This window comes from Tasmannia lanceolata, unplaced genomic scaffold (assembly GCF_043159265.1).
Source record: "Tasmannia lanceolata isolate RefF3 unplaced genomic scaffold, GAP_Taslan_0.1 ptg000023l, whole genome shotgun sequence".
In the NCBI taxonomy this organism is placed as follows: domain Eukaryota; kingdom Viridiplantae; phylum Streptophyta; class Magnoliopsida; order Canellales; family Winteraceae; genus Tasmannia; species Tasmannia lanceolata.
In genome coordinates, this window is record NW_027518700.1 from 1,462,661 (window position 1) to 1,726,091 (window position 263,431).

The 263,431-nt window shown below is 38.6% G+C and overlaps 12 protein-coding genes and 3 long non-coding RNA genes across 33 annotated transcripts; 6 read left to right on the top strand and 9 right to left on the bottom strand.

Annotated features, from left to right (window-relative positions):
- The first annotated feature begins 7,022 nt into the window (after nucleotides 1-7,022).
- Nucleotides 7,023-13,855, top strand: LOC143856080 (RNA-binding (RRM/RBD/RNP motifs) family protein). The gene is made up of 6 exons (XM_077366129.1): nucleotides 7,023-7,207; nucleotides 7,323-7,363; nucleotides 8,944-9,107; nucleotides 12,345-12,444; nucleotides 12,554-12,723; nucleotides 13,006-13,855. Exons 1-6 carry the CDS (start codon nucleotides 7,152-7,154, stop codon nucleotides 13,504-13,506), a joined length of 1,032 nt encoding a protein of 343 aa, XP_077222244.1. The 5' UTR covers nucleotides 7,023-7,151; the 3' UTR covers nucleotides 13,507-13,855.
- A 5,054-nt stretch (nucleotides 13,856-18,909) lies between these two features.
- LOC143856576 (phosphoglycolate phosphatase 2-like) lies at nucleotides 18,910-26,290 on the bottom strand. Its single transcript, XM_077366839.1, has 11 exons — nucleotides 26,120-26,290; nucleotides 25,953-26,020; nucleotides 24,539-24,631; nucleotides 24,374-24,445; nucleotides 21,762-21,833; nucleotides 21,353-21,412; nucleotides 21,166-21,218; nucleotides 19,963-20,060; nucleotides 19,749-19,848; nucleotides 19,449-19,552; nucleotides 18,910-19,293 (listed from the first exon to the last, which is right to left on the bottom strand). The coding sequence occupies exons 1-11, from the start codon at nucleotides 26,202-26,204 to the stop codon at nucleotides 19,193-19,195; spliced, it is 906 nt and encodes a 301-aa protein (XP_077222954.1). The 5' UTR covers nucleotides 26,205-26,290; the 3' UTR covers nucleotides 18,910-19,192.
- A 4,726-nt stretch (nucleotides 26,291-31,016) lies between these two features.
- LOC143856324 (uncharacterized) lies at nucleotides 31,017-43,136 on the top strand. 2 transcript variants are annotated; one of them, XR_013238162.1, is made up of 5 exons: nucleotides 31,017-31,466; nucleotides 32,079-32,133; nucleotides 35,612-35,676; nucleotides 35,765-36,057; nucleotides 42,253-43,136. It is a non-coding gene; the product is annotated as an uncharacterized LOC143856324 (long non-coding RNA). The 2 variants fall into 2 exon arrangements; XR_013238161.1 differs by lacking the exon at nucleotides 42,253-43,136 and having other exon boundaries at nucleotides 35,765-36,248.
- Nucleotides 43,137-62,325: 19,189 nt separating this feature from the next.
- On the bottom strand, nucleotides 62,326-66,469 carry LOC143856622 (uncharacterized). The gene is made up of 5 exons (XM_077366890.1): nucleotides 65,404-66,469; nucleotides 65,000-65,244; nucleotides 63,462-64,888; nucleotides 62,936-63,246; nucleotides 62,326-62,786 (listed from the first exon to the last, which is right to left on the bottom strand). Exons 1-5 carry the CDS (start codon nucleotides 66,467-66,469, stop codon nucleotides 62,326-62,328), a joined length of 3,510 nt encoding a protein of 1,169 aa, XP_077223005.1.
- A 10,749-nt stretch (nucleotides 66,470-77,218) lies between these two features.
- Nucleotides 77,219-94,459, bottom strand: LOC143856561 (dihydroxy-acid dehydratase, chloroplastic-like). 2 transcript variants are annotated; one of them, XM_077366815.1, is made up of 13 exons: nucleotides 93,643-94,459; nucleotides 90,130-90,201; nucleotides 83,837-83,982; nucleotides 83,502-83,696; nucleotides 82,244-82,355; nucleotides 82,052-82,121; nucleotides 81,891-81,949; nucleotides 81,678-81,801; nucleotides 81,494-81,564; nucleotides 80,979-81,080; nucleotides 80,296-80,376; nucleotides 77,615-77,773; nucleotides 77,219-77,511 (listed from the first exon to the last, which is right to left on the bottom strand). In XM_077366815.1, the coding sequence occupies exons 1-13, from the start codon at nucleotides 94,087-94,089 to the stop codon at nucleotides 77,464-77,466; spliced, it is 1,686 nt and encodes a 561-aa protein (XP_077222930.1). In that variant the 5' UTR covers nucleotides 94,090-94,459; the 3' UTR covers nucleotides 77,219-77,463. The 2 variants fall into 2 exon arrangements, with proteins under 2 accessions (XP_077222930.1, XP_077222931.1); XM_077366816.1 differs by lacking the exon at nucleotides 93,643-94,459 and adding an exon at nucleotides 84,105-84,164 and having other exon boundaries at nucleotides 90,130-90,192.
- Nucleotides 94,460-104,138: 9,679 nt separating this feature from the next.
- LOC143856271 (dihydroxy-acid dehydratase, chloroplastic-like) lies at nucleotides 104,139-131,341 on the bottom strand. Of its 7 annotated transcripts, none has more exons than XM_077366440.1 (14): nucleotides 129,552-131,336; nucleotides 122,119-122,193; nucleotides 121,443-121,472; nucleotides 110,763-110,908; nucleotides 110,410-110,604; nucleotides 110,214-110,325; nucleotides 110,021-110,090; nucleotides 109,860-109,918; nucleotides 109,647-109,770; nucleotides 109,462-109,532; nucleotides 108,944-109,045; nucleotides 108,260-108,340; nucleotides 104,515-104,673; nucleotides 104,139-104,409 (listed from the first exon to the last, which is right to left on the bottom strand). In XM_077366440.1, the coding sequence occupies exons 1-14, from the start codon at nucleotides 130,026-130,028 to the stop codon at nucleotides 104,359-104,361; spliced, it is 1,752 nt and encodes a 583-aa protein (XP_077222555.1). In that variant the 5' UTR covers nucleotides 130,029-131,336; the 3' UTR covers nucleotides 104,139-104,358. The 7 variants fall into 7 exon arrangements, 6 of the variants coding, with proteins under 6 accessions (XP_077222555.1, XP_077222556.1, XP_077222560.1 ...); XM_077366441.1 differs by having other exon boundaries at nucleotides 110,763-110,857; nucleotides 129,552-131,335; XR_013238147.1 differs by lacking the exon at nucleotides 104,139-104,409 and adding an exon at nucleotides 104,930-105,197 and having other exon boundaries at nucleotides 104,534-104,673; nucleotides 108,260-108,306; nucleotides 129,552-131,340.
- On the bottom strand, nucleotides 122,202-129,545 carry LOC143856273 (uncharacterized). Its single transcript, XR_013238148.1, has 3 exons — nucleotides 128,226-129,545; nucleotides 126,736-127,992; nucleotides 122,202-126,576 (listed from the first exon to the last, which is right to left on the bottom strand). It is a non-coding gene; the product is annotated as an uncharacterized LOC143856273 (long non-coding RNA).
- An 11,804-nt stretch (nucleotides 131,342-143,145) lies between the features above and the next one.
- On the top strand, nucleotides 143,146-154,842 carry LOC143856201 (multiple organellar RNA editing factor 7, mitochondrial-like). 5 transcript variants are annotated; one of them, XM_077366336.1, is made up of 9 exons: nucleotides 143,146-143,282; nucleotides 143,672-143,914; nucleotides 143,999-144,043; nucleotides 152,302-152,402; nucleotides 152,491-152,556; nucleotides 153,320-153,738; nucleotides 153,867-153,967; nucleotides 154,056-154,125; nucleotides 154,473-154,842. In XM_077366336.1, the coding sequence occupies exons 6-9, from the start codon at nucleotides 153,410-153,412 to the stop codon at nucleotides 154,501-154,503; spliced, it is 531 nt and encodes a 176-aa protein (XP_077222451.1). In that variant the 5' UTR covers nucleotides 143,146-143,282; nucleotides 143,672-143,914; nucleotides 143,999-144,043; nucleotides 152,302-152,402; nucleotides 152,491-152,556; nucleotides 153,320-153,409; the 3' UTR covers nucleotides 154,504-154,842. The 5 variants fall into 4 exon arrangements, with proteins under 5 accessions (XP_077222452.1, XP_077222451.1, XP_077222453.1 ...); XM_077366337.1 differs by having other exon boundaries at nucleotides 153,310-153,738; XM_077366339.1 differs by having other exon boundaries at nucleotides 152,359-152,402; nucleotides 153,310-153,738.
- Nucleotides 154,843-176,175: 21,333 nt separating this feature from the next.
- Nucleotides 176,176-177,532, top strand: LOC143855695 (dof zinc finger protein DOF5.4-like). Its single transcript, XM_077365772.1, has one exon. The coding sequence runs from the start codon at nucleotides 176,415-176,417 to the stop codon at nucleotides 177,234-177,236; it is 822 nt and encodes a 273-aa protein (XP_077221887.1). The 5' UTR covers nucleotides 176,176-176,414; the 3' UTR covers nucleotides 177,237-177,532.
- Nucleotides 177,533-180,351: 2,819 nt separating this feature from the next.
- Nucleotides 180,352-192,877, bottom strand: LOC143855694 (uncharacterized). Of its 3 annotated transcripts, none has more exons than XM_077365768.1 (5): nucleotides 192,558-192,877; nucleotides 190,855-190,965; nucleotides 188,044-188,819; nucleotides 186,741-187,147; nucleotides 180,352-180,833 (listed from the first exon to the last, which is right to left on the bottom strand). In XM_077365768.1, the coding sequence occupies exons 2-5, from the start codon at nucleotides 190,862-190,864 to the stop codon at nucleotides 180,725-180,727; spliced, it is 1,302 nt and encodes a 433-aa protein (XP_077221883.1). In that variant the 5' UTR covers nucleotides 190,865-190,965; nucleotides 192,558-192,877; the 3' UTR covers nucleotides 180,352-180,724. The 3 variants fall into 3 exon arrangements, with proteins under 3 accessions (XP_077221883.1, XP_077221884.1, XP_077221885.1); XM_077365769.1 differs by lacking the exon at nucleotides 192,558-192,877 and adding an exon at nucleotides 192,064-192,527; XM_077365770.1 differs by lacking the exon at nucleotides 192,558-192,877 and adding an exon at nucleotides 191,768-191,893.
- A 5,243-nt stretch (nucleotides 192,878-198,120) lies between these two features.
- On the bottom strand, nucleotides 198,121-209,352 carry GEK1 (D-aminoacyl-tRNA deacylase). Of its 2 annotated transcripts, XM_077366240.1 has the most exons (9): nucleotides 209,079-209,346; nucleotides 207,562-207,742; nucleotides 207,207-207,349; nucleotides 204,501-204,564; nucleotides 204,004-204,056; nucleotides 202,094-202,149; nucleotides 201,596-201,670; nucleotides 199,684-199,869; nucleotides 198,121-198,449 (listed from the first exon to the last, which is right to left on the bottom strand). In XM_077366240.1, exons 1-9 carry the CDS (start codon nucleotides 209,178-209,180, stop codon nucleotides 198,362-198,364), a joined length of 948 nt encoding a protein of 315 aa, XP_077222355.1. In that variant the 5' UTR covers nucleotides 209,181-209,346; the 3' UTR covers nucleotides 198,121-198,361. The 2 variants fall into 2 exon arrangements, with proteins under 2 accessions (XP_077222355.1, XP_077222356.1); XM_077366241.1 differs by lacking the exon at nucleotides 201,596-201,670 and having other exon boundaries at nucleotides 209,079-209,352.
- A 1,620-nt stretch (nucleotides 209,353-210,972) lies between these two features.
- Nucleotides 210,973-218,852, bottom strand: LOC143856468 (putative pectate lyase 22). 3 transcript variants are annotated; one of them, XM_077366696.1, is made up of 4 exons: nucleotides 218,622-218,852; nucleotides 216,201-216,944; nucleotides 215,495-215,633; nucleotides 210,973-211,206 (listed from the first exon to the last, which is right to left on the bottom strand). In XM_077366696.1, exons 1-4 carry the CDS (start codon nucleotides 218,717-218,719, stop codon nucleotides 210,988-210,990), a joined length of 1,200 nt encoding a protein of 399 aa, XP_077222811.1. In that variant the 5' UTR covers nucleotides 218,720-218,852; the 3' UTR covers nucleotides 210,973-210,987. The 3 variants fall into 3 exon arrangements, with proteins under 3 accessions (XP_077222811.1, XP_077222812.1, XP_077222810.1); XM_077366697.1 differs by lacking the exon at nucleotides 210,973-211,206 and adding an exon at nucleotides 214,295-214,495; XM_077366695.1 differs by lacking the exon at nucleotides 210,973-211,206 and adding an exon at nucleotides 214,295-214,586.
- A 1,851-nt stretch (nucleotides 218,853-220,703) lies between these two features.
- Nucleotides 220,704-222,172, bottom strand: LOC143856469 (uncharacterized). Its single transcript, XR_013238212.1, has 2 exons — nucleotides 221,972-222,172; nucleotides 220,704-221,126 (listed from the first exon to the last, which is right to left on the bottom strand). It is a non-coding gene; the product is annotated as an uncharacterized LOC143856469 (long non-coding RNA).
- Nucleotides 222,173-229,061: 6,889 nt separating this feature from the next.
- LOC143856341 (fasciclin-like arabinogalactan protein 2) lies at nucleotides 229,062-231,396 on the top strand. The gene is made up of 2 exons (XM_077366537.1): nucleotides 229,062-229,438; nucleotides 230,830-231,396. Exons 1-2 carry the CDS (start codon nucleotides 229,123-229,125, stop codon nucleotides 231,297-231,299), a joined length of 786 nt encoding a protein of 261 aa, XP_077222652.1. The 5' UTR covers nucleotides 229,062-229,122; the 3' UTR covers nucleotides 231,300-231,396.
- A 10,474-nt stretch (nucleotides 231,397-241,870) lies between these two features.
- SRT1 (sirtuin 1) lies at nucleotides 241,871-261,969 on the top strand. Of its 2 annotated transcripts, none has more exons than XM_077366406.1 (14): nucleotides 241,871-242,136; nucleotides 246,090-246,119; nucleotides 246,257-246,349; nucleotides 246,873-246,992; nucleotides 247,547-247,647; nucleotides 247,993-248,101; nucleotides 251,320-251,399; nucleotides 252,569-252,647; nucleotides 254,414-254,467; nucleotides 257,374-257,467; nucleotides 258,075-258,160; nucleotides 258,554-258,621; nucleotides 258,847-258,904; nucleotides 261,401-261,969. In XM_077366406.1, the coding sequence occupies exons 1-14, from the start codon at nucleotides 242,038-242,040 to the stop codon at nucleotides 261,692-261,694; spliced, it is 1,365 nt and encodes a 454-aa protein (XP_077222521.1). In that variant the 5' UTR covers nucleotides 241,871-242,037; the 3' UTR covers nucleotides 261,695-261,969. The 2 variants fall into 2 exon arrangements, with proteins under 2 accessions (XP_077222521.1, XP_077222520.1); XM_077366405.1 differs by having other exon boundaries at nucleotides 241,873-242,136; nucleotides 258,802-258,904; nucleotides 261,401-261,967.
- Nucleotides 261,970-263,431: the final 1,462 nt, after the last annotated feature.

The window sequence follows — 263,431 nt, forward strand, 5'->3', positions numbered from 1 at the left end:
CTTGTTTTACATCATTTACCCAGCTGTCATGGAATATTTCAATTCCTAAAATGCTCTCGGCATTCAATCACGGTAGTGTAAAAACAATAGTGAGTTGTCCCATTATCAAAACATGGTCGTGCAAATGCACTGCTCTTATTTTTCCATTATTTTGAGGCAAAAAATAAATTGTGTAGGGCAAACTCCCAGCGGGTGTTAGGGGTACTTTGGTCATTCAAGAAAAGTTTTTAGAGTTTTAATCAGCAGTGGCCATTGATGTTGCCTCTTGAGACTTGCTCGTTTGAAATTGTGATAGCAGATTTTGGCTAATTATGCGCACGACTATGTTTTGCTAATGGGACTGGTCTCCTTGTTTTACATCATTTACCCAGCTGTCATGGAATATTTCAATTCCTAAAATGCTCTCGGCATTCAATCACGGAAGTGTAAAAACAAAAGTGAGTTGTCCCATTATCAAAACATGGTCGTGCAAATGCACTGCTCTTATTTTTCCATTATTTTGAGGCAAAAAATAAATTGTGTAGGGCAAACTCCCAGCGGCTGTTAGGGGTACTTTGGTCATTTAAGAAAAGTTTTTAGAGTTTTAATCAGCAATGGCCATTGATCAACCAACCTCTTGGGACTTGATCGTTTGAAATTGTGACAGCAGATTTTGGCTAACTATGCACACGACTATGTTTTGGTAATGGGATTGTTCTCCTTGTTTTACATCATTTACCCAGCTGTCATGGAATATTTCAATTCCTAAAATGCTCTCGGCATTCAATCACGGAAGTGTAAAAACAAAAGTGAGTTGTCTCATTATCAAAACATGGTCGTGCAAATGCACTGCTCTTATTTTTCCATTATTTTGAGGCAAAAAATAAATTGTGTAGGGCAAACTCCCAGCGGCTGTTGGGGTACTTTGGTCATTTAAGAAAAAAATTTAGAGTTTTAATCAGCAATGGCCATTGATCAACCAATCTCTTGGGACTTGCTCGTTTGAAATTGCGACAGCAGATTTTGGCTAACTATGCGCACGACTATGTTTTGGTAATGAGATTGTTCTCCTTGTTTTACATCATTTACCCAGCAGTCATGGAATTTTACCCAGCTGTCATGGAATATTTCAATTCCTAAAATGCTCTCGGCATTCAATCACGGAAGTGTAAAAACAAAAGTGAGTTGTCCCATTATCAAAACATGGTCGTGCAAATGCACTCCTCTTATTTTTCCATTATTTTGAGGCAAAAAATAAATTGTGTAGGTCAAACTCCCAGCGGCTGTTAGGGGTACTTTGGTCATTTAAGAAAAGTTTTTAGAGTTTTAATCAGCAATGACCATTGATCAACCAACCTCTTGGGACTTGCTCGTTGGAAATTGTCACGGCAGATTTTGGCTAACTATGCGCACAACTATGTTTTGGTAATGAGACTGTTCTCCTTGTTTTACATCATTTACCCAGCTGTCATAGAATATTTCAATTCCTAAAATGCTCTCAGCATTCAATCACGGTAGTGTAAAAACAAAAGTGAGTTGTCCCATTATCAAAACATGGTCGTGCAAATGCACTGCTCTTATTTTTCCATTATTTTGAGGCAAAAAATAAATTGTGTAGGGCAAACTCCCAGTGGCTGTTAGGGGTACTTTGGTCATTTAAGAAAAGTTTTTAGAGTTTTAATCAGCAATGGCCATTGATCAACCAACCTCTTGGGACTTGCTCGTTTGAAATTGTGACAGCAGATTTTGGCTAACTATGCGCACGACTATGTTTTGGTAATGGGACTGGTCTCCTTGTTTTACATCATTTACCCAGCTGTCATGGAATATTTCAATTCCTAAAATGCTCTCGGCATTCAATCACGGAAGTGTAAAAACAAAAGTGAGTTGTCCCATTATCAAAACATGGCCGTGCAAATGCACTGCTCTTATTTTTCCATTATTTTGAGGCAAAAAATAAATTGTGTAGGGCAAACTCCCAGCGGCTGTTAGGGGTACTTTGGTCATTTAAGAAAAAAATTTAGAGTTTTAATCAACAATGGCCATTGATCAACCAACCTCTTGGGACTTGCTCGTTTGAAATTGCGACAGCAGATTTTGGCTAACTATGCGCACGACTATGTTTTGGTAATGAGATTGTTCTCCTTGTTTTACATCATTTACCCAGCTGTCATGGAATTTTACCCAGCTGTCATGGAATATTTCAATTCCTAAAATGCTCTCGGCATTCAATCACTGAAGTGTAAAAACAAAAGTGAGTTGTCCCATTATCAAAACATGGTCGTGCAAATGCACTCCTCTTATTTTTCCATTATTTTGAGGCAAAAAATAAATTGTGTAGGGCAAACTCCCAGCGGCTGTTAGGGGTACTTTGGTCATTTAAGAAAAAAATTTAGAGTTTTAATCAGCAATGGCCATTGATCAACCAACCTCTTGGGACTTGCTCGTTGGAAATTGTCACAGCAGATTTTGGCTAACTATGCGCACGACTATGTTTTGGTAATGAGACTGTTCTCCTTGTTTTACATCATTTACCCAGCTGTCATGGAATATTTCAATTCCTAAAATGCTCTCAGCATTCAATCACGGTAGTGTAAAAACAAAAGTGAGTTGTCCCATTATCAAAACATGGTCGTGCAAATGCAGTGCTCTTATTTTTCCATTATTTTGAGGCAAAAAATAAATTGTGTAGGGCAAACTCCCAGTGGCTGTTAGGGGTACTTTGGTCATTTAAGAAAAGTTTTTAGAGTTTTAATCAGCAATGGCCATTGATCAACCAACCTCTTGGGACTTGCTCGTTTGAAATTGTGACAGCAGATTTTGGCTAACTATGCGCACGACTATGTTTTGGTAATGGGACTGGTCTCCTTGTTTTACATCATTTACCCAGCTGTCATGGAATATTTCAATTCCTAAAATGCTCTCGGCATTCAATCACGGAAGTGTAAAAACAAAAGTGAGTTGTCCCATTATCAAAACATGGCCGTGCAAATGCACTGCTCTTATTTTTCCATTATTTTGAGGCAAAAAATAAATTGTGTAGGGCAAACTCCCAGCGGCTGTTAGGGGTACTTTGGTCATTTAAGAAAAGTTTTTAGAGTTTGAATCAGCAGTGGCCATTGATCAACCAACCTCTTGGGACTTGCTCGTTTGACATTGTGACAACAGATTTTGGCTAACTATGCGCACCACTATGTTTTGGTAATGGGACTGTTCTCCTTATTTTACATCATTTACCCAGCTGTCATGGAATATTTGAATTCCTAAAATGCTCTCGGCATTCAATCACGGAAGTGTAAAAACAAAAGTGAGTTGTCCCATTATCAAAACATGGTCGTGCAAATATGCACTGCTCTTATTTTTTCATTATTTTGAGGCAAAAAATAAGTTGTGTAGGACAAACTCCCAACGGCTTTTAGGGGTACTTTGGTCATTTAAGAAAAGTTTTTAGAGTTTTAATCAGCAATGGCCATTGATCATCCAACCTCTCGGGACTTGCTCGTTTGAGATTGTGATAGCGGATTTTGGCTAACTATGCGCACGACTATGTTTTGGTAATGGGACTGTTCTCCTTATTTTACATCATTTAACCAGCTGTCATGGAATATTTCAATTCCCAAAATGCTCCCAGCATTCAATCACGAAAGTGTAGAAACAAAAGTGAGTCGTACCATTATCAAAACATGGTCGGGGAGATATGCACTGCTCTTATTTTTCCATTATTTTGAGGCAAATAATAAATTGTGTAGGGCAAACTTCCAGCGGCTGTTAGGGGTACTTTGGTCATTTAAGAAAATGTTTTAGAGTTTTAATCAGCAATGGCCATTGATCAACCAACCTCTTGGGACTTGCTCGTTTGAGATTGTGACAATAGATTTTGGCTAACTATGCGCACGACTATGTTTTGGTAATGACATTGTTCTCCTTGTTTTACATCATTTAACCAGCTGTCATGGAATATTTCAATTCCCAAAATGCTCCCAGCATTCAATCACGAAAGTGTAGAAACAAAAGTGAGTTGTCCCATTATCAAAACATGGTCCTGCAGATATGCACTGCTCTTATTTTTCCATTATTTTGAGGCAAATAATAAATTGTGTAGGGCAAACTCCCAACGGCTGTTAGGGGTACTTTGGTCATTTAAGAAAAGTTTTTAGAGTTTTAATCAGCAATGGCCATTGATCAACCAACCTCTTGGGACTTGCTCGTTTGAGATTGTGACAACAGATTTTGGCTAACTATGCGCACGGCTATGTTTGGTAATGGGACTGTTCTCCTTGTCTTACATCATTTAACCACCTATCATGGAATATTTCAATTCCCAAAATGCTCCCAGCATTCAATCACGAAAGTGTAGAAACAAAAGTGAGTTGTCCCATTATCAAAACTTGGTCGTGCAGATAAACACTGCTCTTATTATTCCATTATTTTGAGGCAAATAAAAAACTGTGTAGGGCAAACTCCCAGCGGCTGTTAGGGGTACTTTGGTCATTTAAGAAAAGTTTTTAGCGCTTTAATCAGCAATGGCCATTGATCAACCAACCTCTTAGGACCTGCTCGTTTGAGATTGTGACAAGTGATTTTGAGCCCCAGACCTATCGTTGGACTCAAATTTAAATTTGAGTCCAATAATAGGTTATAGGCTCACAATCAATAGTCACAAATCTCAAAGGCCCTGTTTGTTTAAGATTATGATATCGTATTGTGAGTGCCAAACCGATTATTGGACTCAAATTTATTTTTAAATTTGAGTCCAATAATCGATTAGGCACTCACAATCAATTATAATCTTAAACGAACAAAATTTGAGTCCAATGATAGGTCTGGGGCTCAAAATTTGTTGTCACAAATCCCAGAGGCCCTGTTTGTTTAAGATTATGATATCGTATTGTGAGTGCCAAACCGATTACTAGACTCAAATTTATGTTTAAATTTGAGTCCAATAATCGATTAGGCACTCACAATCGGTTATAATCTTAAATGAAAGGGGCCGGTCTGTTTTGGATTAAAACCGATTTTGAGTCCAAGACTGAAGGTTGGAGAACATGGATATTTGAACATTTATGATGGAAAACAAGAGTATGTGAGTTTCAGATGGAGAGTCGGTTTGAGACGAAAATCGATTCTACAACTAAAGGCTAGATACCCGTATTTGCCTAGAATCGGTTTTGGACTGAAAAATAAATGCAAATCTGAGTGCAACAGTCAGTTTGGACTCCAAATCCATAACGAAAAAAGGACTTTCGACTTATCATGCTACGTGTAATGTGGTGGCAGTGTGCATGTTTATCTACAGGGAAATTATGACCAATGGGAAGGCCCAACAATGAGAATGGGCCATCCATGCAAAACTCAACTCAACAAAGCCTTTGCCCCAAACTAGTTGGGGTCGGCTAAATGAAAAGGGGCCATCCGTGCAAAAAAAAAAAATTGCTTCTTTTTTTGTTGATTTTAATAAACCCAAAGGCTGCCTTACATCGCTTGTGATGTCGTGGCGGAGGCTATTTGTTCGGTCCCCTGTTCGGTTGTACTCCTAGTCTCCCTAGGAGTACTCCTATTTATATTATCCATTTTACAAACCCCCACCATTGATTACACGTAGCTTGAAGATTGGAGGATCAAATGATCACGATCATTCGATCAATGATTTTTTACCGACTAAATGTGGATTGTTGCCCTTATGTAGTTTAGGTCAGGTTTGTTTCTACCTCGTAGATTTAAGATCATGACAACCGATTGTGAGTGCCAAACTGATTATTGGATTCAAAATTATGTTTAAAATTGATTTCAATAATCGGCTTGCAACTCACAAATCGGTTGTGAACTTGTCATAATCTTGAATGATCTTCATAACCAATGGTGAGTCCAGAATTGATTATCAGTTTATCAAAGTCATTCGAGCTCTCAAATTTTAGAATTTCACTGATGATAAATTCTTATACGGGCATTTCCATAACTTTCTTTTCCCTAGATCCAAACACCCTAGTTTCTATTTCATAGAATAAATGGTAGTGCTCTTGCCAAAACAAACAGGGCTCACATCGACGGAAGAAAAAAGAAGAAGATATAGATGGGCTTAGGTTTTAAAATTAATGGTATGGTATTGATTTTTGAAACACTAACAAACTGGTGGTCATCCTAAGGTGACGTTTTTTCAGGTGCCATGACCTGTATATGTAGGTACCTAACAAATGAATGGTTTAGATCGTGTTACATGCAGGTGCCCAACAAATGAATGGTTTAGATCGTAGGTAACACTATAACATCTATCACAATAGGGGTCAAGGGAACACTCGAATTCAATTATTAGATGGTGGATTGGTATATTCAGAAAAGGAAATTGCTTGCATCAATGGCAAAAGACATTTCGCAGAGGTTTGTCGCATGTCAGACCAGCCACCTCGTGAATGGAGACATTTGTCCATGCTGTGGATTGGTGCTCTATGCCGTCTGGCTCACCTCAATGTGCATGGGCCTGTTCGTTTTGGATTTTGAGAATTGATTTTGAATCTATAATTGATTATTGGACTCCAATTTGTGTTTAATTTTGACATCACAGATAACTCTCTTGCACTCAAAAGTAATTCCCATTATCGAAAACGGGGAAATTATATGATGGGTGGCCGTGCAAACACGTGATTTTAAAAAAAGTATGCTATTCATAGGATGATCCAAACCATCCATTTGGCTAAATAGGTTGTGCCCCAAAAGTTCATTACCATAGACCGTAGGATGATCCTAACCCTATCTATAACGGGAGAATTTATACAATCACGTGTTTGCACGGCCACCCATCATATAATTTCCCGAGAATGCTGCGTCGATTTTGTTGGCAGATGGTAAATTCGCTCCCTGTATAGGATGATTCGCACTCCTTAAGGGGAATTTCACGTCAAAAAGGCGTCTAAAGGCGTCAGACTTTGACGCTTTTTTGACGTCAATTCACATTCAAGGGTGTGAATCATTCTAGAGGGGGTGCGAATTTATCATCACTTTTTTTTTCTGTCACGTGACCTTATTTTCGATCTCTACATATTTCCAAAACCCTAACCAGTTCCCTAGCCCCAAACTCACAAGCCCTAATCCTTTTTTCCTTTTCAAGCCCGTCTCGCTCTTTATTTCGCAGTGTTCTCAAAACCCTAACCCTAACCCTAACTTTCATAGATCTCAATATGGGATCCAAATCAAAGGCCGGGTCAGATTCACGCGGCGAAGGAGCAAGCCCTGGGTTGTTTTTTTTTTTTTTTTTTCATACTGATCTCGTTTTTTCTTTCGATCTATATGGATCTATCTAGGGTTTTATCTGATGTGGTTTTTCTTTTTCATTTTTTTATCTTTTACAGAAAGATTTTCATTGGAGGGCTTCCCAAGGATACGACCATAGGTTAATTTCTGTCTTTCTGATGATCTTTTATTTTGCTCGATTTATGCAAATCTTTTGCTCATGAGTTTTATTTCGTGCGTTTTTTTTTAATTTTGTAGTTGTATTGTCTCATTGTTTTGGTGATGGATTCAGCTGATGATATTTCTTTTCTAGGGTTCTTTCTTTTTTGGTTTTGTTATTTTCTCTAGAGAAATTATATCAGCGCAACCACGTTTTAATAATTGCACAAAATCAGCTTGTCTTTTGTTTTTTAAATGGCTTGTGAGAGCTTTTTCGGAACTGTAATAACCTTTGACAGTTTTTTAAATAAGAGAAGACAAGAGTTAGTGCAATTATAGGTTAATTTCTTTCTGATGATCTTGTCCTTCCTTTTTTTTTTTCTATTTCTGTGTATTTTTTTTTAATTTTATTTTATGGTTGTCTTGTCCTAATGTTGTGGTGATGGATTCAGCTAATGCTAGTTTTCGACGCTGTTGATTTTCTTGGGTTCTTTATTTTTCCGTTTTGCTGATTTTCTTTAGGGAAATGATATCAGCACAACCATCCTTTAATAACTGCACAAATGCAGCTTGCCTTTTTCTTTCTAATTGGTCTGTAAGAGTTTTGGTGAACTTTAATAACCCTTTTGGGGAACTTTAATAACCCTTGTCAGCCCTTTAAATAATAGATGACAAGATGAATAGTGCAATTATAAAACATGGTTGTGCCGATATCATTTCCTTTTCTTTATATATAGATACTCAACTCAACTCAACTCAACCAAGCCTTTTGTCCCAAACTAGTTGGGGTCGGCTAATGAAACCTTTAGAAAATTTTCATGAAGAAGGCTTTCTCTATAGATATATATCTTCTGATTCTAATTTCTTTGTGTTTCTTTTGGTTGTTTTGGAGGAATCACTTGGGATGTTTTTGAGCTTTGGGCAGTTTAGTTTTTATTTTTGTTTCCCTTTGGCTGGTGTGATGGAGTCATGTTTGATTGATTTTTCTGAAGCTTCTACTCCTTTTCTTAAATTTTCTTCTATTAAAAGTTTTCTCCCAATTGATATGAGAAATAGAGTGTTCTTTGTTCTGTCACATTGTATTCATGAGTGCTATTTTGCCTCTCTTTGCGTATTTTCATCTTGCTACAATTTTGGTTAGGTTAATTTCTGTTTTTTTACCAAATTATAAGGTCTATGAAATGTGCTGCTTCTGATTTTTTCTTTTAATATTTTTCTGGGTATTCATTAATTCCGGACCTGGTCTTCGTTATTTTGTATTTTTTGCATGTGTAGTGGAATTAACTAGGGTTACTTACTGTGTTTTTTAATATTTGAGATTCATGGATTTGGGCTATTGTTTTTTATTTCTTTCTCTATTGAATGAAGATTAAATATCAATTTGGGCTGTTTTTTGTTTTATATGAGCAATGTTCATCTCTTTCGTGGAAAACTATAAAAATTGCTAATCAATTTCTAGCATTCTTACATTTCGTGTTTGCATGGTTTTGTGTATTACTTTTTTTTATTCTGTCTTGTGTTGTTTGTTTGGATTCTGCCATTACTAATTTTGTTTTCAATTTGTTGGTCTGCTGGAATTAGCTGCATTTACAAAGTATTTTGGGAAATATGGAGAGATAACAGATTCCGTGATAATGAAAGATCGTTTTTCTGGTCATCCAAGAGGTTTCGGGTTCATAACTTATGCTGATCCCTCAGTTGTCGATACAGTTATTCAGGAAACCCATTCCATCAACGGAAAGCAAGTAAGTTTTGCTGTGTTGGTTTGTTTTGTATGCTAGTATTCTATTTGTGATTGAGTGTAAATTAATTTTGTTCAATTAATATTGTACGTAAGAACTGATACCTAAGGGTGTAACTGGGTCTGCTTTGGCCTTGGCTTGGTAATGAGTTGGTGAAAGAGCAACAGCTGGCATGACAAGGTAAATGTTGGGCCTATACCTTATTCTGGAACAACCCATTTACACACCTGCTGATTGCTATCCATTACTGTAAAGGATATCAAAATGCAGGAATTGTTGGAAATTCATAATTATTCATGAATTACAAGCAATTGGAGAGGTCATTAATATGTCAATAATTCATAAATTTGTTAAAAAAAGTTGTTGGGATAATTTACGTATTTTTAAATTTTTTTTTTTTAAACTTTCTCAAGTTACTTCACTATTTTTCTTATCCGGGTCTTATTGTTTACTAGCTCACTGTTAGTGGTTGATACTGACCCTTTTTCCATTATGTTATCGATTTTTATTAATTCATCAATTATGATAGGTGTAAATGATCTCCAAAGCATGAATGTTCCTCTTTTACGTATTTTTCCCTTAATTTTACTGCTTTTTATTGAGTGGAACCTCTCATCCAACGTTTTTGATTTTTGACAAGGTAATAAACTCATATTTTCATTGGGATAAGGATTGTGTTGCATATCTTTGGGAACTGTAATCATAAGTTCTATGGGGACTGTTCAACACTATGATTGAAATCCTTGGATAAACTGTTCTTGCGATTGGCTATACTGCTTGCCATAGTTATGAACTCTGTTCCGTTTCGTCCGGAATGGCCGGAACGGACCGTTTCGTTCAGGATTCCGGAATTGAAACTCCCCAATACCATTTCGGATGGAATTCCAGCCCGTTCCAATCGAAGCACTCTCTTTTCAAAAAATTGTAGAAATGCCACTAAAACGGCTAGTTTTGATTTTTGTCCATTTCACCCTCATTTTGACTATTTTGACCCTTTTATAGCCATTGGAAGGGTATTTTGCATCTTTTTCCATCTACAAGCACCCACACCTCTATATAAAATTTATAAACTCACCCAGTATCCAACCCTTGTTTTCTACTCCTCCGTCGACCTCTCTTACATTAACTTTTCTCTACTACTTTCTTTCACCGTCTACTATTCTTTACTACTAAATTTAATTTTTAAGTAGTAAGGAAATTTTTTTAATATTTGGTTCATATAATTGTTTCTTATATATATATTTTTAGCAATTTTCAATTTTTTTTGGATATTTTCATATTTTTAACTATTAAAAAAATTCTGGTCGTCATAGCATCTTTTCCGAACTGAAGCGACGTCTTTTGCGAAGTGAAACGCCGAAGCGTTCCTTTCCACCGGCCCAAAAAGAAACGGCGAAGGAACGGAATTCATAACTAAGCTGCTTGGATAAAATTATCTTGAAATTATTTGTGCACTGGTCACCAATCTTGTGTGGGCAATATTTAATCAAGAATAAGGGTTGGCATGAGCTGCTCCATCTAGACTGGGATAGGATTTCACACCATATTGCAAAATAAACCTCTACCTGCTATCCGGCTATCCCCATGGTGAGCAGAACCATTTAGACTGGGAAAGGATTTTGCATCATGTTGCATGGGTGTGTGTGCACGTGTCAGAATCCGACACGCACACCTGAGTATCTAATTCGGAAAACCTCAAGTAAAATGTTTGCTATTTTTTTGAATGGTAAAAAAATAAAAAAAATAAAAGCTTACTATTTTTTAGGGAAGTGATATATCCACCTCTTTTTTTTTTTGCTTGGGGCAGCCAGCTCCAGTGTATCTATGACTGCGGAGGGGATGCTGTACTTCACGTGGGAAGGATTCAAAGTAGGGCTGGCTGTCCCGAGTCAAGAAAAGGGCTGAATTTATCGTTTCCCTTTTTTTATCGTCTTATTAAAACTTATTATTAGGCTAGATAAAACTGACATATTAAAACTTACTATACAGATGGATAACACTTTAAACCTGTTGTAACTGTAAATACTGGTTAGCGGGATTCAGAAAAAAAGGTAGGTAAAAGAGATATGGAAGCTATGTTACATTAGTAAGGGTATGCGTGTCTAAATCTTACATCACTGTTGGATTTGCAAACCTCAAAAAGGAAGATTCATGGATTCGCCAAAATATTTTAACCAATTCTCACATAATCCTATTGTTATAACAAGTAATATATTGAAAATTTAAATAGGTTAGTTAAATATAGTGTTTTTTTTTTCTGTATAAAACTCAAAACATGGATGAAACTTAAACCATGGGGCAATTGTAAAGTTGTAGCAGTAGTATTCAGAAAAAAAACCCAAATAAAATAGATCTAGAAGTGTCGCAGGGAATCCTGAAGTATTGGAATTCGTCACGTGATCGAAATGGGTACCTCGCTATTTAGAAGAATCTGTGAAGTGTTATGATTTGTGGACACGGACACGAGTGTCACGTGTCGACACGGACACGGAGTGTCGGACATGGCAAACTCCCAAAATTTAGAACTGGGGACACGGCTAAAATAGAAAGTATATATAATGTTGATATGTGGATATAGATCTGTGTGCCAAGTTTCAACACAGATATGGGGTGTTTGACATGGCAACCCCTAAAATCTAGAAATAGTGGCACTCCCATACACGTACATACATATAAAGTTACCAAGACTTCTAGCAAACAACTAAAATTGTCGAAAAGAGTGTCGACATGTGTGGACACATGTGTCGTGTCAGACACGACACGACACGTGTGTCGGCAATAAATTCAAAGTGTCGGCCAAATCATAGGTGAAGTGTCACAATGGATTCAAGAATTGTCAGTTGTTCGACAATGGTACTTTGCCAAATCAGAAGAATTTATTTTACATGAGTTTTGCAGTTTTTGTTCCTGTTAGGATGTTCCCATGCCATGCAGTTTTTCCCCCCGGAATTAGGTCCCTGTGTTGTGTAGTTAGTTTTCATAAGAAAACAATAAACAAGGTCAGGTGGTAGTGGGATAATTGATGAAGTATGTGAAGCTGGTAAATAATCAGGTCTGATGTGGAGTTCCTTTAGGTCATGATAAGTCCGACATAAAATCTGTGTAGAAGGGTTATAATGTGTAATTCCTTCAGATTGTTTTAAGGCGTCATAAGTGTTCGTATAATTTTTCTATCTTGTTTTAGTTGTGGGGGGAGTTTTAAGTTCTTACTCCTTTCTTAAATGTTTTGGGTGCTGGCAGGTTGAAATTAAAAGAACAATTCCAAAAGGCTCTGTACAGTCGAAGGATTTCAAAACACCAAAGATATTTGTTGGTGGGATACCAACAACAGTGACAGAAGGTATGGTTTTCATCTTTGTAACATCTGTTTGGGACTGTTTGACAGTTTACTTGAGTCTGATCTCCATAGGTTGTGCTTATTTATTTATTATTATTTATTAACTGGACAGATGAGCTCAAGGACTTCTTCACCAATTATGGGAAGGTCATAGATCACCAGATTATACGTGATCATGCGACCAACCGATCTCGTGGCTTTGGATTTATAATCTTCGACAGTGATCAAGTTGTAGATGATATATTAGCCAATGGAAATATGATTGATCTAGCAGGATCTCAGGTGAGTTTTGTGCAATATTTTCCTGGACAATCATCAGAAATACTGATTTGGGTTTTTTTCACATTACCCACCACACTTCCAATCTTTCTGGGTGATTTACGTTGTTGGGGGCATTATCCAATGATTTCACTTCATGTCAACCATATTTAGCTGAACTGCATTTTCTAGGTATTGTAAACTTTAAGGCAGAGGTTACTAAAGTTTTGTAGGTATCCAAAGCAAAGGCTCTCCAGATAGTTTGCGGACAGCAGGGCCTAGGTTAATGTTATTGCTTTGTTGTAGGTGGAGATCAAGAAGGCTGAACCAAAGAAAGCCTCAAACCCCCCACCTGCAGCGTCATTTGGTAGGGGCTCTAGGGCTCGTCCTTTCAATGACAATTTTGGTGGATTTGACGACACTTATAGTGATTTTGGCGGCGGCGGATTTGGCCCTGCTTCCTATAGAACACCAGGTCTTGGTGGTAGGCTTGGAGGGTATGGTGGTTATGGTGGTGGTGCTGGTGAATTTGGCGGTGGTTATGGTGGATTTGGTGGCAGCGGTTTAGGGAGTTACCGAGGAGAATCTTCTCTCGGCTACTCTAGTCGCCTTGGATCGTATGGTGGCGGATTTGGTGGGGGATACGGTAGCGGAGGGGCTTTAGGTGGCTATGGCCGTGGCAGCGAGGGCTATGGGGGTTACAGTGGTAGTTATGATAATGGCCCAGGTGCCAGTTATGGAGGTGGATTGTTTGGAAATAGGGGAAGCTATGGTAGCGGTGGTCGCTACCATCCATATGCAAGGTAGAGAAGAGGCTATTTGTTGCAGGTAAATGTTGAGCTTTCATCTAGGCAGTTCCACACAGGTTTCTCTAGTTCAACAGGATCCTACATCTCACTCAATAGATATCTGCTTATATGTGCTAGAACAGTGTACTTCATGGGAAGCTCCTGTAGATCAGTGGAACGACTTGATGGCTCTGCATTCTACCGTACTGTTTAGCCAACCAAATTAGAACTATATTTTGTGTGTTTTGATTAGTAGATTTTAGATTGCCTTTTATTTTAGCTTGTATTGAGACTTCTAGCAGATTTAGAGTTTGTTTTAAATGACCCTCAGTTTTATCTAGATAGAATTATCTCATTTGGAAGTTGAATCATTAGACTTAATTGCTCGGGTTGGTAGTGTTGATTTAATTTATTCGTAATTTTAGTAAATTCTGCTCCAACAAGAAGACCAGTTTCTTTGGTTGGGGCTGTAGGTAGTATCAACATTTCCCTTAAGTTCAAGGTCAGAATATGGAGTGCTACTCACTCTTGCTTTGAAGTCTTCAGGAGCTACTCTCTTTCTGCTGTGAGTGAGAACTCAGTGAACTGATATAGACATAGCAATACAATTAGTTTTGATGCAGGGTGGGGAGGAGGAGCTTCATGGTGTGGCCTTTTAGATTTTTGGGTAAGAGTTTCTGACCTACTGTAGCATATAATTGGAATGGCAAGAAACGAATTGGTGATGCTAATGATTAGAATAATTACACCAAATTCTCTCCCAACCCAGATCTGGGCTCATGGTCGTCTTGCTTATTTCGATTAACATGTTGCTTTATCATGCATTAGACAAGGTGTTTCTTCTTCTTTTTCTATGTGGATTATTTGATGCAGATAAGTTAATTCTGTTTGACCACAGAGCCAGTTTCCTTCATCTCTCTTGTATTCTGTCACCACTTGATAGTTATGTATGAAATCTAGCAGTGAGTTGAACACTTCGTTTCAGAGGTGATATCTTGGACCATTGTTTACTTTTTGGACCATTGTTGTTTTGGACCATGGTGATGTCTTGGACCATTGTTGTTTACTTTTTGGCTCTTTGCCCACTTAAACAGAATATCGAATTCCACGTTAGGTTGGCTAATTATGCTGCCAACCGTCTCGCTAGATCAGTGAGTCATTTGAGTTATTTGACTTCCTTCCTCCTGAGGTTGTTTTGTTGCATCTAACTATTTCTTCTTTTGGCTGTTCGCTTTGGTGACCTCCTCATCGTTAATATATTTTTTACGATTAAAAAATAGCAGAATGTCGAATTCCTGACTTCTTGATGGCACCCTTCCTGGTGGTGCCATTTTCCCCATCGGTAGCGTATGCTGCTTATTACTGAGCTCTCATTACTATAAATTGAAACCTCCATCCAATAACACATCTGACTCTTTCATTTGATTTCACATGCCATATTTTACATTGCCTTGCATCTTAGTTTTGATCACCGAGCATGCATGGTTGCTAAGTATGAGTGATATTTGATACTAATTTGAAGCCTTTTGGATAGGAAGTTTTACTTCAGTTCTAAATGAACTGTCTCGCTGCTGCATTGAATTCATTGGCATGAAATGATGCCATCTGATTAATTTCATTTGTTCGACGTTTGCTTGTACCCAAATTATTCACAATCGTTTGTGCTGAAAATGGTTCTTTATCTTCATGTTTGAGCACAGTTAAAAACTGCATTTTGCATGCAATTGATGTTGTTGGCACTTGGCCCAACTAAGTAAAGAGCTCAACTCAACTAAGCCTTTGTCCCAAACTAGTTGGGGTCTGCTACATCATTTTGGTTAAATTTGTCTCAACTAAGTAATGAAATCAATGTTAAATTTGTTCTAACGACTGGAATTTGAGTAGTAGTAAAGGCAATTTGTCGCTATTTCAAAAAAAAGTAAAGGCAATTTGTAGGCTGAGTTCATTTTGGTTTGATGCGCTGTGTTGGAAATTTGGAATGACCTGAGCTCAAGCTTATTAGAGAGCTTTTACCATGAGAAAGTGGAAGATTTAGATTCAACGTTCTCATCTTGCAATGAGAGCCTTCGAAGTAATTGTGAAGGATAAATGCGTATGGATCATCTTCTGATGTATCCCATCACAAATAATTGTTTTTCGACATGAAAAGATAACTTGAAACTGCCCTGTTCAATTTTGAATTAGGTTTACTTTCAATTTATGATAATATCCTCGCAAATTAACGATTCATATGATTTCCTTCAAATCATTCAAAGACTTTCTTATTGCTTTGAAAATGACTTTTATGGAAATTTTTTTTATTTTCTTGTAACTTATAAGAATTTTTTGGAAAAGTATGGAATGGAAAAGAGAGTAATGTAGTTTGTTACGAGAAAGGGCCTTCTAAAACCGATAGTGACAACCTTTTGAAAAGGTGGAGCACAACCAATGAAGAAAATAACAATCAACATTTCATTTTCTTACTTCTCTCTATTTTACTTTGTTCTGATGTGAACTTCAGATCGTCGATCTAAGTTCATATCAAACGTAGTAGTTAAACAAAAAAAAAAATTGGAAAAAAAAAATCATATTCATTTATCCAAAACAAAAGATAAAAATAGAAATTATAACTAATTAGTAAGTAAGAAAATCCTAACCTTCCAAGCGCTGTAGCTAGAATTTTAATATAGCTTTAGGCTATATTATATCTCGTTATTCTACTGCCCATGCACTTCTTAAACCATCTCCTCCTTTGACGGATGTGTCATCAAGTTAGTGATGGAAGTATTGGCTGAAGCTGGAGGAAGGTCAGTCAATAAGCGACGAGTGAGAGAGAGGTAGGTGGAAGACAATGGAATTTGACGGGAAAAGACCGAAGTTGGAGGAATGTCAGTCGAAAAGCGTCTAGTGAGAGAGAGGGAGGTCGGAGATGATGGAATTTGGCGAGAAATGGTGCGTATGGTTCTCAGGAAAAAACTCATTTCCAGAGTCTCTGTAGATTCCCTCCGCTCGATTCATGCCCATACTAGGGAAGAAAGAATGGGTTGTGGCCGATGTTAGACATTTTAAAAGATTGTGGGAGAGGGAACAAAACCTGCCAATCGGAGGATCGTGGGAGCCTCAGCGGGAGTACAAGACCTGCAAATTGGGGGATCGTGGGAGACGAGGATCGTGGGAAATGAAAACATGAAATTCCATAACATCTATGTTTTGATGTTTTGTACTCCCGCCGAGGCTCCCACGATCCTCCGATTGGCAGGTTTTGTTCCCCCTCCCATGACCCTTTAAAATGTCCACCTTGGCCTCAACCCATCCTCTCTTCTCTAGTGTGGGCTTGAATCGAGCGGAGGAGGGAATCTACATAGATTCTGGAAATGAGTTTTTTTCCTGAGAACCATACTCGTCATTGCCCGCCAAATTTCATAATCTCCCACATCCCTTTCTCTCACTCGTCGCTTATCGACTGACCTTCGTCCAGCTTCGGCTATTTTTCGCCAAATTCCATCATCTCCCACCAACCTCTCTCTCACTTGTCGCTTATCGACTGACCTTCTTCCAGCTTCGGCCATTTCCCACCAAATTCCATCCTCTCACATCTCTCTCATTCGTCGCTTATTGACTGACCTTCCTCCGGCTTCGGGCGATGCTTCCGTCACTAACTTGATGACGTCTCCGTTGAAAGAGGCAACTATGAAATTTGTGTGTTGATGGGTGGTAGAATAACGAGATATAATATAGCCCGAAGTTGTATTAAAATTCTAGCTACATCGTTTGGAAGGTTATGATTTTCTTACTTGTTAGTTATAATTTCTATTTCTATCTTTTCTTTTGGATAAATGAATATGTTTTTTTTTTTTCAATTTTGTTTTTGTTTGACTGTTACGTATGACATGAACTTAGATCGGCGATCTGAAGTTCACACCAGAACAGAGTAATACAGAGAGAAGTAAGGAAATGAAATATTGATTGTTATTTTCTTCATTAGCTGTGCTCCACCTTTTAAAAAGGCTGTCACTAACGGTTTTGAGTACAGCTGGCCCTTTTCTCGTAAGAAACTACATTACTGTCTTTTCCTTTCCATACTTTTCTGGAAAATTCTTATTAGTTGCTAGAAAAGAAATTTTTTTCTCATTAAAGTCATTTTCAAAGCAATAAGAAAGTCTTTGAATGACTTAGAGGGAAATTATATACTGGTTAATTTGGTTGGATATTATCATAAATTGAAAGTCAACCTAAGTCAAAATTGAACATGGCAGGTTCAAGTTCTCTTTTCATGTCGGGGAAAAAAAAAAAAAAAAAAAAACTATCGCGAACATGAGCAATGATAGATACAAGAGAGCCCTTGCATAAAGAGCCGCAAAAGGGCTCTTCTTCATTGGATCCACGTCATTTTCAATTACATTTTAAAATGGGTTGAAAAAGTAAAATCAGTTATTCATTTGATGACGTGGATCCAATCAATAGCCATTTTTTTTTCGGTCTTTATGCGAGGGCTCCCTTGTATCTATCATTCCTCTGCAAACATTAATGCAAACATTAATGGGGTTATTTGCGATTGATGGGCTGAGGAGAGACTTGAGAGAGAGAGGGGAGCACGGGAAGCCCTTGAAAAACAGGGTAAAACAAAGAAGCTTGGGGTATGTTTGGCTACCATCATTTTTTTTCATATTAAGTGGGTGTCTGCAAGTGGAGATGAGGGGGTGAAGTGGCTAAAAATGAAGAAACAGAAAACACTTCTCAAGATAGGATTGACATTTTCCTTATTTTTAGCCGCATCCCATGCTCATCTCAATCGATCCCTCTCAAATCTCTCTCTCTCAGACATTCCCTCTTTTCTGCTGAAATTTTTTCTGCAAATTTTGTACCACATGCAAAAATAATTTACTCTGCCCCAAGTGATATAGTTTTGACTGCAGAAGCCATGTTTCTTCATCAAATAAGAGTTTTTATATGGTGTCAAGGAGTACCTGCACGTAAAGATGATGCGTACCTTTATATTTGATCCAACAGCGGCCTACCGACCCACTCCATTTTGCACCCCCAATATGAGCATGTACGCTCTTAGACCATATAAAGTAGTAGCCACTCAAGGTATGAAGCCATGTTTGGTAGCCATGAGTTTTTTTTTCATGGAATATTAGCTTACAAACTGCAAGTGTTGAGAGAAGGGGAGAGAGTGGGAGAGGGATAGAATTGAGAGGGATGAGTGAGGAGAGGAGGGTGGGGAGTGGCTAAAAAAGTAGGAAAACAAAAACTCAAATTTGAGTAGAGTTTTTCTTTTTCCTGTTTTTGAGCCACTTCTCACCCTCTCCCCATTCATGCCCTCTGAATTCCTGTTAACCAACATCAAAGGATGAAGCAGGTTCTTATAGAGGAAATAAGTCAGATATCAAATAATCTTTTTTATCCTATGTTAGAGGCAGATACATTCCAACAACACTGATGTAAATCAAAATTTGGATTGCTCCTTTGTTCCATACATGATAAATCATATGCATTGATGCAGCTTTGTGTTATGAATGTCTCCTGTAACTTTGAAGCTCATATACGGAATACTTTGAAAGAAAAAAAATTCCCAGAGGAGCTGGAGATTCAATTAACCAAGAGTGGTGGCCAGAGATAATCTACTTAGGGAACATGATGGACATCCAGTACAAATGTTAAGAAGATAAAAAGACTCGTTATTTTGTAAATAGTAATGAGGTCTTCTATAGATGTCATTGCCATCATGGTCCTAAGAATTCAAGAATATCAGACACCTTACTTGCATAGTAATCCGGATCGATGTTGTTGGAGGGGTCTTGCAGAACAGATAAAGTAGTCACACCTGCAAATTTAGAAATTTTAAAGAACTTCAAAGAGAGCATCTGTATGAATAGTTTCCATCCATAAGTGCATCAAATTAGGGGCGGTGACATAAATGTGTGCAAAATATTATATGATGTAAACAAAATGGCCATGGGGTTTAAGTAATCTGTAAACCTGAAAGAACAAGAAGGGTCTTGCAGCCAGAATTTTTCCCAAACAGAATATCGGTATCCAATCTATCACCCACCATGCACATTTTGGAAGTATCAATCTGGAATCTGAAGAGCAAAGTACAAAGAATATTATATATATCATTGGGAAATATAGATCCTATTTTATGTAGATTTATAAATAACAAGATTCCTAATATGGTTACTTCATTGACAAATTTATTGGCAATACACATGCGGGTGCGGTGGGTCTTGAAATTATGATATTTTGCCCTGATATGCCAAAATTATTGCTTATGCATACCTCTCCAATAAGAAATCCATCAAAAAAGTTGATGGCTTTCCAACAACAATGGGTTCTTTTTCAGTTGATCCGCACATAGCACCAACCATACATCCGGCACCTAAAACTCAAGAGCCAATACTATTATCATGGTAAACTGGAAGTCCCATTTTATATATACTTCTGAACTAAAAGCTGGGAGTTTAAAAAATGGGGAAGGAAATTAAGAAAAAACCTGGCCATTCTTGTGAAGAAGTCGCATGACCAACAGAATCACGATTGGTGGCGATGAATAGGCATCCAGGATTTTCACGGATACATAAAGTTCCATACCTGCCAATTCAAATCTTTGGTGTTTTGTTGGAAGTCTAAAAAATGAGTAGCAATTTTTGATGAGAATGTATGGATTAGATAAAGTACACCTACCATAAGGTGATATCAGGTCTTGAAAATCATGCAACTAAAATTTCATATATTCATGAAAATGTTGTTATTGACTTATTTCTCAAGATAAAATCTCCCTTTTTCGAAGAATTAACGAGGTCTAAGATTTCAATACTTCCACGATGTCTTCAGAATTAAATGCTTTAACTCAAAGTTCCATTGATCCACAGAAGAATGTAGGCATTTGTCAAGAATTGCACAGGTAGTTTTAGGGGGGATAATATCAGTATGCTTGTAATTTGGGGGACACATGATTAAAATTCAATACAAGTGTCGTTGGATTTGATGATATAGCTTATTATATGGCTGACGAACTACATTGCGTGCTTAAAATAGACACAAATGGATTCAAGGCAGATTCTAAGCTCAAGGAGTTATTCATTCCTTTTCAGGCCTAAGGGTGCTTTCCGATGTATGTAATAGATGTTAACTTTACCAACTTCTCCAATAGCGAGAAGTTGGTAAGTTAACATGGTATCAGAGCCAAAGGTCTCAAGTTCAAACCTCCCGATAGCAAAAATCCAAGTTTAGTGAAATTACTAGAAAATTTTATGAGAAGCAAAAGGAAAGGAATATAGATTTCCATTTCTTTACCTTTCCTCCTGATTTGAGTGAAAAATCAAACAGTGAAATAAGGCTTGCATTTGGAATATTTACAGTCAACAAGGACTGTCATGTGAAAAGTAAATGGCAACGAAACAATGCTAGGAAAAGGAAAACGTGTCTGTATTTGAATGGTTTCAGAATAAAAAGCAGAAAAAAAAAGTTGAATAGGTGCACAATTGAGCTGCAATTCAACTTAATATCTGGCCCTTGTCCACTCTGAGTTGCATTGAGTTTTCAACCTGGCATTGATTGATTTTTTTATAGTATTTTTGTTAGGTCATTTTAGGACAAACATTGGTATTGTTGTCTTGTTATTTCACAAGTGGCATGATCTATGACTTTACCCACACTACAGATCAAGAATGAAAAGAAGGGGGATGCGTCTCACGCTAGCTTGTAGTAGTTTATATAGTGGTCAAGTCCAACAATAACTGCTCCAACCTGAGAAAAGGAATTGCACATGTATTAATTCTATGGTTGCAATATGTGTATAAAGTTACAGATCATATTATCTGTCTGTATTTGAATGGTTTCAGAATAAAAATGTGAAAGAAAATGGGTGTGTCTTAATTTACGCTCTTATCATGTTCGATTAGGAAATCTGTTTTCAGCTGCACCTGTTTGTTGCCATCGTCCTGCAACAAGATCCATCATCCAATACTTTTAAATAAAAATAAACAGAGAAGAATAAGCAATAGGTTGCTCACGAATTCATGAAAATGAGCCTTAAGGCTTAAACTAGAGTTTCTATATTTCTTGCATTGATAATTTATAGCATTTGAGATACATGAGAAGAGTATTTTGTATCTAGTTCTAGAAGAGCCAATGAAAGATTTTACCAAGATGGGGTTTCAGAACTCCTCACATCACATGTGTGTTGAAGATGGAAGCAAGAGATTATGAAAGTAGTATTAGCCTAACATAAACATTTGCAGGCAATTTTCTATGCTAGAAACTTTGTATATATTGCCAATAAAGCCTTACAGGACCACCGAGACCTGTAAAACCAGCAAGTTCCAGTTCTTCCAATATTCCTTCTTCACCTATAACATAAACCTGCAAAAGCACAAAAAACTATTTCCATTAAATTCACTCTCCAATTTCCCATACGGCGACAAACACAAGCTTTCACCGTAAGCAATAGTAAGAAACATTGAAACTAACAGAAAGAAATTGATGTGATCCATCATCTTAGCTATTAGATTTAGTTTTTTTTATCGGACAACTGAAGATGTGTTATTTTCTTTTATTAGTATTTTATCTGAATTATTAGCATTTTATTTAGCCTAGGCAAGAGGTATGCCCGCATCAACCTATGGTCCAACTTACCCCTTTTCCATGGCCCACTCATCCTTTTAAAACACACCTTTTACAGCCTTTTAGCCCCGATCAACTTATTTCTGGATAAACCTAAAAAACTCACTTATGGCCCTTTTACTGCCTTATCTTTTAACCTATTGGTCAAAGATAGTGTCCCACCACTTAAATAACTCAACCCCTTTCATATAAATACCATGAATACCTACCTAAAAAAGGGCCAACTTTGAAAAACATAAAAAAAAAAAAAAAAAAACTTCAACCCATGTCTTCCTTTCTCTTCTCTCCACCCATCCACCACTGCATTTTCTTCCTTTCTTCTACCTCCTCTCACCGTATGCCACATCTCACCATCCTCCTTCCTTCTTACATTTATCTTTCCCACTCTCCCTCTTGCTTCTCATTCTTTAATTCTTTCCCCCTCTTACATCCACGCATCTTTCTCCCCTTCCCTTTTCCCCTGTGGCTGGCTGGGCTATAAACTGTTCCGCCTTGGCTGGGTTTATAAATCGTTTCCATCTTCTACTTGATCTCCCCTTTCCTTTTCCCACTTTTAAAAGCTCTGGATCTTTATGAAATTTCTAGTTGCCAATTGACTATTATGTGTTGCTTATTTCATTATGGGAATGTTTGTAACTACAAAAATAAATTAGAAACCTTTTATTGCTTGTAAGTTCCTAGTAAATGACTCATAAACCTTAGGTTTGCAACAGAAATGCGGATCAGTTCCTTACGTTCTGCAACAAGAACACAAAAGTCTAGATGTATAAAATACATCATAGTGAAATACGGAATTCACAGAACTGGCTGTATTCCTACATTTGACAGCATCCAAATACTAATATGGAATTCTGAAAAGAACCATTGCTTGTCGTAAAGAGCTGATGCACATGGACTACGGAGATGTTCCCATGCATTTTAAATATAATCTAGATCCAATGCAAGAGATGTTAGTGATCCAAACTTTCGATGATACCATGCTCATTTGCAAATATCCACTTGATAATAGAGGCAAGAAAATCCACGGATGGAGACTCTTTTTACACAATATCAAGTACCAGAGAGGTAGGTTAACAAGTGTCGGAGTAGCACAATTGTGATGAATCTTCATATTATCATAGACTTTAGTTCCATCATTTCTATCAATTCGATAAACTTTAGTAGGGGAAATCATCAGTAGAACAACGATAGGGAAAACCTCTGTTCTAAAGAAAAAACGCACCGCCCAGACCCTGGGCGTTTAAAAAAGCGGTCTCACTGCCTGGGCGTTATTAGGCGGCGGCCCAGGCCCTGGGCGTTTTTGACTTTTTGTAATTATTTAATGTTTAGTGCTTATGCATAAAATAGTTTGGATTGTTATGTATTCAAGTATTTGTATTTTATATAAAAAATGCAAGATATTATAAAAATATATTATTATCTAAAAAAATGAAAAACGCCTCAAAACGGCTGGGCACCGCTTGGGCGGTCTGGGCGGTGGGAGGTCAGTCAGCCGCCCAGCTCCGCCCAGCGCTTTTTAGAACATTGCGGAAAACATATCACCTTCATATAGGGATAAGGCACAAGTACTGGATCATAATTGCCTAAGCTCATGTAAGAGGGCATAATGAAATACGAGACCTCCTCATAAGCTCATCACACAATGCTAGTAGCGTGATCTAGGCAAAGTATGTTAGCTATTAGGACATTGAAGGTTTATGATCTAGGCAAAGTGTCTTGGCTATTGCACCGTTGAAGGTTGGTGGGAAGATGCACTAAGTGTACCCTTTGATAATCAACAACATATGTGAATGAGAACATAACTCGGGTGTATGAATGTCGCTTCCAGTGACATGATACTAGGACAAACATTTATTATCTCTAAAATATTGATTTTAGTTGGAATTTAAGCATCGATTACATTCTGAGAATATGTGCATTTTCAGCCTTGTGACTCTTGATCTAAATATCTCAAGTAGAACAATATTTACGTCAAACTTTAATGACAGGGTTTTTTAAGGTGATCTCAAGCAAGATAACATAAGTATTGAGGAAACTAATGACCTCAGACTAACCCTTCTAAACACAGCAATTTAGTAAGAATTTAGGCATCTATTGTACATTAAAAATAAGGGTATTTGACTCTTGATCTAAACATCTCAATTAAAGCAAGATTACTGCTAACTCGAACCTTTATTGGACATGTAAAAGCTTCTCAATAGTAATACAAGCGTATGGATAAAAAAATAGCAATGCTAGCGAGAAAATACAAGGATCGCAAAAGTTAAAAACATCCCAACCTTTTTTTCTCGAGGGAAGTCATTACACTTCAAGTACATAGCAGCGGCGAAGGACGAGCAGAAAATTTCTTCCTACAACATTGATAAAAGGGAAATCCCATATGAGGAACTCCAAATTCCAAACTGTTACAAGATAAGATAGTGATGGACAAAGCAATGGGGTACCTCTCTAACTGTGAGTCCAAGCATTTGGAATTTTTTTGCGTATTGCTTCCTTGATTTCGTCGAATTGTTTGTTATGAAAACCAGCCTTTTCCCCTGTCAAAATGGATTAAATTTTCAAAATTCATCGGAATTAGAGGTATGGACTTGTGATCAAATCAAACAGACCAAATAAACATGCGAAATAATGTTTTTCAATCAGTGATGCCTGTTACATATTACCATTTAGTCTCTTGAAATTATGCTTCGATCATTATGATTTATGAGACCCATACACAGATATACACACATACATGCAGAAGTAAGCTCACAGGCTCATACACATGCATATATATAAAGTATGCATGCATAGCCTAATTACCTGCTATGTCACTGTGAAACAACCAAATACTCCAAAAGTTTAAGCTGTTAGAGTTGGTGTTATTTAATCATTTATAGTTAAATATTCCCTTCACATGTGGCCCCTCTTTTTTTTTTTTTTTTTTTTTTTTTTGGAGTTGGCAGTACACATGGTACATGTGGCCCTCTTTTGGGTTGAACATACTCGTGGATTTTTAATATCAAGGAGTTGTTGGGTTTGAGCCCAGGACCTGCCATGGTGTTATTTAATCATTTCTACTTTATCAGTCACAAATATCTCTGATATTTTCAAAATATATAGATTTTATCGCGATGTTTTGATAAAATGGCAAAATCCCAAAATACTCGAGATTTAAAAAAGAAATAGAGATATTTTCATTTTAATCATTTGTCGTGATATTATCTTACAATATTTTGTTTTATATTATTTTCTGAAATTATATATTTTTTACAATATTTTAAAAAAAAAATCTTTTTCCTTATATAGTGTTTTTCATAGCCTGTCCCAAGCCAGGATAAGATAAAGGAGAAGGGCAGGCGTTAGGTTGGCAGCGGGCCGTAAACTTTGCCACTTTTCTATGAAATGAATCATATATAAAATTCTATGAAAAAAAATCTCTTTTTTTTCCCGATATTAGGCCTAAAAAATAACACATCCCAAGATTTTCCCTTCCCAAAAAATTCCCGAGAACGATCCTTGTAACTTAGATTACCTGGTATGCAGCAAGATCGATCTAGATGGGATGGTATCAAGTTCGCTTCATTTCCAATTTAAGAGAGGTTGAACACAATAACTAGCTAGTTCACCTAATCAGTTTGTAGTTCGTAGGGGTTTACAGTAAACTCATTATAATACATGCATATATATACAGTTATCTATGTATACGCCCTTTTTAGGCGATAATATTTTCACACCCCCCCCCCCCCCCCTGCAGTACGCATTCGCCCCCCTTTTCACAGAGAGAATGCATAGAAGGCTCGTTTCTTAGCAAAATGGCGGTTTCAAAGACGTAGAAGAAAAAGCACTATAGATTTAAAGAGAAAGAAAATCGCAAACCCTCGATCGAAGCAACTCTAATGTATGAGGAACTCCTTCAATGAGCTTATCTCCCTTCCAAATAACACCTGAAAATAGAAAAATCGTAAAGCGATCTGATCAGAAACAATTGAAAAGAGCCAAAATTCAATCGAGAGAAAGACGAATAGACTGAAATTGCTTCTGACCGTCACAATCAAATAGAAAAGCTTCGACGGAATCGAAGAGAGATTGGGCGTTTTGAGGAGAGAGAGGTTGAGAAGCTCCTTCCATTTTTTTAGGGTTTTAGGTGTTGCAGAGAAGAGAAAGAAGGCTTTAGCTGCTCAGGGCAAAACAGAGACAGCACGAATCAACGTTGGCGCGAAAGCCGGTCGTTATTTATGGGCGAATATCGTGATGAAATGACTAAAGTGCCATCAGTTTTGTTGTAGATATACTAAATGCACAGCCACCTCGTAAATGGAGACAAAAGCTGTTGTCTTCATTCACAGGGTGGCTGGTCTGACATGCGAGACCAGCCATGAAACGCCTTTTGCGATGGATCTTAGCAAATCCATAAAAATTAAAAACTGGGCCCCACTTTAAAAAAAAATTAGAGCAGGGCCCGCTACACAGGATGATCCAAGCCATCTATATGTTGGCCCAATGTAAATAGGCCGTGCCCTAAAAATTATCAGAGGATGATCTAACACTTGGATTTGTAGAGACTTTTTCAACGTGTTCTCCCTTTATGCTCTGTTTGGTTGCCGGGTATTTTTTGTTCCTGAGAGTTATGTGGGAGAGTAAGTTAAATTTTGGTCCCATCCCATGTTTGGTTGCCTTTTAGCACTAGGTTTTTTTTAATCCCACTCTTATAATGATTACTTGTGGGGTGAATTTTTTAATCCCACTTTTGTAATAATTGCCTTTTCATCCCATCCCAAGATAACCCCAGGAACAAAAATAAACTCAGGAACCAAAAATAAGCTTGAGAAGATTTTTTTTTCTACCCAACAGTTCAAGTAACTAAACAAAGGTTTTTTTTTTCCCACCATATCTCCCAGGGTATTTTTTTCTCCTACATAACCAAACATGGGATTTTTATATTATCAGGATACTTCTAGAACTTTTTTTTTCCCACCTATCTCCCAGGGTATTTTTTTCTCCCACATAACTCTCAGGAACCAAAAAAACCCGGCAACCATACAGAGCACCTATAAGGATGATTTTTTAGGCACAACCTATTTACGGTGGGGCCTAACAAATGAATTGTTTGGAACTTTGAAGGAAGGGTCTTATGACCATAGAATAAAAAAGGTTTTTATTTGAGTGTCATTATAAAAATAACATGAGGAGTGCGGTTATTAAACCAGGGGAGTGAGGATTTTAAGATAAAGGAGCACCCTGACAAAGAAGGGTAAGTGTGTAATTAAGGACGAATATGAGGTTATTGCTGTAAAATATTATTCCCGATTCCCCACTTTCATGGAAATGCTTGTTCAAGTGCTAGTAAAAGAAAGAAAGAAACCACTTGAATGCCGCACGTCACCTTGGTGTTATGACACGTGTCCGAGGATTTCACGAGGACGCAACCTCACTCTAATGTAGTGTGACGCCCAACGCGGCGGCTTAGAGGGTCGCACCTTTGACTGGTCTTTACTCTTCAGGCCCGGCTCTTATTCAATCTCGAGGTCAGAGGTTCGATCCAACCTTACCTACCAAAAAACATAGTGTATATTATAAAATGGAGAATTCCCACTTCATAGGATAATCCCAACTGTTCATTTGTTGTGCCAGGATGTAAATAGTCTGGACCAAAAATAAATAAATCATTTCTATAAAATGATCCTGTCCCTCTGATCTGTAGAGGGAATACACATATGGAGACTTCTACAGATCAGAGGGTTAGGATCATCCTATGGATATGATCGGTTTGGATCATACTGTGAGGCGGGACCCTGTTTTACTTATTGAAAATTACAGGATGCTGGCCTACCACAGCATCCTCGTATTACTTAGGCTCTCTTCGTTAAGATTATGTCGGCTAATTGTGCGTGCCAAACTGATCATTGCCTCATTGGACCACTTAATCCCTACCGTCCATTTATAGTATTTTACCATTTATTCCTAGATGCTCTGTCTAGTTCATTACCAGAGTACTCTTTTTGTTCACAATTTGCTGCTTAGGCATCACCCAATTTATAACATTGCATTCTTACGATGCTCTATCCCTTTACATTGCAGATTTGCATTGGCAGAGTTTTTATGCGGGGTGTCTGCCCATTGCTGCGTGTAATAAGGGCACCACCCTTGATATTTGATCCAATGACAGCTGACTTTTTAATCCCTGATTGCATCTCCCTTTGTGTTTTAAAGGGTAACAAGTTGTGATTTTACAATGAATTCCACATAGAAATCATAGAAAATATAACAAGAAATAAAGAAGAAACATGCCGTACACAAGAACACGAAGATCTACGTGGTTCGTCAAGCTTTCTTATGTCCAAGGGGAAGAACTAATGTTTCACTAGATGGGAAGAAAAAACTAGAATGACAAGGCGACAGTCAATATCCTTGTAAACCCCAACCTACCTCCTTGTCAAAGCTATGTACTTTAGGATTTTTGTTTCCACAAAATTTAACTCTACTACTAATTACACTAGGGGGCCGTTTGGATCGCGGATTTTAGAATCCGGGGTTTCCTCAAAATTTTAGCAGACCAGCCTTCGTTTTTACTTCTCGCCCTTCTTTCTGACAGCAAGAGAGTAGCAGTTCTTCCCATATTTCCAGGTTTTAGAAATCTCAGGTTGCAGGAGAGATTTTTAAAACCTGAATTTCTCACTAAGAAACGCTGTCGGGACAGCACACAGCTGCTTGATCATGAACCTCTTTTACACTGTTTTCAAACTAAAAAATTGGATTCTAAAATCCGCATATCCAAATGGTAACCTTGAAGATATAGGGAGAAAAAAAGACAAAAAACCAATAATCTCTACCTTGTTTTGTTTTGTGGTAACCTTGAAGATTTTCTAATTGTGCCTCTCCTTGTTTACCATTATTACAAACATCTTTTGTCCTTAAAAAGAACTAACTATATAAATTAAATTAATCCAATTCTGGCTGTACCTGGCTTGATCATTAGTCATTACGGCCAAGCCAATGCGCATGTGTATTTGTCCTTAGAAAGAGACCTTACACAAGCGCTTGTCGCTCTGTTCCACCGTGTTTTAAAGCATGCATTGATGTCATAAGAACACTAACCACTGTATTTCCCATCAGACGATAAAAACCAAAATTATATTTGTCCTTCGAAAGAGACCTTGCCAGGCTTTATTTCTTCCAGCATAATGGGTGTGAAACAAATATTAAGTCCATTTTCCACTTAAAAAAGGGTGTAAAATTTTGTTTACACCCATTTTACATTAAGGAACGGAGCCTTAACAAATAAACTCAAGGCCCTGTTTGTTTTGGACTCCCAATCGGTTTGCAAAATCTAAACCCCTGTTAGTTTAAGATTATGACAATCAATTATGAATGCTAAGCCGATTATTAGACTCAAATTTAAACGTAATTTTGAGTCAAATAATTAGTTTGGTACTCACAATCGGTTGTCATATTTTAAAAACGAACAGAGTCTAAAATGAATGAGCTTAGGCCTGTTCGTTTAAGATTATTACAGCTGATTTTAAGTGCCAAACCAATTATTGGACTCGAATTTAAACATAATTTTGAGTTTAATAATCGGTTTGGCACTCACAAACTATTGTCATAATCTTAAACGAATGGGCCTTAATTAGTTAATTTTGAGTCCAATAATCAATTTTGGACTCACAATTGATTGTCAAAATCTGAAATAGACAGGGTCTTAATCATTCGTGGGGCCATCTTCGAAACGTAAAAATGGAGGGGGTCCCATCGTGAACTTGGAAATTGTGGTCTACAAGGGCCCTCAGACGCAATTGGACTAACCATGAAATGATATTCGACTCTTATGGTGTTTCATTGCCTCCATTGATTAGAACACACGTACCAAAATTTCCAAGTTCCCAAGCTGGCCCTAGTGACATTTCATTGCAGAACACATCCCAGCCTAGGGGTTTCAATGGGCCAGATTTGGATCCGAACCACATAAGTTCATGTCACAATCTGCTTGGATCCTATCGGAGTTGATCCATATTGAAAATTTCCTCAAGTCTTACACTCGGTGTCCCCAATCCGCTGTTCAAGCTCAGACGATCTGTTGGGGAGTCTAGGATCCAACAACAGGTAAACTTGAGAACAGATTGCGAGTCCAAAACTGATTATTGGACTCAAAATTAAATGTAAATTTGGGTCATATTAGACTCACAATCAGCTAGCCATCAAAATCCAACTTGTGATAAGAATGGTGCACAACATATCGAATTTCGTTTAAGAAAAGGAAAAAAGGACTGAGACGTTGAGAAAGCCACACATGTTTCTCCATTAACGACTTTTCTCTTCTTTGCCCCCAAATAAATTACTCGCCAAATCATCCTTGCAAAACCTTCAAAACTCCCTTTTTATAGAACTCTATTTCTCAACTCCTAATCAAAACCCTAAAATCAAACCCTGCTTTGCAAAAGCGTTAACACCTTAAAGTTTCTTTCTTAAGGGGAGCCTTTGATAACCTTGTTTTGAAGAAGTGTACTCTAATTAGGTGTCGATTTTGCAAATGAAAGCATGAAATTCCATAACATCTATGTATTTATGGTGGGTCAAAATGCCCTACTTTATAATGATACTACCATTCGTGGGCCATGCTATGCATGAGAAAAGAATTGTGGGCCCCACTTCATCGAAACATAAGGTGTAAAATATTAGGCCTCACTCTATGCATAGGTTTAGGTGGAGATGGTAGAACCCATCCAGCAAAACCTGAGGTGTAAAATGGTGGTCCCCACACTATGAATGGGTTTTGGTGGAAATGGTGGCCCCCATGCACCAATCAAAACATGAGGTGTAAAGGCTGAGCACTATGGATGCATTGGTTTGGGTGGAGATGGTGGGCCCCACCCCATCAAAACATATGTGTAAATGGTGGCCCCATTTACCCTATTTCCGAGAACTTCCACAACTTTTTTTGTTTCTCTTTCTGGATAAGATAGGATAATAACAAAAGATGGCGAAGGAAGGGATTCAAAAAGGGCATTTCCTTGGGTTTGGTTTGGGGAAGACGTTTTGATAGACTCCTTGGAGAAAATCACTTTCCTTTTTTTTGTTTTTCTCTTAAGGCCTGTTCAGTTGCCCAGTTTTTGCAGAAAAGGAAACGGATTTTAACCCCGAATCTGCGGAAAATAGCTTAAAATCACCGTTTGTTGCACGGAGACGGAAAGCGCGAATGTGACGTGGTTTCCGACTTATCCGACGTGGGTTATCCGTTTCCGTCATTTGAAATCCGAGTGTGTTAGTCGGATTTGAGCCTCGGAAAAACAGAGGAAAAAGAGGAGGTGCGGTGTTTTAAGAAAACCCACGGAGAAAACCTCCCAACTTCGTCTTCTTCCTACTGTACTCCTCGCAACTCCTCAAAAATCAACAGTAAGTCTCCTCCCTCTATCCTCTTTCCCTCTCTTTCTATTTTTTTTTTAATTTTTTGGTCGTATAAATGTGTCTTTTCTTCTTCTATCCTGGAAACCCTCATTTTTTTCATTTTTTTGTTGGAAACCTTAGTTTTATGGTTTGATCTGTGTTGTAAACCATATATTTGACCATTTTTTTTTGTTCGACAGCCTCTTTTTTGCTGGAAACCCTCTTTTTTGCCATTTGTTTTTCATATTTGTGTTGGAAACCCTTGTTTTTGGGTTCGATCTATGATTTAAACCCTTTTTTTGGCATTTTCTTTGTTGGAAACCCTCTTTATTGCCATTTCTTTTACTGATGTTGGATCTATGTTTGAAACCCTCTTTTTGAAGCCCTTATTCTGTGTTCCAATAGTGTAGGAAACCCTCTTTTTTTATTTTCTCCATTTCAGTTCATTGGCTTGGATTTAAGGGTTCGGATTTAGGCATTTGAGTTTATTGGATCTGATTTATTGTCTGTGAGCAAAATGTTTGTGATCCAATAAACCAAGATTCTCATACTTGTTGATTGTTTGTCTGTGATGCCCAATACTGCTGTTTAATCTCTGGTTTGCTTTCCTTCATTTTGCAGGTGGTCACCCTCTCATTTCATTTTCATTTCCAAGAACTATTCCATCATTTTCAAGGTAATCAACACTCCCAGTTATTTTATTTTTCCTATTCAGGTAGATGTGCTTATGTTGTTTGGATGTGCTTGGATGGATGGATGGTTTATGGAGGAGTTGTTTATGGATGGATGGGTTATGGATGGATGGTTTATGGAGGGGTTGTTTATAGATGAATGGATTATTGATGGATGGTTTATGGAGTTGTTGTTTAAGGATGGATGGTTTGTGGAGGGATATTATATGCATGGTTGGATGGTTTATGGAGGGAGTGTGTATGGGTGGATTGATGGTTTATGGATGGAAGTGTTTTTTCTGATTGTGTTGTTTGTAATTATGTTGATTGTTTTTTTTATTTTGTTTAAGATGCTTTATTTGTGATTGTGTTGTATTTTTCATTGAGTTATTGAGTTCTTCTTTAGAGTAAGATGCCTCGTCATCGTACAAGGAGGAGGAAGAAAGAGTCGATGTGAAGAGATGAGTTGAAGCGTAGGAATGAGCTAGTTGGGCAAGCAGTCTCACTACTAATGACTGGTGCTGCTGCTATGTTAGTACTTTGGAAAGAGTACTATGAAAAGTATCTTCTCAGAGCTCCCTATGAAAGCAATTACTTAACGCGTCGTACGTTCATTTCTTTTGTCATCGATTCAGATTAACATTGTCATAACTTGCTACGGATGAACGTCAGCTGCTTTCGTCAATTTGTTGAAATATTTAAACGGGCGGGAACCCTACAAGATACAATCCATTGTAAGGTGGAGGAGCAAGTTGCTATCTTCTTGCATATTGTGGCACATAATCAGAGGGTTAGGACTATTAGAGCATGTGCTAGACGTTCAGGGGCAACTGTTTCGACGTATTTCAACAAAGTACTAAAGGTAATTTTGGGTATGCAAGATTTCTTCATCAAACCACCGACAGGTGAGACACCATCGCAAATTGAGGGGAATCCAAGGTAGATGCCATATTTCAAGGATTGCATCGGTGCAATAGACGGGACATACATACGTGCTAAAGTACGTATTGAAGACAAACTTGCCTACTTTTGTCGTAAGCATTTTATAGCTCAAAATGTTTTGGCGGCCTGTGACTTTGACTTAAAATTCACGTATATCCTAGCCGGATGGGAGGGTTCGGCTTCCGACTCGAGAGTGTTAGCGGATGCATTAACAAGGGCTGACATTTGGGACGTTGGCGGAGGCTCAGTCACAGCTAGACGCATATTTGGAGAGAGCCAGGTATCAGAGCAGCGAAAGGGTTGAGGAGGTAGAGGAGTTGCGAAATGAAAGGGCAGAGGTGGTGCCACAGAGGGTGTTACCATTGGTTTCCCTCTTTCTTGTTGGTTCCATTATATTGCTTTTAAAATCTGCTTCTTAAGTTTTTTTGAGTATTTTTTTGTATTAGTGGACTATTTGGTAGGCTTAGGGGGCATAACTTGCTTAATATGTGGTAAAGAACATATTCTGTGATGTTTCTTTTCTGTTTCCCTGGCAACTGAATGCACATTCTCCAAGATGGGTGTTTCAGTTATTGTGCACATACATCATTTTTAATTATAGGTGATGGCATGGTGTATAGACTATGTTAGTTATATGGTTCAGCACATCATCAGACGAGGATCAAATATTGTGGAGATGTTGAAGTTCCGTCCTTGATATCCACCGTGTAAAGAATGATAGTGTTTTATATGGAACTTTTTTTTTTTTGTAGGAGCTTGTGTAGAAACATGTAGTAGGCATTTGGCTTTGTATATTTTTTCTGTAGGAGCTTGTGTAAAAAAAACATGTACTAGAAACATGTAGTAGGCCTGGGATTTAACCCACCTTCTCAAGTTTCTCCCTCTCCGGCTCTTCTCACAACTGACCCCACAAATATTCCATGGAATATTTTTTCAACGTTTCCAAACATGGCCTTTTTGTTCCCAATAAGTACCTTGATTTCTTAATTATTAATGTTTGCTTGCCCATATTTTTACCTGAAAAAATACAAATTAACTTCGTATAATTTCTCATAGAAAATGATATTTCCACCCCTTCTTTTAACATTTCTACCTAAAATGGAATCCTATGTGGTAAAAAACATATTCTGTGATGTTTCTTTTCCGTTTCCCTGGCAACTGAATGCACATTCCTTGTTTCTATACTGTTTCTTTTCCGTTTCCTGGCAACTGAATGCGCACTCTTACTGCTTTCTTAGCAGTTTCTTTTCCTTCCCGTTTCCTTCTGCCACGTCATTATATGTATCCCCAAATTAGTTTTTTTTTTTTTTTTTTTTTTTCCGTTTTTTATTGAAGATGCCACGTAGATCTAACACTAGATGGGGGAATTTTAGATTGACACATAACAAAAAAGAGTAAAATATAATTGCAATCATTACAAAAAGAAATATTCCTTTATATATTCTAAATATATAGCACTTGGAATTGCCATTTGTTATGGTCATTTTCACCATTTCTTTCATTTTAAATGTATCCATATTATGTACGACTTATTAAAAGTCCTACGAAGGAATGAATTAAAAGTGAGCAAAAAGGGGGTTTCCTTTAATATTTAGAGATTTAGTACGAATCTTTATTGTTATTAGCTATGTCTTTAATTAGCTTTATTAGGATTCTCTTTTAGTAGGAAAGTGCTGTAGAAGAGATCTCTTATTAGAGAAATTATATGGTGGCCGACCGTCAAAGTAGCCACCTAGCCCTTGTGAATCTCACGGTCGGGGATCATATACAAACTCCTCTTATTAAGCATGTAATTGTCATTTTCAAGATATCAATGAAAAAAGTGTCTTCTTCTTCCCCTATTCTTTTCTTGTTCTTAAGAATATCTCCCCGGACGTGAGATTAATTAAGTCTCTTCCAAGCGCCGTATTAGTTCATTGCAGAGGAAGCTAGAGTGGTGGGCCTTGAAGAGCCTACACTTCGAGATCGAGCGATGTTTTCACTTTTTGCTCTTTCCCATATAAAATAGGAAACTCACACACACACACTCTCTCTCTTAATCCTATTTTGACTCCCTCTCTTTCTCTCTCCAAGGACCCGTTCTTCCGTTGAACAATCTTATGAGTAAGAAAACAACTTGCACGGGAAACAAAGAAAAGGTGAGTGTTTGATTGTTTTTTTAAGATATATTCATGGTATTAGAAGAATAAAATATTTTATCTTTATTTATAATCATGGATGTTTGGTGGTGGCTACCATACAATTTCACAAACTGAACACTCAAGACACAAACTGATTGATGTAGTTATTTTGGTAGATTTCTCATTGATATCCATGGGGATCTTGAGCAATTTCTCATTCATATCCATGGGGATCATATACAAACTCCTCTTATAGATTTTGTTGGTGGGTTTATTCCACTCTATTTAGTGCAATTTCTTAGTGTTTGAAAATTACACATCATTTAGTTTTATTGGCGTCGAAGTTTGATTTTGGATAGTATTAAACAGAGTTATAGAATTTTTTTTTTTTATTAAAATTCCAAAAAATTATGTTGTACAGACCACCATTGATATGCATGGGGATCTTGCGCTTCTTACGTTGGTATTTTTGCCAATCTAATCTAGGTACTTTCCTTTCGTCTATGTTTATGACATTCCTTTGTCATTATTTGTGTTTTTTGGTTCCACATGCTTGATCTGCTTATTCGCATAGCTGCTGCCCCTCGATAGTTGATGCCAACGAATCGGCCGGACCTGCACCCCTTATTAGGGGCAGAGGAGGTACTTGGTGGAGGCGAACTCTTTGTTTAATTGAATGGCATGCGACGATAGAAATCAAGGCATTTGTCCAACTCTATTTATAAAAAGAGGGGAAGAAGAGCAACATACGGGTTTATGTTGTAATGGCAGGGGTATGGAATCGGGGTTTAATTGGCTTGATGGATATGGATTTGAAGCTCCAAAAGGTCGGATAGTGGCATTCCTCTTCCTATACGGGTTATGAAGGTATTTGAAGTAAGGCTATTTTGGGTTTATTATTGTCACGAGTTATAGAATATTCTCTTCCGTCTATGTATTCAGGCTTATGAATAAATTCTTATATCAAATGTTGCCCGACACCCATGATAATAATTCATACCAATTCCATTCTCTATGTTTTGAACATCAAGGATTATATCTAATCCTTTAACCCTTCACTGAGGATTGCACTTTAAATTGTGCTTTTGATAGTCCATGTCATTTAAGGAAACATAATAATTTCCTCAGCATGATTTTGTAAAAACTTCATCATTGATCGTGGACTGCGAATATGTTTCATGTATTTTATTTATAATTTACATTTTTTAAGGTGTCCATTTTGTGTGTATATCGGATAACTCAGACATGAACTTTACATAAAATAAAATCTTTCATTTTCTTTTCAGTCTAAAATTTCCTTAGAAAACTATATATCCCAGTTTGGAGTTCCCAAAAATGACAATTTTGTGCCCGTCACGACTTAAAGACCCCGATTACACGTTAGATCAGCTAGATCTGAGTTCACCTAAGGAAATAGGTGTAACTTAAAAACAATTCCTCACACGACTTTCTCTCTCTCTCTCTCTCTCTCTCTCCCATTTTCTATCCTTCCAGCAGATCGAATGATCCGAATCCACCTAATATACTTGGCACAAGAAAAGAATAGGGGAAGAAAAGACACTTTTTCATTGATTCTTGAAAATGACAATTACATGCTTAATAAGAGAACTCTTCTACAACACTTCCCTACTAAAAGAGAATCCTAATAAAGCTAATTAAAGAAATAGCTAATAACAATAAAGATTCTTACTAAATCTCTAAATATTAAATAATTATTAAATAACTAATAGATATTATTAGAAAATTAAATAGTAACTAGTAGATTATTGCAGAAGATCTCTTCAGATCATATCAATTCCCTTCTCCTTCAAAATGACCATGTCCTCAAGGTCTAAAATTTGGAAATTGTTGCTGAAAGTCACGCCAGTGTCCTCATGTGGCATCATTCCTTGCTTAGATTTCTGCATAACCATGCTCATCTGTTGAGAGTCCATTGCTTGAACATCACCTGAAGTGGAACCCCGTAAAACAAATTGCCATCACGAGAAAACTCCATTAGTAAATTTGCAAAATCCCACGTTACTAGGCCTAATGTTGTCAACCATTGTACCTGCCTCAACACAAAAATTATTCCCACGCATCGTCCACTGAAATTCACGACAAATCCCTGTACTAAAAAGTCGAGTACCATCCACAGCGGTCACCGACAAGGAATTTGTTTTCTGCGTGAAACAACCAGATCATTTCGCCATTCGTGGGTCTAAGAAGTTATGTGTGCTCCCGGAATCCACAAGGATCATAATCGGCATTTTTTTTACAAACCCCTTAATACACATAGTTGGGAATGACGGCGAGATTGTGAGTGCGAACACAGATATCTGTAAATCTGCAGTTGAAACTTCTTCAGGAGAAAGATCAGTATCTTCCATTCCTGCCTCAACCTCGTTATCATAACCTTCTAATAGGTCGCTTACAACGGTGTCCCGGTACAAACTTCTCATCATAGTTGTAGTAGAGGCCTTTTTCTCGGTGTTCCATCATTTGTTTTTCGTTGAAGTGTTTGATGGGAGGAAGGCTATTGTTACCATCAAATTGAGGTTTCGAACCTGGCGATGAAGGCAATAGAGCAAGTTTAGGAAGGGGTCGCGGACGATGGTTAATAGCACCAATCGATTCCTCCTCTAACCTAGCCAACTCAATAGCTTGATCAAGAGTTGTAGGCTTGAGCTTTTGTACACCTGGTTGAATCTCATCCTTAAGTCCCGCAATGAATGCACTTATAAAAAATTGACCAGGATTTCCTGCGATTATTTCTAGTATGGAATGAGTCAATCATCCACTTTGGTATCTTATTGAACAAAAATGGTGATATTGTTCCTCCATTGATCAAGAAGATCTTTAGTTTTACTGGAAATTTTTTCAAAACGCTCTTGATATGCTGCAACCGTCCCAGTCGAAGCCTTATAATATCCGCAATGGGATCTTCGCTCACTCTTGGCCCAAAACGCTGACAAATAGCCTTTTTGAAGACCGACCAAGAAACAATTCCATGAGTGTGCTCAAACCATTGAAGCCATTGAACGGCTTTTCCTTCTAAGTGAATCGAGGCTAGAGCCACCCTTTGCTCTGTATCAATTTCATTAACCCCAAAAAATTTGTCACAACGATAAACCTAACCCTTTGGATCATTGTCTGCAAATTTAGGAAAATCGATCTTTGCATAGCGGGGTTGGAATGTACCCGAAGGAGGGGCTGTGATTAGTGGAACAACGATCTCACTTCGATCGACAATATTACCTTCAGTTTCCGAATAAGCGGGCACATTACCAATGGTTGTCGCTCCCAAGCGTCGTAAATTTTTTGTAAACTGACTTGTAGTCGAAGCCTCTATTCGAGCAACAACATCCTGCAACTTCGTAAGCTCTTCCGAATGATGAGAGGCGGATTCTTGCAACTTAGAAATTGCAGTAGAATGGAGTTTCAATTCCGCCTCAATTTGTTTAAATCTGGTTCCATCTGCCATAATTATTGATACGCAAGCCGAAGATCGTCGGCTCTGATATCACTTAATACGGCGCTTGGAAGAGAGACTTAATTAATCTCACTTCCGGAGAGATATCCTCAAGAACAAGAAAAGAATAGGGGAAAAAGAAGACACTTTTTCATTGATATCTTGAAAATGACAATTACATGCTTAATAAGAGATCTCTTCTACAACACTTTCCTTCTAAAAGAGAATCCTAATAAAGCTAAATAAAGAAATAGCTAATAACAATAAAGATTCTTACTAAATAATAAATAATTATTAAATAGTAACTACTAGATATTATTAGAGAATTAAATAGTAACTGGTAGATTATTGCTGAAGAGATACTTCATATCGTATCATGAACAAAAAAGGGAAAAAATTCAAGATCTGCACGAAAACTAATATATCAAATTAGAAAGAAAGAAAGCCTAATATAATGTCAGTTAATGACATTACAACATATACCAGTGTATTTCTCTAGATTTGGAGGAGGCATTGAAAATTCTTGAAATTTATGGGACTCTGGCTTATTATAGAAATAATAAGTTTCAAGATAGCCCAACCAATTCAAATACACAAAACTATATAACCATCCCAGATTAGGACTACTTACAAATAGGGCGAGCTAATTCCAAAAACCCGTCGATTGTCGGCTGCACCTCACCTTCATGAACCGAGATCCTACTTTTTTTTAAACCTTCAAAGCCGTCAAGTGGCCATGTTTATGGTGGGGGTAATATGGAAATCGAGATGAATCAAGTTGAGGAAGTTACTATGAATGCATTCAATATCTATGGGAGACGTTGAACATTTATGGGAAGGTACTATGAATGTGTTTTGGAGACGAATAGAAATGGTGCGATTCATAATAGAAATGGTTATATAGAGACCGCGCCAAGTTTGTCAAAACAGACATATGAAAACACATATACACGTGCCCAAGAATCTGAATTGTGCTGGTGAGAGCTTGGCTGAATTCATGTTGGGTGGTATTGAAACCTAAGCATCATAAGCTCTCCTTATCCCATTGCCAAAGAAGTGGGGTTTCAGACAACAGTACCTGCAATTACAAAGAAGGGGAAACGAACAAAAAATAGTACCTTACCAAGAGGAGGAATATACATTTATTAGGAAAACTATATGCAATGTGTGGGTTTCAGCTCCCGAACAGCTGCAATTAAAAAGAAGCAACGGAAAAAAACAGAGCAACTCACTAAGAAGAGCATACATTCATCAAGAAAACCATATGAGGTAAAAAGGAATGGTAGAATGAAGCGAGCCCTTGCAAACGTGAGATGAAAGGGCTCTTACATTGTTTGCACATCACAAAGTGCATTTAACACTTGTCGACTTTTAAATTTAAAGTGACGTGCAGCCAATGGGGGAGCCTAACCCTGCATCCAATAGCCGACTTTTACATTTTTGCAAGGGCTCTCTTCAGCCAAGCATTCCTCTAAAATATAAGTAGGTTTCACCCCCCAATACTTGGGATGGAAAAAAACAGCTTAGCAAGAGACATTTGTCATCTGACAAAGTTATCGGCAATGCCCGTAAATCTTCTCCATTATATCGAGGTCTCTGTTCCCAATTTCTTTGCTTTCTTCTTTTGTATTTGTTATTAGTTTAATAATGGGGCAGTTGGGGTGGATAAATAAAAGGACTGTGAAAGGAGACACGGAAGAAGATAAAGATGTGGAGCTGGTGGAAGAAGGGCTTCCTCTTCCCCACATAACGTATCATGGAAGAAGAGCTGCTTCCAAGAAAATACATTATCAGTTTTCCAATAAACTCGGCACAATTGCAAATGAATATATGTATGCATCAGAAAGAGAAGAAATGAAGAAAGAAGTGGAGTATGAAGAAAGAAAGACTAACATGACAATAAACGAATGGCAGAGGAAGAAAAAGGGCATCTATTAAGATTATTCCTTGTTTGGATGCAACTAAGTATGCATGAGAGATATGGTAGTACATGTATGTATCTCTCTGTTTGTAGATATCCCCAATCGGTCTGGATGCAACTAAGTATGGATGAGAGGAATATGGTAGTATATGTATGTATCATAGATGCTTTTTTAACCCAACAATGCTCGTACAATCTATTATCAATAGATATGTACATTAAATAATGTATGAATCCGTATTTCTCAATTTGTAGATAGCTAAATAGAAAAATGTGTAAATAGAAGTGACAGTAGCCACCCACTGGGAATAAAGAAACCAAAAACAGTATAATCCCCCACCAATTAGGAATAAAGAAACAAAAAATAGAATAATCCAACGTTGAAACATGTACCTTGTCGTATTGCACCTACAAATAGCTGATTTCTCCTCCTGAACTTGGCATTTGCAGAGGTTAACTGACATAACAACTTCAAGTTAGACCCATAAAATGAAAAAACGTTGATCCAGCCATATGTTCCTAAAATTTAGTACCAGTCATTCAATGTATATGTTTTCACCATTTTCTTATCTTGAATTCTTGACAGGTGGAGAAATTGAGTAGGAACCCCCACCAAGTAGGGAGGTAGGCCTACATAAATAATTGTATCAGATTCTGCAATATAATCATGTCAATAGAGAACAAAGTCACAAACTAAAATCAAAATAGATAACAAAGAAATTCAATGAACTTAATGACCAATACAAAAAAAAAAAAAACATTGATGGAGATATGCCCGGATATTACTTATCTATCAGGCATTTCATCGAAGCGTAGGCTGGCATGATCATGACAACACCCAGAAATACTTCGCATAAACAAATGATATCACTGAAAATAGAAACTATGGATTATGACCAAATTAGAGGAAAATAAAACCAGAACAGAAAACAAAGAAAGTCAATGAACTACTATGCTTAGCCAGTACCAAATTTTTTTTTGATGGATTCCATTCCTCACTTCACAATAGCACAATGTATTCACAATGTTTTTGATGGTGTTGCTTCTCAGTGTTATACGCAAAACAAAACTGGAACGAAAAAAAATCTAATCCACAAAAAATAGAACAACTTTCAAATTTTCTTGGGAAGCCTTTAAGCAAATGTCACCGCACAATTTCTTGATCAAGGCTTAATCAATGGGGTGGCATCATGTAATCATGATGGACAAACGATGATAGATCAAACTCTTTGTGGTCCATGAAATCTTAACTCTTTGTGGCCCTTGAAATCAACTATTTGAGCGAAAGGCAGAGTCCGTTTTATGGACTACCTTCTTGTGGCAAAATCCTTACAAAATAATAAGGGTCCTACTATGGAAACCGAGTATGTTAGAATCAGTTTTCCTTTTTCCTATTTTGCTAATTTAGATTGTTTTCTTTAATTAAGTTATTTCCATATTAGAGTAGAATTTCCTTATTTCCTTTTTTATATTCTGCTGATTTCTATTTCCATATTTTACTTTCCCTAATTTCTATATAATGTAGATGCCGTATGGCTTTTTGAGCAATGAATAATCAAATTAAGTGCAATTTGCATATTGGAGGTCGAGTTTCCTCGAATTAGCTCATTGGAGGCCTGAGTTTCCTCGAATTAACTCAATCTTTCTCTTTTTCTAACACCTTCTTCCCTGTTTCCCTTTATGATAACAGTGTTCTATCAAGTTGGTACCAGGGCACTTTCCTGATGGATGCCTCTGACGCGCCTTCGAAAGAACGAGCTTGGTATCAGAGATTCGAAGGCTTATTCCATGGCTGCCGGGAACAAGAATAGTTCGTCATTAGAAGAACAAGTCTTGAAAGTGAAGTTCAATTTGAGATTCCAAGCTTTCGAAGAGAAAATAATGAAAATGTTTAGAGAATTTCTTTTTTCAAAATCTCAATCTTCCTCAGGTGATGGCACCAGCACCTGGCATGAAGTTAGGAGAGCCTCTAAGTGAAGAGTTCAGCGCGAGCACCATCGAGAAGGCTTACCCAATAAAAAGGAAAAGACGCAACATAAAAAAGAGAGAAAGAAATCAGATCAAAGAAAAGGCAAAAAAGCCACAAAAGAAAGGGGTTAATAATTATCAACATTCTCGAGTCCAACAACGTCGATGCCAAAATTTTTGCAATGCCTCTCAACCTTTCCAACGGCACAGAAGCTTTCATGAACCGCATGATGAGATTGGTTTGCAATTGTTGTGGCCTCAACCCTTGATGATGGTGACTAATTACAAGACAAAGAAAAGATAAGAAGGACGGAGCAAGAAAAAAGAAAATGAAAAGAGAGAAGAGATTTGGCAAGTCTTGCACAAGATCAATCTTCAACCTTGGGGACAAGGTTAAAATTAAGGGCGGGCGAATGTTAGAATCAATTTTTCTTTTTCCTATTTTGCTAATTTAGATTGTTTTCTTTATTTAAGTTATTTCCATATTAGAGTAGGATTTCCTTATTTCCTTTTTATATTCTGCTGATTTCTATTTCCATATTTTGCTTTCCCTAATTTCAATATAATGTAGATGCCGTATGACTTTTAGAGCAATGAATAATCAAATTAAGTGCAATTTGCATATTGGAGGTCGAGTTTCCTCGAATTAGCTCATTGGAGGCCCGAGTTTCCTCGAATTAACTCAATCTTTCTATTTTTCTATCATTTTCTTCCCTATTTTCCTTTATGATAGAACGGTAAGTATATAAAAGAGTAGGGAACTATGCAAATCTTCTTTAATCATTCGCATTCTTGCCCACACTCGGTCACCTCTGATTTGAAGCCAAAGCTCTTGCAAAAGTAGCTTTTGCTCTTGCAAATACAAATTCTCTTATGCCACACAAAACAATCAAATCAAAATACAGAAAAGCATAGGCTAACAAGGCAAAAACAAGGAAAACTCGAAACTTCATACACTACATAATTTTTTTGGGTGTATATTCTGCTGCCTGTGCTTTTATAAGGAGAAGTCCAGAGAAAATAGAGAGAAGAGAGGTTGTTTTCTTTTTGGAAAGAGACTTCACGGAACGTAATATTGCACCTTTTGTGCCTATTATTTTGCTAAAAAATCTTCCTTATTATGTATTCTACGGTCTAGATGGAGAATACTTTTGATCTTTCCTACCATTACAAAGAGAATAAGTAGAAGGTCACTGTTTTTTAGCCGAGTATCCTACTTCCTTGTTTCGATCGAATTTTGCCGATCGAATTTTGCAGGAACAAAGAGTAGTTGCCCAAATAGGGAAACAACTTTGTATGAGAATAGGAAACCGTAGCTGGAATACTGATTTTATGCTAAGTTTTAGGGAGTTTATGTTTTGTAGTACAAAGTGTATTTACGTTTCGTTCATAAGTGCCACGTAGATCTCAAACGGGATGGGGGGACTGTCCACGTGGGCGTGAACAGTGAAACCCCCATCTTGCTATATTATAATAGATTCCTAAAGAACTAGGGGTGTCAATGGATCCAGACAGTCCGATGGATCGTTCGAATCCGAACGTTAATGAACGAGATCTAAACATATGAATAGGATCCATGGGCTTATTTCGGATCATCAAATATGGGATCCGAAAAATTTCGGATTCGTTATGGGCACTCCACAGATGCCCATTGGGTAGTCACGATCCGAAATGTTTTGCAAAAATACCGTCCAAATTTTGTTAATGCTAACCGTTCTATGAAGGGTATTTTGGTCAAAACCTCTATTATCACTTAATGAATTGGATGGGAGTGCGATTTCATTCATTTCTCATTTCATACTTTCACGAAGGAAAAGAGAGAGGGGTTTTAGGGTAATTTATTCTTTGATAATAGTTATACATTATATTCGTGTAGGTAATTTTGATTAGTTTTATTGTTTACAAGGATTATTTTACGCATAGATTAAACATAGATAAATTTTTAATTTAGTTGAAGAAAATACAGAGACACACTAATAGTGGACTGCCATTCTAACTCTTTTTTTTATAAGTAAAATTAATTGTTTACTTAGCTTAGTGGGACATAATAGGACACTTTGATGGACGGTCCGAATTAAAATGGATCGTGATCATGACGTGGAAAGTAAGATCTGAAGAATAATTTGACTCCGACCCGACCGATAAGGAATTTGAATGGATCGTGACTGTGACATAGGTGGATCCGACCCGAAGTGGATCCGTTGACACCCCTATAAAGAACCTTCAATTTATGTTGGTAACCCTCTAAATTAACTATAATCATGTCATTACTTCTATATCATAGAAAGAAAATTTCTTCCAAAAAAATTATGGAGAAAAGCGGATACTCAATTTAACGTGAGTTGACGAATTCCATACTCGATCTCATAGATACATATAGAATTCCGTAGAAAGCCGTATTCGATGAAAGTTGTATGTACGGCTTGGAGGGAGATCTTTCATATCTTTCGAGATCCACCCTTCAATATGGGGTCAAAAAGCCAAAGTAAGAGATTCGTTTTTAGCCCTTATAAAAAGAAAATTGATTCTTGAACATAGTTAGCAAAACTTCGTTTTAAACGGTCGTTTTATTGGGTGTAAAACTTTCACGATGAAAAAAACTCTGTTTTTTAGGCAAACGTTTTAAACACGTTTAAAATGCTTTTTAAATGTTTTAAGCCCACTTTCCAATTTTACCCCCACCATATTTTGTAAATGACAAAATTTTAAACTTATTTTTCTGTGTTTCCGTTTCTTTAAGTATGTTTATTTGAACCGGTACCGTATTAAACTCTAATTTTTGCCGTCCCGTTTTTTTGCCGAATCACGTTTTGCTAACTATGTTCTTGAACCTCTTTCACGTTTTCATTAGAAATGTTTTTCCTGCATTCCAAACGGGGTCTAAATTCAAATCATCACGTTTTTTTCCCCTTGTAATCAAATGTTGGAAGAGTCTCATGGAAGCACTTAAGTATTAGGTAAGGATTTCTATTACCAATTTGTCAATGTTTAATAAATGGCTTTTATGGCGATATCAATATAAATTAACCATAATCATATCATTTCCTTGAAATTTTTTTCCTAAAAAATTATGGGGTTTTTGCAAAAGAAGTCTTCTACTTTGTTTTATTTGCAAAAAGAGTCTTCTTGTTCAACAATTTGCAAATAGAGTCGTAACGTTCGAGTGAATTTTGCAAATCAGGTCATGTCATTTGTTTGTGACCAAAATGCCCATGGTAGATTTCTTTACTCATGAAAGGACCAAAATGTCCTTGTACTTAAAAAGACAAACTACCTTATAAAAAGACCAAAATTCAATCTGTATATACTAGCATTCTTATACATGAAACGACAAAAATTACGGGCCCTACTCAACCCATGGGCTCGGGTGGAGATCTGTGGGACCTACCCAATCATAGCATTCTTGACCTATGCTATGCATAGGTGTAAAAAAATGAGCCACCCTATCACAACATAAGTTATAAAATTGTGAACCCTACCCTATACATGGGCTCTACGCCACAAATACATACGGCAAATTGGTGTGCCCGACCTGATGCATGGGTTTGAGTTGACCCGGTGTGACCTGCCTTATCAAAACATATCCGCGAGCATCATGGGTATTTTGGTCTTTTTAAAAGCTTAATTTCATCTTTTCATACGTAAGGGCATTTTGGGTGCAGGACTGGGCAGATACCATCAGGGTATGACTGAGTGGCCAGTGTTCAAGACCTTTAATGGTTTGTTTGGGCTTGGGTATGAACCGACCAAGGCAGAGGTCAAAGAGATGAAGCGATACATGATAAAATAGGCAGAGTGTCGCAGTAGAGGTTTGGACTTGCCGATGGGACCATTTGATCTAACAATGAATGGGCGTTTTCGTAAGGAAGGAGCAGATTTTCCTTTCTGTGGCTTTACAGAAACCTGGATAGACGAGTCGACTGGGCAGAGACTTCCTGGGTTGGAGATTTTCTTTGATTGTGATTTAGATGATGAGCCGATCTCTTGGAAACCCTACGTTTGGAGACACTAGGAAAACCTTCAAAGAGTCTCTGTAGCTCGATTCAAGCCCTTCTCTTGGAAACCCTACGTTTGGAGACAGTAGGAAAACCTTCAAAGAGTCAATGCAGCTCGATTCAAGCCCTTCTCGCTCGATTCAAGCCCTTCTCCACCCTTCTCTTGGAAACCCTACGTTTGGAGACACTTGGAAAACCTTCAAAGAGTATCTGTAGCTCGATTCAAGCCCTTCTCGCTCGATTCAAGCCCTTCTCTGCCCTTCTCTTGGAAACCCTACGTTTGGAGACACTAGGAAAACCTTCAAAGAGTCAATGTAGCTCGATTCAAGCCCTTCTCGCTCGATTCAAGCCCTTATCTGCCCTGCTCTTGGAAACCCTACGTTTGGAGACACTAGGAAAACCTTCAAAGAGGCTCTGTAGCTCGATTCAAGCCCTTCTCTCTCGATTCAAGCCCTTCTCTCTCGATTCAAGCCCTTCTCCGCCCTTCTCTTGGAAACCCTACGTTTGGAGACACTAGGAAAACCTTCAAAGAGTCTCTGTAGCTCGATTCAAGCCCTTCTCTGCCTTTCTCTCGGAAACCCTAAGCTTGGAGACACTACATTGTGGGAGGGGAAACAGCCAATCGGAGAAACAGCCAATCCGAGGATAGTGAAGCTAGGCGGGAGTTCAAAATTGCAAGAGAAACAGGGCAGAGAAGGGCTTGAATCGAGCGAGAAGGGCTTGAATCGAGCTACATTGACTCTTTGAAGGTTTTCCTAGTGTCTCCAAACGTAGGGTTTCCAAGAGAAGGGCAGAGAAGGGCTTGAATCGAGCGAGAAGGGCTTGAATCGAGCTACAAAGACTCTTTGAAGGTTTTCCTAGTATCTCCAAACGTAGGGTTTCCAAGAGAAGGGCAGAGAAGGGCTTGAATCGAGGGAGAAGGGCTTGAATCGAGCTACAGAGACTCTTTGAAGGTTTTCCTACTGTCTCCAAACGTAGGGTTTCCAAGAGAAGGGCAGAGAAGGGCTTGAATCGAGCGAGAAGGGCTTGAATCGAGCTACAGAGACTCTTTGAAGGTTTTCCTAGTGTCTCCAAACGTAGGGTTTCCAAGAGAAGGGCAGAGAAGGGCTTGAATCGAGTGAGAAGGGCTTGAATCGAGCTACAGAGACTCTTTGAAGGTTTTCCTACTGTCTCCAAACGTAGGGTTTCCAAGAGAAGGTCAAAGAAGGGCTTGAATCGAGCGAGAAGGGCTTGAATCGAGCTACAGAGACTCTTTGAAGGTTTTCCTAGTGTCTCCAAACGTAGGGTTTCCAAGAGAAGGGTAGAGAAGGGCTTGAATCGAGCGAGAAGGGCTTGAATCGAGCTACATTGACTCTTTGAAGGTTTTCCTAGTGTCTCCAAACGTAGGGTTTCCAAGAGAAGGGCAGAGAAGGGCTTGAATCGAGCTACAAAGACTCTTTGAAGGTTTTCCTAGTGTCTCCAAACGTAGGGTTTCCAAGAGAAAGGCAGAGAAGGGCTTGAATCGAGCGAGAAGGGCTTGAATCGAGCTACATTGACTCTTTGAAGGTTTTCCTACTGTCTCCAAACGTAGGGTTTCCAAGAGAAGAGCAGAGAAGGGCTTGAATCGAGCGAGAAGGGCTTGAATCGAGCTACATTGACTCTCAGAATGAGAGCTTTCCTAAGAACCATACATCAAATTCCATCATCTCTCACCACCCTCTCTTTTACCCGTCGCTTATTGATGTGAGATCCCACCTGGTTAGATAGAACTAGCAACAAAAGTGACAAATAAAAGCTCAATTTCACTCAATTCCTATCTTCTAGGCAGCTTGTGATTCTCTGGTAATGGAGATACATGAAATTTGTAAGAACAATAGACTACTTCGAGGGTAGTAACCTCCTAGAACAAGAAAAGGAAAATACAGAGTAGAAAGTTTTTTCATCCCCTTTTGTCCTAACTCCTCTGCCTTTTAAGAATATTTTCTAACCAATTCTGTTATCCTTTTTTTATTTATTTTTATTTTTTTTGATATCACGCATAGTCATCCAACACACTAGGCCTTTTTCTTTTCCTCATGCTCTCGCATGTGGGTATCGTTTCAGGGGGTTTTATTGCCACATCAGCTGTCCAGGTGGCACTATCCTCACGCTTGCCTTGAGTCATATCATTACCATTCCCTTCCCAAAGAACCTTGTCCTCAAGGTTCAGTTGAGGATATAAGTGACGTAGAGTATTGGCGTCCTCCCACGAGGCCTCTTCTAATGGCAATCCTTCCCATTGCACTAAGGCTTGAGCTACCCAGTGCTCTTTCTTTTATCACCTTCTTTGAAAGTCTCACCTCTCTCATGCAACAGACGTTCCACGAAATGCCTTTCGCGATGGACCCTAGCAAAATTCCATTTGTATGATTTTTTTACTGTCAAACCACTTGATCCATAAAAGAATCCATGAAAAGTTGCCCCACTCGGATTTTTGATGGATCAAGCGGTTTGAACACTTTCCACATTCTTTCATAAGGAAGCGATGCAACCAAACAGGCTACAAAGAAAAACACAACAAAGCATTCTACTATGTGATGTAACTTGGTGTCTTCTTAGTAATAAATTCACTCTCTCCATTGAAAAACTTTTTTCCCTTTTCCCCTCCTAAACACATGCTGCTGTTACTTGCAATGCTGACTAGTGAACCTTTTGGTTTTGGGAAAATGACCAAATAGAAGGGGTTTCTACTGACTATGACATTTGAAGAGGGGTGTTTTGTAAATCACCAATCAAGAGTGCATATGACTAAAATGCCCTTGATTCTCTCTCTCTCTCTCTCTCTCTCTCTCCCCCTATCAAATCACCTTTTTGAAATGATTACATTTAGAATACAAATCCCAAAACCCACCTTTTTCTCTCTTCTTCTTCTTCCTCCCACCTATGTACGTATGAAAAACCCAATAACCTCCATTTTTGAAACCCAAAAACCTCCATTGTTAGATGCCAAAAGCTTCATTCTATTGCTGAAAACCTCATTTTTAGATGTCAAAGCCTCCCTAACCCTTCATTGCATTGGAAAACGCCTCCATTTACAACAACTATTGCAAAAAACGTTATTAGATTCCGAAATCGCAAAAATCTTCACTAGAAACCACCATTCCATTGCACAAAGCCTCCATTCAATGGAAATGTGTGTATTTCTAGCCCTCTCCCTTCTCTTTCAATTATAAGGCATGTTTATAAACTTGAATGAAAGTTTTCCATGTTAAACTACTGTTTTCCACTTTATAATCATTGTTATTTTACTGTAAACCACTAATTTCTTAAGTTAAACTACTATTTCACTATGATAAACCACTACTGAAGTGGATGTTTATAAGTGGTTTATATAGCTTCTTTGGTTAAGAATCCTCAGTAGTGGTTTATAATCATAAGTAGTGGTTTATTAAGGCTTACCAGTGGTTTAGAGTGTTAATAATTGGTTTATAAGGATTAACAATGGTTTAAAGTGTTTATAAATGATTTATACAGGGTGAGCAGTAGTTTACAGTGTTTATAAGTGGTTTATACAGGCTTATCAGTGGTTTAGAGTGTTTACAACTGGTTTATATAGGGTAAATAGTGGTTTATATAAGCCTATCAGTGATTTAGAGTGTTTATAAGTGGTTTATATAGGCTTATCAGTGGTTTAGAGTGTTTATACATGGTTTATACAGGGTAAGAAGTAGTTTATAGTGTTTATAAGTGGTTTATATAGGCTTATCAGTGGTTTAGAGTGTTTACAACTCGTTTATATAGGGTAAACAGTGGTTTATCTAAGACTATCAGTGGTTTAGAGTATTTAGAAGTGGTTTATATTGGCTTATTAGTGGTTTAGAGTGTATATACATGGTTTATACAGGGTAAGAAGTAGTTTATATAGGCTTATCAGTGGTTTAGAGTGTTTACAACTGGTTTATATAGGGTAAACAGTGGTTTATATAAGCGTATCAGTGATTTCGAGTGTTTATAAGTGGTTTATATAGGTTTATCACTGGTTTAGAGTGTTTATACATGGTTTATACAGGGTAAGAAGTAGTTTATAGTGTTTATAAGTGGTTTATATAAGCTTATCAGTGGTTTAGAGTGTTTACAACTCATTTATATAGGGTAAACAATGGTTTATCTAAGCCTATCAGTGGTTTAGAGTGTTTATAAGTGGTTTATATAGGCTTATCAGTGGTTTAGAGTGTTTATACATGGTTTATACAGGATAAACAGTGGTTTACAGCGTTCATAAGTATTTTATATAATCGTAGCAGTGGTTTAGAGGATTTATAAGTGTATAATATATGGTAAACAATGGTTTAGAGTGTTTATAAGTTGTTTATATAAGCCTAACAGTGGTTTAGATTGTTTATAACTGGTTTATATAGGCTTAACAGTGGTTTATAGTGTTTATAAGTTGTTTATACAGTATAAGCAGTGGTTTATATAGGGGTAAGCAGTAGTTTATAGTATTTATAAGTGGTTTATATATGGTAAACAGTTGTTTAGAGTGTTTATAAGTTGTTTATACAGTGTAAGCACTTGGTTAGAGTGTTTATAAGTGGATCATGTAAGCCTAGCAGCGGTTTAGAGTGTTTATAAGTTGTTTATATAAGCCTAACAGTGGTTTATAGTGTTTATAAGTGGTTTATATAAGCTTAACAGTGGTTTAGAGTGTTTATAAGTTGTTTATACAGTGTAAGCAATGGTTTATAGTGTTTGTAAGTGGTTTATATAGGGGTAAGCAGTGGTTTAGAGTTTTTACAAGTGGTTCATATAGGGTAAACAGTGGTTTAGAGTGTTTATTAGTTGTTTATACAGTGTAAGCACTGGTTTATATAGGGGTAAGCAGTGGTTTAGAGTATTTACAAGTAGTTTATATAGGGTAAACAGTTGTTTAGAGTGTTTATAAGTTGTTTATACAGTGTAAGCAGTGGTTTAAAGGATACCGGAGAGAGGTGCACAAACCTGCGGGGCATTGTGACCCTCTAATGGACGGTTGGGATCATCCCATGAGAGAAAGAGGGCATTGTGGCCCTCTAATGGACGGTTGGGATCATCACATGAGAGAGAGGGGCATTGTGGCCCTCTAATAGACGGTTGGGATCATCCCATGAGAGAGAGGGGGCATTGTGGCCCTTTAATGGACGGTTGTGATCATCCCATGAGAGAGAGGGGGGCATTGGGGCCCTCTAATGGACGGTTGGGATCATCCCACGAGAGAGAGAGAGAGGGGGCATTGTGGCCCTCTAATGGACTGTTGGGATCATCCCATGAGAGAGAAAGAGAGAGGAATTGTGGCCCTCTAATTGATGGTTGGGATCATCCCATGAGAGAGAGGGGGCATTGTGGCCCTTTAATGGACGGTTGGGATCATCCCATGAGAGAGAGAGAGGGGAGCATTGGGGCCCTCTAATGGACGGTTGGGATCATCTCACGAGAGAGAGAGAGAGAGAGAGAGAGAGAGAGAGAGAGAGAGAGAGAGAGAGGCATTGTGGCCCTCTAATGGACTGTTGGGATCATCCCATGAGAGAGAAAGAGAGAGGAATTGTGGCCCTCTAATTGATGGTTGGGATCATCCCATGAGAGAGAGAGAGAGAGAGAGAGAGAGGTGACGATATTTTAAAAATGAGGGTATTTTTGTCCTAAACCCATGCAAACCAGTCACCATCACTGTATATTGGTTATTTCCAAGTCTCCCCTCTTCAAATGTCATAGTCAGTAGAAAGCCCTTTCATTTGGTCATTTTCCCTTTGGTTTTCACAGCACATACCTAGATTTATGCAGTGGTTGAAGTACATCATTCATGTACTATGGGTTCAGACTCCTGTTGAAAGTACAGTACTCTGGGGATCAGCTATATGAATGTGAAAGCGAAGGTGGATGCCGGACTTTGTAGAGTTCTCCATCATTCGACACGGTCAACTTGAATGGTGGTCTGCAAGAAGTCTGGATTATGTTAGCCATGGCGACGACATATCGGTTGTGTGCTTATGTTTGTCTACGCAAAAGCATTAACATCTCCACTTTATGATTGATTGTTACTCATCAGTTACATGTATGCAAATTAATAATTTTTTTTTAAAAATATTTTTAATGTATGAGAGAGGTGAGACTTTCAAAGAAGGTGATAACAAGCCACACAAGAGAATTTTTTTTTTTTTTTTTGAAAATTGACAATTTCATTGATACTATGAAGATTACATTGGGACCATGGGTCCCTAATCGCATTACATAGAATCAATTAAGGGTGGCCAAGAGCATACTCTTAGGCCAGTAAAAATCAAACGAAAAGATCTTCTGGGTCAACCGCTACAGGTAGGTCCACACTTCCATATGCTGCCACCATGCCGAATAACTATTTCAGTTCCCTTCCAAATTCTTAATCTACTACCACAGCCGAGAGTACCTTCACCATTCCCCCTTCCTTTCCTTTTCACCGCCCAATGGTCTCAATTGATTCCAATCCAACAAAAAGTGTCATATTTGTGGGCCCCATCAAGTCATATGTGTGACCTGCCACATCACACAGACTTCTCCACCACTTTCTAGCTAGCGAATTCAATTTTCAAAAAAACCCTGCTCAAAGGACTGAAGCTATTGTGCGCCCCTAACCGTGCACGATAGCCAACCCATTGAATCCGATCTTCGGTGGCCTCCACCTTGTGCCACCGCTTGTCCCGGGAGATCCCCATTAAACCACCAATCCAAAAAACCCTAGTCTAACCTTAGAGACCACCATTAGTCACCCTAACTTCTTCCTCTTCACCTCCACTAGAACCTAAATCCCTAACCCAACCCTTCCTTCCAGCTAACCCTAGACACCGCCATTGTTCACCCTAACATTCCTCCTCTTCACTTCCACCAAACCCTAAATCCTAACCCTACCCTACCTTCCACCTAACCCCAGTCTTACCTCCTCCCTCAACCACTACCTCTCCATCCACCGCCTTCCACCACTCCAGCTAACTACCTGCAACCCAAAACACATGTCATAACCTAATACCCCGGCCCTTCTAGCCCCGATCTTGCACCTCGATCAAACCCATCTTTTACCCCCCAATCTCCAGACGGCAATCCCAGTGCTATCTCTGGCTACCCAATACCTTTGCCACTCAACACGGCCCCTAGAGAATGATGCCTAGGCTATTTTAATCCGTCGATGAGTCTGCTTAATAAACATAGAAAAACTATAACATAAAAGAGAGATGCACTAGATGTTAATTTTATCAAACTTCAAACTTTACGATATGTTTTGTCTTAATTAGCCTTTAAATTTTAGGATTTTTGCTTATAAATACCTAATCTGCAAGGAAATTTCCAATGAGAAATGACCAAGAAGTTAACCTTTTAGAAAATATATCCAAAAGGTCCCTGAATATTAATATGCACAGTGCTAAGTTCAGCCTAAACAAAGACCCAAAACCCCTACAACCTAATTTAGAAAGATAAACACAATGCACTTTCAATAGGTTTTCAAATGGTTTTCATACCTAAGTTTTTATATCTTTGAAAACCATACACACACACACACCCAAATATTGGTTTGAAAACCTAGGACTAAAGCCCAAAGACCAAAACCGAAAGCCCCTCGATCTTAAAGTTAAAAATGGAGTTTTACTTAGGGCCGGTCGACCGGGCTATGCCGGACGACCGCAGGATGCTACCTGGAATTCCAGGGCATCTCAAAATTTAACGGGTCGGTCAACCGGGGTAAGCCAGACGACCGCGGATTTCTTTTCTGGAAATCCAGAAAACATCCAAGTTGGGCTTGGAGGTCGACCGCGATAGTGTTTTTGAGCCGAATTTTTATTCAAACAGATTGCCTTCGCCGGGCGACCGCCATAGGGCCGGTCGACCTCGCTGGTATGAAATTTGAAATTCAAATATCCGAGCCCGATAAGGGCGGGCGACCGCCGTGCCTCGGTCGACCGTCGCGACATAGAAATAGAGCCGTTGGGGCTTGCACATGTTGACTTTTTCAACCCTGTATTTTATAGTTTTACCCCCAAACGGTCATATTTCCTTGTGGGCTATATATACACTATCTAAACCTTTCTAAACAACCTTTTGCAAGATCAAATCCTATCTTCTTAAACTTAAACTTTTACATGAAAGGTTAAACCTCTTTGAACTTGTATTTTTACATTCTTTCAAGAGGAACTCGGCTTTACATTTTATCTTCCTTGGAGTGTTTGTGAGCTATCAAATTTGTAATCCGCCTAATCTAGAGGCATTAAGAGTTCTTATCTTTTTATTCTTCATTGTATTTGAGGGTCTTCTCTTCGGCCCGGTAACAAAGGTGAAGACGTTGTCAGGGTCTACTCTTCTGCCTGTTAAGAAAGAAGAAGACATTGTAAGAGAGTGTGATCCCTCATCAAGGCTTCGTGCGAAAAAGGGTGTGTCCCCTTTGGAGTTGGAGAAGTTGGTGTACAGCTTGGAGATTTGCCCGTTAAAGAATCTCATACTTTAGTGGAGATCCCAAGGAGGTAAACTTGGAAGAGTGGAGTAGGTCTTGTGATAGACCGAACCACTATAAATCGTGTGTTCCTTGTGGCTGCTTCTCTTCTCCTTCTTCTCTTGCACATTGGTGATTGGTAATCTCTAACCCTATTTGTGTTTATATTTTAACTTAACAAGGGTTAGTGAATATATGCTAAAGTAAGATCTAAACCCTAGCTTCCATCATATTGAATATTTAAACAAGGGTTAAACCGTATATGCTTAATTAATTACTTAATTTAATAATCCATTTAATTAAGCCCTAAATTTTTAATTGACCGATTCACCCCCCTCTTGGATTGTCACAACCATTTTTCATTTGGTATCAAAGCTAAGGCTCTTAAAGAGATTTTTGATCAAAATCTACAAGAGATAAAGATCCGTGACAATCCAAATGGATTTTGAGTTAGGACAATCCGCTATCATTCCTCCATTCTTTGATGGAACAAATTATAGGGCTTGGAAAGTAAAAATGTTTGCCTATCTCAAATCCATAGATTTTGACATCTTAGATGTCTTTGAAAAGGGGTTTTCTATTCCAAGGAAATGCACTAAAATGATGCAAAATTATTTTTGTTAAATTCAAAAGCTATTATGTCTCAATGCTTTTGAGAAAATTTCATCATGTAAAAATGTAAAAGATATTTGGACCAATCTTGAAAATTTTATGATGATAGTCTCTCTTCAAATGATAAAAATGTTATTTTTTGAACAAAAAGAGACTTTACAAAAATCTTTTGCAAAGGAAAATTCTTTCAAACATTCAATTTCTGATTTAGAAAAACAAATTGAAAATTTGAAATCGGAGATTAATGAAAGTTTGGAAAGAAATGAAAAATTAAGTCATTTGAGCAAAATCTTGATAAAAAAAAAACGATGACTTAATTAAACAGTGCAATATCCTTGGAAAAGAAAATGAGAGCCTTGCAAACACAAACAAGGATTTGAATAAAAAATATAAAAATATTTGTGTAAATGAAGAACAATTAAAGGCTAATTCATCTCATCAAAAGGCATATTTATAAAATCAATTGAATGAGATAAAATTAGTAAATGAAGAAATCTCATTAAAGAACCAAAGATTACAAGACGATAAAGATAAACATATATGTTCACATATGTATTCTTGTGGTTCTTGTTGCTCGTCATCTACCCTTACTTATTCATGTTCAGATTGTGGTAGATTAGGGCATCACAAATCTAGGTGTAGACTTAGATTTGTGAAATCAAACAAGTTTGTGTGTATAAGAAAAGACACACTCCTACACACGAACTTGGTTGGAACCAAATTGATTTGGGTTCTAAAATTTCCCACTCACATCATTATTTAAAATTATTGATATATGGGGTTGTGCTTCAATTGCTATATCATATGAATTCTCTCTAGATACTATTTCAATATTGCATTAATTGTATCTAGATCACTTGTGCTTTAATGATATATCAAAACAAGAAATTACCTCTTTAGACTATATGTTGTGGTTTATTGAAAATCTTTTAGTAAAATCCATCTAAGTGCAAAAACACACACATATGCACTTAGCATCCACAAACTAAAGGAGTTAACATGTCAAAGCTTGCTAGACATAGATCAAACATGTATATATTTTGATATCTTGCAAAATTCATCAAAAACACATCCACAAAGAACTTCATTGAAAACATATGTCCAATCATCCACTTGAGCATTAATGTTAGAAAAATAGAATAAATTTTTAGATGTCCTCACATGGCCTAGGGATCCAGTTTACATGTTCATTAGAATTCCATAAATGTGAGAAAATAGGAGAAAATCGATTTGTCCATAAAATCCCTTGAAAAATATCAAGAAATGGAAAACAGGGGTGTGGCGGTCAGCCGAACCTTGGCGGGCGACCGCGGAAGGCAACCTGGACAAAAATAAAAAGAGTCAGGCGGGTCGCGGCGGGCGACCTCGATAGCCTGGTCGACCGCGATAGCCTGGTCGACCTTGACGATCAAAAACTGCTTTTTAAAGAGCGTCCGCGAATCACTTTTTCACTTCCGCCATCTCTTTCTTCTCCTAGGGTTTTCTTCCCTTCTTGCTCCCAAACCATTTTTGTTGAAAATCATCAAGATTAAGGTTATTGAGTAAGATTAATCCATTTCCCTTCCTCCATTTCACATTTTCTCATCCTCTTTTTAGTTTCTTCCCATTAAATCACCCCATAGCTCATTCTCTCCACATCTCTCCTCATCAAATCTTTCATTTTCTCTTGTTTCCATCTTCTTCTCCCATCCTCCATCGTTCTTTACCTAATCCCTCGTCCTTCACCTTGATTTCTCTCATCTCTCTCAAAACCCTAGATTTTAAGAATGTCATCCTCAAGAAAATCAATCGCACAAAAGGGAAAACGTGTGAGAACTAAGCTAGAAGAAGAAGCATTCCCCACCGAACACTTCTTCAACAAGCAAGCCAAGGATCGTTACAAGGCCTTCATGGATCGAGTCGTCATCTCGGGGCGAAAATTTATTTTTCAAGACTTTGACAAATTTGATCTTCTATCACTTTTTGAATTCCAAGGTTGGTTCTTCTTTCTAGTCTATAGCGCTCCAGTCTATTCTGAGATAGTTAGGTATTTTTATGCCAATTTGGATATTTCCCATGACGGAGTAGTTATGAATACCCACCTTCAAGGAGACCAATTTGGGTTAAATTTGAAGGATTTTTGTACCTGGCTTGATATACCTAATGCAGGAAAAAGGATTTTCTTTTGGGGGAAAAATAAAATTGGCCTCCACTTCAATATGTCAGATGTATATCAGACACTAGGCACAATCCCCCCCTCTTGAAGAAAAGATTAATGTCATTGCTAGCTCGATGAATCACAAGGCTAGATTGACTCATAAAATAGTAGCCTATAATATCAATCCCAGGGCTAGAAATTTTGATGCTGTGAAGCCCTTATGATCCACTGTATCATGAAGAAAATTAAGTTGAATTTGGGGTATATCATTTTGGGATACATGGATGAGGCAGTTAAAAGAGGACAATGTGGTCTTCCTTATGGGATCCAAATTACTAAGCTCCTAAGGCTCCATAAGATCAATATGGAAAAAGCCTTCTCAACAAACCCTGATCCTCCACTCAACCACTCAACCACTCCACCATTACCCTTATGAGAATTCCTATACCTGAGTAGGTGGTCCTAGTGGGGTCACACAAGATGACATAAATGAGGCTGTGGATGAAGCTAAACGAGTGTCACTGATGCAGGAGCAGAGTAGAACACATGAGCAGGCACAGGCTCAACAGTGCCAGATTCCCACTACTGGCTCATATGAGGATCTTGCTAGAGATATTGCATCCTTGAGGACTGGCCAAGACACTCTCACGACTACAGTTGAGTCCCTCGCTACTGCCTTTACAACTGCAGAGAGTCAGAGAGCCTCAGATCATGCGAGACTCATGGAACTTATGTCAAGGCAGAATAGGGAGATGATGCAAGCTTATCAGAGGAGCCAGGCCACCAGATACTACACCTCCTGATCTCCATCTCGAGAGTATCAGCCTCCTCCTCAGGAGTGACAGATGTCCAGCATCTTCTAGGCAGCGAATACATTGGAGTCACATCTTTTTGCTGCTTGATCTTCTCTTTTGGACTATATTTGTATTTTCATTTTCTTCAGTGGATGTTTATGCCTGATGTGGGCTTTATGTTTTGGTCTGTATGCTCAGTATGGGCTTTATGATATGTGGATGATGCCCAGTGTGGGCTTGATATCTTGGTTGATAGATGGTTATGCCCAGTAGGGGCATTTTATGTGTATATAGATGTGGATGGATATGCCTTATTTGGCATGATTATGGATGTACAAGATATTTGCCCAGAGGGGCATTATGCTTTATGGTTCATTTTTTTTTCATGTTCAGAGATTATGTGATTTTACCCATTGTAGTGGTGATGAGTTTTTGTTCCTCACACCCATTATTTGTGTATCTCTGTCATGTAGTTTTGATGTGAAGAGGGTGTGTCTCTTCCATCTTTTATTCATGTATATGGGACCTCTTCTTATCTCATCTTTATACATAAATGAATTCTCTTGGTTGCTATGGATGTGTACTTCTCTTGTCTGTCAGTTTTTCTAGAATCCAAGTGTTTATTAGACTGTATTTACTTCAACTTTATAATCCTATGTCTAATAATCATCAATTCTAATTCAAATTGTACTTTTCATTTGAATGGAGCAAAAATTTGAATGGATAAGGTGATTAAAATAAAGGGCTTGTGTGCTTGAACTATTACAGGTAGACTAGATACACATAGTCATGGGGAGCTTTCACTTGCAAATGTATAATTACTTAGGGTCAAACAACTTAAACTCAAAAGTTATTTTATAGTTCTGAGCATGTTCATGCTCAGGAAGAGACTTGTCTGCCCTATGACAAGAAAACCCTTACATATTGCAACTTGTAAACTTAAATGGTTATATTATAGATCTGAGCATATCCTTGCTCAGGTAGATACTTATCTGCCTCAAAAGTTGTAAATGAAGCCCAAGTGTTCAATCATTCACCTTTTTGCATCATTGTACCATGTCATGCCTTACAACATAGGTTTCACCTAGGGCCAATGACAAATTCATAGGGCGAGAGCTCAATGTTTATATATTCATGATTATATAGACCAATGTGATATGCTCATATGATTTATTGCCCCTATTCTTGTGCTTAACTTGCGAATCATTCGATCAAAATTTTTTTTAAAAAAAAGGCTTATCATGCATTTCACTTTTATTTTCTCTTTGATAAGCATTTACTAGAGCTTGAATGGTATATCATATACAAAGCACATAGCTTAGACAAGCTATTATTCATCTTGACACCCCACTTGCACTTTCACTTGTAGATCCCTACCTTTTTGTTGTTGCCAAAAGGGGGAGAATTTTGGAAATTGATTAGGTAGTCCAATTGTATATGCACCATATGTTTTACAGTAATTAATCATATTTGTGCATATAGTGAGGGGGAGCTATGCTCTATTGTGTATATCATATTATGCTTATTCATCTATTTGGTTGATATCTCCTTCCTCCCTAATCAATTTGTTTGCCATCATAAAAAAGGGGGAGAATGTAAGCCCAAGGGTTCTCATGAGTTAATCATTCATCTTACCTTCTTGTTTTGATGCTAGCAAACCAAATTGATTAGCATTTATTGACTGATGTGTTGCTTTGAGGTGTTGTGTTGTATACATGAATTTCATGTCATAATCGTCATTACACAACTCTTCACAACACATGACATGTGAATCAATGATCAAATGAACCAAGAGCTTGCACCTACATTCAAGTCATCCTCATTTGAAGATGCTCAAGTAAAGAAGCTCATCATGAAGATCCCACAAGTTCCTAAGCAAGTGTCAAAAAGGAGCTTGGAGCTGAATATGCAATTGGTGACACCTCATGCACCTCACAACATCCAGTGAAGATTGGAGGATGTCACAAGAGCCAAGACAATGTCAAGATGTTCACCCAAGCCGAAGAAGTCCAAGAAAGTGCAAAGGAGCCAAGACATTCCAAGAAGACTCAAGGTTCTTATTTTTAGAATGTATTTGGAGTCTTCTTGATTTTATGTAAAATGTACTTTCAAAAAGTTTTCAAAATAATTTTTATACTTAACATTTTACATCTTTGAAAACTATCAACACACCCAAAAATGTGTTTGAAAACCTTGGACTTAAGCCCAAAGACCATAGCCTAAAAGCCCCAGGATTTTAAAGTTAAAATGAAATTTCACTCAGGGCCGGTCGACCGGGCCAGCCGGGCGACCGCGGGATGGAACCTGAAAATCCAGGCCATCTCGAATTTGAACACCGGAAGGCCTCCTTTGACCGAACAAAATCCCAGAAATTATGACCCAAAAAAATAAAAGAAAAACCTCATTTGCGAACCATTTGAGCTTAAAAATTCATTTCACACCCTGAAACTAGAGGCATCTGCCCTGAACTACGCACGACCTGATTCCTACACTAGGATACGTAGGCAACCTGCTCGTTCAGGTTCGATCAAAATTTGCAAACCTCAAGCCATTTCTTTGTTAAACCTCATCCAACCCATAAAGTCATTCCGGTGGACCTACTCCACTCTTCCAAGTTTACCTCCTTGGGATCTCCACTAAAATATGAGATTCTTCAACGGGCGAATCTCTAAGCCGTACACCAACTTCTCCAACTCCAAAGGGGACACACCCTTTTTCGCATGAAGCCTTGATGAGGGATCACACCCTCTTACAATGTCTTCTCCTTTCTTAACGGGCCGAAGAGTAGACCCTCACAACGTCTTCACCTTTGTTACCGGGCCGAAGATAAGACCCTCAAATACAATGAAGAATAAAAAGATAAGAACTCTCAAAGGAGGCCTTCCGGTGTTCAAACATAAAACCTTTTTAATTGATCAAGGTTCGTTGGTTCTATCATTATTTCACCATTTTCATCTCGGAGTCTGACGGTTTTTCTAGGTAAGATTTGATCCACAATGTATGGTCCTGACCAATTCGGTTTAAACTTGCCCCTAGGGTCAGAGGTAGGTGCCCGGTTTGCTTTCAACACCAAATCTCCTTCTTCTAATTCTCTGATTTTAACTTTCTTGTTAAAGGCTCTTGCTATTCTGCGCTGGTAGCCTTGGGTGTGGTATAAGGCTTTGAGTTGCTTTTCATCCAACATGTTTAGCTCTTGATATCTGGCATTCGCCCATGCTGTCTCAGGTAATTGACTTTCCATTAGTACTCGCAACGATGGTATGTGTATTTTAACTGGCAACACAGCTTCCATCCCATAGACCAGGGAATAAGGAGTAGCTCCAGTAGAGGTTCGAATTGATGTTTTGTAGGTCCACAGAGCGTATGGAAGCTTATTATACCAATCTTTGTAAGTTTCTGACATTTTGCTAATGATGGCCTTAATATTTTTATTTGCAGCTTCGACAGCACCATTGGTCTGTGGCCTATAAGGTGAGGATTTGTGGTGCTTGATTTTGAACTCCTGGCAGAGAGTAATCACTTCGTTCTTAAAATGGGAGCCGTTATCTGAGATCAGTTCGTGTGGAACCTCATATCTGCAAATAATGTTGGTTCTGATGAACTTGGCAATCGATGCTAATGACAGTGAAGCATATGACGCTGCCTCGACCCATTTGGTAAAGTAATCGATGGCTACAAGGATGTACTCGTGTCCATTTGAGGATTTCAGTGAAATTTTTCCAATAATATCAATGCCCCACATCGAGAATGGCCAAGGTGATGTGAGAGAATGCAACTCTGAGGGTGGTACATGGATAAGATTGGCATGTACTTAACATTTATAGCATTTCTTAACAAATGCAAAACAGTCTGATTCCATTGTGGGCCAATAGTATCCAAGACGCAAGATTTTCCTAGCAAGCATTTTTCCATTCATGTGTGGGCCACAAACACCTTCATGGGTTTTTTCAAGGATCTTCACAGCCTGATCTTCTGTGATACACAAGAGTTGAATGCCATCAAAAGACCGACGATACAATTCATTTCCGCATATGACAAAATTGGAGGCTAATTTCTGTAGGGTTCTTCGTTCTTTGCTAGAGGCTTCGGCGGGATGCCCCTGGCCTAAGATAAAGTTTTTGATATCTGTAAACCAGGGTTGGCCATCCGAACATCTAGCCGCTATTTCTATAACATCACAATGAGCAGGAACCCACTGTTCTTGGATTGTTATTGGCCTCATCTTCATTCCAACGGGTATGTCTATCATGAAGGCTAATGTGGCCAAAGCATCTGCAAATTGATTATTTACTCTCGGTAAGAAAGTAAATGATCTTTGAATTGATCCACAAGAACTTCTAGGTATTCATGGTATGGGATGAGCCTATCCTCTCTGGTTTTCCACTTCCCTTTGGTTTGACAAATGATCAGCATCGAATCACCATATGCATCAAGCTCATCAATGCCAAGGGCTAATGCTGCTTCCAATCCCACGATATATGCCTCATATTCTGCCATATTGTTGGTGCACTCGAATTGCAGCTTGACAGCGAGAGGGATATGTTCATTCCGGGGTGAAATGAGCAATGCCCCTACTCCTTGTCCCTTTTGGTTGGAAGCACCGTCAAAGTATAAGGTCCACCTAGATTCATAGCTCCCCTCCTCCATTGTCATAATTTGCTCATCTGGAAAGTCTGTTCTCGAGATACCAGTTTCCTTTATTGGGATCTCTGCTAATTGTTCAGCCACAGCCCTGCCCTTAACAGATTTATGAGTGACATAGGTAATATTGAATTCTGAGAGCAACAACAACCATCTAGCGGTTCTCCCTGTTAGAGCAGGCTTTTCAAAAAGGTACTTCAAAAGGATCCATTCGAGACAAAAGTAACACTATGAGAGAGTAGGTAATGCCTAATCCTTTGGGTGGCCCAGACAAGTGCTAGGCACGTTTTTTCTAAAGAAGTGTACTTTTGCTCGTATTCCAACATTTTCTTGCTCAAATAATAGATAGCTCTTTCATGCTTGGTTTCAGGATCTTGTTGAGCAAGCATACAACCCATAGTTGTATCAGTGATTGATAGATATAGTAGCAAAGGTTGCCCTGAAATTACTGGTGCAAGCACAGGTGGTTCAGATAGGCACTGTTTAATTTTTTCAAAGGCCTCTTGGCATTCTTCTGTCCATTCCTTAGATGCATTCTTCTTCAGCAACTTGAATATGGGTTCACAGGTGGAGGTTAGGTGAGCTACAAATCGGCTCAGAAATTGGATCCTTCCCAGAAAACCTCGAATTTCCTTTTCTGTCTTTGGAGGAGTCATTTCTTGGATTGCCTTAATCTTTTGAGGATCAACTTCTATCCCCCTTTGGCTGACTAGGAACCCCAACAATTTGCCGGATGTGACACCAAAACCGCATTTACTTGGGTTGAGGCGAAGCCGGTATTTCAGGATTCTTTGGAAGAATTTTCTCAAGTTCCCGAGGTGATCTTCTCTTTCTTTTGCTTTGACAATCATGTCATCTACATATACTTCCACCTCTTTATGAATCATATCATACAACAGAGTGGTGGCGGCTCTTTGGTAAGTAGCTCCTGCGTTTTTCAAGCCAAATGGCATCACCTTATAGCAGTAAGTGCCCCATTGTGTGATGAACGAGGTTTTGATCATGTCTTCGGGCGCCATCTTGATTTGATTATAGCCAGAGAAGCCATCCATGAAGGATAGTAAGGCATGGCCAGCAGTATTGTCGACCAAGATGTCGATATGGGGTAAGGGAAAGTCATCTTTAGGGCTTGCTTTGTTCAAATCCCTAAAGTCCACACACATTCGCACTCGGCCATCTTTCTTAGGGACTAGTACAATGTTTGCTAGCCATTCAGGGTACTCCACCACTTGTAAGAATCCCACGTCGAGCTGTTTTGTTACTTCTTCCTTAATTTTTAGAACCCATTCCGGTTTCATTCTCCTTAGTTTCTGCTTTTTTGGTTTTACCCCTGGTACCAATGGAAGCTTATGTTGGACGATTTCCTCGCTTATTCCTGGCATGTCCTCGTAAGACCAAGCAAAGACTTCTTTGAACTCTTGCAGAAGGTTTACTAATTCCTCACGCTCCTTGGAAGTTATTGTTTTCCGGATTCGTATTTCCTTAACTAGTGTTTTGGTACCAATATTTATTACTTCAATTTCTTCTTTTAAAGGCTGGGCTCGGTGTTCCTCCTCTTGTTTAAGCAGTTGCTGTAACTCAAGGGGAGGTTCGTCGGCCTCCTCATTCGAGGAAGGTTGTTCATTTTGATTATTATCATTATCAGAAGCACAAACATCAGAAGAAGACACACAAGGATACTGAGAAATAGATTTCATTGAAGTGAAAGCAAGTACATTCTTATTGAAACTATCCTGAACAGGCTCAGGATTCATAATGGAAGTAAAAGCAGAAATAGAAACATCAGAATTTTCAGAAATGACAAATGGATATGGGAGAGGATCTGCACTCTAGTTGGAAGGGACACAATCAGCTGCGGCAATGAAGCTCTGAGGATTAGCATATGCAGAATCTTCTCCAATTGCTGCAATAATAAGGCAATCTCCCGGGAAGAGAGAGTTCAGAAGGTTCGGAGCCAAGCAATCCTGCCAATCTTCCTTTGTATCTGTGGTCTCAGTTGGTTTTGCAAAGAGGGACCCCAAGAGTACTAGAGTGAGGTGGTCCTGCCAATCAATAGGGGGTTCTGCAACGGTACTGATGAGAGGCTCTTCTGGTATTTCAAAGTCATAGAAGATTTCAATCCCACATAGAATCCTTCATGTGTCTGGCTCGAACCACGATTCTGCAAACCCATGGTATGGAGTGGTTTCTCCTCCTCTGGCAAAGTACCCGTTTAGAGATAATGAGTACGAAGGTATCGAGATCACACCCCCATTTCTGCGAATTTCATTTCTTCTCATCATTTTAGCTTTCATCTGGTTCTTCTCTTTGTTTGTAGGCTCATATCCTAAGCCAAAAGTTCCTTCCATGGGTTCAACATCAGGCCATGACACCACGCCTTGTTGGTGCCATCCTAATCCCATTTCCGGGAAAAATCCCTGCCTCTTCATCATTTTGGCAACTGAGGGGTTAAGGGTGCAAATGACCATAGGAAAAGTTTCTTTTCCTGCTTCTTCACAAGTGATCTGTGCAATTTTTAAGGAAAAACCATTCAGCATGATATCTTTTCCGGCGACAGGGAGTGACATTTCTTTTGAAATTTGGGTGACTTCCAAATCTTCATCACCTCTGACGGTGATTATCTTGTTGTTCTTGATGAATTTTAGCTTTTGGTGAAGGCTTGAAGCAATGACCCCCTCTTTATGCAACCAAGGGCGACCTAACAACAAATTGAATGAGGTTTTGATATCAAGGACCATGAAGTCCACTTTGAACTTCTCACCTCCAAGAAGGATTTCTGCGATAAGAATCCCAATGACATTTCTTCGGGTGTTATCATAAGCTAGGATTCCTTGCTGGGAAGGAGTGAAACTTTCAGGTCTAAAACCCAACATGGTAGCTGTCTGAAGAGGGCATACATTTAAGGCTGACCCATTATCAACTAGCACAGAGGGAATTCTCATGCCCCGGCAGGCAATAGTAACATGGAGGGCATGAACGTGATCACGACCTTGAGGTGGCAAATCCTGATCTGTGAAGATTATAGACTTGGCGGCACTAACCATGGCCACTAAGTCAGCCAATTGATCCGAGGATGTTTCAGTTGATACTTGTACTGCATTCAATTCTTTGAGCACTGCCTCTCTATGCTGACGGGAAACTGTTAGTAGACCCCACACTGTGATGTGGGCCTGAGTTTTCTTCAATTGTCTGACAATCTCATCATTTTCTTCAGCAATTCTCTTTTGAACGTGATCCTCCACTACCTCCCTGGCCAAGGTTGCTGGGTTTTCGGCTCGGAGCTCAGGAGGCTTGAATACCCTACCTCCCCTCATAAAATGCTGAACCTCATCACATTGAAGCTCAAAAGGATCGAGGTTATCATATTAAAAGATCAGAGGGGATGGAGGTTCAGTTTTATGGGTTAGGACTAAGGGTGCAACTTCTGGTTCATCGACCTCTTCCCAACGAAAGTAGTAAGGCTCAGAACTAGCCTCAATGGCACATATTAGGGTTGAGGGATCAACTTTAGGAACGTCAAGGGTGATCATTCCTACTTGTGCGGGTGGGGGTATTGCATGGTTTGGGAGAGGGTTATTGGTGACATTGGGTTTAGGAGGAAAAACTAGAAGATCATTCTCAAGCAAGTCTTGAATGACATGTTTAAGGGCTATACAACGATCTGTAGTGTGCCCGGGACCTTGGTAGTACTCGCAATGCTCACGGGGATTGTAGTTTTTCGGCAGAGGGTCGGGTGGAGGGCGAGGGGCGGGTAATGTGATTTTTTTCACAGTCAGGCATTGTTTTAGAACCTCGGAGGGGGGAGCAAGTAAGGGGGTAAATTCTCTTTTTTGCCGAATAGAAGGTTTAGGAGGATCCTGGCTATAGTCGAAAACCATCGCTTTCTGGGCATGGTTGGATGAGGCAACATTATTGACTTCTTTATTGGGAGGGAAGGGCTTCTTGAAGTCATTTTTTGCCTGAACAGTCATGGCTAGAATTCCCTTGTTCATAGCATCTTCAATCTGGGTCCCAGCATTGATAAAGAGATCAAAAGTAGGGCAATACCGCAGTGTCATGTGTTGAAGCATTGAGGGAAGGAGGTTATTCAGCATGATCTTGCACTGCTCCTTCTCGGTAGGGCGGTCCATCATTGAGGCTGCCAACTTCCTCCATCTTTTTCACAAAAGCGATAAATGTTTCGTTAGGCTCTTGTTTAGTTGCTTCCAGGTCACGGATAGTCACTTCAAACCCATCATCGTATGAAAAGTGCCTGATGAACTGCTCGGTGATCTCATTCCAACTCTTAACCTTCATCTTATCTAAACCCAGATACCATTTACGTGCAACATCGGTTAGCGAGATAGGAAAGAGCTGGGCCATCTGTTCTGAATTCAAACCTTGGGACTGCGATTGTATGATGAACATTTGCACATGAGCAGTAGGAGAACCAGTACCATTGTACTTGTCAAAATCTGGAATTTGGAAATTCGGAGGTAGACGGACATGAGGGAACAATGTAAGATCATCTGGGTTGAAAGTGCTTGATTCTCGGCTCTTGATCCCTTTGACTTCTTGAAGTAGCAACTCAAATTTCTCAGCAAGGGACTTGTCTTCTGGGGTAGGGAGTTGAGTGCGATTTTCCTCACCATATTGTTCTTGATCTTCGATGGTCAGAGGAGACAGATTGGGTTGAGGGTGGACCTCAGATGTGGTTGCTATAGACTTTCCTTTTGTTGTGGGAGTACCAAATTTTTCCTTCCATTGGTCTTTCATGATCTTATTCTCTTCACGAAGTAAGCTCATCTGAAGGGTGAGTTTGATCAGCAATTCCTCAACACGAGGAGGCTGAAGGTTTTCAGTAGGTACAGACATTGAGACGAGAGTGGGAGAAGATGGGGGTGAAATTCTCACGAGACGAGCGGAAACTCAAGTCCAAGTTACTTTTGGATGATCAATGGTGAATATAAGAACTCCTGACAAAGAAAACATTGAAAGTTTAGACACAATAGTATTCCTCACTAAAACCATGCATTGGCTAGAAGGACTAATTTTACACACATTTGAGGCTGATAAATTTTCCATTGAAAAAAATGGTCTTATTTATTTGAACATTGAAAGAATGTGACTAATAGATTGGTGAGACATGATCTTCAAAGGGGATGCCCCTTGAAGGGAATGGCATTTTAGGGATTTTAAGGCTGCACTCGAAGAAGATGCCCCTAGTTTAAGGGGAGATGAAATCCTAAGCCGGAGTTATGAGATGAGTCCTTGAAATGGAACCCTGGTCTACAGGATATCAACCCACGATCAATGAATCGTTGATCAATGAGAGATGGGATTTCCTAGATCTAAGAGCAATGAGATTATTATCCCAACCTCAAAGGCATTTTCTTTTTGAGCTTTACTTGGAGGGCGCAATTCCTAACCCTTAATATAGCGGAACCAAGTGGTTTGATTCATGACGTTGTTCGTGTTCCTAAGATCGATCGTAGTCATTAGAAGATGAACTACAGCCTAATCTAGACACAGACAGGTAGGATATCCTAATCTAGGCTCACACACCACATGTTCGTGCTATATGCATGTGTGGGGTAAACTAGGGGTAAGGCCAAGAGTTCCCTTAGCGCGAATCCGTGTTCGATATATTCTACCGGTGTCCAAAGTAGCAGTACATGAACCAACAGATCCATTTACGCACCATAAAGGTACTAGGCTAAGAGTGGAATGCTTTTCTAACACAGAGGCACCGGGTCATGACCTCCCAATCAACCATGCTAGATAACACTCTGGATTCCTAAATAGGACGTGTGTGAATGTGATATGCAAGGGTGTAGATGCAAGTGATGTAAGTGTGTGCAATTTGAGGATTCGCATCTAATGCCCTCAAGTCCTTTAATTAATCTTTTGAAGGTTTGGGTGATGGATTATTCAAGCACACAATGTTTTTGGTTCTTTTTTTTCGCTTTTTTTTAATTTTTGAGTTTTTGAATTTTGTGTGTGTTTTGTTTCACATTTTTCCCTTCTAGTGATAACCTAAATGACTAAAGCTTTTAAAAGTCATAAAGTTAGGTAATTTAGTCCCGAGTAGAGTCGCCAATCTGTGGATCCGTCCCGGAGGGGGTGGCCCACGAGGGTGTGTATTTTAATGATGATAGCGCCTTTGTCCATTGGATTTGAATATGGTTGCTTTTTCCATAACTTTAGGATAAAAGTCCTAACTTCACGAAAGAAGCAACTGACCAGAGTTGCCACCTAGATTAGGAATCTAAGACCCATGATTAACTCTGTTAATTTGGTCTACGTTTTGAGTTATGGGTAAGTTACCTGGTTACGAGGTCAGAAGGTGTACCGCACGAAGTGTACAGCACCGGCCTTGTTTAACTTTTAAAAGCTTTTATTATTTAGGTTTAACAAATGGGGTGAATGTGAATTTTATTAACCTAAATGCATTTTAATTTTTTAGCCGTTCACAGTTTAGACTCATGCGAGCCAGGAGTGCATCCTACATGCAACTACATGCCTATGTGCCTATGTGATTGTTATAAGATTGATGAGATTTGACTTGAGTTGATTTTGATTAATTGATTTGAGGTGAAGTGACCTATGCTATATGAACCTAGATCTAATGCAATGACCTAAGTTGTTTTTTTAGTATTTTTGTGAAGTTTGGGCCCTAAAAGTTCTATTGTGAAACCTAGAGTGCAATTTCTAAGTTATAGAACTTAAGGTATTTAAATTCTTGGAATTTAAAATTTTAGAATATTGACTTTCCAATGAATGTGAGTTCTTAGGTTCTTTTAGATTTTCGAATTCTTTTAGAGTTCCAACAGCACAAATAACTAAGCATGCAAACAATTATTCTAACAGAAACAAACAACCTAGCATGCGAATTCTAAGCATAACAAACAAGCAACATATTATTTCTAGCGTATGATGAGAACAATTATCAAACAAAGAAATCTAAACATGCAATTACTCATGCGACTAGAATATAAAAGAAACATCTAGCATGCAAAAAGGTTTAGGGAAAAGAAAAGGGTGAAAAGGAGAATGAAAGAGATGAGGAAGGGTGTTGGGAAACGAGAAGGATGGAGAAAGGTGCGGAAATGTGCGACTAAACTTGGGAGTGCCAAGTTGCCTACGTACCCCATGGTGGGAATCAAGCCACACGTAGTTCCATTGAAGGGGTTTAGATCTTGAAGATGGAATTGTGATTGGAACTTGGAATTGGGCTCTAAATAAATGGAATCACTTATATTCAAAGAATTGTATTTGGGGATCCAAGTGACAAGTTTATGAAACTCTGCCAAGTGAGTTGGGTTTGGGAAGAATGGGGTTTGGGTTGAGAATATAGGGGTGCCACTTGGGTTGGGAATGGGAATGCAACTTGATTGGGAATGTAGGTGCAACTCGTGCAATGTTAAAGGGTGTGGTTTGGTTATGAGTAAGGTTGGCTCAAATTGGGTTCTAGGTTGAGACAAGTTGGGTTCAGGGTTGAGCTTGGGTTGGGTTCGGGATTGGGTTCGGTTCGGGTTGGGGTTGGGTTCAGGGTTGAGCTTGGGTTGGGTTCGGGATTGGGTTCGGTTCGGGTTGGGGTTGGGTTCGGACTAGGTTCAGGATGGACCGATCGGATTGAGCCGGACCGGGTTGGTCCGGGTTGGCTTGACTCAGGTTCAACCTGGGTCGACTTGGGTTGGCTTGGGCTGATTCGGGTCGACTCGGGTTGAGCCCGGGTTAGCTTGGGCTGGACCCGGGTTGACACGGGTTGGGTCAAGTTGACTCGGCTTTTGGACTGGGTTGATGGGTTAGCATGAAACCCATGTGGTCTAGTCTTGGGTTATGGCTTAGTTAATATACACAGTACCTATGTTTGATTCTTCATGGATGTGCAGGGCACATAGGGTGAAGAAATGCATACAATGTATTGCAATTGAGTTGTTTGAATGTATGCACCATACACACAGTGTATTGAATATGTTTAGCCTTCCTTGATCATATTCACTTAATGCACGGCTATGATTCAAAAGGGTACTGGGCTTAAGGGTAAAACTCTCATGGGTCTGGATGGTGGGTTTTGGCATGGGTTAGGATTGTGGGCTTGGGCTTGGGCTTGGGTACGGGTTGAGTTAGTCTTGGGTCTGGTTTGGACCGGGTTGAATCGGGTCATGTTGGTTTGGGTTGACTCAGTTTATGTCTAGGTTGGACCGAGTTGAGTCGGGTGGTGTTGGGTTAGACCGTGCGGGGTCCGGCTGAGTTAGACGGGGCTTGGTTGAGTCAAGCCAGGTTGGGTTACGTGGGGTTGGGTTTAAGCTGGGCCTACGCATATTAGATCTACATAGGACTTAATTTGGCTGCTCATATATGTGCACAGCATATAACTTGATTGGCTGTATACATGCATGACACTTAATGATCATTATACATGTACATCACATAGGTTTTAGTGGTTTAGAGACTATGAGTGAACAAGCACTATGTATACATGCGGCATACATGTGCACAGCCATAGATCGAGATATCGCACATGTGAACAACATATAAATTGGAGTGCAAAAAATTGTGGTCTAGGTTTCATGACCAAGTGGCCATTGTGCTTATGATGGGTTGGGATGAGGTGGAGATGATGGCATGTGGATAGTGGGTTCGGTTGGGTTTCATTGGAAAGTGGTCTTATGGGATATGGATGGGGGGGTCTAGGTGATGTATGGTGTATGTGATGGGGATATGAATATTTATGGATGAAAGTAGAGTGAGGTGTGATGACGTGAGCTATGGGGATGGTAAACCAACAGCCAACAAAATTAAGGTGAGTTGGGTACTAGGCTCGGGTTGGGGGTTGAGTCCGGGCTAAACCGGGTTGACTCGGGATGGGGTTAGGTCGGGTTAGTCAAGTCGGGGTCAAGTTAGGTTAGAACCGATTTAGCTTGGGTTCGACTCAGGCTGACTCGGGTTGAACCCGAGTTGGGTTAGGGCCGGATTAAGTCGAGTTGGGGTTGGGCTCACTTTTGGGTAAAGATTAGGTTGAGGTCGGTGTGCGGGTTAGACTGGGTTGGTCCGTCTGGATTGTATTGAGTTGTGGGGCTGATGCGGGGTCGGGGTCGGGGTCGGGTTGCGGTTCGGTTCCGGGTTGACTCGGGGCTGAACCGGTTTGGGTTGAATTAGGCTTGGTTGAGTTGTGTTAGGGTCAGGTTAGGTGGGGTTAATGGTTAGGGTCAAGTGAGTCAGGTCTAAGTTGGGGGCAAACCCGAGACTAGCCAAGGTCTAACCAGGGGTAACTGGGGTGCGAACCAGGATGAACCAGGGTGCAAACCAGGTTACGACCACGATGTGAACCAGGGTGCAACCAGGAGCTAACCAGGATGCAACCGGAGTGCAAACCAGCAGGGAACCAGGGTGCAACCAGGGGTTAAGCAGGGTGTACCCAGGGTGCGAACCAGCAGGGAACCAGGGCGTAACCAGGAGCTAAGCAGGGTGCAACTAGGGTGTAACCAGGGTGCGAACCAGCAGAGAACCAGGGTGCAACCAGAGGCTAAGCAGGGTGCAACCCGAGTTGGGTTGGAGTGCAGGGTGAGGGGGGCAGCAGAATGCAACCCGAGTTGAGTTGGGTCCGGCTTGAGTTAGATCCGGGTTGGACTAGGTTGAGGCAGAACTGGGTTGGGTTGGGTTTGGTCCAGGTTGGACTAGGTGAGTTGAATCGGGATTGAGTCGGGTTGGACAGGGGCTGCGGGTTGCCGGTTGCGGTTGCGGTTGCGGGTCCGGGTTGTGGAGTCGGGTGTGGGGTTCGGGTTGCGGGGTCGGGTTGGGTTGAACTACATGGGTTTTAGATTTAGGTAAAGACAAAATCCGTATGGGTTTAACTGTGTTGTCACCTGCACACGACATTGCCTTAATCTGATAGGATATCACATGTACGTTATATTGGTTGATGGTCCCCCATGCCTAGCTCATAATGTAATTGGCTTAAACCATGAACTCATTGCATGGGTTGCATATACATAAGGATGCATGTATATAACACATGATGGTTTCGCATACAGTACATGGATCATGGATTAAATTATTCATTCATGGGTTTAGGTGTACTCGATACAGACAGGGCTCTCGGCTCACTTTGGGATAATGCACACAGTTTATATTTTTAAAGCTTATGGATTATACACAATCGGATGAGATATGTGCATATAGTGCATGGTCATACACAAAAAAGATTGGGTCTTTAGATTCTGGATATTAGGAATGGCTTTTGGGTTCCAACACTACAGGTTTGGGGTTGCAACTTGCACCGAAGAAGAGGGCCGAACCGATTCATGGGATTATGGGTTTGAAATATTGAACTAAGAGATGTCAATTGAGAGGGCAAAAATGAAAGAAATATAGAATCCAATTTCAGACCCAAATTTAATATGAACATAAAAATTAATTTTTCGCCTACCTCTTCCGGGGTTTGATGGCGATCGTTCCTTTGTTGAATACCTTGGAGACGATGATTACTTTTGACAATGGTTCCCAAAATGATTCCTAATTGATGCGTGAATTAGGTCAACAAGATGTTTTGGCCAAATTGAGAGAGAAAGAGAGAGAGATCTTGCGTGGACGTATTTTTAGAGAGGGAGAGAGATGAGATTATTTTTTTTGTGCTGGACTCTCTTTGAGTATTTTTTTTTTGTTGAGATAGAGCAATGGAGGGGTATTTATAGGAGAATGGAGAGCTAGGTTGCCTTCTTAGGAGCCTAAAAGTGTAGGGTGGAGATTGAGTGATGGAAAAAGGAATGAAAAATAATGGCCAAGATTGAATTTTTCTACAATATTCTCTCTCTTCTTTGGCATCTTCCATTTTAGCCATAGTCATGTTCAAAATGGCAAGCACTTATGTGGCCAGGATCAAGCACTAAAGATTTAGGAACAATTCAAGGTCCAAGATGATGCCACTTGTCCTTGGAATCTTTGTGGATTTGGAATCAAATTTCAAGACAAGGGAAATGTCCAAATTGGTTGTCTTTGATGGGAATGGCAACAGCTTGGATGGTATAAATTAACTGCAATCTCCATGTGATCGAAAGAACGGACGAGATGAGATTTTCAAATATCCTGGAATCTTCATAAAAGATTTTCCCAAATATTTAGTAAAAAAAATCGTCTACCCCATGCATTTACACGTTTTTCCATGTGGAAGATGAGAGAGAAAGGGGGGAAAGCAACCTTGCGGAAACACGAAAACGCCATTTTCGGGAGATTTTGGCATCCGATTTCTATAATTCTTTCGCCGTTGGAATCGTTGATTTTTCCTCTTTCATTTAAGCCCAATATTGCCATAGAAATACTGATTTTGAAATTTTTGACCAATGAGAGCCACCGATCTCCATCGGCAAATCGCTTTTCTAAAGATTGGGCAAATCGGTGATCCAAACGAACCAACCGACTCGATCAATCTTGGATCAACGATTAAAACCATTAAACCAAGATATCAAAGCCAATGAAGACATTAAAAGGTTTTGTTATCGATTATTTAATGGGATAATTTTGACGGATCTCATTCATTCTGCCTTGATCCGTGACTTTTCACTAAGTTTTTGCTCAGTTAAGTAACCCAATGTTTAATCCGGATTCGAGATTAAACTTGATTGATATTATTTTGACTAAATGATCACAAATCCTTGGTAAAGAAAGACACCTAGGTCAAGATCTGCCCTCGATCTGAAGATTTATGAAAATCGGGTCTCGGAATGGAACCAGGGCCCGGGTTGTGAAGTGACCCAAGCTTATTTTGTTCTGATTGATGATCCGTAAAGTCAGATCGAGGTCACTATGGTAGAGGGGCTTTTCTCATGGATTCTAGGGAATGTGATGATATTTATTTTACCAGTGAAACTTCGCGGATCAAATGCATTAGGCTATTATTGGTTAAAATGTAACAAAATGAGGGTGTCTACAGATAGTCCCTAGCAAATCCCAAATTCCCAATCCCACTTGCCAAAAAGTATTGTACGTGCCACACCATAGGAAGATCCAAACCGTCCATTTGATGGGCACAACATACTACCATAGGTGTAGGATGATCCAAACCTTCCACTTGATGGGCACATTGTAGGATGATCCAAACTGTCCATTTGATGGGCCACAACGTAAATAGGTTGTGGCCCAAAAATCCTTTCCATAGGACAATCTCAACCCTCTGATCTATAGAGGAATTGCATATTATGGTACCTTCTATAGATCGGAGGGTTGCAATCATCCTATGATAATGATTTTTGGGCCGCAATCTATTTACGTTGTGGCCCATCAAATGGACGGTTTGGATATCTATGGTGTGGCCTGTAAAGTACTTTTAAATTATAGCCTATCAAATGGACGGTTTGGATCATCCTATGGCGTGGCCCATACATTACTTTTTGAAAAATAATGGACTAAGCGAGCGCACACCATATAAAATCTCATCACTCATGAGAGAGATTTTGCTTTTATTTGGGAGAGGGAGATTTTCAAAGGATTTAATGTTGCCTTACAGTGATGGTTCGATGGAGAGATTTTAGGGATTTCTAAGGGTAATATACTAATGTAATGAGGGATAATGCCCAATGGATTATGGGTAAAAGAAAACATAAAAAGCTATTTCAGGGACAAAACTGTACTAATGTAAATTATAAAAATTTTGGGAGAATCTTGTAGATATGTTTCGATCCAAGGGTTTTATAGTAGTTTTTCCCCCCCAAAAAAAAAAAACACTTAAAAAATACAAGAAAAAAATGGCATTAATGAGGGCGGGGCGGGGCGAGGCAGGGCCAACTCCATCCCCTTCCCCGCTCAAATCGGGGAATTTTTTAAATCCCCTTCCCAAGCGGGGCGCGACGGGGCGGATCCCCACTTTCCCGAGTGAAATTGCCAGCCCTAGACCCAACCCGAGTTACTCAAGTTATAGTATGTATTTTTTTTTCTAAAACTATGTTACTTTAAAAGTGAAAACTTAAAAGTAAAACTCACGAACGCACGCAGTCACAGGGACTCTCTCCATCTTCTGTTCGTTTCCCCCCTTTAGCTCTAGGGTTTCAAGTTTCAACTAAATAGTTAATGCACTAAATAGTTTGTTGTTTATCCCATATGAGTATAATCATTTCCATTTGATAATGCATCAATTCACTCTCTTTGGACTAGTTATTAGTTAATGCACTAAAAAGTTTGCCATGCTTGAGTTTTTCTACTTCTATGAGTTGAGCCGCCTTGCCAAACAAGAGTTTTCCTTAAAATATTGCGTCACATAAAAAAAAACCCGACCCGACCGGAGATTTATCATGGGCAGGATCGGGTTTGGGAATCGTGGGTTTTTCCGGAAGAAAACCCGACCCGAGCCGACCCGAGATATTTCTCAGGTAGGGTTTGATTCTTCAAAACCCGACCCGCCCGACCCGAGTTGCAGCTCTACTTATAGTCAATAGTAGGATCACCAGAATCATTCACTTGCACACCCAAGAAACCGGGTGTTAATAAAGGCCCAAGAAACCGGGTGTTAATAAAGGCCCAAACGACCGGTCCTGTGTCAAATTTGAATAGGATGGCTATGATCATTCAGATGGATGTGATTGAAACATTGGATCTATGTACTACGGATCACACCAACCAAGAAAAGGTATTCTGTTTTGTTTTGATTTGTAAGACCTGAGTTCCTCATCTATAAAGAGCCATAAGGGAGGAGAAAACACTCAGGAATCTTTTCATGAGTCCACCACAAACCATAGAGGTAATAGCAATAACTGTCATACTTTAGCATGGCGGATCAAAGATAAGGCCCTATTGGTTTTGAACTTTGAGATATAGAGTCCAAAACTGATTATGGACTAATTTTGAGTCCAATAATCAGTCTAGGAATCAAAATCAATTCTCAAAATCCAAAAAGAACCGGGCTTAAAACAATGAACCTTCATTTTAAGTTGAAAGCAACAGGAATAACAGCGACATATCTTCCATTTCCATGCATTAGATTGATTATTGATCTAGACTGCCCATACATTGTGTTGGTACTGGCAAACACTGTTCTACATGGAAATTTTATGTGGGGCAAAGCGTATAACTCTGATCAACAACACATCTGGCACATCAGGAATCTTCTTCCATAATTTATGTTTTCAAGTCAACTTAACATCAGAAATCTTCTTCCATAATTTGTGTTTTCAAGTCTACTTATTCAAAATAATATAACAAGACAAGAAAAAACTATCACAATCCCATTTACCTCTAAAACTACACTCCGCCGACCCCAAAAATGGAAGTTTGGCATGGGGGATTGTTGCATACCGCATAAGCAAACATTTCAGGTAGGTCAATCCTCTTTTACTCAAACAGTCACGCATCCTCTTGAAGCGGGTTGCACATTCTTGATGTACTGAAAACAAGTGATATCATTTTTCATCTTATGAACAAATGCAGCACAGATAATACTAACAGGTGATTGTTATCAAAGAAGGGGGTATAGGGTATTTACAGACCTTGTATAGAACCCCTGAGAGAGCCTTGTATTGGGGTGCGACCCATTTCTTTTTTCTCTCTGCTAACTCCTCATCCGTCAATTGAACGTCCACGCGTCTCTTTCGAACATCAATTGTGATTATGTCCCCATTCTGAACCAAACCAATTGGCCCACCATCCTGCAACAGATCCATCCATCCATTTCTCAAGAAAATGTAATCACAAATTTTAAGTAATATGGCTCTTAAATAGAGATGTTGCTACATGAATGTGTGTGTCTGTTCTTATCCATATAGTGGATAAATATGGATCATGGTGTGTTGTTTGGTGAATCTAAGAGTGACACACTGCATGTTTGACTCAAACTATAGTTGCCAGAGAGAAGCAATACGGGAAGTAAAAGCAAGAAATAATGGGCTTAGAAAAGAAAAATTCAGGAAGCTGTGTTAAGTGTTTAGAAAAGAAAGAATTGCAAGAAGCTAAAGTTTTAAAGTAAATAAAGAGGGAACATGTAAGAAGCATTATTGAAAGTCAACATCAAGCATGTAATAAGCCTCATTAGAAGCGAGTAAGAAGTGTATATAAAGAGTAAGGTTGTAGTTCATTTGGGTTAATGTAGGTAAAGATCATGACCCAGCCCTCCAATCTCCACCATTCCTCACCTTTTTCCTTCACCTTACTCTATCAATCCATCAACGTACAGCCTCTACACCCAAAAAGTCCCTGCACCATCCTCTAAACAGTCCCAACTTTCCTATTTTCTGCAACAACCAGTCCCTATTGACCGTAAGCAGTCTTGGTGACTGCAAATAGCCCTATTGAATGTAAACCCACCCAATCCACCTTGCTTTTCCTCACCTTTTTTCCTTCACCCTACTCCCTTAACCCTTCAACCTACAGTTTATAAAGAAAATCCCTGCACCATCCTCTAAACAGTCCTAACCATCCTATTTTCTTCAACAATCAGTCCCTATTGACTGTAAGCCCAGCAAATCCACCTCTTTTGGACTATTTTGGTTATTACAGACCTAAACCCTGTCAAGGCAGTCCTGAACCTGCGATCAGTTCATGTGAATTATTCTACCCCTTAAACCTGTTCTGACTAGTCCTAACAGTCCCTTAGTGTTATAATCAGTCATAACAGTCCTGAACTTGTTTATTGCCCAAAACCAGCACCTAGACTAAAATCCCACAGACCCAATTCCTACCCTATTCTCATCGTATACTTTATTGAACAGTGAACACCACTTCTATGGGCGTCATGCATCAAATTGGAATCAAAATGGCATGTATGATGGTCTTTCCATACCCGTCCTGCATTAGTTAGGTTTCAGAGCGGCACGCAAAATGATCTTTTTGTGCCCATCCTACATCGCTGCTAACCAGTGTTAACAGCCCCTTAGTATTTGTAAACCAGTCATAACAGTCCAGGGCTTATTTATTGTCCAAAACCAGCGACTAGACTAAAATCCCACAGACCCCATTCCAATCGTGTACTTTCTTGAACACCACTTCTATGGCCATCTTGCATCAAATTGGAATCAGAGCGGCCTCTGTACAATGATCTTTTCGTACTCGTCTTGCATCAGTTTGGCATTAGAGCGGCACGTAAACAATGATCTTTCCGTACTCGTCTTGCATCAGTTTGGCATTAGAGCGGCACGTAAAATGATCTTTTCTTACGCGTCCTACATCAGTTTGGTATCAGAACATTGGAGTGGCACATAATCTTTCCGTATCGGTCCTGCATCATGTAGCTTCCAAAGTGGGTGGCTATCCATGAATTACTTTCTACTAGCCAAATAGCTACTTGAAAGAATTGCAAACTTTAGCTAATGTAATGTGGTGGGGATGACAATTGTGAGCAATACAAATGTACTTATTTACCCGATCAATTTGACTATTCACACCTTTCAACCACACTATAACATGTCACAAATCTTTTATCCTGTCACACAGGACAAAAATACCTTCTCCGTCTTGGTCAATGGAAGGGTTGTCTATCGAAAGAGATCTTACCATAGAAGCCCTGTAATGTCGCCCTCACTCCTTTGTCTAATGTAACCAACTCACTTTTTAATATCATGAAATCTATATCGGACTTCGACAGTTTCAAGTGGATCAAAAACAAATATCCGTATATATGTTGGGCGGGGATACTGGGATCAGACAAAGACTGTAATCTATCAAAACTGGTGGAGCAAAAGCAATAATTTAAACAGTTAGGTTTCAGTATATGTAAATACAAATATAAGCTCAACAGAGTATTCGGGTCACAAGAGTGACTCGGGGAATTCTATGATTAGTTTGAGCCGTAGTTACCAGAAATTATAATAGAACTAGAATTTCGAGCTTTACTAGAACTCCCAATGTGGACACCTCCCACCACCATAGACTAATAGACTTCTTTCAAGTTGCAAGGGTGGGTCCTGAGGAACTTGAGTGATTGACTAAAAGTGAGTTAATTACCCATATCACTTATGATTTTCATAATACACTTGTGGGCCATATTTTAAACACCTAACCTAAGTGATATTCATGAAAAAAGGGTCTTGGTACCCCTACTATAACTTAAAAGACCTGATAACACACTTAAATGACACTTGAAATTAAAATATGGGCCATAGTATGGTCCTCATCGCTACACTTAATTCTGAGACACAAGAATATGTAAAAACCAGTGAGCAAAAGGTTAAAATACCTGAGCTTCAGGGCAAATATGGCCTACAAAATATCCACGTAAGTCTCCTGAAAATCTACCATCTGTCAACAAGGCCACATCCTGCAGTACTTAAAGCAACTTATCAAAAAACTTTTTTTTGGATTGATACAAAAAACATTCAGTTTAGCCAAACCCAAAAAAAAAAGAGTAATTTATTGGATCAATAGCAACATGAATGCATAGTAACAAGCAACTCTTATCATCCCAATCTTCCACAGGGAAATGCAAGGCTAAGAAACAATATGTATGCTCATGACCAACCAGTGTTCGTGACGGATGCCGCGTAAATCCAAATTTTAATATAAATTATTGTTCAATACAAAGGTCTCAGTATATCTTTCATGTTACCAAGAAAATATCTCATTCAATACCAACATTTCATGCTACAAGTCAAACACTGCAAGTCAATACCCACTTGTAACGAGGTCTTTCCCTGCCAATTTCTTTCACAGGAAGAATAATACAGAGGTGTTAGTAGATCTTTCACTCTTCTGAGTTAATGAAAAACGGATTGCATCAGTCATAAATTCACCCGAGTCCACTTAGCTTTACCTTGGCCAATTTCTTGTCCGGGTACTAGTGTTTTTAAACGCTGGGCTAAACTAGTGATCATATACCACCCAAAAAAAAAAAATCACTTGATACAAGTTGAATGAGGATACCTTTTCAAGACCAGCCCCCATTATAGCACTTGTTGCTGTTAGCATTTCAGGCATGCCAGGTCCACCCTTCGGTCCCTCACCTCTAATAACAATAACTTTGCCCTGGAACATACAGATAATATAAGAATTTGAATTGTCAGTCTCATGAAAGTTCTCTCTCCTTTAATAAAAACTTTTCCATGTTAAGGTATTCGTAAATGTAGGACATGCATTCTTTCTGTATTTTTCTGGTGTGAAATGATTTTATGTCATCTACCCCAGGGTATTGGCTACAAGCTTGCGAATGGCAGGTTGACATCCAAGGAAGTTGCCCACATTCTTTGAAAAAGCATTACCGCTACAAACTCTAAAGAGATTAACTGAGAGATCTTCAGCCAACACACTATCAGTTTCGCTGGTGCAGCACCCATTGCTAATTAATTAATCAAACATAAACATACTCTAATAAAGTTACTAAAGTTGAAGCAATTTTTCACATATAGAGAGTTTACAATTGCCAAATCAGATATACATACCTTAAAGCTCATAGTATTTTCTGAGATAGCTGCTAACATAGACTCCTCGCCTTCAAAAATAAGAGCAGGACCTGCCAAGCACATGCCCCATTATCTATTCTATCCAATTGTTGCTAAAATGATAAATAATAATCTCAGAGTTCAAGAGATAGCAAGAAGGTAGAAATGTTATAGAATACAACACCAGAGAAATATAAGCCTTCTTTCCCATTAATGTTTGCCACGGAGCCCTCTGGTGCTATATTTCCATAGAAAATCTGGATGTGGGCTGTTGACTTGATAGGGTCTTTTATTGGTCTTATTATTTGCTGGAAAATAACAAAATAGCAACCTTCATGTTCAAATTGTGCAGGATTCATATCTAAGAACCTAAAGTGTTACAAATTTACTATCTTACCTGACCTTCAGGCAAACGATCGGCAAACTTTGCAAGTACTTCTAATGGCAAACCCGAGACTATAATTAAATTATAAAAAGTTGGCGTTTAGCAATAACATCAAGGAGTAGATGAACAATAATATCAAGGAGTGACACATCCACCAAATTTACTATGCATACCAGTTAAGCAATCCCCATCTAAAAACCCTTGCTCCAAAAGATAGCGCATGACTGCAGGTGTTCCGCCAATCTATAACATAAAAGTTTAACAGCCAATCATGAGACTCCACAAGCCAAGTAATATAAGAAAACACTAGAAAAATATACAAAATGATAGAAATTAAATTCTTCGACCATTCATATTCTACAGACCTTGTGTAAATCCTCCATGACATGTTCTCCACTAGGATTTAGATCCACAAGAAGAGGAACCTCATCACTAACCTCCTGAAAATCATCAAGTGTCAATTCCAGATCCACGGACCTGCAAAAGACACAAGCATCACCAATTATTAAATACAGGTGTGTGTCCCTCTCTCTCTCTCTCTCTCTCTCTCTCTCTCTCTATATATATATATATATATATAGAGAGAGAGAGAGAGAGAGAGGAAATGGTTTGTGAGCAGCTGCACAGATAGCTTATCTGAGCAGGAGCTCACAAACACATGTGGCCCCACATTCTTGGGGGGATTCAAAGCATTCATTTGGAAGGCCCTTCCATGTATAGGGTGTGTACCAAAAATCAAACCTATAGGATCATCCTAACCCAATCAAAAGTAGAGGGGGAAATGGACAAACACTGTTTTTGCCCACTTTTTCCTTCCACAAATGGATCGACACTGTTTTTGCCCACTTTTTTCATTTGCAAGGCCCCATCATAGATAGGGTGTGTACCAAAAATCAAATCAAGTCCATTGGATCATCCTAACCCCTCCAAAAGTGGAAGGCAAAAATGGGCAGATTAGTCGACAAATAGTGTCTGTCCATTTTCCCCTCCACTTTTGGATGGGTTAGGATGATCCTATGAACCTGATTTTTGGTACACAACCTATCTATGTTAAGTCCTTCCAAATGAATGCTTTGGAACACCCCAAAAAATGTGGGACCCATGCTTTTGTGGCACTCTAGCTCATATGAGAGAGAGGGAGGGAGGGAGGGAGGGAGGGAGCTCACAAACATGGGGGGGGGGGGGGGGGGGGGGGGGGGGGGGGGGGGGTGGCCACATTGTTTGGATGATCCAAAGCATTCATTTGATAAGCCCTCATATAGATAGGGTGTGCCCAAAAAATCAGCTTCATAGGATCATCCTAACCCTTCCATTTGTTAAGGTTAAAATGGACAGGTATAAACCTTCATAAATTTGCCATTTTTTACCTCCACAAATGAAAGGGTTAGGATAATCCTATAAAGCTGATTTTTTGGGCACACCCTAGCTATATGAGGGCCTATCAAATGAATGCTTTGAATCATCAAAACAATGTGGGCCCCCCATGTTTGTGAGCTCTAGCTCATATAATCTTATATGAGAGCTCACAAACACTTTTCCCTATATATATATATATATATATATATATATATATATATATATATATATATATATATATGTTGAGAAAACATAGTGAACCCTCACCTAGCAATAGCAATCAAATGCAGAACGGCACTGGTAGATCCACCAAGGGCCATAACAACAACCATTGCATTGCGCAATGATTTTTTAGTGATAATGTCTCTCGGTTCCAAACCCAGTTTTATCAATATCTCTAGATACGCTCCAGCTGAATAGCACTCAGCCAACTTCAACCAGTTCGCTCCACTTCTTGAAGAGCTTTACAAGATATAAAAACAAGGATTAAAATAAGAAGTAGAACAAAAAGCTCAATTGGTGCGTACACAACTTGAATTCAAAAAAGAGAGTTTCAAGAAGGACAAAGAAATACTAAAACTCTGCTTGGACATAATTTCTACCTGTAAGGAAGTGTCATTCCCATCGCCTCAATTGCACAAGCCATTGTATTGGCTGTGTATGTGCCACCACAAGCCCTTGCTTCAGGGCAGGAGTTCTGAATAATATCATCATCACTCATTGACCCACTAAAGTAGTCTGCATAGACCTACGAAGTGTACCAACAACCCCAAGGAATAAATTGCAAGGCTTGGAAATATTGCTTAAGAAAGCAATGATGAATAATGAAAGAGCAGTAAACTTGAGTCCAAAAAATAGAAATGGAACAACCTATTTTCTTGTTTCTTTGAGCGGCACTAGAAAGGCAAATTCTCAGCTACAAGTACTTATCTGAAAACATATAAGCCAAAGGGCTTACAACAGATCTCAAGAATATGAAGTTCCACATTGACCTTATATCCTCAGACAATCACATTTTGCTTATTACAAACATGCTCCAGTGACACTGAGTAAATCTCAAAACAATTGGTGACACTGAGTAAATCTCAAAACAACTGGCCTCTAAAGGCTTGGATTTCTTGATCATTCTAAGTGACACTTCTTGTGTTATGAACCACATAATACAAAGATTTGAGTCCTCGATTGTTTGTTCATGAGAAGTTTTTCAATGGGAGTTTAACTTTGTGATGCAGGACAATACCTAATTTAGGGAGGCTCCTACACTATTAATGGGATAAAGGCTTTAGGAGAGATTTACGGTTAACACGGAAGACTCAAACACTTAAAGAACTAACCTAGGGCTGATTTGGCTCTAATTTTATTATAGAGTAGAAGCAATAAAAGACGTTAAATGCTTTCGGTAATCAGAAAAATCACCATTAACAAGAAATAAACCTTATTCAAATTAATCAATAGGTAAAAGATCCTCTAGGTGGATTGTTAATGGCAAAATTAGTCCTAAACTAGGTTTTACGCATGCAACCAATTAAAAGAACTAAAAGCTAATGCAAATACCGATGAATTAGATGTAAGCAAGCACGAAAATAGTAATAATCAATGAAGAACATCGGAAAAATTATCAACAGCAGTGAGGGGTTCAAAACAGTCTAGATTTAGGGGTTATACTGTTGTCCAGATTATAGTTATGATCTGGAAAGGTAAAAGGAAGTAAATCTAGGGTTTAGGGAAGGGTTTTGATGGTAGATTTAGGCTAAGGATCTCAAAAACTAGTTTTGGGGCTTGAAAGGGGATCTCAAAAACTAGTTTTGGGGCTTGAAAGGGGTGAAAATCTCAACTAGGCTCAAAAGGGCATTCAGGTAAGGGATCGTGAGTGTTTTAGCTGAAGGTTAATCACAAGATCAATGCCTCAAAATCTCAGATTGAGATCATGAAGAACAAACACGATATATGGATTTTGGTTTTTTTCAACTTTAGGGTCCCAAAATAATAAAGAAACCGAAAAGATTGATGTACTAACCTTGTTGTGCAGATTTGATAGAAAAAAAGAGTAGAGAAGAAGAGAGAAGATGAGAAGGATTGTTCCAAACCACCAAGAAGAAGAGAGAAGAAGAAAACCTAAATTTCTGGCTTCAAGCAAAACGTCAACTCTATTCAATATTTTCGAAAGTCCCTTACATTGATTTCATAAGATGTATTTATAAGAAAAGAAATCCTAGGACATAACTGAAGACCTAAGAACTAATCTCATCCATTCATTTAATCCAAAGTAAACTAAATAAAGTTAAAAACTTACCAAAAATAGTAATCTCATAATAGACCTATACCACTACCTAAAAACATTCATAATTTGCTCAAATCATGTGATCTTGGGCTCATTAGATAGGTAATTGAAAAACATTTTCTAATAATTCCAAAAACACGCCAAAAGGATGAGATTTGATGCCTAAAAAGTAGGCAACAAATAAAATGACGAAAATAGAAGATAAATAATAAAAAAATGACGCCCACGTCTGAGACCCATGCTAGAGTCTTCACCATTAGTCCCGTCCACGCCTGCGCTTGTAAACCTTGAATTCTTTCGTATTGTTGATGTCCCCATCACTCTGACCGTCACTGACAGTGATTATGATCATTGCGGATAGTGTAATGGGATGGTGGGAATACACTACCTTTCCATGCAACTCAACTAAGCTTTTGTCCCAAACTAGTTGGGGTTGGCTACTGAATCCTTTAGAAAATTTTCAAGAAGAAGGTGAAAGGATCTACGGGTACAGAATGACAAAGTCTAGGTCCTGACAATAGTTGGGTTCGTCTACAAGGATCATTTTCTTCCATTCTATCCTATCAAAGGTCATGTTCTCTGTTATGTTCCTAGCCCTCAAGTCTTTCCTCACTGTTTCTACCCAAGTTTTTTTTTGTCTGCCCCTCCCTCTTTTTACCCCATCAACTTGGCACAAGTCACTTCTTCTCACTGGAGCATCCAAAGGCCTACGTTGGATATGCCCAAACCATCTTAAACGGTGCTCTCTCATCTTCTCCTCAATTGGTGCCACCCCCACCTTTCCTCACTGTTTCTACCCCCATCTTTCCTCACTGTTTCTACCCAAGTTTTTTTTGGTCTGCCCCTCCCTCTTTTTACCCCATCAACTTGGCATAAGTCACTTCTTCTCACTGGAGCATCCAAAGGCCTACGTTGGATATGCCCAAACCATCTTAAGCGGTGCTCTCTCATCTTCTCCTCAATTGGTGCCCACCCCACCTTTCCTCAATTGGTGCCACCCCCATCTTTCCTCACTGTTTCTACCCGGTCTGCCCCTCCCTCTTTTTACCCCATCAACTTGGCACAAGTCACTTCTTCTCACTGGAGCATCCAAAGGCCTACGTTGGATATGCCCAAACCATCTTAAGCGGTGCTCTCTCATCTTCTCCTCAATTGGTGCCACCCCCACCCGTTTACGGATGTCTTCATTTTTAATTCGATCTAACCTTGTGTGGCCGCACATCTATCTAAGCATTCGCATCTCTGTTACGCTCATCTTATGCACATGTTGCTTCTTGGTGGCCCAATATTATGAGCCGTACAGCATGGCTAGCCTCACAGCTGTCTTATAAAACTTTCCCTTCAACTTGGTAAGGATTTTACTATCGCACAGAACTCCTGAGGAAAGTTTCCACTTCAGCCAACCTGCTCTTATTCTATGGTTAACATCCTCTTCAATCTCTCATTCCTTATGTAGAATTGAACCAAGATAGCGAAAGATATCCCCTCTTGGGTACCTCCTGTCCAGTCATATTTACTACATCCTCGTCCCGCCTCCTTACATTACTAAAGTTGCACTCCATATACTCTTAGTCCTACTCAGTCTAAAACCTTTGGATTCCAAAGTAGTTCTGCATAATTCTACTCCTGCTTTGGTTTCGTCAATTAATACTATGTCGTCTGCAAATAACATACACCATAGTACCTCATCTTGGATAACTTCTGTAAGTTCATCCATAACTAGCGTAAAAAGATAAGGGCTTAGAGTTGATCCTCGTGCAATCCTATTGTAATTGGAAACTCACTAGACGTGCCATCCGTGGTTCTGACACTAGTTACCGCTCCATCGTACATATCCCTAATCACATCAACATATTTTGTAGGCATTTTTTCCTTTCAAGGACCCACCACATAACACTCCTGGGAACCCTATCATACGCTTTCTCCAAATCAATGAAAACCATATAAAAGTCCTTTTTATTTTCTCTAAATCTCTCCATTAACCGCCTAATCAAGAAGATAGCTTCCATAGTCGATCGTCCCAGCATGAAGCCAAACTGATTCTCTGACATCTTAGTCTCTTTTCTTAGTCTATGCTCAATTACCCTCTCCCAAAGCTTCATGGTGTGACTCGCAACTCTTGAATATCCCCTTTATTCTTATAAATAGGTACTAATGTACTCTTCCTCCACTCATCAAGCATCTTCTTAGTATTCAAAATATTGTTAAATAATCTGATTAGCCAAACCAAACCCACATCACCCAAGCATCTCCAAGTCCATTCATACACCGTGGGACCAACTTTTTTTTAATGGTTAGGACTAATTATTTTACACCTCATGCTATGATGGGGTGGGGCCCAATATTTAATGACCATGCCTAAGATTGGTGGGGCCCACTGTCTCTACCCAAACCAATGCAGAAAGTGGGGCCCACCATTTTACCCCTAATGTTATTGACAAGGTGGTGTCCACCTTCCCTACCCAAACCTATCATTTGACTGGAGCCCGAGATTTTACATCTCATGTTTTGATGGCATGGGGCCCACTATTTTACTAGTAAATAACAACATGCTTGTAACTTGCATGAACAAAAATAATTAAGTTTTAAGTTCCTCCTTCCAAGTTTTCAATCATCAAAGCAAGAAAGCCCAGGCCCAACAACTCGATTCAACTGGTAAGAGTCATAGTTTCTTCACTCGACTCAGAGCAGCTTGTAAGAGTCATCAGATGACTCGTAAGAGTTTTCAACAGGGGTGAATCGACTCGAAAGCCCGGTGACCCGACTCGACTAGAGAGTTTACTCGTACGACTCGTAAGAGTTTGACAACTGTGTGTGCACGCCCGCACGTGTATATAAACGGCTCACATTTTCTAGTCTATCGACATGAAATAGGGTGGGTGATGCAGAGAATATCTTAATAAGTAGCATATTGGCCCATTAGGATTTATATTGCCATGTTATTTAGTTTATGAATTTATTTTCATGTTATTTAGATTCTAGAATATTTATTTCCATGTTTTTAGTTGTTGGGACTTTTATTTTTCAAGGAATTTTATTTCCATTGCTATTAAATAAGCCTTAATGTAGTAGAGAATTTAGTTTTGATGATTATTGAATTGAATTGATATTTCTCCCCTCTAGAGATTTCTTCTTCTCTCTTCTCCGGTTCTTCTCTTCTTCTCCCTAAATTCCTCAATTCTTCTCTTCTCCTCTCCTATTCTTTTTCTCTTCTATTCTTCTATTCTTTTCTCCTATTCTTCTTCTCTTATTCTTCTCGTTCTCCTCTATTCTTCATCTTCTTCTCTTTCTCCCATTTCTTCTATTTTCTCTCCCGGGACTACATCAAACTTGGCATCAGATCAAAAGATCCAAGTCGTCGAAGATCAAAGTTGTGACCGTGTTCGAGCCACAAAGCGCCATCAAGCATCTCCTTCCCAGCCTAAATCTGCCGAAAACCAGTTCCTATTTTCAGCCAAGCATCTTCTTAAATCAGTCCAAAACCAATCCCTGTTTTCAGCCCTTGTTTCCAAACCCAGCCCCATCGAAACCCAACATACCCCAATTTTCTTCTCAATTTTCAGCCCTTATTTTCAGCCTCTCCACATATTTCCCGGAACCTTCGGCCTACAATCCCTAAAACTAAATAACATAGAAATATAAATCCTAATGGGCCAATATGCTACTTATTAGCATACCATCTGCATCAACGGGCCCACATTTTTTGGGTGATCCTAACCATTCATCTGATGGGCCCTGACATAGATATGGTGTGCCCAATAAATCATCTCCATAGAATCATCCTAACCCTTCGATTTGTTGAGGTTTAAAATGGATAGATTTGTGGAGGTTTAAACTCGTCCATTTTAAAAGTAAATATAAAGATGCGTGGAACCAAAAGTTAATAATTAAAAAGAAAGAAAGAAAAAGACAGAGTGCATCATGATATTGTAGACATTAAAGGATTTACAACATGCAGTTCAGCCATTCATATCAAATTTACAAAATGGCAAATAAATGTGCACACCTGAACCATATCGTGAACATAATTGCCTTGAACGCAACCAAGTTGCATAAAATTTAGATACAATAAGTACATGACTTTGACACCCAGCAGTTCAAACCAATTAGTTATAACTTATGAGGAGAGAGAAAACACCTAAACCCCTATTTCTCGTGAACTTCAGATTTTACAAATGAGAAAAATCACTTCATCAAACCTAATGACGCCATAAATATTACACCTGGGATAAAAATGAGCATTAACTAATTAAAACATGAGGAATAAAAAAAGTGAGCTAGGTCAAATGTAGAAGCTTGAAAGAAGTTTTAGCTCATCGGAAAAGATTTGAATTCCACGGTGATTGTGCTACTAATGCACACATATAAACCAGTTCCATCTCAAGCAAAATTATCCGGACAAGCAAAATGAAAAGTATTTCAAAATTTACATAACGTAGTGCTCTCTTTCCCCTGTTTTGTAAGGCTAGTTTACAGTCATAAAGATTCCTTGCTAAGCGACCAAAATCATGGAGACTTTAGAAAAATTAAAAGGCCATAATCCTGATTTTCAAAAGTCCAAATAATGATGGTAGAAGGCAAGTCATATGTATACAACATTTCCTCAACACTAACCTTACGAGTTCCACCATAGACCATGATACTAGGTCGATTCAACCGTCCCATTGCCATAATTGCACCTACAATCTGTAGAGGTGCAAAAACTCAGATTCAGAAAGCACAGTTCAACTTAACACAACATAGAACATTGAGTTCACATGCTAGGCAAGTAATGTTACACAGGTACTTGTAAACACTTGAACAAAAGAATCACAATTGTAGCAACAATTCAAGTGCAGTGACTACAGAAAAAATAACTTGCGATCAAGTAGAAAAAAGGGAAATGCAGCCTGCAGAAAAGATAAATCATATTCGGACATCGAAAGATTTGAAACCAAAAGTGAGTCCTTATAGGTCAGCGTGTTAAACTTGGGATTAGTTGAGACTTGAATAGACAATTCTCTCCCAAGCATGTCCACATCTCTCATAGTACTAATAGGATGGTGGATTAGAAACAGGAGGGAATTACATGAAGATTTTATGCATTGGAGTGTTCTCTCTCTAGGGTAGTGCTGGGGACAACCTCACCCTTATTTGTTCTCATTGTCTTCTTTTCAATAAATGTTTCCACTATTTCTAAAAGAAAAAGAATAAACGATAATAATAAGCAATTCATATATCACCAAAATAGTGAAGTACAACCTAGAAAATTTTCTAGCCCAAAATACAGTGTTATGTTATAAAGAGAAGAACAGTTGGTTCACATAGAAACTTGCAGTGAATCAAGTGCCACAAAATTGCAGAGAGAACTACTTGAATGTCAAGCAAACCAAATTTAAGGGGATAGGGTAAATCAAATCCTTTTGTATTTAGAATCGATGATCTTTGATTCTACCTTTTCCAATTTAACAGAAGACATACTAGCCAGACCTTTAATCTCCCTGGCACTTTCTCGAATATATGGAGTATCAATGATTGAGTCCAGAAAACAGATAATCTCCAAAACTTAGCACTTCATAGAACAAAACACACGCCAGCAACTGCTAGTAATTTATCAAAAACTGCCAATCACAGCAGTCTAAGAAAATCAATAGCCAGTCCAAGTGCACGGCATGTCTGAAACCATCTCCTAGGTTCGACACAGGTGCCCTTTACCCAAACTAGACTTTGTAGCTTAAAGAAATTGTTGAGAGGAGACGAGATTAGAGAGAAAATGAAGTGATGTCCACTCTCCCTTACTTGGTATTTATATATAAAGAGAACATACATATGACTACTATACCCTTAAGGGTACATAATACACCTTTTAACACTCCCCCTCAAGCTGGAATGTATATATATTGTACATTCCAAGCTTGTTACATATGTCACTCAATTTTGTATAGTTCAAGGGCTTTGTGAACACATCTGCTAACTGATCAGCAGATCTCATGAAAGAAACATGAATTTTGCATCTTTGTATCCTCTGGCGAATGAAGTGGCAGTCAACCTCTATATGCTTGGTTCTCTCATGAAAGACTGGATTGGTAGCTATATGAATAGCAGCTTTATTGTCACAATAAAGCTGAGCTGGAGCAGATGGAGAGAAACCAATCTCAGAAAGGCGAGAACGTAACCAAATAAGTTCCCCACTGGTATGAGACATAGCACGATATTCTGATTCGGCACTCGACTTGGAGACTAGGTCCCTGCTTCTTGCTTTTCCACAACACTAGATTGGCGCCAACAAAGGTGCAATATCCAGTGGTGGATCTCCTATCTGCTGGAGATCCTGCCCAGTCTGCATCACAGAAGCCTTCTACCCTGATGTGACCATGCATCTTGAATAGGAGGCCTTTCCCTGGCGCTCCTTTCAAGTAGTGAAGAATCTGAATCACTGCTGCCCAGTGAGAAGTACGGGGTGAGCTCATATGTTGGCTTACTGCGCCAACCACCACCACGGGCATAAGCTGCTGTAGTAGGACCATCAAAAGAAACAGGAGTAAGAGAGATGCCACCTAAGCACTGCTGAGCTCGCTGGTAGACCACCTCGAGGGAAGGCATAGTGCCAGAGCCATAAATCTGCTGGCCAAAAGACATAAACTCGGGGCCCAAGGTCTCGAGGAACTGGACGACTCGGAGCTGATTCCGCTGTCGAGCGGCGACGGCCAAGTCAGTCGTCAAAGGCATGAAGACGTCGAGCTGCTGACAGTGAGAGACGAACTGGCTGTAGTAGGTATAAAGAGGGGTGTCACCACGCCGAAGATGCATCCACTCAGTATAGGTGGCACAAATGCGGGAGAGGTTACCCACGCCGGAAAACATAACCGCCATATGATCCCAAATCCTCTTTGCAGTCGGAAGCTGCATCATAGTCCCGGAAATCTGGGGGATCATACCCTGCCAGAGTAAACTACGAATATGAGCATCATCCGTTTCGCACTGCTCATAGGTGGGATCCGAAGCCGCCGGAGAGTCACGGCGTATGGTGTAGACCTTCCGTTTGGCAATAAGATACACTTCCACGGCCACTTTCCAATGCATGTAATTGGAACCATCAAGCTTGACCGTGGTCATGGGGAGGAAGGTATCACCCGATGAAGAGGAAAGAGGGATAGAAGAAGATGAGGCCGTGTGTGTTAGAGGGACACCTGTAGGAAGAGGTTTCCCGAGAGAGGGATTGTCAACAAGAGGAGGATCCATAGAAGGAATGAAGGAGAAATAGACAACACACGACGGCAAAGTAAGGGAGAAGAGAAATGAGAAGGCCTCTAGGACATAAAGAGACCACTATGTGTGGTGAGAGAATGTTGCGCGACTCCGACAAATAAGAGGAGAAAAAGAAGACATGATAGGGCCTCTAGGGCATAAATGGAGAAAATGAAATGTCGGAGTCGCGAACGAAGAAGAAAAGAAGGGGAGAAGAAATTTAAACCATAGAGAGAAAGAGGGTTAGAAACTTAGGGAGGGAGGGAGGGTTAGGGATTTAAGGTTTTATGAGGGATAGGAAATGGGATTAGTAGGGAAAAATGGGAGGAAGAGAAAGAGATTGGGGTGGAAGAGAGAGAGGGCAAGGGAGGAGGAGGAGGGGGAGGGGCGGGAAAAAAAAGAAATTTAGAGAGAGGGGCTAGGACGAGAGAGGTGGTGAGGCGAGAGAGGGGCTGGGGCGAGAGAGGTGATGGGGCGAGGGTGGAGAGTCATGTAGGGTGGCGTGTGGTGGAGGGAGGGAGGAGAGAAGGAGAAGGGGAGCTTCTCCAATGGTCCTTAGGGCACAAAAACCCCTAGGGCTTTGATACCATGTTGAGAGGATAAGAGATTAAAGAGAAAATGAAGAAGTGAAGTCCACTCCCCCTTACTTGGTATTTATATATAAAGAGAACATACATATGACTACATAATACACCTTTTAACAGAAATGATTGTTGCAATATCTGAAAAAGAAGTTATCAGCAAAACCAAAGCCGAGGGACTTTTTTCTCTTTTCTTTTCTTATTTCTAGACCCTAAGCCTGGAAGATTTTCGCACAAAACCCAAGACCAAAAATAACTCAACAAGAATAAAACCCAACAGAGAGAGAGAGATTAGAGTTTAGGAAAGAGAAGATGTTACATTTGCGTCACAGGTAATGGAGATGTTGGCATCGTACCACTGTTCACCCATAACAGTTTCAATAGTATCGGCAATCAAATCCCTACTCTTCATAGAAATGGCATCATTAACCCCAAACATGTTATAAGTAAAACCAAAAGATTCAGCATTCCTAACCCCCTCTTTGACCTTATTGATAAGCCCCGGGAGGTATCTGTTACAAGGGTGATTCTCGTACCAGATGGTGAAGATGCCAACCATGTGACTAGGTTTATCCACATATCTCTTTTTTTCCGTGGCATTGAATCTGTATTTGTAGAGTTTTTTTAGAAGGTCAGGGGAAGGATTCTGTGATTTGGGTTCTGTGATTTGAGAGAGACTGGAGAAGCGGAGGGGAAAAGAGAGATTTGGGCGTGGACGGGCTAACAAGGCTAAGGCCTGCTGCATGGTGGCTGCAAAATGCTTCATACTGGCTGTGTTCGTATGCTTCAAGGCCACAAATTTTGCCAGATTTTGAGAGGATTAGCTAGTTGAAGACCACGCTCAAGAGGAGTTCGGCTTGTTTAGAGTTCTGCCAAGAGAAGCTAAGGCCTGCTACGGTTTTTGCAAGAAAATAAAAAGTATTATTTGCAGAGGATTAGCCTACCAAAGATCAAAGATCAAAGATCAAGTTCAATAGGATTTCGGCTTGTTTAGGGTTCTGCCAAGAGAAGCTAAGGCCTGCTAAGGTTTTTGCAAGAAAAAAAAAAGTCTTTTTGCCGAGGAGGAAGTCGGCTTGTTTAGGGTTCTGCCAAGAGAAGCATATGGGCTGCTTAGGGCTTTTGCAAGAAAATAAAAAGGCAGTGATAATCCCCGGGATAAATCCCCCCCTAACGATAAGGCTGCCGAGAGAATGACCAAAATCACCCCGGTATTTATAGAAATAACAAAACCTGCCCTCATCACTTCCCTCTCCCGTGAGTGCACACGCCTCCGCCTTCTAAAAACGACAACAAAGATTTCTTTTCTTTTTCTCTAGAATTACACGTCAGCATCTACCGCCCTTTAATGCTATGCTACACCTGAATATCTGATAGATCTACTACAATATAGCGGAAGGAAAAAGAAATTTCTTTTCTTTTTATCTGGGATTTACACGTCAGCATTGCTCTTTTACCATTAACCCCTTTTTCTGATATCTAACATCTATCTCTATGAGAAATTATTTGAGGGTAAAATTGTAATCTACATACGAAAAGTACCGACATGGGTACCTATCTATGACAATTACGAAAAAAAACCACCAAGAAGAGGTAAAGACATATGACAATGACAAAAGAACTCCTTTATATTACTCATGCAGGACACTTGCAAAATATTGATGGATTCCGGGCACCTGAAGAGGAACAACAATTATGGAAACCTCTATCGATTGGAGGGCTAGGATCAGCCTATGTCGATTGGAGGACTAGGATCAACCTATGGAAATGATTTTACGGGCACAACCGATTGATGTTGTGTTCCATCACATGGACGGTTTGGATCAGTCTATAACCCTCTATAGATCGGAGGGTTCAAATCAACCTATGAAAATTACTTTTGGGGCACAACCTATGTAGGCAGTGGCCCATCTAATGGACGGTTAGGATCATCCTATGGTACGGGGCCATACCATACATTTTAATAAAGTGACGAGTGCGATCATCAAAATACGGAGAGTAGTGCCATTATAAAATATGGTAGTGAGGACATTAGTACTATATATAATTTGAAACCATCGTTGTTACTTGGATGTCCCCACGCGGGTCGGGTTCAACCCGAATTTGGGTTGGGTCAGGTTAAGCTTTTTCGCAAATCAAGTTGGGTTGGGTTGGGAAAAATCAACCCAAATTGGAAATCGGGTCGGGTCAGGTTGGGTTGTCGAGCAACCCAACCGAAACCCGAATTTGGGTTCCATATGAAGAAGTTTTGTATATGTGTTTTTCTTTTTCAACATTGAAATAGTCTCCACAGTCCACAATGGACGGTTTGGATAATCCTATGGTGCGGGCCATACCGTACTTTAATAAAGTGAGGAGTGTGATCATCAAAATATAGTAGTGCGGATAACATTTTCCTTTGTTAATTGTTAGTCCCTGTTTGGTTTGGATTTTAAGAACCGGTTGTGAGTTAAAAACTTATTATTGGTGACTCACTATTGGTTCTCAAAATCCAAAACAATCCGGCTTGAGTTGAGGTGGTCAACAATTGGTACCATATCAAATCGGGTCAACCCCACCCAACCCAACCCGAATTGAAAATCGGGTTGGGTCGGGTTGGAAATCGGGTTGGGTTGGAAAATATGGGTTCCTCAGGTTGGGTCGGGTTGAGACCCAAGTTGCACCCCTAACGATGAAGAAAAACTACTTTTCCTTATTCACTATGTGCGGGTCAAATTACGAAAAGTTTGATATTATGAATGCATGACACCTGTAAAAATATTAACGAATTCTGGGCACCTGAAGAGGAACAACAATTGTGGAAATCTCTATAGTTGGAGGGCTAGGATCAGCCTATGAAAATTATTTTACGGGCACAACATATTTATGTTGTGTTCCATCACATGGATGGTTTAGATCAACCTATGATGTGGTATGTACAATTCTTTATCGGCCCGTGCATCGCACGGGGTTTTTTGCTAGTAGAAAGAGAAAAAGATTTCATTTTTTCTCTAGTTTTTTCTCCAACACTCTCTCTCTCATGGGATTTTACCAACCAACCCTTTAAAAATTCACATTTATAAAGTTTTAAATAAACTTTCGTAGCAGAAGAGAAAGTTAGATGTTTTTTATACTTTTCTATTAGATTTACACGTAGCCATTATAATTTTACCAGCATACCCTTTACTTTATACTATATATTAATCTATCTCAATCTACATGTAAGGGTACAATGGTGATGGACTTTTAGATTTTTTCTGAAACTCTGTTGATTTAACGTGTAGAGTACCACACATCTCTGTTGATTTTTTTGGGACCATTTAGCCCTCACCTGCTATATCTACGTTGGTCTATATGCAAGGGTAAAATAGTCACATTATCAATCTTTCTAATACGTGTCTTCCTTTTCTTCCTTTTCTCCCTCTCTCTGTCGGGCGAAGGTCAGAGATATTTTTAGACAATCCCTCTCCAAACATGTCTCCTCTTTCTTTCATCTGTCCCAAGGAACCCTAATCCCCACCAGTCCATTCCTTTCTGCTCTATTTGGTTATCCTTTTTTGAGAAAAATAGCAGTGAATGTAATTCTACTAATTCCCCGAAGGGTGTTTGTCAGGGACTTTTACAAAATTAGGAGTTTCACTGCCGGGGATGTCAGACTCTTGTCGGTGACGTGGAACCCACAAAATTCGCTGGAGAAATTTCTTGAATTGAAGAAAAAAGAGAAGAAATTCTCAAGGCAAATACTTTTTTTCTAGTAATTGTCATAACTTATTAACTTTGACTGTAGTTTTTTGGGGTAATTTTCATATCTAAGCACCACATATTGGTATTTTTTCATAATTGTCATATTTTACTACATTTTTTTCGTAATATTTCATTTAAAACTTACTACTTCTCCACAAATCGTAATACATGGTAATGATTACTATTTTTTGTTATGTATTGCTAGTCACCTTTGCCTTGGTGTTACTTTTCCAATCTTTGCATCAAAGAATGGGCTTGTTGCGTCGGAGAACTCGGAGAAGGTGGCTAGCAAATTCCTATAAAAAAAGAAGGGAAAATGTTATCAGCACTACTGTATTTTGTTGAGGGAACTCCTCACTTTATTAAATGTTATCAGCACTACTGTATAGATCGGAGGGTTAGGATGAACCTATGGAAATAATTTTTGGGATACTACCTATTTAGGTTGTGGTCCATCTAATTGACGGTTTGGATCATCTTATGGTGTGGGCATACAGTTCTTTATTAACTAATTTAATCTCATTCAATTGATTTTCAAAGCAATTTATTTGTTGAGATAAATTAGCTTTTAATTTTTCTTCATTCTCACAAACAAGTTTATATTTTTCATTTAAATCTTTGTTTGTGATATCAAGGCTTTCATTTTCTTTTCCAAGGATAGTGCAATGTTTAATTAAGTCATCATTTTTATTTATCAAAATTTTGCTCAAATGACTTAATTTTTCATTTCTTGTCAAACATTCATTAACTTCCAATTTCAAATTTTCAATTTGTTTTTCTAAACTGAAAATTGAATGTTTGAAAGAATTTTCCTTTGCAAAAGATTTTTGTAAAGTCTCTTTCTATTCAAAAACAAAATATTTATCATTTGAAGAGACACCATCATCTTTCTCATAAAAATTTTCAAGATTGGTCAAAATATCTTTTGCATTTGTACATGATGATATGTTCTCAAAAGTATTAGGACATAGTCCACAACATATTATAATAATAGCTTTTGAATTCAATGAAAATAATTTTGCATCATTTTTAGTGTATTTCCTTGGAATAGAAAATCCCCTTTCAATGACATCTAAGATGTCAAAATCTATAGATTTGAGATAGGCAAGCATCTTTACTTTTCAAGTTCTATAATTTGATCCATCAAAGAATTGAGGAATTATAGCGGATTGCCCTAGCTCAAAATCCATTTGGATTGTCACGGATCTTTATCTCTTGTAGATTTTGATTAAAAAAAATATCTTTCAGATCATTCGCTCTGATACCAAATGAAATACAAGGTGACAATCCAAGTGGGGGGGGTGAATTGACTAATTAAAAATTTGGGCCTTAATTAAGTGGATTATTAAAATCAATTTTCCAATTAAGCCTTGACAAGTTCTAACCCTTAATCAATTAATAAGTATAATGAAGGCTAGGGATTAGATATTACTTTATGCTCATATACTATAACCCATGTTCAATTAAACATCAATACAAGTAAAGGGTAGAGATTACCAAACACCCAAGTTCAAAGAGAAGGAGAAAAGAAACCATCCACAAGGCATAAGATTTATAGTGGTTCGGTCACGACTTGACCTACTCCACTCTTCCAAGTTTTTCTCCTTGGGATTCTTCACTAACAAATAAGATTCTTCAACGGGCGAATCTTAAAGCCGTACACCAACTCCTTCAACTTCCAAGGGATCACACCCTTTCGCACAAAGCCTTTCCGATGAACCTTCCTCTTATAATTGATTTACCTTTCTTTCCGGGCCAAATCGGAGACCCTCAAATATAGAATGAAGAAATAAAATGAAAGAACTCTCAATCCCTCTTGATAGGCTGATTACAACCTTGAATAGCTCACAAACTCTCCAAGGAATAGATACAAATGTAAAGCCTAAGGAGATCCTCTTGATAGAATGTAAAGATACAAGTTCAAAGAGGTTTAACCTTTCATATATAAGTTTAGGTTCAAGAAGATGGGATTTGATCTTGCAAAAGGTTGTTTAGAAAGGTTTTGATAGTGTATATATAGCCCACAAGGAAATATGATTGTTTGGGGGTAAAACTGTAAATTATAGGGTTGAAAAGGTCAACCTGCGAAAGCCCCAATGGATCTATTTTCTTGTCGCGGCGGTCGATCGAGGCACAGCGGTCGGTCGCTCTTATCGGGCTCTTCTTTTGAAATTCAAAATTCATACCGACACAGTCGATCGGCCCAAGGGCGGTCGCCCGACGAGGGCTTCCTATTTGAATTAAATTTTCGCTCAAAACACTAACGTGGTCGACTGGACCCATCGCGATCGACCTCCAAGACCAACCTGGATTGTTTCTGTTTCAAACATAAACATATCCGCTGTCGCCCGGCTTACCCCATTCGACCGGCCCGCTAAATTTCGAGATGCCCTGGAATTTCAGGTTCCATCTCGCTGTCGCCTGGCATAGCGCGGTCGACCGGCCCTGAGTGCCCTAAGTGAAATTCTATTTTTAACTTTAAAATCCATGGGCTTTGGGCTTTGATCTGTGGGCTTAAGTCCTAGGTTTTCAAACACATTTTTTAGTATGTATATGGTTTTTAAAGATGTAAAAAGTTTAAGTATGAAAACCATTTGAAAACCTTTTTGAAGGTGCATTTTACATAAAATCAAGATGACTCCAAATACATTCTAAAAATAAGAACATTGAGTCTTCTTGAAATGTCTTGGCTCCTTTGCACTTTCTTGGACTTCTTCCGCTTGAGTGTGAACATCTTGAACTTTGTTTGACTCTTGTGACTCCTCCAATCTTCAATGCATGTTGGAAGGTGCATGAGGTGTCACCAATGACTTGTTCAACTCCAAGCTTCTTCTTGACACTTGTTGGGAACTTGTAGGATCTTTATGTTGAGCTTCTTGACTTGAACATCTTTTAATAAGGATGCCTCCAATGTAGTGCAAGCTCTTAGTTCCTTGCTTTCTTGATCCACAAGCCATGCGTTGTGAAGAGTTGTGTAATGACGATTATGACATGAAATTCCTGTATATGACACAACACCTCAAAGCAACACATTAGTCCATAAAAACTAATCAATTTAGTTTGCTAGCATCAAAACAAGAAGGTAATGTCAATGATTGACCCATGGGAACCCTTGGGCTTACACCTACTTTGGAGTTGGAAGGTTGTAAGTTTCGGGTGGCGATGGAGTCCTTAAAGTCTCCAAGGGGGCTCTTGTAATCATGAAGGGAGTCCGGGTTGGGCTCTTGTACAAGTTATTGGGAACTGTCGTGGTTGATGATGTTGCAAACATGGCAGTTGGCAAAGGCCATGGAAGACGAAATGCAAGCATTTCAAATGAACAAGACATGGGATTTGGTGGAGTTGCCAAAAGGTCAAAAGTGTCTTGGTCTCAAGAAGGAAGGCTTGGTAAGCCGGTGATTATGCATCAAGGTGGAGATTGTTGAATTGGTGATACATAATTACTTTCTTTTTTCATTTTTTCTTTTTGGGTGGGTCCCACTTGGTGTGTTAAGTAGGGTGTGTGTAAATACATAAAGAAAAGGGTTTAAAACATATGTTAGAACTTGAGAGAGTGAGGCTTTGAGAAGAGTAGAGAGGAGAAACTCTAGGGCAAGAAGAGGGGTTCTCTCTTGGGGCTCTAGGTAGGCTTTTGTGGTGAAGCAAACGCAAAGCTCTCTACTTGGTTACTCAAGGCGTTGAGAAGATAAGAGAGGAAAAAAGGTTAGAGCAAAAAGATGGGTTTTCTCTTTGGCTCTTGGAAGGCTTTTTGTGGTGAAGCATAAAGGGTTTTTCCTCATCTTCTTGTTGACTCAAGGTGTGCTCTTCTTCCATTGTTCTTCTCCATAGAGTTTTCTTATATGCAAGAGAAGCATTGTATTGGAAGGTTTTCCAAAGGGGGTTTCCTCGGTGTAGAGATTTTGAGGGTTGCTTCAGGGTTGCACAGAAGGTTGAGGAGAAGGGTTTTATCGGTGGATTTTACCGGTGGAGGTAACATTGTACTATTGGTTCTAAATAGTGGATTTTTATGTTGCCTTATCCGTGGAGTAGCCCATTGTGGTGAACCATGTATATCCTTGTCTTCTTGTGGTTGCTTGTGATTTGCTCCTTTTGTGGTTATGGTTTGTTAGTATATATTTTCTCCATCTTGTAGTGCGAGATCTTGGGTATTTCCGTGTGCTCGCCGGTGGTAGATTGGCAGGTGTTATTCGCGGTGGGTCTCAGCCCCCAACACGCTACCTGCCACGGGGGTTGGAAATTGGCCGCAGAAAAGACTGATCTGTATTATTTGTCATTATTATACAAGTGGAAAATTTGCCCATGTACTCTAAGTTAATGGTTTGCACTTTTAAAAATTGTTGGACTTCATGGCATGGTATTTCTTACACTTTATTTGTATAAATGCATGTTTTATTAGCTAATATGGATTTGGGAAAACCGGCAGAGCTGTTAGCTCATTATGTGGTAAAATAATTTTAGGTATCAAGGAGGAGTAGATCGATCTCTGTTGGATTCTCGAGAGAAAGGATTGTCAGAGTAGTTTTCAGAGATTCACTGCAGTTGCATTATTCAATTTTTTTTTTTTAACTTTGTACTTTAGGTATTGTAATGAATAATCAACCATTGATCTTAGATCAACGGTCCAGATTGAAGAGTGAGCCTATGTCAAATTATTGGATTTACCAATTTACCACTTAATCAAGAAAGGGTATGAGGGAATCAGTGCACATCTTTTCCTACTTACACCTATGTTTTAGTGTATCCTTAACTTTACTAAATTGGGATTTTTAGTTAATTAAACTGAGTAGAGTTTTGTTGTGGGTAGAATACTAACAATTGGTTTTCTATAAATAAGGGGTTGATCTCTGTTGTATCTAATTGATCATAAAGAGATTTTTCCTGTCAGAGATCGGATCATCTAGAGAGGCAGTAGAATCTCCAGCCCGAATCGATCGAAACAAAGTTCTTAATCCTTGTATTCTATGGTTATTTTGTGTAGGAATCTTCATGTGTATTTAGGCCGAATTTTAAATCCATGAATTTCAACAACATGCATTATAACAATTTTTTTTATTGGCTATTCACCAAAAAATGGAATTTTCAGGTCTTTAAAGCGGATTAGAGAAGTGTAGTTGAGTGTTATTATCGAAACAAGAGTGTGGATATCAATTTCCCTTTCAAGAAGTGTTTTGATGAGAAAAATTGAAGTGTGTCCTGAGAGGCCCTTTTAACATAATAATGTTAGAGAAATTATCGAAGTTATATAATTTTTTGGGGAAATTATCATTCCCCTTTCAACATAAAGTTTAATAGGGATTTGCTAGTGTCCATCAAAGAAGGCATTTCGCGGAGCATCTGTTGCATGAGGGAGCAGCCACATAGGCTCATATTTTGTCTTATTCATTTAATTTATCTGAGGGGCTGCTCTCTCATCCAATGGATGCTCCGCGAAATGCCTTCTGCGATGGCCACTAGCAAATCCCAATTTAATATGATTATTCTGCTTTAATTTTGAGAAAAAATTAAAGTTAAATAACCTTTGGAAATAATTAACTTTATCATTTCTAAAAGTATTTTAATTAGTATTGGCATATTTAACTTCAAAACCATCTGCATATAAGATTATTTGTAAATAATTGTAGAGGTATTCAAGGAATCCCCTCAGGGGCTGTTTGTATTGCAGAAAAAACATTTACGGTGGAAAAAAATTTCCTATTTTTTTTGTATTTATACGATTTAGAGGAAAATGATATGATTATGGCTTATTTAATTAGTTGTAAATTGAAGGTCTCTCTAAATAAAACTTAAACCGAAGGGGGTTCAAATTACTTTTTTTTCATGTGTAATTAATTAAACAATGGGAAAGGAAGAAATTCTAAAAAAAATTATCTTTTCCACTAAAACTCTTACTCACTTGGATACCACTAAAACTTCTCCTTATTTGCACATGGGACATTAGAACCTCTTTCCAAGCAATTAACTATTATTATCATTTATAAGGGGTCCAGCGTCCTCCTACCATTATTTAGGGAAATGATTTGGTCGCCCCCATTTCTTCCCTAGGCCACCCCCTTCTACACTTAAAAGAGGAGTCATAAATACACCCGGGGAAGAAAAGAGGGCAAATATAACACTTCCCCATTATTTAGGGAAATGATATAGTCGCCCCCATTTCTTCCCCAGGCCACCCCCTTCTACCGTTAAAAGAGGAGTCATAAATACACCCAGGGAAGAAAAGAGGGCAAATATAACACTTCCCCATTATTTAGTTTGGTTTATTGTTCCCAAAAAATTGGGGCATATTAATCATTTCATCCAATAAAATAAAATCTACAGGGAACGATCTCCGGAGAAATTATTAGGAGGTCGCTCTTTCTATGCAAAGGGCTTAGAGAAAATATCAACAACTCTTGATTTTTTATCCAAAAAAAAGTTAAAAAGTCAAAAAAAAAAAAAAAAAATAGGCTCATGTTGGATAAAAAATAAGGGTTAAGAGTTTTTTCTCTTTGTGCCCTTGTTGGTGGACCGTCGATCACCATATAAAAACTCCGATCTCCGTATGGGTAAGTAGTAGAAATCTGAAAGATTAAACAATCCCATACCTGTATGAAATTTGTATCCATGTACAACAACGGATCACACCAACCAAGAAAGAGTATCCTGTTTTGTTTTGATTTGTAAGACCTTTGTTCCTCATCTATAAGAGCCAAAGTGAGGAGAAAACACTCAGCAATCTCTCCACCAATCCACCACAAACCATAATAGAGGTAATAGCAATAACTGTCATACTTTAGAATGCTGTATCAAAGATGGAAATAGAGTCCAAAACTGATTATTGGAATCAATTTTGCATTTAATTTTGAGTCCAAAGCAATAATCAGTTTTGGAACCAAAATCAATTCTCAAATCCAAAATGAACCGGGCCTAAAATAATGAACCTTCATTTTTAAGTTGAAAGCATCAGGAATAACAGGGACATTATGGTGCATTTCCACGAATTAGATTGATTATTGATCTAGACTGCCCATCCATTGTGTTGATACTGGCAAACACTGTTCTGCCTGGACATTTTGTGGGGCAAAGCATATAACTCCGATGAACAACACAGCAGGCACATCATAAATCTTGTTCCATAATTTATGTTTTCAAGTCAACTTAACATCAGAAATCTTCTTCCATAATTTATGTTTTTGACTCAAATTATTCAAAACAACATAGTAAGACAAGAAAAAACTTTCACAGTCCCATTTACCTCTAAAAAACTACACTCCCCCGATGCCAAAAAATGGAAGTTTGGCATGGGGGATTGTTGCATACCGCATACGTCTATCCTCTTTTACTCATCAGTCACACATCCTCTTGAAGCGGGTTGCACATTCTTGATGTACTGAAAACAAGTGACAGATCCTTTTTCATCTTACGAACAAATGCAGCAGACAAATACTAACAAGTGATTGTTATCAGATAAGGGGTATATAGGGTATTTACAGACCTTGTATAGAACTCCTGAGGTAGCCTTGTACTGGGGTGCAACCCATTTCTTTCTTCTCTCTGCTAACTCCTCGTCTGTCAAATGAACATCCATTCGTCTCTTTTGAACGTCAATTGTGATTATGTCCCCATTCTGAACCAAACCTATTGGCCCACCATCCTGCAACAGATCCATCCATCCATTTCTCAAGAAAATGTAATCACAAGTTTTAAGTAATATGACTCTTAAAAAGAGATTTTGCCACATGAATGTTCGTGTGTCTGGTCTTATCCATGTAGTGGATAAAAAAGGATCATGGTGTGTTGTTTGGTGAATCTAAGAGTGGTGCATTGCATGTTTGATTCAAACTATAGTTTCCAGAGAGAGAAGTGATACGGGAAGTAAAATCAAGAAATAAGGAAGTAGGAATCTTTACGTGGAGTGAGGGAATCCAGTTCACGATTCGAAATCGGGAATCGAGAGATTCCCTGATTCAGAATCATGAGAAACACGATTCCCACTCTATGGGAAATGCGATTCCAACTTTTGGGAACCGCGGTTTAATGTTATTTGAAACGCGATTCCCAGGAGATTCCCTAGCGACTTCCTGGCGATTCCCTGTCGACTCTCCGGCGAGTTCACGATTTCCGCTTCCGACCTTCCCGGGAGCCTTCGATTCCTGTTTCAATTCCCGCTCTGCCAACCTTGGCAAGAAACAATGGGTTTAGATTTTAGAAAAGAAGAATTTGGGAAGCTATGTGTTAAGTGTTTAGAAAAGAAAGATTTACAAGAAGGTAAAGTTTCAAAGAAAATCAAGAGAAAACATGTAAGAAGCGTTATTGAAAGTCAACATCAAGCATGTAATAAGCCTCATTAGAAGCGAGTAAGAAGTGTACATAAAAAGTAAGGTTGTAGTCGGTTTGGGCTAATTACAAGTTTTAGATATTTATGGTTTCACATGATTTACTCATGTAGACTAAATAAATGTAAAGTTCTTGGAAAAGATCCATGTAAGTTTCATTTCAAAAATAAGATGAGCTTTTAAGTTTTAATACGCTTATCTGACAATCAAAAGGGGAAAACAATCTTTTAGAAAAAATAATAATCAACTACATAGCAAGCGTACTTTCAATTAAGAGGAAACACATTGAAAGTATGCGGGCATCCCTAAATTTGGATACAAGAACTTAGGGGATGTTCGGCAACACATCTCATCCTTGCCTGAAAAACAGACGGAAACGGATTGATGAGAATCTATGGAGCAACTCCAAGTTGCTCCGCAGAATCCCATCCTTTAGCCGTATAAGTAGCGTAAAAAAAGGGAGAAAATTTAGGAAACGGACTTTCGTGGGCTGGTAAGCCAAACGTGATTTTTTTTAGGATATCTTTTTTTATGCTCTACGGCTAAAAAATTGGCTGAAGCCCTTCTAATGATGGTTGCCGAACACACCCTTAGCTTCCGAAGCGAGTTTTCTATCCAACTAGGAAGTTTCTGGTAACTATGGCTCAAAGTAATCATAGAATTCTCCGAGTCTCTTGTGGCCCGAATAATTTGTTGAACATATATTTGTATTTACATATATTGAAGCCTGACTGTTTAAATTATTCATTTTGCTCCACCAATTTTGATAGATTACAGTCTCTGTCTGATCCCAGTGTCCATGCCCAACATAGATACAGATAGCTGCTTTTGATCCACTTGAAACTGCTAAGGTCCGATTTAGATTTCATGATATTAAGAAGTGAGTTGGTTACATTATTTGACTAAAGAGTGAGGAGGATATTACAGGGCTTCTATAGTAGGATCGCTTTAGATAGGCAACCCTTCCATTCACTACAACAGAGTAACTATTTTGATCCTATGTGACAGCACAAAAGATTCGTAACATGTGATAGCATGGTTGAAAGGAGTGAATGGTCTAAAATGATCTGGTAAATAAGTACACTTGTACTACTCACAATTGTCATCCCCACCACATAAAATAAGCTAAAGCCTACAATTCTTTGTAAGTTGCTATCTGCCTAGTAGAAAGAAATTCATGGATAGCCACTCGCTTTGCAAGCTACATGTAATTCTGAGACACAACAATAAGTCAAAACCAGTAAACAAAAGATTACATCGTCGAACCGAAAAGGTAGACCCTTGCCACATGGTTCTAAGGGCAAAGCGGGTAGAAACTTTATTGTGGACCCTCATAGTCTTAAATCGGACGTTGATCGAAGAAGAGCCTTAAAGATTAAAAGTAGATTTTTCAGATCATATCTTAGCCCTGACGTGAAATCTTCGCGCACGGGTAATCGTAAGCTTAAAAATTTTCTTGGATCGAAGGCCCACCTTCTGACCACTCGTGGGGGTCTTTCTTCTGTTGTGAGAAGGCTTAAATGTGCGCATCTTAAAAAAGGAAAGAAATCCTTGTCTGAAAGTTTCTATGAGTTGAGACTTCGGAAGGCCCCATCTAAGATGCTTGGAGAGTCTCGATCTTCCGGTTTGGGTTCATCTGGACAGGATGAGATTTTGATGACGGTTGATGACCTGCCTCTACTCAAATCCATAAAGTTCAATGAGAAATTGGCAAGAAAAGAACCCCCCACACCTAGTGAAGTGTTAAACTCTCCCCTCAAGAAGCAATGGGTCAAAGAGGGCACATTTTGATGGGGTAGGGGTGTCCCCCTCCCAGGGTACCATGAACAGTGAAGAAGAGCTCCATACCCGACTCCGCTACTTGCCCATTTGTCACAAGCTTATTGAGAAAGAAAGACGGACAAGGAGGCGCTTATGGGAGGAGGAGCAGCAACAGGCAATTGCCAATTTGGAAACAAAGCGCAAATCATTGGTTTCTACTGGTCAGACTGCAGAATCAGGTGACCCTGAGGCAGAACATGTTCCACTTCAGCTAACAAGTACACCTGGTGGACAGGATAAAGGGAAAGGGATTCTGATATCAAATGAGAATTCTGAGCACTCAGAAGAGGAGGAAGGGTTTAACAAGTTTCTAGCAATGGGTGATGTGCTGGGGATGTCGTACCAGGAAGACATAGGAAAAACAACAGAATTGTTCCGAGCTACGCAATCAAGAGAAACTGCTGAGATAAGGGAAGTAGGTGGTGAGGTTGAGCCAACTACTGAATTATTAAATTAAGTAATGCATCCTCAAAAAGAAAGAGACAGTGATTAGTTTATCTGGAATGCTCTTAACGACATCAAATAAAGATATCTGGAGTTTGATAGAAAAATGGGAGATGGACCCTAGGTTGTGGTTGATGGTATGACCTTCGAGAATGATGTTTTGGCATTATGGGGAACTCATGCATGGGTCGGCCTTGAGAGGGTGCTACTTGTACTGAATTTCCTAATCAAGGGCAAAAGGAAAGCATGAACTTTTGTCCCTTGAGTCCCTGTTTGAGTAACTTTGGTCTTTACCCGCGTATTCTCTATGATTTTCTTGTGCTAGTTGTATTGTATCTAGGAATTTCTTGACAGTGGTCGGTGGTCAGAATCTCCTTGGTATCGATCACAAGGTACAGGTAGAGACTGTTATGGAATTTCATCAAATTTGGTAAGAGGTTTTGTTGATTTGAGGCACAAAGGAAAAAGGACGCATGGCCGTTTTTGTTTTTTTACGTTCACCTTTACCTGGTTATGGGTATGCCCATTCCAGTCCTCTTTAATATTTTGTATAGCAGGATGGGACTCCTGGTCCCGAATGCGTCATAAATATTAATGAAACATGTCAATTATCAAAAAAAAGAAAAAAGATTACAATACCTGAGCTTCAGGGCAAATATGGCCAACAATATATCCAAGTGAGCCTCCTGAAATTCTACCATCAGTCAACAAGGCCACGTCCTTCAGAATTTAAAGCAACTTATCAAAAAACTTTTTTTTTGGATTGACCCAAAAAAAATTCAATTCAGCCAAACCAAAAAAAAGAGAGTAATTTATTGGATCAATGGCAACATGACTGCATAGTAACAAGCAAATCTTATCATGTCAATCTTTCACAGGGAAATGTGAGGCTAAGAAACATATATATGTATGCTCATGACCAACTAATGTTTGTGACGGATACCGAGTAAATCCAATTGTTAATATAAATTATTGCTCAATACCAAGGTGTCATGCTACAAAAACACTGCAAGTACTTCATTTGGTAAATCAGTAGAAGAGTAATCAATACCCACTTGTAACAAGGGTCAAACCACTGTTTAAAACCTCATCCACATCACCCATAGATTCACCCAAGTAGACTCGATTTTGGCCCTAAAACTCTTTTCACTTGTCAGAGTTACTATAAAACTGATTGCTTCAATCATAAACTCACCCAAGTCGACTTAGTTTTGCCTTGGCAAATTTCTTGTCACATTACGAGTTTTTAAACACAGGGCTAAACTAGCGATCATTAATCACAAACACACACAAAATCACTTGCTACAGGTTAAATGAGGATACCTTCCCAAGACCAGCCCCCATTATAGCACTTATTGATGCTAGCATTTCAGGCATGCCAGGTCCACCCTTCGGTCCCTCTCCCCTAATAACAACAACTTTGCCCTGGAACATATAGATAATGTAAGAATTTGAATTAGTCTAAGATAAAGTTCCCTCTCCCTTAATAACAACTTTTCCATGCCAAGGCATTCGTAAATGTGGGACATGCATTCTTTTCTGTATTTTTCTGGTGCGAAATGATTTTACGTCATCCACCAGGGTATTGGCTACAAGCTTGCAAATGACAGGTTGACAGCCAAGCCAAATGTGAAGTTGTCCACATTCTTTGAAATAGCATTACCGCTAGAAACTCTAAAGAGATCAATTGAGAGATCATCAGCCAACACACTCAGTTTGACTGGTGCAGTACCCACTGCTAATTCATTAATCAAACTTATACATACTCTAATAAAGTTACTAAAGTTGAAGCAATTTGTCAGATATAAAGAGTTTACAAATGCCAAATCAGATATCCATACCTTAAAGCTGATAAGATTTTCTGAGATAGCTGCTAACATTGACTCCTTGCTTTCAAAAACAAGAGCAGGACCTGCCAAGCATATGCCGACATTATCTTTTCTATCTAACTGTTTCTAAAATAATACATAATAATCATAGAGATCAAGAGATAGCAAGAAGGTAGAAATGTTATAGAATACAGCACCAGAGAAACATAAGCCTTCTTTCCCAGCAAATTTTGCCACAGAGCCCTCCGGTGCTAAATTTCCATATAATATCTGGATGTGGCCTGTTGACTTGATGGGGTTTTCAATAGGTCTTATAAGTTGCTGAAGAATAACAAAATAGCAACCTTCATATTCAAATTGTGTAGGAGTCATATCTAAGAATCTAAAATGTTACAAATTTACTATCTTACCTGACCTTCAGCCAAAGCAGGGAAAGACATTGCATTTTCTGCTATTGTCCTACCCGTGACTGTAATTATATTTTATAAAGTTAGCGTTTAGCAATATGATCAAGGAGTAGATGAAAAATAATATCAAGGAGTGAAACATCCACCAAATTTACTATGCATACCAGTTACGCAATCCCCATCTAAAAGCCCTTGCTCCAACAGATAGCACATGACTGCAGGTGTTCCGCCAATCTATAACAAAAAAGTTTATCAACCAATCAAGAGACTGCGCAACCCATATAATATAAGAAAACAATAGAAAAAATGAACAAAATGATAGAAATCAAATTTCTCGGCCATTCATATTCTACAGACCTTGTGTAAATCCTCCATGACATATTGTCCACTAGGCTTTATATTCGCAAGAAAAGGAACCTCATCACTAACCTTCTGAAAATCATCAAGAGTCAATTCTAGACCTACTGACCTACAAAAGGCACTAGCATCATCAAACTGCAACTGTATTGACACATGTCTCCATATATATGGAAAAAACATAGTGAACCTTCACCTAGCAATAGCAATCAAATGCAGCACGGCATCAGTACATCCACCAAGGGCCATAACAACAACCATTGCGTTACGCAATGATTTTTGAGTGATAATGTCTCGTGGTTTCAAATCCAATTTTATCAATTCCTTAATATGAGTGCCAACTAAACGGCCCTCAGCGAACTTCAAAGGGTCTTCTGCTGGTATTGAAGAGCTTTTCAAGATATGAAAAAAAGGATTAAAATAAGAAGCAGAACAAAAAGCGCAATCGGTGTGTACGCACCATGAATTGAAAAATAGAGTTTCAAGAAGGACAAAGAAATGTTAAATCTTAACGTCTACAATAAAATCCTGCTTGGAGATAATTTCTACCTGTAAGGAAGTGACATTCCCATCGCCTCAATTGTATAAGCCATTGTATTGGCCGTGTACCTGCCACCACAAGCCCTTTCTCCAGGGAAGATATTCTGAGGCATATTATTTATGACATCATCAGTGAAAATGCGGTCTCCAATGGCCTAATGTGCACCAACGACCCCAATGAACAAATTGCAAGGCTTGGAAATATTGATTAAGAAAGCAATGATGAATAATGAAAAAGCAGTAATCTTGAGTCTAAAAATAGAAATGGGAGTTTCATTTTTCTTGTTTCTTTGAGCGACACTAGAAAGGCAAATTTTATCTGAAAACATATAAGCAAAAGGACTTAAAACAGATCTCAAGACTATGAAGTTCCACATTCACCTTACATCTTCAGACAATCACATTTTGCTTATTACAAACATGCTCCAGTGACATTGAGTAAATCTCACAACAATTGCCCTCTACAGGCTTGGATTTCTTGATCATTCTAAGTGATACTTCTTGTGTTATGAACCATATAATACAAAGATTTGAGCCCTCGGCTGTTTGTTCATGAGAAGTTTTACAATGGGAGTTTAACTTTAATTGTCGCTGACAGTGACCATGCCCGTTGTGGCTACTGTAATGGGACTGTGGGAGTACACTGCCTTTGACCCCAATAAATAGGTTATTCTCAAACCCACGTGTGACTTTAAACTTACTAATTTCCATTCCCGTAGAGAAAGATGAATCTAACTCCACTTGTGTTTTTCACAGCCTGTCGCAAGTCGGGATAAAGGAGGAGGGTTGGCGTCAGGTTGGCAGTCGGCCGTAAACTTCGCCACTCTTATATGAAATGAATCCTATAGAAAATTCGTTGAGACGTAACCCTCTTAGCGACGCGCTGCATCGGCACCCAGATGTAGTGTTAAATGAGCAGGGGTCTTTGTACCTTCATGGGGAGGTGCAGGGGGTGAGGAGGCCAGTCCTGGGCCGTCACTCCCTTAGTGACACATCACAACAGCGCCCGAGTGTGGTGGAAAATGAGCAAGGGTCCTCGCACTTGAATGGACGGGTGCGCGGGGGGGGCCAAGGAAGCTAGTCCAAGAGAGTAGAATTCATTTAGCTAGTAGGAACATAGGTTCACTAATAGGTAAGCTGAGGGAATTAGTTGATATGCTGAGCAAGAGAGTTAATATAGCTTGTCTTCATGAGACTAAATGGGTAGGAGAAAAAGCTAGGGAAATAGAAAATACAGATTTCAAGTTATGGTATACATGGAAGGAGAGGAATATAAATGGTGTAGGGATTATAATAGATAAGAGACTAAGAGATGAGGTTGTAGATGTTAAAAGGAAGGATGATAGAATTATCTAATTAAATTAGTATTAGGTGAAGAGACGATTAATGTTATTAGTGCGTATACCCCTCAAATAGGATTAAATGATTCTGTCAAGAGTCAATTTTGGGAGGATATGGATGAAGTAGTCCGAGGAATACCGCATGGAGAGAAGTTATATATAGGAGGAGACTTAAATGGACATGTGGGAACAATTAGTGGAGGTTTTGAGAGGGTTCATGGAGGACTGGGTTTTGGAAATAGGAATGAGGCAGGAGAAGATATTTTGGGGTTTTCAGTGGCATATGATTTGATGTTAACAAATACTTTTTTTTTAAAAAAGAGACTCACCCTTGATAACCTTTAGCAGTGGCACCAACTGTAGCCAGATAAATTATTTTATCCTCACTAGGAGGGAGAACAGAGCTGCGTGTAAAGATTGTAAAGTAATACCCGGGGAGTGTCTAGCCACACAACATAGGTTGCTGGTGTTGGATACATGCATCAAAAGTTGGAAGAGAAAAGATAGAGATATTAGACATCCAAGGACTAGGTGGTGGGATCTCAAAGGGGAAAAACTAAAGATGTTTAAGGATAGACTAATTAAAGAAGGACCGTGTTGTCTCGACGAGGGGACTAATATTATGTGAAATGGGATGTCTAGTTATATCAGGAAAGTGGCTAGAGGGGTACTTGGAGACTCTAGAGGAAGGGGGTCGCCGTCTTAAGATACATGGTGCTGGAATGAGGAGGTCCAAAATGCAATTAGGTCTAAAAGGGAGTGTTATAAATGTTTGCATAAGTGTAGAAATGAGAACATTGAGAAGTATAAATTGGCCAGAAAAGAAGCTAAGAAGGCAGTAAGGGAAACTAGAGGCAAGTCATACGAGGATTTGTACGACAGGCTAGGGACGAAAGAAGGAGAAAAAGATGTTTACAAACTTGCTAAGATGAAAGAAAGGAAGAGCATGGACTTGAATCATATAAAATGCATCAAAGACGAGAATTAAAGATAGTAAAAGAAAACAAGGTTAAAGAGAGATAGAGAGTTACTTCTACAAGTTGTTTAATGGAAAACCTGTAGCGAATTTAGAAGAACTTGATAATGCTTTTGATGATACTTTTGATGATACAAATCGGAGGTTTGTTCGTAGAATTAGAACATCAGAGGAAAGATTAGCTATGAAAAATATGAAATTAGGTAAGGCTAAGGGGCCTGATGATATTCCTATTGAGACTTGGAGATGCTTGGGTGATGTGAGTTTGGTTTGGTTTGGTTAACTAGATTATTTAACAATATTTTGAATACTAAGAAGATGCCTAATGAGTGGAGGAAGAGTACATTAGTACATGTTTATAAGAATAAAAGAGATATTCAGAGTTGCACCAATTATAGGAGAATTAAGCTAATGAATGAGTCACACCATGAAGCTTTAGGAGAAGGTAATTGAGCATAGACTAAGAAAAGAGACTCAGCTGTCAGAGAATCAGTTTGGCTTCATGCCCGGACGATCAAGTATGGAAGCTATCTTCTTAATTAAGCGGTTAATGGAGAGCTTTAGAGAAAATAAAAAGGACCTTCATATGGTTTTCATTGATTTGGAGATGGCGTATGATAGGGTTCCCAAGAGTGTTATGTGGTAGGTGCTTGAAAGAAAAAAAGTGCCTACAAAATATGTTGATTGGATTAAGGATATGCATGATTTAGCAGTAACTAGTGTCAGAACCACGGATGGCATGTCTAGTGGGTTTCCCATTACAATAGGATTGCACCAAGGATCAACTGTAAGCCCTTATCTTTTTACGCTAGTTATAGATGAACTTACGAAGGGTATCCAAGATGAGGTACCATGGTGTATGTTATTTGCAGATGACATAGTATTAATTGACGAAACCAAAGCAAGAGTAAATGCTAAGTTAGAGTTATCGAGAACTACTTTGGAATCCAAAGGTTTTAGACTGAGTAGGACTAAGACAGAGTATATGGAGTGCAACTTTAGTAATGTAAGGAGGCAGGACGAGGATGTAGTAAATATGACTGGACAGGAGGTACCTAAGAGGGATATCTTTCGCTATCTTGGTTCAATTCTACATAAGAAAGGAGAGATTCAAGAGGATGTTAACCATAGAATAAGAGCAAGAGCAGGTTGGCTGAAGTGGAAGCTCGCCTCAGGAGTTCTGTGCGATTGTAAAATCCCTACCAAGTTGAAGGGAAAGTTTTATAAGACAGCTATGAGGCCAGCCATGTTGTACGGCTCAGAATGTTGGGCCACCAAGAAGAAGAATGTGCATAAGATGAGTGTAGCAGAGATGCAAATGCTTAGATGGATGTGCGGCCGCACAAGGTTAGATCGAATTAAAAATGAAGACATCCGTAAAAAGGTGGGGGTCGCACTAATTGAGGAGAAGATGAGAGAGAATCACCTAACATGGTTTGGGCATATCCAACGTAGGCCTTTTGATGCTCCAGTGAGAAGAAGTGACTTGTGCCAAGTTGATGGAGTAAAAAGAGGCAGGGGCAGACCGAAAATAACTTGGGTAGAAACAGTGAGGAAAGACTTGAGGGTTAGGAACATAACAGAGAAAATGACCTTGGATAGGATAGAATGGAAGAAAATGACCAATATAGACGAACCCAACTAGTGTCAAGAGTAGACTTAGTCACTTTGAATCGAGTAGATCCTTTTACCATCTTCTTGAAAATTTTCTAAAGGATTCATTAGCCGACCCCAACTAGTTTGGGACAAAGGCTTAGTTGAGTTGAGTTGTAGAGGAAGATGAATATGGAACATCCCAAAAAGCAATAGAGATGCATATTCATAGGGTACATATTTATTGAGAACGATGAAATTGTTCCATCACAACTTATGAATTTGTCTCCTAAAAAATAGACCCACTAAATACAAGTGGAGTTGAAGTACAAGTTTTTGATAGGACCATATAAATATTTGGCATAATCTCATAACAAAAAGCCAAAGATATTGTGAATATGCTTTCTTTTCCATACTTTAGTCCACTTGTCAATCCTCGTGTAAAACTTGATTCATTCAAAATGAACGATAAGACGACCCCTTAGATGAAGGAAACCAATATATTTTCATTGTGAAGTAAAACTTAAACCTTATCTCTGTCCTTTTATATGACGACGACATTCTTCTTGCAAATAATAACTTGAGTTGATTGTTTCAATGAAGTTGTGATTGGTTTCTTTTAAAATAATACATATATATATATATAGAGAGAGAGAGAGAGCGAGAAAAGTGTTCCCAAGTTTGAGCTCAGATAATCTTATCTGAGCTCAAGCTAAAAAAACATGTGGCCCCACACTATTGGTACTGTTTGTACATTTCCCCCTCCACCTTTGCTTGGGTTAGGACGATCATATAGGGCTGATTTTTGGTAAACACCTATCCATGAATGGACCTTCCTAATGAATGCTTTGGATCCCCCCAAAAGTGTGGGGCCACACGTGTTTTTTTAGCTTGAGCTCAAATAAGCTTATCTGCGCTCGAGTGCAAAAACAATGGTGGGGCCACATTGTTGGGGGGGATCCAAAGCATTCATTTGTGGGGCCCTTTCATGGATAGGGTGTCCACCAAAAATCAGCTCCATTGGATCACCATAGGGTGCCCATTTGTGGGTTGAAAAAATGGGCAGATTAGTGGACAAACAATGTCTGTCCATTTTCACCCCCACAAATGGACACCCTATGTTGATCCAATGAAGCTGATTTTTGTTACACCCCATCTATGATGGGGGCTTTTAAATGAATACTTAGGATCCCCCCAACAATGTGGCCCCACCCATGTTTCCAACACTCGAGCGCAGATAAGCTATCTGCGCTCAAGCACAAGAACCCTTTTCTCATTATATATATATATATATATATATATATATATATATAGAGAGAGAGAGAGAGACACACACACACGCACATATATATATGGGAAATGATTTCAGCACAACCATGTTGTACATGCATGCTCTTGACTATTGTTTAGTATTTAATTGACCTGCAAGTGCTTTAGAAGAATCGTAATAACCTTTTTGTTTAAAAGGCTCGTGGAAATGATTTCAGCACAACCATGTTGTACTTGCACGCTCTAGATTGTCGTTTAGTACTTAATTGGCCTGTAAGTGCTTCGAAAGAATCGTAATAACCTTTTTTTTAAAAGGCATCGTAATAACCATTTTACAGCTCTTTAAATATTAAACGACAAGCTAGGTGCACGCATGTATCAAAACATGCTTGTGCTGAAATATATATATATATATATATATATATATATATATATATATATATATATATATGAGGAAAGTTTTTCTAGTCGGCTGACTAGAGAAGCTTCTCTAGTCCGCCGACCAAAAAACACAATGTGCCCACATTATTTGGATAATCCAAAACATTCATTTGATAGGCACTGGCACAAATTGAAGGGCTAGGATGATCCTATCGAGCTGATTTTTTGGGCACACCCTATCTATGATAGGGCCCATCAAATGAATGCTTTGGATCATCCAAACAACATGGGCCCACTGTGTTTTTGGTCTAGAAAAACTTTCCTCATATATATATATATATATATATATATATATATATATATATATATATATATATATATATATATAGAGGAAAAGGATTGTACGCTCGAGTGTACCTAACCTTAGGTACGCTCGAGTGCCAAATCACATGGATCCCACATTTTTTTTGGTCATCTAAACCATTCATTTGCAAGGCCCCATCATAGATAGGGTGCATACCAAAAATCAGCTCCATAGGATCATCCTAACCCATCCATTTGTGGAGGTCAAAATGGACAGACACTGTTTGTCCACAAATCTGCCCATTTTGCCCTCCAGTTTTGGAGGGGTTAGGATGATTCAATGGTGCTGATTTTTGGTATACACCCTATCTATGATGGGGCCTTGCAAATGAATGGTTTAGATGACCAAAAAAAATGTGGGACCCATGTGATTTGGCACTCGAGCGTACCTAAGGTTAGGTACACTCGAGCGTACAATCCTTTTCCTCATATATATATATATATATATATATAGGGGAAACGTTTTCTGCGCGATACCTCAAATAAGTTATCTGAGCAAGAGCTCAAAAAATCATGTGGGCCCACATTGTTTGGATGATCCAAAGCATTCATTTGATAGGCCCTTACATAGATAGGGTGTGCCCAAAAAATCAGGTCCATAGGATCATCCTAACCCTTCAATTTTTGGAGGTTAAAAATGGACAGATTTGTGGAGGTTTATACCCATCCACTTTAACCTCCACAAATCGAAGGGTTAGGATAATCCTGTGGAGCAGATTTTTTGTGCACACTCTATCTATCTTTGGACTATCCAAATGAATGCTTTGGATCATCCAAACAATGTGGGCCCACATGATTTTTTGAGCTCTTGCTCAGATAACTTATCTGAGGTATCGCTCAGAAAACGTTTCCCCATATATATATATATATATATATAATATCAGGAAAGAGTGTCTACTCCATGGAGTAGATAAGTTATCTACTCCATCGGCCAAGACTATAGTAGGCCCCACATTGTTTGGACGATCCAAACTATTCACTTGATAGGCCTGACATAGATAGGGTGTGCCCAAAAAATCAGCTCCATAGGATCATCCCAACCCTTCAATTTGCGAAAGGTTCAAAATGAATAGATTTGTGAAAGTTTATATACGTCCATTTTAACCTCCACAGATCGAAGGGTTGGGATGATCCTATGGAGCTGAATTTTTGGGCACACCCTATCTATGTCATGGTCCATCGAATGAATGCTTAGGAGGAGTATATACACTCCAGCTTAAGGAGGAGTGTTGAATAATGTATTAGGTTAGTTTAGACATTAGTTGTAGTAGTTAGGGGTATTGTAGTCATTGTACGTTGTTGCCCTAGTTTGGGCCTATATATACATCATATTCATGAGGAGCTCCCTAGTGGAGACTCTCTATATCTTCACTCTTCTTCTTCTCTTCTCTAACCCTAATCTCATTTCTAACATTTTATAACTCAAGTGATTTAAGTTACAGCTAAAAGACCCTTCTACCCTTCCTAACAACACATGGGAAGATGGCTATAAGGGTAAAAGGGTCAACCTAGGGAAAATCTAATAAAATAACGGGGCAAAGTGTGTGCAAAGTGTGGCCCTAGATGATGTGGACATCCCCCACGGCTAGGTCCCAAATAAATTTATAAAAAATAGTGCATAATCCTCAAAATAATAACAAAACTAATGTTCTATGCTATAAAGTGGCAATCCATCGGTCGGATCACATCATTACTTGACCTATGAAGTCACCATCTTCTACTTCTCATCGTGTTATGGGTCCCTTTTAAGGGTTTTGTTTCCATATTTTTTTGTTTACATTCTCATATAGAGAAACATTGCACACAAGATACTGAAAATTACAATAGCCCTTGCAAATCTTTTGTTTTCTGGTACCAAGTTATCATTGTTGTTTCTTTTAGTTTGGTTTGTTCGTTTGTGTTTATTTCTATCCACTCTTATAGTTTGTACATTTCCATTTTTTTTATTGACTTTGTTCTTGGGTTTGTTACTTTGTATTTTTTCTTCACAATGTTATATTTTGCGCATTTCCCTTTCCCTTTTTATTGACTTTGATATTGGACTTAAATATTTTTTTTCTCAAAGTAGGCATATTACAAGCTAATTTGCCAAGAGCTTATTAATGATAATGCTTGGTTAATTTGTAACGCTGAACAACTTACCAAGCTTTGGATAAGACATCAAATTTACATCCATATCAACCTCTTAGAAGGCAGAACTGAAATATACTTTTCGAATTGATAGAATCTATCAGTTCATCAATTAGAAAGCCAATACCCACTTGAAAAAAACACTTGGACCCCTCAAGCATACGATTCTCACTATTTGGACCAAGGTTGCCAGAGCGGGAATCGAGAATCGAAAGTGGGGAATCAAAGGCTCCCGAGATGGTCGAAAGCGGGAATCATGAAGTTGTCGGGGAGTCGTTGGGGAGTTGGGAATCGCCGGAGAATTGCGTTTCACATGATATTAAACCGCAGTTCCCAAAAGTGGGAATCGCGATTTCCAAAAAGTGGGGAATCGGGATTCCCAAAAGTAAGAATCATGTTTCCGGCGAATCCGAACCGGGATTCCCAATTTTCGGGGATTCAAAACGATTCCCGTTTCGGAATCGCATACTGGGGAATCCCGATTCCCCGTCCAATGTGTGATCCCTTCTTCCTTGATTTGGACGTTGTCATGACTTTGTAAATCCAAAATTTTAGAAGTTCTCCCATCAATTAACCATGTTCCATCATTTTTACCCATTGATTTTATTCCCTCATTGTGATTACCGAATTTTTGCCCGGTAAATTTTACACTATGACAACAAGAGCTAATGAGAGGAGGTCGGAGAAGATGCAAGACAAACTGCATGTTGTCATTGATTTCTTCAAATTCTTCAACGTTTGAGATTTTCCTCCTTTCAATGTTGATTTTCATGTACTACCATTGACCAATTGTACTTATCTTTTAATCCTTTATATAAAATAAAAATAGGCGTGAGTTTTCTTTTGTGGGGTTGAATCAGATGCTGTCCATCTGCTCACCCTTTTAACTACGTTTTACCAAACATGAAATCATCAACAGCCCTAACATGAAATCATCAACACACAATCGCTTGAAATTGAATAGCATGAATCTAAAATATTTTATAATTTAGGAACCAAGAAAATTAGGCATATGTGCAATTGTGTGATTACATAGTCATTGCAATTAGTCTATTCCTTGTATTTGTAGGTTGAAACTTTACTAGCTGTTAAAGAGGCGTGATGAAATTAAATGTGGGGTTTGCACTTTATTGGATTGGTGATACTGAAATTTTAGTGCTTAGCCCTAAATTCACATTAGTATCTCCTTACTGTGTTCAGGTTCATTGAAGGACATTTTGATACATATGTGAAAAAGTATCCAACAACCTTCTGCATGGTGAGGGAAGCCTGACTTGCTGATGCCTTCTCATGTTCTTCAACAAGTTCTACTCCTCAACATTTTGGATACTTTTTAATCCATCATTTCTATTTTTAGGAGTTTCATGATCTAAATCCTGCCACTTATTTGATTTTTGTACTCTAAAATTTTAATGCTTCTTTTAATCAACCATTAATTTGTTTGTTTGTCACCCCGTGCATCGTACGGGTTTCTTACTAGTTAATATTCTATTTTTAATTGTTACAAGATCTACATGTTATGGAGCATGATCCATGTATGTGTTCATTTTTATGAACTTATTTTACTTTTTTGCCCCATCCATAATTTTTAACATTTTGTTTTTGAGTGTGTATAAACGGGTTCTTATATATTTTGCTATTTTCTTAACTGTGAGACCTATTAGTATTTTTATAGTTATGTTAGCATTTTACTACCAATTTAAATATTTTAAACATTTATGTGATATTTTCTTTAGTTAAAATAATTGTTTCGACACTATTAGTTCATGTATTAATTAAAAAACACGAGATAAGTAGACAGACATGCAGATTATACACTGATGTGACTGATCAGAGAAGTAAAAATCTAATAAATCATGTTGAAATTATCAAGTTATAATTTTAGTTCAAGTAAAAATGCCAAAAAAAAATTAGTCAACAGAACAATGTGGTCAAAACATTGCAGATAGCTCTGTTTTTGGACCTTGAGAATCTGTATCACCTGATTTACGGGCATAGCACCGATATGTGTCGTTTCGGCATTTGACCGATGCCCTTTTTTTAACCTTGCTGATGCCCAATTGAAATCTTCATCTATCTATTCTATATGCTATAAGATTTCACATTTAGGAAAAGCTTACTGTATGATTTATACATTGGAACTTATTCAAGTACCAACCCATAATAAGATAGAAGTGGAGGATTTAAAACTAAAGTGCATCTACACAAGCGTATTCCAAAAACGGGGATTTGAATATGAAGAACCATTGCCTTCATTGCAAATCTTTCACTTTTCATACATGACCTCAATGAATAAAAGTTTGTAATGCTTTTGTACAACTGTAAAAAAGAAATACTTCATTAGATCTACTTAATATGTGAAAAACAAGTAGCATTTGCTTCCTAGTTCTGTTTTCTCATGATTAAGGGTCACAGGAGATACAAAGAAATACCATATGTGGATTATGAAATTTAAAGCAAATGGGGATAAAAGGATCTATATTGGTGAAGAGATGAAATCATGGCTCAGGTTAAAAGCAGATGTAAAGATACGTGGAACAAAAAGTATATAAATAAAATAAAAAGAACGAAAGAAAAAAAGACAAGCAGTTCAGCCATTCATATCAAATTTACAAAATGGCAAATGAATGTGCATACCTTGTAAGTACAAACTTTATCATGACCGGGCTGCATAAAATTTAGATACAATAAATACATGACTTTGGCAGCCAGCAGTTCAAACCAACTAGTTAGAACTTATGAGAAGAGAGAAAACACCTAACCCCTATTTCTCGTGAACTTCAGATTTTACAAAAGAGAAAAATCACTTCATCAAACCTAATGACGCCATAAATATTACACCTTGGGATAAAAAAAGAGCATGTACGATCATTAAAAAACGGAATTACAACATAAGGAATAAAAAAAAGTGAACTAGCTCCAATGTAGAAGCTTGAAAGACATTTTAGCTCATCAGAAAAGATTTGAATTCCGCAGTTGCGACAGGGATTGAAAGAATTTTTAACTCAACGAAAAAGACATGAATTCCGCGGATGTGATTCTGCTAATAATGCATACATATAAACTACTTCCATCTTAAGCAAAACTATCTGGACGGGCAAAATGGAAAGTATTACTTTCAAAATTTACATAACATAGTACTCTTTTTCCCCTGTTTTGTAAGGCTAGTTTCCGGTCATAAAGATTCCTTGCTAAACGACCAAAATCATGGAGACTCTAGAAAAATTAAAAGGTCAAAATCCTGAATTTCAAAAGTCCCAATAATGAAAGTAGAAGGCAATTCATATGTATACAACATTTCCTAAACACTAACCTTAATAATAGTTCCACCATAGACCATGATACTGGGTAGATTTATCTGTCCCATTGCCATAATTCTACCTGCAATCTGTAGAGGCGCAAAAAATCAGATTCAAAATGCACAGTTCAACTTAACACAAACTGCACCATAGGGGTAGGCTTTAGGAAAAGAAAAAACACAAACTGCACCATAGGGGTAGGCATTAGGAAAAGAAAAAAGATACAAACAAGATAGTTTCCATCACTGATCAAAATATATTATTGAAATGGAATAGAAAGCATGCTTTGTCAAACCAAAACCTCAAAACATGACGACAATCCAAATTTTGGTTACTGATTTAGAGAGTATTATTACTGGCAAAATCAGAATCAGATGTCAAAAGGATTAATACATTGAGTTCACATGGAGATTTTATGCATTGGAGTGTTCTCCCTCTTTGGTAGTGCTGGGGACAGGCTCACCCTTATTTGTTCTCATTGTCTTCTTTTCAATAAATGTTTCCACTATTTCTAAAAGAAAACGACCAAGCGATAAAAATAAGGAATTCATATATCACCAAAATAGTGAAGTACAACCTAGAAAATTTTCTTCAGCCCAAAATACAGTGTTATGTTATAAAGAGAAGAACATTCGGTTCACATAGAAAACTTGCAGTGAATCAAGTGCCACAAAATTGCAGAGAGAACTACTTGAATGTCAAGCAAACCAAATTGAATAAGCATCAATGTCGCAGAACAGATTCAAAACATGACCCCCAAGCTAAAGAGATGTCAGTTATGGTCGATCTCTGCCCATGTTGTAACAACCTTTGATTTTATTTTTTTTAATAAATGCTTCCTTCTTGTTTAGAAAAGAAAATTATGAAATAGGGTACACTGAATAGTTAACAATCAGAACATTTACTTGGGGTTTATAGTATACTGAATAGTTAACAATCAGAACGCTTACTTGGGTTCATACACATACAAAAGCATGAGCTTTCAAATAAACGATAGGATATTAGTCACTTATATGACTCATTGCAAACAGTTTATATTTAAGTCCAGTATCCACCACCATTTCAAAAAAAAAAAGTCCAGTATCCACCATAGTACTGGTTTCCATGGAGAGGTGATACAAGCAGTACATAGATTTCAGAGACCCGAATTAATTGGTTGGGACGGGATTAGTCACTGGAGTGTTGGCTTATTCTATCTTATATTCCTACATGTCAAGTGAAGGGGATGGGGTAAATCAAATCCTTTTGTATTTAGAATCGATGATCTTTGATTCTACCTTAGCATCCAGATTGCAATGTTGTGTTCTGTGGAACTTCTCACTCAATCAAACCAGTGATGGGTTTCTCTTTCATTTTCCAATTTAACGGAAGACAACTAGCCAGACCTTTAATCTCCCTGGCACTTTCTCGAATATATGGAGTATCAGAATATATGGAGTATCACTGATTGAGTCCAGAAAACACACGCCAACATCTGCTGGTAATTTATCAAAAACAGCTAGCCGCAGCAGTCTCTGAAATTCAATAGCCAATCCAAGTGCACGGCATGTCTGAAACCATCTCCTAGGTTCGACACATAGATGTCCTTTACCCAAACTAGACTTTGTTGCTTAAAGAAATGATTGTTGCAATATCTGAAAGAAAAATAGTTCTCAGCAGAACCAGACCTGAGAGACTTTTTTCTCTTTTTTTTCTAAACCCTAAGCCTGAGAGATTTTTCAATGAACCCTAAGCCTGAGAGATTCTAAACCCTAAGCCTGAGAGATTTTTCAATGAACACGTACCCTCATAAAATATCACACACTAGAGCAAAACCAAAATGCCCACTCCCTGCCCACTCCCTACTCTCTGATTGATGAAGTCTCTAGTACCCTGTCATCATCATCATGGCCCAACATCAATAAAACTTGAAACTTCAAACTAGGGGTGCAACTTGGGTAGGGTTGGGCCGGGTTGAGGCCAACCCGACCCAACCCGAGAAGTTCAACCTCCAACCCAAACCCAACCAAACCGGACTCTTAACCCAGCATGGACAACCCAACCTAAACCCAAATTGGTTTTCCCCTAACCCGAACCCAACCCGACCCGATTTCCCATGTTGGGTCGGGTCGGGTCGGGTCGCTGAAATATTTGCTTAACAAGCACTTGCTCTATTCAAAAAATAAATAAAATGGGTAACATGGCATGGACCACGTAGTATTATGTTTCATTCACCCATGAAATTAATAATAAAGAGAATCATAGAATAAAGCCAAAGCATCTTGAATAAATGAATTTAGATAAAGAGAAACATATATGGCATGGATCAAGATAAACATGGCATAGACCACATTGAAATTCTACTTTAAGATCCAAACCATACAGTTAGTCGGGTTACGGGTCGGGTTGCCCATTACCCCAACCCAACCCGATTTCCAGTCGGTTTGACAGTTCCCAACCCGGACCCGGACCCAACCAGGAAAGGCTCAACCCAACCCGCCCTAAAATTCGGGTTGAACCCGTCGGGTTCAGGTTGACTCGACCCAAGTTCCACCTGTACTTCAAACACTTAATTTTGATTTCCATGATTTTCACATCTTTTTTCAGTAACTGCACCATGACAAAACCTAATCCTACTTCCATAACCACCATAAAACACCCAATTCATTGAAAAATCGAGTAAACGAGACTAATGGTGCAAATTTACATCTCTCTCAATGCAAATTAACACTAAAAACATAAAAAATAAAAACCCAGAATATTTTTTATTTTTTTTAAAGATGAAACAGAAAGCACAAGACCCAAGACCAAAAAGAACTCAACAAGAATAAAACCTGTTAGAGAATGAGAAGAAGAGAAAAAGAAGAAGTGTAGCCCACTTCCCCTTACTTTGATATATATAGAAAGAGAACATACAAATGACCACTATGCCCTTAGGCTATGTAACACTATGTAATACATCTTCTAATACCTTCTAACACTCCCCCCCCCCCAAGCTGGAATGTATATATTGTACATTCCAAGCTTGTTACATATGTCAGTCAATTTTGTAAAGCTTAAGGACTTTGTGAATACATCAGCTAACTGATCAGCTGATCTCGTGAAAGAAACATGAATCTCGCCTCTTTGTATCCTCTGGCGAACGAAGTGGCAATCAACCTCTATATGCTTGGTTCTCTCATGAAAGACCGGATTTGTAGCTATATGAATAGCAGCTTTATTGTCACAGTAAAGCTGAGCTGGAGCAGATGAAGAGAAACCAATCTCTAAAAGGAGAGAACGTAATCAAATAAGCTCTCCACTGGTATGAGACATAGCACGATACTCTGATTCGGCGCTCAACTTGGAGACTATGTCTTGCTTGCCGCCAACAAAGGTGCAATATCCGGTGGTGGATCTTCTATCTGCTGAAGATCCTGCCTAATCCGCATCACAGAAGCCTTCTACTCTGGTATGACCATGCTTCTTGAATAGGAGGCTTTTCCCTGGCGCTCCTTTCAAGTAGCGAAGAATCTGAATCACTGCTGCCCAGTGAGAAGTACGGGGTGAGCTCATATGTTGGCTGACTGCACCAACAGCAAAAGCTATATCTAGACGAGTGATTGTAAGATATATGAGCTTACCGACTCTGCCAGGATCATCTAATAAATCTCCTTCTTCTGGAAGGAGTTTCCCATTTGGGTCCATGGGAGCAGACGCAGGTTTCACTCCAAGGTAACCTGTCTCCTCAAGAAGATCTAGAGCATATTTCCTCTATGAGAGGGAGAGGCCTCTAGTAGAATATGCCACCTCAATGCCAAGAAAGTACCTGAGACGACCCAAATCTTTGGTTGAAAACTCTTTCTACAAGAAGGTTTTCAGTCTGTGTATCCCCTCTGAATCATTGCCTGTAATGATGATATCGTCGACATATACTATCAATAGCACACAACCAGCAGTAGAATGAGAACTGAAGACGGAGTGATCAACTGCACATTGCTTCATGCCATATCGCATGATAGCATCACCGAATCGTCCAAACCAGGCTCTAGGGGACTGTTTGAGGCCATATCTATACCTTTGTAACCGACATACTGAGGAAGACATATCCCCCTAAGCAACATACCTAGGAGGTTGCTCCATATACACCTCCTCAGTAAGCTCACCATGTAAGAAGGCGTTCTTGACATCTAACTGATGCAGAGGCCATGCATGTGTAATGGCAAGAGAGAAGTACTCTAACCGATGGAATCTTAGCGACCGGCAAGAAAGTCTCTAAATAATCAACACCAAATGTTTGAGTATATCCTTTGGCCACCAACCGCGCCTTAAGGCGCTCAATAGTACCGTCAGGTAAGTGTTTGACGGCATAAACCCAGCGGCAAGCGGCAACCAACTGGAAGAGCCCCAGGAGGAAGAGGAACTAACTCCCATGTCTGATTGGCCTGGAGGGTCTGCATCTCAAGATCCATGGCCGCACGCCATCCCGAATGATCAAGAGCAGCTGGTAAAGACTGTGTCAAAGAAACAGAGGACAAAGAAGAAACAAAACTCTGAAACATAGGGGTGAGAGAATCATATGAAACAACAGAGGAAATAGGATGAGCAGTACTGTGAGAACGAGTACGAGAAGCAATAGGAGAATCTGAATCAGAACTAGGGGAAATGGGCACCTGAGATGTAGAGGGTGGGATCTCCGGCTGCAAGGGCGAGGGCGGAGGAGGATGAGATGTAGATCTCAAGCGACGAGGATGAAGTGTAGATCTCAGGCGACGAGGATGTGTCTGCGGAGGAGCGAGAGGAGGAGCCTCAGTAGCCTCAGGAGCCTGTAGTGAAGAGGAGGGATCCCAGACAAGAGACGTCTCAGGAACCAATACAGGAGGGGAAAGGAGAGGAGCCGGAAGGGCGGGGAGGGGAAGAGAAAGGTCTGTGTCAGGAACTGTGGAAGGAGTCTCATGAGAAGATACAAAGTAAGAATCGGACTCGAAGAATGTGACATCGACAGCACAAAGGACCGATGCAGACGAGGATTGTAACAGCGATAACCTTTCTGGGTACGGGAGTACCCAAGAAAGATGCGCCGTTCAGCCCGAGAGTCCAGCTTATCGAAGCCAGGACCAAGGTGGTGACAAAACACACACACCCAAATACCCTAGGGGTGATAGGAAAGGGGTTATGACCCTATAACACAGCAAAGGGGGAAGAGCCACCAAGAACCGAGGATGGAAGCCAGTTGGCAAGGTGGCATGCAGTAAGAACAGCATCACCCCAATAGCTCTTGGGAACTCGCATCTGAATAAGAAGAGAGCGAGCCCCATCGAGTAAAGATCGCATTTTCCTTTCAGCCACACCATTTTACTGAGAGGTGTAAGCACAGGAAGACTGGTGGATAATACCCCGACTGGAAAGAAAATCCTGGAACCCATGTGAAGTGGAGAAATATTCTCTAGCATTCTCTGTGCGCAAGCATTTGAGGGTACAATCAAACTGATTTGTAACCTCAGAATGAAAAGTACGAAAAGCAGAGAAAACTTCAGAACGATCTCAAAGCAAATACAACCAAGTCATGCGAGAATAGTCATCAGTGAAAACAACAAATATCTATATCAAAAAATAGAAGGAGTTCTCATGGGACCCCATACATCAGAGTGCACTAAAGCAAAAGGGTGCGAGGCCCGACTAACAAGCCTAGAGGAAAAGGACACACGGTGGTGTTTTCCAAGTTCACAGGCCTCGCACTGAAAAGACTGAATAGGAACAGAAACTATAGAAGTGCGCCGTAAGCGCTCAATGCATGGATGACCAAGGCGGCAGTGCCACTGGTAAGCGTCAACGGAGCTGTGTAAAATGGTACGGGTGGGAAGACCATCCAGACGATACAGCCCACCTACCTCACGTCCTCTACCAATCGTCCTCCCAGTCGCAAGATCCTGAAATAAGCAGTAAGATGAATAAAATGAGACATAGCAGTTAAGAGATTTAGTGAGCTGACTGACTGAAAGTAAGTTAAAGGGAGACTAGGGAACACAAAGAACAGAGGAGAGGGTAAGACCAGGATAGGGAGAGGTACTCCCAGTACCAGAAATGGGAGTAGTGCGGCCATCAGCGAGGGTCATAGACTGAGATGAAAGAGGGCTAAAGGAACTGAGTGATGAGGAAGTACCTGTCACATGGTTCGAAGCTCCCGAATCAATGATCCAGGAGCTCCAGCTACTGAGGAGAGAGGCAGGGGTACTACCTGGCTGTGCAAAGCCAGCACTGGGAGGGTGGGCAGCCAAGCGTAGGCGTTGGAGCTCATCATAGTCTGCCTAAGTAAAAGAGGGGACAACCGAACTGGAGCCAGAGGCAAATGCTCGAGGGTCGGAGTCTTCGAGAGTAAAAAAGTGCGTTGATCGCCCAAAATGAGATGGTTGCAGGGGACGACGCTCAGGATGTAGCACATAACAGGTCTCTTCACGGTGGTCTTCGCGCCGGCAATGTGTACAATATAGACGAGGGCGGCCACTATACCCCCTGCCACCAGAGTCACGGCCACAGCTAGAGTCACGGCCTCGGCCAAACATCCCACCACCACGGGCAGGCCGATCTCCTGCGGCATATGCCGCGGTAGCAGGACCATAAAAAACAACAGGAGTAAGAGAGGCTGCAGCAAGACACTGCTGAACCCGCTGATAGACCTCCTCGAGGGAAGGCATAGTACCAGAACCATAACTCTGCTGGCGAAAAGACATAAACTCGGGGCCCAGGGTCTCAAGAAACTGAACAACTCGGAGCTGATCCCGCTGCCGTGCGGCTACGGCCAAGTCTGTCGTCAAGGGCATGAAAACATCGAGCTGCTGATAGTGAAAGAAGAACTGGTCATAGTATGTAGAAAGAGGGGTGTCGCCACGCCGAAGATACATCCACTCAAAATATGTGGCACAAATACGGAAGAGGTTACCCACACCGGAAAACATAATTCTAGTATGATCCTCTTTGCAGTCGGAAGGTGCATCATAGTCCCTAAAATATGTGGGATCAAACTCTGCCAGAGTAAACTACAGATATGAGCATCATCTGTCTCCCACTGCTCATAGGTGGGATCCGAAGCCTCAGGAGGGTAACGACGTATGGTATAGACCTTCCTTTTGGCAAGGAGATATAAACCTCCACCGCCACTTTCTAATTCATGTAATTGGAACCATCAAATTTGACTGTGGTCATCGGGAGGAAGGAGGCATCACCCGATGAAGAGGAAATATGGGTAGAAGAAGAAGAAGAAGTTGTGCGTGTGAGAGGGACACCCATCAAGGGGAAGAGAATGAGAAGAAGAAAAAAAGAAGTGTAGCCCTCTTCCCCTTACTTTGATATATATATATAAAGAGAACATACAAATGAACACTATGTCGTTAGGCTATGTAACACTATGTAATACATCTTCTAATACCTTCTAACAAAACCCAACAGTAAAAAAAAGAGATTAGGGGGCTTAGGAAAGAAAAGATGTTACATTTTTTTCACAGCCAATGGAGATTTCGGCGTCGCACAACTGATCACTCATAAAAGTTTCAATACTATCGGCAATCAAATCCCTAGTCCCCATAGAAATGGCATCGTTAAACCCAATTGTGTTGAACCTCGAACCCACCATTCCAGCCTTCTTAACCCTCGTGTAGACAGCCCTAAGAAGGTTGTCGACGTAATCGTTACAAGGGTGACCCTCGAACCATACCTGGGAGATGCAGACCTTGGGTCTGCGTTTGTGGGATTTGGGTGGTTCTGTGATATGGGAACTGTATTTGTAGAGTTCTTTGAGAAGGTAAAGGGGAGGATTCTGAGATTTGGGTTCTTTGATTTGAGTTTGGGATTTGGGTTCTGTGTTTACATGGGAGATACTGGAGAAGCGGAGGAGGGGAAAAGAGAGATTTGGGCGTGGACAGGCTAACAAGGCTAAGGCCTGCCGCATGGTGGCTGCAAAATGCTTCATACTGGCCGTGTTTATATGCTTCAAGGCAACGAATTTTGGCAGATTTTGAGAGGATTGGCTAGTTGAAAACCACGTTCAAGAGGAGCTCGGCTTGTTTAGGGTTCTACCAAGAGAAGCTAAGCTAACGCCTGCGCTCTCTATCATATTCAAGGGTATCATAAGCAAATTTGAAAGGGCCTTTAACAAAAAAAAAGTCCGAGTCCGAGTCTAGTCCTATAGGGCACCAGAAGTTCAGGTCAGGTCCTTATATTGTCGACGAAATCATGCCTGGAAAAGTATTGTCCACGGGTTTTTGCAAGAAAATAAAAGGTCTTATTTGCAGAGGATTAGCCTATCAAAGATCACGTTCAAGAGGATTTTGGCTTGTTTAGGGTTCTACCAAGAGAAGCTAAGGCCTGCTAGGGTTTTCGCAAGGAAAAAAAAAGTTGTTTTGCGGAGGAGAAAGTGGGCTTGTTTAGGGTTCTGCTGGCCTGCTAGGGTTTTTGCAAGAAAATAAAATGTCCTATTTGCAGAGAATTAGCCTATCAAAGATCACGTTCAAGAGGAGTTCGGCTTGTTTAGGGTTCTGCCAAGAGAAGCTAAAGCCTGCTAGGGTTTTTGCAACGAGGAAGTCGGCTTGTTTAGGGTTCTGCCAAGAGAAGATATGGCCTGCTAGGGTTTTTGCAAGAAAAAAAAAAGTTGTTTTGCCGAGGAGGAAGTCGGCTTGTTTAGGGTTCTGCTGGCCTGCTAGGGTTTTTGCAAGAAAATAAAAAGTCCTATTTGCAGAGGATTAGCCTATCAAAGATCACGTTCAAGAGGAGTTCGGCTTGTTTAGGGTTCTGCCAAGAGAGGCTAAGGCCTTCTAGGGTTTTTGCAAGGAGGAAATGGCCTGCTAGGGTTTTTGCAAGAAAATAAAAAGTCGTTTTTGCGTAGGATTAGCCTATCAAAGATCACGTTCAAGAGGATTTCGGCTTGTTTAGGGTTCTGCCAAGAGAAGCGAAGGCCTGCTAGGGTTTTTGCAAGAAAATAAAATGTCTGTTTGCCGAGGGTTCTGCCAAGAGAAGCATATGGGCTGCTAGGGCTTTTGTAAGAAAATAAAAGGGCAGTGACAATCCCCGGGATAAATCCCCCTAACGAAAATACCTGACGAGAGAATGACCAAAATGGCCCCGGTATTTATAGAAATAACAAAACCTGCCCTGATCACTTCCCTCTCCCCTGATTGCCCATGCCTCCGCCTCTTAAAAAACGAGAGAGAATTCTCTCTCTCTCATTTCCTTCCTTAGGTTTGGAATTTGTGTATTTTCATCCTCACTCTCCTCAACCTTCATTTTTTTCCTTATTCGTGAACTGCACTAGGATTTTTATAGTGTTTGACAACGCTAAATTTTGTCAAATGTGCAATGCGTCACTTGCCATGCTTGGAGCCCTAATCATACTAGTAAATCATATAATATAATATAATATTATATCTATCTATCTACTATCTACTATAATAAGCTGGAAGGAAAGTCGTAGCTTTTTCTGAATATCCACCTGTAAAAACGGAAATTTTTGGCAGCTTTTGGTCTTTACTTACCCTTGAAAAATGATAATTTCCTTTGTTGCCCCCATCTATTAATATATACTAGTAAAAAAAACCCATGTGATGGAACACATCATAGGTTGATCCAAACCAACCATGTGATGGAAGACAACATAAATAGGTTGTGCCTGTAAAATTATTTCTATAGGCTGATCCTAGCCCTCCAATCTATAGAGGTTTTCATAATATGTTGTTCTTCTTGAGGTGCCTGGAATGCGTCAATATTTTGAAAGGTGTCCTGAATCCGTAGTATTATATAATATGTTAACAAAAATCAGTAGTATTATGTAACATAAGCACCAAATCCGTAATTTTGCAACAAAAAAAAATGCGACAATGTTGACTTTGTTCACCTTTTTATTATTAAAAAGCATAAAAGACAGGGATAGGATTGAAATTGTGTGGCTTTAATGGGTGCCTTGTTAAAAAACATAAAGGAGGGGGTAGGATTGAAAATATGTGGGTTGAATAAGTGCCTTTGTTAAAAAAAAGTCAAAAAAAAGTGATGTGTAATTCTATTAGATTTTTATGAGAAATTCAAATAATTCTCTTATTTTCTCTTCTGCTATATAGATATAATTTACTAGTAAAAAATCTTGTGCATCGACAAAGAACTGTACGGAGCACATAATAGGTTGATCCAAACCGTCCATGTAATGGAAGACAACATCAATAAGTTATGCCCGTAAAATAATTTTCATAGGCTGATCCTAGCCCTCCGATCTATTGAGGTTTTCATAATTAAAAAAACATAAAAGAGGGGGGCAGGATTGAAATTATTTGGCTTTAATGAGTGCCTTTGTTAAAAAGCATAAAGGATTGGGTAGGATTGAAAATATGTGGGTTGAATTGGTACTTTTGTTAAAAAAGGTAAAAAAAAGTTATGTGTAATTCTCATAGAATTTTGGGAGAAATTCAAATAATTCTCTCCTTTTTCTCTTCTGCTATATAGAAGTAGAGATAGATATTGTACATTTATCTATCTATCTATTATAATTAAGAGGAAGATGATCAATGCCAACGTAGTTCGGAAACAGATTTTCCTAACTAATCTCCAAATGACTCATGACTTTTCAGATTTTTTGTATTTTTAAAAGTATTTTTGATATTTTTGACTCAAGATGACAGATTCTTATCATCATAAGGGTAGGATAGACTCATAAAATTTTGGGAGAAATTCAAATAATTCTCTCATTTTCTTTTCTGCTATATAGAAGTAGAGATAGATATTATATATCTATTTATTTATCTATCTATCTATTATAATAAAGAGGAAAGGGTGTTTTACTGTTCATTGCTAATGTGTCAGCCTCCCCTTCGTCTTAACATATATTTTCCGGTTTTTGTTTATTTGAAAAAAATACTTCAAAAAAAAGATTCTCTTACGTGTTAGGCTCCCTTTCATATTCACACGAAGAGAGAGAGATAAAATAACAGGCGAAATAAGCACTTTGCGTGAAATGCTTATCTATTATAGGAGGAATTCTAGACTGAAGGGAGCCCTTGCAAAAAAGAGGTGAAAGGGCTCCCCCATGATGGTCTAGAATTCAGTCAAAGTGCAACCAATGGGGGAGCCTTTCACCTCTTTTTTGCAAGGCCTCCCTTCAGTTTAGACTTCCTCCTATTGTAATAAATAAATCTATTATAATAAAGAGAGTTCATTTTTAACTTCTCATCCTCCCCTTCACACCTTCGTCTTAACATATATTTTATGTTTTTGGTTTATTTGAAAAAAAAACTTTAAAAAAAAAAATCTCTTACGTGTCAAGCTCCTTTTCATCTTCACATGGAGAGAGAGAGAGAGAGAGAGAGAGAGAGAGAGAGAGGGGAGGGAGAGAAAATAGCAGGCGAAATAAGCATTTTGCATGAAACGCCTAAACTATCGGCCCGAGAATTTTTCTCAAGATGTCGGTTGATTTCCCATCTCAACGTGTCACCCCCTCCGCAGCCGGTTTTTATTTTCTTATTTTTCGCTAATGATATCGAACGCCTTCCACGTCAAACCCTCACAGATATTGTTTTTTTAATCAGAGATATTTATTCGAGATATCTTCCTAGCCACTGCTCCCGTCTTCTTCTTCTATTCTATGAATACTTTTTTGGGTCTTTATTTCCGGCGATTTCCCCATAGGCCATTTCCCTTTCTGATTGGTGGTTTCCCCATCAGCTAGGTCATGACCGCCTCCTTTTAGCACTCGCCGAAGCTGCTCAGAGCCGACCGATCCTGCGAAACCATGTCAGCCTCCTTCCTATCTGTCTCTATTAGGATTTCCACGAAACCCCTCCCCCCCCCCCCCCCCCCTCCCCCAAATCTCCCCTCCAGTCCATTTTGGCCAGGACAAGGTTATTGATTTCTTTGTTGTTTGTTTCATTTTTTCCTAATGCAAAATTTCTTGATCAATTGTGCTATTGCTATTTGTTTTTCTTCTTTTTCTTTTGTCATGGATGCACAAAGATGTGAAAAATACACTAAAACCCTCCAACAAAGATGTGCAAAATACACTAAAACCCTCCATGATATTTTTTTACACAGAAAGGCATACACTGGGGTTTTTGGTTAATTTTTTTCCTTACCCAAAATTATGCACCTGATTTCTGGGAATTAAGGATTCCTTTTCAAATCGATTTAACTTCTATTTTCTTATTGTTGTTGACTGATTCTTTCACGAAGGAATTTATTTAATGATATGCTTCTATAAAGTTGGGGTTTCACTAGAGGTATATCGATTTACTCCAAAAATATATTGTATGATTTGATTAGGAAATTATTCTTCAAGTCAAGGGCTCGATTGATTTTTTGTTGATTTCAGTAGAGACAGCCAGGGATCGAGTCGATTCATCAAATTTTAGTAATGTGCTATAATTTGTGATTTTACTAACTATTTGGTTTCTGGTTATCGAAGCTGCCTTGTGCTTTATCCCTCCTTGCAATTGAACTGCTTAGCATGGAGTGAGCTGTCGTAGCATAGAGAAAGATTATCATAAATAAATCAGGAGAAAACTCTCTTTGCTATTGTATTTAAATAAGGCTTAATGATCATTTCTTTGTTACTTTCAGATGAACCATGTTTTGATTCTGAAATATGGGTAAACAAATATCCGATTTTAGTCCTGGAAATACAGTCTTACTACTTTATCTTTTAATTTTTTGGGGGGTTTTCATTTTTTGGCTCTGCTACTGTGTTCTAGGGGATTACACTGGATTTACTTTTATATTTTTTGCAGCATATTCTCTATGTCTTGACCTGATTAAAGAGAAATAAAAGGCATGCCTTCTCTCTTTAAGCATCAACACATACGCATATAGGTGCTTCTAGGATTTTTCCTAAAGTTTGTCTGATGAAAGAACCAGAGAATAACTCCAATTCTCAATAGAATCTATCGTGTAGATGTAGCCCACGGATATTCTTTGATCATAGTGCTGTCAAGTTGTGTAGCACTGAGAGCTTGAATGAAGTGATAGCATGTACAAACAAGATTTTGATCTGTGTTTGTATTGTGTGGTCTTCACATCGATGTTCCGGGCTAATCTTGGCTTCACATTGATGTTCCGGGCCTTTAGGCTTACATTTCTTTAATGGCGGCACTGGGACGTGGATGGGGTTGCGTCTACATATCTATGCATGCTTGCGCTATATCAACTGATATCTCAACTTGAACTAACCATTTAAGCTCGATGCTTTCATGCACCAGTTACAGATAGCATGGATCTGATTGTTTAAAGTTTTAAATCTGTTTCATGGTTGTTTTGCATTTATATTTGCTGCATTAATTGGAATCAATTTTTTGGTAGGTAAGCTAGTATTGAACCAGGGACCTCAAGGTTGAGATACAAAGCCTCAACCGTTGAGCTACAGGTCCAACCCCTCATTTGGAATTGCATGCCTTCATTTTTCCTACTTTAAGAGTTCCCTAGATGGATATTGCAGGGTTGGAAAATCTTGGGGGGGGGGGGGGGGGGGGGGGCATTAACCCAATTTGAAGTAGCTAGACTCATCAATTTGATCAATTTGAAGCACTCTCATAACAGGAAATGTGTGTTCTTCATTTTCATGGCTTTACAACATTGGGAGGCATCTTCATTTTAGTGGAGATCTTGTAAAATCACAGAAATGTATGAAAACAAAGGCAAATGTTAAAACTTTGGCAAATGCTACAATAACCACAAATACATACCTAGAAACGATCACATAAGTAATAATGACATCCATAATGGCTTAATCACATCGAACACCTAGTGATATGCGTTGCCGCACATGTCTAGAACAGTAAAGTCAATAAAGAAGTACAATGTAATGAAGCATAAAAGAGTACAATAACCACTCTCCCCTCCAAGGACCCCAACTCTATGTCAATACCACATAGAGTTCGAGGTATTATTGGTCACATGCCGAACTGTCATCCCATCCATGAGACAATTGCTTTGGCGTGCAATTTAATGATGTTGCCTACCAAATATCATTCTCTACATTAATGAAATGAAATGAAATGCAAATCATAACATTTTTTCCATTTTTTTTGTCGTTCTAACCATTTCGGTTGAATTTTAGGAATTTCGACAGAAATAATGATGTAGGAGGAATTTATAGAGATTTTGCTCCCGTGGGGATGGAGATGACTCAGAAAAATTTCAAACCATGGTTACGATTGTTTTACATACGTGAGGGGGAGTGTTAAAAGTATAAAGAATAAAAAACGCCATCTCCAGCTGCTTAAGATTTTGGAGCAATTGGATGTTTCACATGGTATCAAAGCAAAGGTCCTGGGTTCAAAAATCCTTGATATTAAAATCCAATTCTGGGAGCTGATGAAGAATCTTCGAGAAAGAAATGCCACGGCCAAAAGAGAAGTGCTTAGGCATATCACTACGGATTTGTCATTGCAGCTCTCTCTATGTAATGGTCAACCCTAAAAAGGGGGCCACACGTGAGAGAGGGGGGGGGGTGTTAAAGTATAAAATATTAAATAACGCCATCTCCAACAGCTTAAGCTTTTGGATTAACTGGTCGTTTCACATCATGCAAGGCATCGGGAATTTCGACGGAAATAATGATGTGGAAGGAATTTATTGAGATTTTGTTTCGATGGGAATGGATATGGAAGCATTTCAGTTGTTTCGGGAAAATTTCAAACCATGGTTATGATTGTTTTACAGACGTGAGTGGGAGTGTTAAAAGTATAAAATATTAAATAACACCATGTCCAACTAATTAAGATTTTGGAGCAATTGGATGTTTCACATGGTATCAAAGTGTCCTGGGTCCAAAAATCCTTGCATTAAAATCCAATTCCGGAAGTTGGCAAAGACTCTTCGAGAAAGAAATGCCACCGTCAAAAGAGAAGTGCTTCAGCATATCGCTACAGATTTGTCATTCCAGCTCTCTCTATGTAATGGCCAACCCTAAAAAGAGGGGCCACACGTGAGGGGCAGTGTTAAAGTATAAAAGATTAAATAATGCCATCCCCAACGGCTTAAGCTTTTGGATTAACTGGTCGTTTCACATAATGCAAGGTATGCACCCATGACAATGATACAGGAAGGGATGCAGTGGGAAAGACTAAGAGCACCATATTCCCTCGCATGATCTTCGTGTTTCAGACTGTTTAAGTGATTCACAACCCGGCAATCATTTGAAATACAGTGGAGAAGAAACAAACAATCTCCTTATGGATGATGGTATAGGGTTGTGGGTCACTTGGAATCTTATGACGGGAGTGAGCATCACTGCCGTTGTCATAATAGTAATACTGTGATGCTGGAGTTCAACCAATAAGCATGTGGATCAAGGTAGCGACAAGCAGCCTAAATAGTTAGGATAATCGGGAAGAAGGAAAAGAAGCAGATGGTTTCTATGAAGAATTAGGAAGCTGAACAGCAAGGAAAAGATCTCAATGTGAACGCAACTGTGGCCAAAAGAAATATTGGAATAGTTTTCAGCTTGACTTTTATTCTTGGGAGCTTATGATGCACCCGAACAATGCAATTGCTCTGCATATGAGCCTATTTGTCTGAAATTTCTACTCCACACCAATATACCATGTATTAAAATTTGGTGGTAGAATGATTTAGGAGCAACCATGCAAGAAAAAAAGAGATAAAGGAGCTGGACATAGCCTTCAGTTTTAGCGGGGTCCATGTGGAGAACATTTTTTTTCTAGCAAACGGGAATCGGATCCATCTGTTTCATGTGACCCAAATCCATGCAAAATCCCGTCTTCTAGATTAGAATAAATGCAAATCTGATGTACCATATTTACCAGACTATAATTTTCAGTTTAAATTTCAGCATTATCAATATAAAAAATGTGTCAATTGACTTTATTACTATTTAAGCAATAATAGCTGCAAGCAATTAGCATGTCATTCTTATTTTACAGTTGAGTGGCAGGTGTTACTAGGGGTGGCAAAATTGGCCGAACCGAACCGGAACCGAGCCTAAACCGAACCGAAAATTCAGTTTCGGTTTGGTTAAACCAAACCGATTCAAATTTCGGTTTGGTTCGGTTTGGGGATCAAACCGAACTGAAACCGAATATTTCCAATTATTATGAGTAAGGGGTGGCAAAATTGGCGGAACCGAACCGAAAATTCAGTTTTGGTTCGGTTTTGGTTTGGTAAAACCAAACCGATTCAAATTTCGGTTCGGTTCGGTTTGGGGGTCGAACCGAACCGAAACCGAACCATTGCCACCCCTAGGTGTTACATAGGATACATGCTCCAAACCAGAGAAAAATAACCATAAAAGTGTTATCTCATATGGCGTCTATTTCTAGTTGTGAGAGGAAATTTTTTTGAGCAATACTACTTGTGAGGGGAATACTATAGTATCTTCAATCCCACCCACTCGAGGAGGTGTAACGCAGTTGGATATGAAAACTTACACGAGCTTTGTATAAGTCCATTACAATATGTAGTTGAGGATGTAGCACATATCTGCTGGCTAAAACCACGAGTACACCGACAACAACGATGTCATGGACAAGGCCATTCACAATAAAGCAGGGTTTCAAACACGACACACATGACCAAGACCATGATGCATGACCACATGCATCATAGCCACTGACATGGTATTTATGTATGTATTCTCAAGAAAATGGAGGCTCCTTCTCGAAAATGAAGACGACTCGTTGGATGCTCATCCTCATCATGGCCTTTAAGTATGAAAGACACCTTTGAGAGTTTGAGCAATGGAGGTGGGAGTTCAAGTGGTATTGTGTTAGGAGTTTCGCTAATTACGGACGATGTAGTTATGGACCTTATGGGACATCTTTTTAGAGTGGGAGGAGTTTGACTACTTGATATGGGTACGGGTACCCATATGACACGGACACACCATCACAGAGCAAGTAATATGGGCATGTGATACCATATGGCTCATAAGTACATGCACATGGGGAGGGTCCATCCCCATATGAGGTAACACTTTCAACACCACTCATGCCATGTACCCATGTTTGGGGTTGCTCATGCTGGTTGAGCAGTACCTCTTCGATCATTATGTCCAAGAGTGCCAACAGTTGTACATGGTTAACATGTGGCAGGAGTACTGCATGTTCATCGAGGGCTAGCTTCGTCAGTGGATGCAACATGAACATAATGATGCAGATAGAGATGATGAATTTGAGACAGGCCGTTTTGTGTGGCATTGAAATTAAGGTTAAGGTCCTTGGGGAAGAATGGTCATTGTACTTGTATCCCGCGTTTTATTTGCTTTAGGCTATACTCCTTCGTTGTATTGTAAAATGTTCATGGAATTAACATGGAGATCGGTATTTAAGATGTACCTTATTATTGGTAGGAGCGGATAGGGAGGACCTTCAACTGTTGGTAGAAGCTAGAGCAGGACCGACGCAGGAGGATGCTTTAGGAACGAGGATGGATTGTATATTTGAGTCATGAGTGCTAGAATGAATGCAGGGAACTGTGTTGTTGCAGAGACATTCAATTTCATTCACAGGAGGGAGCTGCGATGGTTTGGTTGGGCCTGAATCAAGTTTGTTGTAGCAGCACCTAGTTCTGGACTTAGGTGGTAGTTAACAAGAAGTGCCTAGAAAAGATGACTTGTAGATGGTGACGGTAGCAGACGCATCGTGGGAATCAAGAGGGGATTGCCTGTTGGCTTGCCTAGCTGCAAATTATTGGAGAGTAGAAACTTCTTCAGGGGTATAAAAACCGATGTCTTAGTTTAGTATTTCGGGGGTGCAGCTGTAAAATGTTACACTGTTGGGACGTCTTGTCCCCGTCGTTGTAATAAGCTTACAGTTATCAATGAAATCCTTCTCTCTTACAAAAAAAAAGATGAACCTTATTATTCCAAGCATGCGCAACAACACGTCACTAGGTGTTCAAGGTTGTTAAAGCATTATGGATGGTTCTTGCTTATGTGATGGTTTATAAGTGTGTATTTGTGCCTCTCTTTTTTTCTTGAATGGAAGCAAATTTCATTAAAAAAAAGGAGACTGAGATGGTCAAAAAAGAAGAATACAAGAAGAGGACAAAGGCAAGAGCCAATCCGAAGAAAAGAAGAAAGGGAAAATACACTCAAGATGGGAGGAAGTCAAGCATTTCCAATCCCACCTTTGACTCCCTCCCTTGCTAGTCTATCCGCCACACTATTGGCGGACCTTCTAACGTGCTTGGATATAATCGACGACACTTCCACTCAGTCTTGGATCTCATTGAAAAAGTGAGCAAATCTCGGGGGGGCAATAGAGTCCCTAAGCCATCTGATGGCATTGAGTGAATCTCCTTCCACAATCACCTTACCCAAGGAGTCTCTATCCAAGCTCGGTCTTGGATCTCATCAAAAAAGTGAGCAAATCTCCATGGGGGAGCAATAGAGCCCCTAAGCCATCTGATGGCATTAAGTGAATCTCCTTCCACAATCACCTTATCTAAGGAGTCTCTATCCAAGCTTTTAATCACCCTGATGGACTGCTCGGACCTCCGCCTCACTAGCATCAGCGACCCCCAATAGGCCCTGCAAATCCCCAAATGACTTCTCCCCTTGAGTCCATAAGTACTCCTCCAATGCCTGACGGTCTAGGGTTGACCATGCCAGAACCATCAAAGTTTAATTTTAGTAACCCTTGAACGGGGGGGTTCCCAATGTTGTATTACCACCATCCTCTCCTCTACACTGAAGCATATCTCCTTCCAACCCTCCCATAAGTCGAAGGCGGAAACAAATCCGAAGTATGGAAGAACCCTAACCCAAAAATCGACGTGAGTTGCACTCCTAATTTTAATTGAAATAATTCAATCAAGGGTGTTTTTTGTAATTTTACCTTATTTAAAACCTTAATATGCAAAAAAAGGCATGAGAGAGAGAGAGAGAGAGAGAGAGAGAGAGAGAGAGAGAGAGAGAGAGAGAGAGAGAGAGAGAGATTTCCCTGTTCTATTATTGGAGCTGTCCCAAGTAACACAAAGGGACGAATACTCCCGATGTTTCAAAAAGTACTGTACTGGGCACACTGTAGGATGATCCAAACCGTCCATGTGATGGGTCACCACGTAAATAGGTTGTGACCAAAAACTCATTTCCATAGGCTGATCCTGGCCCTCCGATCTATAGAGGTTTTCATATTATGAATTCTCTATAGATTGGAGGGTTGTGATCATCCTATAGGAATCATTTTTTGGGCGCAACCTATTTATGTACTGTACTGGCCCATCACATGGACGGTTTGGATCATCCTATAGTGTGTTCGTACAGTACTTTTTGAAGAATAAGGGACTATAAGGGCTTACACCATATAAAAAACTCATTTCACTCCACTCCACTCCTCTCCTCTCCTTATTTGGCAATTCTAATCATGAAAAAATTAGAGCAGATAACGGATGTGAAGAATTATGATATGGATGAGACAATCTGTACCGTCCAATTGGACTATCTCAGGCAGATAATTTGACATTAGTTGTCCACTGTTGAAGCTCTATTTAGGAAACTGAAAATAACCCACCCAAGTGTTTACTATTAGGCCACGACGTGTTTTCTCCTCTGTTTTTTATTCGAATCCTACGTATTTGAAAGATCACAACTCTTAAGCTTTTTATTTCGAACTCTTCTTTGGTTTGCATTCCTTTCAAATTTCATCTATTTTAAGTCTAATCTTTTTTTCAATACATTTATGTTGCTTGAAATTTTGTTAAAGGTGACACAGTCCAAGATAAACTACATTCTCTTAACCTTCTTGTAGGCACTTCTGGCTAACACATACTGGAACTAGGTGTATATCTATATAACCGTTTGGAATTGACTCACACCGTGCTTGCTTGATCCACAAAGTGTTTCCTTTTTTTGAGCTCGTGAATTATATTGAATGGGAACCATGACCGAGGCGATTGTTAGGCCCAAAATCAATAACAGATGAGGCGGTGATGAAGGAGCTGATCTGACGTGTCTTAATAGTCCGAGCTGGGTAATTAACTGTGACCTGCGCAAGGGAGCGCCCGGTCAGAAGACCAATCCGGAGTCGTGCTCCGGACGGGCTCTTCGACAGTCAAGTCAATAATGGACACAGAAAAGGAGAAAAGCTAATTTTTGGGATTCTCACTCTTGATGATTCGATCCTTACCTTTGAGCCTTATGAGGCCTTTTATAGTGAGAGCCTGAGATAGTTGAATTACCTGTCCCAAGACAGGTAGCAGCCTATGAGTGGACTGGATTTCACCTACTCTTGGCGGATTACCAAGCTACCCCTGGGGCTGGTGTCAATTTCACGGTGGGCCCTTCAGGAGCCATGTGTCGGCAGCTAATTGGGCGTGGCTTTTCATACCCCATCAGCGATCATGGGAAAAAGGAGTACATAGCAAAGAAGGAAAATGAACATGATAAAGAACTAATCAAGGGAGCAGATAATCAGAACTCTCGAAAACTGCTCTCCCCCACTCATGAACGAGCAATGCGATTCAGCTCCATTCGCTTAACTCCTAGCATGTTGGAAACAGACCAGCTTTTCAACCAAACTATCACATAAAAAGCATGTTTGGATGTAGTGACTTTCCTCGATAAATGAAGGGTGGTGATAAATCGCCCCCCTAATATCTTAAATTGGCCCCCTATATGGGGGTCGATTTGTTCGTCCAGATTTAGGTTATGTTCGTTTAGACTCTGTTCTTCAAGATCTGCTCGTTTATTTTTTTTTCTTTTAGTCTCAGTTCCATCCTTCGTCTGTTACGTTCGTTTCTGATTTTGAGTTGAGTCCAGTAATCAGCTTCGGACTCAAAATCAATTCTCAAATTCCCCCCCAAAAAAATAAGAAACAAAAAAAACGTTTCAAAAAACTTAATTCACGTTTTGTTTTTTTGGTAAAATATATGACTGATTGTTTCCGTTATATTTATAGTCATACACGGTTGATTATTATGTAGTCCCAAAGTAGACTTGAATTGGCATTAATTGTGGGTTGAGTTGAACCCGAAAATTGGGCGAGTTGGGTTGGGTCTCTGTCAACTTCAACAGGGATACTTTTGTAATTACACCCATATACTAAAGATGTAAAGGTATAAAACCAAACCCTATCAGTAACATGAAACCCTAACTGAAAAACTCCTTTTGCTCTCTCCATATCTTCCTCCGCGGCCATGGCCATAGTTCGCCGCACTCTCGTTCCGTAAGGATTTCAAAAAGAAGAAGAAGACAAAGAAGTAATTTGAGAAAGAGGACGAGGACGAATCAGACGAGGTATGTATTTTCTTTTTCCTTTTTTATCATTTCTCTCCTCCTCTTTCCCCTGTTCTCTGTGTTCTTTTTTCTTTTCCTTTCAGTTCATGGTTCTCCCCCTTAAACGGACAAAATCCTCCCTTTAACGTTTTATGTGAGAATGGTTCACTACTCGAGGATAAATTCACCCCCTTTAACGTTTTTATTTGCCTTTAAAACTTTAGCGTGGCAGCTTTAGTCATAAAGCCCATAGCCCATAACTTGGTGCTTTCTGTTAAAGACACATAAATTGTCTTCTCCTTTTTCCTCTTATTGTGTTATGCCCTTGGTTTTCATGGATCTGTCTCTTTTTAGGTAGACTTCTTATGTGTTTTCTGGTAGGTTGGCTTATCTTCTTTGATTTTTTTCAGATCTGGTTTTGTGAGACGAGAGGCCACATCCGTTTGTCATTGTTCAGACTTCAGACTGTAACGAAGATCAGTATCATTTCCTTCAATGGTGACTTCCATTCAGAGCTCCAAAGCAAGCTCGCACCCGGATCTAATGTTGCATTGTTGTCATAGACAAGGTGACGGCCTAAGATTTATGGTTTGTTCTCGCCTTTGGCTGAATTGCAGACCGCCTCCTCTCATTGACAAGGATTGCGCAGTTTGGTAAGTTTTTTGCTAGTAGATTACTCGAGAAAGAGAGAAAGGTTTATATTACTTGCTTCTTATATATATACTTGTGTTTTGCAGGCTTATATTTACTTATGGAACAGGTGATATAGGAAAAAAAATAAGGTATATATGTTCTTCCCTTTCTCTTTTATGTTTGGATGTATTTCATCATTAGTGCTAAATACTAAAATATTGATCTGGTATTATTTATTGCTGCATGTATTTTTTCTTTGCAATTTCTAGTCTAGTTGTTAGCAATATATGTTAGGACTAACCGTGTCAATTTTTAGTAGTTATGGTGCTTTTAGAGGAAAATCAAATATATAGATGAGGAAACCTTAGTACTAATAGCAAAGTTCAGTTCGAACCCTTGTTACTCCTGCCGCTAATCCCACCTTCTTTCTCACTTTCCATCTCACTTGGAGTTCAGTAAAGCTCATCCTTTGGCAGGCAGTCCATAGCCAACATGTATTAGGTGTTCGACAGAATGCCCCAACGATTTCCACTATTTCGAGCCTTGTTAAGTCTAATATCCTTTTTGAGGCAATTTTATCCAAAGGCTCCACACACAAATCTGACAAATATCTCACATCCTCACAAATCTGACAAATATCTCACATCCTGACACACAAATCTGATAAATATCTCACACCCTCACAAATCTGACAAATATCACACATCCTCACAAATTTGACAAATATCACACATCCTGACATCAACTCTAGCTCGTGCAACCAAAGGCTAGCAAATTTTTAGCTATGATCTGTGGACACGGACACGGGGTGTCTGTGTGGACACGGACACGGAGTGTCGGACACGGCAACCTCCCAAAAAGTAGACACGGGGACACGGCTAGAAATGGGGACACGGATACATATATACACAGTAAAAATCGTTGGCAATATAAAAATTGTGAATTTAAACATTTAAAACAGGCAGATTTTGTGCAATTAAAACAAGCAAATCAGTTGTAGTGTCAATTAAAAAGGAAAAGACAAGCAGGTTTTGTGCAATTAGTACAATAGGGTAGTGCCAAAATCAGTAGATAGAACACTTGTATTTAAAGCAGGCACTCACTTACCTTAGTTTAAATTTCCTAAAGGTACGGTTGAAAAGTGGGTTGTAATTTCAAGTTTCCCCTATTTTATGTGCTTAAAATATAAAAATTACTTTTACAGGATTTGATGTTGACAACTTGACAGCTGAAAAAAATAAGAGATGGTCAGACAAACAATAGAGTAGCTTCCAAGTAAAAATAAATGAAAGATAAGAATAAGAGGCTAAAAGTAAAAGCTTACACTGTAAGGCAGCCAGCTCAACCTTTCTGCAGTCACCTCAGGTGACTGTCTGTGTCTGATTATGTGCAGGTAATAAATACACTCTTGCAAGATTAAAAAAAACCATCATAACACAATCTTTATTTTATTGGATGCGTTGCTTATCAAAATAGGAAATTTGCTTCACAGAATATGGGCGTGTCGAACCCCATGTCGACACGGGCTTGTCGGGTCAATTGCCAAAAACTGCCATGTCCACGAATCATAGATTTTTAGTGTCTTGGAACCCTCCCCAGAGGATTGGTACACACTAAATATTGATGGGGCATCTAGAGGAAACACTGGAGATGCTGGGGGCAAAAGGTGTAATCTAGGGCGTTATATCATTTCTTTGTGTACCCAAAACAACCACTTCGGGCAGTAGGCAGCCCTTTGACAGCGTTTGATTATTGCTAGACTCACCTTAATTCAACTCAACTAAGCCTTTGTCCCAAACTAGTTGGGTTCGGCTAATGAATCCTTTAGAAAATTTTCATGAAGAAGGTGAAAGAATCTACCCGGCTCAAATTGACCAAGTCTAATCCTGACACTAGTTGGGTTCATCTACATGGATCATTTTCTTCCATTCTCTCCTATCCAAGGTCATGTTCTCTGTTATGTTCCTAGCCATCAAGTCTTTCCTCACTGTTTCTACCCAAGTTGTTTCGGTCTGACCCTACCTCTCTTTACTACGTCAACTTGGCACGAGTCGCTTCTTCTCACTGGAGCATCCAAAGGCCTACGTTGGATATGTCCAAACCATCTTAAGCGGTGCTCTCTCATCTTCTCCTCAATTGGTGCCACCCTCACCTTTTTACGAATGTCTTCATTTTTAATTCTATCTAACCTTGTAGCCGTCCGCCCATCCATCTTAGCATTCGCATCTCCGCTACACTCATCTTATGCACTTGGTGCTTCTTGGTGACCCAACATTTTGAGCCATACAGCATGGCTGGCCTCATAGCTGTCTTAGAAAACTTTCCCTTCAACTTGGTAGGGATTTTACGGTTGTACAGAACTCCTGAAGCAAGCTTCCACTTCAACCAACCTGCTCTTATTCTGTGGTTAACATCCTCTTCAATCTCTCCTTTCTTATGTAGGATTGAAGTAAGATAGCGAAAGATATCCCTCTTAGATACTTCCTCTCCAGTCATATTTACCAAAAATCATCAATATTTCTCGACTGCCCGATTGAGGAAAACTCTAGCAATGTGATTCGGGCCATCAACAACCAACCATCCACATGGGTGATCTGCATGCTCTAATGACTTCCTTGAGAGGGAAAAATGAAAGCATATATTTTAGCCTCGACAACGGCGACATCTAGATGGTGTTACTATTGGACTTAATTCCTCTTCATCTTTCCTATTAAGTTATCTTTGTTATTAAGTCAAACTACGACTCTCATGAAACACTGGATTTAAAACACTTGATTTTTTCCTGATTATCCCTTTCAATGCCGTTTGGTTCTTTGGTCCATATGGATTTTGACAATCTAGTTAGGGTTTGTTTTCGTGTTGGATTTTGGTGATCGTGATTCTGGTTTTTGTCATTTTAAGGTTTTATTTGAGGTTTTGGGCTGGTAGGATTTGGTTTTTTTAAACTCAACTAAGCCTTTGTCCCAAACTAGTTGGGGTCGGCTTCTTTCAAATGGCTACAAAATTTGATGGGCTTGAGTATGCGGCTTGAATGAATGGTGCTATACATTGCAATCTTTAGGTCGCAGCTCAAACCATTTCATTTATCAATGCCAAAAGACAAGAGCAACAAAATCAAATGGGTGCTAAAATAATAAGCTAATGTTCACTTGAATTTGGGATTGTAATAAGCTCTTTAAAAACATTAATAGTTAATATTCTTGTAAGTTTGGGTGGTGAGCAACTCAACTCAACTAAGACTTTGTCCCAAATTAGTTGGGGCCGGCTAATGAATCCTTTAGAAATTTTTTATGAAGAAGTTGAGAGAATATACCGGGAAAGGTTGCAATATAGGAGGTAATTATCTATCTTTACTTTATATTAATTTACTTCATATGTTTTTTTTTTTGTGGTAGAAATGGTTGTTCCAGTATCACACTTTGTGTTCTATGTTTCTTGTTCTATGTTATGGGTTATGCTCACCTACCTCAATATGAGTATGTTACTTACAATATTGGCCATATATTTCACAATATGATAAAAGTGGAGAAAGATCAATCTTGTCATTGTTACTTGCATTTTAGGTTCTAGCTTTCTTCTTAGTTTCTTGATATGAATATTCTACTATTAATTGATGCTATGAATCTAAGAGAGCTTAATTTTTAAAAAATGGATAGACAATCTACTGGTAGCATCCGTGCAAGGATGGATTGGCGCCAATCTTTGGATCATTGTTTCATTGGGATCAAGATAGATGTGGCGACTAAAGGGAACAAGGCTGACTGAGTATAGTTAGAGTTTAGTTGTAGTACAAGTTATTAATTTGATAAGGAAAAATTGGAAAAACAAATGTTGTCACTAAAAAGGGAGTCTAGTTCTATGAACTTCCCCTTGATCAAAGTGATTTTGGTCGCGTCAAGGACTCAGTTGACATGGCCAAAGCAAATCCTAGTTGACTCGGCACAACACGGTAAGTACCTAGTTGATGCCGCCGAGTACTCAGTTGATGTGGCCATAACTGGGGAGAGTCAAATGTGTTTTGGGCAAGATGTAGACTTGGACCAGAACGGGAGTCGACTTGGGGGAGTCCAAGACAATGCAGGGGAGTTTTGAAACTATGGGTTAGTAAGACCTTGTTATTCACCGCCTTCAATTTATAAGACCTTGTTATTTTTTACCTGGATGGGAGAAAAACAAGAAGTATCAGGTCAACTGTGGTCTCAGGCAATTTGAGTCGTTAGGGTTTCAACGAGCGTCTCTCTTTCTCATCCTCTTGGTTTTTCTTTTCAATTCTGGATAATTGATTTTATTTGTAATTTACAAATTAGGGACTTTTGTATAAAAAACCTAATAATAAAAGTCAAAAGTTATGTGTGGCATCAACTTTCTTACCTTTTGAGTTTGGTTTTCCATAATCGAAGTCAGTATCTTATTCCCATTCATCTGTAAACAGAACGAGGAAAAAAATAAATTTTTTTTTTTTGAAAAATCAAGCAAAAATTTCATTTCAGCTGGTGCAGAATGAAAATACTACCTCTTGCTCTTGGGACATGAAACAAATTCCGATATTTTCCACCTTAAATTCCGTCACATTGTCATTTTCAAACTCTTGATTCCGTTCCATTTTTTGAACCAAACACCTGAATTGGGTGGGATGAGAATGTTGCTGGAAAATTTTGGTACCGTCATGGCAAATCTTGCTTACAAATGGTGGTCATGGGCAATTTAGGAGAAAACTGTTATATTGTTCTGCCTAGTCTGTTAAAATTGTCATGATTGAATTGGTGATAGGTACATGTAGAACGTGCAATTAGCAAAACAAGGAAAAACTCAAATTTTACCTCTGCTATTTGTTTTGTAAAAGGTTTCTACTACATACATTCCATCTGTTTTTGAAATTTCCGTATGACAAATCTACAGAACCGAAGAAGATAAAACTGGGAGCTATTTATTCCATCAGACGCCTCACATCAATATAAGCTTGTCATAAATTTCTATATACACAATGGTTAAAAAGCTTCATATGCTGCAATATTGTTGGTGCATTGGAATTGTAACTTTATGGAAATCGGAACATGCTCGAGCGTCAAAAACTCATGTTGGCCCACTTTTTTGGCGTGATCCAAAGCATTCATTTGAAAGGCCCTTTACATAGATAGGGTGTGTAGCAAAAATAGGTCCATAGGATCATCCTAACCCATCCAAAAGTGGAGGGAAAAATGGACAGATGCTGTTTCTCCACAAATCTGCCCATTTTACCCCTCGACAAATGGAAGGGTTAGGATGATCCTAACCACCTGACTTTTTGTGGACACCCTATCTATGTAAGGGCCTTTCAAATGAATGCTTTGGATCACCCCAAAAATGTGGGCCACACTGTTTTTAGCTCGAGCTCAGAAACAGTTTATACACACACACACTTTTGGCTTAGTGTTTTATCTATGTGCTATTAGGTTATATTTTTTACATGCTTCATCTTTAGATGTATAATAATATTTTTTCAACAAAATTTCTGTTCTTGTCAAAAACTCTTACGAGTCACGAGTCGAGTCACGGGTTGACAACTATGCCCATGGCAACCATTTAACCCAATGCTTCGGAGTGGAGCTGGTAAAACAATGTAAATACTCCAAGCAACGATTAACAATCTCAGTCTACCCATCAGGCTGGGGGTGATAAGCTGAGCTCATGCATATCTTGGTGCCCTGTAATCGAAAATATTCTTACCAAAAAAAGAAACACTTGATCACGATCACTTGCGACCGATTTAGGCATGCTATGTAACTTTGCCACCTCTTGGATGTATACCTGGGCCACTATCGCTGCTGTGTAAGGATGAGAAATGGCCATAAAATGTGCATACTTAGATAAACGATCAACTACAACCCTGATGGTTGTCTTGCCATGAGAATTGGGAAGCCCATCAATAAAGTCCATGGACACTTCTGACCACACTTGATCAGGAATAGAGAGGGGTTGTAGGAGGCCTGGTGGGGAGATATTTTCTGCCTTGCTCCATTGGCAAACATCACACTCTGCCACATATCGACGGACTTGCTTTTTCATTCCTCGCCAATAAAAAGCCCGAGCTAAGCGTCTGTATGTGCACAATGCTCCTGAGTGACAAGCTTCTGGAGTATTATGGAATTCATAGAGAAGCTTCTCCAATATAGCCGCCGTAGACGGCATTACCAAACGTCTATGATAACGCAGGTGACGTCCATCCCAAGTAAAACCCGGAACAACATTGGAGTTATCTTGTAGTTTGATGATAAGATCTCGAGTGTCAGTGCATTGCATCCAACTTTGGCATAGCTCATCGATCAATGTAGAATAAGGAATAGAAATGGCTGCCACAAAACCACACCATCATATTGTCGAGAAAGGTCATCTGCTGCGTGGTTTTCACACTCCTTATGATAAATAATTTCATAATCACATCCCATTAATTTGGTAGCCCACTTTTGCTGTTCAGGGAAAAAAATGTGTTGTTCTAATAAATATTTCAAGCTTCTATGATCAATTTTGATTGTAAAATGCCCCCCCATAAGGTCATGACACTATTTGGAGACCACATACAAAATAGCCATCATCTCTCGTTCATAAGTTGAAAGAGCAGCACGCTTGTTAGACAAAGCCTTAGAATAATAGGCACTGGGCCATCTGTTTTGCATGAGAACCCCACCAATTCCAAAACCCGGTGCATCACATTCAACCACGAACTGCTGTGAGAAATCTGGTAAGGTGAGCACGGGAGTCGAGGACATTGCCATTTTTAAAGAATTGAATGCAGCCTCAGTACGTTCATCCAATGAAAATTATCTTTCCGCAATAGGGCTGTCAAGCACTAATCTGGCCATAATTACGCACAAATTTGCGATAATATCCTGTAAGGCCTAAGAACCCACGTAAAGCCTTAAGATTCTTAGGTGTAGGCCACTCCCTCATGGCACGGATCTTATGAGGATCAGCTTCCACCCCTTTTGCTGAAATTAAGTGACCCAGATACTCTACTTGTGCTTGACCAAAAGGAGATTTTGATATTTTAACAAACCGCTGATTTTTGCGAAGATGGCTTAAAACAGTACTCAAGGGTTCCCTGTGTTGTTCCCACGTTTTGCTGTACACAAGAATGTCATCGAAAATACCAACACAAATTTGCGTAAAAAAGGCGAGAACACTTCATTCATGAGACCTTGAAATGTCAAGGGGGCATTAATAAGCCCAAACGGCATTACAAGAAACTTGTAATGGCCATCATGTGTATGAAACACCGTCTTAGGTATATCCGGTTCATAAACACGGATTTGATGATACCCCGAGCGTAAATCAAGCTTGGAAAAGTAGCAAAAACTGTGCAACTCATCCAAAAGTTCATCGATGACAGGAATGGGAAACTTCTCTTTGATGGTGATATGATTTAATGCGCTATAGTCTACGCAAATCCGCCAAGTCTCGTCCTTTTTGCTCACCAATATATTTTTTGATGCATTAATGCTTGGAGTTGATTTCTGATTTGACTTGATGGGTATTGTGGCCATTTGTTCCTTTTTATGAATTTAGCGAGCCTATTGGTTTTTATTTTTTATGTTGAGTATTTGTGTTGTATCTTGTTCTTTTATTTCCCATGATGATTGAACAATGAAATGTTTGGAATTGTTTCTTTCATATCGTGCTTCCTTTTTTCTCTTTTGATTGTTCACATATGTTAACTTGTTCTCTAATATGAAATGCTGCGCTGCGTGTTCCTTTATCAGCAATGTTTACTCCAATGATATTTTATTGTAAAACTTAAAATTGTTAATTTGGTAGTTCTATTTTGTTTATAAAATGTCTTTTATGTGTTATGGGTAGTGGATCTTGTTATCATCTGTCTCTCTTTTTCCATTTGATCTTTTCTGTCTTTCTGGTTTATCTTTATTTACAATTATCCTCCCATTAGAGCAAACTCTAACTGGGTTTTTCATCTCATTTTTAAAGGACATTGTGTTATTTTATTTGGTAATGCTTACTAAAAATTTGGGTGTTATTTGTCATGTTCTTGAAACTAAACTACTTCTATGCTGAGTTAAATCATATATTGGGTAGCTTTTTTTTTCAATAGAAATAATGGAGGTTCATGTTCTAAATTTTCTGTTCAAGGTCTGTTGTGCTATTTTCTTTTCATTTAAAAAGAAAGTCCTGTAGTTGATATCTTGATGTCACAGCAGTTTTCATTTGTGGGCTGGCAATGTAAATTGTTTGTGCTTTTGAGTTTGTGTCTTATAAAATGAATCGTCTATAAAATGCAAGTGACTGTGACTAGTAGAGAAAAGTGGTGCTTGTTTGAAATTTTGAATTCTTCCTGGCGTATCTAGAGACCCTACATTGATTTTGATTTAATTGATTTTGATTTAATTGATTTTGTTCATTCTCTTTTTTTTCAAAGCGATGAAGAAACGGCAAGGAAACACATTTATTTAATTTCAACCGCTTATTATTACAGCTTTGGATGCATTATCCCAATAGGTCTATCGAATAAAATTGGAGGTAAGACTACTCTTAATTCTATCGTGACATGTTGATTTCTTTATGAAATATGACAATGTAATTGACATCGAATTTGGTTTTTATGCAGCCTTAGATTGTGTTTTTGGGGTTTTTCCAGATTGTGTTGTTAGTTCTGGCATTAAAGATTACGGGGGTGAGTTAGTAATTTTAAATTCTCAAAATTTTTTTTTTTTTTCATTTTGTGAAACTTCCAGTTGCTCCAAAAGCTTAAGCTGCTGGAGAAGGTGTTATTTAATCTTTTATACCTTAACACTCCCCCTCAAGTGTGGCCCCTCTTTCTTTGGGTTGGCCTACACATGGCACATTTGGCCTCGCTTATGGGTTTGGCCATTACATGTGGATTTTGCTATCAAGGAGGTTTGAACCTAGGCATTTGCTTTGATACCATGTGAAACTGCCAGTTTCTCCAAAAGCTTAAGCTGATGAAGAAGGCATTATTTAATCAATTCATCAAGGGAAAACCCTGTGTTCTATTTTGTTTCGTAATGCAACTATATTTTATTTACCCCATCATGTCCTGTGAATGATTTGTTCAATATCTTTGTCCTAATACTGACAAACTCGATCTATCTTTTTGGGATGTTCTCGTACCAAAAGAGCTATAGATGATAGTCCTCTCTTAAGAAAATAATTTATCCTAGTTTTACTTTCTTTTGCCACACTTTTTTGTTTTCTAGCCAAGGTGTCAACCTACTCATGTTCATGGTTTTAAATTTCAGCCAAAATACTGGAATTTCGAATCTCGGTTGGGACCGAAACTGAAATCACCAAAATTCGAAATTTCGGCATAAGTTCTAAATTTCGATCAAATTTCTGGGAAAATGTGATTTTTTAAGTTTTTCTTACAAAATTTCGGCTTGAATCGAGCTACATTGACTCTTTGAAGGTTTTCCTAGTGTCTCCAAACGTAGGGTTTCCAAGAGAAGGGCAGAGAAGGGCTTGAATCGAGCGAGAAGGGCTTGAATCGAGCTACATTGACTCTCAGAATGAGAGCTTTCCTAAGAACCATACATCAAATTCCATCATCTCTCACCGCCCTCTCTTTTACCTGTCGCTTATCCACTCCAGCTTCCCAAATTCCATCCTCTCCCAACTCCCATATTCCCATTCGTCCCTCAGATGTTAATGCCACTACCTTGATGAATAAGGAGGCGATTATTAGATCTGGCTGTGATTTCAAACATTGGCTTATAGTGCTCAGAGCACCGGAGACGTGGTTTGAAAAATGGATGGGATATAGGTGGACAGGCAGCAGAAGAAAACGATGTAATCTAGCCAAAAGCTATGTTAAAATACTAGCTAGAGTGCTTCACAGGTTAGGATTTTCTTACTTGTCCCTATTTCTATCTTTTGTTCTTTATAAATGAATATGTTTTTTTTTTTTTTTTTGTCTGAGTATGATATGAACTTAGATTGGACTAATCCTAATTACCCACGTTACAGTGATGAAGAAACGGCAAGGAAACACATTTATTCAATTTCAACCACTTATTATTACAGCTTTGGATGCTTTATCCCAATAGGTCTATCGAATAAAATTGGAGGTAAGACCACTCTTAATTCTATCGTGACATGTTGATTTCTTTATGAAATATGACAATGTAATTGACATCGAATTTGGTTTTTATGCAGCCTTAGATTGTGTTTCTGGGGTTCTTCCAGATTGTTTTGTTAGTTCTGGCATTAAAGATTACGGGGGCGAGTTAGTAATTTTAAAATCTCAACTTTTTTTTTTTTTTTTTTTCATTTTGTGAAACTACCAGTTGCTCCAAAAGCTTAAGCTGTTGGAGAAGGCGTTATTTAATCTTTTATACCTTAACACTCCCCCTCAAGTGTGGCCCCTCTTTCTTGGGTTGGCCTACACATGGCACATGTGGCCTCGCTTATGGGTTTGGCCATTACATGTGGATTTTGCTATCAAGGAGGTTTGAACCTAGGCATTTGCTTTGATACCATGTGAAACTGCCATTTACTCCAAAAGCTTAAGCTGATGAAGAAGGCATTATTTAATCTTTTATACCTTTACACATCTGACTTTTTTTTTGGCAGGGGAGCCATTTATAGATGGAAAAATATGTGAATTTGATCTCAGCTACTATCAAAACTATTTAGACCACAGTATAAGAACACAAAAATTGAAGGAAAAAAATGAAGGAAAAGTTTTGATAGATGGGCTTTCACCATAGACATCAGAGGACACTCTAAGGAAGCAATTTGAGAAGTACGGGAGGATTTTTAAAGTGCTTATAAAGAGGAGTATGACAAAAATGTGTATAAAATTTTGCTTTGTCATATTTTTTGATGCTTCGTTGCTAAAGGAAGTTCTTCATTGTGAACGTATTATCGATGGTAAACAGGTGAGTTTGTACTTTATATATATTATTTGTTTGGAAAAATAGTGTCATTTTCATCTTGTACAGATAGTCATCACAGTGTTCCATTTTCCTTACTGCATTCCAATGTCTGGGGCTTTTCACATTACCCAATTTTAAATACTTTGTTACATTTGTGTATGATTATTCTAGAATTAATTGGGTTTATTTAATGAAAAATTGTGCGGAATTGTTCTACCTTTTTAAAAATTTCCATACGAAAGTTAAAAATCAGTTTGGTATGTATGCACTTCTCGTTCTGACAATGCAAAAGAGTATACATTTGGCATCATTTTTTCTCATTGTGATTCATATGGTATTCTACATCAGACCTGATGTGTGAGTACTCCACAACGTAAGACTATCTGAGAGGAAAAATCAACACCTTCTGGATTTGTTGCATGATCATTGTTACATATGCATGTACCAAAGAGATATTGGGGTTATGCTATTCTTACAACCTGTTATTTTGTCAATCGAATGCCACCATGAATAATTCATCAAGGGAAAACCCTGTGTTCCATTTTGTTTCATAATGCAACTATATTTTATTTACCCCATCATGTCCTGTGAATGATTTGTTCAGTATCTTTGTCCTAATACTGACAAACTCGATCTATGTTCTCTTAGTGTCTTTTTGGGATATTCTGGTACCAAAAGAGCTATAGATGATAGTCCTCTCTGAAAATAATTTATCCTAGTTTTACTTTCTTTTGCCACACTTTTTTGTTTTCTAGCCAAGGTGTCAACCTACTCATGTTCATGGTTTTAAATTTCAGCCAAAATACTGAAATTTCGAATCTCGGTTGGGAACAAAATCCGAAATTTCGGCCTAAGTTCTAAATTTCGGTCAAATTTTTGGGAAAATGTGATTTTTTAAAGTTTTTCTTATAAAATTTCGGCCGATATTACCAAAAGGTCACCTGGCGAAAGAAAGGATGAAGGGGAACACATAAACATGATCTGTAATAGGCTGTGTGCTCTTGGTACTGCAAGTCAAATAAGAAACTCGACCACTGTTACAAAAGATGGGTGAGCTTCATACTTCCATTCCTTCCACCTTCAAATCCATTTTCAAGAGATGGCCGAGGAGGGACAGGAATCGAGACAGACAGCTTCAATTCTCCCGCCCGGGACCGGCAGCGCTATCGATTCGATCGAAAGAGACAGATGTTGAGTAACCCGGACCGGCTTTATAACCGAGACTCCCTCATCTTCCTTAGCCTTATTTTCCACCAGTAAGGGGATTGAATTCCGAAGGTGACTTCCCTCACTGCGGATAGATTCGTTCTGAGGGAAGAAACCAATGACGAGACGAGATAGATGGCCAGAGTACTGCCAAAGGGGATGGGAGACTGGAAAATGCCTCCGTTTTTCTGAGAAACCCAATTTCGGTACATTAAGGAAATTTGCGTTTTTTACCGAATTTCCGTCAAAATTTCAGTATTTCGGTTGAAATTTCGGTTTCACCTATGTCTGAAACCGAAACCAAAACCAAAATTTAAATTCTTGGTCATCTTAGACCTATTTTCTTAACAGGCAGCAAAGTTGAATAGGAAGGGGAGGTGAGCTTACTTGTGAGTGCCTTTTTAGTCTATTGAAAAGGGTAAGCGGCAAAGCTAAGAGGAAAGGGAGGGCTTACTTATGAGTGTCATTTTAGTAATTAGTGATCCTCCATTCCTTGATTCCACTGGAGTGTCTGAAATAGGTGAGGAACTAACTTTTGGGAATTGATAAAATAGCAAGAGTAGAAGAATGTCGTATACTTGTACATGCCTTTATACGCCAACTAGAATAGTAGAGGTCCACCCGTCTCGGCTTTCTGTGCCTTGGTAAAGCTGGATATGGTGTGTCCTATCACAACCGCCAATTATTGAACACCGATAGTAATAAATGGAAAAGCACTTTTCTGATTGACCAAAAATTGAACATTAATGTTAAGGGGAGTGATATTCCCCCCACGCCCCACCAAAAATTGAACCTGTGCATGTTTCTTTTGCTAATGTTTTCTATTAGCTTGATTGATGTTTCTTTAGATTATTATTAAGAAGTGTCTCTCTTGCTCGTCATGTTGTTGAATTCATATTGTCTTATTTTGTTCCCTTTCTCTGTTTATTGATCATTTTGTTCCATATGATAAGTGGTTGCTTTATTTTTAGCACTCGTAATAGGTATTTGCACTAGGGTCAATTAGGGCCGGTCCGGCCCGGCCCTGCCCAATCAGGGCGGGTAATGGGTTGAGGTTTTCCGGCCCTGACTCAGAGTCAGGGCCGAGATAATGGGATCCAGGGTTGGGCTAGGGTTTTGAAAAACCTGATCCAACCCGACCCTGTTGCAGCCCTAGTCTTGTGTCTTGTTTTCCTTTTGATCAAATAAGAATCAAACACAAATGATGTCAGTTGTAGCACATGGCTCGTTAAAATAAAAATGGTTTAGGAATGATAGATTAAAAGGTAAAAGGCAGACAAGACACAAGACCATAAATAAAAGATTCTAACAATAGCTTCAATCAAATAAAAGAGTGTCAACTCATAGATGTCAGCAGTCCCTACTTGAGATACACTTACGATGTTAGAACATACTAAGATAAATGTAAGCAAGGAAATCCCATCTAAATATCAACAACTTAGAAAGTAGGCAGTTTACGAAGGTTTATACTTCCTCTTCACAAAGACTAAGTGCTACAATTTAGGAAGGGTTATGCTCTGGTTACCATGAGTTCCCACTGCCCATAAAACCAGAACCAGCCCCTCTTCACAAAGTGATACAATTTAGGAAGGTTTATGATTCCTCTTCACATACAACGGATCGTACGGCAGCCGCTCAGGGTGTTGGGCTTCCTCTTTTGATACTGACTTTTCAAATGAGTGGTTTGGATTACCCCAAACAAAGTGGGCCCCTTATGTTTTTAAGCGCCACCTCATATAAGCTATATGAGGTGACACCTTAGGAACTCTATTCTCATATATATATATATATATATATATATATATATATATATATATATATATAAGGAAAATGATTGTGAGCTTGAAGCTCATATAGCTTATATGAGCTTGAGGGCCTAAACACATGTGGGCCCACATTGCTAGGATGATCCAAAGCATTCATTTGAAAGGTCCTTACATAGATAGGACGTGTACAAAAAATCAGCTTCATAGGATTATCCTAACCCATCCAAATGTGGAGGGCAAAATGGACAGACACCGTTTGCCACAAATTTGCCCATTTTTTCCCTCCGATTTTGGAAGGGTTAGGATTATCCAATGGATCTGATTTTTGGTACACACCCTATCTATGATGGGGCCTTGCAAATGAATGGTTTGGATCATCACAAAAATGTGGGACCCATGTGTTTGGGCCCTCAAGCTCATATAAGCTATAAGAGCTTCAAGCTCACAATCATTTTCCTCATATATATACACACTAGTAAAAAACCCCTTGGAATGCACGAGCCGACAAAGAACTATACGGACCACATCATAGGTTGATCCAAACTCTCAATGTGATGGAACACAACATAAATAGGGCCGACAAAGAATTGTACAGACCACATCATAGGTTGATACAAACCGTCCATGTGATGGAACACAACTTTAATAGGTTGTGCCCAAAAATCATTTCCATTGGCTGATCCTAGCCCTCCAACCTATAGAGGTTTCCATAATATGCTGTTCCTCTTAAATCGGATGGTTAAGATCACCCTATAGATTTTTTATTAAAAAAGCATAAATGAGGGGGGTAAGATTGAAATTATGTGGCTTTAATGGGTACCTTTGTTAAAAAGCATAAAGGAGGGGGTATGATTGAAAATATGTAGGTTGAATGGGTGTCTTTGTTAAAAAAAGTTAAAAAAAGTGATGTGTAATTCTCATAGAATTTTCAAATAATTCAAAAAGTCCATTCATTTTCTCTTCTCCTATATAGAAGTAGATATAATAATAATAATAATGTATATATATATATATATATATATATATATATATATATATATATATATATATATATATGTGTGTGTGTGTGTGTGTGTGTGTGTGTGTGTGTGTGAGAACTTATATGGTGGCCGGTCGTTAATATAAAGGGCGGAGAGAGACAAAACCTCTCCCCCTTGATTTTTAATCCAAGGGAAAGCCTTGTTTTTTACTTTTCCTTGGTTCAAAAACCAAGGAAAATGTTTTGTCTCCTTCTGCCCTTTACAATATGACGGTCGGGCACCATATAATTTCTCTCTCTCTCTCTCTACATATATATATATATATATATATATATATATATATATATATATATATATATATATAGGGAAATGTTATCAGCACTATTGTATTTTGATGAGGGCACTCCTCACTTTATTAAAAGTACGGTATGGCCCCCACCATAGGATGATCCAAACCGTCCATTAGATGGACCACAGCCTAAATAGGTTGTGCCCCAAAAATCATCTCCATAGGTTGATCCTAATGTCCGATCTGAATGTTAGAGCGTTGATCCTAACCCTCTATAGATCGTAGGGTTAAGATCAACCTATGGGAATAATTATTGGGCCACAACCTATTTAAGTTGTGGCCCATCTAATGGACAGTTTGGATCATCTTATGGTGCGGCCCATACCGTACTTTTAATAAGGTGAGGAGTGCCCTCATCAAAATACAGTAGTGCTGATAACATATATATGAGTAAATGAAATATGTGCAGCTACATAGATAAGCTACCTGTGCATGGCTGCACAAACCATAGTAGGGGCCACCTTTTTGGGGGGGTCCAAAGCATTCATTTGGAAGGCTCTTCCATGGATAGGGTGTGTACTAAAAATCAACCCTTTAGGATCATCCTAACCCAATCAAAGTTGGAGGGAAAATGGACAGACACTGTTTCTACCCATTTTTTCCCTCAACAAATGGCAGGGTTAGGATGATCCTAAAGGGCTGATTTTTTGTACACCATATCCATTTAAGAAGCCTTCCAAATGAATGCTTTGGATCCCCCAAAAAATGTGGCCCCCACTATGGTTTGTGCAGCCATGCACAGATAGCTTTTCAGCTCATACTTCATTTACTCATATATATATATATATATATATATATTAAAAGTACTACTGTATTTTGATGAGGGCACTCCTCACTTTATATATGTTATCAGCACTACTGTATTTTGATGAGGGCACTCCTCACTTTATTAAAAGTACGGTATGGGCCGCACCATAAGATGATCCAAACCGTCCATTAGATGGTCCTCACTTTATTAAAAGTACGGTATGCTTTGATACTAGTTTGTTGGGGAAAACACTGAGACACCACGGCAGATAAATTTCCCCATTTATCTGTGAATCAAGAAAATAGCCATGAACAAGAAAACACAGAGCGCGGAAATAGCAATCCACCACACAAATCAAGAACACACGATTTTGACGTGGAAAACCCTTCGATGTGAAGGGAAAAACCACGGGACAAGCTCCGAAAGAAATCCACTATGAAAAGATAAATACAAAGTCTTTCTTCTCAAGTTTTCCAAAAACTTGAGGAATACACAAGAATAGAAGATTAACAGTCAAATCTTGAAGGAAATACGGGTTACCTCACGAAACCCTTACAAGAGAAGGCTTTCCTACCTCAAAGAACCAAGCGTGAGAGATTTCTTCTTCTTCTCCAAGAACCACTCCAAAACCCTAGGTTCTGGCTCCTTCTTCTCTCTTCTTTCTTGCCCAAGCAAAGACTTCAAGTTTTAATGGAGATTAGGGTTTTCAAAAATCCCCTTTAGGATTTACCCAAAGCAAAACCTAGATGCCCAAGAGAAATACCCCTTTTCTCTTCTCCCTTTTTCTCTTCTCTCTCTCTCTCTCCTTTTTTTTTTCTTTTTGTTTTCACTGTTGTGAAACCCCAGCTCACGACTCTTTTTTTCTTTAGAGATGTGAGTGAGGTGGGGCCAACTTTATGGGGGTGGACCACACAACACATTTACTCTCTCTCTCTCTCTCTCTCTATATATATATATATATATATATATATATATATATATATATATATATACTAGTAAAAAACTCCCGTGCAATGCACGGGCCAACAAAGAACTCTACGGACCACATCATAGGTTGATCCAAACTGTCCACGTGATGGGACACAACATAAATAGGTTGTGCCCCAAAAATCATTTCCATCGGCTGATCCTAGCCCTCCAATCTATAGAGGTTTCCATAGTATGTTATTCCTCTTAAATCGGATGGTTAAGATCGCCCTATAGATTTTTTATTAAAAAAGCATAAAGGAGGGGGGTAAGATTGAAATTATGTGGCTTTAATGGGTGCCTTTGTTAAAAAGCATAAAGGAGGGGGTAGGATTGAAAATATGTGGGTTGAATGGGTGCCTTTGTTAAAAAAAGTCAAAAAAGTGATGTGTAATTCTCATAGAATTTTCAAATAATTTAAAAAATTCATTCATTTTCTCTTCTGCTATATATATACTAGCAAAAATACCCCGTGCGATGCACGAGCGACGAAGAAAAAGATGATGGTTAATTAAAAGAAGGGTTAAAATTATTGACAATAGAGAAATTAAATAATTGATAGCATTGCATGTCGATTAAAAATTGAAAATATTGTAAAATGGAAAAATAAAGCAATATTTGACATTGCTTGGTTCTTAGATGATTGAAGAATATCCAATTTAGACATATAACATCTATTTAAACATGAATTAAATCTATGCTTCAATAAAGCGATGGAAGGGCCATGCGGCCCATGCCAACTTGACAACATTAATTCCTCCTAAAATGCGTGTGTTGCTAAGGTGTAGTAAAAAGCCACTATGATGATGATGAGAAGCAAATGTGGGTTCATTGTAACCGAAATTGGATCATAAATTTTATAATGAATATGGGGTTTGGGTATGTATTTAGTGTAAGGAAATCGCATGCGAGATGACCTGTTGCATGAACAAATGGACAGTTTAAATCAATGAAAGGTAAGACCCACTATGTCATAGTTTACTTTAAGCATTCAAAAAAAAGAAGAAAAAGACACAAATCAGTGACAATGGCCCTGCATAGGGTACCTCATTTTTCAGTAGACTACACTACGTTGTAGTGACAATGGCCCTGCATAGGGTACCTCATTTTTCAGTAGACTACACTACGTTGTAGCATCCTGAAGCATTCCTTTGCAGTTGGTAATGATTCTTTATCCAGAAAACCCTTGAGTTTTCAAAAAAAAGAAAAGAAAAAGAAGAAAAAAACAAAATTCAGTGACAATTGCCCTGCATATTTTACTTAATTTTTCAGTCCCATAACAACTCCCACCTCTTGTGGACTGGTCCTATACTTTCCAATTAACTGCTAGAAGTTTTGCTTAAGAAGCCCAGAGTACTCATACCTAATTAGATAGAAACCTTGTTGTGCTTGCAATTTAAGTTAGAGAACAAACGAAATAGAAAAAATGAAGAGGAATCATCATAGTTCCAAGTAGAAATTCAATATTGAGCATGATTGTTTTAAATATTAACCAAATGGACTGGCCCTATACTTTCCAATTAACTGCTAGAAGTTTTGCTTAGAAAGCCCAGAGTACTCATTCCTAATAAGATAGAAACCTTGTTGTGCTTGCACTTTAAGGTAGAGAACAAAGAAAATAGAAAAGGTGAATAGGAAGCATCATAATTCCAAGTAATAAAACAATATTGAGCATGCTTATTTTAAATATTAACCAAATCTCTTCTTTCCAACGAGGAATAATCATAATTCAAAGTAAAAACGCAATATTGAGCATGCCGACCTGTAGTTTTGAAGAATTCAAGAAGCAAACTCTGAAAGTAAACCAAAGCTAGAAAACTGAACCTTGATGAAGAGATAGACCAAAGAAATCATTTCCCATCTAGAGAAGCAGGAAAAGTAGTGATCATTAACAATGTCTTGTCTGCAGCGGCATGGCCCAAACATGTCATCATCATATATATGGTGATTCCCAATCCAAGAAAAGTGAATAAACCTGCAATTAAGTTTCGTAACCAAAGATATGATTATAATTCAGGGATAAAAAGATCATTACATGAGATTCAAAGAAAAAAAGAAAACTGCCTTCTCAACAGATCTCATATACGAAGCTAAGAAAATGATGCCACAAAAAAAAGATAATTAGAGATGAAATCCATTCCTGGAAAACATAGGAAACTAATATCTTTCCAATGCTTCACTTTATGGAAGTTACAGATAGGTCATTACCACACAGAAAAGAACATGGAATGCTATAACTGGTAGTTCAAAATCAGGTATAAAGAAGAAAAAGAATTAGGAAATTGGAAATATTTGTTAGGGCAGCCAAATAACCTACATAGCAAAAATTAAAAAGTAACATGTAGTATTTGGAAACTTATGTTAGAACATCCAAACAGGTAATGTATTAAATCATGCACAGTTAATAGGGAAACTTTAGATTGAAAGTGATGTAGAGAAATTAACAAATTTGTACATGTCAATATGCATGTTGTAGACAGTCATTGAAGGAAACAGATAATACGTATGTGAGTTAAAGATAAATAAGAACCTAACATGCAATTAGGCATTCAGAGGCGATTTTTCTGATTCACAATTTCCATAGAAAACAAATAGCTGAGCTGGTATCCTATTTATATAGCTGTCATACATGAACCAAATGGATTAAAACTCAAACTCCAAAAATGAATGGGAGGTAATAGAGGGTCATAAAACTCAACTCCGAAACAGAATGTGAGATGAAATTGATTCCTGAAAATGACATGGAATGCTGTAACTGATTCGACACTAATGCAATTGGATGAGGAAATTTTAATGAGGAAACTCTTAATTGGGTTGATCTAAACCATCCATGTGATGGAACACAACATAAATAGGTTGTGCCCATAAAATAATTTCCATAGGCTGATCCTATCCCTTCAATCCATAGAGGTTTCCATAATTGTTGTTCCTCTTAAGGTGCCCAGAATTCGTCAATATTTTTACAGGTGTCTTGCATTCGTAATATCAAACTTTCCGTAATTTGACCCGCACATAGTGAATAAGGAAAAGTAGTTCTCAATTTCTAACCCGACCCAACCCGATTTGCAATTTCCTCAACCAGACCCAACCTGATTTCCAATCCGGGCTGCGTTGGGTCGGTTTGACCCAATTTGATATGGTACCAATTGTTGATCACCTCAACTCAAGCCGAGTTGTTTTGGATTTTGAGAACCAATAGTGAGTCACCAATAATCAGTTTTTAACTCCCAATCGGTTCTCAAAATCCAAGACAAACAGGGACTAACAATTAACAAAGGGAAATGTTATCCGCACTACTATATTTTGATGATCACACTCCTTAGTTTATTAAAGTACGGTATGGCCCGCACCATACGATTATCGAAACCGTCCATTGTGGAATGTGGAGACTATTTCAATGTTGAAAAAGAAAAACACATATACAAAACTTTTTCCGATGGAACCCAAATTCGGGTTTCGGGTCCGGTCGGGTTGCCCAACAGCCGAACCCGACCCGACCAAATTTCCAATTCAGGTTGATTTTTCCCAACCCAAGCCAACCCGACCAAATTTCCAATTCAGGTTGATTTTTCCCAACCCAAGCCAACCCGATTTGTGAAAAAGCTTAACCCGACCCAACCCAAATTCGGGTTGAACTCGTCGGGTTTGGGTTGAACCCGACCCGCGTGGGAATATCCAAGTAACAACGATGGTTTCAAATTATATATAGTGCCTCACTACCATATTTTATAATGACACTACTCACCGTATTTTGGTGATCGCACTCCTCACTTTATTAAAATGTACGGTATGGCCCGTACCATAGGATGATCCAAACCGTCCATTAGATGGGCTACTGCCTACATAGGTTGTGCCCTGAAAATAATTTTCATAGGTTGATCCGAACCCTCCGATCTATAGCGGGTTATAGGTTGATCCAAACCGTCCATGTGATGGAACACAACATCAATCGGTTGTGCCCGTAAAACCATTTCCATAGGTTGATCCTAGCCCTCCAATCGATAGAGGTTTCCATAATTGTTGTTCCTCTTCAGATGCCCGGAATCCGTCAATATTTTGCAAGTGTCCTGCATGAGTAATATAAAGTAGTTCTTTCGTCATTGTCATATGTCTTTACCTCTTCTTGGTAGTTTTTTTTCGTAATTGTCATAGACAGGTACCCCGGTCAGTACTTTTCGTATGTAGATTACGATTTTACCCTCAAATAATTTCTCATAGAGATAGATGTTAGATATCAGCAAAGGGTTTAATGGTAAAAGAGTAATGCTGATGTGTAAATCCCTACCCTCAAATAATTTCTCATAGAGATAGATGTTAGATATTAGCAAAGGGGTTACTGGTAAAAGAGTAATGCTGATGTGTAAATCCCACCGAAAAAGAAAAGAAAAGAAATTCCTTTTTTCTCTCGCTATATATATATATATATATAGAAAACGGTTCCTACACACATGTGTAGATAAGTTATTTACATACTAGCTTAAAATACAGTGGGGGCCACATTATTTGGGTGATCCAAACCATTCATTTTTAAGGCCCTCTCATAGATAGGGTGTCCACAAAAAATCAGATCCACAGGATCATCCTAACCATTCGAACTTTGGAGGCAAAAAATGAACTAATTTGTGAAGGTTTAAAGACATCCATTTTACCTCCACAAATCGTAGGGTTGGGATGATCCTATGGATCTGATTTTTTGTAGACACCCTATCTATGTGAGGGCCTTTAAAATGGATGGCTTGGATCACCCAAACAATGTGGGCCCCCACTGTATTTTAAGCTAGTGTGTAGAGAACTCTCTACACATATGTGTAGGAACCGTTTTCTCATATATATATATATATATATATATATATACACACACACACTAGTAAAACACCCGTGAGGAAAAAAACTAAATAGTTATAAAAGGATGCCTTAATACTATTCCTTTAAAAAAAGAAATGCATTGATTATTTTGATTTCAATTATAAACAATATAAGAGAAGGAAGTTTCAATCCAACAATCCTTCCCGCTCTCTCTCCTTCTGGTGTGACCGAGCTGCTTTCCCCTACTCTCTTCTCCTCGTGTAGGCGTGTAGCTAGGTCCTCCCTTCATCTAGATAAGTCTTGTCTTATTCAGTTCACGATAGCTTTTGTTTTACCTTCATTAATTTTTGCAAGTTTGTCTTTTAAATTCGTATGTTAGTCTTATTTTCCAATTGGGTTAAAAATAAAATATCAAATGCAACTAAAGCTGGTGGTCTTGTTTCTTGTTTTCCTTTTGATCAAATAAGAATGAAAAACAAATGATGTCAGTTGTAGCACATGGCTCGTTAGAATTAAAATGGTTTTGTGTAGAAACAATAGGAATGATAGATTAAAAGGCAAAAGGCAAAAGGCAAAAGGCAAAAGGCAGACAAGACAAGAGACCATCAATAAAAGATTCTAACAGTAGCTTCAATCAAATAAAAGAGTATCAACTCATAGATGCCAGCAGTCACTATTTGAGATATGTTAGAACATACTAAGATAAATGTAAGCAAGGAAATCCCGTCTAAATATCAACGGCTTAGTAGGCAGTTTAGGAAGGTTTATGCTTCTTCTTCACATAGACTGAGTGCTACAATTCAGGAAGGATTATGCTTTGGATACCATGAGTTCCCACTACCCATAAAAAGTTTGCTCTCAATTTATACAAAGGTGAGTGCTAACCATCACCAGGGTGACGATCCTCCAATGCTTTAGGTTAATCTCTAATTATAACCTTTGGTGTGAACGGAAAGAGAGATGCTCTAGAAGGAAGCAGGTAGAGATCCCTGGTCCCAGATAAAATCCTTTTGGTCCAAGCCTGAAGTTCAACTTTTAGGCTCGAGCTTTGGCAATCCAAGGTCAATTGAAGTAAGTGGAGTTCTGGGGCCCCATTGGGATCGTAGATTCAATGAAGCTGTAGTAATGGCTGTTTTACAGTGCATGGTTATCATAGAGAGCAAGGATACTGGCAAATTGATTGTGGAGGGGTGATTCTCTCTCTCGAAGTAATTAGGTGGTTGGATGGGATACACCCTCATCCTTGGAGATTTGCTTCCATGATTGACGAGATTCTTGATCGAGTGGCGGATGCCCTGTTTATATTTCAGCATGAGCTGAGATTGGGCATATCAGTTAGATCGGACGGGCCAGGACGGATAGCTTGGCAACTTATGATTTCCTTCCTCCTTGAAGCTTATATTTTTTTTTATCTTCTCTTTGCTACTATTTTTATCCTTGCTTTTGTTCTCTTTCTATTGACCATCTCGGTCTCATATTTTTGTCTTAATGAAATGATCCACTATTCAGGGAAAAAAAAACCCTAAGAAATCTATACTTGCATGAAACTTGATACCCATTACATTGTAAATAAGTAACCTTCTTTCTGTATTTGTATCATCTATTCTTCCACTTCCTTACCAGTGTACTCTTATCGATTGAATTTGCTACTTAGGCCTCATCCAATTTTTAACATTGCATTCTTACAATGCTCTATCCTTCACATTGCAGATTTGCATTGGCAGAATTTTTATGCGGTGTCGGGCCATTGCTGCGTGTAATAAGGGCTCCGCCCTTGATATTTTTTATCCATCGACAGCCGACTTTTTAATCCCTGATTGCATCTCCCTTTGTGTTTCAAAGGGGAAGAAGTTGTGATTTTACAATGAAATCCTCATAGAAATCATAGTAAATATAACAAGAAATAAAGAAGAAACATGCCGTACACAAGAACACGAAGATTTACAGGGTTTGTCAAGCTTTCTTGTGTCCAAGGTGAAGAACTAATCTTTCACTAGATGAGAAGGAAAAACTAGAACGACAAGGGATAGTCAATCTCCTTGTAAACCCTAACCTAATTCCTTGTCATAGCTATATACTTCAGGATTTTTGTTTCCACAAAATTTAACTCTATTACTCGGAGTTGGGCAGATCTCGCAGGGGATGCAGCAACGGTGGCTGGAGGTGCCGAATGGCCGGATCTGGGTCTGAGTGGGCCGGATTTAATGGGAAAATGATCGGAACTGGGTAGGGTGGATTGAGAAAGTGAGCTGGTAAGTCGTCAGAAGTGGTGGACGTGGCATGAGTATGAAAAAGGCTAGCCGGATTCGGGGGAAAAATGAGGAGGTTGGATGTGGAGGTGATGTGGTGGTGGTGGAGAAAAAGTATGATGAAGGATGCTGACTGCGGTATTGAGACGGTCGGTTATTTCAATCCCTTCTCTCCCTCGTGAAACGCAGAAGGCACTCTTGATTGCGCTAGTAGATGAAGAATTCGAAAGGGAAGTGAAATAGTTATTCGGCATGGTGGCAGCGCATGGAAGTGTAGAGATCACTTTAGCAGTTGACCCAGAAGATCACTTCTTTTGGTTTTTACTTGCCTAGGAGTATGTTCCTGGCCACCCTAAATTGATTCTATGTAATGCAAGTAGTGACCCCTGGTCCCCAATGTAATCTTCATAGTATCAATGAAATTGTCAATTTCCAAACAAAAAAAAAAAACTCTATTACCACTTACAGGTGACTTTGAAAAGTCTAACCAAGTCCTCGTCAATATAGGGGAAAAAATAGACAAAAAACCAATATTCTTTACCTTGGTTTATTTGGTGGTAACCTTGAAGATTTTCTAATTGTGCCTCTGCTTGTTTACCATTATCAGAAGCATCTTTTGTCCTTAAAAAGAACTAACTATATAAATTAAATTAATCCAATTCTGGCTATACCTGGCTTGATCATTATGGCCAAGCCAATGTGCATGTGTGTTTGTCCTTAGAAAGAGACCTTACACAAGTGCTTGTCCCTCTATTCCACCGTGTTTTAAAGCATACATTGATGTTATAAGAACACTAACCACTGTATTTCCCATCAGACGATACAAACCAAAAATATATTTGTCCTTTGAAAGAGACCTTACCAGGCTTTATTTCTTCCGGCATAAAATGGGTGTGAAACAAATTTTGCTTACACCCATTTTACGCCCAGAGGAACGGAGCCGTAATGAATAAACTCAAGGCTATGTTTGTTTTGGACTCACAATCGTTCTCAAAATCTAAAATAAATGAGCCTTAGGCCCTGTTCTTTTAAGATTATTACAGCAGATTGTGAGTGCCAAACCGATTATTGGACTCGAATTTAAACATAATTTTGAGTTTAATAATAGGTTTGGCACTCAAAAGCGATTGTCATAATCTTAAACGAACAGGGCTTAAATTTTGAGGACTGTTTAGGACTTGATCATTGGAAAAAGGAGGTGGTCCCATCTTGAACTTGGAAATTGCGGTCCACAAGGCCTTCAGACGCCATTGGACGACCCATGAAATGATAATGGACTCTTATGGTGTCTAATTGCCTCCGTTAATTAGAACATGGGGGCCACAATTTCCAAGTTCCCAATCGGGACCTAGTGCATCACTGGACGAACCCGCCAAGGCACCTCAATGCAGAATAGCTGTCCCTTGTGACATTTCATTGCAGAAAGCCAGAAACACATGCCTAGGGGTGTCAATGAGCCAGGTTCGGATCCAAACCACATAAGTTCAAGATACAATCTGCTTGGATCCTTGTCAGAGCGGATCCATATTGAAAATTTCCACTAGTCTTACACTTGGTGTCCCCAATCCACCCGTTCAGACTCAGACGATCTGTTGGAGGGTCTAGGATCCACAGCAGGTAAACATGAGAACAAATTGTGAGTCCAAAACTGATTATTGGACTCAAAATTAAGGGAAGTGATAAATCCGCCCCTTTTGATTACTTGGGACACCCAGCAACAATGTATCCATGACTGCAAAGAGGCTGATGTACTTCATGTCAGTAGGATTCAATGGGGCTGATTGACTGCGGAGGGGCTGATGTACTTAATGTCAGAAGGATTCAATGGGGCTGATTGCCACGTACACTGCTGCTGGGTGTCCCAAGTAATCAAAAGGTGCGTATATATCACTTCCCAAAATTAAATTTATTTTGGGTTAGTATAGGACTCACAATCTGCCATCAAAATCCAAAACAAACACAGCCTGTATTAGAAGAACAATAGCTACAATGGCATGCCCTCTTCCCCATTCTCTGTAAAATAATAGGGATGAGATGTGATCATGGTTTTAAATTTCGGATTTCGGTACCCACCGAAATCTGAAATTCCGAAATTCTGAATTTCGGCCTTTACCAAATTTCAGAATTTCGGTCCGAAATTTTGAGAAAATGCCATTAAAAAAATTGTTACAAAATTTCGTCCGAGATTTCGGAAATTTGGTACGAAATTTCGGATCAAAGTACCAAATTTCGGCTGAAATTTCAGATTTCAGTGGGGTCCGAAATTAGTACTGAAACCGAAAGTTGATCCTTACTTGAAAAGAACGTTATTTTTTATGTCTTATTCTCAAACATAAAACTAAGCCATCTTTGGATACCATTAACTGTGTAATTAGAAGCCCTGAGATTATATGCAAATAAGATGAAATGCATTTAAGATATCGAGGAATGCTAAACTGATGGGCGCCATTTCAAAGATCCAAACGCAAGGGCACCCCATCCAACTGCATTTATCATTCCTACAATTTTGTATTTTTCACTGCCCTTACGAATGTGGTTGGATGTTGTTGATTCAATGGAGCAACCAAAGATGCACTTCAGTTTAGCACTCGTCTTAAGATATCTGCAAATAATTTTAGACGTATTCAAAGAAGCCCTACTTTGATCCAATTTTGTGCCCTTGCTGCGGGCTTTTTGCAAAGCCGATCTTCAGATTAGCATTCCAGTGTTTAAATAGGGCGCTGATATTCAAACACCCACCACCCCCCCCCCCCCCCCCCCCTCTAACGGCTGGCTGGCTAACGTTAAACGTTAGGCTTTAACGGCTAACTCAAAACGGAGGTTAAATTCCCCATTTTTTTTCTTTGTTCTTTTTTTTATGACGCAGTGTGTCCCCACCCCCCTTCCCCTTGAATCATGTTAGTGCATAGTACACGTTTCCCACCTCTCTCTCCCCTTGAGTCATGTTAGTGCAGAGTGCACGTTTCCCACCTCTCTCTCTCTCTCTCTCTGGAACAGGAACAGTTGATGGGCCCCAAAATTCTCTTCCTTGGTGCCCAAATCCAACCCACTATGAGAATGTACCGTCCAAACCATAGGATGATCCAAGTGGTCCATTTGATAGGCCACATCATAAATAGGTTGTGTCCCAAAAAACCATTTCCATATGATGATCCTAGCCCTCCGATATAAAGAGAAATTGCTTATTATGGAAACCTCTATAGATTGGAGGGTTGTGATCATCCTATGCAAATGGCTTTTGGGGCACAACCCATTTACATTATGGCCCATCAAATGGACGGCTCGGATCATCCTATGGTCTGGACGGTACACTTCATTTTCAAAAATATGGGTGGGGCCTAAATTGAGCCATAATGTTTCTATACGAACCACACCATTGGATGATCCAAACCATGGACGGCTTGGATCATCCTAAGTTATGGACGGTATGCTTCAATTTGAAAAATATTGGTGGGGCCTACGATTGGGCCTTAATGTTACTGTACGACCAACTCCATAGGATTATCCAAACCATGGACGGCTTGGATCATCCTATGTTGTGGACGGGCCTTAATGTTACTGTAAGACCAACTCCATAGGATGATCCTAACCATTCATTTGATGGGCCACAATGTAAATAGGTTGTGCCCCAAAAATCATTTCCATAGGATGATCACAACCCTACAATCTATAGCGGTTGCATAAGATGTAGTTTCTATTTAGATCGGAGGGCTAGGATCAGCCTATGGAAATGATATTTTGGGACGCAACCTATTTACGTTGATGGCCCATCAAATGGACGGTTAGGATTATCCTATGGTGTGGTATGGGCGGGGCCTACGTTGTTCAAAGATGGCCCCACCATTCCACCAACGGTTTCTGTTGGGCCCACCAACTGGTGTGGAGAGAGAGAGAGAGAGATGTCATGGGTCGTCACTCTTCACATCATCACATGCTATTTGCCAGTGCCACTAGGTAGAGTTGGGATTGTGATGTCACACGCCAAACGTCACTTGGCACTTACCTCTTATCTAATCATGATTAAGAGTGCTCAATTATATCATTAAACAACAAAGATAGGGCGGTGGAAAAGATCTTGAAATTACAATTTTCTTTCGTAATCATGTTTATACATACCGCTTCAGGACAAATGAGTTCTTTTCCTAACAAACAAAGCTTATTCTAGAACTTGTTAGGAATGATCTGCTTGCATTTGTGGATAGTTTATAGATTAATCAATGTTGTTATACTTTAATTAGATAATAATTCAAAGTCTGTTCAAAGTCTTTGTTAATTAACTATATTATAATCTCGTTTAGCGGTGAATGAGAATCATGAGATGTGTGCCAAGATTTTTTGTGTCCCCATCAGCATCAACATGAAAGAAAATCAAAGAAAACAACACTTTGGTATCATGTGAGGTGAGACCTATTGTTAGGGCCTTGTCTTTCATCATTTAATCTATTAGCAGCCCGTTCAATATAAAAAACAAGTTGAGTAAGTCCCATTATCAAAACATGTTAGTGCCAATATCAGTAGCCAACCTTAATCAAATCTGGGAGATGATAAATTCACACCCCCTGTAGGATTAATATGACGTCAATTGTGGGCAGACTTTAACGTTTTTTTGACGTCAAATCATCTTACAAGGGGTGGCAATAATCCTACAGGGGGTGCGAATTTTCATAAACCTCAAATCGGGTTTAAAAAATGAGGGATGATGGGCCCACTCTGCTTGCACAGTTACCATACACGTGGTATTTGACTACAGTGATCGGGACCATCATTTCATCGGTCCTCTCTGTCTTTCTCTCTTACACACGGGTGGGCCCGTTGTAACAGCCATGCATATACAGGAAATCAGAAGCGTCCAAACAATTCAATAAGAAAAGCACGCTCTCAACACTACTGGTAGTGTGGGCCATAGCACTCAAATCGACTAAGATGGCCCCCGCCCATTAAATTCAAACCTAATCCGAAATGGTTGATAAGGATCTTGACCGTCCATGTAGTGAAGTGGGGCCCATCTTTAAAGGATGATCCAGTCCGTTCATTTGTTGGGCCACAACTTAAATAGGCTGTGCGCAGTAGATCAACTCCTTAAGATGATCGTAACCCTCAGATCTATACAAGTTTTTATAGTGTGCAGTCCCATGACGGATCAGGGGGTTAGGATCATCCTATGGAAATGATCTACTGATTACAATCCTATTTACGTTGTGGCCACTGGCCAGACAAGTGAACGGTTTGGATCATCCTATAAAATGGGTCCCACAGTACTTTCCATATAAATTCACAGTTGTTGGCCAAAGTGGTGTGGGACCCGCCACAACCTATTGTTTTGGATCTCAAATCAGTTGGGAGTTGGGTCCCAACCCACATGGTCAAGGTGGGGCAGTGTCCCCGTTCCAACCGGCAACCGACTGGGTCTGAATGCTGAGCCCTAAGTTGGTGGGTTAAGTTGTGACAGCGACCTCCACCCACATAGAAAAATGAGAGGCAAGGCAACAGCAACACCAAATCTTTTCTAATCTTGGGGATAGAGAAAGGTGGGAAAGAGTCCAAATTAGTAATGACCGCCCTAGTGGAGGAAGTGTGGGACCCACATCATGGACAAATACCTAAACCTAATTTTTGGACCCACATCTGCCCACGACGCAACATCTTCTTTCCTTTCATACTTCATTCCTAAGTCACATCTCTTGACACTCGACCCTTGACACCCAAGGGTAAAAGGCTTTGGGCCCACTTACCCCTCGTTTACTCAATCTGATCCATTGATCTGGACGGTCAGGGTTCCGTCAAGGAAAGCTGAACGGTTGATTTTTGCAGTTCTTTATCTTAAACATCCGATGTCCGTCCATTCAGGGTGGGACCAAGATCGTGTGTGTTACCACATATGTTATTATACAAGATCAGTGGTCTAAAATGCACACATATGTCCTCCCTGTGGGACCCAAAAATTGTCTACGCGCTAACAATTTCCTATGAGAAGAACATTACATTAGCGTGATCCAGACCTATCACCGAGATGACATGAATAATCCCAACTCTCCAATCAATGGCTTGAAAATGGACGGTCAAGAAAAAACGCATGGATGAAGGATCCGGATCATGTTATCATCATGTGGGGGGCCCAACTCAAGCATCTAACCCGCTTCTCATACTAAGGGCCTGTTTGTCTTAGATTATGACAATGGATTGTTGAGTCCCCAACTGATTATTGGTCTCAAATTTAGTGCAATTTTCGAATCGAGGTATTATAAAAAGATCCAGCCATCTGAATCGAGACCCACCAGATGAATGGTCAGGATCATGCAGATAGTATGTGTATGGGTTCAATCACTGACGTTGGTGGGAGGATTGAAGCCATGACCTCAATGCTGTGGTTTGGTGGTTTGTGGCTATGTGGCAACCAAAAATCAGGGTTTTAAATTTCGGTACCGGTATGCGTTTCGGCTGTCACCTTCAACAGCGGTTTAGAGTTCCATCAAAATAATCTAAACCGTAGATTTAGTTGGCCTTTATCTTATGGATAAGATATCAGTTAGATGTGATCGTTACAAATTTGAAGGATCAAAGAAACATCTTCCATCGGACAATCCTAACCCTTCAATTTTGGAAGGCTTTGAACCGTCCATTTCAATGGCTTAACCATGAAGGGTTAAGATTGTACGATGCATTTTATGGGACAGAGGACAGGATCACAGGATTTTGAACAACGTAGTCCTATCAAATGTCTACATAATGAGGGGCAGTTTCGTAGTTTTCAGGATAAATGGGGTCAAGCAGTATAACATCGGTTCAGAACTACCGTACAGAAACTCCATTTCCAACAATCATTAGCTATCTACGAATCAGAATCTGCAACGTGGCACACTATTGACCGACCACACCGCTCATGGCCGACAAGAAGATTATGGAGCAGGGTAGGTACAATAGCTGTCCACGTGTCCCAATTGCAAGGACCACCTTCTCCCGTTTACGTACGGCGGAGATCAAAGAAAGAAAGAAAAAAACAAATAAGAAGAAATCCCCTCTTGATGAATTGACAAAATCACACCTATTTCAAATTTAATATGCCTACACCCTGTTGTTATAATGTTCAAGCTAAGCTAAGGGTGTTAATTTTGGCTCGGGCTCGGAAGCTCGGCTCGAAAAAAGCTCGGTTCGAACCTCCGTTTGGTTGCTGGGTTTTTTTTTTCCTAAGATTTATGTGGGAGAATATTTAGTGGTCACATCAGCTTTTTCTTAGTGACATCAGCAAAATCTTATCTTGAAAATGGTGGTCTCTCTTTCTCTCTCTACCCTCTCTCTCTACTCATCATAATATCTTTCTCTAATTAATGCTTGTTCCCTCCTTTGTCTCCTACCTTTACCCACATAAATCCCAGGAAAAGAAAAAAACCCGGCACCCAAACGGAGCCCATCGCCGAGCTAGAGTTAGGCCAACTCAGCTCGGCTCTGCTCGTTAAGAATTTAATATATTTAAATATATATCTTATAAATTAATATATACACTAAAATGGTTGTCCAGGGAGTGAAAGGGAGAGGCAAAATATGTCACTTTTTTTTTGGAATCCCATTTGTTACTTGGACCACCCCCCGTAGTGTAAAAAGAGTAGTCAAATTACACTAGATAGGGCTGTCCAGGGAATATGAGGTGTGTGAATTTAATATAATCCGAGCTCGATAAGGCTCGAGCCGAGCCTGATTTGAGCTAGCCGAGCTTTTGAGCTTAACGAGCCAAGTCGAGCCTGGCCAAGGTCTCGGCTCGGCTGACTCGTTTACACCCTTCAAGCTGAGATTTTATATGGGGTAAGCCCTTTACCCTTACAGGCCTTATTTTTTTTAAAGTACTCAACGGACCACACACTAAAGGATGATCCAAACCGTCCATGTGATGAAACACAACTTAAATAGGTTGTTACCCAAAAATCATTTCCATAGGATGATACTAGACCTTCGATTTTCATAGGTTTCCATGGTATATGAAGATCTTCTATAGATCCGAGGGTTGGAATCATTCTATAGATATGATTTTTCGAGCACAAGCTATTTACGTTATGGCCCATCACATGGACGGTTTGGATCATCCTAGAGTGTTGTCCGTACAGTACTTCTTGAAAAATACGGGACTACAAGGGCTTACACCGTATAAAAACTCAGTTCAAAGCTTAACGCGGAAACTGATTGCCAGGTAGGGCCTACAAAAAGGGTTATTTTGTAATTTCAGCAATAACTGGACATTTAATGTAGGAAAATGACAAATTCGCACTGTCTGTAGGATAATTCGCTCCACTGATAACGTGAATTGTCGCAGACTTTAAAGCGTTTTGATGTCAAATCAGGTTAAAATGGTGCGAATTATCCTCCAGTGACGCGAATTTATCATCACCCTTTATTTATTGAAAAATAAGATCTGTGACTGAAGTAAGAATGGGATTTGAAGAAACTGATTTGGTTTCGTACTTGAGAGGGAGAGAGATCAGAATGCGAAGTTCTCGCCAAGGAAAAACCCGACTCTAGAAACTTCTAGAATCTGAATTCCTCCTCTCCGTCTCTTTCCCCCTCATTTCTACTTCAAAATGCAAGATCTCGGATCGATTTCAGCCGGAACTGGCCGGAACTCCACCGGCGGTGACCGGAGATTTCGTCAGAATCAGAATCAGGCACTGAAATGCCCTAGATGCGATTCAATCAACACAAAATTCTGCTACTACAATAACTATAACCTCTCTCAGCCTCGCCATTTCTGTAAAAGTTGCAGAAGATACTGGACTAAAGGAGGAGTTCTCCGAAATGTCCCCGTCGGTGGATGTTGCCGGAAAACTACTAAGCGATCAAAGCAAAAATCCTCACAGAAAAAGCGAAAATCAGTCTCTAATTCGAGTAGCGAAAGTTCGAGCTCAATAACTACAAATACAGTAGAAAAAACATCTGATTCATGTAGATCTGAGCTCAATTTCACCGATTCAATGCTCTGTAACTCACAAAACCCTATCTCTAACCCTAATTTCGAATCTCCGCCATGGATGCCGGAGAATTTAGAGGGATCGGATTCCGGCATGTTGCCGGAGATCGGAAGCTTCACGAGCTTGATGACGGAATCAAATCCGGTAACTTTACCTTTCAATGTCTCCGATCTTTTGCCTTTACAACAGCATAAGATGACGAGTATGGTTGATGAACTCAAGATGCAAGAACTAACAGCGGGATTTCTCGATCAGACGGTTTCCGTCGAGTTTCCTCAGATTCAGAACAGGATGATTAACGGCGGTTTAACTCCGTTTGACTGGCAGAATAACGACGATCAAGGTATTTTCAATTTGCCTGAATCCGTTGATCAAGCTTACTACTTTAATCAGAACCATTGGATTGAAAATGATCACTCTCTTTATCTTCCCTAATTTTATATTTTCGCTTTGAAAATATTTAAACATGGGAGCTTTATCTTTTAGGCGATGGTAAGTAGGATAATTCGCACCCCTTGTAACGTGAATTGTGGCAGAATTTAACGTTTTTTGACGTCTATTCACGTTACCAGGGGTGTGAATTATCCTACAGGGGGTGCGGATTTATCATTTCCCTTTTTTTTTCTTTTTTTTTTTTACGTGTTTGGGTTGATCATGATGTACTAACTCTATATGTTTTCGATATTTCTCAGTTTTATTAATGAAATGTTGACACGAACGTATTAATTATTTATCGTGTAATCTCGTGATAATTAGTTCGTTAATATTTCCTAATCTAATCAAATTAGACAGATTTTGATAATTCCAAGCGATTGTTTCACCTCCATCGCGACTGACTGAGTAGAAATCAGCCTCTATTTTTTTTTTGGTGGAGGGCTGAGATTTAAGAACATGTGGATTAATTTTTCCAAATGGTAAAACAAACAGAGCCAAAATTGAAAATTTTCCATGATTTTCAAAGAAAAATTGCAAACCTATTAGACACTGGAATTTTATTTTTTCATACAATATTTTTCATGAAAATTTTATTTTCCTCAATAAAATGTATTTTCCAGAAATTTCTTTTCCTTTAGCTCTGTTCACTTGCATTCTTGAGAAAGGGAAGGAGAAGAAAGTAAGCCAAATTTTTCTGTGATTGACATGATTTGACATTTTCCGCCGTTCACTTGTTTTCTCGGGAAAGCGGAATTACATAGGTGGAAAATATAAATAATGACGTAGAAAACTAACTTTCTTGCACTTTCCCTCTAAATTTTCTCACCAAAAGGATGGAAAAATCACTTTCCTGAGAAAACCACTTTGCCTGCATACTTTCTTTTCCTTTCTCGGCCAAGTGAACAACGGAATTTTCTCACAAAAGAAATTTTCTCACAGTTTCTTTTCCTTTCTTTTCCAGTGTTTCACGTCAGATTCTTTTCCTTTCTTTTCTTTTCCTGCAGTTAGAAGGCTCTGCTTGGATTACATGATTTTTATGGAAAATTTGGAAAGGAAAAATATTTCTTAATTTTCCTGCTTTTGTACACATAAAAATGGATGGTTTGAGCGTATGTTTGTTTAAGATTATGACAACCGATTGTGAAGTCCCCAACCGATTATTGGACCGAAATTTTGTGAATTTTTCGGCCAATATTGGGGACTCCACAATCGGTTGTCGTCTCTTAATCTAAAACAAACAGGGCCTTAGAGCTACTTCAATTTATGATAATATCCTCGAAACTAGCCATAATCCCATCATTTGCCTCAAAATTATAGTGAGTAAAACTTTTTCTATGAAAATAATTTCCATAAGAAATATTTTTCTTGCAATCGAAACATGGCCAATGGCTCACTCCTAATCGAACTTAAGTATTAGTACCTGGTTAGACGAACAAAATGCAAAACAAAAAGATAATAAAATCATTTTTGGGCTGTGCAATGCTAACAGCTGTTGGATCAAACATCAATATAAAAATAAGCTACCCGATCGGGCACCATATAAAATCTATGCAATTCTTGCCTATCAGAAATTTGCCGGAAAGACCACCTTTTATGGCTTGGAACACCCCTAACCCCTTTTTTGAACTTCTCAGAATAGTTTTTAGAAGAATAATGATATGATAACCGAATTGGGAACCGAACAAATAGGCTCTTCACACATTAGCAATCTTTGTTCTTGGTTTTTTTACTCGTAAAATGGCAAAACTACGCCTTCAATGCCAGTGACCCGTAAGGATTTGCTTGGTTATGTTGGGGTTCCAAGCAAAAGCAAATAGTCCCACATCGGATAAATGAAATGGATGGGGATGGGTTATAAGGTCGGGCACCCTCGCTCTACCTGGATAAATTCCCTACAAATGATATCACAGCTTAGGACGTGGCAACCCGTTTTGCTTCCAAGTTGCTTTCCCTGCAAATAATCCCACATCGGATAAATGAAATGGATGGGAATGGGTTATACGGGAATGGGTACCCTCCCTCTAATGGCTAGCTTTTAAGGGTGAGTTCTACCCGGTTAAATTTCCTTTGGAAAACCCTTCAATACAATGCCTCTCTTACAAAGAAAAACTCAGAAGGAGAACAATAAAAGAAGAAGATCACATCTCCAACAAGAACTTTGCTTTTGCTTCACCACAAAAGCACTCCGAGAGCCCTCAAGAGAAAACCCCTCTTGCCTTTCCCTAACCTTTGTTCTCACCCTCAAAATGAACACCCTTGCTTTTGTTTCACCACAAAAGCCATTGTAGAGCCCCAAGAGAAAACCCTCTATTCTTGTCCTAGATTTTCTCCACTCACCCTTGAGTAGAAGAACCACTTTGAGTAACAAAGAAAGAGAAGAGAAATCCTTATTTTTGATTCACCACAGAAAACCTCCTAGAGCCCCAAGAGAAAACCCCTCTTTCCTTGCCCTAGATTTTTTCCTTTTTACTCTTATCTTCTCTTAAACCTCTCAAGTTCTCTAACCCTTGTTTTAAACCTTTCTTGCCTGTATGTATTTAAAACATACCCTACATGATGGACTCCCCTGAAAAAGCATTGGCGCACGTGTAAACGAGGTGCTCTACCTAACTGAGCTATAGCCCTTGTCATAGATATCTTAACATCTAGAGAATTTATTGTCAAGATGGATATTCCAAAGACCAAGTGGAACCCAATCCAAGAAAGAAATAAGAAAACAAAAGAAATACAAAAAGTAGTGGTAATTATACATCACCATTTCAACGGGTTCCGCTCCCATTTTCCGTAGCAACTCAGAAAAATAAGCTACATCCAGCCTAAAACCATGGACTCCGTTGAGAAGATAAGCGTGTATGGTTTCCATTGATGATTTGATAGTTAGGATTAACGGGATGAAATCCTATCATGGCCGTAGAATCTCTATGGTGAGGCCCGCCATAAATTAATGACTAAATAATGCTGACATTATATGGGCTGGTGAGTGTCTCTTGAAGGAAGAACAGAGGGAAACAGAGGGAAACAGAGAAGTAGAAAGAAAAATTAAATGACATAGAAAATATGAGAAAAGAGCCATATTATTTTTTGGGTTTATGGGATTAAAAGGAACAATAAAATATTAAGATCAATCAAAATCATGTAATATCTTCTGTGATTCAATATAAATCACCATGAAACCAATGAATACATCTTTGTTTCAATAAAAAAAAATTAACATGGAATCAGGGGATACTTACTGTGATTCATTAAAAAATTACCACATAGGGCAGGAGGGGCAATTCTCCCAAAGCCTTTACTATTAATCATTATGTTTTAGGCTTTTGAATACTAAGAGAGAAATGCTGGGCTTCAAGCACAACTCTTTGGATCTGCTGCAGAATAAATACAAAGACTGCATAGGAAATGAAACTATTTATGTGAAATTTTGCACCAAAATATATTATTTTGATGAATTATATTTGAACTCAACGAGCCTGGGTAAACAGAAGCAATCAGAATCTACAGCAAAATAGAGCTGCCCAACAACCCCGGTTCTTCCGAGGCTTCCTGCGGTCACCTTTCACCATTTTCACTGGGCTAGTATCCCACTCTGACTGTAATCTGCACATTCCAATAATCACAACAAGTTTCTATTTATCCATTTAAATATCTGGAAAACAAAGATATAAAGATAAGGCAAATAATTGGACAAGTGAACAGGAAACTGTAGAAATGGAATTTCATTCTGATGAATTAAGGAAACTCAACTCAACTAAGTCTTTGTACCAAACTAGTTGGGGTCGGCTAATGAATCCTTTAGAAATTTTTTATGAAGTAGGTGAATTAAGGGAATTTTGGAAAATTGGAGCAATCAATCATTTGGATGAGAAATGGAGCAGTTTTCAATGTAATAAATGATTAGGTGGCACAGCACCATACTTTGGTGCTACATTGTGGGTCCTATCTAAGAGGCCCCAGTAAGTGCAGAGTTCCAGATGGCAGGGCTTTTGCTTGGTGGGTCCTACTTTCCAACAGTGATGGTGCTATAAAAATTATTACCACAATGAATATCACAACGAAGTGTGGCTCTCTGTACAATGCGGTGCCGGATCACAACCTTATATCATGTTGTTCAAATCCAAAACACAGGAGAGCATTGATAAACATGCATTTCAAACAAATTGGCTTTTCGATTCAGAAGAGTTTTCAAGCAAAAGGATATATGGAATTAGGTTTGGCTAATGCATGCATCAATAATTGTTTGTATGGATGAGCAATTGGGTTAGTCTAGAATCCACCTCATTAATTTTGCTAGATTATATAATGTGGGTTTCAAGTTTCAACAAATACAATGTGACTTCTAGTTGCTTTTACCTGCTCAGTGTGTCAGCTCAACACAAGCCTACATGATACTGCATGTGATCATCTTAAGGAAAACAAAATTGGGTTTAGCAATGTAATCCCTCAAGTTGTATGAACCTTCTTTATTAGATAAGAGAGAGGCATCTACTACCACAATTACATGATTCTAGTATAGGACTGTAGGGGAGGCAGATGAGTGAAAAGGCGACAACTGGATGCCCTGTTGTTTAAAAGGACAAAATATCATAGCGGGAGGCATCATCAAAATCTAATTTCCCTGGTTGATCAGTTTCTGATTAGCAATGGAATACAACCTATGCTCCCTCTTTTTTTTTTAGTATGCAAGAATATTATTATTGGAACAAGAGGGCGGCAGCGCGGGTGTGTGTGTGTGTGTGTGTGTGTGAGAGAGAGAGAGAGAGAGAGAGAGAGAGAGAGAGAGAGGAAAACCAGGAAGAATAGAAACTGTGTCATGGAGGTAGGAAATACCTATTTAAAATTGGTTTTTTGTTGTCTTGGTTGTTAAGAGGTTTTCATGCCCACCTCGCCCACGCTCTCAAGTCTTGCCCTATCACACCCATCTCTCACAACTGGCCCCACAAATATTCCATGGAATATATTTTCATGGTTGCCAAACATGGCCTTGGTGTCCAACACGATCCAACATCTCATCAATGGCTTTGACAAATCCCCACGGTATACCTCGCCGATTTAACCATCTAATCACATTAAAGGAATCGTCTCCCACAAATATGTTGTCAAAATCTTGCCTATTAACATGTCAGATCCCACAGAATAACACGCACTTCCACTTCATTAGTTGTTAATTCCTATTGGTCCAGAAAAATACCAAATTGTGAAACCAAATTCCTCTCTCCGAAGATCACCCACTTCTACTGGGTAGGGATGTAGACTCCTTCCTACTATAACAAACGTTGACCCAACATCGCCTAATAGTAGTATCCGAGATTCTCCTAAAATGGAGGCTTACCACTGCTCACCATCGTTAACACCTACTGGGAAATAATATGAGGCTCTTTAGATCTGCCCTTAAAATGCGTCAATTTCTTTTTTTTCCAAATAGCCCAAATAGTAGCTAGCAAGGCTAGGCTTCATAATATCCTACCCCTTTTACCATTCAAATCTCTCTCTCTCTCTCTCTCTCTCTCTCTCTCTATATATATATATATATATATATATATATATATATATATATATATATATATATAGAGAGAGAGAGAGAGAGAGAGAGACACACACACACAGGGATTTGCTAGGGTCCATCGCAAAAGGCATTTCACAGCTGGTCTGTTGCATGTCAGACCAGCCACCTCGTGAATGAAGACAACAGCTTTTGTCTCCATTCACGAGGTGGGTGGTCTCACATGCGACAGACCAGCCGCAAAATGCCTTTTGTGATCTCTCTCTCTCTCTCTCTCTCTCTATATATATATATATATATATATATATATATATATATATATATATATATATATATGAGAATAGTGTTCCTGCGCAGCTGCTTCAAAAACTCATGTCGCTCACATTTTTGGGGTGATCCAAAGCATTCATTTGAAAGGCCCTTCCATGGATAGGGTGTGTGCCAAAAATCAGCCCTATAGGATCATCATAATCCAATCAAAGGTGGATGGGAAAATGGACAGACACTATTTCTGACCATGTTTTCCCTCCACAAATGGCAGGGTTAGGATGATCCTAAAGGGCTCATTTTTTGTACACACCCTATCCATGGAAGGGCCTTCCAATGAATGCTTTGGACCACTCCAAAAATGTGGGGCCACGAGTTTTTGAAGCAGCTGCTCAGATAAGCTATCTAAGCAGCTGCACAGGAACGCTTAACTCTCTCTCTCTCTCTCTCTCTCTCTCTCTCTCTCTCTCTATATATATATATATATATATATATATATATATATATATATATGAGAAAAGGGTTCCTGCGCTCAAGTGCAGAAACAGGGGTGGGCCACATTTGGTGGGGAGGATACAAAGCATTCATTTGATGGGCCCTTTCATAGATAGGGTGCCCACCAAAAAATCAGCTCCATTGGATCACCATAGGGTGTCCATTTGTGGGGTGAAAATGGGCAGATTTGTGGACAAACAGTATCTGTCCATTTTCTCCCCCACAAATGGACACCCTAAGATGGTCCAATGGAGCTGATTTTTGGTACACCCCCGCATCCATGATGGGGCCTGTCAAATGAATGCTTAGGATCACCCCCCCCCCCAATGTGGCCCCACCCCTGTTTCCAGCACTCGTGTGTGTGTGTGTGGGTGGGGGGGGGAATGCATATAGAAACCTCGCCCCCTCCTACCCCTTTTAGACCACGAGGAGCAGCTCAAAGCAACAAACATAAACATACTAGTGAAGCACTTAAAGAAAACACCCAGCAAACACCGAAGCAGCCAAAAATACTCGTCCAAATCTCTCTAGTCACTCTGCAATGCAAGAAGATATGATCTACAGACTAACCCTACCTGAAGGCATAGCGTGGAATGATCGATGATTATGATCTTTCGATTTCACAGATGATTCGCCATCAAAATCTTATTAAAAACCGAGTTCCACCAAAAGGCACATACTCTAGGGAGAGCAGAGATCCTCTAAATTCTGTTCACTGGCAGGGCTGAAAACATCACAATGAGATGTTTGAATAAAGATTGGACTGAGAAAACTCCATTAGAAGCCAATAACCAGAAGCTTCTATCCCCTGCCACCCTCCTGATATATATCATCTGCAGCCTAGGTCATAAATATTGTTTTCAGGAATTTCTCGGCAAGGGAAAATCTCTGGATATATTATTTTTTAATTTTTTTTCAGGTTTATATCGGAAAAATGACAAAATAGAATAATTTAAAAATATATAATTCAAGAAATAAAATAAAATAAAAATATCGTGATAATTTCATGGTAAATTGTAAAAATAATATATCGCAATATTTTTTTAAATCTCGGGATCGTTTTGAGATTTTGTCATTTTAACAAAATGTCGCTATAAAATCGCAATACTTTGAAAATGTCAGAGGTATTTGTGACAGCTTCCAACACATCCTAGTATAAAGCAACTCTTTCGATCTCCCAGTTTAAAAAAATCTACGAAATCGACCTTCCAACTGATCGTTCCATCAATTTAGCTATAAGTCCTGTACGAAAACCTCTTTGTCTGATGCAACAACATAAAGGTTGGGGAAATCTCCATCAAGGGTGTCATTACACCAAGGATCTTTCCGGTAGAGAATTCTGTCTCCTTTGTAGGCTTTGAATCAAATTCCTCTCATGAAAGGGACCGGACCTTTCGCTTCATAATATCTGTCCAAACCGTAGCTCCATACTTTTGATCGATAATCATCACACAAAATCCAATTGCTGAACCCAGCTCCATACTTTTGATCGATAACCTTGGTTCACAAATGTGATCTGAATAGAAAAAGGTAACAAATGGGAAGATTAGAACAAACATACTGAAATTAAAGCATTTTTAATGCCCAACAAGATTAAACTCCTCTTCCAGTGAGATAGCTGTTTCTCCACTTTTTCAATAATCGAATCTCAGCTCCGCTTCTTGGGTTGCCACCACACAAAGGGAGCTCAATGTACTTACTAGGAATGTGATCCACTTTACACCTCAAAATGTCCCAAAATCTGTCCCTTTCCTCCATACATAGATTAATTCCCATTAAGACCAATTTACTGAAGTTTGTTCTTTGCCTCATTACCAACTCATAGCATCAAAGAATGGCTTTCAGATCCATAACTTTATCTTCCTCTGCAAGCCTAAATATCAGTGGGTTATCTGCATATGGCAGATTCCACGCTTGCATATCCAATGCTCATCCTTTTGGTATCTCTGTTCTTTTCATCGTTAAAGGAAAATTGGCTCACAACTGGGGACTAGTTGTTTGTAGCATTTCTAGTGTTCCCTAAACAAATCAAGATACATTTCGTAGTGGTCACTGTCACTGTTCAGATGGCAAAGAGGTCTGGTTAGTGATCCTAGGAACATGGAAGTCCCACCCGAAATTATCGTCCCCTCCACTAGTGCAATTTGTGGACAAACAATAATGAAGGGTTGGTCACATATAATGGCAGGGGAGTTCTGCCATCCCATAAATGGGAGTAAGTAGACATTGTCTGAGCAGATCACCTGCGCTTTCCCAGAAATCACAAGCTCTTATTCGAAGGTAACTCAGTGTTGTTTTGTCACTACAAAAGCTCATTTCTTCTCATGTTACTTGTTGATCTTTCACTACTACAATACCACTCTGAATGGAAGCCCTACTTTCACTTGTGAGGGATGAAACTCTTGAAAGGGGATACATATTTTTTTCCCTGGTTGAAAATAAATAGCAGAACTGGTCTGGACTTTATCCCGTTGGTGTCTTTACAGGCTACAGCTTTTCAAAATCCGAAAAAGTGACCATAGAACTCCTTAGATCATCTGTTAACATATCAATCCATTACATAAAGGATTTGCTTCCATTTTTGTATGCCTACACTATTCTTCCATTGTACCGACAACGATAGATCTCAGGATCAATACAATAAAAAATCCTATGATTTACATCTTTTTTCTTCTCTGCTCTCATGCTTCCCATATTCTTAATATATGCAGTAATAAACAAAGGCACAAATGGAAAGAAAACAGATCTTGGAAAAAATGTGTACTATACGGGAACAAACTTACGTATGATACAAACTGATGCGGATTGTAGGCCCAATATGTGGCGTATTTGCCCATTAGAACTTTTTAGGGATTTATTTCCATGTCATGTAGTTTTTAAGATTCTTATTTACATGGTATTTAGTTTAAACTGCTGTCTTTATTAAAAAAAGCATGTTACAAACTGATAATCACTAAATTTACGAAATGGCAAGCATGCATGGGCATGGGTGTGTGTGAGAGAGCAAAGGAACATGTAACCACATAATATTAAAAGCAACAGTTCTAAGAAGCGCGTGTATGTAGATAAGTTGAAACCAAAACAAAGTACTTGCATTTAAGGCTCTGTTTCTTTTGAGGTAAAATAGATGTAAAATTTGTTTTATGTTCATTTTTACAACATAAAACGTATTTTACATTCATTTTTACAATGAAAGAAACGGATCCTAAATCTCAAAAGCATAGTGATACAATCGTACTTACACAGGAAAAGCAAACGAGCCCGTGCTGGCTGTGCTTATATCTGATCGTAGAGAGATGCTGCCCATTGATCCCGTGTTTACTATTGCACCCGAGTCAGAACGGATTCCAGAGAAACTCGGCTCCCCATAACCATGTTGAATAAAGAAACTCCGTGAAGAACCAGTCAAGCTGTCCGGGACCTCGTTTTCGAGCCCAGACAGACTTCTCCCAGATTGCTGCCAATTTGCACTTTCTGTGACCTCTCCGCTACCACTCATCACTGACGGTGAAGATTCGAAATCAAAAGTAACGCTCCCAGTCTCCATCTTACTATTGATGGGAAATTTCTCGGTGTTTCTGCTGTTGTTAGACACTTCAGCAGAGGAAGTCCCAACTGAATTTGCTAACTTTTCCTTTTCATTTGTAGCCTGTGATATTAATATTACATCCACACTTATCACATTAGAATATACTATAAATGCATGCATGCACACAAGTAAAAATTCGTATTTACATTCACTGGGTATGTTTTTGTATGGAAAAATGTGCCCACGCCAAATGAAATATTATGTTGTCCGATAAAGATGTGTTCGGATATCATGAGAAGACTCATTTTGGAGAACAAACAGAAAATTTAGGCTTTCAAAAGAATGCATCTTGTAATAGAGTATCTATGCTAACTTCGTAGCAACATATAAACATGATAAGTATGGATGCATAGGCACAAAAACTATAATGATACGAGTACAGAAAAGAAAACAATCCAATAATATGCACAGCACACCAAACAATAGAATAAGAAACCAAAAGTAACATTTCTTTACTTTCGTCCACCTTGAAAATTTGAAATTATTAAAGCAACAAGTTGGAACCAGACCAATAGAATCATATTTTCTTCTAAATAGTATGAAAAGTTTAAACCAGTCAATATTTTGGATTACAGACCTGCCTTCCAAAGTTATTGCCATAAACATTCATGTCTGTAACTTGTAGAATATGGGGGAAATTCTACCATTCTCAAAAATTTCATGATGTCAAATTCTGGATGGGAGCTTCACATATAGGACAGGAGTCATTCCTCAAGCTAAAACTTATAAGCCTATAGGAATAATCTTTTAGAAGCCATGCCACTTCCAAATCTGACTCTGACCAACAAACATGTCCTTCATAGTCCGCAAACAATGACTGGAAATATATAAGTTTTTATACCAAAAAAAAAAACCTAAACCAATTTGCCACAACGGAAAAGAAAAGGTTATTTTTGTTTTTTCTCACTTCACAAGCTAAAGCATAAAAGAGTTGAAGAATCATTTCAAATGAGCACCTGATCAGATTGAAAGTCGCCCGTGGTTGAATTTTGCACCAAATGAAATTCATCAGGCACAACTACTTCCCCGGAGATATCATTTACAGTCTCGTCGGTTGTATCAATGCCTCCATCTTCCCCATGTAAACGATCAGGACTATTGGGGTGAGAGACGTCCTTATAGTCATCAGAAATACGCTGAAAATAAAAATTCAATGATTTCAAATCATCTGAACTGGGTAGTGAACAGTTGAATGCTTCTTTGGTCAAAGCTCTATTTTCATCCAAATCAGAATGTGGGAACCCGATAAATTTCCTGTCGTCTGTCTCATTTTCTACCAAAGTTTTGTCCAGGGAAGGCACTCCCTCATCGATACAAATGTCCTTGATGACATGATAATTGCTCTCTTTGAAACAAACCATCAACTCTGGCAGTGCAAATTCCATGATATTTTTGTTAGTATAGACATCCATTTCATTTTTAGACAACTCAAACTCAGTGCCAGGAAGAGAATATGACGCAACCTTGTTTCCACCCTCACTTGCGCGTATACATATGGAATTTCCTGTGCCCGTATAACTATGAGGTCCTGGTACATCCCCATGCCCATCTCCATTACATTTTTCAGTTGGCAATGCATTTGCATCCATTTTGCAGTTCTCATATTTTCCTTCCTTTCCGACCATGTAATCTGCTTTCAATAATCCGGGCCGCACAGAATTCTCATCATTTTCAACAACTTTGGATGCCGGTTCAACAGCCGGAGAAGAATGGCAATATGTGGGTTCTGTATCTGGAGGCATATGCAATTCGCAAAACTTAACAATAGGTTGAACTTAAAATATCCATAGAAAATATCCACGTTCATGTGTAAATAAATGCCTTAATGTAAAATAAAAATAAAAAATATTGGAAAATGGATAGTATGAGGAGCAATCAGCTTTATGGAACACTCAAAAGAAAGGAATAATGTTGGAAACTGAAGTGAATCTCTATATTCTAGCAGAAACTCAACTAAACCGAACAACTACATGGTATATATCAATAATGAATAATAAAAAAAAAAGAAAAAGAAAGATAACTAGCAATAATCACAAATTGAGGTATTTGGATTATTGGAGTTATGGCAAGAAAGAACCCATCTGTGCAACCAAAGGTGAGTAACAGAAACAAGGATTAGATCATTTGATTTATTCCAGAAGGTGACAGTATTATAAGCAGTAGTTGATTCTAAGCAGGTGTGTAATTGAAATGTTTAAATAATACCACTAATCATCTTTCAAATTGGAGACTATTCAGGAATATAAACATTTAGTAGGATCAAGAACTGAAATTCTACAATCAGATCATTTGAAGATAAAAAAAATAGAAAAACATGTATCATTATTCTACAAATAATGCATTTCCTAAAAATGGTGATTCTGTCAAGGTAGAAGGAAATGCCGACGAATATGATAAATAACATTTCTGATTGAACCATAGGGTCTAGTACCCTAGGATTAAAATTTCTTTCCATTTTTTTTAAACCAAACCATCTATTCAATGTTCTAACTTTCTGTGTTTATTCCTAATTTGTTTTTTTCCAACCCTAGTATCTCTATCCTGAATTTTGTATCCTTCTTATTTCTTTATTCTGAAATCTGTTTTATAATTGGCTTTTCTTTTTCTTTTTTAAAAGTGACAAGAGTATATGTATTAGCAATATACGAGGATTACAGAGTGAAGGGACAAGATGTCCCTTAGGGTACATCATATGGTGACCTAGAGGGTCACTCTAGTCCCCTTAAAAACAAGAAACAACAAGAACCAAAAAAACTATTCCCCCTACCCCAATTTGCTTTCTTTATAATTTGCTTTCTTTAACCTGCATCTTTTCTAGTAATTCAAATCCTATTTATCTTCTTTATTATTCTCGGTTTTCTATGTGAATCTAATTTCTATTGCCTGATCTGAGATTTCTCTCTCTAATTCCATCATATGACTTTACCCACCAAAGTTCTTGATAAACTCCTAAGAATCTGCAACTAAATGTCTCCTAGATAATGATGCCCCAAACTCAAGTGCCCAAGAAATGACAAAAGGCTGACATTAATTCAGTGTAAGCTGTTAAAGGTGGGAAAATTTCTACAATTGTTTTTAGTTTGAGATCTAAAGAAGAAATTCATTTAAGAAAGAGAAAGGAATTTACAATTAGAGGGAGAGAGAGTGTGCCCCACAAATTGTACATCCCTATAGACTCCACTCTTAGCTAGACAATATTATTAGCACATCTAGGGATAAGTGAAAACGAAAAATCCTTTCCAATACACTAGTCCAAAATCTCATCAATAATATACTCCAACCTCCCAAATCTCGTCAATAATATGCTCCAACCTCCATGGACCCAGGCTACGTTTATTAGCCCAATAAATGCATTTGAAGAGTGACCGTCCCTGTTAATCCACCACGAATCTTATCAATAAATATAAAGAAGCTGGTTAGAAGTGCATGGACTTCTGCTTCATTAGAGCTTACCACTCCTATTAGCCGGGAATAGTACATCACAATCTCCCCTAAAGAATTCCATATAATAGAAATTTCTGAAATTGTTTGTACATTGCCTCACCATTTTCTAAGGAGTGCTTCCTAAAAGTAAACTAAAAGAGAAACCTATCTAAATTGATATATTAAAACTTAAAAGTTAACTAAACCATGTGGTAATCAGATAATCATCACAAGCAATGTAAAATTAGCCTATTTTCACATGTCACTACCACACTGGAGAGAGAGAGAGAGAGAGAGAGAGAGAGAGAGAGAGAGAGAGAGAGAGAGAGAGAGAGAAGGATTACCCAATCTCATGGCTCACATATGTTGGAAATGAGTGCTTAAACAACAGTGTCCGTGATATGTTTAATCAACTATACCATCTCTATCGATTGTAGACAATTTGGCCATTCCACCTGTCAAAAAGAACAAGATGAGGCAAGCTTAGGTGCGATATCCAATTGGATTTTAGCACAATTTTTCTGTAAACTTGCAACCTGAAAAAAAAAAAAGGTAATTGGTGTGAAGGTGCTAACGCATTCAGCAGATTTCATGAAGGAAACTGAGAAAATGGAGCTAAAAGCCAGCATGACAAGTTACCAATGGAATTCAATCTAACCTCAAGGGTCTTGCTTCGCAGATGATAATTGCCTCCGACATAAAGCTAATTCAAAAAAAAAGAAAAGGAAGTGATATTTACACCCTTTTTGATCACCAGGGACACCCAGCGCCAGTGTATCAATGACTAAAGGGGGGCTAATGTACACTGGCGCTGGGTGTCCCTGGTGATCAAAAGGGGCGTAAATATCACTTCCCTAAAAAAAATTACAGCATGAAAATACTAAGCCAATCACTATTGGTATTTTAGTATAACCCTAAAAAAATTTATAAGGAAAAATATGACTTTAATAAAAAAACCCAACTGGAAAAACAAACCTAGAAAAACCTTCTTTAACGTACGTCCTGATGATCTAGCCAATTAAAACTAGGGTTTCTGTAAAAAGAAATCAAATGGGTTTGCCCCCAATCTTATAAAAGAACATCTAAAGAATCCCAGTATACCTTTTATAATATATGCACAAGAAAAAAAAAGGAGACATTAAAAACCAAAAAAGAAGAAAAAAACTCACTTTTAATCATCTAAAAGAGAAAACCAAAAGAGAAACAGAAGGAACAGAAACAAAAATAAATAAATTATAAAAGAGAAAATAGCATTACCCTCATCCCCTTTTCACTGCTGAGACAGACAGAGATGAGCAACTTGAATGAAAGAAAAAGAAAGGAGAGAAATAAAAAGAATATTCAAAGATGAAGGGTTCCAATTAATCTAATTTTGCTCTTACAAGTCAATTTGAGAGAGTAGTAGCATTTATTTTAGAGACCTTTCTCTACCAACAATCAGACCTAATAATAAAGAGATAGGTTTCAGCATTAAATAATACGAGCGAGAAAAAAATAATCACAGAAACATATAAAATTGCCAAAATTAGGACGATTTCAAACATGGTACTGACCTTGAAACTTTCTATTTTCTGTTGAATGAAAATAATATTAACATGATCTCCCTTCCACAGATAAAACTGAAGTAATCCAAGCAAATCTAGTTCTGTAACTCTTTCTAATCAGCACCAAATTTTCAACCAAAACAGACCAATTTAGGATCCAACACAAACTCCTAAAAACCCAAAATTTCAGTCACATGTTTCGCATGTTTCAACCTAATCGTTGATCAAATCCCCAAATTTCAAGATTTCGGACAAAATTCTGAAATTTAAGTCCTAAACTTGTAATTTTTCGAATCAAAGTAGATTTCTTTTCCATAGTAGCTGAAATCAAAATATTTAGGCCGAAATAACGGAATTTAAATCCATATCTGCAAGTCCAAATCTGAAAATCGCTCAAAAACTCACGAACTTCACCGAATTTTAACGAACAAAGAAAAAAACAGAGTCGTAGAAATCTACTGAAAAAGGTTCGAATTGCCTCAGTACTGAAAATTTTCACCAACCTTCTCTGTTACTTCAATCAGGAAGTGAGAATCCGATCAAGATCTGGGGTTTTCAAATCCCAAGCCATTGAAAAAACGGTTGAGAATCTGATTTAGTGAGGAAGAAGAATTGAGAAGGGGGTGGAAATAGTAAAAAGGGGGAGAAGTTTTTTAAGTTGGATTTTTAGGGATTTTATTTTCTAGGAAGATACAAAATTGCTCTTTTTCGTAACAGAGAGATTCGATTTTGTCGGGATTTTAATCGGAATTTTGTGGGCTTTGATGAGAGAGAGAGAGAGAGAGAGAGAGAAGATGAAGAAGCAGAGAGAGAGTAGAAGAGAGAGAATAAATGAAAGGAGCGCTTTTCTAGTTGGAGTAGTTGATTCTTAGACAAAATAGTATGGGTGGAAGCGTTTAATTTATGAGGCTGGCAATAAGAGCCCCCGAATTTATTTTTTTTGTATTTTTCTGGACTTCTTATTAGCATTTTTCCTGTTCGTCCTCACGTGCAAGTGGCGTTGACATTCGTAGATTTATTTTTGGGCAGGGATAAATCGACCCCCCAAAAGTGATAAATCCACTCCCCATGTGTCTATCTCTCTCCTCTTTCTCTCTCTAACCCAGAGGAGAGAGAAAGACACATGGGGAGTCGATTTATCACTCCCCTTATTTTTTTTTGGGTGATGATATTTTCACCCCCCCTGCATTACTTGCACGCTCCCCTTATAACGGGAATTGATATAGAGTTGTCCACTTTTCACGTCAAATCAGGTTATAAGGAGAGGGCATGCACGTAATGCAAGAGGAGTGAAAATACCGTCTCCCTTTTTCGGAGTTGCTTGTTGCTATCGTAAGCTGCAATGTTAACTACACCATCTCGCGATTTTTCCATAATTATCAGTAAGGTTTTAAATTTCGATATTATACTCTAAACTGTGGAAGGGATTTCACCCAAAAATCTGGATTTTTTATTATTATTCGATAATATCTCAAAAATTCAACCGAAATTACCGAAATTTCGGAAATTAGAAGCTAATATATTCGCCATCTTTTATTCCACAAGCCACTCCATTTAGTGTACTTATGAGTTTATGACTATTCCTTTTACACTAAAGCGGGTGGCCCGGGAAGAAAAGGGGACGAATATATCATCACTTCCTTAATTTGAACTAAGGGGGGGATGATGGGAACCGCCAAACCCATTATGGACCTTGGCATGAGTTTGTAAAGGCAAAGCAAAATGCCATTACAGAGACAGCCACCAGAATGCCAAGTGTCAGCATATTCGCATGCCACGTAGCATGCCATGCTATTTGAAAATAAATGAACACACCATAAAGTGGGCCCATGTCAATAGCTTGAGTATAACGGCAAGCCATGCATTTCTCATGTAGAGGGTTGGTGAGATGTTTCTCTCTTCATTTCCTTTCTCTTGCAAATTTGCAATATGCATGAGATACCTTCATTTCTACGTATGAAAAATCTTGAGGTTATTCTCTTTACAGAGGATGCTTCATATAAACCACCTTACATATGAATATGATTGCCATTGGTGCTCTTCTTTGATAGAAAATCTTAAAACTATGAGGAATGCTAAATGTAAGGCCACACTTGTGAAAACCATGTAGCAAGGGGCTGTTCGGGTTCCACGCAAAAGGAAATAGTCTCGGATAAGTGAAATGGATGGGGATGGGTTATAAGGGAATGGGCACCCTCCCTCTAATGGCTAGCTTTTAGGGGCGAGTTTTACTCAATTAAATTCCCAACAAATAGTATTAGAGCTAAGGGCGTGGTAGCTTTTACGGGTGAGTTCTACCCTGTTAAATTCCCAAGGGCACCATTGAATCCATGTCACTAGTAAGAGGCATGAAAAATGCGGTCAGTGATGTCGATCCAATGAGGCGCCCTTGCGAGAGTGAGAGACCATAGTCACTATCAGCCCCAAGGCGAATGGAGAGAGAGAGAGAGAGAGAGAGAGAGAGAGAGAGAGAGAGAGAGAGAGAGAGAGAGAGAGAGAGAGAGAGAGAGAAGGATCATCATGTGGAGATGATTTAGGTTATTTATGTTGTGGCCCAACAAATGAACGGTTTAGATCGTCCTGTGAAGTGGGCCCACTGTACTTTTAAAAAAAATACTGATGACAATAGCATCTCTTTTCAGAATCATAAGAATCCCTCGAGAAACGGCTGTATCAGCATCCAATTGTTTGTCATTTATTTTAGACTTTTTTTTATCGATTTTAGTTGAGTGGGGAATAAAAAATATTAAGTAAAATATACACATAGGTGACAAAACCAGCTCCCTTTCTCGCCTCCAAGGTGAGGTAATGTAAAAGTCATGTTTCATGGCTTTGCAAGAAAATCATTGATAGAAACGTGCAACTATATGTTAATATTTTAATAAAGATTCAATATTAAAACTAGGGAATTGCTAGCGTCCATCGCAAAAGGCATTTCGGGGCTGGTCTGTCGTATGTCAGACCAACCACCTCGTGAATGAAGACAACATCTTTTGTCTCCATTCACTAAGTGGCTGGTCTGACGTGCAACAGACCAGCTTCGAAAAGCCTTTTGCGATGGACCCTACCAAATCCCTTAGTTGTACTAATTTATAATTTTGGCGTGAGTTTCGAAAAGTGAGTTCTTATCTCTTAACCCCTAAAGTTTAGTCCTACGTTGAAAATCAGAGATGCCCATGATATGAAGCATTTCATATTCTCCCCCGCATATATAGTAAAACTGTATGTGCGTGCGCCGCCCTGTGGGCCCACAGGAGGGATTCAGCAAAAATGGCCTGAAAATCATTTAACCAGGCGTGTGCGCAATATCACACACGCTCGATTCAGTTCACACGTATGTGGCTGAAACTTTTTCTTTAAGAGATAATCATTCAGTTTTGGGGGTGATTTTGTTGAGATTTGTTACACTTAAGTGTTATTATGCGGAAGTATAAATTCACCTTAAAGAGAACGACTCAGTCCTTAACTCATGGCGCATCGAAGGACAACCTTAATTCATCAATTTTTTTTATTTACACAAAAGCAACGGCTCACATTCAATGAAAAACAATACACATTATCAGGGCATTTCCTATAGCAAATCCTCATTATTAGATATTATAATTGCATGATCAACATGATATTTAGGCCATAAGAGAACCAAAGCAAGGCTATCAAATGAATTTACTATGTTGTAGTAAGGGAGCCACATTGTATTACAATGAGGCCGCACCCTACCAAAGTATTCCTCATTATGTATTAAGTAAAAAAATATTTAATTTTCTTATATATGTGGAAAATATTAGGGTTGCAACTCGGGTCGGGTTTTTTTCCGGAAAACCCACGATTCCCAAACCTGGCCCTACCCATGAAAAATCTCGGGTCGGGATTTTTTACTCTGACGCAATTTTTTAAGGAAAACTCTTGTTTGGCAAGGCAACTCAATTGATAGAAGTAGAAAAAACTTGAGCATGGCAAACTCTTTAGTGCATTAACTAATAACTAGTCCAAAGAGAATAAATTGATGCATTACCAAATGAAAATGATTATACTCATGTGAGATAAACGACAAACTATTTAGTTGAAACTTGAAACCCTAGAGCTAAAGGGGAGAAACAAGCAGAAGATGAAAAGAGTCCCTGTGATTGCGTGTGTGCGTGAGTTTTACTTTTAAGTTTTCACTTTCAAAGTAACAAAGTTTTAGAAAAAAAAAAAAAATACTATAACTTAAGTAACTCAGGTCGAGCCCCTTCAAACCCGGCTCAACCCGAGATTGATGAGGGCTTTTGGATCGTAAGCCCGGCTCGACCCGAAACCCGAGAAACATGAACCCAACCCAAGCTATTTTCGGGTCGGGTCGATGCGGGTCGGGTAAAACCCGACTTTACCCGACCCAAGTTGCAGCCCTAGAAAATATATACTTCTCACCTCCTGGTCCTCCTCCTATAAAAACAATCTACCACGAACATCACGTGCTCCCATCACTTCTAATTAAAAACATTAGAGAGAGGGCATGCGCAATGAGCTGACGCGATGCCTGCAATACTTTTGTAATATTTATACATTAATTTGCATAAATATCTATCAGCAAGAGATTTCAAGATTAAAAAATGAAGTTAAAATAAGTTATCCACATAAAACCTATGCTTAAAGAGCTGGTCAAAGGTTTCTAGAGAGGCTTTTAATAAGATCTGCCTTGGGTTCTAATAGGATTTAAACATCAACAATTCTTAGGGAAATTGAAAAAAAAAATGTCCTTAATTGCAAGAGCAACACATGATCACTTCTCGGGTCAGGTTGGATTGGGTTGAGACCAATCTTATCCCAACCCTAGTTATCAATAGGTAAAACCTAACCCAACCCAAACTGAGTTATCAATACCTAAAACCTAACCCGACCCAACCCTAGCCTCAGGTCGAGGATGGTCTGCCCTAATCCAACCCACCTCTAAATCTCTTAACTTTAACCCAACTCCCAATTTCGAAATCGGGCCAGGTTGGATTCGGGCTGGCCTACGGTAAAAAATAAAAAAACATAACCTTAATGTTTGTAAAATTTGTGACAAAATCACAATAAAATTAGAGGAACAGTCGGGTTAGGGCTTGGGTAGGTATGCCCAAGCCTCTACCATAAGTCATAACCCAACCCAAAATAAATTGGGTTGGCTTTTCCAAACCCTTAACCCTACCCAACCCGAACAAGACCAACCCAATGGATGGTGCAATGCCTTAGTTTTTTTTTTGTTATTGTACTTCGAATGACGATATTGGGGACCTTTTCATCTTCCGTTCAATTATATAACTTCTTAAAAAAAGTGATATGAAGCACGAGACCGGTGAGCAAGATTTCAAGTGATTTTGTGAGCTAACTTGATTAATAATTATCGTTGTAACTCGAATCCTTCTTAGAAGTTTGGTCTTTTGAATAATTTTTGTCTGCCAATTTCCCAATTTATAACCTGAATCATGCATTATCAATGGTGGATGAGATAGAATGGATTTTGGGTCCAGTGGGGAACTTCGGCATCATGGGCCTGGTTGAGAAGGGTATTTCACTGCGAAATATGGCTTAATTTTGGAGAGATTTGGGCTTGTAAATAGCTTTCTGTCGTTAACTTTTTCAATTGGTAACTATCCTGGGGAACTTCAGAGGGAACCAACTACTATATGGTTCGATTAGTCTTTCTCATCTATACCAAGTCAGGCGAAGGATTTGCACGTCAGTAGCATATCGCTACGGGCCACAACCAGAGTTTCATCCTGCTCCGGCTTTGGACTCTTGAGCAAAGGAATCAAGTGTAAAGATGCAAAGAATTACAGTGCCTATGATTGGACCATGTGTAGAGGTGCTTCATATTTCCATGGGTAAAGGTGAGATCAAACCCATGGCTTCAATGAAGCAATCCTTGGGCTCCTAACTCCTGATGCCATCTATAACTAATTTAGGTTCAGTCAGCTTATTTAGCCCTCCAAAATGTAATCAACCTCGGATCTTTTGCAAGACAACTGCTTAGAAGACAGTGTATTTCTTTTCACAAAAATCAAATTATATAACTGTTTCCACTGATTCAATTGTAATCTTAAAGCATCTCGGTAATCAAACTATATAACTGTTTCCATTTATTCAAAAGATTTTATAATTAGTTAGGAGAGAAGCAAACTGCCGCCTACAAGCATAGCAGCAATCACAATCACATGATAAAGAAAAGGAAAAAAGATGGGGAAATGATATATTCACCCCTTTTTCTTACTTGGGCCACCCACTTGTAGTGTAGAAGGATAGTCATAAATACACCAGAGGGGGCTCGTCCAGGGAACTTACTGGAGATTTAGTAGAAGTCTCCCGGCCTGCCGATCTTTATATTCTGTTCAGCAAGGAAGCTTGTGATAGCATTTTTTTGCCAGCTCTTGAAACTCCTGCACCCAGCAGCAAGATTAACATAATTGATTGTTTAATTACCATCAACTAAGACTTTATCAAAAAATAATTACCATCAACTAAGAAAATTCAGCCTAACTGCATGAAAGCCGATAACCTAGTACAAGATGAAACAGAGACCCAAAACAGTATATTGTGGCTCATTTAATTACTGGAATTATTGGTCAGGAAAAGTGCTGTTGGTTTGACATATGAAAATCAAACAGAACCCAAAAAACATAATTTGTGAATGTCGAGTTCCATCACCTAATAGATGGCAAGCAACCATGGCTCTAGATATTAAACATATGTGCATTTCAGATGTTAATGAAAGCCAAAACTAGAAGAGGCATAGATGACAGATAATCTCGAGTGAAGGTGTTGAACCCAATTATAAAGTTCCAAGGATGTTATATGAAATATCGCTAGAGGGTTTTTGCCTATTTTCATGCCTGAACGTTAATCTTCAAGAAAAGGCAATGGTCTGTTTGGATAGATCGAAAATTGTTTTGATTGTATTCAAATAAATGAATAATGTTTACAATAGTTTTAGAAATGATGCAGTTAATGGCTTTTAAAGAGGTCCTAATGTCTCATTTGAAAATAAAGGTAAAAATTAAAACAACTAAGGACCAATGTTGGTGGCATCCAAACCATTCCAAAAAAAAAATGTCCGTGGCATCCAAAGAGGGTCTAAGTTTGTCAATGTGAGTTACTTTTTTCAGTAAGGGTGCGATAATACACTACAGAACTCAGAGGGGCATAACTTTTTTTTTATCCATATGACCATCTGCACCCAGCAATTTTGTGTGCACCAAGTGAACTGAACCATCCTTATTGAAAATCATGAAGAGAGAATTAGTTGATTTTCCCCAGCATTTAATTAAGTTGCCCAGATACCTTTATCAGGTATAAGTATCTGCAAAGATTTGATATCATACTGGTGCCAAAACCAAAAATGACTGAATACTTCTTTAGATGTATCTTATTTAGGCCGTGTTCGTTTGAGATTGTGACAACCGGTTGAGAGCCCCAAACTGATTATTGGACTCAAAATTAAATGTAATTTTGAGTCCAATAATCAGTTTGGGGCGCGCAACCGGTTGGGACAATCCCAAACAAAGAGGGTCTTAGTCAACTACCACGACATCACAATTGCTTTCTTCAGCAGGTTACATTTGAAACTGGTTTGAGATTTGAAATTTTTTCTATAATAAAGAGGAGACAGCTTACTTGTTATCCAGATGTGCAAGAATTTCTCCGCCCGGAAAAGCCGACTGAGTAGCTTCAAATGAAACTTTGATTGCTTGTTTCCATGTTCCACCAATATCATTTGTGCGATTTCCCACTTTTATATCACTCGGATCTTCCATTGGTAATGAATATCCTGAGAGCAAGTGGCCCACCCAAACACCTTTCCTAAAATTATTTCCATTAAGCAATTCATCAGTAATGAAACCATAATTTGGTATTGCAGGACTTTATAGCTCATTATTAGACATTCAATGAGTATCTTGAATAAAATCAGAAAATGTATTTATGTTTTTGGTCATTCTTAGCTATGAAGGTAATGGTTTATATGTAAGAGGGTACAATGCTAGCAAGTACAGCACTTTAACAGAACAAATGAAAAAATTACAATGGTGTATTCTGTGGTGTTTTTTACACTGATATGCAAATGGTTTCTTATATTCAGTAATTTGCATGCTAGATGAGGTAGAGTGAAAGCTTTATCCATGAGCACATGTCTGAAACAAATGAATTTGCAGATTTTTTTTTTGAATGGTAAATTTATTTTTTTAACCATTTCATGATTTTTTTGTGAATTTGCAATTTTTATTTTTATTTTGAATTTGCAGATATTAGCACAAAGGTTTATGGATTCATGATCTTTTCATGCAACAAATGCACTTTTGTCAATGTTTAAAATGCTTGGCCCCAGGCAAGTTACTGTTGGTACCTGGTACTCTTTGTATTGTCCGTTATGAACCCAAGCTGAAACAAATCCAGCCAATATGAAACAATAACAAGTCCAGCTGATGCGAGTTGTACAAATTGGCTTGTCATCAAACCCCATTGAGAAAAAATAAATAAATAAATAAATCATATGATACTTTTCAATGATGGATATCATTTACTTAAAAATGATATATCTAGAGTGCGGCCTTGTAAGTCTCACAAAAGCTAGAGAACAATAAAAAGAGGAGAAATCAGCCCCACCCGCTCATTATACGAGTACCAAACAGCGCAGAAAAAAAAACATCTCTCCCAAACCGATGAACAGAAATTGATCAGATCCAGAAATCTCTAGGTGGGCTCTACAGGGTGGAGCAACCATTGGATCACATTCTTGGAGTCACCATCACAAACTCAAGCTCTAAGTTGGCCCACTCTCACCCCTTCACAGAGCGTCAAGATCTCAGCTGAGTTGGAGTCCGAGGTCCCAGCCAGCACCGAGTAGGGCATTCTCGTCCTCTTAGTATGATCCCAAATAAGCACTCCCACACCAGCTGGACCCGGATTCCCTAAGTTGGAACTTGGAACCATCGAAGTTCAGATTTAAGGATACTAATCGAGGGGCCTTAGCATCTAGGAGCCGCCCTATCGACCAAAACGGAGCTATCTCTATAACATTCCCACGATCTATGAAGGTCATCCAGCGAGACACCTGAAAAGCTCTTCGACACAACCATACTAAAAAAACCAAGGCACAAATTGCTTTAGCTGTGTGAGATCTACAATGGAACACCCGCTTAATCCTCTCCTTCCATGGGGCCCAAAGGGTGGCCACCAAAAGAAGCTGCTGCAAGCTCCTCCCTCTCACAGATGCATGAGTGATGGTCAAGAATTTAGTTACACCATGAAACAATTGTGGGAATACCCACACCATCCAATGAGGCCAAGAACAAAACTCCAAGCATCAATTTCAAAAAAAAAATATTACTCCAAACATGAGAGGACACAATGCAACGGATAAGGAGATGATCTACAGACTCCACATCTTCCACAAAAAATCGAGCAAAGGTTGACTATAACCCGTTGGTGATGGAGATGGATAAGGTGGTTTATAGTAAGGATCTTAGCGAGACCAGATTTTCAAAAAATAAACAGAACAGAACAGGAAAGCTGGTAAGTAATAGCTTACATAACAATATCCATGTGTCGAGGTACATAGTGACCACCTCCTATTCCAAGAAGTACTTTATTTCCTTCATTAGTCCTGTGCCAAATAGTTAAACGTAAGTGCAACAAATGTTTTAGTGTAGAACAATGTGTAAACATGAATTAATAGATAAGTACGAAAATAGGCATGCAATAAGAAGTGCATGAGAGAAAGAATGGGGCATTTTATGCACATAGCGAGTAATTGGCACATCATCAGAAGTATACTGTGACTGCACTCATGTGCAAGAGGCTACGCACAATAGGTAGGGGCACTTTTACATCCAATGAGAAATAAAATTACCAAATTGCAACCAAAACAATATAGGGCTATGCACTAAATAGAAAACTAGTAACCTATGTCAGTAGTTTAAAATTTGCAAATTCAATTCCAAACATTGGGTGCCACGTCAGCAAAATTTGTTGACTCAAACGAAATCTTGATATAAAAAACTGCAAAACTTGCCTACATGGATCATACCTGTTCCAATTTCCCACACCGCTACGACCTCCTAGCGCAAGTCCTTCCCACAATAACTGGAAGCATCAGAGAACCAAAGTCTGTTAGGGGAATAACTGAGAAATCAAACCAGTGGAAGCAGAAGATAATAAAGGCATGCATTGATCTGTGAAAAAGAATACCAAACTTATAATAAAAGTTTGTGACGGGGCGTGTAGAGATTTTAGATAAGGATGTAGGACTCAAAAACATGATAGGGATTGGACCTTAGAAGCACGAAGCGGGTGCAGGAGCGGGAGCGGGGAAGCGTGGGGTCTAGAAGAGTCTAAGTTTGGGAGCGCCATGGGAGCGTGTATGTAATATTTTCTTTATATATCTTTCAAAATTCAAGCACATCAAAAAATAATAGTTTCTAACCATTTTCATATGTATCTTTCAAAATTTAAGTACATATAAAAGCTAATTTCTAACCATTTTCACCATCTTCATTTGCGTGCACTTGTTCCTCGTGCCTTTTGAAGATGCATAAGCCTTTCTGCTTGCTCCAACGAATTACTTTGAAGAGTTGGAGGAGTTTGATATAAGGAAGTTGGTGATGGTGGGACTTATAGAGTAATAGAAGCAGGCTGGGAGCGTCATTAGAGCAGTTCGCATCACTCTGGGGTCGCGCTCCCTGGAAGTTCCTTCCTAAGGAGCGCCGAATCGAGGTTCCGAGGTGGGAGCGGCACCCCGAGAGGAGGTTCCTGCTTCTAAGGATTGGACACCCCAGAAACCAATACATATCATCCGGTAAAAACTGACAGATTGCACCAGCTAATACAGTGTATATATCAGACTATATAATGTGTTTTATAGGACGATACAAACATTATTTTTTCCTATCACCTGATTGACAAACCAATTATATCAGATGAAACATGATGACGTCACCCAATATATCTTTCAAAAAAATGATGCATTCAATATCCATTTCATTGGCTAAAATTACCAATATAAAACAATTACATAATATTACACAGATAAGTTCGTAACTAGTGTATGTTTTGCTCCAATCTAAAAAAAAACACTAGTATATGTTTTACTTTTAACACTTCCCCTCAAAATTTTCTTTGCCCAAGCAGAAAAATGTCTTCAAGTGATCAGCATGTAGCTGTTGATTTCCTTACGAGCTTACCTTAACAGAATCATAAGCACGGATCCTAGGGTTGAAAGTAAGGGATTTATCTAGCCCAGTCTACAAGGTATTTCAGCAAGAATAATGTACTCATCCTTGGCACGTGCTTGATACTATTTATGGTACAACACTCTGGGTATTACCAAATGCATGGATTCTGCTATGCGTGTATAAAATACACATATGTTCATAGGCTTCACAAGGACCCCTCAATATCAATTTCATCGATCTCAAGATATTAAGAACATGTTTGCATTATCTGCTACTAGGAGATGCAGATGTAAGAATACTTGTAAGAAATTGTAAAGATGCTATAATCAAAACCATGGTTTTAAATTTCGGCCGAAATCCAAAATTTTGGTCTGAAAATTTCGAATTTCTTTCAGATTTCGCTTTGGATTTCCGACGAAATCTGGTCATTTTGACCGAAATTGGAAAAAAAATTCGGCCAAAATGACCAAAAATTGAAAAAAAAAAAAAAAAAACTGGTTTCGGTAGAGGAAACCGAAATTTAAATCCATGATCATAACAAACTCTTGAGTTCCTCACATCCATTTACACAACTGTGACTCTGAAATGTATACGCACATTTATGATTTGGAAATGGTGATGGAAAAACTTATTCAATGCTGACTCAAGATAAATCAATGAGTGACAAGATGAATACTACAAAAAAAAAGGAAGAGCACGCAATAAGAAGTGCTCGTCCATTTAAATCAACACTTTCAAACCCAAAAATTGCTCAAAAGTACCCAACTAAAGCAATAACTTGAGCAGCATCCTGCCTCTTCCAATACTCTTCTGTACTGCCTACAAAAAAAACAATCAAATATGTGTTGATAGAGGAAGTAATTTATAAGTCATCTGTAACATTGAATTAAAGATCGTCAACCTATCATAGATAGAAAAGGCAAATGTATCCTATCTATAAAAGAAGATAAAAAAGGGGGCGATGATATTTCACCCCCCTGCAGTACGCATTCGCCCCCCTTTTAACGTGGTTTGACGTCAAAAAGCGTTAAAGTTGCCCACTGTTCACGTTATAAGGGAGGCGAAGCGTACTGCAGGGGGGTGAAATATCATCTCCCAAAAAAAATAATAAATACTATGACATTATTTCACTAACTCTCCCCTCCATCGGAGAAGCATGACTAGTGCATTGAAAGATTGCTGTTAACCTAAAAAGAAAGTAAATCAGTGATAACTATATGATCAAATTGAACAATTTGACACAGTTAGTGAGAAAAGGTTTACCAATCTCCACAAACATGGTTGGTGTATTAACCACAGGTCCATGATGAGTTGCCTCTAATGTAACCTACAATGTAGGAAAGTAGTAAAAAAGGTAACAACATTAATGACCATTCAACAAAAATGTAAACGAGATAAAACAAGAATTGTTAAATGTCTGGAACAATGAACTTGTCAGAAGTGCAAAGTGTAGTAGGAACTATTTTTTTGTTGAAGTAAATCTAATTTATTAAAAGAGATGAAGTTGCATGGAAAGGTCCATAAGGAACCAAGACTAAAATCAAATTCCACGCATATGATCCTTAACCATGAACCCTCACTTTACACACCATAATTGCTAGCTTCGATGCTCCAAAACTGCATTTCTATAATGTTTAGATGTGTCTACAGGGCCAATTGATCGACAAGCCACTCGGTTGATGGGATGATCTGTTAATTGACAAACTGACCCATGGAAACAGGAATGGTTGTCAGTTTTGTCTGAGCACTGACAGGTCTAGATAATTTGATATTGAATTCTTCCCTTCCATGGTTTTTCATTGGTTTTCCAAATCATACTTTATTTTCACGCCTGCCTAGATGCTCATCATGATATTAATTACTCTTCCATTTAGTGCATCAATCAGATTAGTTTTAAGTCAATTCTTTTATGCCTTCTTTTGTGTCTGAGCACTGTCAGGTCCAGATAATTTGATATTGAATTCTTCCGTTTCATGGTTTTTCATTGGTTTTACAAATCATATTTTATTTTCATGCCTGCGTACATGCTCATCATGATATTAATTTCTCTTCCATTTAGTGCATCAATCAGATTAGTTTTAAGTCAATTCTTTTATGCCTTCTTTTGTAAATCGTGCATGTGTAATCGCATTCCTTGTGATTCATTCATAATTCAAGCATGATTCCCATTCTCATTTACGGTGTATTAGATAGAATGATTATAATATCACTGCTCAATTAATCAAGCAAGCTACAGATTACAAAAGAGGATTACGGACGTTAGTAGAGACAAGATGATTTTGAACCCCTGCATCGAAGATCTTTCCATTGAGATCAGAGTCAAGTTTTGGGTCCTAAGCCCTAACCCAGGTGGTGACTCCTCAAATAAGAATTTGTTAATGCCAACTCTCGAATCCCTCACCCAAAGGATAGCATTGCTACACATCTGCGAACCAGTTAGTAAGTAAGAAAACACAAAAAAGCATAATTCACAAGACCACAACTAGGATGTCTACAATACAACTCTTCCACCTTCCAAAGCTTGTAATCTCTCGTCACGGCCAAACTTTATTGAAATTTGGATGAGAAGAAGTTCATCCCCCTGCAATTTGGTAATAAAAATCTAGAAATGTAAAGCTTTGCAATCAGGACTCTTGGTCAAACTTGTAGTGTGACGGGATGTCTAAGAAACTAGAATACTTTCAAACACATCCACTCCGGAAAGAGGGAAAGGTTAAAGCACCAAAGATTGAATGACTTGGAGTTTGTTCATTACAATTTGAAGTTTCAAGAAAGATATAATATTTTTAAATAAATTTATCACTTCTCAAGAATGAATCACACTTTAAGCTTGAAGTTAAACTCGTAGGAAATCATTAAATTTTGTAACAGGGGTTTATGGATGAAAATATCAACCACTAGCGTATAGACAACCTGAATGTCCTAATCGATTGTATAGGATGATCCTATTGTTTTCACCATAGAGGGTTTATGTTAGCAATAAGTGGAAGAACCTGGTAGTGTCGCTGCTACGGACAACAAAGATGAGGACGTCGATCCTGATGTTGAAGCCAGTGGAGTTGTTGGTGGTGATGAAGAGGGGTACCATTCAATTGAGCATGATGATTTGGTTTATGCCAGCCCTTAGGAGATGACTTATGTTAGAGACATGAAATATGATTTGTGAGAACTATGAATAATTCAACCTTCAATTTATTTGTATTATTTATAATTAGAACTTAACATTTTGTATGATTATTTTTTTATATTTATTAATGTATTGCAATCAATTTTATGTTTTAAGTAATAAAATATGCCTTTCTGTTGAATTTGGTCAGTATAATGGTTTCTTATATTTTCTAATAATTTCTTATTTTTCTAATTTTAATTTTTTTAACTATTTAAAAAAATTCTCCAGTCGTAGCGTCTTTTTCTGAAACGGAACACTAAAACATCCTGTCCCACTGACCAACTTAAATGTCGAACGAAGCGGCATTGACAACTAAGGTGACATGTAAATAATGAAACACTAACAAATTTAATAAAATATCGGTCCACCTTGGTCTGTTTAAAAAAATCATCGCCATTCAAAAAGAACTGACTAAAACAAATGCTTAAAATCCACCCAATTATATTTAAATTAAAACCCCAATATGACCAAGTATACCCATATGAAAAAAAAACCCTAATGCACTCTTAACGTGATGTGCCCCATCGATAAGATTTGGCCCCTTATCTTTTTTCTATGAAGGCCAATCCTAATCAGAATGTCTCAAAATGGTTCCTCGTCATCAAACTTCTGAAAGTAAAGTGTGCCCCCTGCAATTGTGTATTTTTAATTTGCTTGGACATCCTCCAAATGAATTATGACTTTATGAAACCCAAATGACAGATTTCACATCTTTGCTCTGTCCTTATACACAGACTGGCATGAATTTTTTTTTCTTACACAGTGGATATTGAAACTATCTTAGTACAAACCGAACATACCTCAAATTCAGGAATTAAATTATGAGTTTCAGCAATCGTCTTCAAGAGCCTCAACCATGGCCCTATCCTAGGATTAGGTGGTCCTGCCCATCCAGGCTTTCCACCACTAGGTGGTGTTTCATCTTCACCTAAATGGGGCACACCTAAAGGACAGTATGTGTAAGAACATTAATAGCATTATGCTTAAAAAAACATCACTAAAAAGCAATGAGTCATCAATGTCTCCAAACAGATAATATCTTCTTTATACTCAGTTACTGTTACAAAATAAATAATAAAAAACAAAGATGTAATACATGAACATTCTTGTCGTGGACAATAGATGGATTCGATGTTACAATCAAATGATGCATACCAATTGGATGAACTGTGAGTGCGGGGCGATTTGAAACTGCAGTGTGCCTGCTAAGAAATATGACCTCATCTGCAACCTCACCAGTCGCGTCCTCCCAACGCTTATCCAAGTTATCCTCCTTCACAATACTGTTATCATGTTTCAATAGCCTCACTTCCCCATTTACAAAACTCGGTATATCCTATGCCAAAAAAAAAAAGTTAATAAGTTATAATTTCAAAATTCATTAGGAACCAAGAAACAAAGACATAACGAGTGTACTAGCATTGTTGGTTCAAGGGAGAAATGGCGACCGTTTCATCTAGTAACAAAATAGGAATAATACAATGCGGATTGCAACAAGGCAATCTTATATCCCACCTTCGGTTGACCTAGATTATCATAGTAGGCCCTATACTGGATCTCTATTGGCCCAAAAATCACAGTAGTTGAGTAGTCCTAACTAATCCAGTTCAATGTAATTTTGGCCATTGAATGTGAACAGTTTCATATATACAGTTTTTGATTGCTCATTTGGATGCTCTTGATTGAACAGGTTAGACCATAGCATCAGTCAGTTTACGATGCATTGAAGATCCAAGGTGGGATCCACCTTGTGTGCAGTTCAAATTGACCAAAGAACTATTCTTCCACAGATATATAAGACGAATCAAGAAGTGTAAAAAAATATGCACAGTTTTTTGGTGTAATGTAAATCAACTTAATTTCACTCCATTACAAGATCCAAAGACAGTGTACAAGCCAAGGAAGCAGGATTCTTCCCTGGGAGTGGGGAACCTCGATTCCCGGGTTCTCGAATCCGAAGCGGGAATCCCGGTTTGGATTCGCCAGAAACCCGATTCCCACTTTTGGTGGGAATCGCGGTTTATGATTCCCCGGTAACCCGATTCCCATTTTTGGGAACAGCGGTTTAATGTTACGTGAAACATGATTTCCCGGCGTTTCCCCGGAGATTCACTGGTGATGCCCAACTCCTTAGCGATTCCCCGACAATTCCCCGGCGACTCATTGACGACTCTCCGGTGACTCTCCGGCGACTTCACAATTCCCGCCTCCGACTATCCAGGGAGTTTTCGATTCCCACTTTCGATTCCCAGTTTCGATTCTCGCTCTGACAACCTTGGTACAAGCATCTCAGCTCTGTACTATCTCAGATCTCAAGTCAGAATGGACGTAGCCAATAGATAATATACCAAATACAGAGTCTAAAATCCCTAGTTTTTTGGAAGACAGACATCGAATTCCTTAGGAAAAGAAAAAACAATTCTAGTCTATGTGGATAATCATAATCAAACATTTCATGAAATAATAAAAAAAAAATCAGAATCATGTAAAGGAATTAGCCATTTGTATGGAAATCAGCATTCAAGCAACGGGGTAAATAGAGGGAAGCAAAGAGGTATAGGAGGGAGGGGTGCTTACGTTTAGGAGGTGTACGGTGTGCGCCTTTAAGGTGCATGTTAGAGAGAAGCGGGAAGTACAAGGGATTATGTGAGAGATGAGGGGGAAGTGCTAACCTGCACGAAGGGACCAGGGTGCCAACCGGGCATGGCTAAGAGCGCTGAGGCTGGTCCTATTGAGGCCGGATCGATGGTTGTTGCCACCACTAAAGTCACCATCTCTCTCTCTCTCTCTCTCTCTCACAAAATGGGCTCTCTGCCAAAACAGATTTTTGTAGAAATGGGATGTGCGTATTACGCACGCCCTTTTGCTTCTTTTGTCTTTGCTAGGCTATAGCTTTGATTCTTCGAAGAAGACTGTGTTCGCTTGATTTTGTTAATGCCCAAGGAGCAGAAAGATCCTTTTTTTCCGTCAAACAACCTTGATTGATCGTTTATTATTGTGGGCTTAGACAGTAAATCCAGCCCACAATAATCCGGCCCACATATAGGAAACCCAGCTACACTGTATCTATGACTGCAAAGGGGAAGGGGCTGATGTACTTCACATTTGAAGGAATGAACAGACCTGATTGCCAAGGAAAATGCAGCTAGGTGTCCCAAGTGATGAAAAGGGATGCATTTATCATTTCCCTGCTTACATATATTATTCTGAGCTTAGGTGGCCCTCTATTTCCACGATCTGAGGTAATCAGTCTCGTAAAGTGTTGTGAGTGGAGGGGTCCCACTTTAGCTGGAGGATCACTGGGAATAGGTTAAACGAGGCCCGGTTATGTGGAAACCCCGAGGTGCCTAAGTGGCGGTTTGCAGGGATCGTTCCGTTCCTTTCTTCCTCTCTGGTGCGCTCTTTTCATGTCATGAGAGTAGTGGAATTAGTAGTCAATATACGCCGACTTACCTAATCAATAACGGCGAAGGTAAAGGGAAGTTAAACGGACAGAAACAAAAATTAAAATATAGGGGAAGCAAAAACCTTGACTCACACGCGCGGCCGGCCAAGCTGGGCGCCGCGTGTGTGGTATAGCCAAAAGCCCACCGGGTCCACTTAGTGGCTCATGCACGTAGGCCCCCTTTCTCCTCTTCTCATTCATAAAGCTAAAGAAGTGAAAAGCTATATAAACACATGAAGCTTTTCTCCACTTTCCAATACGGGACTATTAGCTTTTGTGAAGGAAGTGAGTAAACTCATTTTCCAAAATCAAAGTGGCTTCTTTTTATAAACAAAACAACTTTGTAAAATACCAACAATGGCCGCTTTTGTATTAAAATACCAACAATTATCTCTGAGAATATTAAGCAAGCAGTGTTTGGTTTCACAGTATAGACTCGGAGATTAGGGGAAAAGGTAGGTGTATCATTACCGGAGAGAGAGAGAGAGAGAGAGAGAGAGAGAATTATTCTCAAGAAATTCCAACCAAAATCAAATTTCACTTTTTTTGTGGATTTCGGCTTGGATATTATAAGGAGGGGACACAAGAATTCCTTATAATAGGATATGCAATAATGACCAAGGAGACATCTCAATGGATCTCAAGCAAGTTTAGAGCTATATTGGCAACTAAATGGAGGATTTTGCTGATTAGGAAGCCAAATGCAAAGCACAATCCCAAGCCTCTACCAGTTTTTGTGCAACTAAACACACTAGAGTTTCCGTTGCCAAATAAAGTCCGAGCTTCTGAATAAGTTATAATTATTATGGTGCATTTCCCATTAAAACGAGTCAACTGCAGTATAGATTGAGTCTTTCAGCTTCCAAAAATCCCCTCTATATGCATATTTTCTACGGGATTGTCTATATTGATGGCTAATGCATCATAATCCTTCTAATGGTTGGACTCACCATTTGAATGGTCTGGATCCTTTTGTGACATTGTTATGAAAACCCATTGCATTTCATCATAACTGACAAGAAAAAATTTCTTAAAACCCACCCCAGTTTTTGTGGAATCTTGCTAGAAAAATGAATAAAAAAACTTTAGTATATGAAATACAACATGCTATTCTTCTAGTCTCTGGCCAACTATCATTAACAAATTAATCCTATTTGGCAGTTCATAGCTCCGGCAAATCCTGTGAGAGCCGGTACAAGCGAAGCGGGCCGTGCTACCATGCTTGTTGCCATTGTGTAGGTCATGGTGGATGCTTCGCTGGAGGCTGTAAAAAAGGCGCCATTTAGCATCAAATCTCCATCTGATCTCCAATTCCAGCTCTCCCAGTCGTCGGATTCACCTTCCCGTTTTGTCACCTCCATGAAACAAAAAGAAAAAAAATATAGAATCTTTGCTAGATTCTAAATGGTTTTAACTAAGGCCCTGTTCATTTTGGATTTTGCGAATCAATTTTGAGTCCAAAGGTGAATATTGTACTCATAATTGAGTTTAATTTTGATTCCAACACTTAGTTTTGGACTCAAAATCCAACACGAACAGGGCCTTTGGATTTTGAGAATAAATTTCTGGTCCAAACCTAATTACTGGACTCCGGCTCAAAATCCAAAACGAACAGGGCTTTAGTAGCCTTTCGATTTCTATAATTGGTTTTCTGGTTTAGACTCTATTTCTTTTGGATTTTGAGAATCGATAGTGAGTCCAAAACTGAGTATTGGACTCAAACTGATTATTGGACTCTAATTTACGCTTAATTTTGGGAAATGATAAATGTGCCCCTTTTCATCACCAGTGACACCCAACTGCAGTGTACATGGAAATCAAATCCACTGAATCCTCTGACGTGGAGTACATCAGCCCCTCTGCAGTCATTGATACACTGCTGCTGGGTGTCCCAGGTGATAAAAAGGGGCGCATTTATCATTTTCCTTAATTTTGAGTCCCATACTTAGTTTTGGACACACAATCGTTTCTCAAGATCGAGTCCAATAATCAGTTTTGGACTCACAATTAGTCCTCAAAATCTAAAACAAACAAGGGGCAGAGAGGGTAACAAAATCGAATGAAGGAAAAAAAAAAACAAAGAAAGAAACAGTTAATCGTGTTTGGCAAAAACATATATACGTTAATTGTGTTCGCTTGATTTTGTTAATGCCCGAAAGGAGCAGAAAGATCCTTTTTTCCGTCAAACAACCTTGATTGATCGTTTATTATTGTGGGCTTAGACACTAAATCCAGCCCACAATAATCCGGCCCACATATAGGAAACCCAATTAAAATTGGGAAATGATAAATGTGCCCCTTTTCATTACATGAGACACCGGTACAGTGTATCTATGACTGCAAAGGGGAAGGGGCCGATGTACTTCACATTTGAAGGAATGAACAGACCTGATTGCCACGGAAAATGCAGTTAGGTGTCCCAAGTGATGAAAAGGAACGCATTTATCATTTCCCTGCTTACATATATTATTCTGAGCTTAGGTGGCCCCCTATTTCCCCGATCTGAGGTAATCAGTCTCGTAAAGTGTTGTGAGTGGAGGGGTCCCACTTGAGCTGGAGGATCGTTGGGAATAGGTTAAATGAGGCCCGGTTATGTGTAAAACCCTGAGGTGCCTCAGTGGCGGTTTGCAGGGATCATTCCGTCCCTTTCTTCGTCTCTGGTGCGCTCTTTTCATGTCATGAGAGTAGGGGAATTAGTAATCAATATAGGTGGACTGGATTTGCTTGAAATTATTGTTGTGGATTTAGAGAATAATACGGCTTACCAGATTTATGTTGAGTAACAGAAAAAACAAACAAACAGCATTAGTAAACCTTTTCCGATGCAGCGAGATGAGGTATGGACTATGTCGCTCTCTTTAAGGTGAATTTGCGCCTTTGCGAAAACTAATTTCGATGCAATAGATTACTGGCAGCAATCACCCCCATGTTACAACAGCCCGACGCACTGTCGATCTCCAAGAACTGCACGATCAAGGAGATTCGAACCACCCGAACACTCCAATAAGCTAACAAAATACGTAAAATAAAAAGAGGAAGAAAGAAAATTTTATTTACAGAAAGATAATGAAAAGCAAGAAGAAACAGTAAACTTCTGTAAGGGTTTTTCTTCCTATTGTGTTGTTGCAGAAGAAAACATAGAGAACTTCCTCTTTTATAAACCAAAATATATCCGTTCACTACACCCTTTAATGTAGTAAAGACGCCCTTTAAGAGAAGAGCCGTCCAAAAGATGTTACAGATGCCAAATGTCGCATCCCAACGTTCAGGAACTGTGCAGTTATTTGTAAAATAACTGCGGCGTTATTTACCTAGTTATTCAACGTTCCAGTAAGCCGGCTTATCCAGGTACGCCGACTTACCTAATCAATAACGGCGAAGGTAAAGGGAAGTTAAACGGACATAAACAAAAATTAAAATATAGGGGAAGGAAAAACCTTGACTCACACGCGCGGCCGGCCGAGCCGGGCAGCACGTGTGTGGTATAGCCAAAAGCCCACCGGGTCCACTTAGTGGCTCATGCACGTAGGCCCCTTTTCTCATCTTCTCATTCATAAAGCTAAAGAAGTGAAAAACTATATAAACACATGAAGCTTTTCTCCACTTTCCAATACGGGACTATTAGCTTTGTGAAGGAAGTGAGTAAACTCATTTTTCAAGATCAAAGTGGCTTCTTTTTGTAAACAAAACAACTTTGTAAAATACCAACAAGGGCTACTTTTGTATTAAAATACCAACAATTATCTCTGAGAATATTGAGCAAGCAGTGTTTGGTTTCACAGTATAGACTCGGAGATTAGGGGAAAAGGTAGGGGTATCATTACCGGAGAGAGAGAGAGAGAGAGAGAGAGAGAGAGAGAGAGAGAGAGAGAGAGAACTATTCTCAAGAAATTCCAACCAAAATTCAAATTTCACTTTTTTTGTGGATTTTGGCTTGGATGTTATAAGGAGGGGACACAAGAATTCCTTATAATAAGATATGCAATAATTACTAAGGAGACATCTCAATGGATCTCAAGCAAGTTTAGAGCTATATTAGCAACTAAATGGAGGATTTTGCTGATTAGGAAGCCAAATGCAAAGCAAAATCCCCAAGCCTCTACCAGTTTTTGTGCAACTAAACACACTAGAGTTTCCGTTGCCAAATAAAGTCCGAGCTTCTGAATAAGTTATAATTCTTAATATGCATTTCCCATTAAAACGAGTCAACTGCAGTATAGATTGAGTCTTTCAGCTTCCAAAAATCCCCTCTATATGTATATTTTCTATGGGATTGTCTATATTGATGGCTAATGCATCATAATCCTTCTAATGGTTGGACTCACCATTTGAATGGTTTGGATCCTTTTGTGACATTGTTATGAAAACCCATCTCATTTCATCATAACTAACAAGAAAAAAATTCTTAAAACCCATCCCAGTTTTGTGGAATTCGAATCTTGCTAGAAAAATGAATAAAAAAACTTTATTATATGAAATACAACATGCTATTCTTCTAGTCTCTGGCCAACTATCATTAACAAATTAATCCTATTTGGCAGTTCATAGCTCCGGCCAATCCTGTGAGAGCCGGTACAAGCGAAGCGGGCCGTGCTACCATGCTTGTTGCCATTGTGTAGCTCATGGTGGATGCTTTGCCGGAGGCTGTAAAAAAAGCGCCATTTAGCATCAAATCTCCATCTGATCTCCAATTCCAGCTCTCCCAGTCGTCGGATTCACCTCCCCGTTTTGTCACCTCCATGAAACAAAAAGAAAAAAAAATAAAGAATCTTTGCTAGATTCTAAATGGTTTAAACTAAGGCCCTATTCATTTTGGATTTTGAGAATCAATTTTGAGTCCAAAGGTGAATATTGTACTCATAATTGAGTTTAATTTTGATTCCAACACGAACAAGGCCTTTGGATTTTGAGAATCAATTTCTGGTCCAAACCTAATTATTGGACTCCAGCTCAAAATCCAAAATGAACAGGGCTTTAGTAGCCTTTCGATTTCTAAATTGGTTTTCTGCTTTAGACTCTATTTCTTTTGGATTTTGAGAATCGATAGTGAGTCCAAAACTGAGTATTGGACTCAAACTGATTATTGGACTCTAATTTACGCTTAATTGTGGGAAATGATAAATGCGCCCCTTTTCATCACCAGGGACACCCAACTGCAGTGTACATGGAAATCAAATCCACTGAATCCTCTGACGTGGAGTACATCAGCCCCTCTGCAGTCATTGATACACTGCTGCTGGGTGTCCCTGGTGATGAAAAGGGGCACATTTATCATTTCCCTTCATTTTGAGTCCCATACTTAGTTTTGGACACACAATCGTTTCTCAAGATCGAGTCCAATAATCAGTTTTGGACTCACAATTAGTCCTCAAAATCTAAAACAAACAGGGTGCAGAGAGGGTAACAAAATCGAATGAAGGAAAAAAAAAAAAACACAAAGAAAGAAACAGTTAATCGTGTTTGGCAAAAACATATATACGTTAATAGATGTTAGAATCAGTTGAATGGCACGATTTTGGTCCCAAAGGAAATCCAAATCAAGATATATCAAACAAATGGTTCGGATCAATCAAAGGTGGGGCCATAGTTCCCTATGGCCCTATGGGAGCATTTCTCAGTGAAGTAAAAGTGAGAACAAGTTACCTCCTTTGTTCTAGAGTTGTTGGAAGCAATGAATATGTTTCCCTGACTATTGATGGTTGGATTTGCACTTCCTCCAATTGCATACATCTCCCAACCGGTGTACACATTATTCACCACATGAAAATAGCCATGCCTACACCTGCAAAACCTCCAGTCATTATAAAAGGAATAATAAAATAAAAGGCCAAGTAATATATTCGATTCGCCCCCTTTTCATTCCCCGGCCACCCCCACGCCCCTCCAAGCTTTGTTTGGTTGCACAAAAGTCAAGCTTTTGCAGAGGTTTTATGGGGGGTTTGGGTGTCATGTCATCTAAAACCTCTGTTTGGTTGCTGTTAGATGAATGAAATCCCTGAATACTACTATGGATGTCTTCTAGCTGTCTGACGTGTCAAACTAGCAAACTCCACACAAAATCTTAGCAAAAAAATACCAAAAAAGTGTTTTTTTTCTTGAGTTTTCCTGATTTTACTCTCTCTCTCTCTCTCTCTCTCTCTCTCTCTTGTGTCTCTATATACTGGTAATGACACCCCATAGTTACGACTATTATACGAGATTAACAACCAAACAATATTTACCTATTCTCCGAGGCAACTTCGAAGAGACTCCAAGGTTGTCACCTCCCCCCGGCCAGGGAAGAAAAGGAGGCGAATATATGATTTCCCAAAAAAAATTAGGAGGTGGTGTCTGATCTTGAGACACTTACCTAGGTATTCTTTGAACTAGACCTTCCCCGAAGTAATTGAAGGCAATGGTGACATGCATATCTTTATCCTTCTCAAATTCATCGCTATGGCCCATTAGCATCGCTTCATCATGTTCGTCCATATAGTTGTTCGAGATGGTAATAGATTTTGAACCGTAGATCACATCTATGAGTCCATCCGTGCACCGGTATAGCGTGCAATGATCGACCCAAACATCAGTAGACCCGAATATGGAGATCCCATCCCCATCCGAGATGGTTCTCCATCCATAATGGGACATGGAGTCCCTCACATAGGCATCCCCACCTGGTACACAGTCATGTACATGAATTCCATGTATGATGATGTTTGTAACGTTTTGTATGGTGATGCATGGCCCATATGCTATGTGGATGTCAGCTCCTCTACCATCTATGGTCTTGTATGAGTTCATGATGAGTTCTTCCTTGAGATTTATGACCATGTCATTGTCAAAAATGATCCATAATGGTTCTTCTTGGATCACTCCATATCTTAGGGTGCCGGGTTTTGGGGAGACGGGATCGTCATCGCCGGATTCCGTCACGATGTAGAATTCGCCGTCTCGGCCTCCGATTGCATTCCGGCCGAATCCGATGGGGCAATCGGCGAGAATCTTGCGATTGGTCACCCAATCGGGATCGCACCTCCAACAATCGTCGATGGGGTTGCCGGTTCGACACGTGTCCGTCTCTAATTGGTCTCTTGGGTTCTTGATTGAGCTCCTATTTGCATTCAACAAAAGTACTAAACTTAATTATCTCATTTTTACCTTTTGTTTCTTTTCATTTTTTATTTATCTAAATAATAAATATAGGAGATATTTTCACCCCCTCTGCCGTACGCATTCACCCCCCTTATAACGTGAACAGTGGGAAACTTTAACGCTTTTTGTCATTAAATCATGTTAAAAGGGGGACTAATGGGTACTGCAGGAGGGGTGAAAATATTATCGCCCTAAATATAAGTGAGATGATCGATTTTTGGTATATGTAAAAAAAGGGAAATGTTATCAGCACAACCATATTTTGATATTTGCACAAACTCAAATTTTCTTCTTTAATCGGCTCCTGAGAGCATTTTTGGGAAATGCAGTAACCTTTTGACAGTCCTTTAAATACTAAAAGACAACATGGATTTTGAAAACATCAATATATGGTTGTGCTGATATCATTTCTTTAAAAAAATCGATAATTAGCTCTAATTTTCTTTTCTCTGTAAAAATTGTTTAAAACGTTCACATTATCATATTTTCTTAATAAAATGATAATTACGATCTACTTTCCTTTTCTCTACAAAAACAGGTCTACTGATATTGGCACTACCATCTTTTAATAATTGCACAAACCTGGCTTCTCCTTTTGTTTTCGAGTGGCTTCTGAGAGTTTTTTGGGAACTGTAATTACTTTTGACAGATGTTCAAATAATAAAAGACAAGATAAATTAGCATAATTATAAAAAATGGTAGTGCCAGTATCAATAGCCTAAAATTGCTATAAAACTTTCACATTATCATATGGGCAGTGATCCCCCCCCCCCCTCTCCTCCCCCACCCCCTCCGCCCCCCAACAGATATTGTTAGGATATAAGCGGTGGAGGAGCCACTGTTAACTCCAAAAGGCTTAAAAGCTAACGTTTTCTGTTGGTTGGGGGGGGATATCACTGCCCTATCATATTTTTAGAATGTTTCCTTAGCGATTTATGGCAATCTATCACCATTTTCTACTAGATTTTTATTCTGCTAAGTCACTATTTTTCGGCCATGTATTATTATATTAAATATATTTATCCAATTTAAATAGAAACCACTGATATATTACCAATTTATAGACATCAAAGTGATTTTAGAGCATATATTATTTTGTTAAATATATTCATCGAATTTAAATACTAAGCATTGATATACGACCACTTTTTTTTATGGGTAAGCTAGGTTTAGGCAGACCCCTACCAGTAAATCAAATAAAGGACCCCTACCAGTAAATCAAATAAAGAAAGCTGATACAATAGCAAGAACAAGACCACAACCCAATCCTTAGAACAATGTCTACGGAAAAGGGCATAACAACTAGGGTCCTGGTACCCTCCAAGACAAACTCAAGCAAGAAAAAAGAAAATACACGAGCTGGATTTGAGAAATTGGTGAGTCTTGGGACACACGTGATCCCTTGTGCAAGATTCCATACATTAAAGTGATTCGTAGTGATATATTCCTAATAAACTGTTTTTTTTTTTTTTTTTTACAATTCTCTAACTGGATCTTGGAGAGCATTATGGGAATCATTAGCAGTTTTAAAAGGTGATTAGAAATGTGTAATGAAAGAGTGGAGTGCCATTATTGGGTTAAGGGCGGGTATCAAATCCCTGCTAGTCTTATCCGCGCAAGTAAGAAATGTACATACCATTCGACTGCTTGGTTCAACTTTCCCACACGTGTAGATAAGATGCAGGAAGCACGTGTGATCACGAAGAGGAAAAATAACAGAGAGAAGGGTGGCATTTCGAGACAAGATGGGTGTGAGGTAGAGAAAACTTTACAAAACAATGAGAAGTTTCCAGTTTATATGCAAAGTGATGAATTTTATTGGAGAGATTCAGTGAAGATTGTAGGTAGAGGAACAAATAAAAGCTTTAGTCCTGCCACCTCTTTGTAGTAGTAAAAAACAGGCAGAGGGTATTAAGAGAGAACAACATATGCCGGCATTTAAGTGGTATTAAAGGCGAACAACAAATGCCGGTTTTTAAGTTGGTCACTGATATTTTCAGTACTGTGTTTTGATAATGGGACGTGCTCACCTTGTCTTTTCTCTTGTAAGTAGCTGCTGCGCTAGTTTTTTAAAACATGGTAAAAGCTTTTGACAGCGGGTTAAATAAGAAAAGACGTGCCTGACTTTGTATCATTTTCAAAACATGGTAGTGGGAATATCATTAGCCCTTGAGTTAGGCTCCGTTCACTTGCATTCCCGGGAAACTAAATTCGTGAAAAACACCCCTTTTTTTCCCGAGAAAGCTAAAATTCGCATGTTCACTTGTCTTCACAGGATTTTGAAAGAGCATAGGTGGAAAATGTCACATCTGACATGGAAATTGAGAAAAATGAAGTGGAAATGAGTCTTTTCTCACAAGCGTGAGATTCATTTTCCCTTTATTTTGGTCGGATTTGCTTTCCCAGGAAAACTAGTGAAAAAGTGGGCAAGCAGTTTCTCGGGAAACCTTTTCATCCACAGTTCCTGCTCAAGTGAATAGGCGCGGGAAACCTTTTCCTGCATAGTTTCCTTGGATTTCTTTTCCTAATGCCACGTCAGATTCCCATGAAACCTTTTCTTTTCCTTTCTCGGGAAAACAAGTGAACAGAGCCTTAGTTTCCATTTCTTTCGGCCTAAAATAACGGGCGTAAAACAAAGTTTACACCCATTTTTACAAGTGATTTTATATGGTGAGTTGCTGTATAGTCAAGTATTTATCAATGAGTACTGTTAGGCCCACTTCATAAATGAACCAAACCGTTCATTTGCTTTAGTGTGAGTGATATAAAAGACAAGAGGAAGTGTAGTCTTATCCCCATATGTAGGGTAAGCCTTATCCCCATATGTAGGGTTGTTTGGGAAACCGATTCAACATTGTTTTTGTCCTTTTGAGTGTTTAGAAAAGGATCAATTACTGTTGCATGCTGGAGAGTTGAAAAAATGACGAGAAAATGTTGAGTTTTGAAAAAACACTAACAAATGCTACTTTATTAAAAAAGAACTTTTCAGGACGAAAATACCCCTAACCCTACTTTATCTTTCTCTTCTTTGTTTTTACACTTTATCTTCTCCGGCGAAACATCTTCATTTCTCCGGCATATACTCATTTGTCTTGAGAGGTTAGAAGGAGTTCTCTAGAGACGCCCCTTTCTCATTTTCTTTTTCTTCCTCTAAATATCCAAAATCTCATTATCTTTGTAAGTATTTCCCCTTTTCTAGTGGCAGTAGCCAAAATCAGTTGTCCAAAGAGCTTTCACTAGGCAAAAGGGTAGTGGAAGCCAAAATAGTACTCGAAGCAAAATGTAAGTTAGGCAAAAATGATAGTCGAAGCCCAAAAAATGCTAGTTGAAGCCAAAAAAAAGTTACTCCAAGCCAAAAAGATAGTCGAATCCAAAAAATAATAGTCGAAGAAAAAAAAATGATAGTCGAAGTCAACAAATATTTCTCGAAGCTAAAATATATTAGTTAAAGACGAAAAAAGTTCCAAATGTTACTGGAATTTAAAAGTTTTAGTCGCAACCAAAAACATGTTAGTCGAAGCAAAAAAACCAGTTATTCGAAGCCTAAAAAACTTTAGTCGAAGCGAAAAACACAACGGCGAATGTTACAGGAAACACATTTTTCACTTCGACCAAGTAATTTTTGGCTTCGACCAAGTAAATTTTGGCTTCGAATATCCTGTTTTGGCTTCGAGTACCTGTTTTTGCGTTGAGAAGAAGAGGGGGAGATATCTAAAAATAACTAATCATTTGATGTCCATTGGATAGCACGAAAATTATGAACATATGACTTTACCATAGCATCTCTTTTACAAGTTTAGAAGTTAAGAGAGGTAGTGGAGTTTTCCATTAGCCACAGTAACACAACAAAAAATTATCAAATGGGGTTTCTCAACATGTCCATAATCCAATTTCTCCTTCTCATCTTCCCATTCTATTTTATTCCTCTGCTAACATGACGATATAAACACTGATAGTTCGGTGCTCTTGGCTTTCAAGAAAGGCATAGCTGTTGATCTTCAGAATCCCTCGGGACAAAGGAGCATCTGCTGCCAGAGAAATGAGATGTTTCGCCGGAGAAGAAGGCTTCTATCGCCGGAAAATCTCGTCGTTTCACACAAAATGCGTTAGAGTAAAACCTAGAAATGAAAGAGTGTAAAACCTGCAAGTAAAAGAGTAAAATGGTAAAACCAAGAAGAGAAAGATTAAAGTAAGTTGAGGGGTATTTTCTTCCCTAGCAACATTTCTTTTAATAAAGTAGCATTTGTTAGTGTTTTTAGAATGTTTTAGAATGTTTCCTTATCAATTTATGGCAATCTATCACCATTTTCTACTAGATTTTTATTATGCTAAGTCACTATTTTTCGGGCATGTATTATTATATTAAATATATTTATCCAATTTAAATAGAAACCACTGATATATTACCAATTTATAGACATCAAAGTGATTTTAGAGCATATATTATTTTGTTAAATATATTCATCGAATTTAAATTTTAAGCTATACGACCACTTTTTATTATGGGTAAGCTGGGTTTAGGCAAACCCCTACCAGTAAATCAAATAAAGGACCCTTACCAGTAAATCAAATAAAGAAAGCTGATACAATAGCAAGAACAAGACCACAACCCAATCCTTAGAACAATGTCTACGGAAAAGGGCATAACAACTAGGGTCCTGGTACCCTCCAAGACAAACTCAAGCAAGAAAAAAGAAAATACACGAGCTGGATTTGAGAAATTGGTGAGTCTTGGGACACACGTGATCCCTTGTGCAAGATTCCATACATTAAAGTGATTCGTAGTGATATATTCCTAATAAACTGTTTTTTTTTTTTTTTTACAATTCTCTAAGTGGATCGTGGAGAGCATTATGGGAATCATTAGCAGTTTTAAAAGGTGATTAGAAATGTGTAATGAAAGAGTGGAGTGCCATTATTGGGTTAAGGGAGTGCGGATATCAAATCCCTGCTAGTCTTATCCGCGCAAGTAAGAAATGTACATACCATTCGACTGCTCGGTTCAACTTTCCCACACGTGTAGATAAGATGCAGGAAGCACGTGTGATCACGAAGAGGAAAAATAACAGACAGAAGGGTGGCATTTCGAGACAAGATGGGTGTGAGGTAGAGAAAACTTTACAAAACAATGAGAAGTTTCCAGTTTCTAGGCAAAGTGATGAGTTTTATTGGAGAGATTCTGTGTAAATTGTAGGTAGAGGAACAAATAAAAGCTTTAGTCCTGCCACCTCTTTGTAGTAGTAAAAAACAGGCAGAGGTATTAAGAGAGAACAACATATGCCGGCATTTAAGTGGTATTAAAGGCGAACAACAAATGCCGGTTTTTAAGTTGGTCACTGATATTTTCAGTACTGTGTTTTGATAATGGGACGTACTCACCTTGTCTTTTCTGTTGTAAGTAGCTGCTGGCTAGCTTTTTAAAACATGGTAAAAGCTTTTGACAGCGGGTTAAATAAGAAAAGACGTTTCTGACTTTGTATCATTTTCAAAACATGGTAGTGGGAATATCATTAGCCCTTGAGTTAGGCTATGTTCACTTGCATTCCCGGGAAACTAAATTCGTGAAAAACACCCTTTTTTTTCCGAGAAAGCTAAAATTCGCATGTTCACTTGTCTTCACAGGATTTTGAAAGAGCATAGGTGGAAAATGTCACATCTGACATGGAAATTGAGAAAAATGAAGTGGAAATGAGTCTTTTCTCACAAGCGTGAGATTCCTTTTTCCTTTATTTTGGTCGGATTTGCTTTTCCAGGAAAACTAGTGAAAAAAGTGGGCAAACAGTTTCTCGGGAAACCTTTTCATCCACAGTTCCTGCTCAAGTGAATAGGCGCGGGAAACCTTTTCCTGCATAGTTTCCTTGGATTTCTTTTCCTAATGCTACGTCGGATTCCCATGAAACCTTTTCTTTTCCTTTCTCGGGAAAACAAGTGAACAGAGCCTTAGTTTCCATTTCTTTCGGCCTAAAATAACGGGCGTAAAACAAAGTTTACACCCATTTTTACAAGTGATTTTATAAGGTGAGTTGCTGTATAGTCAAGTATTTATCAATGAGTACTGTTAGGCCCACTTCATAAATGAACCAAACCGTTCATTTGCTTTAGTGTGAGTGATATAAAAGACAAGAGGAAGTGTAGTCTTATCCCCATATGTAGGGTAAGCCTTATCCCCATATGTAGGGTTGTTTGGGAAACCGATTCAACATTGTTTTTGTCCTTTTGAGTGTTTAGAAAAGGATCAATTACTGTTGCATGCTGGAGAGTTGAAAAAATGACGAGAAAATGTTGAGTTTTGAAAAAACACTAACAAATGCTACTTTATTAAAAAAGAACTTTTCAGGACGAAAATACCCCTAACCCTACTTTATCTTTCTCTTCTTTGTTTTTACACTTTATCTTCTCCGGCGAAACATCTTCATTTCTCCGGCATATACTCATTTGTCTTGAGAGGTTAGAAGGAGTTCTCTAGAGACGCCCCTTTCTCATTTTCTTTTTCTTCCTCTAAATATCCAAAATCTCATTATCTTTGTAAGTATTTCCCCTTTTCTAGTGGTTGTAGCCAAAATCAGTTGTCCAAAGAGCTTTCACTAGGCAAAAGGGTAGTGGAAGCCAAAATAGTACTCGAAGCAAAATGTAAGTTAGGCAAAAATGATAGTCGAAGCCCAAAAAATGCTAGTTGAAGCCAAAAAAAAGTTACTCCAAGCCAAAAAGATAGTCGAATCCAAAAAATAATAGTCGAAGAAAAAAAAATGATAGTCGAAGCCAACAAATATTTCTCGAAGCTAAAATATATTAGTTAAAGACGAAAAAAGTTCCAAATGTTACTGGAATTTAAAAGTTTTAGTCGCAACCAAAAACATGTTAGTCGAAGCAAAAAAACCAGTTATTCGAAGCCTAAAAAACTTTAGTCGAAGCGAAAAACACAACGGCGAATGTTACAGGAAACACATTTTTCACTTCGACCAAGTAATTTTTGGCTTCGACCAAGTAAATTTTGGCTTCGAATATCCTGTTTTGGCTTCGAGTACCTGTTTTTGCGTTGAGAAGAAGAGGGGGAGATATCTAAAAATAACTAATCATTTGATGTCCATTGGATAGCACGAAAATTATGAACATATGACTTTACCATAGCATCTCTTTTACAAGTTTAGAAGTTAAGAGAGGTAGTGGAGTTTTCCATTAGCCACAGTAACACAACAAAAAATTATCAAATGGGGTTTCTCAACATGTCCATAATCCAATTTCTCCTTCTCATCTTCCCATTCTATTTTATTCCTCTGCTCACATGACGATATAAACACTGATAGATCGGTGCTCTTGGCTTTCAAGAAAGGCATAGTTGTTGATCTTCAGAATCCCTCAGGACAAAGGAGCATCTGCTGCCAGAGAAATGAGATGTTTCGCCGGAGAAGAAGGCTTCTATCGCCGGAAAATCTCGTCGTTTCACACAAAATGCGTTGGAGTAAAACCTAGAAATGAAAGAGTGTAAAACCTGCAAGTAAAAGAGTAAAATGGTAAAACCAAGAAGAGAAAGATTAAAGTAAGTTGAGGGGTATTTTCGTCCCTAGCAACATTTCTTTTAATAAAGTAGCATTTGTTAGTGTTTTTTCAAAACTCAACATTTTTTCGTCATTTTTTCAACTCTCTAGCATGCAACAGTAATTGATCCTTTAGAAAAATATTTCATGATTTGATGGGGGCCATGGTTGTTAGTACATGATCCCATCCGACCCGGTCTATGGTTGATTAGATAAAAGGGTTATTTACTGTTACATGCTGGACATTTGAAAAAATGACGAGAAAATGTTGACGTATGAAAAAATTCTAAGAAATGCTATTTTATTAAAAAAAAATGACTTTTTAGGACGAAAATACCCCTAACCTTACTTTATCTTTCTCTTCTTTGTTTTTACACTTTTTTACTTTTACTTTCAAGTTTATAGTTTCATTTCCAGGTTTTACTCCGACCCTTTTTATGTGAAACGGCCCATATTCCGGCGATAGAAGCCTTCTTCTCCGGCGAAACATCTTCATTTCTCCGGCATATGCTCATTTGTCTTGAGAGGGTAGAAGGAGTTCTCTAGAAACGCCCCTTTCTCATTTTCTTTTTCCTCCTCAAAATATCCAAAATCTCATTATTTTTTTAAGTATTTCCCCTTTTCTAGTGGCTGTAGCCAAAATAGGTGGATGTAGCCAAAATCAGTTGCCCAAAGAGCTCTCACTAGGCAAAAGGGTAGTGGAAGCCAAAATGGTACTCGCACGGGTTATTTATAGCAAAAAAATAGGTTACTTGAAGCTAAAAAATGTAACTCGAATCCAAAATCGATAGCTCAAACCCACAAAGTGATAGTCGAAGCCAAAATAAGAAGCAAGACACTCGAAGCAAAATGTAAGTTATTTGAAGGCAAAAATGATAGTCGAAGCCCAAAAAATGCTAGTTGAAGCAAAAAAAAAAGTTACTCAGAGCCAAAAATGATAGTCGGATCCAAAAAATGATAGTCGAAGCCAAAAAAAAAATTTACTTAAGCCAAAAAACTAGTCGATGCCAAAAACAAATTACTCAAAGCCAGAAAAAGTTACTTGAAGCAAAAAAAAAAGTTAGTTGAAGCAAAAAAAAAAGAAGTCGAAAATAAAAAAAATTTAGTCGAAGCCAAAACGTGTTAGTCAAAGCGAAAAAAGAAGTTTGTCGAAGCTCAAAACGTGATAGTCGAAGCCAATAAATATTTCTCGAAACTAAAATATATTAGTTAAAGACGAAAAAGTTCCAAATGTTCCTGGAATTCAAAAGTTTTAGTCGCAGCCAAAAACATGTTAGTCGAAGCAAAAAAACCAGTTATTCGAAGCCTAAAAAAATTTAGTCGAAGCGAAAAACACAACGGCGAATGTTACTGGAAACACATTTTTCACTTCGACCAAGTAATTTTTGGCTTCGACCAAGTAAATTTTGGCTTCGAATATCCTGTTTTGGCTTCGAGTACCTGTTTTTGCGTTGAGAAGAAGAGGGGGAGATCTCGAAACCATTTTTGAGAAAGATTTGACGAGGCAGAAGGCTGATGAGTCCAATTTTGTGCATTTCAAGAAAAAAAAACCTTTGAATACCCTAAAAAATGAGAGAGAGAGAGAGAGAGAGAGAGAGAGAGAGAGAGAGAGAGAGAGAGAGAGAGAGAGAGAGAGATATGTTAGATGGAGTTTTGAAAAAAAAAATAGAAATATAGAGAAAGAGGGAGAATGAGATTTCCGGCTTACCTTCTTACGTATTGCCGAAGAAAAGAGTAGGTTTCGCCGGAGAAGAAGCACTTCAACTAGGTTAAAAACAGGGTAAAAGTAAAACTGTAAAAGAAGAAGGGAAGCAGAATAAATGTACCAAGGGGCATTTTGGTCCTAAAATTTTGATTTTTTATAAATCAGCATTTATTCGTTTTTTCTCAACAAGTGACATTTTTATGTCAATAATGCAACTCTCTGACACGTAACAGTAAATAACCCTAGATAAAATTCACTAATCAGACAATATAAACCATTCAATTTCTCAATATTGGTCAATGAACAGTGGTTCAGATTTCCTCAAGATTGAATTCTTAGAGCCATTTGACCGGCCAAATTTCTGCACTATGCCTAACACACAGTGGACCCAATAGCATCTATGGTCCAGATCATGCAGCCCAGTATATTGAAAGTCTTTAATTTTTTAATTAAAATAGCTAGGGCAATGATAAATTAGCACCTCCTCTAGGATAATTCGCACCCCTTTCATGTGAATTGAGTCGGTTGACGTTAAATAGCGTTAAAGTGCCTGCTCAATTCACGTTAAAAGTGGTGCGAATTATCCTACATAGGGTGTGAATTTATCATTATCCTAGCTAAAATAATCTTTATAACATTGGGCGCGTTTTAAATTCGAGCCGACGTGGAATCCTAACCGTCAAAGCCGTTACTGCTTGAACTCACGTAGGCAGAAGACATTGTCGGTGGAAGCATCTGATGACGTAGGAGAGTACCTAATAGCCGTACACGTGGCACATCATTAGCGTCTCTCTTGACCAGTCTGGTGGTCTATTGATTAGAGCATGAGGAGCTGGAACTGACCCTATTTCCTTACCATGGTTACCTAACACGAGGTTGGATCCCACATCATCATATTCAGCCTCAGATTTCACTAGAACTACAAAAGTACCACTCGGGAATGTATTCTGTGTTCTGTTAGATTTTGAGTCCTTTTGCTAAAGGCATTTTGTAGGAGGGCTGTTGCATGATAGAGCAGCCACATAGGCTCACTTTTCAACAGATTTTGTCTTATTCATGAGGTGGGTGCTGTCTCATGCAACAGTCAGCCCGCGAAATGCCTTACGCGATAGTCCCTAGCTAATCTCCCAAAACTATTTGTTAGACTCAAAATTAAATGCAATTTGAGTTCAATAACAAGGCCCTGTTCGTTTAAGATTATGATAACAGATTGTGAATGTCAAAATTATTATTGGACTCATAATTGTAGGGGTGTCAACGGATCCACCTATGTCACAGTCACGATCCATTCAAATTCCTTATCGGCCGGGTTGGAATCAGATTATTCTTCGGATCCTCCTTTCCACGTGACCACGGTCCATTTTAATCCGGACCGTCCATCGGAGTGTCCTATTATGTCCCACTAAGCTAAGTAAACAATTAATTTTTAAAAAAAAAGAGTTAGAATGGCAGTATACTATTAGTGTGTCTCCAACTGAATTAAAAATTTATCTATGTTTAATCTATGTGTATAATAATGCTTGTAAACAATAAAAATAATCATAATTACATACATAAATATAATGTATAACTATTATCAAAGAATATGATGCATAAAGAACCTTCGTGAAAGCATCGAATGAAACAACTGAAATGAGTGAAATCACATTCCCATCTGATTCATAAGTGATAAGAGAGGTTTTGACCAAAATACCCTTCATAGAACGATTGGCATTAACAAAATTTGGAGGGTATTTTTGCAAACAATTTCGGATCATGACTATTCAATGGGCATTTGTGGTGTGCCCATACCTAACCTGAAAATTTTCGAATCTCAAATTTCATGATCCGAAATATGCCCATGGATCCTATTCATATGTTTAGATCCCGTTCATTAACGTTTGGACTCGGACGATCCATCGGAATGTCTAGATCCATTGACACACCTATATAATTATGTTTAAATTTGAGTCCAATAATCTGTTCAGCACTCATAATCAGCTGTCATAATCTTAAATCAACAGTGCCAAGATTTGAACTCAAAATCGGTTCTTGAAAATCTAAACAAGCTAGTCCTTATTATCGGACCGTTGCCACAGGTCATCACGAGGTGGTTTTCTTTTTGAGGGAGCTTGCTAAGATGCACTGTAGTCAATACCTTCATGTTATTCATTGAATTCATTAAAACAGTTTATATGTAAATCTAAAATCAACTAGTAAATTTATTTATAATTAAAAAAGTATGTTACTGTCGTAAAATTCTCAATAACTATTACCTTATAGAAGTAAATATTTTTTTTTGTACATTTTTAAGCCCTCGTTAAATTTCTCTCTAAATTTTCAAGCTCTAGCTCTTCTTTCACCTCATATAGGCAAGCATGGGCTTTGTTCGGCAAAGCTTCTTATAATGTAATTTTTCTCTTTTTTGGATGACTAAGGCCCTATTCGTTTGAGAATACGAGAACAGATGGTGAGCCCCAAACCGGCTTGGAGGCTCACCACTCACCAGCAGTTGTCACAATATGAAACAAACAGGGGCTAAGTAATGGGATTTTGCTAACTCAAAGTCTCATGAATCCTCTTTTGCCCGACTTTAGTGGCGAGAATTAGAAGCCTTGCTAAATTTCTCTCTCTGTCTTCTCCATGCACTTAATGAGGAAACTCAATCTAATTGTGAAATCTTAGGTGGCACTACCGTAATTCTGTAAGAATCCAGGTACTATTAATTCTCCAATCATACTCTTTCAAGTTTCAATGTAAATAACTCACCCTCGAAAAAGAAAATGTCATTTCTCGTAATTCCTTCCAATTCAAAGCCCGTTACCCTCGTAGATCCCTTTACATCTCTCCTCTGCTTAATAATACCCATAGGCCATAGATCCCATTCTCTCTCTCTCTCTCTCTCTCTCTCTCTAGCAATGCAGTTCTCTCCAACCCCTCTCATCTTCCTCCTCTCCTTCATCCTTCTATCATACACCCCCAATGCGCACAATAGCACAAAAAACCCCGAATTCTCCACCTTTAACCACAACCTAACCATTGCTCTCAAAAAGGTCCAGATTAATCTGACCACCCTCATGGCCAAACAGTGCAAGGTCTTCGCCGATCTTTTAACAGTGTCTGGAGCTTTACAGACCTTCAACGATAATGTTGACGGAGGGTTAACGGTCTTTTGCCCCATGGACGAGGCGATGAAGAGTTTCATGCCAAAATACAAGAATTTAACGGCTGAAGGTAACGTTGAAGTATAAATGATTAAATGGGTTTTTGCAATAGAAGTCTTCTAAATAGAGTTATCAGATTTCATTCAATATTTGTTTGTGACAAAAATAACCATGCTAGATTTTTTAATTCATCAGAGGACCAAATTATCCTTACAGTGAAAAAGAAGGAAATTAGCTCGTAAAAGCACCAGAATATAGGTGTGGTTATTCGGTTATAACCGAACCGAAATAAACGAAATTTGAAATTTCGGTAACCGAAACCGAACCGATAAAAAATTTGCTTATTTCGGTTAACCGAATAGTGTGAGAAAAAAGAGGGAAAAAAAACAAAATCTCGGTTTCGATCGGAGGGCTAGGATCATCCAATCGTAATGATTTTTTGAGCACACTCTAATTAAGTTGTGATCAATCAAATGAACAGTTTTCATCATACTACGGAGTGCCCATATAGCACCTTTTTTTCTTTTTTTTTAATAATGGTTTTTATCATAATTTCGGTTATTTTGGTTAACTGAATTGTTTTTTGAGATAACAGAAACCGAAACCGAATAACCGAATTTCCAAAAAAAGAAAAACCGAAACCGAACCGAACCAACCGATTCGGTTCTGTTTGGTTATTCGGTTATAACCGAATAATGAACACCCCTACCAAAATACCTGCTATGCTAAGTGATATGTTTTCATAGAGCAGGTCCCACCAACTCAACTCAAACCTTTGCATCAGGTAGGTCCCGCCATTTTGCATCATGTTTTAATGGAGTAGGTCCAACGATCTCCAACTGAGCCCATGTATAGGGTTGGATACACCATTTCACACCTCATATTTTGACAGGGTAGGCCCATTTTTTTACATCCACGCATTGCATGCGCCAAGAATGGTAGAATATTCGCAAACCTCTCACTCTTGATTCAAAACATACTATTGACTTTTTAGGAAGTAGTTTTTGTCTTTAACATGTGAGGATATTTTGGTCTTTTAAGAGTAAAAAAATAGAAAATCACAATGGGGATTTTGGTCACAAATTGATGGCATGACTTGATTTGCAAAATTCACTCTAATGTATATGTGCAAATTATCAAACTAGAAGCCTCAATGGTATGGGAGCTCCGTGTTCAAAACCCAACAACTCTTTAATATTAAAAATAGATATAAACGACCAACCCCAAAAAAGTTCATAGTTTTGAATCATATAAATGATTTTAGCACTCCAATGTTTTGATATGTCGCGAAAGCAGAGATTTTTGTGAAGTGTAAATAACCTTCTGACAGCCCTTTAAATACTAAAAGACAAGAAGCTTACGCGGACATATTAAAACATTGCGGTGCTCAAATCATTTCCCATAATTAAATAACAACAACTCTAACTGCTTAAGCTTTTAGAGTAATTGGTCCTTTCACAGGCAAGGAGTCATTGTTGCTCTACCACGGAGTTCCTGTGTACGAGTCAATGACAATGCTGAGATCGAGCAACGGTTTGATGAATACATTGGCGACTGACGGAGCTAAGAAGTTTGATTTCACGGTCCAGAACGAAGGAGAGGAGGTGACTTTGGAAACGAAGGTGATAACGGCGAAGATAACAGGGACATTACTGGATGAGCAGCCGTTAGGGATTTACACCGTGGATAAGGTGTTGCAACCGATAGAACTGTTTAAAGCGCTGATTCCGGTGGTGGCTCCTGCTCCTGCTCCGGTGCTGGCCTCGGCCCCGAAGAAGGCGGAATCTTCTAAGGCGGGTGATTTGCCGTCTTCGCCTTCGATTCCGTCGGAGCCAGAGATCTCGCCGGATGATCAGTCCGGGAGTGTTAGATTTCCAGGTGGGATGGTGATTTCTGTGATGGTTAGTTTGGGAGTGTGGTTCTTAATGTAAGAAGGTTTTTGGGTACGTGACTTTTTTTTTGCCTTCTCTTTTTATTTGTGAAATAACAAAGCCCTTATTAATTGGGGTTGATGGTTGTATTTATTATATTATTTTGTTTTTCTGTATTTTAATTTTGTGGTGCTTTTGTTTTTTGACGTCCTGCGTGGCTGTAATTTTTTAGCATTTTCTTCTCTATTTATTACAAGAGATCGGATTGTTTGTGGGTGTTTTTCTAGGAAATGATATATTAGCCCCATTTTTTACTTGAGACATCCCTCTTTAGTGTAAAAGAGTAGTCATAAATGCAGTAGACGGAGTTGTCCCAAGTTTAAAAACGGGAGGGGGGTCGATTTTACTCGGAAAGAAGTGGAACCTAAGGGCACGTTTGGCTATCATGAAATTTTTTTTCATGATAAATTGTTGTCTCCAAGTGGTGCGAGAGGGGTTGGGTGGGTGAAGTGGCTAAAAATTAGGAAACAAAATACAGGAAACTAGCATCTCCAAGTGGTAAAAGTAGCCAAAAATAGGAAACAACGGAATTAAGTAGAGGTTTTTGTTTCTTGATTTTTAGCGACTTCACGCTCATCTCCACTTGAAGGCATCGATTTATCATTAAAAAAAAATCGTGGTAGCCCTAAAGGGCTTGTTTACCAGCGTAAAGATTAAGGTAAAAGATTTAAGTTTAAAATTTTACATACAAATTTGTTTACGTTTGTTTCTTTGCGTGCGGTAGAAAAGGGACAGCAATTTTAGGAATTTCTCTCAGCCTGGGTTTCTTTCAATGTAAAATTGGTATAAAACAGATTTTTTCCCCATTTATCTACTTAAAAAAGAGAGTAAAACTAGTTCTCCACCCATTTTACGTAGAAACAAACGGAGCGTAAGGAATTACAACAAACAACTTCAAGGTGATTGTCACCTTCAATGGGCCCAGTAATGTGGACCAGACTCTTGCCTTGCAAGGAGCTCAAAGGATCCGGACAACCGGACCACACGGCATCCAATAGTAGGCCCTCTAACTCATGAGTATTGAGCGTTTCGAACTCTTAGATTTAGGGTTCGTCTATCCCGAGTTTTGGATCTCCCTCTCTTATATGTTTTGGGTTAGGGATGGGGCATTGTGCTCCTAAGGAGCCGTTTGGATACGCAGATTTTAGAATTCTGGATTTCCTCAAAATCCTGGATGGAAAATGAGAGAAGGAGACCGTCTGTCGTTTTCAGATTTCACTTCCTTTTTTCCGTCAAGCCAGAGAGCAGGAGATTGTCCCGTTTCCAAGTTTTAGAAATCTCAGAATCGCGGAGAGATTTCTAAAACATGGATTTCTTATTTAAAATCCAAGAAACACTGCCCGGACAGCATACATCAGCTTGAGCATACATCAGCTTGATCATGAACTCTCTTTTACACTAATTTCAAACTAAAACTTAGATTCTAAAATCCACGCATCTAAGGGCCCCTTTGGATGCTGAGAAGATTTTGATTTGGATTTCTCACATTTGCAGCCCATTTTGCATTGTGATTTGGATCCAGGTCAAATCCTTGGATTTCCAAATCAGCGACTGTGAAAAAAAACTAGATTTCCAAATATGCTGAGGAAATAAGTACTTGAAAATCCACAGATCTCCTCAACCTCTCCCCTCCACTAGGAAGTACCCCCTTCCCTCTTTGTCTCCCTCATCAACATGAGCTAGCGGATCTATTCATTTTGTATTCAAAACTCAATTCCAAATCCAAATACAAAATACGAGGTATCCAAACGGGCCCTGAATGTATTTCTTTTTCTTTATCTAATAATTAAACAGGTAGGGTCCTGGCCAAAACCCAGCTTACCCATAAAAAAAAAATCAACATCGGGCAGCTGAATCCGATAAGCAACATTACTGACATGACCCACACACGGGACCTTCTTACCACACAGCCACGTGTACGGTTATGATGTACAGCTTCAGACGGATCGTTTATTCGGACTTTCTTTATGTTGCCAAGATATATGTATTTGTGATCCGTTAATACAGCCAAACCACTTAAAGCCAACCCAAAAATCCTCGTAGAAGAAACCGAAGCTCCCATGCAATTTGGCAATTCCAAACGCCACATGCACCAGAAACCAAAAATCCTTCTACCAACTCTTTTCTCATGGTTTTTCTTTTTCTCAGTTTTTGAGTTTTCCCTCTTGATTATTACCAGTTTATATCACAAAAACTGAGACCCACAGATTAATGGCTGTTCATATCAAATTTATCTGACAAAATCCAAAGTTTGGTGTAGATATCATACGCAGGACAATCTAATACAAACCCAAATGCAATTGCAAAAAAAATTTGAATTCTTATCTCTGTAATAATAACATTAACACAATTACACTAATGACATATATTCTATGCTAAAACTCAGAAAATTTATTGGAAGCTGCTCTAAATATATAAAACATTCAGAGGACACAAGGTTGCAAAACACCCTACCATTTAGAAGATAAAAGCAGAGAAGAATAACATGAAAAAGAAAGAGAAGAAAGAGGGTAGGGGACGGTTTGAGAAAGGTGGAGAGGGTGAGGCTGAATAGTTGTAATAAGGAAGATAATTTGAAGGATTTGGTGGTGGGAATTGGCAGCATTGAACTACAACAGTTGGGGGGCAGTTGGTTTGAGAATCCGGTGAGGGCGGAGCCGGAGGCGGAGGCGGGGGCGGCTCTCCGTAGGAAGGATAAGGGGTTGATGGTGGTGCAGGAGTAACAGGAATGCAATTGAGGCAAACAGTTGGAGAAGGAGTATTGTTGCCTGGAATTTCATCCATCTCTACACATACAAAGGAAAAGGCTAGATAAAGCACTATAATGAACTTGAACTTTGTAAGGGGCATCTTGATTTTCTCTTGATTCTTACCACCAAAGCTTAGTTGAGAGAGAGAGAGAGAGGGGGGGGGGGAATTATAAGAGGTCTATCAATTTTGGTTGAAAGCTGAAGGTGCTAGATCTAACATGGGTTTGGATTTTTCTGCCTTTTTCTTTTGAATCATGCATTATGCCACATAGCGAGCCAAGTGTTCTTATGTATTTCTATCCTTTTTGTCATGTGTGCCATGTGTGGTGCAAAGATAAAAGACTTCAATATGTGGGCTCAATATGATTTTGTCATTCAATGCTTTTGTTACCTATTAGGTTAATAAAAGATGAGTGATCATTTCCCTGTAAGTTCCTGTGAACAGGGCGTTGTGGAGACTGAACACTAGAGAATTTCTGTGGTAACAAATCACTTAAAATAGTGTGTGTTAGAAGTCACCTAAAAAGAAAATTAGTATTTAAAAATTCCAAAGAATTAATGAAGAAGAGTAATTATAAGTGAATAGGATACTTGCAATAATTATTAACAATAAAGGCACCATAACACTAGTGAAAACTACAATGTCTTAAAAGGGGTGTGGTTATCAACTTCTGGAGTTGGCAGTCTGCTTAGGAAGAAGGAAAGGGTGTGGTAGGAAATGAGGGGGTTCTAAATGAGGAGTAAAATCGGACAAATGAGAGAAAAAAATAACAGATATATATATATATATATATATACATATGAGGAAAATGATTGTGAGCTTGAAGCTCATATAGCTTATATGACCTTGAGGGCCCAAACACATGTGGCCCACATTGTTAGGATGATCCAAAGCATTCATTTGAAAGGCCCTTACATAGATAGGGTGTGTACAAAAAAATCAGCTCCATAGGATCATCCTAACCCATCCAAAAGTGGAGGGCAAAATGGACAGACACCGTTTGCCACAAATCTGCCCATTTTTGCCCTCCGATTTTGGAGGGGTTAGGATGATCCAATGGAGATGATTTTTGGTACACACCCTATCTATAATGGAACCTTGCAAATGAATGGTTTGGATCACTACAAAAAATGTGGGACCCATGTGTTTGGGCCCTCAAGCTCATATAAGCTATATGAGCTTCAAGCTCACAATCATTTTCCTCTATATATATATATATATATATATATATATATATATATATATATATATATATAGAGAGAGAGAGAGAGAGAGAGAGAGAGAGAGAGGAAACTGTTGGTGAGTTTAAGCGCACCAAACTTATGGTGCGCTTAAGCTCCCCAATCACATGGGTCCCACATTTTCTGTGGTGATCCAAACCATTCTTTTGCAAGGCCTTATGATAGATAGGGGGTGTACCAAAAATCAGCTCCATAGGATCATCCTAACCCCTCCATTTGTGGAGGACAAAAAATGGGCAGATTTGTGTCTGTCCATTTTTGTCCTTCACAAATGGAGGGGTTAGGATGATCCTATGGAACTGATTTTTGGTACACTCCCCATCTATGTAAGGGACTTTCAAATGAATGCTTTGGATCATCCTAACAAAGTGGGCCCCCATGTGATTGGGCGCTTAAGCTCACCATAAGTTTGGTTTGGTGAGCTTAAGCGCACCAACAGTTTCCTCATATATATATATATATATAACTTAGCTACACCGACGCCTTAAACTACAGTGGGCCCCACATTGTTTCGGTGATGCAAATCATTCATTTGATGGGCCCTCACATAGATAGGGTGTGCACAAAAAATCAGCTCCATAGGATCATCCCAACCCTACAATTTGTGGAGGCAAAAATGGACGTGTAAAAACCTTCACAAATCTGTCTATTTTTGCCTCCATAGATAGGGGCACGATTATCAATATACTGCATAAGTATTCTAGTTCAAACAGAGGGAGGATTGATCTATCGGGTAATTGTTTGGTTAGTCGAATGCTTGTATTAGTTGTCAATTTGCTCAAGCTATCTGCCCAGTCTGGCATTTCCATACTAACTATATATAGCCATGTGGAAAAGGGGTGTATCTGGCTCCTTTGGGGTCCAAAGACAATCCGATGCGCTTCAAATTTGTTTCTTCGCCATCGGTTTGCTCATAGACTCTAATATTTTTGGATCATTTGAGTATGTTGTTTTCCCTATTTAGTATGTCTCTAGGATAGGGATGATGGTTTTCATACTTAAATGTTTCTTCTCTCTTTTCATTTAATAAACCATTAGGAGTCCCCGCCAAACCCTAGCTTACCTAGAGAAAAAAACTGTCAATTTGCTAATCCATGATACTCATTTTTCAGGTTAATAGTTTCCAATACAAAAAAGGGACATGATATCAGCACAACCATATTTTGATATTTTCACAGACCATCTTGTCTTTTAGAATTTAAAGAGCAGTCAGAAGGTTATTACATTTCTCAGAAAGCTCTCACGAGCCAATTAAAGAAGAAAAGACAGTTGGGTTTGTGCAAATATCAAAATATCGCTATGTTGATAGCATTTCCCTAAAAAAATCATGAAATACTTTTTTCCAAATAAAAAATTTTCATCTTTAAGGAAAAGTGTAAGCCCACTAGACCATGAAGTTTTTTTTCAGGGAATATTTTTTCTATAAAAAAATTCATTTTACAAATTTTTTTCATCTATCCAAATGACCCTTGAGCATCCAACTAGTGTCCAAATTAATTTGGATAGGATCATTGATGTGAAAGGCCACCAGCATTCCATAAGTTTGTATGCAATCAATGGTTGTTTTTGTTTTCTCAACAACCCTTAAATTGCCAGTTAAATTTTGATCCCAGGAAATTTTAGTAAAATTTTGGTCCCATCCCATGTTTGGTTGCCTTTAGCACTAGGTTTTTTTTAATCCCACTCTTGTAATGATTGCTTGTGTGGTGAACTTTTTAATCCCACTTTTGTAATGATTGCCTTTTCATCCCATCCCAAAATAATCCCAGGAACAAAAATAAACCCAGGAACCAAAAATAAGCTTGAGAAGAAATTTTTTCTTCCCAACAGTTCAAGCAACCAAACAAAGTTTTTTTTTTTTCTCCCACCATAGTCCGGTCAACCAAACATGGGATTTTTATTTTACCGGGATAATACTTCTAGGACTTTTTTTCTCCCACATAAATCCCAGGAACCAAAAAAAACTCGGCAACCAAACAAATTATTTTTTTGTAATGGAAAATGATTTTTTCTATCACCTGGCTAATCATTTTCCATGATTTTTCCAGAAATCAATAAGTTTTCTTATTTCGAGGAAAATTGTAATCCTACAAAATCATAAAACTTTTTCCAATGAATTTTTCCCTCAAATTCAAACGACTGGTAAAAGAACATCTTGTATCAATTTTGACTGAGCAGCTTAGATCCTAAGTAGTAAAATAAATGGAATTTAGCCTAATTAATGTTGAAATATTTCCCACTTTTTGGTTTGAATTATTTGTTATAAGCTATCAAGCCCACATTAGATGCAAACTGATGCGAGTGATTAAGAGGAAGAAAAGTAGAACACAAGAACATAATCAAGAGGAGGAGGAAATGAGAGCAATGATCATCCTAATTGATATAGATGGTTGCTAGGAAAATGGGATCCCGCGATGAAAAAAGCACGTGGTCCTCTATTGTGACACGTGCGCATACAAAAAAAGAGAGAGAGGAACGTATCTCAAGAAATGCAAAAAAACCCAAATCGATCGGTTATATTTACCCCTTCTTTATTTTCATGTACGGGGTCCCATTTTAATTAGAAGTGTTTTACATTGATATATTATCAATAGGATTTGATAGGGACTATCACAGAAGCCATTTTCACGAGCGGGTTGTTGCATGAGAGAGCAACCACTTAGGTTCAGATTTTGTCTTATTCATTTAATTCATCAGAGGCAACAGCTGGCCAGAGAAATGCCTTCTACGATGGGCCCTACTCCCTAGCAAATCCCATTATCAATAATATAAGTTCGCTCAAAATCTCATCTCATTCCACACATTTTATAGAATTCTTCCATAAGACACTCCCCACAACATTAACTACTACAATTTTCATTAACACAACTTATTAGACTTGGAGAAACAAGACTTACTAGACACAACTTACTTGATTTACTTAATGAAACACAACTTACTAAATACTAGTTAGGGAAAAATACAGATACACCCCCTCAACTATGGCCAAATTCCACTTCTAACCCCGTGGTATTCAAGGTACTAAAGACACCCCCTCAACTTTCTGACATTTTTAAGTAGGCCCCCTGACTTTTCACCCTATAGTTCAACATTCATCAAAGACACCCCTGACAATTTCTTTGTTCCCATCCACCCCATCACGTAACAAGCGTTATTGAAAGATGAGGGAGTGTCTTTGGTGAAGTCGATACCTCGGGGTCATAAATGGAATTTGGCCATAATTGAGGGGGTGTAAATGTAATTATCCCTATTAGTTAATGAAGCACAACGACTGGACACAACTTACTAGACTTAATGAAACACAATTTACTAGATACTAGTTAATGAAGCACAATTCACTAGACCTCTTAATTAAATTCAACTTACTAGGACTATTAAATAAGTTAATTGTAGAAAAAGTCTTCCAAGCATTCAATTCAAAACAACCATTGAAAATCAACCGAACCCACCTAGGCATGACATGACTACTAAGTTGGCACCACTTCACATAGAAGAACCTAACTAAGTGATGCATGAAAAGTTTCAACTAGATGAACCTAAACATTCAATAAATAGACGTCATTGAATGTAAACAGTGACTGACAAGAAAATTTCGACTAAGCTTTTATGGTCTAAAATTGAGGCAAGGGCATAAAAATGTAAGGTATTTAATAGGTACAAAGAAATTTACTTGTATAAGGCAATGAGAGCTATAGAGAAATTTGTATGTATAAGATATTTAGTATTTATAAAGGAAATTATTTATTGAGTATTTAATAATGAAAATAAACTTCCCATTTATAAGGTTTTAAATAACCTTGGCCAAATCAAGTTTTTCCTTTATATATAAAATATATTTTTAATTTTTATATGGTGCACGCATACACAATGCTTGTGCATCCCAAAATCCAAGTGGGGTGCCTGTGAGTGAATGATCTACGCCATTCATTTTATGGTCCCCACCGTAGAGAGGTTGTGCCCCAAAATTGGGTCCGCAGGATGATCATAATCTCATTCAATATGTGGCTCTTATTTCTGGATGACATATTAATTGGTAGACACCAATTACGACATCATTGACATGATGATCGTCACCGGTAGGAGTGTAAATGGATATTCGAAAATCCGATTACCGTCCGCATCCGAATCTGTTTAAAGCGGATATAATCCGGATCCGTTTTAAGCAGATATTATCCGAATCCGTTTATGAGATATCCGGCTCTTAGCGGATGCGAATCTGGTAAATGGTATATCCGATCCTTTTAACATCCGAATCCGAGAAGTAAATCCTTTTTATTTATTATTAATAATATCATTAATATTTATTTTTAGTAATGAGTCTAATGACACACTATCTTTTGTTTCTTAGTGAATTTTCTTTTTAGAAAAAAACAAAAACAAAAAGTGTTTTGGGTAGGAAAAGAAGTAATCTCTCATTTTAAGGGCATTCTTGGAGTTTGACATGGCTTCTTTATGAAGCAACAAATGTGGGCTGTAGGATGAAGTAGACAAATGAATGATAGTGATTGAAAGATGTCATAGTTTCTAGAGAATTCTAGAGCAAAAAGGCCATAGTCATTGATGGTGAATGGACGACTCAGATCAATTTTCCAACTTAGGGTTATATAAAAACCCAAAATGCAATTAAAAGAGGGGACTTCTAAGGTTTGCAAGGAGAAGTAAGAGAGAGGAGAAAGGAGGAGGCCGAGACACCATCTTCGGCATTCCTTGGTGCCTCTCCATCTTCTCACAGCCACCTCCATCACCAAAATCCCCACCAAAATCCACCGCCGCCCCTCTCCATCTTCTCACAGCCACCTCCATCACCACCAGTGACCTCCATCTTTAACCCAATTCTCATCTCCATCCCCATTTCTCTTCATCTTCCACAATCAGCACTCCCACATCCCCTGTTCAAAATAGCCCAAACCCATTCCATCATATAAATAAAAAAAGAAAGAAAAAACCCAAAGACCACTACCACTACCAACACCATCATCCATCCCCACAGCCTCTCTCTCTGCCTTTGTTTTAAAAGGAAGAAGAGGATCTCATATATTTTATTGTGAAGAGAAGGTAGATGTATGCTTTTAGGGTTTGGAAAATTTATTCGAGGAGTAAGAAGAAGAAGAAAGATAAAGTGCTGCAATAAAATGTTCGAATTTACTGGATAAACGGATACAGATAATATCTGAATTCGAACAATATCCGACGGATACGAATTCGGTAATAGATATTAAATATCCGTCAAATCCGAATCCGAATTCGGATAGTGTATACTGTAATCGAATTCGGATATAGCCATATCCGATTCGAATTCGATCCGTTTACACCCCTAGTCACCGGGCTCTAACACGGCTCTATATCTTTGAAAGTCTATGATCGACTCCATGATCTTCTGCCAGATATCTTCATATCTAAGGTCAACATGTACAAATACCAGCTCATGTTCTTTGTGTGCTTGTTGCAAAATGTGGGTGTTCACCATTGTTCATGATCCCGGGCTGATGGCAAACTACGACTTTGATATCACTTGATCCAAAATTGTCATTTTGGATGTGTATTGTTACGATCCGACATGGCTGAAATATAGATCAAAAGGGTCATATCTATCTACAAAGCCTTGCAAGTGCTCACGTTGAGGAGACACAATAATGATAATTCGAATTTCGTATCTCCTATCGTCCTTGATCATCGGAAATATCTTGGTCTCTTTCCTGATCGTTGGTCGTAAATGCATGCTAGGTGTTGGCTGAGATCAATGGTTGCCTTCTTCTCCTTGTGTAGCCTAGTAGCTACCCTTGCAAATTTCCAATAACAAAATACTACTTAAAGCATTATATTGTGGAGGAAACTCTCCTTCTCAAATGAATTTTTTATTCGTAGAGATGAAAACAAAGGAGGGATAGTGAAAAAAAGGAAAATGATACGGTGACTCAGAGTAAGACCAATGGGAGAGCCCAACAATGAGAATGTACCATGTGTGCAAATACAATCTCCCCCCCCCCTCCTTATGAAATAGAAGTGGAGATTTTTCTCCACTTCTTTAGTCTATCTAGGGAGAGGAAATCCTTCTCCATGTAATGATACATCATCATATCTTTACACATGCACAGATTTCAATAGTGTGAGCAAAATTTTGAGGGGTAACTACTCATTCTTTTAAAACTATAGGGCAGATTTGTCTTTTCACTTTCAGTGATAGTTGGCATAAGCCAAATTACCCAAGTATCCCTATTTCCATACATATTGTCATATTGAGAAACCATCACTTTATGACCATCATACTCTTACCCTTTTAAAACAGTAAGGCATGCTGATTGGTCTTGCCAAATTACCTAACTATCCCTATTTCTAAACATATTTATAAACCATACTGTACCCTTGTAAAACATTCCTCAACCACACCATTAGTAAGGTATGCAGATGGTGTTTTGGACATCTTGAGGGGGGTATTTTAGTAAACTAAAAGAAGACCAAACCCAACTATACAATTTTGCAAGGATGGGTAGTTAAGTAATTTACCAACCTTGAAAGTGCTAGGAAGATGGGTTCTCACTTCTCTACAAATTAGGAAGGATGGGCACTAAAGTAATCTGCCAACGTGGAAACTCCTTTCCTATTACGTAGGGAGGGAGGCCAGTTTTTCCTTGGGGTCTCTCAATATAAAGGACCCAAAGTTCCAACAGTACATAGAAAAAAAAAAACCAGCATTCTTTCTCACCTCTTCTCATTCGCAGAGAAAAGGTGGGATTCAATACAAAACTATGTCTCTTGGCTATGCAGAGAAGCTTTCTTACAAAGAAGATGTGGGTACTGTTGGAATGTCTGAGATTTTTGACCCACCTAATGTTTTGCAACAAAAGGTGGGGGTTTTCTCATCCTCCCTTTGTGTTTAATTTTGGGTTTTGCTTGTTGTTCTCATTAGTCTTGTTTGATTTCTTATTGTTTTCATTTGAAGTAGAAAACCCATGTATGGCATCTTGTAATAGGTGGTGACTTATCTATATTTGTTGTGGTTCTCATTGTTCTTGTCTTTGATTCTTATTGTTCTCATTTGTGCTTAGTTATGTATGTATGTAACTACTGAATTAGAAAACCCATGAAATTTACTCAGAATTTGAGTAAAAATTTCAAGAAAGTTTGTGGCATGTGGTTCCCACAACATTTACTTGCCGTTTGGATTCATAGATCGTAAAATCCTGGATTTTACAAGCTAAAACCTGGATTTTATAAGCCAAAACCTAGATTTTACAATCCTGACAATGTACAATCCAGGTTTTAGCTTATAAAAGCCAGATTTTAGGTTATAAAATCTAGGTCTTAGCTTGTAAAATCCGGGATTTTACAATCCTAAATTATAAAACCCTTGTATCCAAACTGCCCTAAGAGTTTGGTTCAAAGTAAATTTTTTTTTCACAACATAAAATCTCAATCGATCTACTGGAAGGAAATCTAGAAATCACCGAACACTTTTAATTTCTCCAAAATAAAATATTTTAAAATCAAGAGATAGTAGCACCTAGGGGACATTGTAATAAAAATCCGAGTCATCGAAAATCAGCGAGGACTGAGGACTACCATAGAGACAAAGATGGCACATGTAGAAGTGATTCTTTATGGTGTTGATAGGAGGGCCTTATGGCAGTGAGTTTGTAACAACAATGTTTGAAAATCGGAATTGAATAGTTAATCGCAATAGGGATCGAATCCGTCAGATCGTAAATTGTATCATAAGATTCATTTATATATATATAACAAAAAAATAAAGAATTATAAACAAATTAGTGAATAGTAAAATAGCTAATTATACATTTTTATCCAAATCTATTAATTTAAATAGAAACTACCATTATTAGTTATTCAATATCAGGATACGAATTGTTTGTTAGCAAACTTGTCCCACACTAATCATCTATTTTCAATCCAAACCTATGCATATTGGATAATAATCTTAAAAATAATAAAAGACACAGTATCATATTGGTTCAAACAGATACGATTCATTCGAACACACAGTATCATATCGGTTCAAACAGATACGATTCATTCAAACTTCTCCTCCTTTGTCTTCTTCCTACTCATGGGAGGATTTTTGAAGGATTCTTCTACTGCAGAAGAGAAAAGGGGTCTTTAGAAAGAAAGTCCTATTTTCTTTAACACAAAACTAAATTAGAATAAATCACATGAATTATATGAATCGTAAGTAAGAAAGGACGAGAGCATACAATGTTGGCATTCTAGGCCCTGGATTTTGCTTCATCTGTTTGGTTGGGGTAGAAGGATCAGCTTGTAAGCTGTTATCTTTCTTCTCTTGATCTTGCTAACTATAGTCATGACTCAGGAAGAGAAATGGCTTGTCACTCCTTGATAACCTGTTCCTTTTTTTCGACATAAGTTATGGCCTTTCTTCAATTGGTTATTTGAACTAGTGGGCATGTCCTCCTTAAGTGGTTCAAATGCTTCTATAGAACTCTGGGAGATTCAAGTTACTTTATTTGCGGGTCTACAAGCTATCATTTCACTTCAGAATTCTATTGTATCATTCTACTGTTGGATCATCCGTTATGCCATTACTAATCGTAAACTCCCATCGATGGCTTGTTGAAATTCCACTTCAATAGTATTTGCAAACTCTCACCTCTTTTAGACAGGAGGAGCTGAAGAATGGGAATGACCATGTTATGTTAAGATTTTTGTCTTACGTGGTTCCTGACATTGAAAATGTTGGGGATCTCATCATATAGGATTGATATCAAGCCTGTTCCAGATTTTGAAAAATGACATTTTGGATTTAGGGACTTCTTGAGCACTATCATTGGGCTTAAGGGAGGTATCCCTTTCCTTTGATTACTGGATAACAAATTCCAAGCAATCCAATAATTGATTTCCTTTGGTCCTGGTGGGATGAGTGCTTCATATTCACTGGAAAGACAATGAAAAATCTGTTAGGCTTGCAAACATTGAGTTTCTGTAACACTACTTACTGATTTGAAACTTTATTGTAACTTTTATTTGGACCTTTCACTTTTCAATAATTTTTTGCCAACTGATAAAGATAGAATAAATAATCTTCAGGAGATTAAATAGTTAGATGAGTAGACTAGTAGGATTTAGAACAATGTTTGTAGTCCAAATGATTATAAATTCACGAACCAAATGACAAGTTACAGTATTTCAATGAATTATTATGTAAACATCGATGATCTGCATGAGATCGGCAAAACATTTCCAAGTTGATTTTGTTAGGCTTGTTGGAAGAATTCTTGTTCTTAGAAGATTTCTTCTTCTTCACCAGCCGTTGCATTATTGAAGTGTTTGAAATGATTATGGTCAAGGGGATACCATCTTTGGAATCACCAGGGCTCACCGTGCCATATGTTCTATATTCCAAGGCTCACCGTGTCATATGTTCTAGACTTCTAGTATTAGCGGTCCGCTGTCAACCTATCAGTCCATGTATGGCCAAATCATCCATCGTGCTTAATACAGGCATACACTTGACTGTACACATGGACATGAAATCGATATGGGATAATGAGTCTCTATGGAGGTCTTTCTACGTTGTAAGTGATTAAGGAAATTTTTCTTAAGCAATGTAGTAATATTCCTCTCTCAGCCACATCCAAGACTTTCTACAGTACTGCGAACATTCAACTCAATTCCTTTTTAGGATCTTGTAATTTCTCTCCCATATTCTCATCACAAATGATCTTTTCGTCCTCCTTTGCTGTGAACTATCTACAGCATATTGTGAGATTCTTCCACAATTCATTTTGAAATCCATGGCTAATCACGAGATTCTCTTCTCTTCAATGATGATAATTTTAGACCATTGCATTTTTTTTTTTCATGAGATCTCTTCACAGTTTTGTTGTCAATCCAAGCCCCTATAATCAGTGAGCAAAATATGTGTGGTTATTTACCATTTATCAATGAGATTGATCATGATTCTATTTTCAGTGTCTATCATACAGCTTTATAATTGGTGTGCGAGATACATGTGGTCATTTACCATGCATGGATGGGATTTAAATATCTTTACTGGGATTTTAACATTGTTTAGTTATTGTTAGAATGTGAAACATGATTGGGTAATTAATGTTTGCTTTCCTTTCTGGTGTTTTGGCCCCTGGCCAATCTTGTGCTAATCTTGGAACATGTGTAGTACTGGTGACACTATATATATATATATATATATATATATATATATATATATATGAGGAATATGTTCGTGCGCTTGAGCATTGGAACCAAATGGTGCGCTTGAGTGCACCATTCACATGGGTCCCACAATTTCTGTGAGGATCCAAACCATTCATTTGCAAGGCTCTATCATAGATAGGGTGTGTACCAAAAATCAGCTCCATCGAATCATCCTAACCCCTCCAAAAGTGGAGGGCAAAAATGGGCAGATTTGTGGTCTGTCCATTTTGACCTCCACAAATGGATGGGTTAGGATGATCCTATGGAGCTGATTTTTTGTACACACCCTATCTATGTAAGGCCCTTTCTAGTGAATGCTTTGGATCATCCTAACAATGTGGGCCTCATTGGTTTGAGAGCTCAAGCTCACCATAAGGTTCCAACGCTCAAGCTCACAATCCTTTTCCCCTCTCTCTCTCTCTCTCTCTCTCTCTCTCTCTCTCTCTCTCTCTATATATATATATATATATATATATATATATATATATATATATATATATATATATATATATATCTGATGGCTTCATAGTTTTGTTATAAGATGGAGATTCTTTATTATTGCACTAGTTTGGTTGTTCTACTGATTCCAATGGTTTGGTTTGTGCAACAACAGATTGAAGAGCTTGCTTTGATGATTCAAAAGGTTAGAAGTCTTAAAACTTAATGAAAGGGAATCATAAATTCATGTGCGAATATAATATTTTTGTGCATTTTCTAGAGTATATTTATTTGATGATGTTCAAATTCACTAGCTTAGATTGTTTTCGCCAATGCTTGCAGAGTAAGCATCTGGTGGCGTTTACAGGAGCAGGAATATCTACATCTTGCGGTATTCCTGATTTTCGAGGTCCCAAGGGAGTTTGGACCCTTCAGGTAAAGTAATCTGTTTGTTAGGAATGAAGATAGAGCAGCAAACATTTTGGAATCTTTTTTTTTTTTGTTTTTTCAATGTGTTCTATGTATGGGGAAAAGGTTGGTGTCTAAATGAGGTTGTCCTTCATCATTTTCATTGCTGGGAGTGTTTTTAAATGTTGGTTTCGGTGTCGGTTTTGGCCGAAGTTGAAATCATGTAAAATTTCGGGAAAATTTTTTGGTATTTTACAAGATTTCGGTGGAAATTTCGGCAATTTTGGTGGAAATTTTTAAAATTTCAGTGGAAATCTTGTAAATTTCGGCAAAATTTTGGATTCCTGTACTTTGGCACACCCTCCCTCCGTGTATCAGATGTTATGCTTTTATTGTTATGCTTTCGGATTCATATACTTTCGGCACACCTTCCCTTCATGTGTGAGACAGGAATTCATGTTTAGACTTGATGCATTGGTGGGTTACTTTTTAATTAAAAATACACATCAGTTCTCTAAATGGTTTATTGATTTATTGCTTTCAACTGTAGCGTGAAGGCAAGGGTGTGCCTCAAGCATCACTACCCTTTCATCGTGCAATGCCGAGTTTGACTCATATGGCTTTAGTGGAATTGGAGAAGGCTGGTATCTTGAAGTTTGTTATTAGCCAGGTAATATTAATTAGATCTAGCAAGATGTGCGGTACCAAGGTTTATACTTGGTTTATCACTTGTTCTTTATGCTTAAGGTCCCTGATTGTTTTATGAATATTTACTTAAATATTTACCTCTCTCCCCCTCGTGAAAACCTTCCCATTATTTCTTACCAATTTCAATGTATTTGTTCTGTTTTTCCTGAAATGGAATTGCTAAAACAAACCAAACACTCAGAGCATCGTGCTGATTGTCAGAGTGAAGCACCCACATAAAGGAATTGACAGCTTAGCTTTATTATTCAGGGTTCCTCAATGTAGTATTTTTATGCCATCATTAGCCTAATATTTTGGTGTTGTTGACTCTCACCCAGAAAAATGTTTGTCCTGATAAGCTGTTAGACCATCAGTATGGTCTCACCTTGATAATTTTTTAGTGTATTCATGGCTTTTTTTGTTACCTAAAGAGCTTTGTTTTTTATTGCGAAGTTAATATATGCCAATCTGCTTGCATTTTTAATTCCATTGTTAGAATTATCATCTTCAGCCCATTTCAAAACTTGTGTTTACCAGAATGTCGATAGCCTCCACCTTCGATCTGGAATACCGAGGGAGAAGCTTGCTGAATTGCATGGGAATTCTTTCAGGGAATTTTGCCCTTCCTGTGGAGCAGAGTATGACAAATTTTTTGACTTTTATGTTCTTCTCGTGTTATGTTTTTTCCCCTTTCTTGATATATTTACTGTGTACAACCTGTGAAACAACCAGTTACTCCAAAAGTACTTTAACACTCCCCCACACATGTGGCTCCTCTTTCAAGGTTTGGCCTACACGTGGCACATGTGGCCTTTCTTTTGGGTTGGCCATTGCATGTGGATTTTTAATAGCAAGGAGTTTTGAACTCAAGACCTTGGCTCTGATACCATGTGAAACAACCAGTTACTCCAGAAGCTTAAGCCGTTGCTCAAGTTAAATACTTGAAATACTTCATTTTTTAACCCGTAATGCCATTCTTGAAGGTATTTGAGAGACTTTGAGATCGAAACTATTGGAATGAAGGAGACATCAAGACGTTGTTCTGATCCAAAGTGCGGGGCAAAACTTAAGGATACGGTTCTTGATTGGGAGGTAAATCATATGCTTTTCTACATGGCTGCATGCTAGTTGAGTTGGCATTTGTAGTTCAGGTCCCGGAATCCCTGTTTATATTGTGGCATGTTCCCTCGTGCATTTGGTAGCTAGTGTTGTGGTTGTGGAAATTGAGAGAATGAGAAGACTTTATTAATTCTTATATCCGAATGTTAAGCTGTAGGATAAATTTTGAAAAAAATAATTGTGCTTATGTTATTTAAATTCATTTGTTGATTAAGAAGCCCATTATTCAACTTGACCTTGTTAAATGTTCTGGCTTTGGAGTTTCTTCACAAACCATGCCCTCTGGTAGAAGTTCTTTCAAAACTGGATCATGATTCCTATTCATCTACTTGATATGATATTTTGAATGGGGGCTGGTAGAAAAGTCACTCATTGAATTAAGTAATCAATTGAACTGGATTTGGTTGTATGGTACCTATGTTGCACGGGTACAAGTGTCAGAATCTGACACAAATACTGTGTGTCGACTACGACAAACCTAAAAAGGATTCTGGATTTGATAGTACATTTTAACCAATTGTAAAATTTTAGTATCCGCCGCTCAAAAAATTGTAAAATTTTAATACTTCTACATAATAATATGGTTATAACAGATATATTGGAATTTTGATAGGCTAAGTAAACATAATGTTTAATATTAGAAGTATTTAGAATAAAATAGATGGAAGAGATCTAGAAGTGTCACAACTCACAAGGAATTCTGAAGTACTGGATTCAGACATCTATCTGACACGGGAATTCCCCCATTCAGAAGAATCCATGTAGCATATGATGCTACCAATGAAATTGAGCACTGACTCCCATTTCTATTTCTTATTGAATTAACTGATCAAATCACCGTCTACAACATTCAAGCTTGGTCGACCGCCTTCTTTCTATCATTGGAGGCCTCTTATATAGCAAAAAAACCAATCTCTCTTTGCTGTTTCTCTTTACCAATCCAAGATGTTCATTTCCATCACTCCCAACTTGTAGATGGAAAAATAACAAACAGGTTAAATTTATTAGTTATCTATTTTGAAAACCACCTGTAGATTGAATGTGTGTTCTAGTGAAGTTTTATTTTTTGATGGATTTGGTATTTCTTTCAAAGCATGATATTTTGACATGCATCTGGCTCACGGTGTAAGACACTGATTTGTCTTGATAAAAAGTGATCATGCCTTGCATAGTTATATGTATTTAGATTATGGTGCTTATTTCTTGTCACGTTGTAATCAATATGTATAGTTGTAGAAACTTTTGGCAAAGAACATAACACCGTCAGGAAGTTTTGATCATATAAAGAATTTGGATACAGTTCTAGGACTAGTAGAAATTGGAAGATTTGATCATTCCTTTATGCCTTTTTTAATGGAAAAATTTATTTGTGAAACAGAAAAGGAAAAAACGAGCCACCAAGATGGTACAAAAAGACAAAAAAAAGCGAAACAAAAAGATACAAAACTAATCCACTATCAAGGCATGCAGCAGTCAACCATCATAGTTCCTCCTGGGATAAGCGAGCTGATCTGCCTCAGAATTAGCCGGATGCCTAAACTGCTAGAAAGCTACTAGATGACCCACAATTCTGTACTTAATTGAATTTGGATATAGTTCTAGGACATGTAGAAATTGGAAGATTTGATCATTCCTTTATGCCTTTTTTAATGGAAAAATTTATTTGCGAAACAGAAAAGGAAAAAATGAGCGACCAAGATGGTACAAAAAGACAAAAAAAAAAAAGTGGAACAAAAAGATACAAAACTAATACACTATCAAGGCATGAGGCAGTCAACCATCATAGTTCCTCCTGGGATAAGCAAGCTGATCTGCCTCAGAATTAGCCGGATGCCTAACCTGCTAGAAAGCTACTAGATGACCCACATGTACTTAACTTCCTCAGTCGCATCAACAAATCACCAAGGATAACTATCCCATTCCTTCAACCATCCAAGAACATTGAGGGAGTCACCTTCCACAATAATTATGTCAAGTAGTTCCTGATGCCACTCTGGGAATCCCCATAAAGAAAGCCATAACTTCTGCTGTGTTAGAATCTTGAATCCCAATTGGGCTAGAAAATTCCATGCTAACAATCCCCTCAGTATCATGCCTGGAGGTGGTGAAAGATTATCTAGGAGCCGCCTTATCCACAAAGACTGAGTCGGATCTCATCCCCAAACCTCTTAATTGCTGAAGCGGAGTAGCTACAAATCTCCCGCCCACTGAGTAATAATGTGAAAGATCTACTGCTGGATCGTCCAAACCTTTTTCGAGACACCCTAAAAAACTTTGTTATTCCTCGCCTTCCACAATATCTAGAGAACTGCAACTAATGCTATTCCTGAGAGGACGTGCCCTCTCCTCGGCTACAGGGCAAAAGGGCAAAGGATCACTGATCAAAAGCTCCGAAATGTGGCTTTGAAAAATCCAGGTGATTCCAACGAGGTTCAGCTAAAAGTACCACACATCTCTGGAAACACGACAATGAATGAATAAATGATCCACCGACTCCCCATTTGCCACACATAAAGCACAATGATTAACGATGAGTTGATGTCGACTATGAAGATGGTCTACAACGAGCATTTTATCCAGGCAAAGAGGTCTTGTAAAACACACTAATAGTATGTGGTACCCGAATATTCCAAGCATTTCTAGTAGGAGATGTATGTGCCTCAGAAACAAGGATCTGGTAGAAGGATTGCATTGAGAACTTCCCATCCGATTCCGGAAGGCAGATTCTTCCGTCACTGCCATTATTCGTTATGTAAACTGATTTCATTCTGCTAAAAAACATCCCCATTTTGTCAATCTGTCAAAAAAGTTCCCCAACAAAATTTCCATCCACCCTTCCATCCAATCTAGTGAAGCACTCACAAATAAAAGCACTCTTGTCGCTCGCAATCTTGGAAAGATAAAGGAAATCCACAATAAGAGCGTTAGATCCACATCAATGGTCCAACCAAAATCTAACTCTCCTACCACAACCAACTTACCCAAAATCTAACCTATGCTTTATGTTATTATGCTAGTCATATGAGATAGCTGGCCATGTTTTTACATTGAGTTCTTCGTTTAGCATTTTCCTTGTATAAGATAAAATTGGCTATAGATGCAACTTAAAAGTGGATAGAATATAAAGTATATTCTTTTGAAATTCTAATAGTGATGACTATATTCGCGTCTTTTTTTTTTTTTTTTCGTAGGATGCATTGCCATCGAAGGAGATGAATCCTGCAGAAAAGCATTGTAAAATGGCTGATGTTGTATTGTGTTTAGGAACCAGGTAACCATATGGGTACACTATCTTGAACTACTGCATTAAGAGGCTCGGCCAAACCGTAAGTGTATTAATAATATAATATAAATGCAGATCACCAGGTGTTTAATGGGTGGTGTTTTTGCTTATGTGATTATTTTTGGGTGTTTGGTTGTGCCTATTATATTAGCCGGCCCCAACTAGTTTGGGACAAAGGCTTAGTTGAGTTGAGTTGGTTGTGCCTGTTATAGCACTTCTTTAAGTTTCCTCTTAAATGTCCATCATTTGTATATGTTTCCCTACGTTTCTGTTTTTTACAGTATTTCCACTAAAATTTCCATCCAAAACCGACATATTTCCACTTTTATCATGACTGAAACCATAGTTGCAGGAAACGCCTAAGGTAAGTGGGAAATGCGTTTCCGAAACGGGTAAGAAACGGATTTAAAAAAAACGTGAAACGCTTGTGAAACGCCTAGGAAACGCCAAAACCATTTCGGGGAAACGTATGGTAAACGTGTTTCCCTATTCTTGGAAATGTGTTTCTAAGAATGGGAAACACACGTTTCCGTATCTTGAAAACCCGTTTCCAAGAATGGTGAAACACTTTTTTTTCATGGAAACGCGTTTTCTTGAAATTATTTTACTTTTAAGGATATATAAAGGGAACCCTTTAGTCTACCGTGGACAGCCCCATCTAGGCTAAAAATAGGAGTCATAAATACACTAAAGAGGGCTGCCCCTAGTAAAACAATGGGGCGAATATATACATTACATATGTTTTTAAGCCTCAAACATTTCCCTAACGTTTCCCTACTCCTCGTGTTTCCCAAACGTTTCCCTCATGTTTCCCAAACGTTTCTCAAATGTTACCCTTGCGTTTCCCAAGACATTTCCCAATGCATTTCACATGCGTTTTTCTATCATTTCCTGTTTCTTGTTTCCCCTTTAATTTTTTTCACACGTTTCACGTTTCGTTTCCCGTATCCGTTTCTATAACTATGACTGAAACACATACCGATCTTGAAACCTGAAACCTTGGATCCAGATGCCCTCGTATTTTCAGTTTATGACAAAATTTGTTATTTTGGTTCATGGAAAAGTTTGGGGTCACATCTTATGCTCCTTTGTTGTGCTAATTTTATTCCTTTCTTCATGTTCTCTTTGATGATGGTGTCCCTGCTTACCCTGTGCAGTTTGCAGATTACTCCTGCATGTAACTTGCCTTTAAAATCTATACGTGGCGGGGGAAAGTTTGTAATTGTTAACCTTCAGGTATGCCTTAAATTCTTACTGTCATATGTAAATGTACTCAATGGCAAAATATCTTGCCAGGTGCAGGAAGTACATGCTTTTAAAGTAAGTCAGCAATTTCGGGCTATTGTAAATGAGTATAAACCCTTAAGCCCTTCTTTCACATGCATTGTGCTTGTTATAGCACATGTGACTGGTGTTTAACATGCATATATATACAAACAATCTACATTTCCCATTGTAACCCGATGCACGTGGTTTACGGGTGATTGTGCGCATCCATAGGGATTACTCCCGCCCTAAAATGGGGTGGGGATACCCTATGTCATAAAAAAAAACAATCTACATTCCAATTATAGAGTTCTGATTTTTTTATAACACAAGCCTTTTGATCTTCCTTGTTTTTTTTAAGTCAGTTCCCCTTCAAACGCCATGCTATTTGGATGGAAAATAGTCCATTTACATGTTTAGGTTTTTAAGGTTTCCCCCAAAGCTTCTTTTACTAATAATTCCAGTATTTAAGAAAGAATTTTTGATGTCAGTTCATCCTATGTGCTGAATATTTTTCTGAATGTTTTGTTTAGGGGCTGTTTGGATCTAGGTTAAAAAACCTTGGAAAAAAATCCTTGTAAAATAAGTTTTCTTGGGTCTGTTTGGTTGCCACCAAAATAGTGTTTTAATAAGAAAAGAAAGTAAAATGATGTCATTTTCCCTTTCTCAGGAGTGTTTGGTTGCCATGCATTGTACCGTTCGTTAGATGCAATGCACTGGTCATTCTAATTCCCTTTTCTGCCTAATTTTCTAAAGAATAGCCTTTTGAGTCTCATCCCAAATTAAGATGGAAGGGAAAGTAAACATAATTTTTACTTCTATTTTGTTTTACTAGTAAAATGACATCATTTTACTTGTCTTCTGCTTCTACTTAAAATGGATTCAAATGGACCCCTAGGCTCCGCTCAGTTGCTAGCTGGGCATGGGAAAGGAAAGGGAAGTGACGTGGAAAATGGAAAGGAAAGCCTCTTATCTGGGGTTCTGTTAGCTGGACGGTTGCTGGAAATACAAATATGGGTGTTCTGATGGCTGGAAAGTTGCTGGAAATTGTTGGAAATACAATTCTAGTGTTCTGTTGGGTTGGAAAATTGCTGGAAAGTTTACCAAATCCATTGTAAACTACATATAAGGCTCACATATGGTCAGTTACACATCAAATATGCGGCACATTGGGTAGAAACATCTAAAGTAGGCAAAATAAGTGGGTCCACCATATATGTAACGTCAGAAAAACTAGAGAGCAGAAGTAACACAAACAAAAATAAAGACAACGGTAATGCCAACGATCAAGGATAGCAATGACCCCCTAGCAGGGTCAACAACCATGCCAGCGGGAGAAGGAGCTATCTTTTTTCATCTCTGTATTCCGACATATGAATGTCGCAAGATGCTCTTCCGCCTCCTCCATCGTACTGTATGAATAGTAAAGGGCTCCGCTATACCCGTTTACTCGAAGTTGGCACCCTGGACGGCATATCATTTCTATTTGATGTTTCATTAAATACCAAGATTTTGCTATTTTATTGAACTATATATTAGAAAGAATGATAGGATCATATGCTATTATAGAGGAAACACAATAAACCTGGTGTCTTTTTTGTATCACTTTTGCTTGTGCAATTTTCTCTCTTTTGATGCTATATCTTTACAAAAGGCAATCCACATTTAATGCTGTTTAAGGAATATTTGACAAAAAAATTTCTTATAGTGTTTTAAATTCAAATTTGCCTTTGCAGCAAACCCCAAAGGACAAGAAAGCAAGTTTAGTGATCCATGGGCGAGTAGATAAGGTATTGTTATCTTAACTTGAATGCACAACTAGCTATTACTTTCTCTTCAACATCTGACATTATGATATAACATATCTAATACATATTGATGGTCCCGTGAAGTTCATTATTATACCGGGAGTAGCTTTTTGTTTGTGATGTTTGTCTTGACAAAATCTGTTTAGATGATGTTGGATTGACATGATCTACACATGATTGTAAATTAAACCATTACGAATATTATTTGTGCACATTGTCATTTTAAAAGATTACATGTGCCCATCAACTTGGGTTAATGGGATGGCTTTGAAATTATTTGGACTGTTAAGATGTGTAACAAAAACTGTATCGCATTTCCTAGCTTGCAAATTGCTACGGCGTGAGCTCACCTCCTGCGAATGATGTTGGGATGACCCATCATTTGACAAATTGGAGAAAGCTAAGAAAATATTTAGAATTCCCAAGTCATTAGTATTACCTATAAATTCTGTAACCCTGACCCGCATTAACCCTTTCTTCCTAACCAACTCTACCTCAATATCTTTCATAGGCTTCTTGTTTTCTTCTAATGAAACTTATTATATGCTTTTCATGTTTCTCACTGTGTTTCCTCTTTAATTTCTTCATTGCTTCCTCGGTGCTTTTAGCTTCCAAATTTTTTTACTGTTTAGACTCCTCACTTCCCACTTTCGCTTCTCCAATTCGCGTCCAACTCTGGCAACTATGATTTTGATAATTTCGTGAATCTTTTCATAAGTTCCGTAGCTTCGTGACTATGATTGTCTTTTCGATGCGATCTTGGTTAGTTCTGCACGAACGAAGTAAATTTGCATAATTCTTGGTTGTAATGACTATTATATTGATTTTTTTCAAAAAAAATGAATATTCTATTGATTTTTCCAAAGGGTCTATATCCTAATTATGGGTTCTAACTTGTCTAGAAAGCAAAAGGTTTTGCAACTTGCGTGCAAAAGCTTGGGGATTCACTAGGTCGAGTGGGAGAGAGCTAGATTTATGTAGATTTTGGGATGCAAGGAGGCATCTAATCCTAATTCTACCATTATGTATTGCCAGAATGCTCTATGAGGCCCTTTGACCAAGGGGGTGGAGGAAATGTTGTCTTCATGGACCAAAAACCTTTATTTGTTTAGGGGAAAGGATTTTGCTTACCAAAGTGGCTCTAGACAACATTCTACTATATTCACTATTGAAAACAGAGAGATCTCTAATCTCTCAAAACAAGGATCATATATGATATGATGCAGCTAACGACAAAATGAGACCCAAGAAACACAAACACAAAGTAAGAAAACACAAGATTTATGTGGTTCAGAAGTGTGCCTACATCCACGGGAGAAGAGAGTTTCACTATTACAAGTTTTCTGCTAGGGTGATGAATCAATGCTAGAATATAAGTCATCTGCACAACATTCATGTTTCTCTTCCAATGTTTGATAGGTGTGATTAAGAGGCTTGGTCGGCTCTAGAAGTATTTCTTGTGGAATGACAAGGAAAGCAGGAATCATCGAGTTAGCTTGGAGGCCGTGTGAAGACCTAAGGTGGAAAGGGGCCTCGGAATCAAGAACTTTTGGGAGAGGAATGATGCCCTGCTGGGGAAATGGCTTTGGCAGTTTGAGGAAGAGCATGATCAACTGTGGTGGGCAGCGATTGTCGAGGGTATGGTGCGAGCTTTGGTGTGTTTTGGCCCGTTGGGATGATTATCCCCTCTAGTTGACACATTTTGGAGGGACTTTATGCGTAGGGGAAGTCTTTCCAGTTGGGCATCAGATTCAAAGTGGGAACTAATGTTCGGATCAACTTTTGGCATGATATTTGATGTGGGGTTCGCCCTTTGGAGACATATTTTCAAAGTATTTTCGAAGTGGCTTCAGATAGAGGTTCTAGTTTTGCTAAGCCTTTCGATTGTCAGGAGGAAAGTTCATGTGGAGAGTTCAATTTAGTCGAAACTTTTTCGCCCTAGCTTGCTATAATGTGTGCTTCCATGTTGCACTTAGATTCAGTCTTCATCATGAGACATGGAGAGGATAAGCATGTTTCGACTTGAAGTGTGGATGGGGTGCTTATCCTCATATCATGCATGTTTCCACACCCCTCTACTAGATCCCTTAAATATCTTTTGATTTCTCTCTTTCTAGATCAACCATAGCATTGCTGCAAGAGAAAGTCGTGGGGCCTTTTTCTCTCTTTCTCTCTTCCTAATCACATCGTTGACCCTTGACCAGCTCGGTCAAGGGGCACTTTTCTCTCATCATCATTAAAATAACTTGTGCTCAAAAGCTGATGATAAGAAACAATACTACGATTTTTGTTGAAACATTTGTCTCCAGTAAGTGTCTGACATGCATGTCTAATTCAGCAGGTCACGAAAGAATTAAAGTGTCGATGTCACATAAAACAGTTGTTTCTATTATTACTCATACTTTTCTTTTGTGGAGTTATTGTCTGTAAATAATTGGTTTTGCTTCTCAAAATACTCTGACTAATGCTTATGTATGCCTAAGTTTCCTTTATCTCTTCTTTATTTACAAGCCTACTGACCTTTTTTTCCAACTCTGACCAAATTGAAAGCTGTAAAAATGGGCTTTTTATTAGTTAATTGTCTGTTTTCATAATATTCTTACCATGATTTCCAATCATTAATCATATGCTCTTAATTTATTTGGCTTTTGACTACTAGGCCTGCATTGAGAACCGTACCTTGAGAATTTGTTATTATTTAGTTGGCAGGTCTTTGCAGGTCATGGATTTAATATTTAAGTAAATCGGTCATCTAGTTCTATATTGTTTCTTTTTTCTTTGTTATAATATGATTATTTCACTCTTATCATAATTTCTAATCACGTCATATTCTAAATTCATTCGGTTCTTGTTGAACTACTGCTAGTGATTAACCTAAACCAGAACAGGTCATTTCAGGTGTTTTGCACTTTCTTAATCTAAAGATCCCTCCATATGTCCGCATTGATCTTGTTCAACTCAGTCTTACTCAAAGCCTAAAAAGTAAGCTCACCACTTCCCTTATTTCCTACTTTTTCTCATTTTTTTCTTTTGATCAGTTTTTCTAAATGATTAACTGGCTCTAAATAATTTATTCATATTATGTGAAACAGAAACTAAATTCACTTCAAGTCTCCGATTTGTATTGCACAAAAGCCTTGCCTTCTAAATAATTAACAATGTAGTTGGATATAATATCTCTAGCATTTGTGTAGAGAAACATTCTTCTTCATTGTAGGTGTTGTGGAGAAATTTCTTTATGTTCTTATGTTTTTTTTGAAAACTGAGATCACATCCTAGTTTATCTAACACATGCGCTAGTGAATCATCCCTCCCATAAAAATCCTAAAACGTTCCACCGAGATTTGAATTCGTGTTACTGGATGGAGAGTCCATTATCCTGACTGCTAGACCATGGAACCACTATTAAAAAGACATAATTAGGGGCATTTTGAGAATGGAAAAAGTTTTCCATGGGACCACCACTAAAAACATGTAATCTGGGGCATTCTGATATTGGAAAAAAGTTTTTTTTTTTCTTCAGAAAATTAGTTATTAGATGAGTTGGTTTATATAATTCTTACGTCTCATTCTATTCACTTAAATGCAGAGAACAAAAGATATGTGAAATGGACCCTCAGGATTGCTAGTGTACATGGACAGAGAGCTCCGTTGCCATTCCTGAAATCAGTCGAGGTAAAGATTTTGGTAGAAGATCTTTTCTGTTAATTACCATTAAGCAAAGAAAATAAATTATTTCATGAGAACAGAGGAGAACAGATTATTCTATATTCTGTGGACCTGTCTTTATATCCCAGACTGTGGGTACAAACTGTCCATTGCACTTGCTCAGCCTAGATTGCCAAGCTTTCATTGAATCTTTATGTTCAAAATTTTTTAGTTATTCTTTTGTCTTTCTGTATATGGTGTTGCATTGAATGGTCAAATTTGGCCTTACTACATATTAATAGTCTGATTATATATCTACTGCCGATAGTGTGATTTCTGTCAAAATCTCTGAATTCTACCTGGTGTACTTTTGGTGCCTTTTAATCTGCTCTGATGTAAGAAATTGTATTTGTGATCCAGGTTTCCTTTCCAGACAGGCCAGATTTAAAGGCTGCTGTTTTACTAAAGCAACCATTTTTGTTAAAAAGGTACCTGTAATCAATTCCAAAAGATGCAGTATATAATTAGTGTTTGTGAAATTTTTGTTAGTGCTATAGTATATTTTGCATTCTGTATTTTTTCGTCTCTGAAACTATTGTTAGTGCTATAGTATGTTTTGTATTCTTTTCTTTGTTTTTGTTTGACCTTCTGCATTGATTATATATTAGAGAGACAGTGAGGGAAAGGCCATTTAATATGGTATTGGAATTCAGCTTTGGCGATGGTTGTGGGTGTCCAAAATCTCGAATCGAGTGGCCTATTGATTTCAAGGTGAGAACTAATAGTTTGTTGGTTACAATTTAAATTCTTTGTCTTGCAAGTCTTGTTTATGAAGTATGTAAAAATTTATAACCCATACTGATCCCAGTCTGGAATCATGATTCAAGGGGTTCTAAACACTATCTTTAACATCACATACTTAATACCGATAATTTTCATGAAGGTGAAAATGAATCCTTCATATTTTACAACTCAACTCAAATAAGCCTTTGTCCCAAGACTAGTTAGGGTCGGCTAATGAATCCTTTTGAAAATTTTCATGAAGAAGGTGAAAGGATTTACCCAGCTCAAATTGACTAAGTCTAATCCCGACACTAGTTGGGTTCGTCTACATTGATCATTTTCTTCCATTCTATCCTATCCAAGGTCATGTTATTTGTTATGTTCCTAGCCCTCAAGTCTTTCCTCAATATTTCTACCCAAGTTGTTTTCAGTCTGCCCCTACCTCTTTTTACTCCATCAACTAGGCACAAGTCACTTCTTCTAACTGGAGCATCCAACGTCCCATGCTGGATATGCCCAAACCATCTTAAGCGGTGCTCTCTCATCTTCTCCTCAATTGGTGCCACCCCCATCTTTTTACGGATATCTTCATTTTTAATTCAATCTAACCTTCTGTGGCTGCACATCCATCTAAGCATTCGCATCTCCGCTACACTCATTTTATGGACATGCTGCTTCTTGGTGGCCCAACATTCTGAGCCGTACATCATGGCTGGCCTCACAGCTGTTTTACAAAACTTTCCCTTCAACTTGGTAGGTATTTTACGATCTCACAGAACTCGTGAAGCATGCTTCCACTTCAACCAACCTGCTCTTATCATGTGGTTAACATCCTCTTCAATCTCTCATTCCGTATGTAGGATTGAACCAAGATAGCGAAAGATGTAATGAAGCATAAATCTTTTCAAAAACTTTGGTGAAGCTTTAAATGTGCAGGATTGGGAGTGGGAATTCAAAAAAACCTCCTGACTGGAAATGGTGGGGCTTGTTAGTAATGATGTAAACTCATTTGATTAAGGTATTAGATATAAGATAGGCTTGGGTAGTAGACTTATGATATGGCACGATATGAATTATGGGTGGGGCTGAAATGTTTGAATCATTGATCCTCTCTATCGTGCTTAGTTTGTTGAATTCGCTCATTCCAAATGTTCCAAATCAGAACATAAGGAACTAACTTCCACGTAGACTGCCCCGTGCTGCCAAAGTGTCCACCTACCCAATGGAGTAAGACCTTCTTGATGTTCTTTTGGAATACCCACAACATGCCAAAACGTTTGATAGCATCCATCCAAAGGCTATAGGAAAAGGGACAATGCAATAATGTGATCCAAAGATTCCTCCTCCTTTCGGCAAAGTACACACCAACTTGCTAATCATAATTTTCTTAATGTGATCTCAAGTGTTTGTGCGTCTATGAACAACAGTCCATGCGAAAGCCACTACCCTTGGAGGGGCAATGGTTTTCCAAATTCTTGCTCGGCTTGAGGCTGCGCTGCATCCATCATTCAACCTCAAGAAAAAAGATTCAACCAAACACCACCTTGGGGATTGAGAGCCCCCACTCTACGGTCCGACTTATAGGGGGAACAATAACAAGAGTTTAGGAGACCAAGTATGAATGAGTGGCTAACTATTTCCTCATCTTTAAGGTTTCTTCTAAGCTTAATATCCCAAAAGACCTTCCCAATTTCCTCACCCCACACCAAATAGTCACATACTCTAGACTCACTATTGGTCACTATACGGTATAGGTTCGGGAATGCATGGCTCAAACGGACTTCCCAACCCAATGATCCACCCAAAAACGTACCTCATTCCCCATTCCCACTCTAAATCTAACAAGAGACTCAAGCTGGACATGAGGGACACAGATAGACTTCCATGCACCCGATGCCTATCCTAGCTCTGATACCAATTTGATGAGACCCCAATACTGATTTGGTGCAAACCCAGGGGTTCAAAGGTTATTCAGGAGAACTCTTAGGAGCTTGATACCAATTTGATGCGACCCTAGGCTCTAAAAGTAGCTGGTGATCATCGATAGTTCACATCAAGGCTTTTCTCCTTTGTCCATGCTAGGCTATCTCTTAAGCCACTTGCTAAATATGACAAGAGGGGTCCTAGTAAAGGAACCCAGGTCTTGGAGGCAAGTGCAGTGGCAATATGATGAAATTTGCTTCAATTAAGGAACCAGGCCTCAGAGGTTGATGAAATTAGAGATTTGGTGGCGGTCCTTGATATTCTTTATACCTTGTTTTATTAGAGTCAATCAGTTAAATAACAATATTAGTTTCCTTGCTTAAGACAGTTCCTTGATATGTATGAGGAATTCCTCGCGTTGTAAAACTCCTTTATATCTTACTGCTGTAACGTGTTAATACTTTTGGTTACTTGTTGAAAAAGGGAAAACTCAAAACTGAGAAAAAAAAAAAACAGAGAAATAAAAACTCCACTTGCTAATGATATTTCAGTACCATGCAGGTTTCGGTGGACAGCTTTAGCCATGATAAGGATACCGTGTTTCAGAAGCTAAGGGACGACGCCCTCCAAGATTCTAACTGTGGACAGTATGCGGTCATAGAGAGAGAGGGCTTTTCAAAACCCAGATCTGAAGTCGCCACATATGCAATTGTAACAAATGTTCTTAGCCACAACAGTTTAGCGATCCCCAAAGCCTTTGAAGTCAAACCAGAGAGCAATGGTACAGTTACGAAAAGGTGTATTGAGGATGGGAACGATAACAAAGCGTTTGTGAAGAGATCCAAAGACTCTTAATTGGTAATCTTTCTTTAAGCCTATAATAGTGATGGGCAGTATTTGGGTTTGCTCTAGTGTAGATATTAGTGTTAGAAATTCAGGCATATATAAATGTCTGCGGCATATAAATGTTTGCATGGATAGACTGAGTGATTTTGTATACTGCACTCAGTCAACAACTGTGGATAGGAAAGAATGGAGCTTGGTTGAATTGAACATTTTGTAAAAATTGGAAATCTCTTTTAGTGGAAGGATTATTCTACTTCATGCAAGTTCTCCAAATTTCAGATCTTGTGCATAAGGTTCAGCAATCTTCAGAAAGGAAAACTTGGGTCCAATGTAGCCTGTACCTGTAGGCCATGTTTGGCCGCCATGAAATTTTTTTTCATGAAAATTTAAGTTTATCGAGCTGTGGGAGACTGGCAATGGGGTTGGTTCAGGAGAGAATATAAGGGGCATGAGTAAGAAGGTGATGCCAATGCTGAAAAATAAGGAAAAAAAAAAAAACTCTATTTTGTCAACCACTTGGTGAGGAGGAGGTTAGAAAATGCTGAAGACGGGAAAAAAATATAAAGGCTTCTGATATTGGCACTACAATGTTTTGCTAATTTCCCTAACTCATCCTATCTTTAATTATTTAAAAAGCTGTGAAAAGTTATTACAGTTCCCAAAAAGCTCTCAAAGCTACTTATAAAAAAGAAAAGACAAGCTGAGTCTGTGCAATTATTAAAATGCGGCAGTGATATATCAGGAGCCAAAATAAATCATATTTTGAGTAGTAACTTCTTAAAATTCTTCTTAAAATTGGTTTTTTGTTTTCCAAATTTATAGTAACTTTTCATGCACCCTCACTCCCACCCTCTTTAAGTTTCCCCTCTCCGGCTCCTATAAATATTATGCACCCTCACTCCCACCCTCTTTAAGTTTCCCCTCTCCGGCTCCTATAAATATTCCATGGAATATGTTTTCAAGGTTTCCAACGCATGGCCTTCCTTAAGATATCGTCATTTCTTTGATGTTTCTTTATTAGAGTCCGAGGAATTTTTGGTCCACGAAAAAATATTTCTTAGGAAAAACTTTTTCATTCCTTGTTCGTTTTAGATTATGACAATGGATTGTGGAGTCGCCAACCGATTATTGGACTCAAACTTAGTTCAATTTTCAGTCCAATAATCGGTTAGGGACTCCAAAATTGAATGTTCAAAGATGTAAATGGAATGAGGTTGGTTATCATTTTTCCTGTGTAAAAAAATGAGGGAATTTTTGAAATTTTAATGCTTTAGGCGTCTTTTCAACCATGGTCGATCAATGGTTTAAAATCCTCCGATTATGGTGCGACCTAGCAAAAATAGGTCGGATTGGGAATGGGTAACAATATCAACGGACCCGATCACCCTACATAGGAGTGTGGGATCTATGCACTTTTCCTTACACTAGTTTTGCTAGGAAAACGGGATTCCGTTTGTGAATAAAAACAGGCGTCAAACATTAGAGCCACGGCCATTAAAAGACAAAGTAATGAGCTCAAATCCCCATAAAAACAAAAAGGTCAAATCAACGGTGATTTCACCCCCGTTTTTATTTTCCAAACAGAATCCCGTTTTCAAAGTGTTTTCCTCCTTACGCTGTTTTTGCCTTTTTAATTATAGCCCTTCAAGGAGTAATGAGGCTCCCGACTAGAACGCCATGGGCGCACGTTAGCATCACCCCATACAATTTCAAACTTTCAAAATTTCATCGTCTCTCTCTCTCTCT

Excerpts from the sequence above, each read along its gene's own strand:
- LOC143856468 (XM_077366696.1), bottom strand. The coding sequence starts at position 218,719 with ATGCCACCCTTCTCTCTGTTATTTTTCCTCTTCGTGATCACACGTGCT. Across the intron at positions 215,634-216,200 it reads CTAGTTCAAAGAATACCTAG|GTGTAGGCATGGCTATTTTC; the intron begins GTAAGTGTCTCA and ends GAGGTTTTGCAG. Across the intron at positions 211,207-215,494 it reads ACAACTCTAGAACAAAGGAG|GTGACAAAACGGGAAGGTGA; the intron begins GTAACTTGTTCT and ends TGTTTCATGGAG.
- LOC143855695 (XM_077365772.1), top strand. The coding sequence starts at position 176,415 with ATGCAAGATCTCGGATCGATTTCAGCCGGAACTGGCCGGAACTCCACC.
- LOC143856341 (XM_077366537.1), top strand. The coding sequence starts at position 229,123 with ATGCAGTTCTCTCCAACCCCTCTCATCTTCCTCCTCTCCTTCATCCTT. Across the intron at positions 229,439-230,829 it reads CAAGAATTTAACGGCTGAAG|GCAAGGAGTCATTGTTGCTC; the intron begins GTAACGTTGAAG and ends GTCCTTTCACAG.
- LOC143856080 (XM_077366129.1), top strand. The coding sequence starts at position 7,152 with ATGGGATCCAAATCAAAGGCCGGGTCAGATTCACGCGGCGAAGGAGCA. Across the intron at positions 7,208-7,322 it reads GGCGAAGGAGCAAGCCCTGG|AAAGATTTTCATTGGAGGGC; the intron begins GTTGTTTTTTTT and ends TATCTTTTACAG. Across the intron at positions 7,364-8,943 it reads TCCCAAGGATACGACCATAG|CTGCATTTACAAAGTATTTT; the intron begins GTTAATTTCTGT and ends TGCTGGAATTAG.
- GEK1 (XM_077366240.1), bottom strand. The coding sequence starts at position 209,180 with ATGGTGACTTTAGTGGTGGCAACAACCATCGATCCGGCCTCAATAGGA. Across the intron at positions 207,350-207,561 it reads ACTCACAGTTCATCCAATTG|GTGTGCCCCATTTAGGTGAA; the intron begins GTATGCATCATT and ends ACTGTCCTTTAG. Across the intron at positions 199,870-201,595 it reads CGACACATGGATATTGTTAT|GAAAGGTGTTTGGGTGGGCC; the intron begins GTAAGCTATTAC and ends AAATAATTTTAG.
- LOC143855694 (XM_077365768.1), bottom strand. Across the intron at positions 187,148-188,043 it reads GCGACTTTCAATCTGATCAG|GCTACAAATGAAAAGGAAAA; the intron begins GTGCTCATTTGA and ends TTAATATCACAG. Across the intron at positions 180,834-186,740 it reads GGCTCGTTTGCTTTTCCTGT|ATTACAGTCAGAGTGGGATA; the intron begins GTAAGTACGATT and ends TGGAATGTGCAG.
- LOC143856271 (XM_077366440.1), bottom strand. The coding sequence starts at position 130,028 with ATGAAGCATTTTGCAGCCACCATGCGGCAGGCCTTAGCCTTGTTAGCC. Across the intron at positions 122,194-129,551 it reads CCATTGGCTGTGAAAAAAAT|ATTGCAGGTAGAATTATGGC; the intron begins GTAACATCTTTT and ends GCGCCTCTACAG. Across the intron at positions 109,533-109,646 it reads AGAAGGCTTATGTTTCTCTG|GTCCTGCTCTTGTTTTTGAA; the intron begins GTGCTGTATTCT and ends TATGCTTGGCAG.
- LOC143856561 (XM_077366815.1), bottom strand. The coding sequence starts at position 94,089 with ATGAAGCATTTTGCAGCCACCATGCAGCAGGCCTTAGCCTTGTTAGCC. Across the intron at positions 90,202-93,642 it reads CCATTACCTGTGACGCAAAT|ATTGTAGGTGCAATTATGGC; the intron begins GTAACATCTTCT and ends GCACCTCTACAG. Across the intron at positions 81,802-81,890 it reads ATCGTTTGCCTGAAGGTCAG|CAAATAATAAGACCAATAAA; the intron begins GTAAGATAGTAA and ends GTTATTTTCCAG.
- SRT1 (XM_077366405.1), top strand. The coding sequence starts at position 242,038 with ATGTCTCTTGGCTATGCAGAGAAGCTTTCTTACAAAGAAGATGTGGGT. Across the intron at positions 247,648-247,992 it reads TGCCCTTCCTGTGGAGCAGA|GTATTTGAGAGACTTTGAGA; the intron begins GTATGACAAATT and ends CCATTCTTGAAG. Across the intron at positions 257,468-258,074 it reads TCTTACTCAAAGCCTAAAAA|AGAACAAAAGATATGTGAAA; the intron begins GTAAGCTCACCA and ends ACTTAAATGCAG.
- LOC143856622 (XM_077366890.1), bottom strand. The coding sequence starts at position 66,469 with ATGAGGGGAGGTAGGGTATTCAAGCCTCCTGAGCTCCGAGCCGAAAAC. Across the intron at positions 65,245-65,403 it reads TGAAATTCGCAGAAATGGGG|AAGAGCCTCTCATCAGTACC; the intron begins GTGTGATCTCGA and ends TTGAAATACCAG. Across the intron at positions 64,889-64,999 it reads TCATTGCCGCAGCTGATTGT|GATAGTTTCAATAAGAATGT; the intron begins GTCCCTTCCAAC and ends GAGCCTGTTCAG.
- LOC143856201 (XM_077366336.1), top strand. The coding sequence starts at position 153,410 with ATGAGAGCTTTCCTAAGAACCATACATCAAATTCCATCATCTCTCACC. Across the intron at positions 153,739-153,866 it reads CTAGCTAGAGTGCTTCACAG|TGATGAAGAAACGGCAAGGA; the intron begins GTTAGGATTTTC and ends CCCACGTTACAG. Across the intron at positions 154,126-154,472 it reads ATTAAAGATTACGGGGGCGA|GGGAGCCATTTATAGATGGA; the intron begins GTTAGTAATTTT and ends TTTTTTTGGCAG.
- LOC143856576 (XM_077366839.1), bottom strand. The coding sequence starts at position 26,204 with ATGGAAGGAGCTTCTCAACCTCTCTCTCCTCAAAACGCCCAATCTCTC. Across the intron at positions 21,413-21,761 it reads TTACAGGTCTCGGTGGTCCT|GACGATGGCAACAAACAGGT; the intron begins GTAAGGCTTTAT and ends ATCTTGTTGCAG. Across the intron at positions 21,219-21,352 it reads TAATCGAACATGATAAGAGC|GTTGGAGCAGTTATTGTTGG; the intron begins GTAAATTAAGAC and ends TCCTTTTCTCAG.